This window comes from Tachyglossus aculeatus, chromosome 10, assembly GCF_015852505.1.
Source record: "Tachyglossus aculeatus isolate mTacAcu1 chromosome 10, mTacAcu1.pri, whole genome shotgun sequence".
Lineage (NCBI taxonomy): Eukaryota > Metazoa > Chordata > Mammalia > Monotremata > Tachyglossidae > Tachyglossus > Tachyglossus aculeatus.
Window position 1 is genome coordinate 53,800,844 of NC_052075.1, and position 279,317 is coordinate 54,080,160.

A 279,317-nucleotide genomic window follows, 5' to 3' on the forward strand; every position below is an offset into this window, starting at 1 on the left:
TATTACTCTATTTTACTTGTTCATATTTATTCTATTTATTTTATTTTGTTAATATGTTTCGTTTTGTTGTCTGTCTCGCTATTCTAGACTGTGAGCCCGCTGTTGGGTAGGGACCGTCTCTATATGTTGCCAACTTGTACTTCCCAAGCGCTTAGTATAGTGCTCTGCACACAGTAAGCGCTCAATAAAATGATTGAATGAATGAATGAAAATGGGGATGAAGACTGTGAGCCCCCCATGGGACAACCTGATCACCTTGTATCCCCCCAGCGCTTAGAACAGTGCTTCGCACATAGTAAGCACTTAACAAATACCATTAGGAGAAGCAGCGTGGCTCAGTGGAAAGAGCCAGGGCTTGGGAGTGAGAGGTCATGGGTTCTAATCCTGACTATACCACTTGTCAGCTGTGTGACTTTAGGCAGGTCCCTTCACTTCCTTGTGCCTCAGTTCCCTCATCTGTAAAATGGGGACGAAGACGACTGTGAGCCCCACGTGGGACAACGTATTTACCCTGTATCCCCCAGAGCTAAGAACAGTGCTTCGCACATAGCAAGCACCTAACAAATACCATCATTATTATTATTGCTATTAGAGTGCTCGGCATGCTATAAGTGTTCAATAAAAATGATTGAATGAATGAACAATTGAATGAATTGAACGAAGCCCCAGCAGCCCCAGTTCGGACAAGGGTTTGGGGTCTGTGAGGATGGAGTAGGCCTGGGGCGACCCCTTGACTTGGGGGAGCAAGGGTATGTGTGTGTGTGTGTGTGTGTGTGTGTGTGTGCGTGCGCGTGTGTATGTGTGTGTGTGTGTCTGTCTGTGTGTGTGTGTGTGTGTGTGCATAGCATCTAGTGGGAATGGTGGGCCGGCATCTGGTGAATCTTCACTCAGGGTCAAGAAAGGCTCCTTCCATCCATCCCATTCTTTCCCCATTCGCAGTGGCTGGGGATTTTCTCAGAACTACTACTTGTTCCTGCCAGACCAGGTTGCATCCCAGTTTTGTCAGCTATTCTAGGAAGGGGAAAGCTGAGCTGGAGCCCGAGGAGAAGTCCCTCCCAGGTCCCCTCTGGAATCGTTGAGAGCAGCCGGGACTCCCATAACCTTTAGGAAGTGCAGGACCTCCAGTGGCCATTAGGCGAGCTGACCCCCATTTGGAATGGTACATAAAAAGAAATAATTTTGTTACTTATTAAGTATGTGCCAAGCACTCTTCCAAGTGCCAAGGTAGATGCAAGTTAATCAGGATGGACCCAGTCCCTGTCCTACATGGGTTTCATCGTCTTAATCCCTATTTTATAAATGAAGGCAACTGAGGCCCAAACAATTGAAGTGACTTTCCCATGGTCACATAGCAGATTTGTGGCAGAGCGGGGATTAGAAGCCAGTCCTTCTGATTCCCAGGCACGGGCTCCATGCTTAGAATCCCATCCCACCCCCGCCGCCAGAGTTCTGAGCCCACTGCTTGTTTCGTGGGGGTGTCACAGACCCACCAGGGTAGCACCCAAAACTCCCAAATATGATCCCATTTCTGCCCCTGCGGGAGCTTGCATAATCCAGTTACAAGAGCACCATGGGGTAGGGTCAATCTAGGCCTTTTCAACCAATCGATCCATCAATCGATTGCATTAATTGATTCTCCAGCATAACTCTCTGGTTACTTTGTTTTAATTTTGTGCAATAGTGTGTACTGCTTTTGAATGTTTCTTCATTCCCGATGTGCCTGTCTTCAGGGCCTTTTCCCATTTCTACTCCTCCATTGAGAGCCCCCTGAGGGAGAAGGACCGTGTTTCATTCCCATCTATGTATTTTTTCTCAATGCATAGCACAGTGCTCTGCACACGGTAAGCATTTAGCTTTTATTACTTGGCTTTGCATCCCTTTTAGTCAATCAATCAGTCACACTTTTGAGAACTTACTGTGCATGGCGCACTCTACTAAGCGCCTGGGAGAGTATAATAGAACAGTGTTGATAGACACATTCCCTGCCTACACGCTCCCTCAGCCCCATAGCATTTGTGTCTATACTCACGATTTATTTATTTCTATTAATGTCCATTTCCCCCTCCAGACTGTAAGTAAGTTGCTGGAAGCGAACATGTCTGCCCAATCTGTTACATTTTACTCCCCCAAGCACTTAGTACAGTGCTCTGCACACAGTAAGCACTCAATAAATGCGATTTATCAATTGATTGATAATTACGACTATTGAGCACTGGCCGTATGCAGAACACGCCACAATAAATCAGTCAGTCAGCTAAATGTTTTTATTGAGCGTTTACTATGTGTAGAGCAAAGTACTTGGGAGAGTACAGTATAACAATAAACAGACATATTCCCTACCCACACTGAGTTTACAATCTAAGTCTCTGGGAGGGCACAATGCAGTAGAGTCGGTAGATGTGATCCCTACTCACGAGGAAGTTTACAGTCAATAGGGAGAGAGAGATATGAAAATATATTACAGAGAATGAGAAAGGACACAGTTAAATTAAACTCTCCCTCTTCAAACAGTGGTGATTTCTTTCTGTTTGCAAAAGACTTCTTGCCAAACCACGCAAAAACCTTATGACACTCCATACATCTACTTCCTTCTCTGGTTATGCCTCATTTTAATATCACACCCATCCTCGGAACACTCACTTTTGCTCAAGAATGTGCAAGAAGTACCCAAAGGTACTTTCACTTTTTACAAGGCGGTTGATGCAATACTCAAAGAGGATAGGATAAGTGCTTGGATCAGCCCAGTAGCGGTATTATTGGTGAGGAAAGGGTGATTTTAGCGTTGTTTTATGGATAGAACCGACAGGATCTGGTGACAGTTTGAATAAGTTGGTAGAACGAGATATGAGTCCAGGATAAAGCCAAAGCTATGGGCTTGTGAGGCAGGGAGGAAGGTGGTGCTGTCTACAGTGAAGGGAAAGTCAGCAGGAGGACAGGGTTTGAGTGGAAAGATGAGGAGTTCTATTTTGGTTATGTGAAATTGGACGTGCCTGTAGGCCACCCAGGTGGAGTCCTCCTGAATACTGGAGGAAATGGGAGACTTTGGAGGAGGAAAGAGATTAGGGCTGGAAAGGGAGATTTGGGAATTATCCTCATTGAGATGGGGGTTGAAGTCATTTGAGCGAATGAGTTCTTTGAGGGAGATGATGTAGATGGGGAATAGAAGGGGACCCAGAACTGAACCTTGAGGGGCCCCCAGAGTTAAGGGGTGGGAGGAAGAGGAAGAGCCCACGAAAGAGACTGAGAATGAACGGCCAGAGAGACAGGAGGAGAAGCAGTGCTGGTGAAGCCAAAGTTAGGCAGTGTTTTCAGGTGAAGGGGGTGGTCCACAGTGTCGAAGGCAGCTGAGATCAAGGAGGAATAGGATGTAATGTATTGGAGTAAATATCTTGTGGGCATAGGATTAAAGAGCTGAGATAAAATGCTCATGCTTGCAAGGGGAAGCCATCTTTGGGGGCCGGAGAAGAGTCAGGCTGAAATTTTCTTGGGCTTCTGGCCTTATCATTGATTTCCCTCTAGACTATAAGCTAGTTGTGAGCAGGGAACAGGTCTACCAACTCTGTTATGTCATACTCTCCCAAGCCCTTAGTATAGTGCTCTGCACACAGTAAGTGCTCAATAAATACGATTGATCGTTAGGATGGAGTTAGAAGCGTTTGGATTGGGCAAGAAAAAGGTCTTTGTTGACTTTCATCAGTGGTAGTTTTGAACATTTACGTGCGCAGAGCACTGTATAAAGTACCTGGAAGAGAACAGTATGGAAGAGTTGGTAGAATTAATCTCTGCGCACAAGGAGCTCACAATCTACAGAGCAAAACAGACATTAAAATAGATGACAGAGAATGAGAAAAACCCCAATTTAAATTGTTTTCTATGCTCCAATTAGTGACATTTTCTCTGTGTCTTCAAGAGTTTGTTGCCAAACCACACGCACATACAAACACACACACACACTCACAAAAAACACTGTCAAATTCCATACCTCTACTTCCTTCTCCAGTTATGCTTCATTTTAATAGCACAGAAATAAAAACAACACAACAATTATGAAGATACTTGTTAAGCACTTACTATGTGCCAAACCCCACACGAAGCCCTGGGGTAAATAAAAGGGGTCGTAGTCTAAGAGTCACAGTCTAAGTAGGAGAGAGAACAGGTATTGACTCCGCATTTTGCAGATGAGGAAACCGAGACCCAGAGAAGCCAAATGATTTGCCTAAGGTCTCACAGCAGGGAGGCAGTGTATGGTCTAGTGGATAGGACACAGGCCTGGGAGTCGGAAGGATCTGGGTTCTAATCCCAGTTCCATCACTTGTCTGCTGTGTGACCCGGGGCAAGTCACTTCTCTGTGCCTCAGTGATCTCGTCTGTAAAATGGGGAGTAAGACTGTGAGCCCCAAGTGGGACAGGGACTGTGTCCAAGCTAGTATCTACCCCAGCGCTTAGGAGCCATTCCTGGCACATTGTAAGCACTTAACAAATATCATTTCAAAAAATGATAAGTGGCAGATCTGGGACTAGAACCTAGGTCCTCTGACTCCAAAGCCTCTGTTCTTTCCACTAGCCCACACTGCTTGTATTCCTAATTTTTGTGGCACTTCTTAAGTTCTTGCTATGTGCCAAGCACTGTAGAAAAGTCCCGGGGTAGACACAAGATAATCAGGTTTCACATGGGACTTGTAGTCTAAATAGAAGAGAGAACAGGCATTGAATCCCCATCTCTCCCCAGTTTCAAAGCCTTACTGAAGGCACATCTCTTCAACAGGCCTTTCCAGACTACACCCAACTTTTCCTCATCTCCCACTCCCTTCTGCTTCTCCCCGACTCACTCCCTTTGCTCTTCCCCCTCTCTGAGCCCCACAGCACTTATGTATCTAGCTGTAATTATATTTATTTTCATTCAGGTCTGTTTATTTGTATTGCTATCTGTCTCCCCCACAACCCCAGACAGTGAGCTCATTATGGTCAGGGATAGTGACACTTTATTATTGTATTGTACTTTCCCAAGTGCTTAGTGCATTGCCCTGCACACTGTAAGTGTTCCATAAATTCGATTGAATGAATGAATGAATGAATGACAAAGGCCCTCCTCTCCTCTTTTCCCACTCTCTTCTGTGTTCTCTGACTTCCTCCATTGATCTATCTCCCCTCCCAGCCCCACAGCACTTATGAGTATATCCGTCATTTATTTATGTCTTTAAATTTTGTCTCTCTCTCTAGACTGTCAGCTCGTTGTGGGCAGGGAATGTGTCCGTTTATTGTTGTATTGTCCTTTCCCAAGCGCTTAGTACAGTGTTCTGCACAAGTAAGAATGAATGATTGAGTGTCTCTGTGCCCCCCTACTCCTCCCACTACACCCTGTTAGTACTTGAGGGTGAGGAAAGTGAGGAAAGCAACAACCCTCCTCCCACCTGGATCTGTGCTCCGTGGGCAGTTGATATTCACCCCACCTCAGCCCCGCAGCACTTAGGTACAGATGAATAGATTATATAGTAGAGAAGCAGAGTGGTCTAGTGGATAAAGCCCGACTCTGGGAGTCAGAAGGACCTGAGTCCTAATCCTGGACACACCACCTATCTTCTGTGTGACCCTGGGCTAGTCACTTAAGTTCTCCAGACCTCAGTTCCCTCATTTGTAAAGTGGGGATTAAGACAGTGAGCCCCAGGAGGAACTCTGTCTAATCAGATTTGGTTGTATCCATACCAGCGTTTTGTACAGTGCCTGGCACATAGTAAGCGCTTAACAAATACCACAATTATCAATTATTTATTGATATTAATGCCTGTCGCCCCCTCGAGACTGCAAGTTCATTGTGAGTAGGAAATGTTTCCGGCCAATTCTGTTGCACTGTTCTTTCCCAAGCCCTTAGTTCAGTGTTCTGCACCCAGTAAGCATTTCAGTCATTTGGCCTAGTAGATAGAGCATGGGCTTGGTAGTCAGAAGGACCTGGGAATGATGCAGAGACAGACAGGACTGCTGCAGGGCTGAAAGCCTAACTTTCATTCAATCGTATTTATTAATAATAATTGTGATTATCAATATCATCATAGTACTTGTTCAGCACTTACTATGTGCCAAGCCCTGTTCTAAGTGCTGGAGTAGTACAAGTTATTCAGGTTGGACACAGTCCCTGTCGACTCACACTCTTAATCCCCATTTTTTCCAGATGAGGTAACTGAGGCCCAGAGAGGTAAAGTATCTTGCCCAAGGTCACACAGCAGATATGTGTCAGAGCCGGGTTTAGAATTCATTCATTCATTCATTCAATCTTATTTCTTGAGTGCTTACTGTGTGCATAGCACTGTACTAAGCGCTTGGAAAGTACAAGTTGGCAATATATAGCGACGGTCCCTACCCAAAAGTGGGCTCACAATCTAGAAGGGGGAGACAGACAACAAAACAAAACATATTAACAAAATCAATGGAATACCAAATATATAGAGATGGCAATTGGCAGAGCCGAGATTTGAACCGATGACCTCTGACTCCAAAGCCCATGCTCTTTCCACTGAGCCATGCTGCTTCTCTAAGGCTGCCCAGCAGACAGGTGGCAGGGACGGAATTAGAACCCATGATCTTCTGACCCCCAGGCCCATGCTCTATTTATTGGAGGTTGCAGGAGTTGGGAGTGGGGGTGGTACGGACGAGCCGGTGGGGGCGGCGGGGAAGGGATGTAGGAAAGTGGTCAGTGGAGAGACAGACGAGATGGGGGCACAGAGAGTCAACTGGCGCTAGAGGAGCAGAGTGTGTGGGCTGGCCTGTAGTAGGAGATTCGTGAGGTGAGCTCGGAGGGGAAAAGCAGACTGAGTGTTGTGATGCTGATGGTAAGGAGTTGCTGTTTGATGTGGAGGTGGCTGGGCAGCCATTGGAGGTTTAGAAGGATTAGGGTAGAGTAGAGGACGTCCGATTTGGCCAGATGTAGGCCGTTGGTTTCCTCAAGTGGGTTGTATCTGTGGTGTGAAAGAAGTGGAAGTCAGGTTGGAGAGGATCTAGGAGTGAATTGGAGGCAAGGAAGTGGAGACAGTGGTTGTGAACAACTCTCTCCAGTAGATTGGAAAGAAATGGTAGAAGGGAGATGGGATAGTAACTGGAGAGAGCCGTGGGGTCAAAGAAAGGTTTTTCTTTTCTTAAGATAGGGGATACATAAACATGTTTGAAAGAAACCGGTATAAAGTGAAGAGTTGAAAGTAGTAGTAAAGAAGAAGGGAGGGGGCGAGTACTTCAAAAACGTTTGAAGCGATGGGGCCAGAAGCATAGGCAGAAGGGGTAGATTTAAAGAGGAGGCATTTAGTCTATGTTTTTCCACTTAGTAACCTCCAGTGGTTGCCCATCCAACTCGCCATCAAACAAAAACTCCTCACCATCGGCTTTAAAGCAATTATTCACCTTGGCCCCTCCTACCTCACCTCGCAGCTCTCCTACTACAACCCGGCCCACACACCTCGCTCCTCCAATGCCGACCTACTCACTGTACCTCAACCTCGTCTATCTCAACGCCGACCCCTGGCCCAAGTCCTGGCCTGGGACACCCTCTGTCTTCATACCTGACGGACAATCGCTCTCCTCACCTTCAAATCCTTATTGAAGGAACATTATCTCTAAGAGGCCTTCCCTGACCAAACCCTCCTTTCCTCTTTCCCCCCTCCCTTCTGAGGCACCCTCAGCCCCACAGCAATCATGTAAGAACCTGTAATTTATTTATTTATCTTAATATCTGTCTCCCCCTCTAGACTGTCAGCTCGCCGTGGACAGGGATCGTTTCTGAAAACACTGTTGCAGTGTCCTCTCCCAAGCGCTTAGTACTGTGCTCTGCACACAATAGATGCTCAATAAATTCGATTGATTGCTTTTCCAAAACTTCAGCTAAACCCACTGATTTGTCTCCCTGTTGTGGGGGGGGCGGGCGGGAGGAGGAGGGAGATAAGGGGCTTCAGAGGCGAGGGGCCCTGTTCAAAGGGAGGCAGTGTCATGAAGGAAGTAGGTTTGAAGCTGGAATAATGCAGGGGTCCTCTTTGGTGGTTTTTAAATAATAATAATAATCAGTGTGATATTAGTTAAGCGCTTCCTAAGTGCCAGCCACTGTACTTACTGAACGCTGGGGTGGATACAAGCAAATCGGGTTGGACACAGTCCTGTCTCGCACAAGACTCACAGTTTTTATCCCCTTTTTACAGATGAGGTAACTGAGGCCCGGAGAAGTGAAATGACTTGCCCAAGGCCGCACAGCAGACGAGTGGTGGACTCGGGATTAGAATCCACGATCTCCTGACTACCGGGCCCGGGCTTTATGCATTGGAGGTTGCCGGGGTTGGGAGTGGGGATGGATGGATGAGCTGGTCGGGGCGGCGGGGAGGGGCGATCTCTCCACGGGCAGGAGGAAGGAGAAGGGCAGGAGACCGACATTCCCAGCCCCGTCTCCCCGAGGAAGCCGCGTTTCCAAGTGGCCTTTTCTGACTACCGCTCCTCTCCTTTTCTCCCACTACCCTCTGCGTCGCCCTGACTCGATCCCTCGATTCATCTCCCCGCCCAGCCCCACAGCACTTATGCCCTTATTCGTCATTTATTTCTTTCTGTTAATGTCTGTCACCCCCTCTAGACTGTAAACTCATTGTAGGCAGGGATTATACCTATTAATTGTTGTATTGAATTCTCCCAAGCACTTATTACAATGCTCCGCACACAGTAAGTACTTAATAACTATGAATGAGTGAGTGAATTAATTATTAATCAATCAGTTCTGGGCCGGGGCTGGACCCGGGCTGGACCTGAGCTGGACTGGGGATGATCCGTGGCTGGTCAGGGGCTATCGGCCCTCGTCCTCACGGTGTCAGGGCCCGGGGCCGCCTCTCCAGACCCCCACAATGATCGGGTCTGAGGTCCAGGCGGAAGCAGCAATCTTTATTGAGTAGACAAACAGACCCGCCCCCAGAGCCGAAGTCGAGGGGAGCGATCCAGGGAGCAGGAGCTGGGGTCCGGGGAGCCGGGGCTGGGGTCCGGGAGTCTGCGGTCGAGGATCGCTGAGCCGGGGGGAGAAGAGGGCCCCTCCGGGCCGGGCCGAGGGCTGGGGGGCTCTAGCACTTGTACTGGTAAAGGTCGTGACCCCGACAGAACAATGTCCAGCCCACCCTGCAGGAGGAAGGAGAAAAGGATCCGGATCAGTGCGGGGGAGGGATGAGGGGCCCGGCCCAGTTCGGCCAACCGAGAGGAACAAGTCCCGGGCCCCCGGGTCCGGACAAAAATGGGCAGAAGCTGGGCCGTGGAGGGGCGCGGCGGGGGCGGGGGAGGGGCCGGGGACATGAGGGAGAAAGGGGAAGGGGGGGAGAGCCCGGAAGAGGAGGGGGAGAGGGCAGACAGAGGTCTTACCAGGCTGACATCCCACGGTATATCTGCGCGATCTTCTTAGCGCACTCTATGTCATCCCTGAGATCACCGTCTAAGAACTCTGCGGGGCAGGGGGAGGCAGTCAGTCATCATTATTGAGCACTTACTGTGTGCAGAGCACTGTAGTCGGCGCTGGGGCGAGGCCAATAAAACAATAGTACAGACGCATTCCCTGCCCGTCAATAGCTTACAGTCTGGAGGGGGAGGACAGGGGGAGGCGGGAAGAGGCAGATGCCGACCCCTGGCTTCCCTCCTCCCTCCCACCACCCCTGCCTCGCCCGGCTGGTTTCAGAGAAGAGATTTGGGGGCTGGAGAGGGACAAGACGCCGCTCTCGGGGCGGAGTCTAGCGGGTTTCCTTTGTCGGGGTTGGTGGGGTGGGGGAGGAAAAGGCCAAAAGAAAGGGGAGGGGCTGGCAGTGAGTGGTGGGGGGAATAATAATAATAACGGCACTTGTTAAGCACTTACTATATGCCAAGCACTGTTCAAAGTGCTAAGATAGATATAAATTAATCAGTTGGACACAGTTCCTGTCCCACATGGAGCTCACACACTCATCCTCATTTTCCAGATAAGGCCTGAGGTAACTGAGGCCCAGAGAAGTGAAGTGACTTGCCCAAGGTCATACAGCAGACATGTGTCGGAGCCTGGATTAGACCCCAGCTCATTCTGACTCCCAGGCCCCGGCTCTCCGAATCCTCCCCCCACACCCTGATCAGATTTGGGGGTGAGGAAAGGGGGCGGGGTCAGCAGGACACAGCAAGAAACCTCCCCCAACCTGGGTCTGTGACCTGTGGGACGCTCTGGGTATGTCACTCCTCCCCTCTCCAGTGGTTGACTATCAACCTTCGGGTGAAGCAAGAACTCCTCACTATAGGCTTGAAATGTCTCCATCACCTTGCCCCCCTCCTACCTAACCTCCCTTCTCCTCTTTTACAGCCCAGTCCACACACTCCAATCCTCTGCAGTTAACCTCATCACTGTGCTTCGTTCTTGCCTGTCCCACCTTCAATCCCCGGCCCTCGCCCTACCTTTGGCCTGGAATGCCATCCCAACTCACATCTGCCAAACTAGCTCTCTTCCCCTCTTCAAAGCCCTATGGAGAGCTCACCTCCTCCAGGAAGCCTTCCCAGATTGAGCACCCCCTTTCCTCTTCTCCTCCTGTCTTCTCGATCGCCCCTCTCCTCTACCCCCTTCCCCTCCCTACAGCACTTGTGTATATTTGTAATTCATTACCCCATTTATTTTAATAATAATGTGTATTAATAATAATAATGATGATGGCATTTATTAAGCACTTACTATGTGTGAAGCACTTTTCTAAGAGCTGGGGGATGCAAGCTAATCAAGTTGTCCTACATGGGGCTCACAGTCTTAACTCCCATTTTACAGATAAGGTAACTGAGACGCAGAGAAGTTAAGTGACTTGCCCAAATTCACACAGCTGACAGGTGGCAGAGGCGGGATTAGAACCCATGACCTCTGACTCCCAAGCCCGGGCTCTTTCCACTGAGCCATGCCGCTTCTCTAATATATATCTATAATTCTATAAAATAGAATTATATATCTATAGTTCTATTTATCTATTTTGAGGGTATTGTTGCCTGTCTACTTGTTTTGTTTTGTTGTCTGTCTCCCCCTTCTAGACAGTGAGCCCATTGTTGTGTAGGGATTGTCTCTGTTGCCAAATTGTACTTTCCAAGCGCTTAGTTCAGTGCTCTGCACATGCTAAGCACTCAATAAATACGATTGAATGAATGAATTTGATATCTGCCACACCCTCAGCCCCATAGCACTTATGCACAAATCAGTACATTATAGAGTAGAGAAGTAGTGTGGCCTGGTGGATAGAGCACAAGCCTGGGAGTTAGAAGGACCTGGGTTTTATACGAGGCTCCACCGTTTGTCTGCTTCTGATCCGGGGCAAGTCACTTCACCTTTCTGGGCCTCAATTCCTTCATCTGTAAAATTCATTCATTAATTTAATTATATTGATTTAGTGCTTACTGTGGGCAGAACACTACACTAAGCACTTGTGAAAGTACAATACAACCATAAACAGTGACATTCCTTACTCACAACGAGCTCACAGTCTACAGGGGTGGGGGAGACAGGCATTAATACAATAAAATGACAGATATGTACATTAAGAGCTTTGGGGCTGGGAAGGGGGAAGAACACAAAGAGTGAGGCAGGGTAACGCAGAAGGGAGTGGGAGATGAGGAAAAGTGGAATTTAGTCTGGGAAGGCCTCTTGGAGGGGATGTGCCTTCAATAAGGCCTTGAAAGTGGGAGAGAGTGGTTGTCGGGTTAGAGGGGGGAGGGCGCGCCAGACCAGAAGCAAAACGTGCGACAGGAATTGGTGGTGAGCCAGGCGAAATGGAGGCACAGTGAGAAGATTAGCATTAGAGGAACGAAGTGTGCAGACTGGGTTATGGAATAAAAGAAGCACGATGAGTTAGGCGGGGGAAAGGTGATGAAGTACTTTACAGCCAATGGAGAGGAGTTCTTGCTTGATACGGAAGTGGATGGGCAACAACTGGAGTTTTTTGAGGAGGTTGGTGACACGTCCAGAACGTTTCTGTGGAGAAGTGATCCGGGCAGCTGAATGAAGTGATGACTGGAGTGGGGAGAGACAGGGAGCTGGGAGGTCAGCAAGGAGGCTGATGCAGGAATCCAACTGGGATAGTATGAGTGATTGTATTAACATGGTAGCCATGTGGATGGAAAGGGCAGTTTAAGATTGCAACTTTCATGTGGAACAGGGGCTCTGTCCAACTTGATTTGCATGTATCCACCTCAGCGCTTAATACAGTGCCTAGCACATAGCAAGCACTTAGAAATGCCATAATTATCAATTATTTATTGATGTTAATGTCTTTCTCCCCCTCTAGACTGTAAGCTCATTGTGAGTACGGACCGTTTCTAAACAACTCTGTTGTATCGTACTCTCCCAAGCTCTTAGAACAGTGTTCTGCACACAGTAAGCATTCGAGTAATGTGGCCTAGTAAACAGAGCATGAGCCTGGGATTTAGAAGGACCTGGGAATATTGCAAAGACAGACAGCTCCACTGCAAGGCTGAAAGCCTAACTTCAGTAGTATTTATTAAGTGTTTACTGTGTGCAGGGCACTTGGGAGAGCCCACTGCACTTCAGGAGAAGAGTCCGGCAGGGGCACTGACCCCACCAGCAGCCCGGAGGGGAGGGAAAGAAGCAAGGTAGCAAGAGGTAGGTACAGGAGGGAGAGGTCTACTCACTAAAGCAGGAGATTTTGCAGTCATTCCTGGCTCCACGGGTTTTGCCATCGTCACACCAGTGATGGCTGTTGATCTGGAAAATCCCGTAGCTGGTGCTGCCGTCGGAAATGTGTTGGATGACCTGAGTATTATAACCACTTTCTTGGTATGCCATACAGACCCCTGAAGAACAATGGGAGAACAACGGGTCAGGGCGAGGGGATTCCAGCATTGAAGGACAGAGCTAGGAGGAATGGAGAGAGAGAGAGACTATACGCTGGTTGGCGGAAGGGAACATGTCTGTTTATTATATTGCACTTTGCGAAGCGCTTGGCATAGTGCTCTGCACACAGTAAGCGCCCAATAAATGCGAAGTGAATGAATGACTGAGGGATGGAGGGAAAGGAGAAATAAAGAAGACAGAAGAGGAGGAGGATGAGGAAGAAACAGAAGAGGCAGGAGGAGCCTGAGGGCGCTTAGTGCAGTGCTTTACACAAAGGAAGCGCTCAACAAGTACACCTGAATGAAAGAGGAGAAAGGAAGAGAACGGGGGCGAACTCACAGTTGGGCAAAGTGATGCCTAGGTAGTCGGCCAAACCGTTTTGTTTCATCACCCGGGACAGCTCGCACTTCTTGAAGACCTTGGCCTGAGAGGCGACCAGCAGGACGCACAGCAGAATCAGACTCTTCATTGTGGCTGCAGCGTTGAAGGACGGGGTTGGGAGCCCCGTCAAACCTTCCTCCTTTTATCCTGGCGTCGCAGGGAGGCTGGCATGAGCAGCCACCTCCAAGGGCAAGGGTGGAGGGTCTCCCCGGGCACGAGGAAGGACCCCCAGGTGGTGTCAGCTCCCTCACTGATCAGAGCGTTCCTGTCTCCCCTGAGGCCCTCCAAGAAGCTGCCCGTGTCCTTCTGGACGCATCCTCGGGTTTTTGTTGTCCGGGCCCTGAAGCTTGGCCTTCTATTCTTTCATTCAATCGTATTTATTGAGCGCTTACTATCTGCAAATCACTGTACTAAGCGCTCCCCCAAGTCAAGGGGTCACCGCTGTTCCAGCCAGACAATCTGCAAACCCTGTCCCCTGCCTATACCCAGTCAGCAGCTTCTCAATCAATCAATCGAAGTGATGGGGGCCAGGAGCTTCCCCCAGCCCTGGGTGGCAAAAAGAAGGGGGCGAGGAACAGGCTGTGCCCCCCACCCCTCACCCGAACTGCCTCCTTGCTCATGGCCAGACAGTGACTGCTTACAGAACCTATGACAATAACGAAAATGATCATAATAATTAGTTCATTTAATCGCATTTATGGAGCACTTACTGTACGCAGAGCACTGTAATAAACACTTGGGAAACTACAACAATAAACCGACACATCCCCAGTCCACAGCAAGTTTAAAGTCCCGAGTGGGGGAGACAGACAATAATAATAATAGCTGCGGTATTTGTTAAGTGCTTACTATGTGCCAGGAACTAAGTGCTGAGTTGGATACAAGGAAATCGGGTTGGAAATAGTCCCTGTCCCTCATGAGGCTCACAGTGTCAATCACCATGTTACAGATCATAATAATAGTAACAGTAATAATTACGGTACTTGTTAAGCTGCTTCCTATGTCCCAACCACTGCTCTAAGTGCTGGGGTAGATCCAAGTTAATCAGGTTGGACACAGTCCCTGACCCATGAGGGGCTCACAGTCTCAATCCCCATTGTCCCGATGAGGTAACTGAGGCCCAGAGAAGTGAATTGACTTGCCCAAGTTACCTATCAGACAACTGGACGAGCTGGGATTAGAACCCATGAACTTCTGCCGCCCAGGCCTGTGCGCTACCCACTAGACAACACAACTTCTCATGGACCTTTCCTCCACCCGACATCGTGGTCCCCCTTGCTCCCTGCCAGATGACAGGTAAGGGTTTACCCCTCAGCAAGTCCCCAGCTCTGGCTCATCTCCATCACCTCCCCTAGCCTCTTTGCCCTCCAGACTCTCCTGGCCCCAACTTCCCCATCTCATTGGTGGCTCTGGGTCAGTGTCACCACGTTGCCATTTGGGGCTGGATTTGCGGGGGGGGGGGGGGGTTAGGACCTGTGGTGTCCAGGAGCTGCTCTTCTGCCAGCTTCCCCCCGTGCTGAGCCTCAGTTCAAGCTCCCTGGGTGAGCTTCGGGCTTTGGGGGGCTCATCCTCAGGGACCTGTTATGCCCACCTGAGGGTCCATGCTCAGTAGAGCGGCAGCGTGGATGACTGTGAATAGCGTGTCTTCGTGGATAAAGCCCGGCCCTGGGAGTCAGAAGGACCTGAGTTCTAATCCCAGCTTCGCCACATGTCTGCTTTGTGACCTTGGGCAAATAACTTCCCTTTTCTGGGCCCCAGTTACATCATCTGTAAAATGAGGTTTAAGGGAGTGAGCCCTATGTGGGACAGGGATTATGTCCAACCTGCTTACCTTGTGTTTACCCCAGTGTTTAGGACAGTGTTTGGCATATAGTAATTGCTTAACTTGAACGAGTTGTCTACACGCGCTGCCTCGAATTCCTCAACACCAACTCTCTCCTCGACCCCCTAAAGTCTGGCTTCCGTCCGCTACATTCTACGGAAACTGCCCTCTCAAAGGTCACCAATGACCTCCTGCTTGCCAAATCCAATGGCTCATACTCCATCCTAATCCTCCTCGACCTCTCAGCTGCCTTCGACACTGTGGACCACCCCCCTCCTCCTCAACACACTATCTGACCTTGGCTTCATAGACTCCGTCCTCTCCTGGTTCTCCTCTTATCTCTCTGGTTGTTCATTCTCAGTCTCTTTTGCAGGCTCCTCCTCCCCCTTCCATCCCCTTACTGTGGGGGTTCCCCAAGGTTCAGTGCTTGGTCCCCTTCTGTTCTCGATCTACACGCACTCCCTTGGTGACCTCATTCGCTCCCACGGCTTCAACTATCATCTCTACGCTGATGACACCCAGATCTACATCTCTGCCCCTGCTCTCTCCCCCTCTCTCCAGGCTCGCATCTCCTCCTGCCTTCAGGACATCTCCATCTGGTTGTCTGCCCGCCACCTAAAACTCAACATGTCCAAGACTGAACTCCTTGTCTTCCCCCCCAAGCCCTGCCCTCTCCCTGACGTTCCCATTTCTGTTGACGGCACTACCATCCTTCCCGTCTCACAAGCCCATAGCCTTGGTGTCATTCTCGACTCCGCTCTCTCATTCACCCCTCACATCCAAGCCGTCACCAAAACCTGCCGGTCTCAGCTCCGCAACATTGCTAAGATCCGCCCTTTCCTCTCCATCCATACCGCTACCCTGCTCGTTCAAGCTCTCATCCTATCCCGTCTGGACTACTGCATCAGCCTTCTCTCTGATCTCCCATCCTCGTGTCTCTCCCCACTTCAATCCATACTTCATGCTGCCTCCCGGATTGTCTTTGTCCGGAAACGCTCTGGGCATGTTACTCCCCTCCTCAAAAATCTTCAGTGGCTACCAATCAATCTGCGCATCAGGCAGAAACTCCTCACCCTGGGCTTCAAGGCTCTCCATCACCTCGCCCCCTCCTACCTCACCTCCCTTCTCTCCTTCTACAGCCCACCAAGCACCCTCCACTCCTCTGCCGTCAATCTCCTCACCGTACCTCGTTCTCGCCTGTCCCGCCATCGACCCCCAGCCCACGTCCTCCTCCGGGCCTGGAATGCCCTCCCTCTGCCCATCCACCAAGCTAGCTCTCTTCCTCCCTTCAAGGCCCTACTGAGAGCTCACCTCCTCCAGGAGGCCTTCCCAGACTGAGCCCCTTCTTTCCTCTCCCCCTCATCCCCCTCTCCATCCCCCCATCTTACCTCCTTCCCTTCCCCAAAGCACCTGTATATATGTATATATGTTTGTACATATTTATTACCCTATTTATTTATTTATTTTACTTGTACATATCTATTCTATTTATTTTATTTTGTTAGTATGTTTGGTTTTGTTCTCTGTCTCCCCCTTTTAGACTGTGAGCCCACTGTTGGGTAGGGACTGTGTCTATATGTTGCCAACTTGTACTTCCCAAGCGCTTAGTACAGTGATCTGCACAAAGTAAGCGCTCAATAAATACGATTGATTGATTAACAAGTACCATTATTATTACTATTATAACAACAGGGAAGTTGACTGGCACCACTGGCTGGCACCACTGGTGTGGCCTCTGGGAAAGAAGGCTGATGGGAGAGGGGTCGGGTAAAATCCTCAAGGGCAGGGACTGTGACTACCAACTTTCTGAAGCATATAGTACAGAGCTTAACACACGGTAAGACTCAATAAATAGCACTGATGGATTAACTCCCCTGTGGGCGGGGAACTAATCTGTTTAGGTTGTATTGTACTCTCCCAAGCATTTAGAGTAGCAGCATGGCCCAATGGAAAGAGCCCGGGCTTGGGAGTCGGAGGTCATGGGTTCTAATCCCGGCTATGCCACTTGTCAGCTGCATTTCTTTGAGCAAGTCCCTTCACTTCTCTGGGCCTCAGTGACCTCATCTGGAAAATGAGGTCCGAAGTCCTACTGAGAGCTCACCTCCTCCAGGAGGCCTTCCCAGACTGAGCCCCCTTCTTCCTCTCCCCCTCCTCCCCCTCCCTATCCCCCCCGCCTTACCTCCTTTCCCTCCCCACAGCACCTGTATATACGTATATATGTTTGTACATATTTATTACTCTATTTTACTTGTTCATATTTATTCTATTAATTTTATTTTGTTAATATGTTTCGTTTTGTTGTCTGTCTCGCCATTCTAGACTGTGAGCCCGCTGTTGGGTAGAGACCGTCTCTATATGTTGCCAACTCGTACTTCCCAAGCGCTTAGTATAGTGCTCTGTACACAGTAAGCACTCAATAAAATGATTGAATGAATGAATGAAAATGGGGATGAAGACTGTGAGCCCCCCCATGGGACCACCTGATCACCTTGTATCCCCCCAGCGCTTAGAACAGTGCTTCGCACATAGTAAGCACTTAACAAATACCATTAGGAGAAGCAGCGTGGCTCAGTGGAAAGAGCCAGGGCTTGGGAGTGAGAGGTCATGGGTTCTAATCCTGACTATACCACTTGTCAGCTGTGTGACTTTAGGCAGGTCCCTTCACTTCCTTGTGCCTCAGTTCCCTCATCTGTAAAATGGGGATGAAGACGACTGTGAGCCCCACGTGGGACAACGTATTTACCCTGTATCCCCCAGAGCTAAGAACAGTGCTTCGCACATAGCAAGCACCTAACAAATACCATCATTATTATTATTGCTATTAGAGTGCTCGGCATGCTATAAGTGCTCAATAAAAATGATTGAATGAATGAACAATTGAATGAATTGAATGAAGCCCAGCAGCCCCAGTTCGGACAAGGGTTTGGGGTCTGTGAGGATGGAGTAGGCCTGGGGCGACCCCTTGACTTGGGGGAGCAAGGGTATGCGTGTGTGTGTGTGTGTGTGTGTGTGTGTGTGTAGCATCCAGGGGGAATGGTGTGCCGGCATCTGGTGAATCTTCACTCAGGGTCAAGAAAGGCTCCTTGCATCCATCCCATTGTTTCCCCATTCACAGTGGCTGGGGATTTTCTCAGAACTACTACTTGTTCCTGCCAGACCAGGTTGCATCCCAGTTTTGTCAGCTATTCTAGGAAGGGGAAAGCTGAGCTGGAGCCCGAGGAAAAGCCCCTCCCTGGTCCCCTCTGGAATCGTTGAGAGCAGCCGGGACTCCCGTCACGTCTAGGAAGTGCAGGACCTCCAGTGGCCATTAGGTGAGCTGACCCCCATTTGGAATGGTACATAAAAAGAAATAATTTTGTTACTTGTTAAGTATGTGCCAAGCACTCTTCCAAGTGCCAAGGTAGATGCAAGTTAATCAGGTTGGACCCAATCCCTGTCCTACATGGGTTTCACCGTCTTAATCCCTATTTTATAAATGAAGGTAACTGAGGCCCAAACAATTGAAGTGACTTTCCTATGGTCACATAGCAGATTTGTGGCAGAGCAGGGATTAGAAGCCAGGTCCTTCTGATTCTCAGGCACGGCCTCCATGCTTATGTTCCCATCCCACCCCCCCACCAGATTTCTGAGCCCACTGCTTGGTTCGTGGGGGTGTCACAGACCCACCAGGGTAGCACCCAAAACCCCCAAATATGATCCCTTTTCAGCCCCTGCGGGAGCTTGCAGAATCCAGTTACAAGAGAACCATGGGGTAGGATCAACCTAGGCCTTTTCAACCAATCGATCCATCAATCGATTGCATTATTTGCTTCTCCAGCATAACACTCTGGTGACTTTGTTTTAATTTTGTGCAATAATGTGTACTGCTTTTGAATGTTTCTTCATTCCCGATGTGCCTGTCTTCAGGGCCTTTTCTCATTTCCACTCTTCCATTGAGAGCCCCCTGAGGGAGAAGGACCGTGTGTCATTCCCATCTATGTATTTTTTCTCAATGCATAGCACAGTGCTCTGCAGTAAGCATTTAGATTTTATTACTTGGCTTTGCATCCCTTTTAGTCAATCAATCAGTCATATTTTGGAGCACTTACTGTTTGTGGCGCACTCCACTAAGCGCCTGGGAGAGTATAATAGAACAGAGTTGATAGACACATTCCCTGCCTACACCCTCCCTCAGCCCCATAGCATTTGTGTCCATACTCATGATTTATTTATTTCTATTAATGTCCATCTCTCCCTCTAGACTGTACGTAAGTTGCTGGCAGCGAACATGTCTACCCACTCTGTTACATTTTACTTTCCCAAGCAGTTAGTACAGTGCTCTGCACACAGTAAGCACTCAATAAATACGATTTATCAATTGATTGATAATTACGACTATTGAGCACTGGCCATATGCAGAACATGCCACAATAAATCAGTCAGTCAGCTAGATGTTTTTATTGAGCGTTTACTATGTGTAGAGCAAAGTACTTGGGAGAGTACAGTATAACAATAAACAGACATATTCCCTACCCACATTGAGTTTACAATCTAAGTCTCCGGGAGGGCACAATGCAGTAGAGTCGGTAGATGTGATCCCTACTCACGAGGAAGTTTACAGTCTATAGGGAGAGACAGATATGAAAATATATTACAGAGAATGAGAAAGGTCACAGTTTAATTAAACTCTCCCTCTTCAAACAGTGGTGATTTCTTTCTGTTTGCAAACGACTTCTTGCCAAACCACGCAAAAACCTTATGACACTCCATACATCTACTTCCTTCTTTGGTTATGCCTCATTTTAATATCACACCCATCCTCGGAACACTCCTTTTTGCTCAAGAATGTACATTTTGGGTACTTTCACTTTTTACAAGGCGGTTGATGCAATACTCAAAGCAGGATAGGATAAGTGCTTGGATCAGCCCAGTAGCGGTTTTATTGGTGAGGAAAGGGTGATTTTAGCGTTGTTTTATGGATAGAACCGACAGGATCTGGTGACAGTTTGAATAAGTTGGTAGAATGAGATATGAGTCCAGGATTAAGTCAAAGCTATGAGCTTGTGAGGCAGGAAGGAAGGTGGTGCTGTCTACAGTGAAGGGCAAGTCAGCAGGAGGACAGGGTTTGAGTGGAAAGATGAGGAGTTCTATTTTGGTTATGTGAAATTTGACGTGCCTGTGGGCCACCCAGGTGGAGTCCTCCTGAAGACTGGAGGAGATGGGAGACTGTGGAGGAGGAAAGAGATTAGGGCTGGAAAGGGAGATTTGGGAATTATCCTCATAGAGATGGGGGTTGAAGTCATTTGAGTGAATGAGTTCTTTGAGGGAGATGATGTAGATGGGGAATAGAAGGGGACCCAGAACTGAACCTTGAGGGGCCCCCAGAGTTAAGGGGTGGGAGAAAGAGGAAGAGCCCGCGAAAGAGACTGAGAATGAACGGCCAGAGAGACAGGAGGAGAAGTAGTGTTGGTGAAGCCAAAGTTAGGCAGTGTTTGCAGGTGAAGGGGGTGGTCCACAGTGTCGAAGGCAGCTGAGAGAACAAGGAGGAATAGGATGTAATTTATTGGAGTAAATATCTTGTGGGCATAGGATTAAAGAGCAGAGATAGAATGCTCATGCTTGCAAGGGGAAGCCATCTTTGGGGGCCGGAGAAGAGTCAGGCTGAAATTTTCTTGGGCTTCTGGCCTTATCATTGATTTCCCTCTAGACTATAAGCTAGTTGTGAGCAGGGAACAGGTCTACCAACTCTGTTATGTCATACTCTCCCAAGCCCTTAGTATAGTGCTCTGCACACAGTAAGTGCTCAATAAATACGATTGATCGTTAGGATGGAGTTAGAAGCTGCTGGATTGGGCAAGAAAAAGGTCTTTGTTGACTTTCATCAGTGGTAGTTTTGAACATTTACGTGTGCAGAACACTGTATTAAGTACCTGGAAGAGAACAGTATGGAAGAGTTGGTAGAATTAATCTCTGCGCACAAGGAGCTCACAATCTACAGAGCAAAACAGACATTAAAATAGATGACAGAGAATGAGAACAGCCCCAATTTAAATTGTTTTCTATGCTCCAATTAGTGACATTTTCTTTGTGTCTTCAAGAGTTTGTTGCCAAACCACACACACATACAAACACACACACACTCACAAAAAAATCACTGTCAAATTCCATACCTCTACTTCCTTCTCCATTTATGCTTCATTTTAATAGCACACAAATAACAACAACACAACAATTATGAAGATACTTGTTAAGCACTTACTATGTGCCAAACCCCACACGAAGCCCTGGGGTAAATAAAAGGGGTCGTAGTCTAAGAGTCACAGTCTAAGTAGGAGAGGGAACAGGTATTGACTCCCCATTTTGCAGATGAGGAAACCGAGACCCAGAGAAGCCAAATGATTTGCCTAAGGTCTCACAGCAGGGAGGCAGTGTATGGTCTAGTGGATAGGACACAGGCCTGGGAGTCGGAAGGATCTGGGTTCTAATCCCAGTTCTGTCACTTGTCTGCTGTGTGACCCGGGGCAAGTCACTTCTCTGTGCCTCAGTGATCTCATCTGTAAAATGGGGAGTAAGACTGTGAGCCCCAAGTGGGACAGGGACTGTATCCAAGCTAGTATCTACCCCAGCGCTTAGGAACCATTCCTGGCACATTGTAAGCACTTAACAAATATCATTTCAAAAAATGATAAGTGGCAGATCTGGGACTAGAACCTAGGTCCTCTGACTCCAAAGCCTTTGTTCTTTCCACTAGCCCACACTTCTTGTATTCCTAATTTTTGTGGCACTTTTAAGTTCTTGCTATGTGCCAAGCACTGTAGAAAAGTCCCGGGGTAGACACAAGATAATCAGGTTTCACATGGGACTCGTAGTCTAAATAGAAGAGAGAACAGGCATTGAATCCCCATCTCTCCCCAGTTTCAAAGCCTTACTGAAGGCACATCTCCTTCAACAGGCCTTTCCAGACTACACCCAACTTTTCCTCATCTCCCACTCCCTTCTGCTTCTCCCCGACTCACTCCCTTTGCTCTTCCCCCTCTCCGAGCCCCACAGCACTTATGTATCTAGCTGTAATTATATTTATTTTCAGTCAGGTCTGTTTATTTGTATTGATATCTGTCTCCCTCCCACCTCCAGACAGTGAGCTCATTATGGTCAGGGATAGTGGCACTTTGTTAATGCATTGTACTTTCCCAAGTGCTTAGTGCATTGCCCTGCACACTGTAAGTGTTCCATAAATTCGTTTGAATGAATGAATGAATGAATGAATGAATGACAAAGGCCCTCCTCTCCTCTTTTCCCACTCTCTTCTGTGTTCTCTGACTTCCTCCATTGATCTATCTCCCCTCCCAGCCCCACAGCACTTATGACTATATCCGTCATTTATTTATGTCTTTAAATTTTGTCTCTCTCTCCAGACTGTCAGCTCGTTGTGGGCAGGGAATGTGTCCGTTTATTGTTGTATTGTCCTTTCCCAAGCGCTTAGTACAGTGTTCTGCACAAGTAAGAATGAATGAATGAGTGTCTCTGTGCCCCCCTACTCCTCCCACTACACCCTGTTAGTACTTGAGGGTGAGGAAAGTGAGGAAAGCAACAACCCTCCTCCCACCTGGATCCGTGCCCTGTGGGCAGTTGATATTCACCCCACCTCAGCCCCGCAGCACTTAGGTACAGATCAATAGGTTATATAGTAGAGAAGCAGAGTGGTCTAGTGGATAAAGCCCGACTCTGGGAGTCAGAAGGACCTGAGTCCTAATCCTGGACACACCACCTATCTTCTTTGTGTCCCTGGGCTAGTCACTTAACTTCTCCAGACCTCAGTTCCCTCATTTGTAAAGTGGGGATTAAGACAGGGAGCCCCAGGAGGAACTCTGTCCAATCAGATTTGGTTGTATCCATCCCAGCGTTTAGTACAGTGCCTGGCACATAGTAAGCACTTAACAGATACCACAATTATCAATTATTTATTGATATTAATGCCTGTCGCCCCCTCGAGACTGCAAGTTCATTGTGAGTAGGAAATGTTTCCGGCCAACTCTGTTGCACTGTTCTTTCCCAAGCCCTTAGTTCAGTGTTCTGCACCCAGTAAGCATTTCAGTCATTTGGCCTAGTAGATAGAGCATGGGCTTGGTAGTCTGAAGGACCTGGGAATGATGCAGAGACAGACAGGACTGCTGCAGGGCTGAAAGCCTAACTTTCATTCAATCGTATTTATTAATAATAATTATGATTATCAATATCATCATGGTACTTGTTCAGCACTTACTATGTGCCAAGCCCTGTTCTAAGTGCTGGAGTAGTACACGTTATTCAGGTTGGACACAGTCCCTGTCGACTCACACTCTTAATCCCCACTTTTTCCAGATGAGGTAACTGAGGCCCAGAGAGGTAAAGTATCTTGTCCAAGGTCACACAGCAGATATGTGTCAGAGCGGGGTTTAGAATTCACTCATTCATTCATTTAATCATATTTCTTGAGTGCTTACTGTGTGCATAGCACTGTACTAAGCGCTTGGGAAGTACAAGTTGGCAATATATAGCGAGGGTCCCTACCCAACAGCGGGCTCACAGTCTAGAAGGGGGAGACAGACAACAAAAAACATATTAACAAAATCAATGGAATAGTAAATATGTAGAGCTGGCAATTGGCAGAGCCGAGATTTGAACCGATGACCTCTGACTCCAAAGCCCGTGCTCTTTCCACTGAGCCATGCTGCTTCTCTAAGGCTGCCCAGCAGACAGGTGGCAGGGACAGAATTAGAACCCATGATCTTCTGACCCCCAGGCCCATGCTCTATTTATTGGAGGTTGCAGGAGAGACAGATGAGATGGGGGCACAGAGAGTCAACTGGCGCTAGAAGAGCAGAGTGCGTGGGTTGAGCTGTAGTAGGAGATTAGTGAGGTGAGCTAGGAGGGGAAAAGCAGACTGAGTGTTGTCCTGCTGATGGTAGGGAGTTGCTGTTTGATGTGGAGGTGGCTGGGCAGCCATTGGAGGTTTAGAAGGATTAGAGTAGAGTAGAGGACGTCAGATTTGGCCAGATGTAGGCCGTTGGTTTCCTCAAGTGGGTTGTATCTGTGGTGTGAAAGGAGTGGAAGTCAGGTTGGAGAGGATCTAGGAGTGAATTGGAGGCGAGGAAGTGGAGAGAGTGGTTGTAAACAACTCTCTCCAGTAGATTGGAAAGAAATGGTAGAAGGGAGATGGGATAGTAACTGGAGAGAGCCGTGGGGTCAAAGAAAGGTTTTTCTTTTCTTAAGATAGGGGATACATAAACATGTTTGAAAGAAACCGGTATAAAGTGAAGAGTTGAAAGTAGTAGTAAAGAAGAAGGGAGGGGGCGAGTACTTCAAAAACGTTTGAAGCGATGGGGCCAGAAGCATAGGCAGAAGGGGTAGATTTAAAGAGGAGGCATTTAGTCTATGTTTTTCCACTTAGTAACCTCCAGTGGTTGCCCATCCAACTCGCCATCAAACAAAAACTCCTCACCATCGGCTTTAAAGCAATTATTCACCTTGGCCCCTCCTACCTCACCTCGCAGCTCTCCTACTACAACCCGGCCCACACACCTCGCTCCTCCAATGCCGACCTACTCACTGTACCTCAACCTCGTCTATCTCAACGCCGACCCCTGGCCCAAGTCCTGGCCTGGGACACCCTCTGTCTTCATACCTGACGGACAATCGCTCTCCTCACCTTCAAATCCTTATTGAAGGAACATTATCTCTAAGAGGCCTTCCCTGACCAAACCCTCCTTTCCTCTTTCCCCCCCTCCCTTCTGAGGCACCCTCAGCCCCACAGCAATCATGTAAGAACCTGTAATTTATTTATTTATCTTAATATCTGTCTCCCCCTCTAGACTGTCAGCTCGCCGTGGACAGGGATCGTTTCTGAAAACACTGTTGCAGTGTCCTCTCCCAAGCGCTTAGTACTGTGCTCTGCACACAATAGATGCTCAATAAATTCGATTGATTGCTTTTCCAAAACTTCAGCTAAACCCACTGATTTGTCTCCCTGTTGTGGGGGGGCGGGCGGGAGGAGGAGGGAGATAAGGGGCTTCAGAGGCGAGGGGCCCTGTTCAAAGGGAGGCAGTGTCATGAAGGAAGTAGGTTTGAAGCTGGAATAATGCAGGGGTCCTCTTTGGTGGTTTTTAAATAATAATAATAATCAGTGTGATATTAGTTAAGCGCTTCCTAAGTGCCAGCCACTGTACTTACTGAACGCTGGGGTGGATACAAGCAAATCGGGTTGGACACAGTCCTGTCTCGCACAAGACTCACAGTTTTTATCCCCTTTTTACAGATGAGGTAACTGAGGCCCGGAGAAGTGAAATGACTTGCCCAAGGCCGCACAGCAGACGAGTGGTGGACTCGGGATTAGAATCCACGATCTCCTGACTACCGGGCCCGGGCTTTATGCATTGGAGGTTGCCGGGGTTGGGAGTGGGGATGGATGGATGAGCTGGTCGGGGCGGCGGGGAGGGGCGATCTCTCCACGGGCAGGAGGAAGGAGAAGGGCAGGAGACCGACATTCCCAGCCCCGTCTCCCCGAGGAAGCCGCGTTTCCAAGTGGCCTTTTCTGACTACCGCTCCTCTCCTTTTCTCCCACTACCCTCTGCGTCGCCCTGACTCGATCCCTCGATTCATCTCCCCGCCCAGCCCCACAGCACTTATGCCCTTATTCGTCATTTATTTCTTTCTGTTAATGTCTGTCACCCCCTCTAGACTGTAAACTCATTGTAGGCAGGGATTATACCTATTAATTGTTGTATTGAATTCTCCCAAGCACTTATTACAATGCTCCGCACACAGTAAGTACTTAATAACTATGAATGAGTGAGTGAATTAATTATTAATCAATCAGTTCTGGGCCGGGGCTGGACCCGGGCTGGACCTGAGCTGGACTGGGGATGATCCGTGGCTGGTCAGGGGCTATCGGCCCTCGTCCTCACGGTGTCAGGGCCCGGGGCCGCCTCTCCAGACCCCCACAATGATCGGGTCTGAGGTCCAGGCGGAAGCAGCAATCTTTATTGAGTAGACAAACAGACCCGCCCCCAGAGCCGAAGTCGAGGGGAGCGATCCAGGGAGCAGGAGCTGGGGTCCGGGGAGCCGGGGCTGGGGTCCGGGAGTCTGCGGTCGAGGATCGCTGAGCCGGGGGAGAAGAGGGCCCCTCCGGGCCGGGCCGAGGGCTGGGGGGCTCTAGCACTTGTACTGGTAAAGGTCGTGACCCCGACAGAACAATGTCCAGCCCACCCTGCAGGAGGAAGGAGAAAAGGATCCGGATCAGTGCGGGGGAGGGATGAGGGGCCCGGCCCAGTTCGGCCAACCGAGAGGAACAAGTCCCGGGCCCCCGGGTCCGGACAAAAATGGGCAGAAGCTGGGCCGTGGAGGGGCGCGGCGGGGGCGGGGGAGGGGCCGGGGACATGAGGGAGAAAGGGGAAGGGGGGAGAGCCCGGAAGAGGAGGGGGAGAGGGCAGACAGAGGTCTTACCAGGCTGACATCCCACGGTATATCTGCGCGATCTTCTTAGCGCACTCTATGTCATCCCTGAGATCACCGTCTAAGAACTCTGCGGGGCAGGGGGAGGCAGTCAGTCATCATTATTGAGCACTTACTGTGTGCAGAGCACTGTAGTCGGCGCTGGGGCGAGGCCAATAAAACAATAGTACAGACGCATTCCCTGCCCGTCAATAGCTTACAGTCTGGAGGGGGAGGACAGGGGGAGGCGGGAAGAGGCAGATGCCGACCCCTGGCTTCCCTCCTCCCTCCCACCACCCCTGCCTCGCCCGGCTGGTTTCAGAGAAGAGATTTGGGGGCTGGAGAGGGACAAGACGCCGCTCTCGGGGCGGAGTCTAGCGGGTTTCCTTTGTCGGGGTTGGTGGGGTGGGGGAGGAAAAGGCCAAAAGAAAGGGGAGGGGCTGGCAGTGAGTGGTGGGGGGAATAATAATAATAACGGCACTTGTTAAGCACTTACTATATGCCAAGCACTGTTCAAAGTGCTAAGATAGATATAAATTAATCAGTTGGACACAGTTCCTGTCCCACATGGAGCTCACACACTCATCCTCATTTTCCAGATAAGGCCTGAGGTAACTGAGGCCCAGAGAAGTGAAGTGACTTGCCCAAGGTCATACAGCAGACATGTGTCGGAGCCTGGATTAGACCCCAGCTCATTCTGACTCCCAGGCCCCGGCTCTCCGAATCCTCCCCCCACACCCTGATCAGATTTGGGGGTGAGGAAAGGGGGCGGGGTCAGCAGGACACAGCAAGAAACCTCCCCCAACCTGGGTCTGTGACCTGTGGGACGCTCTGGGTATGTCACTCCTCCCCTCTCCAGTGGTTGACTATCAACCTTCGGGTGAAGCAAGAACTCCTCACTATAGGCTTGAAATGTCTCCATCACCTTGCCCCCTCCTACCTAACCTCCCTTCTCCTCTTTTACAGCCCAGTCCACACACTCCAATCCTCTGCAGTTAACCTCATCACTGTGCTTCGTTCTTGCCTGTCCCACCTTCAATCCCCGGCCCTCGCCCTACCTTTGGCCTGGAATGCCATCCCAACTCACATCTGCCAAACTAGCTCTCTTCCCCTCTTCAAAGCCCTATGGAGAGCTCACCTCCTCCAGGAAGCCTTCCCAGATTGAGCACCCCCTTTCCTCTTCTCCTCCTGTCTTCTCGATCGCCCCTCTCCTCTACCCCCTTCCCCTCCCTACAGCACTTGTGTATATTTGTAATTCATTACCCCATTTATTTTAATAATAATGTGTATTAATAATAATAATGATGATGGCATTTATTAAGCACTTACTATGTGTGAAGCACTTTTCTAAGAGCTGGGGGATGCAAGCTAATCAAGTTGTCCTACATGGGGCTCACAGTCTTAACTCCCATTTTACAGATAAGGTAACTGAGACGCAGAGAAGTTAAGTGACTTGCCCAAATTCACACAGCTGACAGGTGGCAGAGGCGGGATTAGAACCCATGACCTCTGACTCCCAAGCCCGGGCTCTTTCCACTGAGCCATGCCGCTTCTCTAATATATATCTATAATTCTATAAAATAGAATTATATATCTATAGTTCTATTTATCTATTTTGAGGGTATTGTTGCCTGTCTACTTGTTTTGTTTTGTTGTCTGTCTCCCCCTTCTAGACAGTGAGCCCATTGTTGTGTAGGGATTGTCTCTGTTGCCAAATTGTACTTTCCAAGCGCTTAGTTCAGTGCTCTGCACATGCTAAGCACTCAATAAATACGATTGAATGAATGAATTTGATATCTGCCACACCCTCAGCCCCATAGCACTTATGCACAAATCAGTACATTATAGAGTAGAGAAGTAGTGTGGCCTGGTGGATAGAGCACAAGCCTGGGAGTTAGAAGGACCTGGGTTTTATACGAGGCTCCACCGTTTGTCTGCTTCTGATCCGGGGCAAGTCACTTCACCTTTCTGGGCCTCAATTCCTTCATCTGTAAAATTCATTCATTAATTTAATTATATTGATTTAGTGCTTACTGTGGGCAGAACACTACACTAAGCACTTGTGAAAGTACAATACAACCATAAACAGTGACATTCCTTACTCACAACGAGCTCACAGTCTACAGGGGTGGGGGAGACAGGCATTAATACAATAAAATGACAGATATGTACATTAAGAGCTTTGGGGCTGGGAAGGGGGAAGAACACAAAGAGTGAGGCAGGGTAACGCAGAAGGGAGTGGGAGATGAGGAAAAGTGGAATTTAGTCTGGGAAGGCCTCTTGGAGGGGATGTGCCTTCAATAAGGCCTTGAAAGTGGGAGAGAGTGGTTGTCGGGTTAGAGGGGGGAGGGCGCGCCAGACCAGAAGCAAAACGTGCGACAGGAATTGGTGGTGAGCCAGGCGAAATGGAGGCACAGTGAGAAGATTAGCATTAGAGGAACGAAGTGTGCAGACTGGGTTATGGAATAAAAGAAGCACGATGAGTTAGGCGGGGGAAAGGTGATGAAGTACTTTACAGCCAATGGAGAGGAGTTCTTGCTTGATACGGAAGTGGATGGGCAACAACTGGAGTTTTTTGAGGAGGTTGGTGACACGTCCAGAACGTTTCTGTGGAGAAGTGATCCGGGCAGCTGAATGAAGTGATGACTGGAGTGGGGAGAGACAGGGAGCTGGGAGGTCAGCAAGGAGGCTGATGCAGGAATCCAACTGGGATAGTATGAGTGATTGTATTAACATGGTAGCCATGTGGATGGAAAGGGCAGTTTAAGATTGCAACTTTCATGTGGAACAGGGGCTCTGTCCAACTTGATTTGCATGTATCCACCTCAGCGCTTAATACAGTGCCTAGCACATAGCAAGCACTTAGAAATGCCATAATTATCAATTATTTATTGATGTTAATGTCTTTCTCCCCCTCTAGACTGTAAGCTCATTGTGAGTACGGACCGTTTCTAAACAACTCTGTTGTATCGTACTCTCCCAAGCTCTTAGAACAGTGTTCTGCACACAGTAAGCATTCGAGTAATGTGGCCTAGTAAACAGAGCATGAGCCTGGGATTTAGAAGGACCTGGGAATATTGCAAAGACAGACAGCTCCACTGCAAGGCTGAAAGCCTAACTTCAGTAGTATTTATTAAGTGTTTACTGTGTGCAGGGCACTTGGGAGAGCCCACTGCACTTCAGGAGAAGAGTCCGGCAGGGGCACTGACCCCACCAGCAGCCCGGAGGGGAGGGAAAGAAGCAAGGTAGCAAGAGGTAGGTACAGGAGGGAGAGGTCTACTCACTAAAGCAGGAGATTTTGCAGTCATTCCTGGCTCCACGGGTTTTGCCATCGTCACACCAGTGATGGCTGTTGATCTGGAAAATCCCGTAGCTGGTGCTGCCGTCGGAAATGTGTTGGATGACCTGAGTATTATAACCACTTTCTTGGTATGCCATACAGACCCCTGAAGAACAATGGGAGAACAACGGGTCAGGGCGAGGGGATTCCAGCATTGAAGGACAGAGCTAGGAGGAATGGAGAGAGAGAGAGACTATACGCTGGTTGGCGGAAGGGAACATGTCTGTTTATTATATTGCACTTTGCGAAGCGCTTGGCATAGTGCTCTGCACACAGTAAGCGCCCAATAAATGCGAGTGAATGAATGACTGAGGGATGGAGGGAAAGGAGAAATAAAGAAGACAGAAGAGGAGGAGGATGAGGAAGAAACAGAAGAGGCAGGAGGAGCCTGAGGGCGCTTAGTGCAGTGCTTTACACAAAGGAAGCGCTCAACAAGTACACCTGAATGAAAGAGGAGAAAGGAAGAGAACGGGGGCGAACTCACAGTTGGGCAAAGTGATGCCTAGGTAGTCGGCCAAACCGTTTTGTTTCATCACCCGGGACAGCTCGCACTTCTTGAAGACCTTGGCCTGAGAGGCGACCAGCAGGACGCACAGCAGAATCAGACTCTTCATTGTGGCTGCAGCGTTGAAGGACGGGGTTGGGAGCCCCGTCAAACCTTCCTCCTTTTATCCTGGCGTCGCAGGGAGGCTGGCATGAGCAGCCACCTCCAAGGGCAAGGGTGGAGGGTCTCCCCGGGCACGAGGAAGGACCCCCAGGTGGTGTCAGCTCCCTCACTGATCAGAGCGTTCCTGTCTCCCCTGAGGCCCTCCAAGAAGCTGCCCGTGTCCTTCTGGACGCATCCTCGGGTTTTTGTTGTCCGGGCCCTGAAGCTTGGCCTTCTATTCTTTCATTCAATCGTATTTATTGAGCGCTTACTATCTGCAAATCACTGTACTAAGCGCTCCCCCAAGTCAAGGGGTCACCGCTGTTCCAGCCAGACAATCTGCAAACCCTGTCCCCTGCCTATACCCAGTCAGCAGCTTCTCAATCAATCAATCGAAGTGATGGGGGCCAGGAGCTTCCCCCAGCCCTGGGTGGCAAAAAGAAGGGGGCGAGGAACAGGCTGTGCCCCCCACCCCTCACCCGAACTGCCTCCTTGCTCATGGCCAGACAGTGACTGCTTACAGAACCTATGACAATAACGAAAATGATCATAATAATTAGTTCATTTAATCGCATTTATGGAGCACTTACTGTACGCAGAGCACTGTAATAAACACTTGGGAAACTACAACAATAAACCGACACATCCCCAGTCCACAGCAAGTTTAAAGTCCCGAGTGGGGGAGACAGACAATAATAATAATAGCTGCGGTATTTGTTAAGTGCTTACTATGTGCCAGGAACTAAGTGCTGAGTTGGATACAAGGAAATCGGGTTGGAAATAGTCCCTGTCCCTCATGAGGCTCACAGTGTCAATCACCATGTTACAGATCATAATAATAGTAACAGTAATAATTACGGTACTTGTTAAGCTGCTTCCTATGTCCCAACCACTGCTCTAAGTGCTGGGGTAGATCCAAGTTAATCAGGTTGGACACAGTCCCTGACCCATGAGGGGCTCACAGTCTCAATCCCCATTGTCCCGATGAGGTAACTGAGGCCCAGAGAAGTGAATTGACTTGCCCAAGTTACCTATCAGACAACTGGACGAGCTGGGATTAGAACCCATGAACTTCTGCCGCCCAGGCCTGTGCGCTACCCACTAGACAACACAACTTCTCATGGACCTTTCCTCCACCCGACATCGTGGTCCCCCTTGCTCCCTGCCAGATGACAGGTAAGGGTTTACCCCTCAGCAAGTCCCCAGCTCTGGCTCATCTCCATCACCTCCCCTAGCCTCTTTGCCCTCCAGACTCTCCTGGCCCCAACTTCCCCATCTCATTGGTGGCTCTGGGTCAGTGTCACCACGTTGCCATTTGGGGCTGGATTTGCGGGGGGGGGGGGGGGGGTTAGGACCTGTGGTGTCCAGGAGCTGCTCTTCTGCCAGCTTCCCCCCGTGCTGAGCCTCAGTTCAAGCTCCCTGGGTGAGCTTCGGGCTTTGGGGGGCTCATCCTCAGGGACCTGTTATGCCCACCTGAGGGTCCATGCTCAGTAGAGCGGCAGCGTGGATGACTGTGAATAGCGTGTCTTCGTGGATAAAGCCCGGCCCTGGGAGTCAGAAGGACCTGAGTTCTAATCCCAGCTTCGCCACATGTCTGCTTTGTGACCTTGGGCAAATAACTTCCCTTTTCTGGGCCCCAGTTACATCATCTGTAAAATGAGGTTTAAGGGAGTGAGCCCTATGTGGGACAGGGATTATGTCCAACCTGCTTACCTTGTGTTTACCCCAGTGTTTAGGACAGTGTTTGGCATATAGTAATTGCTTAACTTGAACGAGTTGTCTACACGCGCTGCCTCGAATTCCTCAACACCAACTCTCTCCTCGACCCCCTAAAGTCTGGCTTCCGTCCGCTACATTCTACGGAAACTGCCCTCTCAAAGGTCACCAATGACCTCCTGCTTGCCAAATCCAATGGCTCATACTCCATCCTAATCCTCCTCGACCTCTCAGCTGCCTTCGACACTGTGGACCACCCCCTCCTCCTCAACACACTATCTGACCTTGGCTTCATAGACTCCGTCCTCTCCTGGTTCTCCTCTTATCTCTCTGGTTGTTCATTCTCAGTCTCTTTTGCAGGCTCCTCCTCCCCCTTCCATCCCCTTACTGTGGGGGTTCCCCAAGGTTCAGTGCTTGGTCCCCTTCTGTTCTCGATCTACACGCACTCCCTTGGTGACCTCATTCGCTCCCACGGCTTCAACTATCATCTCTACGCTGATGACACCCAGATCTACATCTCTGCCCCTGCTCTCTCCCCCTCTCTCCAGGCTCGCATCTCCTCCTGCCTTCAGGACATCTCCATCTGGTTGTCTGCCCGCCACCTAAAACTCAACATGTCCAAGACTGAACTCCTTGTCTTCCCCCCCAAGCCCTGCCCTCTCCCTGACGTTCCCATTTCTGTTGACGGCACTACCATCCTTCCCGTCTCACAAGCCCATAGCCTTGGTGTCATTCTCGACTCCGCTCTCTCATTCACCCCTCACATCCAAGCCGTCACCAAAACCTGCCGGTCTCAGCTCCGCAACATTGCTAAGATCCGCCCTTTCCTCTCCATCCATACCGCTACCCTGCTCGTTCAAGCTCTCATCCTATCCCGTCTGGACTACTGCATCAGCCTTCTCTCTGATCTCCCATCCTCGTGTCTCTCCCCACTTCAATCCATACTTCATGCTGCCTCCCGGATTGTCTTTGTCCAGAAACGCTCTGGGCATGTTACTCCCCTCCTCAAAAATCTTCAGTGGCTACCAATCAATCTGCGCATCAGGCAGAAACTCCTCACCCTGGGCTTCAAGGCTCTCCATCACCTCGCCCCCTCCTACCTCACCTCCCTTCTCTCCTTCTACAGCCCACCAAGCACCCTCCACTCCTCTGCCGTCAATCTCCTCACCGTACCTCGTTCTCGCCTGTCCCGCCATCGACCCCCAGCCCACGTCCTCCTCCGGGCCTGGAATGCCCTCCCTCTGCCCATCCACCAAGCTAGCTCTCTTCCTCCCTTCAAGGCCCTACTGAGAGCTCACCTCCTCCAGGAGGCCTTCCCAGACTGAGCCCCTTCTTTCCTCTCCCCCTCATCCCCCTCTCCATCCCCCCATCTTACCTCCTTCCCTTCCCCAAAGCACCTGTATATATGTATATATGTTTGTACATATTTATTACCCTATTTATTTATTTATTTTACTTGTACATATCTATTCTATTTATTTTATTTTGTTAGTATGTTTGGTTTTGTTCTCTGTCTCCCCCTTTTAGACTGTGAGCCCACTGTTGGGTAGGGACTGTGTCTATATGTTGCCAACTTGTACTTCCCAAGCGCTTAGTACAGTGATCTGCACAAAGTAAGCGCTCAATAAATACGATTGATTGATTAACAAGTACCATTATTATTACTATTATAACAACAGGGAAGTTGACTGGCACCACTGGCTGGCACCACTGGTGTGGCCTCTGGGAAAGAAGGCTGATGGGAGAGGGGTCGGGTAAAATCCTCAAGGGCAGGGACTGTGACTACCAACTTTCTGAAGCATATAGTACAGAGCTTAACACACGGTAAGACTCAATAAATAGCACTGATGGATTAACTCCCCTGTGGGCGGGGAACTAATCTGTTTAGGTTGTATTGTACTCTCCCAAGCATTTAGAGTAGCAGCATGGCCCAATGGAAAGAGCCCGGGCTTGGGAGTCGGAGGTCATGGGTTCTAATCCCGGCTATGCCACTTGTCAGCTGCATTTCTTTGAGCAAGTCCCTTCACTTCTCTGGGCCTCAGTGACCTCATCTGGAAAATGAGGTCCGAAGTCCTACTGAGAGCTCACCTCCTCCAGGAGGCCTTCCCAGACTGAGCCCCCTTCTTCCTCTCCCCCTCCTCCCCCTCCCTATCCCCCCGCCTTACCTCCTTTCCCTCCCCACAGCACCTGTATATACGTATATATGTTTGTACATATTTATTACTCTATTTTACTTGTTCATATTTATTCTATTAATTTTATTTTGTTAATATGTTTCGTTTTGTTGTCTGTCTCGCCATTCTAGACTGTGAGCCCGCTGTTGGGTAGAGACCGTCTCTATATGTTGCCAACTCGTACTTCCCAAGCGCTTAGTATAGTGCTCTGTACACAGTAAGCACTCAATAAAATGATTGAATGAATGAATGAAAATGGGGATGAAGACTGTGAGCCCCCCCATGGGACCACCTGATCACCTTGTATCCCCCCAGCGCTTAGAACAGTGCTTCGCACATAGTAAGCACTTAACAAATACCATTAGGAGAAGCAGCGTGGCTCAGTGGAAAGAGCCAGGGCTTGGGAGTGAGAGGTCATGGGTTCTAATCCTGACTATACCACTTGTCAGCTGTGTGACTTTAGGCAGGTCCCTTCACTTCCTTGTGCCTCAGTTCCCTCATCTGTAAAATGGGGATGAAGACGACTGTGAGCCCCACGTGGGACAACGTATTTACCCTGTATCCCCCAGAGCTAAGAACAGTGCTTCGCACATAGCAAGCACCTAACAAATACCATCATTATTATTATTGCTATTAGAGTGCTCGGCATGCTATAAGTGCTCAATAAAAATGATTGAATGAATGAACAATTGAATGAATTGAATGAAGCCCAGCAGCCCCAGTTCGGACAAGGGTTTGGGGTCTGTGAGGATGGAGTAGGCCTGGGGCGACCCCTTGACTTGGGGGAGCAAGGGTATGCGTGTGTGTGTGTGTGTGTGTGTGTGTGTGTAGCATCCAGGGGGAATGGTGTGCCGGCATCTGGTGAATCTTCACTCAGGGTCAAGAAAGGCTCCTTGCATCCATCCCATTGTTTCCCCATTCACAGTGGCTGGGGATTTTCTCAGAACTACTACTTGTTCCTGCCAGACCAGGTTGCATCCCAGTTTTGTCAGCTATTCTAGGAAGGGGAAAGCTGAGCTGGAGCCCGAGGAAAAGCCCCTCCCTGGTCCCCTCTGGAATCGTTGAGAGCAGCCGGGACTCCCGTCACGTCTAGGAAGTGCAGGACCTCCAGTGGCCATTAGGTGAGCTGACCCCCATTTGGAATGGTACATAAAAAGAAATAATTTTGTTACTTGTTAAGTATGTGCCAAGCACTCTTCCAAGTGCCAAGGTAGATGCAAGTTAATCAGGTTGGACCCAATCCCTGTCCTACATGGGTTTCACCGTCTTAATCCCTATTTTATAAATGAAGGTAACTGAGGCCCAAACAATTGAAGTGACTTTCCTATGGTCACATAGCAGATTTGTGGCAGAGCAGGGATTAGAAGCCAGGTCCTTCTGATTCTCAGGCACGGCCTCCATGCTTATGTTCCCATCCCACCCCCCCACCAGATTTCTGAGCCCACTGCTTGGTTCGTGGGGGTGTCACAGACCCACCAGGGTAGCACCCAAAACCCCCAAATATGATCCCTTTTCAGCCCCTGCGGGAGCTTGCAGAATCCAGTTACAAGAGAACCATGGGGTAGGATCAACCTAGGCCTTTTCAACCAATCGATCCATCAATCGATTGCATTATTTGCTTCTCCAGCATAACACTCTGGTGACTTTGTTTTAATTTTGTGCAATAATGTGTACTGCTTTTGAATGTTTCTTCATTCCCGATGTGCCTGTCTTCAGGGCCTTTTCTCATTTCCACTCTTCCATTGAGAGCCCCCTGAGGGAGAAGGACCGTGTGTCATTCCCATCTATGTATTTTTTCTCAATGCATAGCACAGTGCTCTGCAGTAAGCATTTAGATTTTATTACTTGGCTTTGCATCCCTTTTAGTCAATCAATCAGTCATATTTTGGAGCACTTACTGTTTGTGGCGCACTCCACTAAGCGCCTGGGAGAGTATAATAGAACAGAGTTGATAGACACATTCCCTGCCTACACCCTCCCTCAGCCCCATAGCATTTGTGTCCATACTCATGATTTATTTATTTCTATTAATGTCCATCTCTCCCTCTAGACTGTACGTAAGTTGCTGGCAGCGAACATGTCTACCCACTCTGTTACATTTTACTTTCCCAAGCAGTTAGTACAGTGCTCTGCACACAGTAAGCACTCAATAAATACGATTTATCAATTGATTGATAATTACGACTATTGAGCACTGGCCATATGCAGAACATGCCACAATAAATCAGTCAGTCAGCTAGATGTTTTTATTGAGCGTTTACTATGTGTAGAGCAAAGTACTTGGGAGAGTACAGTATAACAATAAACAGACATATTCCCTACCCACATTGAGTTTACAATCTAAGTCTCCGGGAGGGCACAATGCAGTAGAGTCGGTAGATGTGATCCCTACTCACGAGGAAGTTTACAGTCTATAGGGAGAGACAGATATGAAAATATATTACAGAGAATGAGAAAGGTCACAGTTTAATTAAACTCTCCCTCTTCAAACAGTGGTGATTTCTTTCTGTTTGCAAACGACTTCTTGCCAAACCACGCAAAAACCTTATGACACTCCATACATCTACTTCCTTCTTTGGTTATGCCTCATTTTAATATCACACCCATCCTCGGAACACTCCTTTTTGCTCAAGAATGTACATTTTGGGTACTTTCACTTTTTACAAGGCGGTTGATGCAATACTCAAAGCAGGATAGGATAAGTGCTTGGATCAGCCCAGTAGCGGTTTTATTGGTGAGGAAAGGGTGATTTTAGCGTTGTTTTATGGATAGAACCGACAGGATCTGGTGACAGTTTGAATAAGTTGGTAGAATGAGATATGAGTCCAGGATTAAGTCAAAGCTATGAGCTTGTGAGGCAGGAAGGAAGGTGGTGCTGTCTACAGTGAAGGGCAAGTCAGCAGGAGGACAGGGTTTGAGTGGAAAGATGAGGAGTTCTATTTTGGTTATGTGAAATTTGACGTGCCTGTGGGCCACCCAGGTGGAGTCCTCCTGAAGACTGGAGGAGATGGGAGACTGTGGAGGAGGAAAGAGATTAGGGCTGGAAAGGGAGATTTGGGAATTATCCTCATAGAGATGGGGGTTGAAGTCATTTGAGTGAATGAGTTCTTTGAGGGAGATGATGTAGATGGGGAATAGAAGGGGACCCAGAACTGAACCTTGAGGGGCCCCCAGAGTTAAGGGGTGGGAGAAAGAGGAAGAGCCCGCGAAAGAGACTGAGAATGAACGGCCAGAGAGACAGGAGGAGAAGTAGTGTTGGTGAAGCCAAAGTTAGGCAGTGTTTGCAGGTGAAGGGGGTGGTCCACAGTGTCGAAGGCAGCTGAGAGAACAAGGAGGAATAGGATGTAATTTATTGGAGTAAATATCTTGTGGGCATAGGATTAAAGAGCAGAGATAGAATGCTCATGCTTGCAAGGGGAAGCCATCTTTGGGGGCCGGAGAAGAGTCAGGCTGAAATTTTCTTGGGCTTCTGGCCTTATCATTGATTTCCCTCTAGACTATAAGCTAGTTGTGAGCAGGGAACAGGTCTACCAACTCTGTTATGTCATACTCTCCCAAGCCCTTAGTATAGTGCTCTGCACACAGTAAGTGCTCAATAAATACGATTGATCGTTAGGATGGAGTTAGAAGCTGCTGGATTGGGCAAGAAAAAGGTCTTTGTTGACTTTCATCAGTGGTAGTTTTGAACATTTACGTGTGCAGAACACTGTATTAAGTACCTGGAAGAGAACAGTATGGAAGAGTTGGTAGAATTAATCTCTGCGCACAAGGAGCTCACAATCTACAGAGCAAAACAGACATTAAAATAGATGACAGAGAATGAGAACAGCCCCAATTTAAATTGTTTTCTATGCTCCAATTAGTGACATTTTCTCTGTGTCTTCAAGAGTTTGTTGCCAAACCACACACACATACAAACACACACACACTCACAAAAAAATCACTGTCAAATTCCATACCTCTACTTCCTTCTCCATTTATGCTTCATTTTAATAGCACACAAATAACAACACAACAATTATGAAGATACTTGTTAAGCACTTACTATGTGCCAAACCCCACACGAAGCCCTGGGGTAAATAAAAGGGGTCGTAGTCTAAGAGTCACAGTCTAAGTAGGAGAGGGAACAGGTATTGACTCCCCATTTTGCAGATGAGGAAACCGAGACCCAGAGAAGCCAAATGATTTGCCTAAGGTCTCACAGCAGGGAGGCAGTGTATGGTCTAGTGGATAGGACACAGGCCTGGGAGTCGGAAGGATCTGGGTTCTAATCCCAGTTCTGTCACTTGTCTGCTGTGTGACCCGGGGCAAGTCACTTCTCTGTGCCTCAGTGATCTCATCTGTAAAATGGGGAGTAAGACTGTGAGCCCCAAGTGGGACAGGGACTGTATCCAAGCTAGTATCTACCCCAGCGCTTAGGAACCATTCCTGGCACATTGTAAGCACTTAACAAATATCATTTCAAAAAATGATAAGTGGCAGATCTGGGACTAGAACCTAGGTCCTCTGACTCCAAAGCCTTTGTTCTTTCCACTAGCCCACACTGCTTGTATTCCTAATTTTTGTGGCACTTTTAAGTTCTTGCTATGTGCCAAGCACTGTAGAAAAGTCCCGGGGTAGACACAAGATAATCAGGTTTCACATGGGACTCGTAGTCTAAATAGAAGAGAGAACAGGCATTGAATCCCCATCTCTCCCCAGTTTCAAAGCCTTACTGAAGGCACATCTCCTTCAACAGGCCTTTCCAGACTACACCCAACTTTTCCTCATCTCCCACTCCCTTCTGCTTCTCCCCGACTCACTCCCTTTGCTCTTCCCCCTCTCCGAGCCCCACAGCACTTATGTATCTAGCTGTAATTATATTTATTTTCAGTCAGGTCTGTTTATTTGTATTGATATCTGTCTCCCTCCCACCTCCAGACAGTGAGCTCATTATGGTCAGGGATAGTGACACTTTGTTAATGCATTGTACTTTCCCAAGTGCTTAGTGCATTGCCCTGCACACTGTAAGTGTTCCATAAATTCGTTTGAATGAATGAATGAATGAATGAATGAATGACAAAGGCCCTCCTCTCCTCTTTTCCCACTCTCTTCTGTGTTCTCTGACTTCCTCCATTGATCTATCTCCCCTCCCAGCCCCACAGCACTTATGACTATATCCATCATTTATTTATGTCTTTAAATTTTGTCTCTCTCTCCAGACTGTCAGCTCGTTGTGGGCAGGGAATGTGTCCGTTTATTGTTGTATTGTCCTTTCCCAAGCGCTTAGTACAGTGTTCTGCACAAGTAAGAATGAATGAATGAGTGTCTCTGTGCCCCCCTACTCCTCCCACTACACCCTGTTAGTACTTGAGGGTGAGGAAAGTGAGGAAAGCAACAACCCTCCTCCCACCTGGATCCGTGCCCTGTGGGCAGTTGATATTCACCCCACCTCAGCCCCGCAGCACTTAGGTACAGATCAATAGGTTATATAGTAGAGAAGCAGAGTGGTCTAGTGGATAAAGCCCGACTCTGGGAGTCAGAAGGACCTGAGTCCTAATCCTGGACACACCACCTATCTTCTTTGTGTCCCTGGGCTAGTCACTTAACTTCTCCAGACCTCAGTTCCCTCATTTGTAAAGTGGGGATTAAGACAGGGAGCCCCAGGAGGAACTCTGTCCAATCAGATTTGGTTGTATCCATCCCAGCGTTTAGTACAGTGCCTGGCACATAGTAAGCACTTAACAGATACCACAATTATCAATTATTTATTGATATTAATGCCTGTCGCCCCCTCGAGACTGCAAGTTCATTGTGAGTAGGAAATGTTTCCGGCCAACTCTGTTGCACTGTTCTTTCCCAAGCCCTTAGTTCAGTGTTCTGCACCCAGTAAGCATTTCAGTCATTTGGCCTAGTAGATAGAGCATGGGCTTGGTAGTCTGAAGGACCTGGGAATGATGCAGAGACAGACAGGACTGCTGCAGGGCTGAAAGCCTAACTTTCATTCAATCGTATTTATTAATAATAATTATGATTATCAATATCATCATGGTACTTGTTCAGCACTTACTATGTGCCAAGCCCTGTTCTAAGTGCTGGAGTAGTACACGTTATTCAGGTTGGACACAGTCCCTGTCGACTCACACTCTTAATCCCCACTTTTTCCAGATGAGGTAACTGAGGCCCAGAGAGGTAAAGTATCTTGTCCAAGGTCACACAGCAGATATGTGTCAGAGCGGGGTTTAGAATTCATTCATTCATTCATTTAATCATATTTCTTGAGTGCTTACTGTGTGCATAGCACTGTACTAAGCGCTTGGGAAGTACAAGTTGGCAATATATAGCGAGGGTCCCTACCCAACAGCGGGCTCACAGTCTAGAAGGGGGAGACAGACAACAAAAAACATATTAACAAAATCAATGGAATAGTAAATATGTAGAGCTGGCAATTGGCAGAGCCGAGATTTGAACCGATGACCTCTGACTCCAAAGCCCGTGCTCTTTCCACTGAGCCATGCTGCTTCTCTAAGGCTGCCCAGCAGACAGGTGGCAGGGACAGAATTAGAACCCATGATCTTCTGACCCCCAGGCCCATGCTCTATTTATTGGAGGTTGCAGGAGAGACAGATGAGATGGGGGCACAGAGAGTCAACTGGCGCTAGAAGAGCAGAGTGCGTGGGTTGAGCTGTAGTAGGAGATTAGTGAGGTGAGCTAGGAGGGGAAAAGCAGACTGAGTGTTGTCCTGCTGATGGTAGGGAGTTGCTGTTTGATGTGGAGGTGGCTGGGCAGCCATTGGAGGTTTAGAAGGATTAGAGTAGAGTAGAGGACGTCAGATTTGGCCAGATGTAGGCCGTTGGTTTCCTCAAGTGGGTTGTATCTGTGGTGTGAAAGGAGTGGAAGTCAGGTTGGAGAGGATCTAGGAGTGAATTGGAGGCGAGGAAGTGGAGAGAGTGGTTGTAAACAACTCTCTCCAGTAGATTGGAAAGAAATGGTAGAAGGGAGATGGGGTAATAACTGGAGAGAGCCGTGGGGTCAAAGAAAGGTTTTTCTTTTCTTAAGATAGGGGATACATAAGCATGTTTGAAAGAAGCCGTTATAAAGTGAATAGTTGAAGGTAGTAGTAGAGGAAAGAAGAAGGGAGGGGGCGAGTGCTTTAAAAAGGTTTGAAGGGATGGGGTCAGAAGCATAGGCAGAAGGAGTCATTTAAAGAGGAGGCATTTAGTCTATGTTTTTCCACTCAATAACCTCCAATTGTTGCCCATCCAACTCGCCGTCAAACAAAAACTCCTCACCATCGGCTTTAAAGCAATTACTCACCTTGGCCCCTCCTACCTCACCTCGCTGCTCTCATACTACAACCCGGCCCGCACACCTCGCTCCTCCAATGCCAACTGTACCTCAACCTCGTCTATCTCACCGCCGACCCCTGGCCCAAGTCCTGGCCTGGGACACCCTCCCTCTTCATACCTGACGGACAATCGCTCTCCTCACCTTCAAATCCTTATTGAAGGAACATTTCCTCCAAGAGGCCTTCCCTGAACAAACCCTCCTTTCCTCTTTACCCCCTCCCTTCAGCGGCACCCTGATAGGCTCCCTTTATTCACCCCTCCCGCAGCCCCTCAGCAATTATGTAAGAACCCGTAATTCATGTATTTATCTTAATATCTGTCTCCCTCTCTAGAATGTCAGCTCGCCGTGGACAGGGATCGTTTCTGCCAACACTGTTGTACCGTCCCCTCCCAAGCGCTTAGTTTTGTGATCTGCACACAATAGGTGCTCAATAAATTCGATCGATTGCTTCTCCAAAACTTCAGCTAAACCCACTGATTTGTCTCTCTTTTGTGGGGGGGAGGAGGAGGGAGTTAAGGGGCTTCAGAGGCGAGGGGCCCTGTGCAAAGGGAGACAGGGTCATGAAGGAAGTAGGATCGAAGCTGGAATAATGCAGGGGCCCTCTTTGGAGGTTTTTAAATAATAATAATGAGTGTGGTATTAGTTAAGCGCTTCCTAAGTGCCAGTCACTGTACTTACTAAAGGCTGGGGTGGATACAAGCAAATCGGGTTGGACACAGTCCTGTCCCACACAAGACTCATAGTTTTAATCCCCATTTTACAGATGAGGTAACTGAGGCCCGGAGAAGTGAAATGACTTGCCCAAGGCCGCACAGCAGACAAGTGGTGGACTCGGGATTAGAACCCATGATGTCCTGACTCCCGGGCCCGGGCTTTATGCATTGGAGGTTGCCGGGGTTGGGAGTGGGGATGGACGGATGAGCTGGTCGGGGCGGCGGGGAGGGGCGATCTCTCCACTGGCAGGAGGAAGGAGAAGGGCAGGAGGCCGACATTCCCAGCCCCGTCGCCCCGAGGAAGCTGCGTGTCCAAGTGGCCTTTTCTGACTACCGCTCCTCTCCTTTTCTCCCACTACCCTCTGCGTCGCCCTGACTCGCTCCCTCGATTCATCTCCCCTCCCAGCCCCACAGCACGTATGCCCTTATTCGTCATTTATTTCTTTCTGTTAATGTCTGTCAACCCCTCTAGACTGTAAGCTCATTGTAGGCAGGGAATATGCCTATTAATTGTTGTTTTGAATTCTCCCAAGCGCTTATTACAATGCTCCGCGCACAGTAAGTACTGAATAACTATGAATGAGTGAGTGAATTAATTATTAATCAGTTCTGGTCTCTGAGAGCCTCTTCTAGGCTCGAGCAGTGGCCTTGGGCCCAGCCGACAGGGGCTCGGGACCGCCCCCCGTGCTTTCTGGGACTCGCCTGGGCCGGGGCTGGACCCGGGCTGGACCTGAGCTGGACTGGGGATGATCCGTGGCTGGTGAGGGGCTATCGGCCCTCGTCCTCACGGTGTCAGGGCCCGGGGCCGCCTCTCCAGACCCCCCCAATGATAGGGTCTGAGGTCCAGGCGGAAGCAGCAATCTTTATTGAGTAGACAAACAGACCCGCCACCAGAGCCGAGGTCGAGGGGAGCGATCCAGGGAGCAGGAGCTGGGGTCCGGGGAGCCGGGGCTGGGTCCGGGTGTCTGCGGTCGAGGATCGCTGAGCCGGGGGAGAAGAGGGCCCCTCCGGGCCGGGCCGAGGGCTGGGGGGCTCTAGCACTTGTACTGGTAAAGGTCGTGACCCCGACAGAACAATGTCCAGCCCACCCTGCAGGAGGAAGGAGAAAAGGATCCGGATCAGTGCGGGGGAGGGATGAGGGGCCCGGCCCAGTTCGGCCAACCGAGAGGAACAAGTCCCGGGCCCGCGGGTCCGGACAAAAATGGGCAGAAGCTGGGCCGTGGAGGGGCGCGGCGGGGGCGGGGGAGGGGCCGGGGACATGAGGGAGAAAGGGGAAGGGGGGAGGGCCCGGACGAGGAGGTGGACAGGGCAGACAGAGGTCTTACCAGGCTGACATCCCACGGTATATCTGCGCGATCTTCTTAGCGCACTCTATGTCATCCCTGAGGTCATCATCTAAGAGCTCTGCGGGGCAGGGGGAGGCAGCGCTTACTGTTTGCAGAGCACTGTAGTCGGCGCTGGGGAAAGGCCAATAGAACAATAGTACAGACGCATTCCCTGCCCACCGCGAGCTTACAGTCTAGAGGGGGAGGGTAGGGGGAGGTGGGAAGAGGCAACTGCCGACCCCCGGTCTCCCTTCCTCCCTCTCCCCGCCCCTACCTCCCCCGGCTGGTTTCATGGAAGATATTTGGGGACTGGAGAGGGACAAGGCCCCGGTCTCGGGGAGGAGTCTGGCGGGTTCCCTTGGTTGGGGTTGGGTGGGGGGAGAGGAAAGGGCCTCCAGAAAGGGGAGGGGCCGGCAGTGAGCAGTAGGGGGAATAAGAATAATAGTACTTATTAAGTGCTTACGATGTGCCAAGCAGTATTCTGGTACTGTGTCCCACACTGGGCTCAAGGTCTCAATCCTCACGTTCCAGACTTGCCCAGTGTCACACAGCAGACACGTGGCTGAGGCGGAATTAGAACCCAGGTCCTTTTGACTCCCAGCCTCGGGCCCTGTCCACTAAGCCATGCTGCTTCTCCAGCCACTATGCCTCCGATCCCCCGTGGCTCCAAATCCTCCCCCCAATCCCTCTTCGGACTTGGGGGGGGGGGGGGAGGGAAAGGGGCGGGGTCAGCAGAGCACAACAACAATCCTCCCTCCACCTGGATCTGTGCCATGGACATTTGATATTCGACCCATCCTCAGCCCCACAGCACTTAGGTACAGAGAAGCAGCGTGGCTCAATTGGAAGAGCTCGGGCTTTGGAGTCAGAGGTCATGGGTTCAAATTCCGGCCCTGCCAATTGTCAGCTGTGTGACTCTGAGCAAGTCAATTCACTTCTCTGTGCCTCAGTTCCCTCATCTGGAAAATGGGATTAAGACTGGGAGCCTCACGTGGGACAACCTGATCACCTTGTATCCCCCAGCGCTTAGAACAGTGCTTTGCACATAGTAAGCAAATACCATTATTATTATTATCTATAAATTATATAGTAGAGGAGCAGCATGGCCTAGTGGATAGAGCACGGACCTGGGAATCAGAAGGACCTGCGTTCTAATCCCAGCTCTGCCACTTGTCTGCTGTGTGACCCTGGGCAAGTCATTTAACTTCTCTGGGCCTCAGTTCCCTCATCTGTAAAATGGGTATTGAGACTGTGAGCTCCACGTGGGACAGGGACTGTGTCCAACCCAATTTGCCCATAACCATCCCAGTGCTTAGAACAGTGCCTGGCACATAGTAAGTGCTTAACAAGTACCAAAATTGTCAATTATTTATTGATATTAATGCCTGTCTCCCCCGCTCATTGTAAACTTTTTGTGAGTAGGGAATGTTTCTAACCAACTCTGTTATATAGTAGTGTCCCAAGCGCTTAGAACAGTGTTCTGCACACAGTAAGCATTTAAGCAATGTGGCCTAGTAAACAGAGTATGAGCCTGGGAGTGAGAAGGACCTGGGAAAGTTGCAAAAACAGACAGCCCCGCTGCAGGTCTGAAAACCTAACTTTCATTTAGTCATATTTATTGAACACTTACTGTATGCAGAGCACTGTACTAAACGCTTTGAAGAGAACAATATACTGCAAGAGGAGAGTCCGGCAGGGGCACTGACCCCACCAGTAGCCCGGAGGGGAAGAGGAGAGGTGGCAGGGGGTAGGGCCAGGAGGGGGAGGTCTATTCACTATAATAGGAGATTTTGCAAGCATTCTTGGCTCCACGGGTTTGGCCATCCTAAAACCAGAAACGGCTGTTGATCTGGAAAATCCCTTAGTCGGTGCTGCCGTCTTTATTGCGGAGGATGGTTTGAGTACTATAAAGACTTCCATCGTATGCAACGCAGAGCCCTCCAGGACAAAGAGAGAGAACTGAGTCAGGGCAAGGGGGCTTTCAGCCTTCAAGGTCGGAGTCGGAAGGAGTAGATAGAGAGAGAAAGACTGTAAACTCGTTGTGAGCAGGGAATGTGTCTGTTTATTGTTGTTTTGTACTCTGCCAAGCACTTAGTACAGTTTTCTGCACACGGTAAGCCCTCAATAAATACGAATGAATGAAAGAATGAATGATTGAAGCATCATGGCTCAGTGGAAAGAACATGGGCTTTGGAGTCAGAGGTCAGGGGTTCAGATCCCAGCTCCGCCAATTGTCAGCTGTGTGACATTTGGTAAGTTACAACTTCTCTGTGCCTTAGTTACCTCATCTGGAAAATGGGGATTAAGACTGTGAGCCTCCCGTAGGACAACCTGATCACCCTGTAACCTCCCCAGTGCTTAGAACAGTGCTTTGCATGTAGTAAGCACTTCACTTAATAAATGCCATTATTATTATTATTAAGCATGGAGGGAAAGGAGAAAGAAAGAAGACAGGAAAGGAGGAATGTGAGGAAGAAACGTAGGTGGCAGGAGGAGCCTGAGGGTGCTTAGTGCAGTGCTTTGCAATAGTAAGTGCTCAATAAATGCAACTGAATGAAAGAGGGGAATGGGAAAGGACTGGGGCAAACTTACAATTGGACAAAGTCATTCCTTGGAAGCTGTCCAGGCTGTTTTTCTTTCATCTCATGTGACAGCTCACATTTCTGGAAGACCTTGGCCTGAGAGGCAACCAGCAGGACGCACAGCAGAACCAGTAGCTTCATCGTGGTTGCGGTGTTGAATGCCAGGGCTGGGAGCCCCAGTTCAGACCCTCCTCCTTTTATCCCAGCTTCACAAAATGGGGCGTTGCAGGGAGGCTGGCACTTGCAGCTCCCCAAGGGCAAGGGATGGAGGGCCTCGCCGAACAGCAGAAGTGACCCCCCGGGTGGTGCCAGCTCTCTCACCCATTGGCCTGTTCCTGGGTCCCCTGGGGCCCTCCAAGAAGCTGCCCACGTCCTCTGGACACATCACCGGCTCTTTGTTTGTTGTCCGGGACCTGTGGCTTGGCCTCCCATTCATTCATTCAATCAAATTTATTGACCACTTACTCTGTGTGTAGCACTGTACTAAGCTCTTCCCCCAAGTCAAGGGGTCAGCCCTGCTCCAGACAGACAGCCCCTACACACTGATCCCTGCCCATACCGGGTCAGCAGCTCCTCAGTCAATCAATCAATCAAAGTGGCGGGGGCCAGGAGCTTCCCCCACACCCAGTGGGCAAATGAGAGGGGGTGGGTAGCAGGCCGTGCCCCTCCCCACAACCAAGCTTCCTGCTTGCTCATGACCCGCCAGTGACTGATCCCAGTAGTAATAATAATAATCACTCATTCATTCCTTCAATCATATTTTGTTAAGCACTTACTATGTGCAGAGCACTTGGGAGACTACAAAACAACAATAAACAGACATACTCCCTGCCCACAATGAGCTTACAGTCTAGAGTGTCTCGGGGAGACAGACAATAGCAATAGTAACTGTGGCATTTGTTAAGCCCTGTGTGTCAGGAACTATACTAAGTGTTGGGTTGCATATAAGCAAATCAAGTTAGACCCAATCCCTGTCCCATTTGGGGCTTACAGTCTCAATCACCATTTTACAGATGACCATAATAATTACAATTATGATACATGTTAAGCCGCTGACTATACTCCAAGCACTGTTCTAAGTGCCGGGGTAGACACAAGTTAAACAGATTGGACACAGTCCCTGTTCCAATACGGGCTCAGTCTCAATCCCCATTTTTCAGATGAGGTAACTGAGGTCTAGAGAAGTGAAGTGACTTGCCCGAGGTCACTCAGCAGACAAGTGGCAGACCTGGGATTAGAGCTCATGACCTTCTGCCCCCTAGGCCCGTGCTCTTTCCACTAGGCCATGCTGCTTCTCCAGGACTGTCCCTCCACTCCACACCACAGTCACTGCCGCTCCCCACCAGATGCCAGGTTAGCATGTGCCCCTCAGGAGCTCACCGGCTCTGGCTCAGCTCCATCACCTCCCCTAGCCTTCCCCCGTCACGCTCCGACTCTCCTGGCTCCCACCTCCTTATCTCACTGGCTCAGTGTCATCGTGTTGCCAGTCGGGGCCGGATAGTAGGGGCAGGACCTGTGGGGTCCAGAAGCTGCTCTCCTGCCAGCGTCCCCCTATGCTGGGCCTCAGTTCCAGCTGCCCTGGGTGGCACTTAGGCCATAAGGGGCCCATCCTCAGTGCCCTATCATGCCCACCTGAGGCCGATGGAGCCCGGGTGGGGGTACCGCGGATGTCTGTGAGCAGCGTGGCTTCGTGGATAGAGTCCGGGCCTGGGAGTCAGAAGGACCTGAGTTCTAATCCTGCTCTGCCACATGTCTGCTGTGTGACCTTGGGCGAGTCGCTTCACTTTTCTGGGCCTCAGTTGCCTCATCTGTAAAATGGGCACTAAGAGTGTGAGCCCAATTTGGGACAGGGACTGTGTCCAACCTGCTTAACTTGCATCTATATCAGTGCTTAGAACAGTGCTTGGCACATAGTAAGTGCTGAACAAGTACCATAATTATTATTATTATTGCCACAGGGAAGTTGGCTGGTACCACTGATGTGGCCTCTGGGGAAGGAGGGTGATGGGAGTGGGGTCGGGTAAACTCTTTGAGGGCCGGGACTGTAACTACCAACTTTCTCAGGCACTTAGTACAGCACTCAGTACACAGTAAGCATTGAATCAATAATCATAATTCCCCTCTAGACTATCCAACCTTGGTTTCATGGACTCCATCCTCTCCTTGTTCTCCTCATCTCTCTGGCCGTTCATTCTCAGTCTCCTTCACAGGCCCCTCCTCCCCCTCCCATTCCCTTACTTTAGGGGTTCCTCGAGGGTCAGTTCTTGGTCCCCTTCTGTTCTTCATCTATACTCACTCCCTTGGTGAACTCATTCACTACCATGGCTTCAACTATCATCTCTATGCTGATGACACCCAAATCTACATCTCCTCCCCTGTTCTCTCTCCCTCCCTCCAGGCTCGTCCCTCCTCTTGCCTTCAGGACATCTCCATTTGGATGTCTGCCCACCGCTTAAAACTCAACATGTCCAAGATTGAGCTCTTTATCTTCCCTCCCAAACCCTGTCCTCTCCTTGACTTTCCCATCACTGTGGATGGCACTACCATCCTTCCTGTCTCACAAGCCCACAACCTTGGTGTCATCCTTGACTCCGCTCTCTCATTCACCCCACACATCCAATCCATCACCAAAACCTGCCCGTCTCAACTCCACAACATCGCCAAGATCCGCCTTTTCCTCTTCATCCAAACCACTACCTTACTGCTTCAGTCTCTCAATCTATCCCGACTGGATTACTGCATCAGCCTCCTTTCTGATTTCCCATCCTCCTGTCTCTCCCCACTTCAGTCTATACTTTACTCTACTGCCTGGATCATCTTTGTACAGAAACGCTCCAGGCATGTCACTCCCTTCCTCAAAATCTCCAATGGCTGCCTATCAACCTTCGCATGAAGCAAAAACTCCTCACTATTGGCTTCAAAGCTCTCCATCACCTTGCCGCCTCCTACCTCACCTCCCTTCTCTCCTTCTACAGTCCAACCCACACACTCCACTCCTCTGCAGTTAACCTCCTCACTGTACCTCGTTCTTGCCTGTCCCGCCTTCGACCCCCGACCCTTGTCCTACCTCTGGCCTGGAATGCCCTCCCTCCTCACATCCTCCAAACTAGCTCTCTTCCCCTCTTAAAAGCCCTATTGAGAGCTCACCTCCTCCAGGAGGCCTTCCCAGACTGAGCCCCGCCTTTGCCTCTGCTCCTCCTCCCCTCCCCATTATCCCTGCTCCCTCACTTTCCTCTACCCCCTTCCCCTCCCCACAGCACTTGTGTATATTTGTACATATTTATTACTCTATTTATTTTATTAATGACCTGCATATATCTATAATTCTATTTATTTTGATGATATTGACACCTGTCTAGTTTTGTTTTGCTGTCCGTCTCCCCCTTCAGACTGTGAGCCAGCCCGTTGTTGGGTAGGGACCGTCTCTATATGTTGCCGATTTGTACTTCCCAAGCATTTAGTACAGTGCTCTGCACACAGTAAGTGTTCAATAAATACGATTGAATAAATGCAAGTGTTCAATAAATATGACTGATTGATTGCTTGATCGTTAGGATGGAGTTAGAGGCTGTGGATGGGCAAGAAAGAGGTCTTTGGTGACTTCAATCAGGTATTTTGGAACACTTAGTGGGTGCAGAGCACTGTACTAAGTCCTTGGAAGGGGACAGCACAGTAAAGTTGGTAGACATGATCCCTGCCCACAAAGTGCTCACAGCCTACAGGGGGAAACAGACTTTAAAGTAGATGACACAGAACGAGAAATGTTCCAGTTTAATTAAGTTCGGTATGTTCCAGAGTCATTTTTCTCTATGTCTGCAAAAGACTTTGCCAAACCACACACAAACACACACACACACACACACACACACACAACCCTCAAAATTCATTCATTCATTCATTCAATTGTATTTGTTGAGCACTTACCATGTGCAGAGCACTGTACTAAGCGCTTGGGAAGTCCAAGTCGGCAACATATAGAGACGGTCCCTACCCAACAATGGGCTCACAATCTAGAAGGGGGAGACAGACAATAAAACAAAACAAGTATACAGGTGTCAATACCATCAGAATAGATAAAATTATTGTTTTATATACATCATTAATAAGAGTAGTAAATACGTACAAATAAAATAGAGTAATAAATATGTACAAATATATACAAGTTCTGTGGGGAGGGGAAGGAGGTAGGGTGGGGGGGCAATGGGGAGGGGAGGAGGAGGAGGAAGAGAGGAAAAGGGGGGTCTCAGTCTGGGAAAGTCCATGTCTGAGGCAGCTATGCTTCATTTTAATGGCACACAATTAACAACAATAATAAAAATAATAATAATAAAGATAGTTGTTAAGCACTCACTGTGTGCCAAACACTGTCCTAAGCCCTGGGGTATATACAAGGGCTCACAGTCTAAGTAGAAGAGAGAACAGATACCGAATTCCCATTTTGCAGAAGAGAAAACTAAGACACAGAGAAGCTAAATGATTTGCCTAAGGTCACACAGCAGGAAGGCAGCATGGTCTAGTGGATAGAGCACAGGCCTGGGAGTCAGAAGGACCTGGGTTCTAATCCCAGTTGTGTCACTTGTCTGCTGTGTGACCTTGGGGAAGTCACTTCTCTGTGCCTCATTGACCTCATCTGTAAAATGAGGATTAAGATTGTGAGCCCCATGAGGGACAGGGACTGTGTTCAAACCTGATTAGCTTGTATCTACCCTAGTGCTTAGGCCCAGTGCCTGGCACATAGTAAACAGCAAATACCATTAAAAAAAAAAGATAAGTGGCAGATCTGGGATTAGAACCCAGGTCCTCTGACTCCCAAGCCTGTGCTCTTTCCACTAGCCCACACTGCTTGTATTCACAATTATTGTGACACTTCCTAAGTGTTTACTATGTGTCAAGCACTGCAGTAAAGTGCCATGGTAGAAACAAGGTAATCAGTTCTCCCATGGGACTTGCTGTCTAAATAGGACGGAGAACAGGCATTGAATCTCCATTTAGCTGATGAAGGGAAGCGAAGTGACTGGCCCAAGGTTACACAGCAGACAACTGGTGGAGGCAGGATTAGAACTCAAGTCTTCTGACTCCCAGCTCTGTACGCTTTCCAGTAGGCCACGCCATCCGTGGAGTATTCATTTTTGCCAACAAGAAGCACTGGGAAGGGGTCTCACTTTATGATTCAAAAGGATCCAAACTCAAGTTGAAACATCCTAGGTTTTGCTCCCCTTTTCTAGATGGCCTCTGGATAACTGTGGTCCCCCCATGCAACAGCTGTTCCCTGGACAGTATGAGGGAAGAGTCTGCTCCCAGAAGCCAGAGGGCCTGGGTTCTAATCCCAGCTCCATCACTTGTCTGCTCTGTGACCTTGGGCAAGTCACTTCACTTCTCTGGGCTTCAGTTCCCTCACCTGGAGAACCGGGATTAAGACTGTGAGCCCCTTGTGGGACAGGGACTGCATCCAACCTGATTAGCTTGTATCTACCTCAGTACCCCACACAGCACTTATGAACATATCTGTAATTTTATGTATTTCTATTAATGTCTGTCTCCCCCCTATAGACTGTAAGCTCGTTGTGGGCAGGGAATATGTCTGTTTTATTGTTTTATTGTACTCTCCCAAGCACTTAGTAAAGTGCTCTGCACAAACTAAGCACTCAATAAATATGATTGACTGACTGACTTCCCAGCCTTTGCGGGACCCTCCCAACTGCCAGGACTTTCTCCAGATGTTATTAATAATAATAATAATAAACAATGGTATAAATTAAACTCTGTTCCAAGGACTATCCAAACACTGCACTAAGTACAAGTAGATCAATGAGCTGAGGAGGAATAGGCAAGCACATCAGAGCAGCAGATAATAAGTGCTTAGCCAATGACGTAATTATTATTATAATTATTAGTATAATGTAAATGCATTGTGGGCAGGGAACACATCTACCAACTCTGTTGTTCTCTCCCAAGCGCTTAGGTCAGTGTTCTGCACCCAATAAGCACTCAATAAATACCACTGATGATGATGATGGTGATATTGTAAAAGTATGTGTTGGGGAGGGCTCTGGGAGTCCTTTCCTCCTTAGCCAAATAGAGAAGTAGCGTGGCTCAGTGGAACGAGCCCTGGCTTTGGAGTCAGGGGTCATGGGTTCAAATCCCGGCTCCGCCACTTGTCAGCTGTGTGACTTTGGGCAAGTCACTTAACTTCTCTGGGCCTCAGTTACCTCATCTGTAAAATGGGGACTGTGAGCCCCCCATGGGACAACCTGATCACCTTGTAACCTCCCCAGCGCTTAGAACAGTGCTTTGCACAAAGTAAGCGCTTAATAAATGTCATTATTATTATTATTATTAAATAGAGCAGCTTAGTGGCTAAACCGTGCCCTCTAGTGGCCAAGGAGGATGGGTAGTGACAGTGGCATTTAGAGGCATCTAACACATAGGTAGGTGTGGGGGCATGGGAGAGGTGGAGGCCGGAGGAATAGATTTTTAAAAGGAAACCTCATTGTTTAGAAGTAACCATTGCCTGGGATAAGAAGCAGGGTGGCTAATAAGAAGCAGTGTGGCTTAGTGGATAGAACTTGGGCCTTGGAGGTGGGTTCTAATTCCGCCTCCACCACTTTTCTCCTATCCCTAGTGGTGATTATCGCTTTGCTGTCGAATGGGTAGACGAATCTGCTTGGAGCAATAGCGAACCCCCAGTGGCATAAGGGTCAGGTGGCCGGAAGGATCGATGGACACATAGATAATAATAATGGTTGTGGCATTTGTTAAGCACTTACTATGTGCCAGGCACTGCACTGGAATAGATACAAGGTAATTGAGTTGGACAGAGTCCCTGTCCCACATGGGGCTCACAGTCTTGATCCCCAATTTACAGATGAGGTAGCTGAGGCCCAGAAAAGTGAAGTGCTTGCCCAAGGTCACACAGGCAAGTGGCAAAGCTGGGATTAGAACCCAGGTCCTTCTGACTCCCCAAACCATTCTCTATTCACTAGATCACGCTGCTTCAAGCGCTTAGCACAGTGCTCTGCACACAGTAAGTGCTCAATAAATGCGATTGAATGAATGAATGAATGCTTCTCCAAGATAAGGGGGATGACCTAAGTAGCCAGCCCAGGTGGTCTTTCCTGCAGCTTCCCTTCTCAGGGATGTCACCCTGACCCACTCGGCCCTTTATTTAATAATGATGGCATTTGTTCTACTCAATCTTGGAAATAAATCACTGCAGTGGCCAACAAGCCCCTTCTCTTCCCTCCTTTAAATCCCATTCAGGGCCACCTCCTCCAGGAAGCCTTCCCTTATTAACCACCCCAACTTTCCAGCCAGACCAGCACAATCCCCACCCTTGCCCCTCCACATCCACCAGCCATGACCCTACCTGAAGTTACTTTGCTGCTGCTATGAGGAGTCTGGGAGGAGACATGGTCATAATAAAAAAGACTTCAAACACATTCGAAGCAGGAAACCGACTTGGACTTGCCATCGGGATGAAAGCCGGCTGGTTGTGCCAGCCGGACTTGGGAGCCATGTAACTGTACCCCGTTATCCCAGGGACTTGGACTTCCAGACGAGGTGTCAGGGGAGGGGGGGAAGGGAGGAGCAGAGAGGGAGGGGAACAGAAGAAAGGAGGGCCCAATCAAAGATACATTTTCCCCAAGTTATATTTATTGGAGAGTGAAACCCACCTCAGGGTGGGGGAGTTTCAGCCTGGCGGGACAGGACCCTGAAAAGACTCACCCAACTGTTTTGTGCTTACTATGTGCCAAGCACTGTTCTAAGCATTGTGGTAGATAGGAGTTACAGTTTGCTTTTCCAGGTCTTAATTCAGTGCTCCGCACACAGCAAGTGCTCAGTAATTATGATTGCTTGATTGGTTGATTGACACTCAGCTAGAGAGGCAGCAAGGGCCTTTTCCACAGGGGCACGAGTAGGCACCTTGACCCCTCTGCAGACCAGAGACTGGGGCAAATCTGATCATTTGGTACCTAAGCCAGTGTGGGTCACATAGTAGGTGCTTAATAAATACGATCTAGAGTGTGAGTTGATTGTGGGCAGGGAAAGTACAATCCCAAGTGCTGCTACAGTGCTCCGCGCACAGTAAGCCATCAATAAATACCGCCGCTTGATTGACAAGTTGCCCACCCTACCCCGAGTTCCCTCCATGTGCTGGCTCCACTCACATTTCCCAAAGTGCCGCTCCTTACCCTCCCACCCAATTCCCCCGCCAGTCACTCACTCCAGACCCTCCCTGCAAGTCCCCCAGACTCAAAAAAAGAGAGGGAGAGCCTTTCTGTCCGGTCCCAAAGCCTGAATTCTTTTCAGGTCCAGGCCCTTGGAGACAAATTCTCATTTCTGTGCCAGCAAGGGGCACGCACAGTTCACAATGCTAACAATAATTAATAACCCTAACTACAGTTACAGCCACACCACTTCGTTCCCTCAAACTCCCCCAGGGGATCCCAAGTCAGATTTTATCTTCAGATGATCTTCAGGGCTGGGGGGCCCTGCCCCCATTTCACAGCAGGGGAAACTGAGGCCTGGATCGCCACCTCTCCCGAAGAGAGTAGGCTTCCCGGATGGCAGGGGAGGGAAGGGCGAAGGGCCCGTGGGTGAGATCAGATGGCCGGGGAGGGAGGAGGAGTCGGAGAGAGGGAGGTGGCGTTCCTTTTCTCTGCGGTCGGGGGCGGGTGACATCGCCCTGCTGCCCGGGCACGGTCTCTAATTCCTGTTGGATGATGCCACGTAGGCTGTGGCAATGAACTTCTTGCCATCCCCATAGGTGGACTTGGTCCAGGAATAGGTCTGAATGCCCAAAGGATGCCCACCCAGGCTCAGCCGGCACCTGCAGGAAGAGGCTTCATTAGAAAGGGCCCCTCCATCCCTTCCAACCCCCTGCTTCCAGGTGGCCTGACCTCTCCCTCAGCCCTCCCAGATGGGCACCCCTCCTAGGATTGACAGACCAAGTGGGGGGACTTGTTAAGGTCTTATCTCCTCCGAGAGGCCTTCCACACTTGAACCCTTATCCCTGGCTCGCTCTCCCTTCCGCATCGACTCTGCACTTGGATCTGTGCATCTAGCTTTAATTGTATCTGTTCTGATGACTTGATCCCTGTCCACATGTTTTGTTTTGTTGTCTGTTTCCCCCTTCTAGACTGTGAGCCTGTTGTTGGGTAGGGACCATCTGTATATGTTGCCAATTTGTACTTCTCAAGCGCTTAGTGCAGTGCTCTGCACACAGTAAGTGCTCAATAAATATGATTGAATGAATGAATAAATGAATGTGACCCTTGAACAGTTGCTATTCTCCCCACCCCCAACCCCACAGCATTTCTGTACATCTCCTTAAATTATTATAAATCATTTATTTATATTATCGTCTGTCTCCCCCTCTAGACTGTAATCTCGTGATGAGTAGGGAACGTGTTGCTAATTCTGATGTGCCCTCCCAAGTGTTTAGTAATCTGCTCATAGTAAGTGCTCAATGCCATTGATTGATACACCAGTGCTTAGTACAGGGCTTAGCACACAGTAAGCCCTTGAACACCAGCGTTATTATGACTGTCGATCCCCTGGATGGTCACTTACACTTTCCCGGGTCGGGAGATAAAGCACAGAGAGTAGAGGGCGAATTCAAACTCGGGACTACTGCCGATGAAAGCTGAACCGACCTCCTTGTAGTAGCCGTCCCAATTGAACTGGAGCCCCAGCACATCAGGGTAAGAGTCCCACTGCAGAGGGAGGGTGGGGGTTAGGAAAGGACCCAGATCCATCTTGGGGTAAGTGGGGTTCAGTTTCCTTTAGACCGAGGAGCAATAGCAGGCCCCAGTGGCATAAGGGTCATGCGGCCGGAAGGATCGATGGACACATAGATAATAATAATGACTCTGGTATTTGTTAAGTGCTTACTATATGCCAGGCACTTCAGTGGAATAGATACAAGGTAATTGGGTTGGACAGAGTCCCCGTCCCACATGGGGCTCACAGTCTTCATCCCCAATTTACAGGTGAGGTAGCTGAGGCCCAGAAAAGTGAAGTGCTTGCCCAAGACATGTGGAAGAGCTAAGATTAGAACCCAAGTCCTACTGTAGGTCCAACTCTAGATCTAGACCTAGCTCCTTGTCAGCAGGGAACGTATCTGCCGACAGATAGAGGAGAAGCAGTGTGGCTCAGTGGAAAGAGCACGGGCTTTGGACTCAGAGGTCATGGGTTCAAATTCCGGATTCGCCAATTGTCGGATGTGTGACTTTGAGCAAGTCACTTAACTTCTCTGTGCCTCAGTTACCTCATCTGTAAAATGGGGATGAAGACTGTGAGCCCCCCGTGGGACAACCTGATCACCTTGTAACCGCCCCAGAGCTTAGAACAGTGCTTTGCACATAGTAAGCACTTAATAAATGCCATTATTATTATTACCAATACAACCCATACATTGTATTCTCCCTAGTGCTTACTCTGAACACAGTAAACGCTCAATAAATACCATTGATTTGCCAGCCTAGTTTACATCTACAAGCCAAGCGCTATGAGAAAGTGTGGATTCTGCTACTCCCCCCACCTCCTCTCCCCTGCTCCCCCCACCACCACCACCAAGACTGCCTGACTGCAGGGATTGTTCAGCAGCTTTGAAAACTCCTGAGCCAGTTGGAACAGTCACCGTGTTTCTCCACTTATCCCCAGCAGAATGCACCTTCTTCACCTCTCACTGAGAGTGGAAACCAGTTGGTACACATTCAGCTGTCTCCACAGCCCCAAATGAAAATGTTTTCCAGAGGGAAAATGAAAACACTTGGCTTGGTAAGACACCTCCCAGCCTCCACTCCCCTGTCAAAGAATATATCATTTAGAAGGCACTTCCTTGGTTAAGCCCAGGCAGGTTGGTTGGGTTTGGCAGAATTTTGCCTCTGCAGGCATTGACCTGACAACAGCATGGCCTAGAAGATGAATTATGGTCTTTTTAAAGCCCATAGAGTATAGGTGTGGGAGTCAGAATGACCTGGGTTCTAATCCTGGATCTGTCACTTGTTTGCTGGGTGACCTTAGGCAAGTCACTTCACTTCTCTTCACTTAGAGAAACGGCGTGGCTCAGTGGAAAAGAGCCCGGGCTTTGGAGTCAGAGGTCATGGGTTCAAATCCTGATCCGTCAGTTGTGTGACTTTGGGCAAGTCACTTAACTTCTCTGTGCCTCAGCTCCTTCAGCTGTAAAATGGGAATGAAGACTGTGAGCCCCCCGTGGGACAACCTGATCACCTTGTAACCTCCCCAGCACTTAGAACAGTGCTTTGCACATGGTAAGTGCTTAATAAATGCCATTATTATTATTATTCTCTGTGCCTCAGTTACCTAATCTGGAAAATGGGGTTAAAGACTGGGAGCCCCATGTGGAACAGGGACTGTGTCCAACTTGATGAGCTTGTATCTACCCCATCAGTTAGTACAGTGCCTGAGACGTAGTAAATGCTTAAATACCATTTTAAAAAAAAGAAGGGAAGAGTTGGGGAAGGAGGGTGGGGAGGGGACTGGGACATTGGAGACTTACAGGGCCATCGTAATTGTAGCTGTAGTAATTCACCAGCCCCGCCTTCTCCTGCAGGTAGAAACGGATCCAGTTGTGGAATCCAGACACTTGGCCTTTTTTGACTTCGCCTGTGGGAGTTGAAGAAACCGGGAGGAGGGTGGGGGGCATTCATTTGTTCATTCACTCAATCGAATTTATTGAGTGTTTTCTGTGTGCAGAACACTGTACTTGGGAAAATACAGGTGAACTACTTGGTCCCAGCCTATTTATCATTCCCTGAGACACCCCAGGGCAGGGGAGATGGTGGCTGACAACTTCTGGAGGTCATCTTAGCCAGTCCCCTGTTCCATTTCCCACAGAGGGTCTCCCTAGCCTTCAAGGTCAGAGATCAGGGTCTAACTCTGATTCGGGTCCCTGACCTCCTGCTCCACAGAGCACTGCCCCTTCCCCCAATATCTCTGGTCAGATAGTATAAGAGAAGAGAAGCAACATGGCCTAGTGGATAGAGCACGGGTCTAAGAGTCAGAAGAACCTGAGCTCTCATCCCGACTCTGCCACCTGTCTGCTGTGTGACCTTGGGCAAGCTACTTCAATGGGCCTCATTTCCCTCATCTTAAAAATGGGGAGATTGTGAGGCCCCATGTGGGACAGGGACTGCGTCCAACCTGATTTGCTCATTTCTACCCCAGCACTTAGTATGGTACCTGGCACAGGGTAAGCGCTGAACAAATGCCTCAATTAAGTTCTATTAACTAAGTAATGTAGACAGAACTCAGTTCTCTCCGGAAATGAAGGCAGGGGTGTAGGCAGAGCCTGGAGGGGAAAACAGTGGGAAGGGTGCAGGTGGGAGGGTTGGCAAGGTGGGGCTGATCCTGGAGTCAGGTGTGGGGGTGACCCTCCCTTCCCCCCAGGCCTCGAGGTTCCACAGCCGCCCCCACCCCCCACCAATGGAGAGGCGGGGCCTGTAGTGGAGGGGCAGGGCCATTAGCAGGGGGCAGGCCTACACTCCCCACACTCTGCTCAAATTTTAGCTGATTTGTACTTTCCAAGCGCTTAGTACAGTGCACACAATAAGCACTCAATAAATACGACTGAATGAATGCTCCTCTAATGCCAACCTTCTCGCTCTCCCTGGATCTGGCCTATCTCACCACTGACCTCTCTCCCACGTCTTGCCTCTGGCCTGGAATGCCCTCCTTCCTCATAACCAACAGACAATGACTCTCCCTACCTTCAAAAGCCTTATTGAAGACCATCTCCTCCAAGGGGCCTTCCCTGACTAAGTCCTCCTTTCCTCTTCTCCCACTCCCTTCTGCATTGTCCCGACTTACTCCCTTTATTCATCCTCCCTACCAGCCCCACAGCATTTGTGTTCGTATCTGTCATTTATTGCTATTAATGTCTGTCTTCCTCTCTAGAATGTAAGCTCGTTGTGGGTAGGGGATGTGTCTGTGATATTGGTTCATGGGTTCTAATCCCGACTCCACCACTTGTCAGCTGTGTGACTTTGGGCAAGTCACTTCACATCTCTGTGCCTCAGTTTCCTCATCTGTAAAATGGAGATGAAGACTGTGAGCCTCACGTGGGACAACCTTGATTATCTTGTACCCTCCCCAGCGCTTAGAACAGTGCTTGGCACCATAGTAAGCGCTTAACAAATGCCAACATTATTATTATTATAATATTGTTCTATTGTCCTCTCACAGGCCCTTACTCCAGTGCTCTGCACACAGTAAGTGCTCAATAAATACGAATGAATGAATGAATCTGACCTGAGCTGAACCCCACACTGGCTGGCATGCCCCCCACCCCCCAACTCCTCCTCTATACCTGAAAAGACATGCTCAAAGCCGCTAGAGTCTCCCTCTGCGCTGCTGCGGGAATACAGCCCGAACCACATGTTCTTCAGGTCCTCCACAAACTCCTCCTTAGAGCCATAGCGATCTGGGGGAGAGGGGCAGAACACAGACTCGGGGTCAGGGAAGGGGGCGAGCACAGTCTGGGTGTTTAGGGGGAAGAGAGAAGCAGTGTCTGGACAGGGTGCTTGGGTGTGGGGAGGGGTCAGAATATCTATTCCAGGAGGAACTGGGGTCTCCTCTAAACTGTAAACTTGTTGTGGGGCAGGGATTGCATCTACCAGTTCTGTTATATTTGTATATTGTCTCCTCCCAAGCGCTTAGTTCAGTGCTCCGCACACAGTAAGTGTTCAATAAATACCACTGATTGATCAATTGATTCACATCAGGGCTGCTAGACTTGTTGTGGGCAGGGAATTTGTCTATTTATTGTTATGTTGTACTCTCCCAAGTGCTTAGTGCAGTGCTCTGTAAGTGCTCAATAAATATGATTGAATGGATGTGGGGTCAGGTTATCTGTTCCAAGAGGGGCTGGGGTCTCCACATCAGTGGTGGGGGGAGGAGGGGCTAGAGTTTCCATCCCCGGCGAAGGATGGGATGGGGCTGGGACCTCCACCATGGGTCGGAGGTGGGGAGAGGGTGTCGGCTTCAGGGGTGGGATGAGAGGGAAGGGGGTGGGAGGAGGGGGTGGGGCGGGGTCTGACTTTTGCTGTGCAGGAAGGCGTAAAGCGCCTGCAGGATGGGGGTGTCCATGATGGTCCTGAGGAAGTTGTCCTGCTCAGCCAGCTCCCGGTCGGTGACCTCCTCGCAGCGGCCCGTGGCCCGGTTGTAGTTGTCCAGCAGGCGAATGAAGGCGGCGTAGGTGGGCTTGGAGAACAGCTGCTCATTCACGTAGCTGTAGAGCCTGGGGGTGGCCAGAAGACCTGGGCTTTGGTCCCGAGATACGACGGGGGTGCCCAGACCCTCGGCTAGGATGGGGCAGGAAAAAGCACGGGGTGGGAGGGATGGAGGATGATGGGATTCCTGGGGTTGGGGGTGAACCCCTGGGAATCATGGTTGTGAGAAGCAGCAGGGCTTAGTGGATAGAGCACAGGCCTGGGTGTCAGAAGGACCTGGGTTCTAATCCCGAGTCCACCACTGTCTGCTGTGTGACTTTCGGCAAGTCACTTTCTTTTTCTTGGCCTCTATTCCCTCCTCTGTAAAATGAGGATTAAGAGTATAGACCCCATGTAGGACAAGGGACTGTGTCCAACCTGACTGAGTTGTATCCACTCCAGCACTTAGATCAGTGCTTGTACCTCACCGTACCTTGTTCTCGCCTGTCCCGCCATCGACCCCCGGCCCACGTCATCCCCCGGGCCCGGAATGCCCTCCCTCTGCCCATTCGCCAAGCTAGCTCTCTTCCTCCCTTCAAGGCCCTGCTGAGAGCTCACCTCCTCCAGGAGGCCTTCCCAGACTGAGCTCCTTCCTTCCTCTCCCCCTCGTCCCCCCTCCATCCCCCGCTTCTTACCTCCTTCCTTCCCCACAGCACCTGTATATATGTATATATGTTTGTACATATTTATTACTCTATTTATTTATTTATTTACTTTACTTGTACATATCTATTCTATTTATTTTATTTTGTTAGTATGTTTGGTTTTGTTCTCTGTCTTCCCCTTTTAGACTGTAAGCCCACTGTTGGGTAGGGACTGTCTCTATATGTTGCCAATTTGTACTTCCCAAGCACTTAGTACAGCGCTCTGCACATAGTAAGCGCTCAATAAATACGATTGATGATGATGATGCTTGGCACATAGTAAGTGCTTAACAAGTACCATTATTATTATTATTATTATTATTTTGGTCCTTATAGGGGACATGGGGGCATTGGGAGGGGCACAAGGGGACCCTTGGGATGGGTTGGGGTTATAGGGAGGGGTTGGGTGGGGGAAAACAGGGAAGCTTGGAATGGGTCAGGGTTATATATTATAATATTTGTTAAGCCCCTACTATGCAGTATTCTAAGAATTGGTGTAGATACAAATTTGTCAGATCAGACAGAGTCCCTGTTCCACATGGGGTTCATAGTCTAAGTATGGGGGAGAACAGGAAGTTAATCCCCATTTTACAGTTGAGGAAACTGAGGTACAGAGAAGTCAAATGCCTTGCCCAAGATTATACAACAAGCATCAGGGACAGGATTAGAACCCAGATCCTCTGACTTCCAGGCCTAGGCTTTTTCCACTGGACCACGGAGCCAAGGAAAGGGTGAGGGGGCCATGGAAACCCTTGGAATGGGTGAGGGTGGCAGGGAGGGAGGGGTGAGTAGGGGTTCCGGGGCCCTTTGGAATGGGACAGGGTGGCGGGTGAGGGGGCAGGGCTCACGGCTCAGGGCAGCGGTCCACTTGGTCGTCGGTCTCAGAAGAGGAAACGCAGCTCTGGCTGTTGAGGATGATGTCCGCCTTCTGGGCCCGGTTGGTGTCGGCTGCGTAGATCTGCTCCGAGACCGTCAGCAGCTCCTCATCCGTGATGGCATCTCCACGGCTGGAGAAGCCCTCCGGGTGGTCTGGGGGCCGAGAGAAACCCTCAGCGGTGCCCGGGAGCCCTGCCCTCTGCCAGAGGACCGAGTGTGTGTGTGTGTGTGCGTGTGTGTGTGTGTGTGTGTGTGTGTGTCCTACTGAGAGTTCACCTCCTCCAGGAGGCCTTCCCAGACTGAGCCCCTTCCTTCCTCTCCCCCTGTCCCCCTCTCCATCTCCCCCATCTTACCTCCTTCCCTTCCCCACAGCACCTGTATATATGTTTGTACATATTTATTACTCTATTTATTGATCGATTTATTTTACTTGTACATATCTATTCTTTTTATTTTATTTTGTTAGTATGTTTGGTTTTGTTCTCCGTCTCCCCCTTTTAGACTGTGAGCCCACTGTTGGGTAGGGACTGTCTCTATATGTTGCCAATTTGTACTTCCCAAGCACTTAGTACATCATCATCAATAGTATTTATTGAGCGCTTACTGTGTGCAGAGCACTGTACTAAGCGTTTAGTACAGTGCTCTGCACACAGTAAGCGCTCAATAAATACTATTGATGATGATGTGTGTGGGTCTGTGTGGGTCTGTGGTGGGGGGGGGTCTGTGTTATGTCTGTGCATGTGTGTATCTATGTATGTGTATGCACGGGGGGGTGTCCATGTAAGTGTTACAGTAATAATAATAATAACTGTGGCATTTGTTAAACTCTTATTATATGCCAGGCACTGGGGTAGATACAAGTACATCAGGTTGGACACAGTCCCTGTCCCATATGGGGCTCACAGTCGTCATTCATTCATTCATTCAATCGTATTTATTGAGTGCTTACTGTGTGCAGAGCACTGTACTAAGCGCTTGGGAAGTACAAGTTGGCAACATATTAATCTTAATCCAATCTTAATCCCCAAGTACAGTGCTCTGCCCAAAGTAGGCACTCAATAAATACGATTGAATGAATTTTACAGATGAGGGAACTGAGGCGCAGAGAAGTGATTTGCCCAAGGCCACACAGCAGACAAGTGGCAGAGTTGGGATTGGAACCCAGGTTCTTCTGACTCCAAGGCCTGGGCTCTAGCCACTATCACCGCTTCTCAGTGAGTGCTCAATAAATACTATTGTATTCATTCATTCATTCAATCATATTTATTGAGAGCTTACTGTGTGCAGAGCACTGTACTAAGCGCTTGGGAAGTACAAATTGGCAACATATTAATCTTAATCCCATCTTAATCCCCAAGTACGGTGCTCTGCCCAAAGTAGGCACTCAATAAATACGATCGAATGAATTTTACAGATGAGGGAACTGAGGCGCAGAGAAGTGATTTGCCCAAGGCCACACAGCAGACAAGTGGCAGAGTTGGGATTGGAACCCAGGTTCTTCTGACTCCAAGGCCTGGGCTCTAGTCACTATCACTGCTTCTCAGTGAGCGCTCAATAAATACTATTGTATTCATTCATTCATTCAATCATATTTACTGAGTGCTTACTGTGTGCAGAGCACTGTATTAAGAGCTTGGGAAGTACAAGTTGGCAACATATTGTAGACCTACTGGGGCTCTAGGGGGCTGATGAGGACTTGGTAAGGAGTGTGGGGGGTGGGAGGGGGGCAGCTGGCTGCGGGATGGTGTGTGTTGGGGGGTCTCACCATGACACAGGCTCTCATAGTCAGCACAGCAGTTCCCAAAATCAGCGCAGCGATCACTGCAGTGGCACGAGTGGTGAGCATCAAAGGATTCATGGCAGCGGCCATGGCAGGAGTCCGGAGCCGAATACAGACCTGGCCGGGTGGAGGGAGGGAGAGGGGGGTGGTCTGTTCCCCGGCCCCCCCACCACCACCCCGGGCTGTCAGGAAAGGGCCTGTCCTCTTTGGGACCGGCTAGTTCATCCCTCCACCTGACTCAGTGCTGGCCACCTCAGTGGGCTGCAGAGAAGCAGCGTGGCTCAGTGGAAAGAGCATAGGCTTTGGAGTCAGAGGGCTGCAGAGAAGAAGCATGGCTTAGTGGAAAGAGCATGGGCTTTAGAGTCAGAGGTCATGGGTTCAAATCCGTGCTCCGCCACTTGTCAGCTGTGTGACTTCGGGCAAGTCACTTAACTTCTCTGTGCCTCACTTACCTCATCTGTAAAATGGGGATTAAGATGGTGAGCCCCCCGTGGGACAACGTGATCACCTGTAGCCTCCCCAGCGCTTTGAACAGTGCTTTGCACATAGTAAGTGCTTAATAAATGCCATCATTATTATTATTATTCTCTGTGCCTCACTTACCTTATCTGTAAAATGGGGATTGAGACTGTGAGCCCCACGTGGGACAACCTGATCACCTTGTAACCTCCCCAGTGCTTAGAACAGTGCTTTGCACATAGGAAGCAAATGTCATTATTATTATCTCTTCCCCAGTGAACAGTGAAGAAGGCTCCATTTCATCACTTGCTCCTTCATTCCCCAGAGGATCAGAGCCCTTCCAGATGGGAAGCCCTTCCTTCTACCTAACCCCTGTCCCACCTACTGCATTGCCCTCCTAAATCCTCTCACTCCCGGGAAGCGAGAGGATTTGTCTCCTCTGTTCTCCATCCAGCCAGGCCCCACCTTTGACCCTGCTCAGGTCCTGCCGGCCGGGACAGCCTCTCCCTTTTTTTTTAAATGGTATTTTTTAGGCACTTACTATGTGCCAGGCACTGTTCTAAGCGCTGGGGCAGATACAAGCTAATCAGATTGGGCAAAGCCTATGTCCCATGTGGAGCTCACACTCTTAATCCCCATTTTACAGATGAGGGAACTGAGGCCCAGAGAAATTAAATGACTTACACAAATTGCACAACAGACAATTGGCTGAGTTAGGACTAGAACCCAGGTCCTTCGGACTCCCAGGCACTTGCTCTATCCATTAGACAACACTGCTTTCCTCCATCTTGTCAGTTCTCTCCCCATCCCCAAGACCCCCCAGGCCCTCAACAGGGCCCAGCCCAAGGAGACAGCAGGTGCAGATACTCCAGGAGGTCACCTCCTCTTCCTCTTCCTCCTCCTCCAGCACTGACTCTGGAGCAGCAGGGCCCAAATCAAGAGAGTCCCAGACTGGTCTGGCCCAAGCCCCAGGCACGGAGGGGAGGGAGAGGGGCTGCCGGGCCAGAAAACTCACCAGCTGATCGTCGGGACCGTGGAGAGGGCTCGCCTGCCTCGGGAGTTGCCTGGGCTGGAGGTGGAGAGAGAGAGAAAGAGAGAGAGAGAGAGAGAGAGAGAGAGAGAGAGAGAGAGAGAGAGAGAGAGAGAGAGAGAGAGAGAGAGATTAATTATGGCATTTGTTAAGCGCTTACTATGTGTCAGGCACTGTACTAAGTGCTGGAAGAGAGAGAGAGAGAGAGAGAGAGAGAGAGAGAGAGAGAGAACGAGAGAGAGAAAGAGTGAGAAAGTCAGATAGAGAGAAAGAGAAAGAAAAAGAGTGAGAAAGAGAAAAAGAAAAATAGAGAGAGGAGAGAGGAGAAAGAGTCAGAAAGAGAGTGATAGAGAGGAGAGAGAAAGAGAAAGAAAAACAGAGGGAAAAAGAGAGAGGAGAGAGATAGAAAGAGAGATAAAGAACGAGAGAGAAAAAGAGAGAGAAAGAGTGAGAAAGAGAAAGAATCAGATAGAAAGAGAAAGAAAAAGAGTGAGAGAGAGGAGAGAGAAAAAGTCAGAAAGAGAGAAAGAGAAAGAAAAAGAGTGAGAAAGAGAGAGGAGAAAGAGAAAAGGAGAGAAAGAGGAGAGAGGAGAAAGAGTCAGAAAGAGAGAAAGAGAAAGGAAAGGAGGGAGAAAGAGAGGAGAAAGAAAGAAAAAGAAAAAGAGAAGAGAGAGAGAGAGAGAGAGAGAGAGAGAGAGAGAGAGAGAGAGAGAGAGAGAGAGAGAGAGAGAAAGCAGGGCACATGAAATGGGACAGCTCCCGCCGCCCCCCTTCCCAAGCAAGACCCCCCTCCCGTTCCCCTCGATTCTCCCTACCCCATCGCCCAGCCCGGCTGCCCCTCCTCACCCCGGCCAAACCGGCGGCTGGCCAACGCCCCCCTGGCCCCCAAACGCTGCTCTCTGGTCTGAGTTTTGGGGGCGCAGGGAGGCCAAAGGAGGCGAGATTGGGGTTCACCTTGGCGGGGTTGACTGCGGGGAGGCGGGCGGCCCGGGGCCGGGGCGAAGGAGGCCGGGTGGGACGGCGACAGACTCCGCTCCCCAAATTTGTTGGGGAGCTGCAGGCCTCCGGCTGGGCCGCCCCGCGCCCGCACTGACTCACACCCACGCCTGGACGCCAATCGCACCCCCTTAAATAGCCAGATGGGGTGAGGGAGGTGGAGATGGGCACCCTGGTTATTGGGAGACCCCCCTCCTTCCCCGGTGCAGCACCCCCAAATCCTCCCTCTCCACCCCCCACCCCACCGCCCAAGCCCCTCGAGTCCAGGGCCCTGGCGGGCTGCAGCCGTGACTCACGTGCATGGGCACAGAGGCGGGCATAGTCCTCGCAGCAGTCTTTGTGGCGGGCACACTGGCGGTTACACTGGCAGGCAGCTTTGGGGTTCAGGGGCTCCCCGCAGCGCGACTCACATGACTCCAGGGACCCTGGGGACAGGAACGCCGGCTCAGCTCAGCAGCCTCGAGACTTGTCTCCCATCAGGCCCCCTCCCCATAATAATAATCATTATTTTGGTTCCTGTTAAGCGCTTACTATGTGCCAAGCACCGTTCTAAGCACTGGGGGGATACAAGGTCATCAGGTTGTCCCACGTGGGGCTCACAGTCTTCATCCCCATTTTGCAGATGAGGGAACTGAGGCCCACAGAAGTGAAGTGACTTGCTCAAAGTTACACAGCAGACAAGTGGCCCCAAGCAGCTCTGTCCAGGCAAGAAGCCGATTGACACATGCGGCAGCCAATCACCCCTCCTAGGGGCGCCCAGACACCCCCCTCCCCGACCTGGGTAAACTGAAGGGTCCTAACTGGAGCCATTAATCAATAAGAAGAAAGGGACTCACAGTTTACCAAAGCCAATCAATCAGTCGTATTTATTGAGAGCTTTTTGGATGCAGAACACTGTATTGAGCACTTGGGAGAGTACAATGCAACAGAGCTGGTGGACACTTTCCCGCCCATAACAAGCTTCCAGTCTAGAAACTTCCAAAACACTTGCCTAATTAACTGAAAGCTCCTTGAGAGAAGGAATCGTATCTATCCACAATTTTGTCTTGTACCCACCCAAGTGCTTAATAAAGTGCTGTGCACATAGTAAGTCCTCAATAAATAACATTGATTAGTTAGATAAACTATTATTTAAGCCCTAATTTATAGTCCATATCCCTGTGTTCCCCTTTCTGCCTATCCGGGAATTATTCAAGCTCTTGTCTTCCCCGCTGTAAGCTCTTTGAGGGCAGGAACGATGTTTACTAATTCTGTTGTAATGACAATAACTGTGGTAGTGGTAAAGTGCTTACTATGTGTCAAGCACTGTACTAAGCACTGGATTAAAGCAAGTTATTAATCAGGTTAGACACAGTCCCTTTCCCACACAGGGCTCACAGTCTAAGCAGGAGGGAGAACAAGCATTGGAGTCCCCTTTTACAGATGAGAAAACTGAGGCACAGAGAAGTGCAGTGACTTGCCCAGGTTCACACAATTGATGAGTGGCCTGGCTGAGATTAGAACCCTCGTCTTCTGACTCCCACACTCAACTCTTTTCACAAGGCTAAGCACCCAGGATGGGCTTAATAAATATCACTGATTGACTGACAGGGTGGCTGTCATCACCAGCCAATCAGAAGAAAGGGGCAGGGAGGGGTGGCACCTTGATAGCCTCCACTCGTGTCCTCTCTCGCTCCTCCCTAGCCACGGGAGGCCTCAGGTAGGGAGGTTGACATGGAGATGTGGGATGGAGCATCTCTTAGCCGAGGCCCTAACGGAAAGTGGTTGGACACGCAAAGCAGTGTGGCCGAGTGGAAAGAGTCCAGACCTTGGAGTCAGAGGTTGTGGGTTCTAATCCCCATGCTGCCACGTGTCTGCTGTGTGACCTTGGGCTCTGGGCCTCAGTTACCTTCCCTGTAACATGGGGATTAAGACTCTGAACCCCATATGGGACTAGGACCGTGTCCAACCTGATTACCTTTCATCAATCCCCGTGCTTAGAACCGTGCTTGGCACATAGTAAGTGCTTAACAAGTACTACAGTTAATCAATCAATCAATCAATCATATTTATTGAGCGCTTACTGTGTGCAGAGCACTGTACCAAGCGCTTGGGATGTACAAGTTGGCAACATATAGAGACAGTCCCTACCCAACAGTGGGCTCACAGTTTAAAAGGGGGAGACAGAGAACAAAACCAAACATACTAACAAAATAAAATAAATAGAATAGATATGTACAGGTAAAATAAATAAATAAATAAATAGAGTAATAAATATGTACATATATACAGGTGCTGTGGGGAAGGGAAGGAGGTAAGATGGGAGGGATGGAGAGGGGGATGAGGGGGAGAGGAAGGAAGGGGCTCAGTCTGGGAAGGCCTCCTGGAGGAGGTGAGCTCTCAGTAGGGCCTTGAAGGGAGGAAGAGAGCTAGCTTGGCGGATGGGCAGAGGGAGGGCATTGGGGTGGTGCGGGAAGCCGAGGAGATGGGGGGGAGGTAGGGGGAGATGGGGGGGGGGTTGCCCCTTTCTTGAGCCTCCTTGGCCCACCTGGATATTCAAGGAGCTTGACCTGACCCTGGGGCATGGGTCACCCTGGCAGCTGGCCAGATTCATCCCACGGAAGACAGGGCTGCCCAAGAATGTGACTCTTCATGCCAACTCACCACGCCGGACACCTGAGTCAATTAAACATTAGCTTGGCACACGCAGCCCCGCCGACACACACAGAGATGTACTCACACACACAATCCTATCATACTCAGCCCCACTGACCCCTTAGAGAGGTGCACATTCACACACACAACAATAATAATAATAATGATGATGGTATTTGTTAAGCACTTACTATGTGTCAAGCAGTGTTCTAAGCACTGAGGTAGATACAAATTATTCGGATTGGACACAGTCCCTGTCCCACATGGGGTTTATAGTCTTCATCCCCATTTTACAGATGAGTTAACTGAGTCACAGAGACCTGAAGTGCCTTGCCCAAGGTCCCACAGCAGACAAGTGGTGGAGTTGGGATTAGAACACAGGTTCTTCTTACTCCCAGGCCCAAGCTCTATCCACAAGGCCATGCTACTTCCCAAAGTGTTGTACTCAGCTCCACTAACTCAGAGATGTACATATTCAGAAGCAGCATGGCTTAATGGAAAGAGCACGGGCTTGGGAGTCAGAGGTCGTGGGTTCTAATCCTAGCTCCACCACTTCATCATCATCAATCGTATTTACTGAGCGCTTACTGTGTGCAGAGCACTGTACTAAGCACTTGGGAAGTACAAGTTGGCAACATATACAGTCCCTACCCAACAGTGGGCTCACAGTCTGTTGGGTTTGGGTGACCTTGGGCAAACCACTTCACTTCTCTGGGCCTCAGTTACCATATCTGTAAAATGGGGAATAAGTCTGTGAGCCCCATGTGGGACAACCTGATTACCTTGTATCTACCCCAGTGCTTAGAACCGTGCTTGGCACATAGTAAGGGCTTAACAAATACCATAATAATAATAAATACACATGTACAAACACACACACACACACACACACAATCCTATCATACTCAGCCCCCTAGCCCCTGAAATGTACACACACACACACACACACACACACACATACACACATGATCCCATCATACTCAGTCCCATTAACCCCTCAGAGATGTACACACTCGCACACACAACCCAAACCCAATCATACTCAGCCCCACTAACCTCTCAGAGATGTACACAGTCACACACACACAACCCAATCATACTCATCCCCACTAACCCCTCAGAGATGTACAAACTCCCCCACACACATAAATCCCTATCAAACTCAGCCCCACTGACATCCACAGAGCTAAACTCCCCCACCCCTTCCCAAACATACATAGTCTCTCCACAACCTAGAGTAGAGGGTGGTCCTACTTTCCCTCTCTTCTGCCAACTCCCCTACCCCAGATAATTTCTGTCCTAGCAACCAGCCCCATTTCCAACCACACTTAATCCATTTGATTTCTTTTGACCCTCACCCGGTCCTACAGATTAGGTGGGGAGACACACAAGGCCCAGGGGATGTGATTCCCCTCCATAGTGCTTTGCACATAGTAAGCGCTTAACAAATGCCATCATTATTATTATTATTATATCCAGCCTGGGGACCCCAGGGTCAGGGAGAGGGTGTGTCACTAGAATGGCCTTCGTGTTAGCTCCCCATCACCATCTCTCCTTTCTCCCATCTCCCCAGAGACCTCCACACCCATGTGGATCCAGAGTGAGGGCAGGATCTGAGCTCCTGGAAGGAAGAGCATTGAGAAGACACTGCTTCTCTCCGCCAGACCCCTCCATTCTCCTCTGTCCCCAAGCAGAGGGGCCATCCCCCTGCCTTCTCCTCCTCTCTCTTCGCCCCTCACTCACTCACCTGCCCAAGCCAACCGGCAGAACAGACTGGAGAGCAGCAACAGGCCCAGGCTCCTCATGGCACAGGTGTGGACTGTCCCAGAGATGGGGCCAGAAATGGTGAAGATGGGGATGGAGCCAGAGACAGGGACTGGACTGGGGATGAGGTCAGAAGTGATGGGACAGGGACCTGTCGCGAACCCCAAATGAGCCTTATCCTGCAGCACGAGCCTCTTAAAGGCGTCGAGGCCGGAGGAGCCAGTGTCTCCAGCTTCTTTCCAGGAAGGATTGGGACAGGGAGAACCCCGGTTGAGCCGGCCCGTCGGGGGAGGCAGTGGGGGCGGGGGTGGGGTGATGGGATGATAGGGTAATGAATGGGGTGTAGAGGCAGGGGCGGGGCCTGCGGAAGCTTGGACAGCAGGTAAATCCAGAGCACTTTAGGACCCCACCCTGTCTATTTGCCACTCAGAGATGGGGCCCACCGGGAGGCCCGGGGCAGTTGGGGTGTTGGGGAAGGGGACCTTGGGGGGGGGGGTCTCCGTTTTGGGGGTGATCACCCCACCACCAACTCCATCATCCAACCATGTTCCTATGGGCTGCAGGGTGGAGCAAGTGGCCCAGTGGAGGTGGGAAGACAAGGATCAATATCAGGGCAGTGAGGCCTTATGGAAAGAACACAGCACTGGGAGTCATTCATTCATTCAGTCAGTCGTATTTATTGAGCGCTAACTGTGTGCAGAGCACTGTACTAAGCGCTTGGGAGAGTACAATAGAACAATAAAAGACACAACCCTGCCCACAGCGAGCTTAAGGTCTAGAGGGGGAGAAAGATAAGTAATGTAAATAAATGACAGATATAAGTGCTGTGGGGCTTGGGGGGTGGTGGGTGATGAGTGAAGGGGAGCGAGTCAGGGAGGAGACCTGGACTCCAATCCAGGCTCCACCACTTGCCTGCTGTGTGATCTTGGGCAAGTCACTTCACTGGGCCTCAGTTTCCTCACTTGCAAAATGGGGATTCAATGGCTGTTCTCCCTCCCCCTTAGTCAGTGACCCCCAGGTGGGACAGGGACTGTTGTTTTATCTGAGTGTCCTGCTATGTACAGTGCTGGGCACGTAGTAAATGCTTAACAAATACCACCATTATTATCATTAGGGCTGAGTGTCCAACCCTGATTTCAAGCAGAAGAGTAAACACTGTGATTCTGCCACTGAGGGGCTCAGCAAGTTGGGGTCAGGGGGTTAGGCTCAGGGGGGAGGGATACAGTATCGACAATGAGAGGAAATAGGACCCAGGAAAAAAATTATACATTATAAATTACTTATTTCATTCATTCAAACGTATTTATTATGTGCTTACTGTGTGCAAAGTACTGTACTAAGTGCTTGGGAAGTACAAGTCTGCAACAAATGGAGTCAGACCCTACCTTATTTATAGAACGCTGGCCTGGGAGTCAGAAGGTCACACAGTATTCAAGCGGCAGAGTCGACATTAGAACCCAGAACCTTCTGACTCCGAGAATTACACACTATAACTATGGTATTTGCGCTACCTCATCTGTAAAATGGGAATTTAGACTATGAGCCTTATGTGGGACAGGGACTGTGTCCAACCTGATTAACTTTTATTTACCACAACACTTAGAACAGTGCTTCACTGTTCTAAGCACAGTGCTTAACAAATACCATCCTTATTATTATATCGATGTCTGCTTCCCTCTCTTGACTGTAAATTCTTTAGAGCAGGGAATTTGTCTACCAACTCTGTGGTATTGTACTCTCCCACGTGTTTAACAAACAGAACACAGTAAGCACTCAGTAAATACCATTGATGATGATGATGATGATGATGATGACTGTGAGCCAACTGTTGGGTAGGGACCATCTCTATATGTTGCCAACTTGTACTTCCCAAGCGCTTTGTACAGTGCTCTGCACACAGTAAGTGCTCAATAAATACGATTGAATGAATGAACGAACATCCCCTTTTGGGTCGATCATGGTTCACAACGCCACTCCTTCACACATGCACACATACACGGAAATGTGGTAGGAGTGATGATTGAGATGTCCTTCGGATTGAAGATGACGGTGGTAGGATCCGTGCACGTGTGTAAACAAATACACACACACAAACATGCCTTTATGGCCCAGTCTCTGTCCCTCAGCTAGCCTACACTGGGGAAATCCCCCAGTGAGACACTCGGACTCATGTGGGAAGGGAGTTTGTAGGTAAATAATAATAATAATAATAATGGCATTTATTAAGCGTTTACTATGTGCAAAGCACTGTTCTAAACGTTGGGGAGGTTACAAGGTGATCAGGTTGTCCCACGGGGGGCTCAGAGTCTTAATCCCCATTTTACAGATGACGGAACTGAGGCCCAGAGAAGTGAAGTGACTTGCCCAAAGTCACACAGCTGACAACTGGCAGAGGCGGGATTTGAACCCATGACCTCTGACTCCAAAGCCCGTGCTCTTTTCACTGAGCCACACTGCTTCTCTAATGATCTCTTCTTTTCTCTTTCTCTGGAAACTATGGTTTAGACCACCCGGGACCCTTGCGGGGGGGGGGGGGGCTGAGGGGAGGAGCCAAGGATGATGTGGGGAGGAGGAACAGCCCTAGGAGGTGGGGGAAGAGCCAGTAAGAGAGGCCGTAGAGTTAGGGTCGAGGGGGCTGTGGGATTGGAGAAGGGGTTACCCATCTTTTCACCCTTGGTGGTCCCTAGGTGAATGGTGCCCGCCCCCAGCTCTAGCATGGCGGAAGAAGGAGGAGGTCACAGGCAGACTGGAGAGGCTAGGGGAGGATTTATGGGGCTGAAGGGGCTGTGTGTTGGGGAAACCCACAGAATCAGGGTTGGGGGCTCTTTCCCAGCCCTGAAACACCCCCCCCCCCCCCACTTTCCCCCCGTGAAGGCCCCTCACCCAAAGTGAGAGCCCGCCCACTCCTCCCCATCCAGACACTCCCTCGTGATTCAGCCTGTGTCACATCCCCAGACGCAGCCAAGCAAGCAGTCTCGGGGCCCGGGGCTTCCATCCTTCCGTCCGGGCAACTGGAGTTGCTCCAAACTGGCCCGACCCGATCCCGCAGGGGACGCGGGCAGGGGGCTGGGCTGGAAAGAGAGGTTTCTCCTACCCCCTGTACACGTAGGCACACACTTTCCTCTCTTGGGATGAGGGGAAATTAGAAGCCAAAGTGGTAGAGGAGGGACAGGGAGGCTAGGGAGTTAAGACAGGGAAAGGGAGATGTGGATGGGTGGAAGCCGGGGTCACGGGACAGCAGGTGTTCTCTCTGATTCCTGGAGCCAGAGGGACAAAGAGAAGCAGCAAAGTTAGAGCCCAGGCCTGGGAATCAGAAAGACCTGGGTTCTGATCCCAGCTCAGCCACTTGTCTGCTGGGTGACCTTAGGCAAGCCACTTAACTTCTCTGGGCCTCAGTTACCCCCTCTGTAATATGGGGAATTAAGACTGAGTCCCATGTGAGACAAGGACTTTGTCCAACCTGATTAGCTTGTATCCACCCCAACGCTCAGTACAGGGTCTCGTACCTACTAAGCGCCTAACAAAAAACCATTATAAAAAGGGCTACAATGCCAGCTCTCTAACTAGCAGGGGAAGTGCTATAATCCGGCTACCCGGGGTGGGAACTGGGGGGGCCAGTGTGTCTGGGGTTCATCTGGTCCAGGGATACCCCCCCCACTTTCTGTATGGGGTAGGGAGGGGCTGTCAGTGAATGGCGGCAGGGGGATGGACAAGATTGATGTCTCTATATGTTGCCAATTTGTACTTCCCAAGCGCTTAGTACAGTGCTCTGCACATAGTAAGCGCTCAATAAATGCGATTGATGATGATGATGACTCTATTTATTTATTTTACTTGTACATCTCTATTCTATTTATTTTATTTTGTTAGTATGTTTGGTTTTGTTCTCTGTCTCCCCCTTTTAGACTGTGAGCCCACTGTTGGGTAGGGACTGTCTCTATATGTTGCCAATTTGTACTTCCCAAGCGCTTAGTACAGTGCTCTGCACATAGTAAGCGCTCAATAAATGCGATTGATGATGATGATGATGATGACTCTATTTATTTATTTATTTTACTTGTACATATCTATTCTATTTATTTTGTTAGTATGTTTGGTTTTGTTCTCTGTCTCCCCCTTTTAGACTGTGAGCCCACTGTTGGGTAGGGACTGTCTCTACATGTTGCCAATTTGTACTTCCCAAGCGCTTAGTACAGTGCTCTGCACAGAGTAATTGCTCAATAAATGCGATTGATGATGATGATGATATTTTCCCTAACCCCGCAGCATTTATGTACATATCTTTGAATTATATACATTAGTCATATTAATGTCTGTCTCCTCTTCTAGACTGTAAGCTCGTTATGGGCAGGGAACGAATCTGAAGTTTCTGATGTATCGTACTCTCCCAAGCGCTTTGTATAGTACTCTGCACATAGTAAGCGCTCAATAAATATCACTGATTGATGGACTGGCCTCGGCCTCGGGCTTCGAAACTCTTAATTCAAAAGGCGGAATTGGTGTAATGAGAAGAGTGGGCCACAAGAGGGCGACCGCGCTCCAACACTGGAGGAGGGCGAATCCAGGAATCTGAGCGTCCCCCTCTCGTTTTTGGTATTTTTTGAGCGCTTACTACGTGTCAAACACTGTCCTAAGCGCCTTGGTAGGTACAAATAAATTAGACTGGACACAGTCCCTATCCCGCATGGGGCTCACGGTCTAAGTAGGCAGGAGAACGGGAGAAATGAGGCAAAGAGAAGTTAGGTAACTTCCCAAGGTCACGCAACAAGTGTTTGGCAGAGCCGGGATTAGAACCCAGGTCCTGTGACTCCTAGGTTCATGCTCTGCCCTCTAGGCCACGCTGCTCCCCCCGCCCCCAGAAGGCTCCCCATGTTGCCCATCCCTGAGGCACTGACAGAATTGCCCATGGTGCGCAACTAGAAGAAGAGATGGCTACTGCCAGGGGGTGGGGGCGAGAGGCAGGAATGGGGTACATGAGTGCCCAGTAGCACCAGGTGTATTGTTCCGGCCTATGCCAGCCAGCAGGGCACCCCAGGGTAGGGTTGCATTAAGAAAGTTATTGACCCAGGAGGTCTGGGCCCGCCAGATTTGGGGGGATGGGGGCAAGCAGGCACTTATTGGCACCTACCCACTTGGTCCCCTCTCAGGGCCACACCTGGAGAGTTTCCAGGACTCCACCAGTCTCGACTATGGGATGGAGAGTCAAGCAGAGTCCTACTCATTCCATTCCTAGCTTGGCCAGTGGCTAGCGAGTGGAAGGCAATCTGCTACCAGTCCAAACTCACCTGTGCTGGGCAGCAGCGGCATGGGAGTCGAGGGTGGCGACTCAAGCAGACTGTGGGAAGGTGGCAATGGGAAACCACTCCATATTTTTCCCAAGAAAACCCTATGGATACACTATCAGAACGACTGCAGATGGAGGTGGGGCATTTCTGGGAGAGATGGGTCCATGGCGTCGCTATGGGTTGCAGATGACTCAACAGCATGAGACAAGACCCATTTGGTGCTTGGGTCTCCAACCTCCAAGGACAGAGCCCAGGTCACTGAACGTCACCCATCCACTTGGCACCCGGACCTCCCGCCCCAAGGATAGAAGCTAGGTCACTGTGCTTGGAAAGAGGAGTCCAAAGCCAGTGGCGTCTAGAGAATCCAGTGCCAATCTTTGTACACAAGAAGCCCAGCCCCCCTCCCCACTCCCCGGCGCCCCTGGACCTCAGTGCCCAGCTGCTTGGTCCCAGGGTCCCGCCAGGCACCGTCATGGCAGTGCGGTCAGTTCCAGCCAGCCGCCCGCTCCGGCCACCGTGAGTCCTCCCCTCTTCTGTCCGGCTCTTCACACAGGGCCGGCATCCATGGCCTCCTCCGGGCTGCCCCCGGCTGGGCCCGCTGACCCTCCACACGTGCCCTCCCCTTTCCCAGCTGTACCGCCGTTCCCGGCTGGATGGGTCAGGGCTCCAGCTTCCGAGAGAGGCGGGACAGCTCTCGCTGGTTGTCGATGACCCGCAAGTTCTGCAAGTACGCAGAGGCGGTGGCGGGGCTGTGGGCCCTTGGGGCCTGGTCCGTGCCTAGGGGAGGAAAGGGAAGCGGCTCAGAGGGGTGAAAGAGCAGGATTGTTGGACTGATTGACGTAGGCTCTGCCCTTCCGGCTCCCCCTCCACCCCCAGCTCTTCCCGGCCCCCAACCCTCTTACATGTGGAGATCCTCATGGCCTTGGCCTCCTCGCGGTTGGGAGAGGGTCGATTCCGAAGGGGCGAGAGGGGTGCTGGGGAAGGGAATAATAATAATAATTATTATTATTACTGTGGTATTTGTTAGGTGCTTACTTTGTGCCAGGTACTGTACTAAGGCTAGGGTGGATACAAGCAAATTGGGTTGGACAAAGTCCCTGTCCCGCATGGGGCTCACAGCTTTTATTCCCATTTTATAGGTGAGGCAACTGAGGCCCAGAGAAATGAAATGACTTGCCTAAGACCACACAGCAGACAAGTGGTGGAGGCGGAATTAGAACCCATGACCTTCTGACTCCTAGGCTCATGCTCTATCCCCTAGGCCACACTGCTTCTCACACTGCTTTTCCTCTCCTCCTCATCCCCCCCGCCCTGCCTCCTTCCCCTCCCCACAGCACCTGTATATATGTTTGTACAGATCTATTACTCTATTTATTTTACTTGTATATAGTTACTATTCTATTTATTTTGTTAATGATGCGCATCTAGCTTTCATTCTGTTTGTTCTGACGACTTGACACCTGTCCACATTTTTTATTTTGTCGTCTGTCTCCCCCTTCTAGACTGTGAGCCCGTTGTCGGGGAGGGACCGTCTCTATGTTACCGACTTGTACTTCCCAAGCGCTTAGTACACTGCTCTGCAATAAATGCGATTGAATGAATGAATAAGGGAAGTCAGTAGTGAGAGGTCAGAGGACGCAAGGGGGAAGGGGAACGTGGGGAAGATCAGGGGAGGCAAATGGGAATCTTGGGATGAGATTGAGGCGTGGTTGGTGGTGGGAGTCCCTCCCTACAACCCCACGGACCCCCAGAGGACCCGGCTCACCCTGGCTGTGGTTCCGGCAGTGATGCAGCATTCGCACAGCCCTGGCCATCATGCGCTGTGGAGGAAGGGGTAGGAGAAGGAGAAGATGGGGAGGTGGGGAGTTCCCTTGGGACTCCCTCCCCGCAACCTCCAGAATCCCCCCTCTCCCCACCCAACACCCCCTCCGTATCCTCAGCCTGGCACCAGCCTCCCCACCCCCACCCATCGCTTAGTACAGTGCCCAGTGCTCAGTACAGTGCCTGGCACATAGTAAGCACTTAACAAATACCATAATTATTAATTATTTTTATCCCTCCAACTTAGCCCTTGCCAGGACCACTGTCCGGAGAATCTCTTTGGTTTCTAGCAACCCGTTCCGACTGGGAGTCAGGGGTTCCCAGCCCCCTCAAAACCCCCATCAATCTCGGCGTCCTTCCCCAAAGTGTCAGGTAAAACCAGTCATTATTATTATTATTAATAATAATAATAATAACCGGTCCCCCAAGAAGGGAATTGACTAATAATAATAATAATAATGATGGTATTTGTTAAGTGCTTACTATGTGCAAAGCACCGTTCTACAACGTGATCAGGTTGTCCCATGTGGGGCTCACAGTCTTAATCCCCATTTTACAGATGAGGTAACTGAGGCACAGAGAAGTCAAGTGGCTTGCCCAAGGTCACACAGCTGACAAGTGGTGGAGCCTGGACTTGAACCCATGACCTCTGGCTCCCAAGCCCATGCTCTTTCCACTGAGCCATGCTGCTTCTCTAGTGATTATTAGTATCGATCTTGCATTTGGAAAGGATTTGGGAATCCTGCCATCAACTCCAGGGTCCAGGCTCTGAGTTCCCCCACTTCCTGAGAGCAGCCAGTCTCCCCCTCCCGGCATGAGAGGGCCCCCCCAACGACTTCCTCCCCAACATACTCACCATCTTCTCGAAGTTGATGAGATTTTCCACCATGGTGCGGTTCCCGTCATGGATGAAGGTCATGTCTGAGGGACCCGGGGAATCAACCCCGCAAAACACCCTCAGGGCCCACCCCTTACCTTCCCTCTGAACCTAATCAGCCCTCAGCCCCCAGGCCCTTGCAACCTCCCCAAGGCCCAAGCCCCCAACCCACCATCCTCAAGGACACCCCCCCCAAACCCGTTCCCTGCCCACAGGAGGCTGACTGCCCTCCCTCCTCTGCTCAAAGGCAGTGCCAGGGGTTCCAACAGGGCCTAGGCCGGTCGGTCCCTCTGGGATTCCACAACTCTCCATGTTTTCAGCCAAGAAGGATGAGCCACTGCTGGCCAGAAGTGAGTCTCGGGTTCACTGTAAATAGCTTGACTTTACTGTCTTGAGACACTACTATCTCAGCAGCCATTCATTCATGCATTCAATCGTATTTATTCAGCGCTTACTGTGTGCAGAGCACTGTACTAAGCGCTTGGGAAGTACAAGCTGGTAATATATAGAGACCGTCCCTACCCAGCAGTGAGCTCACAGCCACCTGGGCTATGACGCCCAGCCACCTCGGAGGCAACTGTGGCCCGCTCCAAGGTGAGGCCAGGGAACTTTCCGTTGGTCCCAAGTTCAGGAGTCAGCATCTCCCCTTAAACCAGGCAGTTAGGGATCAGAAATAGAGTGGGCTGATCAGATTTGGCTTAGGATTTCCAGTCCACGAAAAGCTCTATGGTTGGGCGTATGTATCTGTAATTTATTGATTTATTTATCTATTTATTTATATTAATGTCTAGGATTTCCAGTCCACGAAAAGCTCTATGGTTGGGTGTATATATCTGTAATTTATTGATTTATCTATTTATTTTTTCTATCTATTTATTTATATTAATGTCTAGGATTTCTAGTCCACGAAAAGCTCTATGGTTGGGTGTATATATCTGTAATTTATTGATTTATTCATCTATTTTTTCTATCTATTTATTTATATCAATGTCTAGGATTTCCAGTCCACAAAAAGCTCTGTGGTTGGGCATATATATCTGTAATTTATTGATTTATTCATCTATTTTTTCTATCTATTTATTTATATTAATGTCTGGGATTTCCAGTCCACGAAAAGCTCTATGGTTGGGCATATATAATCTGTAATTTATTTATTTATTTATCTATTCATTTTTTCCATCTATTTATTTATATTAACATCTAGGATTTCCAGTCCATGAAAAGCTCTATGGTTGGGCGTATATATCTGTAAATTATTGATTTATTCATCTATTTTTTCTATCTATTTATTTATATTAATGTCTAGGATTTCCAGTCCACGAAAAGCTCTATGGTTGCGTGTATATATCTGTAATTTATTGATTTATCTATTTTTTCTATCTATTTCTTTATATTAATGTCTAGGATTTCCAGTCCACAAAAAGCTCTATGGTTGGGTGTATATATCTGTAATTTATTGATTTATCTATTTTTTCTATCTATTTATTTATATATATTAATGTCTAGGATTTCCAGCCCACGAAAAGCTCTATGGTTGGGCGTATATATCTGTAATTTATTGATTTACTCATCTATTTTTTCTATTTATTTATATTAATGTCTAGGATTTCCAGCCCACGAAAAGCTCTATGGTTGGGCGTATATAGCTGTAATTTATTGACTTATTGATCTATTTTTTCTATCTATTTATATTAATGTCTGTCTCCCCCTCTAGACTGTGAGCTCGCTGTGGGCAGGGAATGTGTCTGCTTGTTCTTTTGTACCCTCCCAAGCGCTCAGTACAGTGCTCTGCACTCAGAAAGGGCTCAATAAATACGTGGAGGAGTGAATTAGGTGTGGAGGCCGTACAGGGGAGCTACTGTACCTTTCAGGAGGAGGGGCATGAAAGGGATGATGGGTGGGGACAGGGAATATGTCTGCTGTTCTTTTGTACCCTCCCAAGCGCTCAGTACAGTGCTCTGCACTCAGAAAGGGCTCAATAAATACGTGGATGAGTGAATTAGGTGTGGAGGCCGTACAGGGGAGCTACTGTACCTTTCAGGAGGAGGGGCATGAAAGGGATGATGGGTGGGGACAAGGAATATGTCTGCTGTTCTTTTGTACCCTCCCAAGCGCTCAGTACAGTGCTCTGCACACAGAAAGGGCTCAATAAATACGAATGGATGAGTGAATTAGGTGTGGAGGCCGTTCAGGGGAGCTACTGTACCTTTCAGGAGAAGGGGCATGAAAGGGATGATGGGTGGGGACAGCTTGGCAAGGGCCAGTCGGTACACGCGGTGATTCCAGGATGGATCCTGGAGGCAAGAGTTGCATTAGTCACCCCACCGCAACCCCAATTGGTGTAACACAATCTCACACAAGTTAACAAAATCACCCACAATATAGCACTCCAACTTGTACTTCCCAAGCGCTTAGTACAGTGCTCTGCACACAGTAAGTGCTCAATAAATACGATTTTGTTAGTATGTTTGGTTTTGTTCTCTGTCTCCCCCTTTTAGACTGTGAGCCCACTGTTGGGTAGGGACTGTCTCTATATGTTGCCAACTTGGACTTCCCAAGCGCTTAGTACAGTGCTCTGCACACAGTAAGTGCTCAATAAATACGATTGGTTGATTGATTGATTGAATGAACACCCCCCAAGGGTCAACACAACCGCGTGCAAAGCAATGCAACAGCATGCCATTAACCAGGCCCACGAAACCCAACAAAACACAGTCTCACACAGTGTAACCCAGTCACACACAGTGTAACACGATCACCCACGATTTCGCACAGAGTAACACAGCCACATACAAAGCAACGGGACAGCACAGCATGCGAGGCCCCCACAAAAAGTAATACAACACAACAGTCGGTGTTACAGCTCGTTGCAGGCAGGGAATGCGTCTGCTAAAGAGAAGCAGCGTGGCTCAGTGGAAAGGGCACGGGTTTTGGAGTCAGGGGTCATGGGTTCAAATCCCAGCTCCGCCAACTGTCAGCTGTGTGACTTTGGGCAAGTCACTTAACTTCTCTGTGCCTCAGTTACCTCATCTGTAAAATGGGGATTAAAACTATGAGCCCCCCGTGGGACAACATGATCACCTTGTAACCTACCCAGTGCTTAGAACAGTGCTTTGCACGTAGTAAGCGCTTAACAAATATCATCATTATTATTACCGACACTGTTGCACTGCCCTCTCATAGGCGCTTAGTACAGTACCCTTGAACATAGTAAGCACCATCGATGATGATGTATCAAGCCTCACAAGAGTAACACCACGTCATGTAACTCAATGAAAATGAAACCAAAAAAAATCCAAGTACGATCTAGGGGAACCTTGGAAAATACACCAAACAACGGGGAAGGAAGGGAAGGGGACAGATCAGAGTGGAGAGGTCAGGGCAGGGATGGACCAGGGAAGAACACAGAATTTTTAGGGGAGGGATAAATAATAATAATAATAATAATGATAATAATAATAATAATAATAATAATAATGGCATTTATTAAGCACTTACTATGTGCAAAGCACTGTTCTAATGCTGGGGGGATACAAGGTGATCAGATTGTCCCCTGGGGGGCTCACAGTCAATCCCCATTTTACAGATGAGGTAACTGAGGCACAGAGAAGTTAAGTGACTTGCCCAAGGTCACACAGCTGACAATTGGCAGAGTGGGGTTTGAACCCATGACCACTGACTCCAAAGTCCATGCTCATTCCACTGAGCTATGCTGCTGGGGTTGATACATATACCTGTATATATGTTTGTACAGATTTATTACTCTATTTTACTTGTACATATTTACTATTCATTTTGTTATTAATGTGCATCTAGCTTTATTTCTATTTATTCTGATGAATTGACACCTGCCCACATGTTTTGTATTGCTGTCTGTCTCCCCCTTCTAGACTGTGAGCCCGTTGTTGGGTAGGGACCGTCTCTATATGTTGACAACTTGTACTTCCCAAGAGCTTAGTACAGTGCTCTGCCCACCGTATGTGCTCAATAAATACGGTTGAATGAATGAATGAATACAAGCAAATCGAGTTGGACACAGTCCTTGTCCCACATGGGGCTCACAGTCTTAATCCCCATTTTACAGATGAGGAAACTGAGGCCCAGAGAAGTGAAGTGACTGACCGAAGGTCACCCAAATGACAAGTGGCAGAGCCGGAATTAGAACCCAGGTCCTTCTGACTCCCAGCCACTAAGCCACGCCACTTCTCATCCAGTGCTTAGAACAGTGTTTTGCACATAGTAAGCGCTTAATGAATGCTATCATTATTATTATCTATGGAAGGGGCTGGGGGTATAAGCATTCAGAAATTGTGCACCGGTAATTTATTTATTTTTATTCATGTCTGTCTCTCCCTCTAGACTGTAAGCTCATTGCGGGCAGGGAATGTGTCTGTTTACTGTAGTATTGTACTCTCCCAAGTGCTTACTACAGTGCTCTGCACACAGTAAGCACTCAATAAATATGATGGAATGAATGAATGAATTTGGTTCAAGCCAGATCTGGGTAGATTCACGGACTACCTGAGGGGAAACTGGGGACATCAAGGGCCAGGGCCAGGCTGTGGAGGGTCTGCTCCTCACCCCTGGGATGGGAAGCAGCATAGCCTAGTGGATAGAGCCCGGGCCTAGGAGTCAGAAGGTCATGGGTTCTAATTCTGGCTCTGTCCCTTGTCTGCTGTGTGACCTTGGGTAAGTCACTTCACTTCTCTGGGCCTCAGTTACCTCATCTGTAAAATGGGGGTTGAGACTGTAAGCCCCATTTGGGACAGGGACTCTGTCTAACCTGATTTGCTTGTATCCACTCCAGTTCTTAGTACAGTGCCTGGTACTTAATAATAATAATAATAATAATGGCATTTATTAAGCACTTACTATGTGCAAAGCACTGTTCTAAGCGCTGAGGAGGTTACAAGGTGATCAGGTTGTCCCAAATGGGGCTCACAGTCTTAATCCCCATTTTACAGATGAGGTAACTGAGGCCCAGAGAAGTGAAGTGACTTACCCAAGGTCCCTTCCCCACAACACCTGTATATATGTATATATGTTTGTACATATTTATTACTCTATTTATTTATTTATTTTACTTGTACATATCTATTCTACTTATTTTATTTTGTTAATATGTTTGGTTTTGTTCTCTGTCTCCCCCTTCTAGACTGTGAGCCCACTGTTGGGTAGGGACTGTCTCTATATGTTGCCAACTTGTACTTCCCAAGCGCTTAGTACAGTGCTCTGCACACAGTAAGTGCTCAATAAATACGATTGATTGATTGATTGAAGTGACTTGCCCAAAGTCACACAGCTGACATTTGGTGGAGCCGGGATTTGAACCCATGACCTCTGACTCCAAAGCCCGTGCTCTTTCCACTGAGCCACGCTGCTTCTCTAGTACATAGTAAGTACTTAGTAAGTGCTTAACAAAAACTATAGCTATTATTATTATTACATCTGGGAGGGCAATAAGCACATGGTTCCCTCCAAACGGAGACAGAGTCCCGGATGGGATAGCCCGGGGCCTGGGATGGTCTAAGAGGGAGCTTGTGCCTGTAGGAAGGGGAACAGGGAGGGTGGGGGGTCTGAGGCCGGCGGACCCTGGAGAGGCCGGTATCATCATCATCATCATCAATCGTATTTATTGAGCGCTTACTATGTGCAGAGCGCTGTACTAAGCGCTTGGGAAGTACAAATTGGCAACATATAGAGACAGTCCCTACCCAACAGTGGGCTCACAGTCTAAAAGGGGGAGACAGAGAACAAAACCAAACATACTAACAAAATAAAATAAATAGAATAGATATGTACAAATAAAATAAATAAATAAATAGAGTAATAAATATGTACAAACATATATACATATATACAGGTGCTGTGGGGAAGGGAAGGAGGTAAGATGGGGGGATGGAGAGGGGGGCGAGGGGGAGAGGAAGGAAGGGGCTCAGTCTGGGAAGGCCTCCTGGAGGAGGTGAGCTCTCAGCAGGGCCTTGAAGGGAGGAAGAGAGAGGTATCACTCACCAGTAATTGTTCGAGGCTCGAGTGCAGCTTCCGAACCTTGTGGGGCAACCGCTGGGAGAGAAAAAGATGGAACTGAGGCCTTGAGACACCATTCTACCTGCCTCTCTGCCCCGTGCTTGCCTCTCTCCTTGGTAACTCTCCCCCTGACCCCTATTTGGGACCCCCCCCCAACCCCCAATCCACCTGACATCAGCCCTCAATACCTTCAAGGCCCTTCTAAAATCCCCTCTTTTCTCCTCTCTGCCTTCTCTGGTTAACTCCCAACACCCCAAGTCAACCCAACAGCTACACTTACAAATTTATACCACTCCTTGGCCCTTGTGTATGTATGTAGAGTACATTCAATTGTCCATTCACTTCTTCATTCTGAGTCCACAGTTCGTAAATATTTTTAGATCTGCCCACCAGTTAGAGTGTGAGCTCTTTGGGGGCTGGGAACACGTCTCACGCTTCTATTTTTCTTGCCCAAATGCTTAGTACAGACTAGACTGCTAAACTGTAAGCTCCTTGAGAGCAAGGATCACGCTAGTATCTCTCCCAAGCACTTAGTCCAATGTTCTGCACAGAGTAGCAGAAATCAATAATAATAATGAAGGCATGTATAAAGCGCTTATTATATGCAAAGCACTGTTCTAAGCACTGGGGAGGTTACAAGGTGATCAGGTTGTCCCACAGGGGGCTCACAGTCTTAATCCCCATTTTACAGATGAGGTACTGAGGCACAGAGAAGTTAAGTGACTTGCCTAAAGTCACACAGCTGACAATTGGCGGAGCCGGGGTTTGAACCCACGAACTCCGACTCCAAAGCCCGTGCTCTTTCCACTGAGCCACGCTGCTTCTCTATTTACAATCGTATTTACTGGGCATTTACTGTGTGCAGAGCACTGGACTAAGCGCTTTGGAGAGGACAATATATCACAGTTGGTAGACATGTTCCCTGCTCACAATGAGCTTACAGTCCAGAAGGTAAGATCATGGGGCTGGGAGTCAGAGGATCTGGGCCCACTTGCCTGCTGTGTGCCCTTGGGCAAGTCACTTCACTTCCCTGTGCCTCGGTTTGCTCACTTGGAAAATGAGGATTCAACACCTGTTCTCCCTTTCACTTAGAAGGTGATCCCCTTTCATTTAATCATTCAATTGTATTTACTGACTGCTTATTGTGTGCAGAGTAATGCACTAAGCTCTTCCCTGAGCATAATATGACAAATAGGACGGGGTCCATGTCAGACCTAATGTTTCTACCCCGGCGCTTAGCCTAGTGCTTGGCACCTAGTAAGCATTTAACAAATGCCACAACTATTATTATTATTATTACAGCAAGGGCTCATCCAATGTTATCAATTCACAACTATTCCTATTATTAGAGCAAGGACTCAACGAATACTACTGATTGATTACAGTGGATGACATTCACCACCACCATTAACTGGGCACAGTGGGCCAGATGAGGAGGGAGACTTTATGTCCATTGTAGGTGGTGCCCCACGGACCCCTGGCATACCTACCTCCCAGGTGCGGGCGAGACGGCTGATGGCTGAGTTGCTGAGTCCAAACATGACTGCAAAGAAGGAATTCAGATTCCTCTGCTCCTTCAGGCTGGAAGTCAAGGGAGCAGGGAGTCAGTGGGGTGGAGGGGGGATGAGGCGGGAACATGGCATGGCAGTGGGCACACAATATGTCAGAGGCAAATAAGTGGGCAGAAGCCGGCCTGCTTGGCACTAGTCAGGTAAAGGGATCGAATGCAGAAAAGCAGCAGTGCCCGGTGGAAACAGCCCGGCCCTAGAAGTCAGAGGACCCGGGTTCCAATCCTGCCTGCGCCACTTGTTTGCTGTGTGACCTTGGGCAAATCACTTCACTTTTCTGTACCTCCATTTCCTCATCAGTAAAATGAGGATTCACTACCTGTCCTCCCTCCTCTTTAGATTGTGTGTCCCGTGTGGGATGGGGACTGTATCCAACCTGATTATCTTGACTCCACCCCAGTGTTTAGTATAGTGATTGGCACATAGTCAGTGCTTAACAGATAATAATAATGATAATAATAATAATTGTGGTATTTGCTAAGCACTGACTATGTGCCAGGCACTGTACAAAGCGCTGGGGTGTATATAAGGAAACCAGATTGGCTACCGTGCCTATCCCACGTGGGGCTCAGAAGCAGTGTGGCTCAATGGAAAGAGCACGGGCTTTGGAGTCAGTCAATCGTATTTATTGAGCGCTTACTGTGTGCAGAGCACTGTACTAAGCGCTTGGGAAGTACAAGTTGGCAACATATAGAGGCAGAGGTCATGGGTTCAAATCCCGGCTCTGGCAATTGTGAGCTGTGTGACGTTGGGCACGTCACTTCACTTCTCTGGGCTTCAGTTACCTCATCTGTAAAATGGGGATTAAGGCTGTGAGCCCTCCATGGGACAACCTGATCACCATGTAACCTCCCCAGCACTTAGAACAGTGCTTTGTATATAGTAAGCGCTTAATAAATGCCATCATTATTATTTCACAGATGAGGTAACTGAGACCCAGAGAAGAGAAGTGCCTTGCCCAAGGTCACACAGCAGACAACAATTAATATTACGTGGCAGGAATGGCCAGCTTCTGGCCTTGTTCCTTTGTGCCCACGTGCCTTGTGTGCGGTGGGCCCCTTCCCCCGGCCCGGGGACGCTTCACAACCACTCACTGCGCTGCCAGTTTGATGAACCTGCTGAGCAGGCGGGCCCGGGCCGCGGGCAGCGGGCACAGACACAGCTCAGTGGCCACCCAGTACTGCAGCTCATTGAAGCGGCGCATGAGCCGCTCTAGATTGGCGGTGGTGATGTCTCGGAGCCGCTGGGGCCCCTGCACGTACAGGATCGGCTCCACCTGAAGAAGGACGGGGATGGAGTCTGATCAGGCCTCACCCACACCTCACCCTTCCTTCCTGCCTGCTTGCTTCTCCCACCCGCCCCCTCCCCCTCCCAGCCCCCCACCATCCCCCGCCTGCCCCCTCGCCTCGCCCTCGACCCCATCCTCACCTGGTGGACGCAGTGAAAGAGACCCCAGTCGTACTCGCTGAGCAGGCTGGCCAGGTCCCGGGAGCTCACCGCGTCCAGCAGCTCGGCTGACCCCACGTTAGGGCCCAGCTGGTCTGGGTGGGGGGTCTGCGTCCAGACATGGAATTGGGCTTGGATAGGGACACAGACCCCGACGTGAACAAGGGCCCACATAGACACCGACAGGAACCCGGGACCGGAACACGGGCCCACACGGACTCCGATAGGAGCATGGGATCTGAACACGGACCCACACAGATTCCGACAGGAACATGGGATCTGAACATGGACTCACACAGACACCAACAGAAACAGGGGACCTAAACATGGGCCACACAGACACTGACAAGAATACAGGGCCTGAGCACGGGCCCACACAGATTTGGAACCAATCGGCCCTTCAATCTGCGACCTTTGGACATTTGGTCTTCATCCCATCCCCAACCCCACAGCACTTTTATGTACATATCTTTAAATTGTATATTATAAATTACTTCATATTAATGTCTGTCTCCCCCTTCTAGACTGTAAACTCATTATGGGCGGGGAACATGTCTGCTAATTCCATTGTATTGTCCTCTCCCAAGTGCTTAGTACAGTGATCTGCACATAGCAAATGCTCGATAAATATGATTGATTGATTGATTGATTAAGAGACTTAGTCTCTGACTGGCAGGCAGACATGGTGAGGCTTTCACACCCTGACAGAGATCCCCAATGAGACCCTGGTTGGGGCTGAACAGCTGAGGCTCATGCAGGCCCCAGGGTCACCCCCATCCCGCTCTCCAAGACCCCCTGCACCTCCTCACCAGCACGGCGGGCTCCTGAGCGCTGACCAGGAAGAGCCGTTCATTGAGGCCCAGGGAGGAGGCCACTCCCCGGGCATCCAGTGGGAGCTTCACCACCTCTGTAGACAACAGGGAGGTTAAGCCAGGAGGTAGGGGCTCAGGGGAAGGGAAAGAAGAGGGGCAGGGCTCCTGGGCCTTGGGTTTCAGCCCCCACATCCCACCCTGGGGGTAGATTCGGTGCCCCCTCCAACCTCACCTCTCAACTCTCCTACTCCAACCCAGCTCCCATACTTCGCTCCTCTATTGCCAACCTCAGTGTACCTCAATCTCGTCTGTCTTGCCACCGACCACTCACACACGTCCTGCTTTTGGCCTGGAATACCCTCCCTCCTCATATTTGACAGATACTCTCCCCCAAGTTCTGCCTCTGGCCGGAAATGCCCTCCCTCCTCATATTGGACAATTATTCTACCCCACTTCAATAAGGGACATCAATTCCAAGAATTGAATTGTACTTTCCAAGAACTTTCCAAGTGCTCTGCACACAGTAAGCACTCAATAAATTCGATTGAATGAATGAATAGGCCTTCCCTGACTAAGCCCACTTATCCTTTTCTCCCACTCCCTTCTGCGTCACCCTGACTTGCTCCCTTTATTCATCCCCCCTCCCAGCCCCATAGCACTTATGTCCGTATCTGTCATTTTCTAATCCCGGCTCTGGCACTTTTCTAGTATGTGGCCTTGGGCAAGCCACTATAGTTCTCTCCGCCTCAGTTACCTCATCTGTAAAATGGGGATGAAGACTGTGAGTCCTGTGCTGGACAGGGACTGTGTTGAACTCGATTTGCTTGTATCCACCCCAGTGATTAGTACAGTGCTTAGAACACCGCTTCACACATGGTAAGCGCTTAACAAATGCCATCATTACTACAGTGCCTGGCACATAATAAGTGCTTAACAAATAACAATAATAATAATAATAATGATGATGATGGCATTTGTTAAGCGTTTACTATATGCCAAGCACTGTTTTAGCGCTGGGAAGGATACAAGGTTATCAGGTTGTCCCACTTGAGGCTCACAGTCTAAATCCCCATTTTACAGATGAGGGAACTAAGGCCCAGAGAAGTGAAGTGACTTGCCCAAAGTCACACAGCTGACAACTGGTGGGGCCGGAATTTGAACCCATGACTTCTGACTCATCAGGCAGAAACTCCTCACCCTGGGCTTCAAGGCTCTCCATCACCTCGCCCCCTCCTACCTCACCTCCCTTCTCTCCTTCTACTGCCCAGCCCGCACCCTCCGCTCCTCCACCACTAATCTCCTCACTGTACCTCGCTCTCGCCTGTCCCGCCATCGACCCCCGGCCCACGTCATCCCCCGGGCCTGGAATGCCCTCCCTCTGCCCATCCGCCAAGCTAGCTCTCTTCCTCCCTTCAAGGCCCTGCTGAGAGCTCACCTCCTCCAGGAGGCCTTCCCAGATTGAGCCCCTTCTTTCCTCTCCCCCTCGTCCCCCTCTCCATCCCCCCGCCTTACCGCCTTCCCCTCCCCACAGCACCTGTATATATGTATATATGGTTGTACATATTTATTACTCTGTTTATTTATTTATTTATTTATTTTACTTGTACATTTCTATCCTACTTATTCTATTTTGTTGGTATGTTTGGTTGTGTTCTCTGTCTCCCCCTTTTAGACTGTGAGCCCACTATCGGGTAGGGACTGTCTCTATGTGATACCAATTTGTACTTCCCAAGCGCTTAGTACAGTGCTCTGCACATAGTAAGCGCTCAATAAATACGATTGATTGATTGATTGATTGACTCCCAAGCCTGTGCTCTTTCCATTGAGTCACACTGCTTCTCTACCATTATTATTATTATTATTTATTGAGAAGCAGCATGGCTCAGTGGAAAGAGCCCGGGCTTTGGAGTCAGAGGTCCTGGGTTCAAATTCCGGCTCTGCCAACTGTCAGCTGGGTGACTTTGGGCAAGTCACTTAACTTCTCTGTGCCTCAGTTACCTCATCTGAAAAATGGGGATTAAAAACTGTGAGCCCCCCGTGGGACAACCTGATCACCCCGTAACCTCCCCAGCGCTTAGAGCAGTGCTTTGCACATAGTAAGCGCTTAACAGTCTTCTAGACTGTGAGCCCACTGTTGGGTAGGGACCGTCTCTATATGTTGCCAACTTGTACTTCCTAAGCACTTAGTCCAGTGCTCTGCACACAGTAGGGCTCAATAAATACGATTGAATGAATGAACAAATACCATCATTATTATTTATATTACTATGTGGCTCCCCATCTAGACTTTAAGCTCGTTGTGGGCAGAGTATGTATCTGTTGTATTGTCCTCTCCCAAGCGATTAGGCCAGTGCTGTGCACACAGTAAGCGCTCCATAAATATGATTGATTGACTGATGGGGTTGTTGGCCTTGGCCACGGCCCCCGACGCAGTCGGAGCCACGTCGCGATCTGCCACCAGAGAGACCGAGTCCCCGCTGGCCTCCGGGTCCCGGAATCAGGCCGGGGTTTGGGGGGGTTCAATGGATGGGAGCCTGGGTGGAAGGCAAGGAGGGCTGCCTGGTGGTGAGGAGGCGTGGCCAGGGTTGGAGAGTCACCCCAGGTTCCCTTTCTTCCCCCGTGCTGCCCAGCAACCCCCCCCCCGCCCCACAGCTCACCCCCAGAGGAGTTGACTTTGACCAGCACCGGGTCCCCAGTCCGACTGTCCACCTGGGCCACGGCGGCTGTGACCTCCCTCGCCGAGGCCGTGACAGGCAGCAGGACCGTCAGCACCTCGTGGTCCGGCCGGCAGACCGCATAGGGCACTGGGGAAGGGAGGAAGGCGGGAGTGAGGTGGGTCGGTGAAGAGGGGGTCTCCAGAAGAAGAGCACTGGGGGCTGGGGACGACCCTGGGGATGTGGAGTGAAGTGGGGGGCAAAGAGTGCTTCCGCGCTTAGAACAGTGCTCTGCACGTAATTACGATGGCATTTATTAAGCGCTTACTATGTGCAAATCACTGTTCTAAGCACAGGGCACTGTGTAAGCGCTTAACAAATGCCATCATTATTATTATCCCTTCTCCCCATCAAGACCCACCACCAAGGCCCTGACCTGGAGACATGGAGGTGTAGTTGGAGGTCAAGAGGAGGATAGGGGAAGGGGCAAGGGAAGGACAGTCACCCACCTCTATCCTGGGCTCGGATGGCCAGGCAGCCGCTGGGAGAGGCTTCGTCCAGGCCTGGGAACCAGATCGACCCATTCCCAGCCTGCGGGGGAGGTTGGCAGGGAGGCTGGGGTCAGGTGGAGGGGTACCTCAACGGGAAATTGGGGGAGTCGGGGGGAGGGAGGGGCAGAACCATGGTGGGGAAGGACCTGAGAGTTTGTGGTGGGGATGGGCGGCCTGGTTGTAGGGAGGCTGGTGAGGGGCGTAGCTGGGGAGGGGCCCAACCAAAGATGGCGGGCAAAGTTGGTGATGGACATGGGGGAGGCACATCTGGTACCTTCATCTGGGAGGAGCCATTTCCACCGCCGCCATTCTCCAACCTGCAGAGGAAGTGACTGTAAGCTCATTGTGGGCAGGGAACGAGTCTCCCAACTGGAGAAGGGAGGAAGGCAGAAGGGAGGAGGGTCGGTGGGGGATGGGGGTCTCCTGGGGGAGAGCACTGGGGGCTGAGGGCGACAACTGCGATGTGGTGGGGGGAGAGGGAAGTGAAAAGTGTGTCCCTCCCCTCTCCTCATCAAGATCCACCCCCAAGGCCCTGGACCGGAGACACAGAGGCAGGGGGAATGGCCAGAGAAGCAGTGTGGCTTAGTGGGTAGAACCTGGGCCTGGGTTCTAATCCCAGCCCCACCACTTGTCTGCTCTGTGACCTTGGGCAAGTCACGTCACTTCTCTGAGCCTCGGTTCCCTCATCTGTAAAATAGGGATTAAGGCTGTGAGCCCCATGTGGGATAGGGACTGTGTCCAGCCTGATTAACTTGTACCTACCCAGTGCTTAGAATAGTGCTTGGCACATAGCAAGTGCTTAACAAGTACCATAATTATTATTATTGTACTCTCCCAAGCGCTTAGTATAGTGCTCTGCATACAGTAAGCACTCAATAAATACCATTAATTGATTGACAGAGAGAGAGGTTCCAAGGGGGTTAGACTTAGAGAGGAAATGGGGGGCATGTGGGGAGGGTACAGGAACATCTGGGAAGGCAGGTCCGCTCACCCCCGGGGCCGCCGCTTCTCAGGTCCCTGCTCCCTCAGCAGCTGGCAGAGTCGTGCGTCCTGGCTGACCAGTTCTGACAGTTTCTACAGACGGAAACTCGGTTGTCTAGCTGCCACCCAGCTCCTAGCCCCCACTGCCCCAACCCCAGCGCAGGCCCCGGTGGCGGTCACCTGCAGGAAGGCTGGGGCGGCGGGGTCAGCGTCCAGCATGGGGCCATACAAAGCTACCCACTGGCTGACCAGGTGCAGGATCCGCTGCCTCCTGTGGCCCACGTAGAGGCTCCGGTCCGTCTCGCTGCCCGTGGCCGGCTCCGCGTGGAAGGTGGAGGCTGGTCAAGGAGGGTCCGAGTACAAACCATCCCTTCCTCCCGGCCCCCGCTTCCTCCCAATCCCCCCACTCGTCCCCTCTGACACTCCTTCCTCCCCTCCTCCCACCTTGGGACCCCCATCCTGCCACCCCCTCCCCACCATCAGCCACAGGGCAGAGGATATTGGTGTAGCAGAGCGGCACAGAGCTGGGTGCTGGGCATGAAGATGCCGTGTGTGAGGAGGAAGTCTCCAAGGAAGGTGTCTGCCAGAGGGAGGGGGTGTCAGTTTATGAGTCGGGAAGGGATCCCCACAATGGAGGTGGGAGGACACCAGGACCAAGGCCCCAGACTAACCATTCCAGAAGTCCCTGGGGCAGGGCTTTGGAGTGGGGACAAAGAGGGAAAGAAGGTGGAGAGAAAAGCAGGGAGGATTTCTTCTCTGCCCCTCTGCCTCCCTCCTCACCCTCTCCCCAAGCACCTGTGGGGTCATGGACACAGGAGTCCGGGCGCACGGCCTCCAGCAGCAGCTCCAGGATTTTCTCTGGGGTCCCGGACATCACTGTATACCTGGGGAGGGTGCATAGAGCAGGCTCTGACTCTTCCTCCTCCTCTTCCTCCACCTCCTCCCACCTCCCCAGGCCTCCAGCAGGTAGGGGGAAGAGAATGTGAATAAAGAGGCAGAGGGGAGGGGTTTGGGGAGTGGGCAGACTGGAAGGGTGTACTTTGGAGGGATGTGGAGAGAAGGGAGTCCTCCCCTCTTTCTCACCCTCCTTCTCTGAGGATTCCCCGGTCTCAATTCCCACCTCCTCTTTCTCTTCTCCCACTCCCTTCTGCATTGCCCAAACTTGCTCCCTTTAGTCATCCCTCCCACCCAGCCCCACACCACTTCAGTCCATGTCTGTCATTTATTTATCTCTATTAATGTCTGTCTCCCCTCTAGACTGTAAGTTCATTGTGGGCAGGGAATGTGTCTTGTTTATTGTTGTATTGATCTCTCCCAAACGCCTAGTAAAGTGCTCCACACACATCACATTTAACTGCTCATTAAATACGATTGACTGACTGACCTCTGTAAGGACAACTCCCAACATCTCCAGCCCTTACCTCTCACCTGCATTACAATCTCAAATCACCTCTTGCCTCCGGGACACCTGGGACCGGTTGACTCACGGAAACCTCAAACTCAAATCATTCAAAACTGAACCCATCTTCCCTCCTTGATCCCCCCATCCCTGACATTACCAGCCTTGTCCCCCAAACTCTCAGTCTTTGGTGTCATCTCTGACTCTTCTGTATTGTTTTTATCTGCCACATTCAATCTGTTTCTAAAACCTCCCAGTTTCCCCTCTTCAGTATTTCTCAGCAGGGCCCCATCCCCTCAACCCTGCTCCGAGCTGTCATCATCTCCCGGCTGGACTTCTGTGGTTTCAGCCTCCTGATTGGGTAGGCACAGTGCTCTGCACATAGTAAGCGCTCAATAAATACGATTGATTAGATTAGGCAGTGTGGCCTAGTGGAAAGAGCACAGGACTGGGGGTCAGAAAACCAGGGTTCCATCCTTGGCTCCGCCACGTGTCTGCTGTGTGACCTTAGGAAAGTCACCTCACTTCTATGGGCCTCTGTTTCTTTGGTTGTAAAATGGGGATTCAAAACCAATCGGTGGTATTTATTGGGTGCTTAGAGTATGCAGAGCACTGTACTAAGCGCTTGGAAGAGTACAATCCAACAGAGTTGGTAGACACGTTCCCTGCCCGCAACGAGCTTACAGTCTAAAGGGGGAGGCAGGCATTAATATAAATAAATTATGAGAGCAGCAGCATGCCCTAGTAGATAGAGCTTGAGTCTGGGAGTCAGAAGGACCTGGGTTCTAATCCAAGCTCCACCACTGGTCTGCTGTGTTTCTTTGGGCAAGTCGCTTCACTTCTTTGTGCCTCAGTTATTTCATCAGTAAAATGGGGATTAAGACTGAGTCCCAAGTGGGACATGGACTGCGTCCAACCTCATTATCTTCTATTTACCCCATTGCTTAGTACAGTCCCTGGCACATAGTAAGCACTTGAAAAACACTATAAAAAATAAATCACTAAATAATACCCGTTCTCCCTCCCCATTAGACATGAGTCCTGTGTGGAACAGGGACTGTATCTAACCTGATGATCTTGTAACTACCCCAGCACTTAGTTCAGTGCTTGGCACATAGGAAGCACTTAATAAGTACCATAATTATTCAGTATTACAGTGCTTGGCTCATAGTAAGTACATAATAATAATGATAATAATAATAATAATAATGGTATTTGTTAGGTGCTTACTAAATGTCAAGCACTGTTCTAAGCACTGGGGTAGATACAATCTAATCAGTTTTGACACAGTCCCTGTCCCACATGGGACTTCCAATAGAGAAGCAGCGTGGCTTAGTGGCAAGATCCCAGTCTTGGGAGTCAGAGGTTGTGGATTCTAATCCCCGCTCCGCCACCTGTCAGCTGTGTGACTTTGGGCAAGTCACTTCTCTGGGCCTCAGTCACCTCATCTGGGAAATGGGGATTAAGACTGTGGGACAACCTGATCACCTTGTATCTACCCCAGTGCTTAGAACAGTGCTTGTCACATAGTAAATGCCATTATTATTATCATCATTATTCATCCCCATTTTACAGATGAGGTCACTGAGACCCAGAGAGGAACAAAAACCACAATTATTGCTAGTATTACGAGGGGAGAGGGTGGTGAGAGTGAGAAGGGAGAGAAGAAAGCAGAAGAGGATGGGGGGGCAGTAGAGGGAGTTGTGGGGAAGAGGGAGGGGATTAGGGAGGGAGGAAATGGAGCCGCTGTCCGCCATTACCGGTTGGGAGTAGGTGGGGCAGGCCGTCCACGTCCGGTGCCCTGGGGCTCCCGCTCCAGCACTAGGACCACCTTCCCATGCTCCTCCAGCCGCAGGGTTTTTGCTTCCACATCCTGCCCCGCGCCGGGCAATGGGGTCAGCACGGGAAGGGTCAGTCCGACTCCAGCCCCCCCTCCCTACCCGCAGATGAAACCCCACCGCCGCCCCCACAAGTCCCCCATGGGCCCCGGGCACCTTGAGGATGCGGGTGAAGTCCCGCTTGTCCACACGCAGGAAGTGGCAGTTGTCTTCCCGCAGCACGATGGTTGCCGCCCGAGGGGCCTCGTTCACCAGCGCCAGTTGCCCGAAGGCATCGCCCTCGTGCAAGGTCGTCACCAGGCCCTGTCCCCACCCACACCCATCAGTGCTTGTCTGTGCCCACCACCGTAGCCCCTGCTACCCATCCCCACCCAGCGACCACCTGAGCCCACCAAGGCCCATCAGTGTCTGTCTGTGCCATCCCCCAGTGGTCACCTGTGCCCACCGTAGCCCATCGGTGCCTGCTGTCTGCCCCCCCTGTACCCACAGGGGCCCTCCCAAGCAGGCACTGAAGCCCGTCAGTGTCTGTCTGTTCTCTCTTTGCCCCCAGAGATCCCCTGTGCCCACTATGGCCCATCAGTGCTCGTCTGTGCCCTCCTGCCCCTCTCAGTTCACTCTGCCAGTCTGACCATTAACCAAGGGAGGGGAAGGGAGTTCGAGGGGGAGGGGGCAAGGCAGGGCCGGGGTGGGGAGGCCCACCTTGCCATGCGTCACCACATTGACCGATCCTTTCCAGATGACGTACCATGAGGTGCCCGTGTCTCCCTGGCTGAACACTTAGGGCGGGGGAAAAGGTGGCATTTTAGCCCCACCCACCCCAAACCCGACTCCCATCCCACCCCCATACCATACCCAATCCATAGTTTCCCCCCCTCTCAATGCTGCAGCAAGGCCTAGTGGGTAGAACCCTGGCTTGGGAGTCAGAAGGACCTGGGTTCTAATCCTAGATCGTCTGCTGTGGGACCTTGGACAAATTATTTCAGTTCTCTGGGTCCCAGCTACCTCATCTGTAAAATGGGGATGACTCGTGAGGCCAAATTATTTCAATTCTCTGGGTCCCAGCTACCTCATCTGTAAAATGGGGATGACTCGTGAGCCTCATGTGGGGCATGGACTGGGTTCAACCTGGGTGGCTTCTATCTACCCTGCCTGGCATAGTCCTCTAGACTGTAAACTCCTTGTGGTCAGGGAATGTGCTTATTGTTGTATTGTACTTTCCCTAGCGCTTAGTACAGTATTCTGCACACAATAAACACTCGATAAGTACAGTTGAATGAACGTAGTAAGCACTTAAATATAATTTTAAAAAACCTCAAAACACTGCGGACTCCTCCCACCCGGCCCTCTCCATGTCCAAGGATCAAATTGATCCAGGGGCAGGGAGGTGTGTAGTGTGGTGTGGTGTGGTGGGTGTGTGTGAAAAGTGTGTGTGTGAAGTGTGTGGGTATTTGAGAGTAAAGGTGGGGGCTGTTTGTGTGTGAATGTCCAAAGTGTGTGGGTATATGTGGGTGCATGTGCTTGCAAGGGCATGGGGAGGGAGTGTGGAAGAGGTGTGAGTGTGACAGGGACTGGGTGTGTGAAGGTGGGGGGCTGGGAGAGTGCGAGGGTGTGTCAACAGGGGGATGAGTATGAAGGGTTTGGGAGTGTGAGGGCGGGGGGGAGGGTTTGTGTGCGTGTGTGTGTGCGTGTGCGCACGTGCAGACACACCTGTGTGTAAGGGAGTAATAGAGCAGACAGCCCCATCAAGACCCCAGCCCAGGGCCCCCACCCCCCCCAACACACTCACGCACGGTCCCAGCCTTGCGGTGTGACTCGAACAGCATCACGGCAGCCAGTTCCCGCTTTACCTGCAGGGAGCACAGTGGGGTCAGGCCGGTGTGGACCAGGTGGGGGACATGCGGGGGGGGGCGGGGGGGTTCAGGTCCTCAGACTCGGGGTGAGGCCAGGGGTAGTGGGGCCAGGGGAGGTGCTGACCGAGTTGGAGAGATGCGCCACAGCCTTGATGTGCAGGAGCTCCTCAAAGATCAGCTCCAGCTCCTCATCTGAGCGCTGCCCGAGGCTGCGGGGCACAGGGGTGGTGCTGGGGGGAGGCAGATGCGATCGGGGGAGCGGGGGGAAGCTCACAGGGGCAGCACTGAGGGTGGGGGAGGGTCAGGATGGGGGTTGGCACAGCGGTAGGCCTGGGGGAGGGTCCGGATCAGAGATGATACTGGGGCAGCAGCGGAGGGGGTGCAGTCAGATGGGGGATAATAATAATAATGATGGTATTTGTTAAGCGCTTACTATGTGCCAGGCACTGTACTAAGCATTGGAGTGGTTACAAGTAAATTGGGTGGGACACATTTCCTGTCCCATGTGGGGCTCACAGTCTCAATCCCCATTTTACAGATGAGATAGCTGAGCACTGAGAGAAGTGAAGTGACTTGCCCATGAACACAGCAGACAACTGGCAGAGCCAGGATGGAACCAGGGTAGCACAGGGGGAAGGTCAGGGCAGAGCTGGGAGGGTCAGAATGGGGGTGGAACAGGGGCAACACTGGGGGGGTTCAGAATGGGGGATCACATAGGGGAAGGCGGGGGGGTCAGGATTGGGCATCACATAGGGCAGTGCCAGTGGGATTGAGGGGCGGGGGGTTAGGGTGACTCACGGTTTCCTTAATGCCATGGTCAGCAGGGCGTCGGATCCCCGCTGGGACAGCAGGCCCATGGCCTCGGCCAGCTCTTCGGCCTCCCGCTCACCCCCCAGATTTCCCCCTGGGACCTCCCCGGGGAGGCCCCACAGCTCCGGCACGGAGAAGCGGTAGAACTGGGCATCCCGGTCCTGAAAGTGCCAGTCGTCTTTCACTGTCGGGGAGGGGGACGGAGGGCCAGAAGGAGGAGGAGGAGGGAAATGGGGGTGAGGGGTGGAGGTGAGCAGAGAGGGACTGGGTCCCACTGGGCTCTCCCTCTGCCCACCCTGATCACCTGAACCCCCAGGACTAGGAGAAGCAGCATGGCGTAGTGGATAGAACATGGGCTTGGGAGTCCACAGGAGAAGTTAATGACCGGAAATGTGGGGTGGAGGAACGCCAACTCTGCCCGCACCCCAAACCCGCTAATGGGCCCCAGGGCTCCTCCTCTTCCTCCTCCTCTGAAGTCCCAGACTCTTGCTCCGTCTCCGGACTAGAGATGCTCCCTCCGAGCTCTGCCCTGCATCTTCTAGACTGTGAGCCCATTGTAGGATGGGTACTGTCTCTACATGTTGCCAACTTGTACTTCCCAAGCGCTTAGTACAGTGCTTAGTACAGGTCGTGGGTTCTAATCCTGGCTCTACCACTTGTTTGCTATGTGACCTTGGGCCCTTAAAACCTGGGTACTTCTGACTCTCAGGCCACCGAGGCCACGCAGGAACCGAGAGACGGCCTTCCTCCTGGTCACCGGAGGCTCCCCCAGCCCTGCCATGTCCCCCGCCTCCGGCCCCTGGCTCACCGTGGTGGAGCACCCCCTCATCCAGCAACACCTGGCAGATGCCCACGGCCTGGCTCCGGGACTGGATGCCGAATCCGGTGGCCAAGAGCCCGTCCACCAGCTCCCGGCCCGAGCAGCACTGCCTGGGGAGGAGTCAGAGACGCTGAAGGGTTAAGGGGAGGTCACCGGGGTGTGTGGGGTGCAGACTGGAAGCAGGCTGTGGGCAGGAAATGTGTCTACTGTTATACTGTCCTCTCTCAAGTGCTTAGAACAGCGCTCTGCACACAGTAAGTGCTCAGTAAATACAATTGGCTGACTGAGCAAAAACCCGGGGCTCACAACCTTTTCCACCCACCTTGACTCCCCTAGGTGCTGTTCATGAGTGGGGAGGGGGTAATCGAGGGGGCGGAGCTACAGGTGGAGATCTGGGGGTCAGAGGTCAAGGTCCCGGTGGGGAAGTACACACCGGTAGAGCCTCAGGTGGTGCTTGCGGTCCCGGACGAGGGCCGGGCAGGTGTCCAGCAGATGACCGTAGAGCAGCTTCGCTGCCCGGAGGACAGTGGCCTGGAGGGATGGGTACACACCGGGCTCAGTAGAAACTTGCCCAATCTGAGGCATCCAACATGCCGGCTCCCCAAAATCTGCTCCCTCCCACCTCCCGCCGACAACCCCTCACCCTGCCGCACCTGAGCCAGGCCCGGGCTAGAGTTCAGGGTCTCGTCGTTGTCGTTGAGCGGCGTCTGGAGGGGAAATGGGTGCTTAATCTCTAGTCGGAGTCCCCAAGCCTTCCTGCCATCCCCCATCTGCATCCCCTAGATCCTTCACCCCACATCGTTCTCCCCCAACCTCGGGGTGCAGACAGATCAGCTAATACAGTGACAATAGCTGTTCACTGAAATCAGAGTCAAACCAGTGTTCCCCTTGGACTCAGTCAGCCTCCCTGTTCACACGCAGGGAGCCCGTTGTTGGGTAGGGACCGCCTCTATATGTTGCCGACTTGTACTTCCCAAGCGCTTAGTACAGTGCTCTGCACACAGTAAGCGCTCAATAAATACAATTGAATGAATGAATGAATGCAAGCACAAACACACACACACACACACACACAAGCTTACATACCCACAGACATAGACACATAATACTAATACCATTTGCTAAGCACCTACTGTGTGTAAGCATTAGGGTGAATGCAAGCAAATTGGGTTGGACACAGTCCCCGTCCCACGTTGGGCTCACAGCCTCAGTCCCCCTTTTACAGATGAGGTAATTGAGGCCCGGAGAAGTGAAGCGACTTGCCCAAGGTAACACAGCAGACATGTGGCGGAGCCACGATGAGAGCCCACGACCTTCTGAGCCCCAGGCCCGTGCTTTCTCCACTATGCCATGCTGCTTCACATGCATGCTTGCCTCCCCACAGACTACACGTATGCTCACATATACCCACATGCAAGAATGCTTGAATACCCACAGACATATATGTGCTTACATACCCTCGGGCACAGACTCACGCAGACTCGTAGTACACACCTCCCTACAGTAACCCCTACCCAAAACACACTCCCATTTCTACACACTTGCCCCCGATTCCAGCTCCCTCCCCTGCAGGGGCAAAGGGGTCAGTTAGAGGGATCAAATCAGTAGTATTTATTGAGCACTTGCTGTGTGCAGAACACTGTACTGAGTGCTTGCGAAAGTACGATACAACAGAGTTGGTAGACGCGTTCCCTGCCCACAGAGAGTTTACAATCTGGAAGGGATACAGCTTCTCGGTGGGCCCTGGACTCCAGCTCTTTCCTACCCCTTCCCCCACCAAGCTTCCCCCCTCCCTGTTTTCTGCCCCAACCAGTGAGGGTTACCTGCTACCAGGTAAGGTTGCTAGCCAGGCCCCACCCAGCCACTCCCCCTCAGGGTCAGGGCAGACACCTGCCACCCACAGGAGAAGTTAATGACCGGAAATGTGGGGTGGAGGAATGCCAACTCTGCCCGCACCCCAAACCCGCTAATGGGCCCCAGGGCTCCTCCTCTTCCTCCTCCTCTGAAGTCCCAGACTCTTGCTCCCTCTCCGGCCTAGAGATGCTCCCTCCGAGCTCTGCCCTGCATCTTCTAGACTGTGAGCCCATTGTTGGGTGGGTACCATCTCTACATGTTGCCAACTTGTACTTCCCAAGCGCTTAGTACAGTGCTCTGCACACAGTAAGTGCTCAATAAATACGATTGAACGAATGAATGAATGTGAACCTGTCCTAGGAGCTGGCTTTATCCCTGGGACAAACGATCCTGGGCCCGGAGGGACTTGGAGCTGCTGATCACTCCCTCTCCCTCCCCCACCCTGCCCCCCAAGTCCCGAGTGCTTGCCCACCCATCCCCATCCCCCTTACCTCTCCTCCCTTCCCTGTCTGCTTTACCCAAGTTTGTGTGTTGGAGCAGTTTGGAGCTCCACGGAGTGACCACTGCCCGGGGGGGCCGGTTGCTCGGAGGAGTTGGGAGGGGGGCAGTGCTCGCCCCTCACCTCTCTGGGTGACACGGGTCAGAGCTTGGGGGCAGGGGCACCCGGAGTGTCCGCGGCACGGGACCCGTCAGACCTGTTTGCCAGGTACTGAGGAGTCAGGACTGGAGTTGGGGGGGTTGGTGGATTAGGGGAGGGGGAGGGGCCCAGTCCCCCACTTGACACTCTCCCTGTCTCCAGATGGCTGGTCCCTCGGTAGCCACCAAAGGAGGCTCTCCACCTTCCCTCCCCTTCCTCCAATCCTGGTTCTCCCACCTCTGACTTGGACAGGACTTCCTGCTGTCTAACCTCACTGCCTCCTGCTGCAGTTTCTGCCCATTTCCCCCTGGCTCCCTCCAGGGCAGGTGATAGGCTCTTCTAGGCCTTAGGAAAGAGGTCTGGGAGGGCATCAACTCCCTTCCACTTGGACCGCTTTCTCCCACCTTCCCGAGGGTCTCGACTCTCCCCCTGCCTGAATCTCACCCACTCTCAGCAGCTCAAGACCTGATAACTGGAGCCCAGGCCTTAGCTACGTTCCCTCCAGCACCGCAACACTGAGCACACGACTGCACACAGCCACTTTCACACGCAACCACTAACCCAGACGCCGACCTTCTTCTTTTTCCCCCCACATCCTCCCACCTAATAGGGGTGGGGGGAAAGACGCACGGGAGAGATTAGTCCCACCTTCTTCTAGTCCCACCCCCCCCTCCCTGCCCCTCCCCAACTGCCCCCATTCCCGGGGGAGTTCATTGTCCCAGCCCCTCACCCCCGCCGCCGGGGAGGGGCAGGAAACACGGGTTAGTGCAGAATTAGGTTCCAGCCAGTGGCCCCGGCCGGACGTGAAGGTTTTCATTTAATTGCCTCCTACGGGCCGTCCCCTCCCCCGGCCCCGCTCCTGCCTCGGTGTCTCCACTCGGGGTGGGGACGGGCGGGGGGGGGAGCAGTGGTCCCCCATCACTGCCCAGATGACCCCTCCTCACCCCCCCAAGGCACTGTGGCTCCCTCATTCCCCCCCCACCGGCCACCCCCAACCAGGCCCAAAATAGCTCTCCCCACCCCCACCACCCCTCATCTCCTCTTCCTGCACGGGGGAAGCGTGACAGTAGGCCTGGAGCCAGCTGGACCCCCCTGCATCTCTCTCGCCTGCGATTTCAGGGCCAGGCCGTACCCCCCCACCCCTGTACTCACTCCCCCCCCCACTTCCCTTCTCCGGTCGTCAAGGTAACATCCCCCCTCCCCTACTCCTTCCCTGCGACCTCCTCCCCCCCCAACTCTCAGCCTGAGGCTGAGGGGCCCTAGGCCGGATGCTTGAGTTCCAGACAGCCCTTGCCCTGTGTCCCCATCCATCTCTGTCTCAGTTTCCCCTCTAAGACCCGAGGGGAAGGGAATCCTAGCGGGGGGACGGGGTTTCTGGGGGGAGGAGGGAAGCTGGCAGTGGCGGGCTGGGGAAGAGGTGACAGGAACTCGGGGAGGGGGCCGGTGGAAGACCAATTGTTGCTATCAGAGAAGTGGAAAACAGCCCGGGCTTTGGAGTCAGAGGTCATGGGTTCGAATCCCGACTCCACCACATGTCTGCTGTGTGATCTTGGGCAAGTCACTTAACTTCTCTGAGCCTCAGTTACCTCATCTGTACAATGGGGATTAAGACTGTGAGCCCCACGTGGGACAACTTGATCACCTTGTATATCCCCAGCGCTTAGAACAGTGCTCTGCACATAGTAAGCGCTTAATAAATACCATCATTATTATTATTATCCCCGAGACGGCTCATCAACTCCACCCCTCCTTCGACGGTCCGCCTGCCTCCCGAAACTGGGCAACCTGTGGGGGCGGGCAGGCCTGCACCCTTGGCGGTCGCCCCAGGGGCTGCCAGGCAACGTGGCCGGGGGAAGTGGCAGCCTCGACCATGCCACTCGCTGCCCTCCCACCCCCGGGCATTAGCCGGTTGGGTACGGCACTCGCACGTTGCCACGGCAACCGTGGCAGGGCCTGGCAGAGCGTGACGGGCTGGGCAGATCCGGGGCAGTCAGTTCCCTCCTTTGCCTCCCCTTCCCGGTGCCCCCCGCCCCCCGGTTGGCCCACTGCGTTGGCAGCGCCCCCTCCCCCGTCCCTCGCCCATCCCTCGCCCATCCCTCGCCCCGTGCATCCGAGGGGAGGGGGTACCCACCCAGCGCAAGCCCTGGATCCGTCCGGGCGGGGGCCCGCGCTCCGGCTCCAGCTCGTAGGAATTCGTCCGGGGCCGGGGTACCCTCCGGAGGGCCATGGCCAGCAGCAGCGTGCCCGCGGGCACCACGTCCGGGAGCCCCCCGGCTCCTCCTGCTCGGCGCCCGTCGGACCAGCCGGCCTGCCAGCGGCCCTCGCCCGGCCAGCCCACCTGGGCCGCCCCGCGGAGGAGTCAGGAGGGGGGGCGGTGGCAGGGCCCGGCCGGGGGAGTGGGCACCAGACCGGTCAGGGAGAGGGGGCACGGGCCCACCTCCGTCCCCCAGAGAACCAGCTGCAGTCCCCAGGGCCCCTCCCCCGGGCAGGCCCTGCCCCCCAACTCCATGCCCGACCCTCTCACCTTCCTGGGTACCAGGGCCCCCACCCCCTCCCCTCCTTGCCCCGTGCCCACCGACCCGCTTCTCACCTTCATGTCCCCGAGAGGGCGGGCAGAAGACCCCTCGCCCACCCCCGGGCTCCCTGGAGAAAGACCCCGCCCCCAACGCCGTCCGGGCCGGGGGCAGGAGGGGAAAGGGCAGAAGAAGGGGGGCCCCGGCCCGGGCGGGCACAGCCCCGCGGCCTGGCACCTCGGCTCCCGCGAACAGCTGGCACAGGAGGCGGGCCAGCCCTCGGCTGGCACGGAGCCCGGCGGCCCTGCCCCGCCTCCGGCCCGGCCGAGGGGGGAAAGGGTCCCCCGGGAACAGACGGGGCGGGGCGCAACGTCATTCCCTCATTCTCTGTCTCCCCCTTTCAGACTGTGAGCCCACTGGTGGATTGGCACCGTCTCTATATGTTGCCAACTTGGCCTTCCCAAGCGCTTAGTACAGTGCTCTGCACCCAGTAAGTGCTCAATAAATACGATTGATGATGATGATGATGTGAGCCCACTGGTGGGTAGGCACCGTCTCTATATGTTGCCAACTTGGCCTTCCCAAGCGCTTAGTACAGTGCTCTGCACCCAGTAAGCGCTCAATAAATACGATTGATGATGATGATGATGTGAGCCCACTGGTGGGTAGGGACCGTCTCTATATGTTGCCAACTTGGCCTTCCCAAGCGCTTAGTCCAGTGCTCTGCACCCAGTAAGCGCTCAATAAATACGATTGATGATGATGATGATGTGAGCCCACTGGTGGGTAGGCACCGTCTCTATATGTTGCCAACTTGGCCTTCCCAAGCGCTTAGTCCAGTGCTCTGCACCCAGTAAGCGCTCAATAAATACGATTGATGATGATGATGATGTGAGCCCACTGTTGGGTAGGCACCGTCTCTATATGTTGCCAACTTGGACTTCCCAAGCGCTTAGTCCAGTGCTCTGCACATAGTAAGCGCTCAATAAATACAATTGATGATGATGATGATGTGAGCCCACTGGTGGGTAGGCACCGTCTGTATATGTTGCCAACTTGGACTTCCCAAGCGCTTAGTACAGGGCTCTGCACATAGTAAGCGCTCAATAAATACGATTGATGATAATGATGATGTGAGCCCACTGTTGGGTAGGCACCGTCTCTATATGTTGCCAACTTGGACTTCCCAAGCGCTTAGTCCAGTGCTCTGCACCCAGTAAGCGCTCAATAAATACGATTGATTGATTCAGTCGTATTTACTGAGCGCTTATTGGGTGGAGCCCTGGACTAGAGAGGCAGCGGGGCTCCGTGGAGAGGAAGCGCCAGGCCTTGGAAGCCGGAGGTCGTGGGTTCTAATTCCGGCTCCGGCCCTCGCCGTTCATTCAGTCAATCGTATTTATTGAGCGCTTACTGTGTGCAGAGCACTGGACTAAGCGCTTGGGAAGTACAAGTTGCCAACATGTAGAGACGGCCATTACCCAACAGTGGGCTCACAGTCTTGGGTAGGGACTGTCTCTATGTGTTGCCGACTTGTACTTCCCAAGCGCTTAGTACAGTGCTCTGCACACAGTAAGCGCTCAATAAATACGATCGATTGATTGATTGATTGATTGGGTGACTTTGGGCAAGACTTTGGACAGACTTCTCGGGACCTTAGTTCCCTCGGCTGGAGAATGGGGATGAAGATTGGGAGCCCCACGTGGGACAACCTGGTCACCTTGTGTCTCCCCCAGCGCTTAGAACAGTACTTGACACATAGTAAGCGCTTAACAAATACCATCATCATCATTATTATTACTAAGCGCTTGGAAAGTACAATTCGGAATGGTATTTGTTAAGCGCTTACTGTTGTGCCAAGCACTGTTCTAAGCACTAGGGAAGATACAAGGTCATCAGGTTGTCCCACGCGTGGCTCAGTGGAAAGAGCCCGGGCTTTGGAGTCCGAGGTCATGGGTTCAAATCCCGACTCCGCCAATTGTCAGTTGTGTGGCTTTTGGCAAGTTAACCTAACTTCTCTGGCCCTTGGTGACCTCTTCTGTAAAATGGGGATGAAGACTGTGAGCCCCTCGCGGGACAACCTGATCACCTCATAATCTCCCCAGCGCTTAGAACAGTGCTTTGCACATAGTAAGCGCTTAATAAATACGATTATTATTGTTATTATTATAATTCATATGCATTTTACACATGAGGTCACTGAGGCCCAGAGAGATTAAATGATTTGCCCAAGGTTGCCCAGAAGACAAGTGGTGGAGTCGGGATTAGAACCCACGCCCTCTGACTCCCAAACCCGGGCTTTTTCCATTGAGCCACGCTGCTTCTCTAACAGCATCAGGGGTCCTGGAGTTGGGGAGGGTCAGGGGGTCTTCGGGGAGTGGGGAGGGGTCCCGGCGGGAGGAAGAAGCAGCGTGGCTCAGTGGAAAGAGCACGGGTTTGGGAGTCAGAGGTCATGTGTTCTAATCCCGGCTCCTCCAATTGTCAGCTGTGTGACTTTGGGCAAGTCACTTCACTTCTCTGGGCCTCAGTTATCTCATCTGTAAAATGGGGATTAAGACTGTGAGCCCCATTTGGGACAACCTGATCACCTTGTAACTTCCCCAGCGCTTAGAACAGTGCTTTGCACATAGTAAACGCCTAATAAATGTCATCAAAAAAAAAAAAATCCCGGCTCCTTCGCTTGTCAGCTGTGGGGCTTTGGGCAAGTCACTTCTCTGGGCCTCAGTTACTTCATCATCATCAATCGTATTTATTGAGCGCTTACTGTGTGCAGAGCACTGTACTAAGCGCTTGGGAAGTACAAGCTGGCAACATATAGAGACAGTCCCTACCCAACAGTGGGCTCACAGTCTAAAAATGTGACTTCCAGATGAAGTTACTTCATCTGGAAAATGGGGATGAAGATTGCGAGGCCCACATGGGACAACCTGATCACCCTGTATCCTCCCCAGCGCTTAGAGCAGCGCTCTGCACACAGTAAGCGCTCAATAAATACGATTGAATGAATGAATGGGGAGCAGCCACGTGTCCGGGATTAGGAATGCAAACACGGAAGAGGGGCGGGAGGTGCAGAGGGCGGTGAGTCATCGCGGCTCCACCCGGCAGGGAAATCCGGGCTGTTTCCCGGCGGGGGAAGGAATAGGAGTCCGCCCTCCCTCCCTCCAGCCCATCTTGGGGGCTCAGAGGCCAAGGATCCCCCAAGGAAGAAGCGGAGCCTCCATGCGGGGCCTAACAGGAGCTCTCTCTCTCTCTCTTCCCCCACACCCCCACCCCCAGACTCCAGGCAGACCCCCGGGGGGGCTCCCAGCTGCCCATGATCCCCCCTGAGGGCCGAAAGAAGGGGAAATAATAATAATAATAACAATAATAATGGTATGTGTTAAGCGCTTACTACGTGCAAAGCACTGTTCTAAGCCCTGGGGGGATACAAGGTGATCAGGTTGTCCCTCGTGGGGCTCACAGTCTTCAACCCCGATTTCCAGATGAGGGAACTGAGGCACAGAAGAGTTAAGTGACTTGCCCAAAGTCACACAGCTGACAAATGAGTAGTGTGGCTGAGTAATAATAATAATAATGGCATTTAAGCGCTTACTACGTGCAAAGCACTGTTCTAAACCCTGGGGGGATACAAGGTGATCAGGTTGTCCCTCGTGGGGCTCACAGTCTTCAACCCCGTTTTCCAGATGAGGGAACTGAGGCACAGAAGAGTTAAGTGACTTGCCCAAAGTCGCACAGCTGACAAATAAGTAGTGTGGCTGAGTAATAATAATAATAAAAATGGCATTTGTTAAGCGCTTACTATGTGCGAAGCACTGTTCTAAGCGCTGGATAGCAGCATGGCTCATTGGAAAGAGCGCGGGGTAGGAAGCCAGAGGTCTTCGGTTCAAACCCCGACTCTGCCACTTGTCAGCTGGGTGACCTTGGGCAAGTCGCTTCACTTCTCTGTGCCTCATTACCTCATCTGGAAAATGGGGATGAAGACTGTGAGCCCTATGTGGGACAACCTGATCACTTTGTATCCTCCCCAGCGCTTAGACCATTCATTCAATCGTATTTATTGAGTGCTTACTGGGTGTAGTGCTTTGCACATAGTAAGTGCTTAACAAATGCCATCATTATTATTATTAAGTGGCGGAGGCGGCATTAGAACCCACGACCTCTGACTCCCAAGCCCGGGCTCTTTCCATTGAGCCACGCTGCTTCTCTAATAATAATGAAGGTATTTGTTAAGTGGTTAACTATGTGCCAAGCACTGTTCTAAGCGCTGGGGTAGGTACAAGGTATGCAGGTTATCCCACGTGGGGCTCACAGTCTTCATCCCCATTTTACAGATGAGGTAACTGAGGCCCAGAGAAGTGAAGTGACTTGCCCAAGGTCATTTAACAGACAAGTGGCCCTACCTCCTTCCCCTCCCCACAGCTCCTGTGTATATGTTTGTACAGATTCATTACTCATTTATTTTACTTGTACATATTTACTATTCTATTTATTTTATTTTGTTAATATGTTTTGTTTTGTTGTCTGTCTCCCCCTTCTAGACTGTGAGCCCGTTGTTGGGTAGGGACCGTATCTATATGTTGCCAATTTGTACTTCCCAAGCGCTTAGTACAGTGCTCTGCATACAGTAAGCGCTCAGTAAATACGATTGAATGAATGAAAGAATGAAAAGTGGCGAAGCCGGGCAGGAGGGATGTGGGTTAGACTGCAGCAGGAGGACTGTGAGCCCGTTGTTGGGTAGGGATTGTCTCTATCTGTTGCCCAATTGTACTTTCCAAGCGCTTAAGTACAGTGCTCTGCACACAATAAGCGCTCAATAAATACGATTGAATGAATTAATCTGGGTTAGCCTGCAACGGGAGGGATGTGGATTAGACCGCAGCAGGAGAGCATCGGTAGTAATACGAGCCCGTTGTTGGGTAGGAATTGTTCATTCATTCATTCAATCGTATTTATTGAGCGCTTATTGTGTGCAGAGCACTGTACTAAGTGCTTGGGAAGTAAAAGTCGGCAACATATGGGGAAGGTTCCTACCCAACAGCGGGCTCACAGTCTAGATGGGGGAGACAGACAACAAAACAAAACATCTAGACAGGTGTCAAAACCGTCAGAATAAATAAATTGTTGCTGAATTGTACTTTGCAAGCGCTTCGTACAGTGCTCCGCACCCGGTAAGTGCTCAATAAATACAACTGAATAAATAATAATAAATAATAACGGCATTTTAAAAGCGCTTAGCATGTGCTAAGCACTGTTCTAAGCGCTGGGGAAGATACTAGGTGATCAGGTTGTCGCACGTGGGTCTCGCAGTCTTAATCCCCATTTTACAGATGAGGAAACTGAGACATGAAGTGACTTTCCCAGTGTCACACAGATGATGAATGGTGGGGTCGGGATTAGAAACCACGACCCCTGACTCTAAGCCACGCTGCTTCAAGACTGGAGCAAAAGGGATGTGGGTTAGACTGCAGCAGGAGGTCTGTGATCTCACCTGAGCTTTATCCCGGCTCCGCCGATTGTCAGCTGTGTGACTTTGGGTAAGTCACTTCTCTTCTCTGGGTCTCAGTTCCCTCATCTGTAAAATGGGGATTAAGACTGTGAGCCCCTCGTGGGACAACCGGATCACTTTGTAACCTCCCCAGTGCTTAGAACAGTGCTTTGCACATAGTAAGCACTTAATAAATGCCATCATTATTATTATTATGCCAAATTTCCAGCCCCCAGAAGGTGGGAAGCAGTGCAGAGGAGGGAAAAGAGGAGGAGAAGAGGCTGTATCTGTGATATAGCCTCCAATCCCTGCCGTATCAGCCTCCTTACTGACCTCCCAGCCTCCTGTCTCTTCCCCACTCCAGTCCATACCTCACCCTGCTGCCCGGATCGTTCTTCTACAAAAACATTTAGTACATGGTTCCCCACTGCGCAAAAAACTCAAGTGGTTTTCCACTTGAAGCAGCGTGGCTCAGTGGAAAGAGCTCAGGCTTTGGAGTCAGAGGTCATGGGTTCAAATCCCGGCTCCTCCAATTGTCAGCTGGGTGACTTTGGGCAAGTCACTTCACTTCTCTGGGCCTCAGTTACCTCATTGTAAAATGGGGACTAAGACTGTGAGCCCCCCGTGGGACAACCTGATCACCTTGTAACCTCCCCAGCGCTTTGCACATAGTAAGTGCTTAATAAATGCCATTATTACTATTATTATTATTATCCACCTTCACAGCAAACAAAACCCCACGCTTGGCTTAAAGCCCTCAATCACTTTGCCCCCCAGCGTGGCTAGAGAAGCAGCGCGGCTCAGTGGAAAGAGCATGGGCTTTGGAGTCAGAGGTCATGGGTTTGAATTCCAACTCTGCCACATGTCTGCTGTGTGACCTTGGGCAAGTCACTTAACTTCTCTGAGCCTCAGTTACTTCGTCTGTAAAATGGGGATTAAGACTGTGAGCCCCACGTGGGGCATCTTGATCACCTTGTATCCCCCCCAGCGCTTAGAACAGTGCTCTATACGTAGTAAGCACTTAACAAATGCCATCATTATTATTATTACCTCACCTTTCTACTCTCCTACTCCAACCCAAACACTTTGCTCCTCACTACTCACCTTCTCACTGTGCCTCCATCTCGTCTATCTTGCAGCCGACCCCTGGCCTCTGTCCTCCCTGTGGCCCGGAACGCCTGCCCCACTCAAATCCGACAGACATTTACTCTCCCCCCACCCCGCTCCCTTCAAAGCCTCATTCATTCATTCATTCAATCGTATTTATTGATCGCTTACTGTATGCAGAACACTGTACTAAGCGCTTGGAAAGTACAATTCAGCAACAGAGACAATCCCTGCCCACAAGGGGCTCACAGTGCAAAAAGGGGGAGACAGTCATCCAAAAAAAGTAAACAGGCATCCATATAAAATTATAGAATTATAGATATATACACATCATTAATAAAATAAATAGAATAATAAATAGGTACATATATATATACACAAGTGCTGTGCGGCTTTACTGAAGGTGTATCTCCTCCAAGAAGCTTTGCCTGACTAAGCCCGCTCCCCCTTCTCCCATTCCCTTCTGCATCGCCCTGACTTGCTCCCTTTGTTCTTCCCCCCTCCCAGCCCCACAGCACTTATATCCAAGTCCGTCATTTATTTATTTGATTATTGTCTGTCTCCCTGCCTCTAGACTGTAAGCTCTGTTTTAGGCAGGGAATGGATCTGTTTATTGTTCTATTGTCCTCTCCCGAGCGCTTAGTCCAGTGTTCACAACCCTCTGCCTCCTCCTCTGAACTCTTACCCTCACTCTGTTTTGCTGTCTGTCTCCCCCTTCTAGACTGTGAGCCTGTTGTTGGGTAGGGACCGTCTCTAGATGTTGCCAACTTGGACTTCCCAAGCGCTTAGTACAGTGCTCAGGACACAGTAAGCACTCAATAAGCACGTCATCCCCCTGGCCTAGAATGCCCTCCCTCCGCACATCCACCAAGCCAGCTCTCTTCCTCCCTTCAAGGCCCTACTGAGAGCTCACCTCCTCCAGGAGGCCTTCCCAGACTGAGCCCCCTCCTTCCTCTCCCGCTCCTCCCCCTCCCCATCCCCCCACCTTACCTCCTTCCCCTCCCAACAGCACCTGTATATATGTATATATGTTTGTACAGATTTATTACTCTATTTTATTTGTACATATTTATTCTATTTTATTTTGTTAATATGTTTTGTTTTGTTCTCTGTCTCCCCCTTCTAGACTGTGAGCCCACTGTTGGGTAGGGACTGTCTCTATATGCTGCCAACTTGTACTTTCCAAGCGCTTAGTACAGTGATCTGCACACAGTAAGCGCTCAATAAATACGATTGAATGAATGAATGAATAAATATGACCGAATGAATGGCATCACTCTGACTTCACAGACCCCCCCCCCCCCCCCCCCCCCCCAGTTTCATCCTGAAGGAGATCTGAGCGGAGGACCCAGGATTAGCCCCCTGCCCTCATTCCCCCCCCCATCCCATTCCCTAGAGGGTGGCTCCTCCCCCCAGAGTCGGTCTGTTCCAGCTCAGTGCCCCCTCCCCACCCCATTGCCCTTGGGCCTAGCAGGTGGATGGGGCAGGGGGGCAGGGAATAATAATAATGGCATTTATTAAGCACTTACTATGTGCAAAGCACTGTTCTAAGCGCTGGGGAGTTTACAAGGTGATCAGGTTGTCCCACGGTGGGCTCACAGTCTTAATCCCCATTTTCCAGATGAGGTAACTGAGGCCCAGAGAAGTGAAGTGACTTGCCCAAAGTCACATGGCTGACAAGTGGTGGAGTCGGGATTTGAACCCATGACCTCTGACTCCAAAGCCCGTGCTCTTTCCACTGAGCCATGCTGCTTCTGGACGGGGCAGAGCCAACTCTTCCTGGGCAGAGCTCGTTGGAGTGGTAACAAAAGGGCCCAAGTCAGGGTAATGGGGAGGGGCCGCAGTAGGGGAATTTGGGGCAACAGAAAGGACAGGGGAGGGAGGGCTGATGGACACAAGCAGAGGGTGGAGAACTGAGGAGGAGGTGGTCCACTGCATTCCTGGGCCGGGGCCGGCCGCTGGCCAGGGCAGAAGTGGTCAGCGGAGCAGAACCCCGGTGGGGAGGAGGCAGAGGTCAGAGCCCTGGAGCCGGACGGAAGAGCAAAGGCCAGGGACAATGAAGATGGGGAGGCGTCGTCCTTGAAGGGAGAGGCTGGAGTGGGAGGGGGGAAGGGGGAAAGGGAAGGAGGGGGAGGGGGTTGAAGAGTTGTCCAAGAGGCAGGTGGGGGGGCCGTTAGAGGAGCTGGAGCAGAAGGAGATGGAAATGCAAGGAGGGAAAGGAAGGGGGCTGGGACATTGTGGGGGGAGAGGCAGCGGGGCCGGGGTATTGTGGGGGGAGAGGCAGGGGGGCTGGGGTATTGTGGGGGGAGAGGCAGGGGCCGGGGCCTTGTGGGGGGAGAAGCAAGGGTTGGGGCATTGTGGGGGGGGAGGGGGGGACTGAGACCTTGTAATGGGGAGAGGCAGGAGTCTGGACCCTGTGGGGGGAGAGGCAGGGTTCGGGACCTTGTGGGAGAAGAGGCTGGAGCCTGGGCCCTGTGGGAAAAGAAGCAGGGCCTGGGGCCTTGTGGGAGAAGAGGCAGGAGCAGGGGCCTTGTGGGAGAAGAGGCAGGAGCAGGGGCCTCGTGGGAGGAGAGGCAGGGATTGAGGCCTTTTAATGGGGAGAGGCAGGGGCCCGGACCTTGTTGGGGGAGAGGCAGGGTTTGGGACCTTGTGAGAGAAGAGGCAGGAGCCTGGGCCTTGCGGGAGAAGAGGCAGGAGCCTGGGCCTTGCGGGAGAAGAGGCAGGGCCTGGGGCCTTGTGGGAGAAGAGGCAGGGATTTAGGCCTTGTAATGGGGAGAGACAGGGTTCAGGACCTTGTGGGAGAAGAGGCAGGGGCCAAGGCCGGGGCTTTGTGAGGGGAGAGGCAGGGATTGAAGCCTTGTAATGGGGAGAGGCAGGGGCCAGGACCTTGTCGGGGGAGAGGCAAGGGTTGGGGTATTGTGGGGGGAGAGGCGGGGACTGAGGCCTTGAATTGGGGAGAAGCAGGGGCCTGGACCTTGCTGGGGGAGAGGCTGGGGCAGGGGCCTTGTGGGAGAAGAGGCAGGAGCCAGGGCCTTGTGAGAGGAGAGGCAGGGCCCGGGACCTTGTGAGAGGAGAGGCAGGGCCCGGGACCTTGTGGGAGAAGAGGGAGGGTCCAAGTCTTGTGTGGGGAGAGGCAGGGACCAGGGTATTGTGGAGGGGAGGGGCAGGGGCTGGGACCTCTGGGGGAGGGTTAGGCAACCCTGGAAAAGGAGCCGAGAGCCAAGGGCTGTCCCCTCTAGCTCATTATGGGCAGAGACAATATGTGGGATTGTCCTCTCCCAAGCACTCAGTACAGTGTTCTGCACATGGTAATCACTAGATAAATACCAGTGATCGATGGATTGATGAACCAATTTGACATGAAATGAACAAAATGCAATTCATAACTTGCAGATGAACTGTTCGGCTTTGAGCGAGAGGCTGCTGAGCCGAGGGAGATGGGATTAGGGTCACTAGGATTTTGTCCTCTCCAGTCTCCCATTCCCTGTCCCTTCCACTAGGCCCTCTAGTCCCTGTCCGCACCCCAGGATCCTGGACTTCTGTCATGCTCCTGTCCCCCTCCCCCAGGCCCCCAGGGCCTCGTAGCCACTGGGTGGGTGGGGGGGGAGTGCAGGAGGGGTCAGAGGAAGGGTCCAGAGATGAGTCCTCAGATAAGGAACCCATGGCCTCTGAGCAGGGAGAAGACAAGGCGCAGCCCCTGCCCCAGCCAAGCCCACTCCCCTGACACTCTTAACAGGAAACGAAGAGAGGCCAGAGAGGAAGCGCTGCAGTCAGAGACTTCCTGCTACTGTGACTAGCTGGACCCGAGGCCCCTCCGATGACACCACCCCTTCAGTCCCCCTGAGCCCCCCCATAGCACCCCCCATCACCCCTGAAGCCCCCCATGACAACCCCCCCCACCAAGTCCCCTCCCACAGAGAGGTCACAGTCCCAAGCTCCAGGTTCTAGGGAAGGGAGAAATGGAGAAAGACCTTTACAGATTTGCATTCGCCTCGCCATACACGTAGCTCTCATTTTCTCACACAGACCCCCACACAGAGATAGATTCACACACTCAGGCAGGCATAGTCACCTACACAGATACAGACACTTCACACTTAAAGAGCCACATATATAAACAAGTCCATTATCATAGACATGCACAGGCATTTGCCCAAACGTATGAACTCACACTCCAGCCAACTGAACACTAGCTAAACCCTCCAAAATTCACCCGAACATGCATATAATGATCATAATAATTGTAATATTTAAGCACTTACTGTTTGCCAAGCACTGTACTAAGTGCTAGGGCAGATAAAAGATCGTCAAGGGGCTCACCTTGTAAGTAGGAGGGGGAACAGATATTGAATCCTCATTTTACAGATGAGGAAACTGAGGCACAGAAAAATGAAGGCACTTGCCCGTGGTCACATAGCAGGCAAGTGGCAGAGGTAGAATCAGGACCCAGATTTTCTGAGTTCCAGGCCTGGGCTCTTTCCATTAGACAACACCGCTTTTCTCTATAAAATATACTTTCATGCGCAGTCACTCACACACAACTGAGTGTGTGACACATTCACACACCAACACATAAACACACATAAAGCCAGACACACAGTAGTTGTGAGTGTAAGCAGAGTGGCCTAGTCGATAGAGCACAGGACTGGGAGTCAGGAGACCTGGGTTCTAATCCAGACTCCTCCACTTGCCTGTTGTGTGACCTTGGGCAAGTCCCTTCATTTTTCTGTGCCTCAGTTTCTTCAGTAAAATGGGGATTAAAGACTTGCTCTCCCTTCCCTTTAGATCATGAGCCTCACATGGGACAGGGACTGTATCTGATCTGATTATTCTGTAACCAGTATTTAGGACCATGCTGGGCACATAGTAAATTCTTAACAAGTACCACTATTATTATTAATGGTTTTAATTTGTTAAGCACTTACTACGTGCCTGGTACTGTACTGTTCTGCCAGGTACTGTACTAAGCACTGGGGTAGATATAAGCTAACCAGATTTGACACGGTCCATGTTCACATGGGGCTCACAATCTTAATCCTCATTTTACAGATGAAGTAACTGAGGCCCAGAGAAGTGAAGTAATAATAATAATAATAATGATGGTTTTTGTTAAGCACTTATTATGTGTCAGACATTGTACTAGAAGGTGGGGTGGATACTTCTCTGCTCTGTGACCTTGGCAAGCCACTTAACTTTTCTGGGCCTCAGTTACCTCATCTGTAAAATGGGGATTAAGACTGTGAGTCCATGGGACCACCTGATTACCCTGTATCTACCTCAGTGCTTAGAACAGTGCGTGGCACATAGTAAGCCCTTAGCAAATACCGTAATTATTATTATTCTTACAAGCTAGTCAGGTTGGACACAGTCCATGTCCTGCATGGAGCTCCCAGTCTCAATCCTCATTTTACAGATGAGAAGTGAAGTGACTTACCCACAGTCACACAGCAAAGTCGGGGAGCAGTATTTGAACCCAGGACCTCTAACTCCCGGGTCTAGGCTCTTTACACTGGGCCACACTGCTTCTCAATTGATTAAACATATATACACAAGTAATAGTAATAATAATTCTGGTGTTTAAGTGCTTACTATGTGCCAGGCACTGTACCAAGCGCTGAAATACCGAGGATGTTATAAAGGCCTCAGTGCAAGGATGACCCTCACAGACAAGGAGACCACTACTTAAATATACTCACCCTGGCCCCACAATACTTATGAAATCATTCTTATACTCTACTGTTTCCCTTATCTTTAATCTATTTTAATGTCTGTCTCTCTCTGTAGACTGTGGTCAGGGATCTTATCTACCAACTCTGCTGTACTGTATGTTCTCACGCACTCAGTATGGTGCTCTGCCCACAGTAAGTGCTCAATAAATATCACTGCTCGATTAAATAACCATTAGCCCACACCTAGTCATACAAAAACATTGAAAAGCAGCTTCAGCAAAACATTGAGAAGCAGCTTCAGACACACAAACACAGACACGGATATCTATGGACACACATGTAAATACAGACAGACAGGAAGGCTACTATTTTAGTGCTTTATTCCCTTCCCAGAGTGTTGTTCTCCACATAAGCCCATGGTATTGGCAGCAGGGGACAGAGAGGGGGGAGTCTTCTTCCTTTCAAAAACCCCAATCTTTACTCCCAGCCTACACAATAGTGGAGAAGCAGAGTGGCCTATTGGTTAGAGCACGAGCCTGGGGATTGGAAAGCTCTAGGTTCTAATCCTGGCTCCACCACTAGTCTGCTGTGTGGCCTTGGGCAAGTCTTTGTGTCTCAGTGACCTCACCTGTAAAATGGGGGTTAAGACTGTGAGCCCTATGTGGGACATGGACTGTGTCCAGCCGGTATCTGACCCACAGTACAGTGTCTGACCCACAGTAAGTGTTTTAACAAATACCATAAAAAATCTCGACTTTCCTGCTGTTTTCTTTTGTCCTACTGCCACACTTCTGCTCACCCAGAAATCCTTTCTTCTTCCTAACCTTCATCCCTCCTGCTTCATCAATCTGTTCTCCGTCACAGAAAAGGAGCCCATGGGCTGGGACCACCCTTGGCTTCCCATACTTGAAATGAATTTTAATGTCTGCCTCCCCTGCTAGATTGTAAACTCCTTGTGAGCAGGGGTCATGTATACGTGATCTGTGGTACTCTCCTAAGTGCTTAGTACAGTGCTTTCCACAGAATAGGTGGTTATTAAATACTATTGATGGATTGAGTCAGTCTGCCCCTCCCCAGGCTCAAGGATTCTGACCCCTTCAGAGGCTATACATTACTCAAATGGGTGACTAGACCTTAAATCGGACACCCTATTCCCCAGGTGATTCTGATATATGCCACCAGACAGGTAGATTCCTCCCGGCCCCCCCCCAAAAAAAAACCTCCCTCCCCTCCACCCCCCACCATTAGGTTCTCTCTGGTCAGATGGGATAATGGGTTGGGGGACAATGGGTTGGGCTAGGTGGTCTGCCAATCCCCCTTCCCCCATTTCTGGAGGTTCAGGAGGATTCTTGGGTTGAGGGATTTTTCTGTCAGGGTGAGGAATGGGGCTCTTGCCTAGGACATTAGGCAGGGGACGTCTGGGAGGGGAAGGAAAGTGTTTTAATAAATATTTTTGATTGATGGAGCCCTATGATGAGACAGGGACTGTGTCTGATCTGATTGTGCTGTATCTATTCCAGGGTTTGGCACACAGAAAGCCCTGAAGGATAAGGATGAGGAGAAGAAGGAGGAGGAAGGGGGAGAGGGAGAGAAAGGAAGGAGGAGGAAGAGAAAGGGGGAGGAAAGAGGAGGGAGGAAGGGAAGCAGCGTGGCCTAGGGGGTAGAACCCAGGCCTGGGAGTTAGAAGGATCTGCATTCTGATTCCACTATGCCTCTTGTTTGCTGTGTGACCTTGGGTAAATCACTTCACTTCTTGGGCCTCAGTTACTTCATCTGTAAAAAAAGGGGATTAAAACTGTGAGCCCTGGACTGCGACTTTGTCCAACCTGACTAGCTTGTATCTACCCCAGCGCTCAGTACAGTGCCTGGCACACAGTAAGCGCTTAACAAATACCATTGTTAATATTATTGTGGAGGAGGAGACTTCTACTCTGTACGGAGCGACGGGTCCAAGCGGAGAAGACGCGCCCCCTAGAGGAAAACTATCGCGTTACACGCAGACCCGGGTGAACGCAGAAGAAAACAGAGCAGGGGAGGAGAGGGGGAGGGAAGGGGAGGAAAGAAGGAGAGGAGGAAAGGGGAGAGAAGGAGAGGAGGGAGGGGAGGGAAGGAGAAGGAAGGAAAGGAGGGGAGGAGAGGAGAGGAGGGAAGGAGAGAAGAGGGAAGGGGATGGAAGGAGAGGAGGGAGGAGAGGAGGGAGGAGAGGAGGGAGAGGGAGGAGAGGAGGGAAGGGGAGGAGAGGAGGAAAGGAGAGGAGATGAGGGAAGGAGAGGAGAGGAGGAGAGGAGGGAGAGGGAGGAGAGGAGGGAAGGGGAGAAGAGGAGGAAAGGAGAGGAGATGAGGGAAGGAGAGGAGAGGAGGAGAGGAGAGAAGGAGAGGAGAGGAGGGAAGGAGAGGAGGAATGGGGAGGATAGGAGGGAAGGGAAGGAGAGGAGAGGAGGAAAGGGGAGGAGATGAGGGAAGGAGAGGAGAGGAGGGAAGGAGAGGAGAGGAGGGAGAGGAGAGGAGAGGAGGGAGAGGAGAGGAGGAAAGGGGAGGAGAGGTAGGAAGGAGAGGGAAGGAGAGGAGGGGAGGGAAGGAGAGGAGAGGAGGGAAGGGAGGCGAGGAGGAAAGGGAGGAGAGGAGAGGAACGAAGCGGGGAGAGGAGGGGGAGGGAAAGGGAGGAGAGGAGGGAAGAGAGGAGAGGAGGGAAGGGAGGAGGGGAGGGAAGGAGAGAAGAGGAGGAAAGGGGAGGAGAGGAGGGAAGGGAAAGAGGAGAGGAGGAAAGAGGAGGAGATGAGGGAAGGAGAAGAGAGGAGGAAAGGGGAGGAGAGGAGGGAAGGAGAGGAGAGGAGGGAAGGGAGGAGAGGAGGGGAAGGAAGGGAGGAGAGGAGGGAAGGGCAAGGTAGGAAAGGAGGGAAGGAGAGGAGAGGAGGGAAGGAGAGAAGAGGGAAGGGGATGGGAGGAGAGGAGGAAAGGGGAGGAAAGGAGGGAGAGGAGGAGAGGAGGGAGAGGAGGGAAGGAGATTGACGGAGAGGAGGGAAGGGGAGGAGAGGAGGAAAGGGGAGGGGAGAAGGAGAGGGGAGGGGAGGAAAGGGGAGGAGAGGAGGAGAGGGGAGGGGAGGAGGAGAGGGGAGGGGAGGAAAGGGGAGGAGAGGAGGAGAGGGGAGGAAAGGGGGGCGGGTCTAGCTAATTAGGGTCCCGTTGCTGCTCTTGCGATGGGATGTGGGAGGCAGAGAGTTTTGGTCCTCTTTTCCCCATCGCGGGGGTCTCTCTGTGTTGGGGAGTGGGATTGAAGGTAAACTGTAAATTCGTGGTGGGCAGGGAACGTATCTACCACTCTATTGTATTGTACTCTCCCAAGCGCTTAGTACAGTGCTCTGCACACGGTAAGTGCTCAATAAATACCAGTGTGATTGATTAGGTCCACCCTCCTAAGCATTTAGGTACTGATATTTGTTCATTCATTCAATCAATCAATCGTATTTATTGAGCGCTTACTGTGTGCAGAGCACTATACTAAGCGCTTGGAAAGTACAAGTCGGTAACAGATTTAAGCGCTTACTCTGTGCTGGGCACTGTACTAAGCACTGGGATGAATAGAAGCAAGTCTGGTTGGACACAGTCCCTGTTCCACGTGGGGCTCCCAGTCTCAATCCCCATTTTCCAGATGAGGTAACTGAGGCCCAGAGAAGTGAAGCGACTTGCCCAAGGTCACAGGGCAGACAAGTGGCGGAGCGGGATTAGAACCCAGGTCCTTGCGACTCCCAGGCCCGGATTCTGGCCACGACATCATGGTTCCTCTCAAGAAATACGATTGAATGAATGAGTGAATGAATGAATGAATGAATAAGAAGAAGCAGCGTGGCTCAGTGGAAAGAACCCGGGCTTGGGAGTCAGAGGTCGTGGGTTCTAATCCCGTCTCCTCCCCTTTCAGTCATTCATTCAATCGTATTTATTGAGCGCTTACTGTGTGCAGAGCACTGTACTAAGCGCTTGGAAAGTACAATTTGGCAACGAAGAGACAATCCCTACCCAACAATGGGTTCACAGTCTAGAAGGGGGGAGACAGACAATAGAACAAAACAAGTGGACAGGCATCGGTAGCATGAATATAAATAAATAGAATTATCGATATATACACATTAATAGTAATAAGAATAATGGTATTTGTTAAGCGCTTACTATTGTCAGATGTATGACTTTGGGCAAGTCACTTCACTTCTCTGTGCCTCCGTTAGCTCATCTGTAAAATGGAGCTTAATAATAACAATAACAGTAATAATAATGGCATTTGTTAAGCGCTTACTATGTGCAAGGCACTATTCTAAGTGCTGGGTTGGATACAAGGTAATCAGGTTGTCCCCCGTGGGGCTCACAGTCTTAATTCCCATTTTACAGGTTAAGACTCTGAGCCCCACGTGGGACATCCTGATCACCTTGTATCCCCACAGCGCTTAGAACAGTGCTTCGCATATGTTTTGTTTTGTTTGTCTCCCCCTTCTAGACTGTGAGCCCATTGTTGGGTAGGGACCGTCCCTATATTCATTCAATCGTATTTATTGAGCGCTTACTGTCTGCAGAGCACTGGACTAAGCGCTTGGGAAGTACAAGTCGGCAACATTTAGAGACAGTCTCTACCCAACAACGGGCTCACAGTCTAGAAGGAGACACAACAAAACAAAACATGTTGCCGACTTGGATTTCCCAAGCGCTTAGTACAGTGCTCTGCACACAGTGGGCACTCAATAAATACGATTGAATGAAGGAGTGAATACTAAGCGCTTAATAAATGCCATTATTGTTATTGAATGAATGAATGCCCACGTCCTTCCCTTGGCCTGTAATGCCCTCCCTCCACACATCCACGCGTGGCTCAGTGGAAAGAGCCCGGGCTTTGGAGTCAGAGGTCATGGGTTCAAATCCTGGCTCCACTACCTGTTAGCTGTGTGACTTTGAGCAAGTCACCTCACTTCTCTGGGCCTCAGTTACCTCATCTGTAAAATGGGGATGATGACTGTGAGCCCCCCATGGGACAACCTGATCACCTTGTAACCTCCTTAGCGCTTAGAACAGTGCTTTGCACATAGTAAGTGCTTAATAAATGCTATTATTATTATTATTAACCGCCAAGCTAGCTCTCTTCTTCCCTTCAAAGCCCTACTGAGAGCTCACCTCCTCCAGGAGGCCTTCCCAGACTGAGCCCCCTTTTTCCTTACCTCCTTCTCCTCCCCACAGCACTTGTATTTATTTGTACAGATTTATTACTCTATTTTACTTGTACCTATTTACTATTCTATTTATTTTGTTAATGATGTGCATGCAGCTATAATTCTATTTGTTCTGATGATTTTGACACCTGTCTCCATGTTTTCTTTTGTTGTCTGTCTCCCCCTTCTAGACTGTGAGCCCATTGTTGGGGAGGGACCATCTCTCTATGTTGTCGACGTGTACTTCCCAAGCGCTTAGTACAGTGCTCTGCACCCAGTAAGCACTCTATAAATACGATTGAATGAATGAATATAATAATGGCATTTATTAAGCGCTTACTATGTGCTAAGCACTGTTCTAAGCTCTGGGGAGGTTACACGATGATCAGGTTGTCCCACGGGGGGCTCACAGTCTTAATCCCCATTTTCCAGATGAGATAACTGAGGCCCAGAGAAGTTAAGAGACTTGCCCAGTCACACAGCTGACAATTGGCGGAGCCGGGATTTGAACCCATGACCTCTGACTCCAAAGCCCGGCTCTTTCCACTGAACCACGCTGCTTCTCTGATGAACGTTGTCTGTCTCCCCCTTCTAATAATAATAGTAATGATGGCATTTGTTAAGCACTTACTACGTGCAAAGCACTGTTCTAAGTGCTGGGGAGGTTACAAGGTGATCAGGTTGTCCCACGTGGGGCTCACAGTCTTAATCCCCATTTTCCAGATGAGGGAACTGAGGCACAGAGAAGTGAAGTGACTTGCCCAAAGTGACCCAGCTGACAGTTGGTGGAGTGGAGATTCGAACTCATGACCTCTGACTCCCAAACCCACACTCTTTCCATTGAGCCACGCTGCTTCTCAATGAGCCCGTTGTTGGGTAGGGACTGCGTCTCTCTCTGTTGCCGACTTGTACTTCCCAAGCGCTTAGTCCAGTGCTCTGCACCCAGTAAGTGCTCAATAAATACGATTGAATGAATGAATCTCCTCCTCCCCATCTCCCCACCCTACCTCCTTCCCCTCCCCACAGCACCTGTCTATACGTTTGTACAGATTTATTACTCTATTTATTTTACTTGTACATATTTACTATTCTATTTATTATTTTGCTAGTGATGTGAATCTAGCTTTATTTCTATTTATTCTGATGACTTGACACCTGTCCACATGCTTTGTTTTGTTGTCTGTCTCTCCCTTCTAGATTGTGAGCCCGTTGTTGGGTAGGGACCATCTCTATCTGTTGCCAACTTGGACTTCCCAAGCGCTTAGTCCAGTGCTCTGCACCCAGTACGTGCCCAATAAATACGATTGAATGAATGAATGAATGGTGGTGGGGGGGAGAGTGTGTGTGTGTGAGAGAGAGTGTGTGCATGTGTGAGAGAGAATGAATGAAGTTGGGGGGAGAGAAAGTGTGTGTGTTAGAGACAGGGAGTGTATGTGTGTGCATGAGAGAGAGAGTGTGAGAGAATGAATGAAGTGGGGGGAGAGTGTGTGTGTGGGAGAGTGTGTGTGTGAGAGAATGAATGAAGTGGGGGGGAGTGTGTGTGTGTGCGTGAGAGAGTGTGTGTGAGAGAATGAATGAAGTCGTGGGGTGGGAGTGTGTGTGTGTGAGAGTGTGTGTGTGTGTGACAGAGAATGAATGAGGTTGGGGGAGAGTGTGTGTGAGAATGAATGAAGTTGGGGGGGAGAGTGTGTGTGTGAGAGTGTGTGTGTGTGTGAGAGAGAATGAATGAAGTCAGGGGGAGAGTGTGTGTATGTGTGTGTGTGTGTGTGAGAGAGAATGAATGAAGAGGGGAAGAGTGTGTGTGTGTGTGAGAGAATGAATGAAGTCGGGGGGAGAGTGTGTGTGCGTGTGTGTGAGAGAGAGAGAGAGAGTGAGAATGAATGAAGAGGGGAAGAGTGTGTGTGTGAGAGTATGTCTGTGTGTGTGAGAGAGAGAATGAAAGAAGTCCGGGGGAGAGTGTGTGTGTGTGTGTGTGTGTGTGAGAGAGAGAGAGAGAGAGAGAGAGTGTGTGAGAGAATGAATGAAGTCGGGAGTGGAGGGAGAGTGTGTGTGTGTGTGTGTGTGAGAGGGTGTGTGTGTTTGAGTGTGTGAGAGAATGAATGAAGTGGGGGAGAGACTGTGTGTGTGTGAGTGAGTGTGTGTGTGTGTGTGAGAGAGAGAGAGAGAATAAATGAAGTGGGGGGAGTGTGTGTTGTGTGTGAGAGAGATTGTGTTTGTGCGTATGCGTGTGTGTGTGTGTGCGCGTGCGTGCGTGCGTTATTGATTGGGCGTCGCTGCGGCCTCCGTGCGGGAGGGGGCGCTGTGGGGAAGGTGCTGGAGGGGGGCGTGTCCCAGAAAGGGGGCGTGTCCTGAAGGGGGCGTGTCCCGCGTCGGGGGGGCGGGGCGGGGTGAGGCGAGGGGCCCGGCGCTCTCCGGCTGTCCGTCCGGACAGACAAACAGCCCGCCCGCCCCGGGGCGGTGTCCTCCCGGAGCCCTCCGTCCGTCCGTCCGTCCCCTCCCTCCCTCCGGCCATGGCTCCGTCCCGCCTGAAGCTGGGGATCCGCGCGGCGTACGGCGGGGCGGGCTGCCTGTCGGGCCTGGCCGCCTTCTTCGTCTGGACCTTCTGCTTCTCCCAGCCCGCCACCGCCGCCGCCGGGGGGCTCGCAGGTGCCCGGGGACAACACGGCCCGCCGGGAGGGGGCGCGCCGGAGCGCGGGCCGGGGGCGCGCATGCGCGCGGGGGGGGGGGGGGGGCGCGCGCGCGCCCAGGCCTGAGGGAAAGCTCCAGCCTCCTCCCCTCCCCACTGCACCTGTCTCTAGTCATTCATTCAGTCAGTCAGTCATTCATTCATCCAATCCCCACTGCACCTGTCTACATTCATTCATTCAGTCATTCATTCATTCAATCCCCTACTGCACCTGTCTGTATTCATTCATTCATTCAGTCAGCCATTCATTCAATCCCCACTGCACCTGTCTGTATTCATTCATTCAGTCAGTCAGCCATTCATTCAATCCCCACTGCACCTGTCTATATTCATTCATTCATTCAATCCCCACTGCACCTGTCTATATTCATTCATTCAGTCGTATTGATTGAGCGCTGACTGTGTGCAGAGCCCTGGACTAAGCGCTTGGGAAGCCCAAGTCGGCAACATCTAGAGACGGTCAATCAATCAATCATCGTATTTATTGAGCGCTTACTGTGTGCAGAGCACTGCCGGCCCTGCTGAGAGCTCACCTCCTCCAGGAGGCCTTCCCAGACTGAGCCCCTTCCTTCCTCTCCCCCTCATCCCCCTCTCCATCCCCACCATCTTACCTCCTTCCCTTCCCCACAGCACCTGTATATATGGATATATGTTTGTACAGATTTATCACTCTATTTTACTTGTACATATCTATTCTATTTATTTTATTTTGTTAGTATGTTTGGTTTTGTTCTCTGTCTCCCCCTTTTAGACTGTGAGCCCACTGTTGGGTAGGGACCGTCTCTATATGTTGCCAACTTGGACTTTCCAAGCGCTTAGTCCGGTGCTCTGCACATAGTAAGCGCTCAATAAATACGATTGATGATGATGATGATGACTAAGCGCTTGGGAAGTCCAAGTTGGCAACATAGACGGTCCCTACCCAACAGTGGGCTCACAGTCTAAAAGGGGGAGACGGAGAACAAAACCAAACGTACTAACAAAATAAAATAAATAGAATAGATATGTACAAGTAAAATAAATAGAGTGATAAATATGTACAAACATATATACATATGTACAGGTGCTGTGGGGAAGGGAAGGAGGTAAGATGAGGGGGTGGAGAGAGGGACGAGGGGGAGAGGAAGGAAGGGGCTCGGTCCCTACCCAACAGCGGGCCCACAGTCTAGAAGGGGGAGACGGACGACAAAACAACACATATTAACCAAATAAAATAAATAGAATAAATATGTGCAAATAAAATTAATTAATAACGGCATTTATTAAGCGCTTACTATGTGCAAAGCACTGTTCCAAGCGCTGGGGAGGTTACAAGGTGATCGGGTTGTCACAAATAAAATTAATTAATAATGGCATTTATTAATAATAATAATAATAATGGCATTTGTTAAGCGCTTACTATGTGCAAAGCACTGTTCTAAGCGCTGGGGAGGTTACAAGGTGATCAAGTTGTTACAAATAAAGTTAATTAATTAATAATGGCATTTAATAATAATAATGGCATTTGTTAAACGCTTACTATGTGCAAAGCACTGTTCTAAGTGCTGGGGAGGATACAGGGTGATCAGGTTGTCCCACGTGGGGCTCACAGTCAATCCCCATTTTACAGATGAGGTAACAGGCTCAGAGAAGTTAAGTGACTTGCCCAAGGTCACACAGCAGACATGTGGCAGAGCTGGGATTTGAACCCCTGACCTCTGACTCCAAAGCCCGGGCTCTTTCCCCTGAGCCACGCTGCTTCTCTAAGCAGCGCTTATTTATTAAGCGCTTACTATGTGCAAAGCACTGTTCTAAGCGCTGGGGAGGTTACAAGGTGATCGGGCTGTCCCATGGGGGGCTCGCAGTCTTCATCCCCATTTTCCAGATTCATTCATTCATTCAATCGTATTTATTGAGCGCTTGCCGTGTGCAGAGCACTGTACTAAGCTCTTGGATGAGGGAACCGAGGCCCAGAGAAGTGAAGTGACTTGCCCAAAGTCACACAGCTGGCAATTGGCGGAGCCGGGATTTGAACCCGTGACCTCTGACTCCAAAGCCCGGGCTCTTTCCACCGAGTCACGCTGCTTCTCGTAAATAAATAAATGGAGTAATAAATACGTACAAACACATATACATACATACAGGTGCTAGGTTCTGTATGTTCCTACAGATTTATTACTCTATTTTACTTGTCCATATTTACTATTCTATTTATTTTTGTTAATGATGTGCACCTAGCTTTACTTCTGTTCATTCTGATGACTTGACACCTGTCCACATGTTTCGTTTTGTCGTCCGTCTCCCCCTTCTATAATAATAATGATAATAATGATGGCATTTATTAAGCGCTTACTATGTGCAAAGCACTCTTCTTAGCGCTGGGGAGTTTACAAGGTGATCGGGTTGTCCCCCCGAGGGCTCACAGTCTTAATCCCCATTTTCCAGATGAGGGAACTGAGGCCCAGAGAAGTCAAGTGATTTGCCCAAAGTGACCCAGCTGACAGTTGGCAAAGTGGGGATTTGATTTTATTTTGTTAGTATGTTTGGTTTTGTTCTCCGTCTCCCCCTTTCAGACTGGGAGCCCACTGTTGGGTAGGGACTGTCTCTATATGTTGCCGACTTGGACTTCCTAAGCGCTTAGTCCAGTGCTCTGCACACAGTAAGCGCTCAATCAATACGATTGAATGAATGAATAGCCATAATTCCATCTGTTCTGACGATTTTGACACCTGTCTCCATGTTTTGTTTTGTTGTCCGTCTCCCCCTTCTAGACTGGGAGCCCGTTGTTGGGGAGGGACCGTCTCTCTATGTTGCCCACTTGTCCTTTTCAAGCGCTTAGTCCAGTGCTTTCCACACAGTAAGCGCTCAATCAATATGATTGAATGAATTGAATGAATGAATGATCCTGAGCTGGCCTTCCTGAACCCAGGACCGGCGCTCATTTGGGGGAATTCATTCATTCCATCATATTGATTGAGCGCTGACTGTGTGCGGAGCACTGGGCTAAGCGCTGGGGAACTACAAGTCGGCAACATATAGAGACGGTCCCTCCCCAACAACGGGCTCACAGTCTAGAAGGGGGAGACAAGACAACAAAACAAAACATGGAGACAGATGTCAAAAGCGTCAGAACAAATAGAACACTAGCTATATTCATTCTTATTTTGTTGTCTGTCTCCCCCTTCTAACCCGTGAGCCTGTTGTTGGGTAGGGACCGTCTCTATATGTTGACGATCTGTACTTCCCGAGCGCTTAGTACAGTGCTCTGCACACAGTAAGCGCTCAATAAATACAATTGAATGAATGAATGTCAAAACCGTCAGAACAAATAGAATTCTAGATATATTCATTCATTCTTATTTTGTTGTCTGTCTCCCCCTTCTAACCCGTGAGTCCGTTGTTGGGTAGGGACCGTCTCTATATGTTGACGATCTGTACTTCCCAAGTGCTTAGTACAGTGCTCTGCACACAGTAAGCGCTCAATAAATATGACTGAATGAATAAATGTATTAAGTGCTGGGGCCGATACAAGGTACTTAGGTTGGACACAGTCAATCAATCAATCAATCAATCGTATTTATTGAGCGCTTACTGTGTGCAGAGCACTGTACTAAGCGCTTGGGAAGTACAAGTTGGCAACATATAGAGACAGTCCCTACCCAACAGTGGGCTCACAGTCCCTGTCCCAGGTGGGGCTCACAGTCTTAATTCCCATTTTCCACGAGGTAACTGAGGCCCAGAGAAGTGAAGTGACTTACCCAAGGTCACCCAGCAGACGAGTGGCAGATTTCCAGGCCCAGGCTCTTGCCACTAAGGCCACAAGTAATGGAGCTCCCAAGCTCTCCTTTTCCCAGACAAATCCCCAGTGTCATTCATTCAATTGTATTTGTTGAGCGCTTACTGTGTGCAGAGCACTGTACTAAGTGCTTGGGAAGTACAAATTGGCAACGTACAAGTGTCAGCAGACAAGTGGCGAAGCAGGATTAGAACCCACGACCTTTGACTCCCAAACCTTTGCTCTTGATGCTAGGCCATGCTGCTTCTCTCCGTGTCGGAGCTGTAACTGAGTTTTCATTGCCTCTGACCTGGATTCGGGCCAGAGCCCATTTGTCTTGGGTTGGTGATTATGTTCACCTCCTGGTCTCCCCACCTGTTACTCCTGCTCCTTCTCCCCTCCATTATTTCCTTCTCCAGATATTTCCCCTCCTCAGGCCCTGAGGACTGAGGCCTGTTAAGCGCTTAGTACAGTGCTCGGCACACAGTAAGCGCTCAATAAATACAGTTGATTGATACAGAGTCCGTTTGGGTTTGCTTCCCAAACAGAGTCTTTGGGAATGTCTCTTGCCTCCGGCTGTGTCTCGGCCTTGTTGCCAATTTCCCCAAATAAGGGCAAATTCTGGGGCAAAAGACCCTTGTGAGGGGCCGACGGGAGGGGAGCTTCCTGCTCAGGCCTTCGTCAAATTCCCGGATTTGGGAAGCCCTCAGGTTAGGAGAGGCTGGCGGAATGAGGGGAGGGAGGGTTGGAAAGAGCTGGAGAGGGAACAGAGAGAAATTTGTGATAGAATAATAATAATAGCAATAATTGGGGTATTTGTTAAGTGCTTACCATGTACCAGGCACTGTACTAAGCGCTGGGGGGGATAGAAGCAAATCAGGGTAACAGCATGACCTAATGGAAAGAGCCCAGGCCAGGCGCTTAGTACAGTGTCTGGCACATAGTAAACACTTAATGATGATGATGATGATAGCATTTATTAAGCGCTGACTATCATCAATCGTATTTATTGAGCGCTTACTATGTGCAGAGCACTGTACTAAGTGCTTGGGAAGTACAAATTGGCAACATATAGAGACAGTCCCTACCCAACAGTGGGCTCACCTGTGCAAAGCACTGTTCTAAGCGCTGGGGAGATTACAAGGCAATCAGGTTGTCCCACAGGGGGCTCACAGTCTTCATCCCCATTTTACAGATGAGGGAACTGAGGCCCAGAGTAGTGAAGTGACTAGCCCAAAGTCACCCAGCTGACTAGTGGCGGAGCCGGGATTCGAACTCATGACCTCTGACTCCAAAGCCCGGGCTCTTTCCACTGAGCTACACTGCTTCTCAACAACTTAAATACCATCACCAGTATTATTATTATTGCTCATCATCTGAGCAGAGGAGGGAGAGGGATCACTACCGCTCCCACCCCACCCTCCCATGTGACCTTGGGTAGGTCACTTCACTTCCCTGTGACTCAGTTTCCTCCTCTGTAAAATGGGGACTCAATATCTCCTCTCCCTTCCACTTAAACTATGAGTCTAACGTGACACGGACTGCGCCTGACCTGATTTTTTTTATATTCGTTAATAATAATAATAATGGAATTTGTTAAGTGCTTACCATGGGGCTCAAAGCCTTCATCCCCATTTTACAGATGAGGGAGCTGAGGCACAGAGAAGTTAAGTGATTTGCCCAAAGTCCCACAGCTGACAAGCCGTGGAGCAGGGATTTGAACCCATGACCTCTGACTCCCAAGCCCGTGCTCTTTCCATTGAGCCACGTTAGGCAATTAATACGTGCTAGGCACTGTACTAAGCGCTGGGCTAGATACAAGCTAATCAGGTTGGACCCTGTCTGTGTCCCACATGGGACTCACGGCCTTGATCCCCATTTTACAGATGAGGGAACTGAGGCACAGAGAAGTTAAGTGGCTTGCCCAAGGTCACAGGGCAGACAAGTGGGAAGCAGCGTGGCTCAGTGTAAAAGAGCGCGGGCTTTGGAGTCAGAGGTCATGGGTTCAAATCCCGGCTCCGCCAATTGTCAGCTGTGTGACTTTGGGCAAGTCACTTCACTTCTCTGGGCCTCAGTTCCCTCATCTGTAAAATGGGGATTAAGACTGTGAGCCCCCCCCCCGTGGGACAACCTGATCACCTTGTAACCTCCCCAGTGCTTAGAACAGTGCTTTGCACATAGTAAGCGCTTAGTAAGTGCCATCATTAAGTGGTGGAGCTGGAATTTGAATCCAGGTCCTTCTGCCATCTGCTCTTTGCACTAGGCCACCTTGATTATCTCGTCTCTCGGCCAGCGCTTAGCACAGTTCTTGGAACAGAGTAAGCACTTAAGTGCCCTTATTATTATTATTTCTGTCAAAGGAGCTCGTCTCCTCCCTCTTCAATCTCCTCACGACGTCCTTCGACTCAGGTTAAAAACTCAAAGGTGGCTTCTCCTCGGATCTTAACTTTGGGCTGTCATGCGATGGGCGATAACTTTCCCTGATAATGATAATAGTGATATTTAAGCGCCAAGCATTAAATGTATATTTAATGTAATAAATATTACATTATAATTAAATGTAATTATAATGTGCCAAGCATTATGCTAAGCGCCGCGGTAGATTCAGTATGAGCAGATCAGACGCGGTCCCTATCCCATACGGGGCTCACAGTGCGAAGGGGTGGGAGAACGGGTGTTTAGTCCCCGTTTTGCAGATGAAGAAACTGAGGCCCAGAGAAGTGAAGCGACTTGCCCGTGGTCGCACAGCAGGCAAGTGGCAGGGCTGGAATTAGACCTCCTGACTCTATCCACTGTGCCCATTGTTCAGACTTCTTTCCTAGGCAAGAGCAGGGTTTTGAAAACCCCGGGAACAGAAAACAATTCGCTTTGAGCTCATGGACTTGGGGGTCTGGGGAAGCCGGCTGGTTCTAGGGGGAGGCCAGGAAAAACGCGGGGTTGTCTGGAGGGAACGTGGTGGGGTGTCTCAGCCACCACAAAGGGAGTTCATTCATTCCTTCAGTCCTATTTATTGAACGCTTCTCCGTTTACAGCACTGTACTGACCCTCGGCAGAGTACAGTGTAACAATAAACTGACCCGTTCCCTGCCCACCCTGGATTAGAACGAGAAACACCATGACCTAGCGGATAGAGTCCGGGCCTGGGAATCAGAAAAAACCCGAGTTCTGATCCTGGCTCTGCCACTTATCTGCTGCGTGACCTTGGGCAAGTCACTTCACTTCTCTGGGCCTCAGTTCCCTCAACTGTAAAACGGGGATTAAGCCCGTGAACCCCGCAAAGGACATGGACCGTGTCCCACCTGATTAGCTTGGGTGTAGCCCTGCAGTGGAAAGAGCCCGGGCTTTGGAGTCAGAGGTCACGGGTTCAAATCCCTGCTCCGCCAACTGTCAGCTGTGTGACTTTGGGCAAGTCACTTAACTTCTCTGGGCCTCAGTTTCTTCCATCTGCAAAATGGGGACTAAATACCTGTTCTCCCTCCCCTTCACGCTGTCAGCCCCGTATGGGATAGCGATGAAATGGGGATTAAAATTGTGTGAGCCCCCCCCGCCGTGGGACAACCTGATCACCTTGTAACCTCCCCAGCGCTTAGAACAGCGCTTGGCACGTAGTAAGCGCCTAACAAATTCCAACATTGTTATTTATGTGGTGCCTGCCACATAGTAAGCGCTTAACGGATACCATAAAAAAAAAAATAGAGCCGGCCAGGATTCGTGCTCGCTCTCTGGCCGGATGATCCCTGCGGGCGAGAGGGTGGCATCTGGGCCGCGGCCCCTCGGGTTGGTTCGTGGGCACTTCGTCTGGGCCCCGCGCCGATCTTCCGGGGTGGATAATCAGGTCAGTCGCCTTCCCACGAGGGCTCCCGGGCCAGAAAGATACAGAGACCGATAACGGGCGATTAGTACAGAGCGGCCACCCAAGATGACAGCGCCGAGATAGGTCAGTAAACAGGGACGGCGGCGGGGGGGTGTCCCAGCTTCCCTCTCTGCCCCCGCCCCGGGCCAGGAGTTCTCCATCATCATCAATTGTATTTATTGAGCGCTTACTGTGTGCAGAGCACTGTACTAAGCGCTTGGGAAGTACAAGTTGGCAACATATAGAGACAGTCCCTAGCCTGTGGCCCACGGGAGGCCGAGCCGGGCAGCGGGTGCCAGGCGCCACCGGGAAGCCTGCCCCACCTCGGGGGAAGCGGGAGATGGGGGGGAACCGTCACCCCCGGGGTCTGAGGGCGAAAAATTAAGGCTGGCTCTCTGGAGGTGCCTGTTGGCAGCATGACTGTCCCCAAACAAGTTCATTTCTAGACTGTGAGCCCACTGTCGGGTAGGGACCGTCCCTATATGTAGCCAGCTTGTACTTCCCAAGCGCTTAGTACGGTGCTCTGCACACAGTAAGCGCTCAATAAATACGATTGATTGTGGGCAGGGATCGTGTCTGCCAACTGTTACACTGTACTCATTCAGTCATATTTATTGAGCGCTCACTGTGTGCAGAGCACTGGACTAAGCGCTTGGGAAGTCCAAGTTGGCAACATATAGAGACGGTCCTCCTCATTCATTCATTCAATCGTATTTATTGAGCGCTTACTGTGTGCAGAGCAGTGTACTAAGCGCTTGGGAAGTCCAAGTTGGCAACGTATAGAGACGGTCCCTACCCAGCAGTGGGCTCACAGTCTAGAAGGGGGAGACAGACAACAAAATAAGATAAATAGACTATCCCAGGCTGGCGCTCTCACCACAGTACCACCCTGTTTTGTCTTTGTTGTTACTTTTGCGCCTGTCCGTGCCAGCCAGTCTCCCTGCTTAGACTGTACACCCCTTGAGGGTAGGAACGCGTTCATTTTTTCCCCCAGGCCCGAACAGAATGCCCTGTCCCCACTCAATCACAGCCGCCCTGGCCCGTCATCCCCTCACCTTGGACTTCTCCCTAGAGCTTAGTACAGTGCTCTGCACATAGTAAGCACTCCATAAATAGTAACAATAATAATAATAATATTATATTATTATATATAATAATTATATATTATTATTATCATCATCATCATCAATCGTATTTATTGAGCGCTTACTATGTGCAGAGCACTGTACTAAGCGCTTGGGAAGTACAAATTGGCAACATCTAGAGACAGTCCCTACCCAACAGTGGGCTCACAGTCTAAAAGGGGGAGACAGAGAACAAAACCAAACATACTAACAAAATAAAATAAATAGAATAGATATGTACAAATAAAATAAATAAATAAATAGAGTAAAAATTATGTACAAACATTTATATTATATATTATTATTATTATTATTATAAATAGGATTGATTGGCTGGACAGCAGGCAGGGTCTGGGTCTGAAGGCCTAGTCAGGGGGGGACCGGGCCGACTGCTGACTCAGTTCCTCCTCACGAGGTTCCCCCTGATTTGGCGGTTTCTAGTGGCTCCTGCTGAGTCAACCCAAGGAGGACCACTGGGCCCTGACTCGGCAGTTTCTGGTGACTCCTGCTGAGTCACTGCTGAGTCACTGGGGTCTAAGCGCTTACTATGTGTCAGGCACTGGACTAAGTGTCGGGGTAGATACAAGTAATAATAATAAGCCCAAGGTCTCTCTTTTTTTGGTATTTCTTAAGCACTTACTACGTGCTACACACTGGACTAAGCGCCAGGGTAGATACAAGTAATAATAATAAGCCTTGGGTCTCTCTTTTTATGGTATTTCTTGAGCGCTTACTTTGTGCCAGGCACTGAACTAAGCACTGGGGTAGATACAGGTAATAATAAGAAGTCCGGAGTCTCTCTTTTTATGGTATTTCTTGAGCGCTTACTTTGTGCCAGGCACTGAACTAAGTGCTGGGGTAGATACAGGTAATAATAAGTCCGGAGTCTCTCTTTTTATGGTATCCCTTAAGTGCTTACTCTGTGCAAGGTGCTGGACTAAGTGCTGAGGTAGATACAAGTAATAATAATAATTGTGGTATTTGTTAAGCACTTAATATGTGCCAAGCACTATACTAAGTGCTGGGTAGATACAAGTAATAATAAGAAGTCCGGAGTCTCTCTTTTTATGGTATCCCTCAAGTGCTTACTCTGTGCAAGGTGCTGGACTAAGTGCTGAGGTAGATACAAGTAATAATAATAATTGTGGTATTTGTTAAGCACTTAATATGTGCCAAGCACTGTACTAAGTGCTGGGTAGATACAAGTAATAATAAGAAGTCCGGAGTCTCTCTTTTTATGGTATCCCTCAAGCGCTTACTCTGTGCAAGGCGCTGGACTAAGTGCTGAGGTAGATACAAGTAATAATAATAATTGTGGTATTTGTTAAGCACTTAATATGTGCCAAGCACTGTACTAAGTGCTGTTGTAGATACAAGTAATAATAAGTTCGAAGTCTCTCTTTTTATGGTATCCCTCAAGCGCTTACTCTGTGCAAGGCGCTGGACTAAGTGCTGAGGTAGATCCAAGTAATAATGATAATAATTGTGGTATTTGTTAAGCACTTAATATGTGCCAAGCACTGTACTAAGTGCTGTGGTAGATACAAGTAATAATAAGTTCGAAGTCTCTCTTTTTATGGTATCCCTCAAGCATTTACTCTGTGCAAGGTGCTGGACTAAGTGCTGAGGTAGATACAAGTAATAATAATAACAATTGTGGTATTTATTAAGCACTTAGTATGTGCCAAGCACTGTACTAAGTGCTGGGTAGATACAAGTAATAATAAGTCCAGAGTCTCTCTTTTTATGGTATCCCTCAAGCACTTACTCTGTGCAAGGCGCTGGACTGAGTGCTGAGGTAGATACAAGTAATAATAATAATAATAATTGTGGTATTTGTTAAGCACTTAGTATGTGCCAAGCACTGTACTAAGTGCTGTTGTAGATACAAGTAATAATAATACTAAGTTCGAAGTCTCTCTTTTTATGGTATCCCTTAAGCGCTTACTCTGTGCAAGGCGCTGGACTAAGTGCTGAGGTAGATACAAGTAATAATCATAATAATTGTGGCATTTGTTAAGCACTTAATATGTGCCAAGCACTGTACTAAGTGCTGTTGTATATACAAGTAATAATAATAAGTTCAAAGTCTCTCTTTTTATGGTATCCCTTAAGCGCTTACTCTGTGCAAGGCGCTGGACTAAGTGCTGAGGTAGATACAAGTAATAATAATAATGATTGTGGTATTTTTTAAGCACTTAATATGTGCCAAGCACTGTACTAAGTGCTGGGTGGATACAAGTAAATCTGGTTGGATGCAGTCTCTGTCCCTTGTGGGTCTCACAGTCTCAATCCCCTTTTTAATTGTACTAAGCGCTGAGGTAGATACAAGTAATAATAATAATAACTGTGGTATTTGGGGAGCGCTTACTATGTTCCAGTCACTACTAAGCACTGAGGCAGGTACAAGTAGTAGTAATAATAATAATAGTGGTATTTAAGCACTTACTATGCACCAGACACTGGACTAAGCACTGGGGTAGAGACAATAATAATAATAGCAATTGTGGTATTTGTTAAGCACTTACTATGTGCCAGACATTGAACTAAGCACAGGGGTAGATACAAGTAATAAAAATAATTATTGTGGTATTTAAGTGCTTACTATGTTTCAGGCACTGGACTAAGTGCTGGGGTAGTTACAAGTAGTAATAATAATAATTGTGGTATTTAGGTGCTTACTATGTTTCAGGCACTGGACTAAGTGCTGGGGTAGTTACAAGTAGTAATAATAATAATTGTGGTATTAAGTGCTTACTGTGTGCCAGGCGTGGTACTAAGCTCTAGAGTAGATGCAGGGTAATCAATCAATCGTATTTATTGAGCGCTTACTGTGTGCAGAGCACTGTACTAAGCGCTTGGGAAGTACAAGTTGGCAACATATAGAGACAGTCCCTACCCAACAGTGGGCTCACAGTCTAGAAGGGGGAGACAGAGAACAAAACCAAACATATTAACAAAATAAAATAAATAGAATAGATATGTACAAGTAAAATAAATAAATAAACAGAGTAATAAATATGTACACACACATATATATATATATACATCAGGTTGTATACAGTCCACGTCCCACGTGGGGCTCACAATCTTAACCCTGTTTTACAGGTGAGGTAATTGAGGCCCCGAGAATCAATCAATCAATCAGTCGTATTTATTGAGTGCTTATTGTGTGCAGAGCACTGTACTAAGTGCTTGGGAAGTACAAGTTGGCAACATATAGAGACAGTCCCTACCCAACAGTGGGCTCACAGTCTAAAAGGGGGAGACAGAGAATAAAACCAAACATACTAACAAAATAAAATAAATGGAATAGATATGTACAAGTAAAATAAATAGAGTAATAAATATGTACAAACATATATATATACACACACACACACACATCAGGTTGTATACAGTCCACATCCCACATGGGGTTCACAGTCTTAACCCCGTTTTACAGATGAGGTAATTGAGGCCCCGAGAATCAATCAGTCAATCAGTCAATCGTATTTATTGAGCGCTTACTGTGTGCAGAGCGCTGTACTAAGCCCCTGGGAAGTACAAGTTGGCAACATATAGAGACAGTCCCTACCCAACAGTGGGCTCACAGTCTAAAAGGGGGAGACAGAGAACAAAACCAAACATACTAACAAAATAAAATAAATAGAATAGATATGTGCAAGTAAAATAAATAAATAGAGTAATAAATATGTATGAATATATATATATATGTATATATATATATATATATACACACACACATCAGGTTGTGCAGTCCACGTCCCACATGGGGCTCACAGTCTTAACCCCGTTTTACAGATGAGGTAACTGAGGCCCCGAGAAGTTAAGTGACTTGCCCAAGGTCACACAGCAAACATGTAGCGGAGCTGGAATTAGAACCCAGGTCCTTTTGACTCCCAGCCCTGTGCTGGTTGCTTCTCTCTCTATACATAACAATAAATAGACGAATTCCCTGCCTACAACAAGCTGACAGTTTAGAGGGGGGAGACAAAAATTAATAGAAATAAATAAATGACAGATATGGGCATAAGTGACTGTGAGCCCACTGTTGGATAGGGACTGTCTCTATATGTTGCCAACTTGTACTTCCCAAGTGTTTAGTACAGTGCTCTGCACACAGTGAGCGCTCAATAAATACGATTGGTTGATAAGTGGTGTAGGGCTGGGAGGGGGGAATGAATCAAAGGAGCAAGTCAGGGGGACGCAGAAGGGAGTGGGAGAAGAGGAAAGGGGGTCTTAGGGAAGACCTCTTGGAGGAAATTTTCCTTCAATAAGGCTTTGAAGGCGGGGAGAGAGTCATTGTTGAATAGGAGGGAGGGCATTCCAGGCTAGAGGCAGGATGTGGGCGTGAGATTGTCAGCAAAAAGCACTCACCATGTGCCAGGCACTGTACTAAGCGCTGGAGTAGATACAAGGTAATCAATCAGTCATATTTATTGAGCGCTTACTGTGTGCAGAGCACTGTACTAAGCGCTTGGGAAGTACAAGTTGGCAACATATAGAGACAGTCCCTACCCAACAGTGGGCTCACAGTCTTAAAGGGGGAGACAGAGAACAAAACCAAACATACTAACAAAATAAAATAAATAGAATAGGTATGTACAAGTAAAATAAATAAATAAATAGAGTAATAAATATGTACAAACATATATACATATATATATATACAGGTGCTGTGGGGAAGGGAAGGAGGTAAGATGGGGGGGATGGAGGGGGGACGAGGGGGAGAGGAAGGAAGGGGCTCAGTGCGGGAAGGCCTCCTGGAGGAGGTGAGCTCTCAGTAGGGCCTTGAAGGGAGGAAGAGAGCTAGCTTGGTGGATGGGCAGAGGGAGGGCATTCCAGGCCTGGGGGGTTGATGTGGGCCCAGGGTCGATGGCGGGACAGGCAAGAACGAGGTACGGGGAGGAGATTAGCGGTGGCAGAGGAGCGGAGGGTGCGGGCTGGGCTGGAGAAGGAGAGAAGGGAGGTGAGGGAGGAGGGGGCGAGGGAATGGATGGACAGCCTTGAAGCCCAGGGTGAGGAGTTTCTGCCTGATGCGCAGACTGATTGGTAGCCACCGGAGATTTTTGAGGAGGGGAGTAACATGCCCAGGGCGTTTCTGGACAAAGACAATCCGGGCAGCAGCATGAAGTATGAGTTGAAGTGGGGAGAGACACGAGGATGGGAGATCAGAGAGAAGGCTGATACAGTAAGAGAATCAAGTCCCCGGGCGTCAGAATCAGTCAGTCAGTGGTATTTACTAAGGGCTTACTATTGCTTAGGGGAATACAAGGATCTCGTTTCTCATCCCGGCTCCACCATTTGCCAGCTGTGTGACACTAGGCAAGTCACTTTCATTCATTCAGTCGTATTTATTGAGCGCTTACTGTGTGCAGAGCACTGTACTAAGCGCTTGGGAAGTCCAAGTTGGCAACATATAGAGACGGTCCCAACCCAACAGTGGGCTCACAGTCTAGAAGGGGGAGACAGAGAACAAAACAAAACATACTTCACTAGGCCTCAGTTCCCTCATCCGTAAAATGGGGACTAAGACTGTGAGCCCCACGTGGTACATAGACTACATCCAACTTAATAATAATGATGGCATTTGTTAAGCGCTTACTATGTAAGCCAGACTGAGCTTGGGGTGGATTGGTGGAGGGGTGCAGAGAGGTGAGGAAGTTGACCCTCCTCTCCTCCCAGCGGTCAGTCTGTCCTATTTATTGAGCGCTTACTGTGTCCAGAGCACTGTACTGAGCGTTTGGGAGAATCAATCAGTCAGTCGTATTTATTGAGCGCTTCCATATCTATTCTATTTATTTTATTTTGTTAGTATGTTTGGTTTTGTTCTCTGTCTCCCCCTTTTAGACTGTGAGCCCACTGTTCGGTAGGGACTGTCTCTATATGTTGCCAACTTGGACTTCCCAACCGCTTAGTACAGTGCTCTGCACACAGTAAGTGCTCAATAAATACGATTGATTGATTGATTGCAGAGCACTGTACTAAGCACTTGGGAAGTACAAGTTGGCAACGTAGAATAGAATACAGTAGAACAATAAACAGACACATTCCCTGCCCACAGTGAGCTAACGGTCTGGAAGGGGAGACAGATATTAACAGAAATAAATAAATGACATATATGGACATTAGTGCTTTGGGGCTGGGATGGAGGGGACGACGGCTTGACACCTGTCCACATGTTTTGTTTTGTTGTCTGTCTCCCCCTTCTAGACTGTGAGCCCGTTGTTGGGTAGGGACCGTCTCTATCTGTTGCCAACTTGGACTTCCCAAGCGCTTAGTACAGTGCTCTGCACACAGCAAGCGCTCAATAAATGATTGAATGAATGAGTAATAATAATAATAATAATGGCATTTATTAAGCGCTTACTATGTGCAAAGCACTGTTCTAAGCGCTGGGGAGGTTACAAGGGGATCAAGTTGTCCCACGTGGGGCTCACAGTCTTAATCCCCATTTTCCAGATGAGATAACTGAGGCCCAGAGAAGTTAAACGACTTGCCCAAAGTCACACAGCTGACAAGTGGCGGAGCCAGGATTGGAACCCGTGACCTCTGACTCCAAAGCCCGGGCTCTTTCCACTGAGCCACGCTGCTTCCCCTGTAAAACTAGGGAGTAAAAATAGGGAGTCAGGGTGATCATCATCATCATCAACAATCGTATTTATTGAGCGCTTACTATGTGCAGAGCACTGTACTAAGCGCTTGGGAAGTACAAATTGGCAGCATAACAAATTGGCAACAAATTGGTGATGCAGAAAGGAGTGGAAACCTAGCTGGTGTTTGGCTCTCAGCGGCTGAGGGGTGGGTGAGACATAGGAGGCCTCCTGATGGTTGGGGTGGGGGGGGGGTCTTTTCCCCATGGAACTGTCTGGACTCCCCCCACCCCTAAGCCCCAGAGGCAGGGAAAAGTAGGAGGCTTGGGAAAGCTGCATTTACTTCATCAGCATCATGGCTTAGGGAATAGAGCCCGGGCCTGGGGATCAGAAGGACCCGTGTTCTAATCCCAGCTCAGCCGCTTGTCTGCTGTGTGACCTTAGGCAAATCACTTGGCTTAGTACAGTGAAGCGCTTAGTACAGTGCTCTGCACACGGTAAGCGTTCAATAAATACAATTGAGTGAATGAACTTCACTGGGCCTCAGTGACCTCATCTGTAAAATCGGGATTAAGACGGTGAGCCCCATGTGGGACAGGGACTGTGTCCAACCTGGTTTGCTTGTATTCCCTTCAGGGCTTAGCACAGTGCCTGGCACATCGTAATAATAATAATGATGGCATTTGCACATGAGCCCACTGTTGGGTAGGGACTGTCTCTATATGTTGCCAATTTGTACTTCCCAAGCGCTTAGTACAGTGCTCTGCACATAGTAAGCGCTCAATAAATACAATTGATGATGATGATAGTAATAATACTACTACTAATAATAATGATAGCAGCATTTGTTAAGCGCTTACTATATGCAAAGCACGGTTCTAAGCACCGGGGGGGATACAAGGTGAAGCAGCGTGGCTCAGTGGAAAAAGCCCGGGCTTTGGAGTCAGAGGTCATGGGTTCGAATCCTGGCTCTGCCACATATCTGCTGTGTGACCTCGGGCAAGTCACTTCACTTCTCTGGGCCTCAGTTCCCTCATCTGTAAAATGGGGATTAAGACTGTGAGCCCCACGTGGGACAACCTGATCACCTTGTGTCCCCTCCCAGTGCTTAGAACAGTGCTTTGCACCTAGTAAGCGCTTAACAAATGCCATCGTTATCATTATTATCACATTGTCCCACGTGGGGCTTACAGTCTGAATCCCCATTTTACCGATGAGGTAACAGGCTCAGAGAATCAATCAATCAATCGTATTGAGCGCTTGCTGTGTGCAGAGCACTGTACTAAGTGCTTGGGAAGTACAAGTTGGCAACATATAATAATAATAATAATAGGCATTTGTTAAGCGCACACTGGCACCAGGGGCTCGCGCCCGTCCCGTTCCTGGGTGGGGGCGGGAGGTGTCTACGGCCGTTGGCCTGGGGTGACTGGGGGGTCGGCCTGGGTGGGAAGGGGTGGGATTTGGGGTCCCTGGCTGAGTCCCGCCCCCGGTCCGGCCCAGGCGTGCTGGCCCTGTGGACGCTGACCACCCACGTGATGTACGCCCAGGACTACTGGCGTACCTGGCTGCGCGGCCTCCGCTGCTTCCTCCTGGCCGCCGTCCTCTTCGCCACCCTCTCCGCCACCGCCTTCTGCACCTTCCTCGTGCTAGCCATCACCCGGCACCAGGGTGAGAAGGGGACGGGGATGGGGATGGGGGGTATGTGTTCGTGGGCCAGGCCGTGTCCTGAATCCCGGGGTCAGAGGTCACCGGGCCACGGGGTGGGACCCTCCATGCTACCCAGTAGTCATTCATTCATTCAATCAATCAATCGTATTTATTGAGCGCTTACTACGTGCAGAGCACTGTACTAAGTGCTTGGGAAGTACAAATTGGCAACACATAGAGACAGTCCCTACCCAACAGTGGGCTCACAGTCTAAAAGTCGGATTTATTGAGGGCTTACTGTGTGCAGAGCACTGTACTACTAATAATAACTACAAATAATTACAATAATAATTATTGTAAGTACAAATAATTAATTTGTACTTCCCAAGCGCTTAGTACAGTGCTCTGCACACAGTAAGCGCTCAATAAATGCGAGTGATGATGATGATGAATAACGATGGCATTTGTTAAGCGCTTACTATGTGCAAAGCACGGTTCTAAGCGCCGGGGAGGATACAGGGTGATCAGGTTGTCCCACGTGGGGCTCACAGTCTTAATCCCCATTTTCCAGATGAGGGAACTGAGGCTCAAAGAAGTGACTTGCCCAAGGTCACACAGCTGACAGTTGGCAGAGCTGGGATTTGAACCCATGACCTCTGGCTCCCAACCCCGGGCTCTTTCCACTGAGCCACACTGCTTCTCTTCCTAAGCACTTGGGAGTCATTTCTATCTGTAATTTATCTGTATTAATATCTGTCTCCCCCCTAGACAGTTAGCTCGTGGCGGGCAGGGAATATGTTTATTGTTCTATTGTACTGTCCCAAGGAAAGCACGGTTCTAAGCTCTGGGGAAGATACAAGGTGATCGGGTTGTCCCACGTGGGGCTCACAGTCTTAATCCCCATTTTCCAGATGAGGGAACTGAGGCACAAAGAAGTGACTTGCACAAGGTCACACAGTTGGCAGAGCTGGGATTTGAACCCATGACCTCCGGCTCCCAAGCCCGTGCTCTTCCCACTGAGCCACGCTGCTTCTCTTCCTAAGCATTTGGGAGTCGTTTCTATCTGTAATTTATATTATCTGTCTCCCCTCTAGACCGTTAGCTCGTGAGGGGCAGGGAATATGTTTATTGTTCTCTTGTACTCTCCCAAGCGCGTAGTACAGTGCTCAATAAATACAATTGAATGAAGTACACTAGAACAATAAACAGAGTATCCCGTGGCCCGTTTTCCCCCCTGCCCGTCCCCTCCGGACTCTCCGCAGATGCCAACTCCCCTTTTGTCCCCCCCACAGCACTGACAGACCCCAACAGCTACTACCTCTCGGCCGTGTGGAGCTTCATCGCGCTCAAGTGGGCCTTCCTGCTCGGCTTATACTCCCACCGCTATCGCGCGGACTTCGCCGACCTCAGCATCCTCAGCGACTTCTGACCCCGCCGGCCCTCCGCCCTCCGGAGACCCAGCACGGCTAGCCCGGGTCGGGGGGCCGGCCCGGGCCTCCCCCCGCCTCGAGGAGCCCGGGAGGGAAGATCCCCGAGGCTGCCCTCGGCCCCGACGAAGATGGAGCCGGTTTGAACTCTTTTCGTATGGATCTATTTTCATAGCACAAGATGCGGGACGTTTTTAACAGCGGGGGCTGGTTGGTGGCCGGATCTGGATATCCCTCAGCCTTTCACATCTACACGTACACGCCGCCAAGCTTCACTGAGGGGGGTGAAGGACTCTTGCTGATGTCCCCACTAAAGAGTCAAAAAAACCCTTGGGTGGACCCCACCCCAGTCACAGGGTTCACGTTCCCCAAACCCACTGGTATTCACGTGTGCACGCACACGTGATACCCCCACGCACTCACACGCAGTCTACTAGGCCCACAGTGGTATACTCACACCCACATAACTCGCCGTGTCTCCCACCAGTCCTGCCCAGATCCCCTTCCCCGAAAATCCGGCACCCCCCCGCCATCCGCAAAGCTGCGTTTTTATTTCCCCCGGGACCGTTGGCTCCGCTGGGTGCCGGCCGTCCTCGCTCCGCTCAACTCCTCTCTCGAAACGCCGCTAGGTCTGCTCTCCCCGCTAACGCCGGGATGGGGATACTGCCCCTCTTCGACCTCGACTTCCCTTTTGGCTTGGGGGGCTGGCGGGAGCCGTGAGGAGCCCTGTCTTGGCTGTGGTGACCACCACCCCCCTACCCAAGAAAAGGAGGTGGTCTGCTTTTCCCACCCCCCCACCAGTCTGATTGTCCCTTCTCTCTCCTCAGCGTCTAGACGTGCGTACCCTGGCCGGGGAAGGGGATGAGGATGGCTTCACCTCTGGCATCTGCAGCGGAAGGGAAGACAATGGAGTCTCAGGGCGGGTTAGAACGGCCGCCCTCCCACCGCTGCTTCGGCCATGGGTCGTTCAGATGAGCCCGGTGCTGGGCCCCAGATGCAGTGGGGTCTGGGGCTGAAAGGAGAGTGGGGGTCAGGGGGAAGCTGCTAATTTAACAGCAAGGAGGGAGTGGAGCCGGAGGAGGACCCATCTCCTTCCTGCTCTTCTGTCCCGCCGCCCAGAGCTGAGACTGGGATGGGATCCCCACAGCACTTGACTGTCCCCCCCTTCCTGGAGCACGGGAAGGAGGGATGGGGAGCAAAAAGTGTAAACACCTGCACCCGTTGGGCCTGGGGCCTTTTGTAGGCGAAGAGAGGACGCTCAGCTGGGCCCCTCTTCCCTCCTGGGTCTGTGAGAAAGACAAGCAAAGCCCAGGCCTTCCAGTCACCTGCCCACAGATCCACATATGCTCCACGCTGTTTTAAAAGCAAATAAACATTTATTGTTCCAATTTTGTGGTTTTTTTCCTTTTTTTTTTTTAAACAAAAACTAATGCCACCCACACAGGGTGGGGTGGGGGTACACAATCTCTCCCTCTCTCGCACACACACTCACACAAACATACAGACACACAGAAATACTTCTGGCCTCGAGACTTCCTCTCTGCTCCCGTGAGTCGTGCCCGCCCCGGGCTTTGAGGGGGAGTCCGGTGGGAGTGCTGGGCGGGGGCTGTCCTGAGCTGTCACAGGTTCATTGGCTCTTCCTCCTCCTCCTCCACTAGCTGCTCGGGTGGCCTGAGAAGGCAGGAGGGGGCAGGGGACAGGTACAGATGAGTTTTGGGCCGGGGGGGGAAGACTGGGATGGGGAGAGAACTGGGGGCTAGAGTGGGACAGGGAGAGAACTGGGGGTTCGAGTTGGATGGTTGTAGAGAGAGGGAGAGATTGGGATGGATTGTTTTTTTTCTAATGGTACTATTCATTCATTCAATCGTATTTAGTGAGCGCTTACTGTGTGCAGAGCACTGTACTAAGCGCTTGGGAAGTCCAAGTTGGCAACATCTAGAGACGGTCCCTACCCAACAGCGGGCTCACAGTCTAGATGTAATATGTCGGTACATGTTTATTACTCTATTTTACTTGTACGTATCTATTCTATTCTATTTTATTTTGTTAGTATGTTTGGTTTTGTTCTCCGTCTCCCCCTTTTAGACTGTGAGCCCGCTGTTGGGTAGGGACTGTCTCTATATGTTGCCAACTTGGACTTCCCAAGCGCTTAGTCCAGTGCTCTGCACACAGTAAGCGCTCAATAAATACGATTGATTGATTGATTGCTTAGAGTGGGACAGGGTTGTACAGAGCGGGAGAGATTGGGATGGACTGTTGTTTTTTTAATGGTACTATTCATTCAATCGTATTTATTGACCGCTTACTGTGTGCAGAGCACTGTACTAAGCGCTTGGGAAGTACAAGTTGGCAACATTTAGAGACGGTCCCTACCCAACAGCGGGCTCACAGTCTAGATGTATATATGTCTGTACATATTTATTACTCTATTTTACTTGTACATATCTATTCTATTTATTTTATTTTGTTAGTATGTTTGGTTTTGTTCTCCGTCTCCCCCTTTTAGACTGTGAGCCCACTGTTGGGTAGGGACTGTCTCTATATGTTGCCAACTTGGACTTCCCAAGCGCTTAGCACAGTGCTCTGCACACAGTAAGCGCTCAATAAATACGATTGATAGATTGATAGAAGGTAGGGGGAAGCAGCGTGGCTCAGTGGAAAGAGCACGGGCTTTGGAGTCAGAGTTCATGGGTTCAAATCCCGGCTCCGCCAATTGCCAGCTGTGTGACTTTGGGCAAGTCACTTCTCTGTGCCTCAGTTACCTCATCTGGAAAATGGGGATTAGGATTGTGAGCCCCCCGCCGTGGGACAACCTAATCACCTTGTATCCTCCCCAGTGCTTAGAACAGTGCTTTGCACATAGTAAACAATAAATGCCATCGTTATTATTAGTATTAAGTGCTGGGGTAGATACAAGGTAATCAGGCTGGACACTTGGGGTGCACAGTCTTAATCCCCATTTTAGAGATGAGGCCTGGAGAACTGAAAAGACTTGTCCAAGGTCACCCAGCGGACGTGTGGTGGAGGCGGGATTAGAACCCAGGGCTTTCTGAATCCCGGACTTTTTGACTAAGCCACAGGTGGGGGCAGGGGGATGGCACAGTGGGGGGAACCTGGGTCGGTGTCAGGCGGGGAGGGTACCTCTTTTCGGCCAGGACGGCCACCGAGAGCGAAGCCAATGCCGTCACGGCCTCCACTTCCTCCGAGTCGGTGGCCAGGGGCTCTGGGTCCCAGGGGTCGGGCCAGGACGAAAGCTGTTTCATGGCCCCCCAGTATTTACCTGAGAAGAGCCGGGGAGTGAAGCGGGGATGGGCGCGCGGCCCCCCGCCCTCCCTCGGCTTCTCCTTTCCGGCCCTCCTTACTGTGCACGCGGATGACGGCCTGCAAAGCGTGGGTGGCGTTGGCGTTGGGCGCCTGCCTCCAGGTCTCTTCGGAGACGGGGTCCACCTGCCAGAGGAGGCCCGTCACCAGGGCCGCGGGGCTCCCCCAAACCTCCGCCCCCCGGGGCGCCTCCCCAGCGCACAGCGGGCCAGTCGGTCCCCGGGGCCCCGGCTGAGAACGGCTCACCGTGCTGCCCAGCAAGGCGGCCACGCAGGCCTCGGAGGCGTCGCAGATGGCCGTCAGATCGTGCCCCCCTTCGAGGGCCAGCACCACGGCCCCCCCGGCCAGGCTCATCAATTGCTGTGTCATGTACCCAAAACCTGGAGGAGGAGGAAGAAGAGAGGAGGAGGACGGGATTTGCCGGGCCGGTCCGCTCTGGAGTCCCTCTCCCTTCCGCTCCGCTGTCCTTCAGCAAGTTCCCCCTCCCCCCGTCCCTCCTCCGAGCCCAATCTGCCCGGCCATTTTAATAACAATAATGATGGCATTTATTAAGCGCTTACTAGGTGCCAAGCACCGTTCTAAGCACTGGGGAGTTTACGAGGTGATTAGGTTGTCCCACGCGGGGCTCACAGTCTTCATCCTCATTTTACAGATGAGGGAACTGAGGCCCAGAGAAGTGAAGTGACCTGCCCAAGGTCACCCAGCTGATAAATGGAGGAGCCGGGATTTGAACCCATGACCTCCGACTCCAAAGCCCGGGCTCTTTCCACTGAGCCATGCTGCTTCTTTAATAATATTAATAATGGTATTTGTTAAGCACTTACTATGGGCAAAGCACTGTTCTAAGCGCTGGGGAGGTTACAAGTTGATTAGGCTGTCCCACGGGGGCTCACTTTTAATCCCCATTTTACAGATGAGGTAACTGAGGCCCAGAGAAGCGGAGTGACTTGCCCAAAGTCACGCAGCTGACAAGTGGCGGTGCCGGGATTTGAACCCATGACCTCTCTCTGAGCCATCTAAGAATGGCAGTGGTGGTCATGAGGGCCCACGGAATAGCGGGCCCAGGCTGGGCTAGCTGGCAGTGCCAGGACCCGGAACATCACGAGCTTCCTTCCCTGGGCGCCCGGCCATGCCCCGGGGCCAGGGCCAGCCCGATTCCCAGGCTGTGCTCGTTCCCCGCTCGGGGTCAAGCCAGGCCAGTTCCACCCCGTCTTTCCGGGGCAGTTTCCTCCCGCCCGGGGCCGGGCCCCTCCCTCACACTTGGCAGAGACGCAGTAGCCGCCCAATGGTGGGGGGTGGCCATCCGCCGCATCGAACCCGGCGGAGACGAGGACCAGGTCCGGTGAGAACTCCCGGGCGATGGGCATGACGACTGTCCTGTGGGGAGAGGGCCGGTCGGTCGCTGTGTGCCGGGCACGGAGGGAAAGGCCGGGGGCGGAGGGGAGGGCGAGGCACAGGCAGGGAGATGGAAACGGGGCTTGGTGCCCTGGTTGCTTAGCAACGTTCCCGGAGCTATAGAGGCAGCTCCTAGAGGGGTACAGGGACACAATTGGGGGGCGGCGGGGGTGGAGGAAAGAAAGGGAGGGAGAGGCCTCCAGCTCGGAGCTGGTAGCCGGCCCGGGCCCCCTCCTCACCGGTCGCCCCGGGCACTGACCTGAAAGCCGCCAGGTATTCCGGGTCCCCCATGGGCGGATCAAGGCCTCCGGCCCAGGCCACGTTGACGGTGAAGCCCTCGCCGCTGCCGGCCCCCACCTGCCTCACCGGGCCGGACAGGAGTGGGAGGGAGGGAGGAGAAAGGTCGGGGGAGAACACAAGGGACGGAGGCATGGGGAAGCGAGGAGAGGATGCCATGAGGCAACGACACTCCAGAATGATGTTCCCCTTCTACTTCCCCTCTCCCCGGGCATTGCAGTTCCATGAGGCAGGCTTGCCCAAGCCCCCGGGACCCAGGGGAGCGGTGTGGGTGGGCTTCCGGGCTCCGGGAAGGGGGGGCGGTGGAAGGGAGGAAAGCATGGGGGCCCCGGGGAGGACCTGAGGCAGGGGAGACGGGACGGGTCAATCCATCAATCAATCAATCAATCGTGTTTATTGAGCGCTTACTGTGTGCAGAGCACTGTACTAAGCGCTTGGGAAGTCCAAGTTGGCAACATATAGGGACAGTCCCTACCCAAGAGGGGGCTCACAGTCCAAAGGGTCTAAAAGGTCGGGGCTGAAAGCGCCCACACCCACCTCATCGACAGCCCCGCTGCCGGGGAAGAAGTTGCCGTTGTCATGGCGATGCAGGGAGATGTAGAGCACTCTGGGGTCCTGGTAAAAGGCTTGCTGGGTGCCATTGCCGTGGTGAACGTCCTGGGGGCAGGGAGACGGGGCCGTGAGCCGGGAGGGTGATGGTGGGGGGAAGCCTGGCCAGGGAGGTGGGAGAGCTGGGGGATTGGGCAGAGGGAGGGGGGCTCTCACAGAGCCCTGGGCAGATCAAGGTCCTCTCTGACCTGTTTTGACCTCTGCAAAATGGGGAAAGGACCCTCCCTCAGTCCGACCATCATGCTCCTCCCTATATGCCAGCTATGAACCCTGAAGTCCCTGCGTCAAACCCCAGGGTTCGGGGATTCCAGAGATGGGGGTGACTCCAGTTCGGGGCGTGCCAGGGGGCGGAGGGAGGAGAGGGAGGAGGAGGAGGAAGAGGAGGAGGAGGGGGATCAGGTCGGTCCCCTGTCTGGGCAGCCCCAGGGACCTGGCCAAGATGGGACCCTCCGGAAGTCCTGCAGCGGACGGAGAGGGACGGGACAGGGAGGAGGAAAGCAATGTCCTCGGCCTCAGCCACCCACCCAGTCCACGATGAGGATCTTGCCAACTTTCCCCTTCTGCTGCAGCTGCCGAGCCGCAATGGCCACCGAGTTGAAGAAGCAAAATCCCCTGTGAGGAGGAGAAAGTCCTTCATCTCCCCCCTCACGCCAACACCCCCTCCTCTCGCCCCTCATTCACCTACCCAGACACCACTGCGTCACAATAATAATAACAACACTTGTTAAGCACTTAGTATATGCCAAGCGCTGTTCTAAGAATTGGGGCAGATACAAGTTAATCAGGTTTAGCACAGTACCTGTCCCCTTTTGGGCTCACGCTCTTAATCCCCATTTTACAGATGAGGTAACTGAGGCCCAAAGAAGTGAAGTGACATGCCCCAGGCCACGGAGCAGAAGTCTGGAAGAGCCGGGATTAGAAGCCAGGTTCTTCTGATTTCTAGGTTCATGCTCTATCCACTAAACCACGCTGCGTCTCCTTACCCCCTAACAGGTACAGAGAGTTTGGTGGGATAGGACGGTTATAGCGAAGAGGCACAGCGGGTGGGTGGCGAGTAATAATGTTAGTAGGAATAGTATTTATTCCTAGTATTACCGGCACTAATAATAATACTAATATAAATAGTATTTATAAGCGCTTAGAACAGTGCTTTGCACATAGCACTTAAATACCATCATCATCATCATTTCTTAAGTGAACAATGACACTGCACTAAGCGCTGGGAAGAGAGGAGAAGAAGGAATCCTGGATTCCAATGCCGGCTCTGCCACTTGTCTGCTGTGTGCCCTTGGGCAAGTCACTTCACTTCTCTGGGCCTCAGTTTCTTCACCTGCAAAACGGGGATTCAACACCTGTTCTCCCTCCTACTTAGTCTGTGAGCCCCATGTCGGACAGGGCCTCTGTCCAACCTCGTTACCATGGATCTACCCTCGACACACAGCAAGCGCTTATTAAACACCAAAACGAACTGGTTAATAATCCCGCCCACCAATCAATCGTATTCACTGAGCGCTTACTGTGTGCAGAGCACTGTACTAAGCGCTTGGGAAGTACAAGTTGGCAACGTATAGAGGCGGTCCCTACCCAACAGTCTAGAAGTGTCCCCACCAGTCCCCGGCAGGGATACTTACATGGCCGTGGAGAGGTCCGCGTGATGACCCGGGGGGCGGACCACCGCGAAGCCGTTCTGGGGACGGGGATGGGAGATTCGGGGTCACCGGGACGCCCGGGGCCCGGGCCCGCTCCCGCAACGCACGGCTCCTCTCCGATACCGTGCCCACCAACCGCACCCGCCCGGCCCCTACCTTCAGCTCCCCGGCGGCCACCTTGAAGGCGAGGTCGGTGACGCTGCCGGCTGCCCAGCGGGCAGCGTTAGATGAGTGCATCTCGTTCCAGATGGTGTCTGTATCCACCTGCAGGGCCACAGCCCCCGCCCTCGTCAGCCTCACCCGATCACCCCAACCTGGCTGAGGAGCCCCCCAGTCCGGACGGGCCTGAGTCCGCTCAGTCCACAGCTGGGCAGCCCGGGCTTCCCCTTCCACCCGTCCGGACCCCCCCCACCCAACCCTGCCCTCGTCAGGGCCGCTAAACCCCCAAGGGAGACAGCTTTGAAACCCCCAGGGGCTGGGAGCTGAAGCCGGCACCACAAAGACAGAGCTCGGCGGACGAGGAGCCACGTGGGCGACTCCGGGCCCGGCCGCCGAGGAGCCCCCAATTTCCAGTGAGGCTTTTTCATGTCGGCCGGCGACTCGGGCCCGTGGCTCCTCTCCATCCTAGGAAGGCGGGGACGGGGGAGAGGCAGAGGGAACGTGGGGAGGATGCAGGCGGGAGCCACGTTTACCTGGGCTGGACTCGGGGTTGGGGATTTGTGTTTTAAGCCACCACCGGCGGACTCTGCTCAGCCCCTCAGAGCCGGGGGGTGGGAGTGGGCCCTCCGCGCCAGCGTCTTCGGCCCGCGGCCCCCACCGGGCTGCCGCTCCGCTCCCGGCAGAGGCCCCGGGAGGGCCCGGAGGGGCGCAGGAGGGGCGGGGGGTGATGGTGGGGAGGTGAGAGAGCGAGGCGAGGAGAGCAGAAATGAGTTGGAAGAAGCTGGAGAGAGAGACAGGGACAGAGAGAGAGACAGAGACAGAGGGAGGGAAAGAGAAACAGAAGCAAACAACAGTTGGAAACTGAGGAAGTTGGTGAGCAGGAGGCAGGGAGCAAGCCCGGTGGGGCAACCCCTTCCTTCTCCCCGGACCACCCGCGGCTCAGCTTCTCCCTCGGGCCCCCGCTGGCTTGCAGCGACCCACGGCAGGCATCATCATCATCATCAATCGTATTTATTGAGCGCTTACTGTGTGCAGAGCACTGTACTAAGCAAGCAGGAGCCCTTTCCTAGCTCCCTGATACTCCAGGCCTGGGGCAGGGCAAAGAGAGGAGGAGTGGTGGTCCCACACGGGAGTGCCTTGGAGGGGCCAACTGGGTTGCGAGCCCACCCAGAGCTGTCGGGGAGCCTGGGAGGTCCCGCAGAGGGACCTCCCCGAAAGACAGACGGCTAGAACCACATGTAATCTGGCAAGTGAAAGGGGGTGGGGAAGAAAGGGGGAGGGAGAGGAAGGGGAGAGAAGCAACACTGGCCTAGTGGATAGAGCACAGGCCTGGGAATCTAATCCCAGCTCTGCCGCTCATTCATTCAATCGTATTTATTCAGCGCTTACTGCGTGCAGAGCGCTGGACTAAGCGCTTGGGAAGTACAAGTTGGCAACATATAGAGATGGCCCCTACTCAACGGTGGGCTCACAGTCTAGAAGGGGGAGACGGAGAACAAAACAAAACATATTAAAATAAAAAAAATAGAATAAATATGTACAAATAAAATAGAGGAATAAATGCGTACAAACATATATATATATATATATATATATACAGGTGCTGTGGGGAGGGGAGCCCACTGTTGGGTAGGGACTGTCTCTATATGTTGCCAACTTGTACTTCCCAAGCGCTTCGTACAGTGCTCTGCACACAGGAAGCGCTCAATAAATACGATTGATGATGATGATGATGGGGAGAGGGCTCAGTCTGGGAAGGCCTCCTGGAGGCCTATGTTGCCAACTTGTACTTCCCAAGCGCTTAGCACGGTGCTCTGCACACAGTAAGCACTCAATAAATACGACTGATTGATTGATTGATTGGAGGAGGTGAGCTCTCAGTAGGGCTTTGAAGGGAGCCTGACCTCGGGCGAGTCACTTCCCTTCTCTGGGAGTCAGTTCCCTGTACTTCCCAAGCGCTTAGGACAGTGCTCTGCACACAGTAAGTGCTCAATAAATACGACTGATTGATTGGAGGAGGTGAGCTCTCAGTAGGGCTTTGAAGGGAGCCTGACCTCGGGCAAGTCACTTCACTTCTCTGGGAGTCAGTTCCCTGTACTTCCCAAGCGCTTAGTACAGTGCTCTGCACACAGTAAGCGCTCCATAAATACGACTGACTGACTGACTGAATGAATGAATGAGCTGGAAAATAAGGACTGGGAGCCCCATGTGGGACAGGGACTGCATCCCACCTGATTGGCTTGTACCTACCCCATCGCTCAGTAAAGTGCCTGGAGCATAGTAAGCACTTAACAAATGCCATAAAAAGGGGCAGGGGGGGAGAAGAGGGGACATGCCTCCCTGCCCAGACCCAGGCAAAAGGAGGCAGTCAGTCCCCTGGATACAGCCAGGCACTTACCCCAACCCCTCCGCAGGGCAGCATCACAAACATTCTCTGGGCCAGGATCCCTGGGGAGAAAAGAGAAGGAAAAGGTGGGATTGGGGAGTGGGAAGAGCCAGAGCAACACTTAGGAAAAAGGTAGGAAACAGGTAGGCCTCCAGGAGGCCTTCCCAGACTGAGCCCCTTCCTTCCTCTCCCCCTCATCCCCCTCTCCATCCCCCCCATCTGACCTCCTTCCCCTCCCCACAGCACCTGTATATATGTACATATGTTTGTACCTATTTATTACTCTGTTTATTTATTTATTTATTTTACTTGTACATATCTATTCTATTTATTTTATTTTGTTAGTATGTTTGGTTTTGTTCTCTGTCTCCCCCTTTTAGACTGTGAGCCCACTGCTGGGTAAGGACTGTCTCTATATGTTACCAACCTGGACTTCCCAAGTGCTTAGTACAGTGCTCTGCACACAGTAGGCGCTCAATAAATACGACTGATTGATTGATTGACTGATTGATTGAAACTGGACCAGAGCAATGGGTGGGAGAGTCGCGGTGAGGGGCAGAGGCTGTGGCATGATGCAGGAAGAAGCTGGGAAGAACAGCCAGTTTCAGTTAGGGTTTGGATGAACTTAAGAGACGATAATAATAATAATAATAATAATAATAACAACAACAACAATAAATGGTACTTGTACATATTTATTACTCTAGTTTACTTGTACATATTTATTCTATTTATTTTATTTCATTATATATGTAATATATATGTATATATGTTTATGCATATTTATTACTCTATTTATTTATTTATTTTACTTGTACATATCTATTCTATTTATTCTATTTTGTTAGTATGTTTGGTTTTGTTCTCTGTCTCCCCCTTTTAGACTGTGAGCCTGTACGGATCCCTGTACGGATTTAATACTCTATTTATTTTCCTTGTGCATGTTTATTCTATTGATTTTATTTTGTTAATATGTGTTGTTTTGTTGTCTGTCTCCCCCTTCTAGACTGTGAGCCCACTGTTGGGTAGGGACCGTCTCTATATGTTGCCAACTTGTACTTCCCAAGCGCTTAGTACAGTGCTCTGCACACAGTAAGCGCTCAATAAATATGATTGATTGATTGATTGATAATAATAACAATAACAAACGGCACTTGTACGCATTTATTACTGTTTATTTTCTTTGTACATATTTATTCTATTTATTTTGTTAATATGTTTTGTTGTCTGTCTCCACCTTCTAGACTGTGAGCCCGCTGTTGGGTAGGGACCGTCTCTCTATGTTGCCAACTTGGACTTCCCAAGCGCTTAGTCCAGTGCTCTGCACACAGTAAGCGCTCAATAAATACGACTGGACGAATGAATGAATGTGCTTACTATGTGCCAACTAAGCGCTGGGGTAGATCCAAACTAATTTCATTTCATTTAATCGTATTTATTGAGCGCTTATGGTGTGCAGAGCACTGTACTCAGCGCTTGGGAAGTACAAGTTGGCAACGTATAGAGACGGTCCCTACCCAACAACGGGCTCACAGTCTAGCAGGGGGAGACAGACAACAAAACAAAACAAGCGGACAGGTGTCAAGACATCAGAACAGACAGAATTAAAGCTAAATGCACATCGTTAATAAAATAAATAGAATAGTAAATACGTACAAGTAAAATAAATAGAGTAAAAAATCTGTACAAATATACAGACAGGTGCTGTGGGGAAGGGATGAGGAGGAGGAGAGGAGAAAGGGGGCTCAGTCTGGTTGGACACAGCCCCTGTTCCCCATGGGCCTCCTACTCTTAATCCCCATTTTACAGATGAGGTCACTAAGGCCCAGAGAAGTGAAGTGACTTGCCCAAGGTCACCCAGCAGACAGGTGGAGGAACCGGAATTAAAACCCAGGTCCTTCTGACTCCCGGGACCAGGCTCTGAACTAAGCCGTGCTGTTTCCCTCCAAGCTAATAATAATAATAACATTTATTAAGCGCTTACTATGTGCAAAGCACTGTTCTAAGCGCTGGGGAGGCTACAAGGTGATCAGGTTGTCCCACGGGGGGCTCACAGTCTTAATCCCCATTTTCCAGATGAGGGAACTGAGGCCCAGAGAAGTGAAGTGACTTGCTCAAAGTCACCCAGCTGACAATTGGCGGAGCCAGGATATGAACCCATGACCTCTGATTCCAAAGCCCGGGCTCTTTCCACTGAGCCACGTGCGAGGGATGGAGGGAGGACTGGAGATGAGGGCTTGAGGATGGGGCAGGAGGAAGGATGGGTACATATTTATTCTATTTATTTTATTAATATGTGTTGTTTAGTTCTCTGTCTCCCCCTTCTAGACTGTGAGCCTGCTGTTGGGTAGGGACCGTCTCTATATGTTGCCGACTTGTACTTCCCAAGCGCTTAGTACAGTGCTCTGTACACAGTAAGCGCTCAATAAATACGATTGAATGAATGAATGTTGGGTAGGGACCGTCTCTATATGTTGCCAACTTGGACTTCCCAAGCGCTTAGTCCAGTGCTCTGCACACAGTAAGCGCTCAATAAATACGATTGAATTAATGAATGAACAAATACCATCATTATCCCCTCCCCATCCCCCTGCCCCGCCTTACCTCCTTCCCCTCCCCACAGCACCTGTATATATGTATATATGTTTGTGCAGATTTATTACTCTATTTATTTTCCTTGTGTATATTTATTCTATTGATTTTATTTTGTTAATATGTGGTGTTTTGTTGTCCGTCTCCCCCTTCTAGACTGTGAGCCCGCTGTTGGGTAGGGACCGTCTCTATATGTTGCCAACTTGGACTTCCCAAGCGCTTAGTCCAGTGCTCTGCACACAGTAAGCGCTCAATACGATTGAATGAATGAACGGGTATCCAAGGGGCCAGTCATCACTCAGTTCATTCATTCAATCGTGTTTATTGAGCGCTGACTGTGTGCAGCGCACTGTACTAAGTGCTTCCTCCCAGCATCCTGTTGTCCCTGTCAGGGGTAGAATCCCCAGGCTGGGTGGGATTTTATTTCCTGTCAGTGGAAGTAATAATAATGCTGGCATTTGTTAAGCGCTTACTATGTGCAAAGCATTGTTCTAAGCGCTTGGGGGGACACAAAGTGGTCAGGTTGTCCCACGTGGGGCTCACAGTCTTCATCCCCATTTTACAGATGAGGTAACTGAGGCTCAGAGAAGTTAAGTGACTTGCCCAAGGTCACACAGCGGACATGTGGCGGAGTCGGGATTCGAACCCATGACCTCTGACTCCAAAGCCCGGGCTCTTTCCACTGAGCCACGCTGCTTCTCTGGTATTGGACGGGGGGGCCCGGGGGGCTGTGTGCGACGCAGGGAAAGCCGGGGGAGGGAACCGGGGCAGAAGAACAGCTAGGGGAGGGGCTGAAAAGTACCTGCGAGCTTCCCGTTGTCCAGTTTGAGCCGGCTGAGCGGGTTGGTGCCGTAGAGCAGCACGTGGCGCTCAGCGTGGACAGACTGCAGCTCCTCCAGCGAGGCCTTCCGGCCCCGGAGACACTGCAGGGAGGGCGGAAGGCAATCAATCAATCAATCAATCAATCAATCGTATTTATCGAGCGCTTACTGTGTGCAGAGCACTGTACTAAGCGCTTGGGAAAGACAAGTTGGCAACATAGAGACAGTCATCATCATCATCAATCGTATTTATTGAGCGCTTACTATGTGCAGAGCACTGGACTCAGCGCTTGGGAAGTACAAATTGGCAACATATAGAGACAGTCCCTACCCAACAGTGGGCTCACAGTCTAAAAGGGGGAGACAGAGAACAAAACCAAACATACAAACAAAATAAAATAAATAGAATAGATATGTACGAGTAAAATAAATAAATAAATAAATAGAGTAATAAATATGTACAAACATATATACATATATACAGGTGCGGTGGGGAAGGGACAGTGGGCTCACAGTCTAAAAGGCAGACACCGAGGCGGACCGTTAGTCGGTTTCATTTACTGAGCGCTTACTGTGTGCAGAGCACTGGACTAAACGCTTGGGAGGGGACAGTACAACGACAAAACAGACACTTTCCCTGCCGGCAACGAGCTCGGAAGGGAGAGAGGAGTGAGGTGGGGAAAAAAAAGGGAAGGAAGGAAAGGCGGGGGGGGGGGGGGAATCAAGGAAGGTCCTTTTTGCCCCGACCTGAGGAGCCGTTGGCTAAATGGCGTATAGTAACTGGGGTGTTTGTCAAGTGCTTACTATGGGACACATGGGGCTCACAGTCATAATCCCCTTTTTACCAATGAGGTAACTGAGGCACAGAGAAGTGAAGTGACTTGCCCAAGGCCACACAACAGACATGTGGCGGATGGCGGACAAATAACTGGGGTATTTGTCAAGTGATTACTATGGGACACATGGGGCTCACAGTCGTAATCCCCTTTTTACCAATGAGGTAACTGAGGCACAGAGAAGTGAAGTGATTTGCCCAAGGCCACGCAACAGACATGTGGCAGATGGCGGACAAATAACTGGGGTATTTGTCAAGTGCTTACTATGGGACACATGGGGCTCACAGTCATAATCCCCTTTTTACCAGTGAGGTAACTGAGGCACAGAGAAGTGAAGTGGCTTGCCCAAGGCCACGCAACAGACATGTGGCGGATGGCGGACAAATAACTGGGGTATTTGTCAAGTGATTACTATGGGACACGTGAGGCTCACAGTCGTAATCCCCTTTTTACCAATGAGGTAACTGAGGCACAGAGAAGTGAAGTGGCTTGCCCAAGGCCACACAACAGACATGTGGCGGATGGCAGACAAAGAACTGGGGTATTTGTCAAGTGCTTACTATGGGACACATGGGGCTCACAGTCGTAATCCCCTTTTTACCAGTGAGGTAACTGAGGCACAGAGAAGTGAAGTGGCTTGCCCAAGGCCACGCAACAGACATGTGGCGGATGGCGGACAAATAACTGGGGTATTTGTCAAGTGATTACTATGGGACACGTGAGGCTCACAGTCGTAATCCCCTTTTTACCAATGAGGTAACTGAGGCACAGAGAAGTGAAGTGACTTGCCCAAGGCCACACAACAGACATGTGGCGGATGGCGGACAAATAACTGGGGTATTTATCAAGTGATTACTATGGGACACATGGGGCTCACAGTCGTAATCCCCTTTTTACCAGTGAGGTAACTGAGGCACAGAGAAGTGAAGTGGCTTGCCCAAGGCCACGCAACAGACATGTGGCGGATGGCGGACAAATAACTGGGGTATTTGTCAAGTGATTACTATGGGACACGTGAGGCTCACAGTCGTAATCCCCTTTTTACCAATGAGGTAACTGAGGCACAGAGAAGTGAAGTGACTTGCCCAAGGCCACACAACAGACATGTGGCGGATGGCGGACAAATAACTGGGGTATTTATCAAGTGATTACTATGGGACACATGGGGCTCACAGTCATAATCCCCTTTTTACCAGTGAGGTAACTGAGGCACAGAGAAGTGAAGTGACTTGCCCAAGGCCACGCAACAGACATGTGGCGGATGGTGGACAAATAACTGGGGTATTTGTCAAGTGCTTACTATGGGACACATGGGGCTCACAGTTGTAATCCCCTTTTTACCAGTGAGGTAACTGAGGCACAGAGAAGTGAAGTGACTTGCCCAAGGCCACACAACAGACATGTGGCGGATGGCGGACAGTCCTCAGAGGAATCGTCCCTGGCCCCAACAACCTCCCCAGCCAAACCCAGCCGATCCCTCTCCACCCTCGAGACTGTAAGCTCATTGTGGGAAGGGAATGTGCCTGTTTATTGCACTGTCCTCTCCCAATAACAATAATGATGATGGCATTTGTTAAGCGCTTACTATGTGCAAAGCACTGTTCTAAGTTCTGGGGAGGATACAAGGTGATCAGGTTGTCCCACGGGGGGCTCACAGTCTTCATCCTCATTTTACGGATGAGGTAACTGAGGCACAGAGAAGTGAAGGGACTTTTTTTTTTTTAATGACATTTATTAAGCGCTTACTATGTGCAAAGCACTGTTCTAAGCGCTGGGGAGTTTACAAGGTGATCAGGTTGTCCCAGACGGGGCTCACAGTCTTAATCCCCATTTTACAGATGAGGTAACTGAGGCCCAGAGAAGCGAAGTGACTTGCCCAAAGTCACACAGCCGACAAGTGGCGGAGCCGGGATTTGAACCCATGACCTCTGACTCCAAAGCCCGGGCTCTTTCCACTGAGCCGTGCTGCTTCCCATTGTACATTGTACATATTGTACAGGCTGTACATATTGTACCATGTACATATTGGACTTCCCAAAGTCACCCAGCTGACAATTGGCAGAGCCGGGAATTCATTCATTCATTCATTCATTCAATCGTATTTATTGAGCGCTTACTGTGTGCACAGCACTGTACTAAGCGCTTGGGAAGTACAAGTTGGCAACATCTAGAGACGGTCCCGACCCAACAGTGGGCTCACAGTCTAGACGTCTGACTCCCAAGCCGAGGCTCTTTCCATTGAGCCACGCTGCTTCTCTACGCCACGCTGTTTCTCTAGCGCTTAGTCCAGTGCTCTGCACATACTAAGCGCTCAAAAAATACAATTGATTGACTAACCCTCATTGCCCATCCATCAGCCTCAACGGCCTGTAATAATAATAACGGCTATGATAATAACAACGATACTAACCACAATAATTGTGGCTTTTGTTAAGCGCTTACTACGTGCCAAGCACTGTTCTAAGTGCTGAGGTACAGACAAGACAATCGGATGGGACACGGTCTCTGTCCTACACGGGGCTCACAGTCTCAGACGGAGAATGGGTATTAAACGACTATTTTACAGATGAGGCCACTGAGGCCCAGAGAAGTGAAAACCCTCTAAACCGGGAGCTTGCTGTGGGCAGGGAATGTGTCTCCCAACTCTGTTATACTCTCCCAAGCGCTTAGTACAGCGCTCTGCTCACAGTCAGCACTCAGCGTGGCTCAGTGGAACTCAATCAATCAATCAATAGTATTTATTGAGCGCTTACTGTGTGCAGAGCACCGGCCTAAGCGCTTGGGAAGTCCAAGTTGGCAACATATAGAGACGGTCCCTACCCAACAGTGGGCTCACAGTCTAGAAGGGGGAAAGAGCCCGGGCTTTGGAGTCAGAGGTCATGGGTTCAAATCCCGGCTCCTCCACTTGTCAGCTGTGTGATTTTGGGCAAGTCACGTCACTTCTCTGGGCCTCAGTGACCTCATCTGGAAAATGCGGATGAAAACTGTGAGCCCCCCGTGGGACAACCTGATCACCTTGAAACCTCTCCAGCGCTTAGAACAGTGCTTTGCACATAGTAAGCGCTTAATAAATGCCGTTATTATTATTATTATTATTATTATTATTAAATATGACTGAGTGATTGATTGAAGTGACTTGCCCCCCTTCACAAAGCAGGCAGGTGTTAGTGCTGGGATTAAAACCTGCGTCCTCTGATTCCCGGGCCCGAGCTCTTCCCATAAGGGCCACCCTGCTTCTCCTCCGGTCCACCTGCCCTCGCCGGCCAAGGAACCAATCAATCAATCAATCAATCGTATTTATTGAGCGCTTACTGTGTGCAGAGCACTGGACTAAGCGCTTGGGAAGTACAATTTGGTAACATCTAGAGACAGTCCTTACCCAACAGTGGGCTCACAGTCTAAAACGGGGAGACAGAGAACAAAACCAACCACTAATTAGAGAAGCAGCGTGGCTCAGCGGAAAGAGCCCGGGCTTTGGAGTCAGAGGTCATGGGTTCGAATCCCAGCTCTGCCAATTGTCAGCTGTGTGACTTTGAGCAAGTCACTTAACTTCTCTGGGCCTCTGTCCCCTCATCTGTAAAATGGGGATTAAGACTGTGAGCCCCACGTGGGGCAACCTGATCACCCTGTGTCCTCCCCAGCGCTTAGAACAGTGCTTTGCACATAGTAAGCACTTAACAAATGCCAATTATTATTATTATTATTATTATTAAGGGCCACCTTCCCGCAGGTCCCCCAGCCTCGCCCTCTCCCTTCCGATCTGCTAGGCGCTTCCCTCAGTCCGCTCCGGCCCTAACGGGAGCCCCATCCCGGCCTCCGCCCCCTCACCTCGCACTGGCTACGCAGCCCCCGCTCCTGCAGCCGGGACCAGATGCTCTGGATGCGGCCGGCGTGCTCGGGGTGGTTGCTGTTGTCCCCACAGGAGCACTGGTGCTTGAGCATCACTGAGTCATACACCAGCCCTGGAAGAGGAAGAGGCGGCGGCGTCGGTAATAATAACAGTACTTGTTAAGCGCTTAACTATGTGCCAGGCACTGTACTAAGTCCTGGGGTGGTTACAAGCAGATCAGGTTGGACACAGTCCCTGTCCCATGTGGGGCTCACAGTCTTAACCCCCATTTTACAGACGAGGTAACTGAGGCCCAGAGAAGTGAAGCGACTTCCCCAACGTCACACAGCAGACGAGTGGCGGAGCTGGGATTAGTACCCACGACTTTCCGACTCCTGGCCCGTGCTCTATCCACTGAGCCATGCTGCTTTTCTACGACGCAACATTCTTCAGCGCCAGAGCCCCCGCCTTCCCCATCACCCACCGCGCCTCACAATCCCAGCGTGGCTCAGTGGAAAGAGCCTGGGCTTTGGAGTCAGAGGTCGTGGGTTCGAATCCCGGCTCCGCCACATGTCTGCTGTGTGACCTCGGGCAAGTCACTTCACTTCTCTGAGCCTGTTATCTCATCTGTAAAATGGGGATGAAGACTGCGAGCCCCATGTGGGGCAACTTGATCACCTTGTATCCCCCCCAGCGCTTAGAACAGTGCTCTGCACATAGTAAGCGCTTAACAAATGCCATCATTATTATTATTATTATTATTAATCCCCTCCACGCCAACATCCCGCTCTCTCTCTCCTCCACAGAGACTCCCCTCGCCCCCGGGGCCAACAGGCACACACCCACAGCCACACACATTCACCCATTAATAATAATAGGCATTTGTTAAGCGCTTACTATGTGCAAAGCACTGTTCTAAGCGCTGGGGAGGATACAGGCTGATCGGGTTGTCCCACGTGGGGCTCACAGTCTTAATCCCCATTTTACAGATGAGGGAACTGAGGCCCAGAGAAGTGAAGTGACTTGCCCAAGATCACACAGAAGACAGGTGGCGGAGTCAGGATTCGAACCCACGACCTCTGACTCCAAAGCCCGGGCTCTTTCCACTGAGCCACGCTGCTTCTCCCTTCACCCTCTCTCTCTCCCCTCCCTCCCTCCGGCCCTAACCCGTCTGAATTTCACCGGTGGTGAAGGCGGTTGTCCTGGCAGGGGGCTCGGGCCCAGGAAGCCCCCCAGACTTGCTGGAAGCTTCGGTGGAGGGAAGCGAGGCGGGTGCAGCCGGAGAGGACTGGGCGCGGGTCAGGGGCCGGTGCCCGCCCTGGGCGAAAGACAGCAGCAGGGGGTTGCCCGGGGCCACCCGAGGTGGGTGACTGGATACCCGCGGCGGCTCCCTCAGGAAGACCTAAAGAAGGGAAAACTGGTCAGAGTCGGGGAATCCTATTCCCACTCCCAGCCCCAGCTCCTCCTGACTCACCTGTTTCGCCTCTTTCCCCACCCCAAGGTCCCCCTGTTCCTCTCTCTCTCAACTGTATTTATTGAGCACTTACTGTGTGCACAACACCGGACTAAGAGCTTGGGAGCGTACAATATAACAGACACATTCCTGCCCACAATGAGCTTACAGTCCAGAGGCCTCTTGACCACTCTCTCTCTCACTCACACACATCCACATCATCATCATCAATCGTATTTATTGAGCGCTTACTATGTGCAGAGCACTGTGCTAAGCACTTGGGAAGTACAAATTGGCGACATATAGAGACAGTCCCTACCCAACAGTGAGCTCACAGTCTAAAAGGGGACACACACACACACACACACACACTTTTTTAAAATGGTATTTGCCAAGTGCTTTCGATACGCCAGGCACTGTTCTAAGCACTGAGGTCGATACATTATTCTGATGACACCTGTCCACATGCTTTTTTTATGGCATTTATTAAGCGCTTACTATGTGCAAAGCACCGTTCTAAGCGCTGGGGAGGTGAAAAGGTGATCAGGTTGTCCCACGGAGGGCTCACAGTCTTCATCCCCATTTTACAGATGAGGTAACTGGGGCCCAGAGAAGTTAAGTGACTTGCCCAAAGTCGCACAGCTGACAATTGGCGGAGCCAGGATTTGAACCCATGACCTCTGACTCCAAAGCCCGGGCTCTTGCCACTGAGCCACTCTGCTTCTCATCTGATCTGCTCCCGCTGAAGCCAGAGCATTCCCAGGCCACTGTCCCACGATCTGCTGAATCCACTGTCCATTCCAGCTCCGAAGCCCAGTCCATAGTAAGCGCTTAACAAATCTCATGAGGATGATGATGATGATTATTCCAGCACCTGCCTGGCCCTGATGCCAATGCCCGCCCCACCCACAGATCTCTGAGCCAACCGGGTTTCTCCTCTTCAATCAATCAATCGTATTTACTGAGCGCCTACTGTGTGCAGAGCACTGTACTAAGCGCTTGGGAAGTACAAGTTGGCAACATATAGAGACAGTCCCTACCACATAACAGCACCTGTATATATGTATATATGTTTGTACATATTTATTACTCTATTTATTTATTTATTTTACTTGTACATATCTATTCTATTTATTTTATTTTGTTAGTATGTTTGGTTTTGTTCTCTGTCTCCCTCTTTTAGACTGTGAGCCCACTGTTGGGTAGGGACTGTCTCTATATGTTGCCAATTTGTACTTCCCAAGCGCTTAGTACAGTGCTCTGCACATAGTAAGCTCTCAATAAATACGATTGATGATGATGATTATAAAGAGTATATATATATACAGTATATAGCCTGTATATATGTATATATGTTTGTACATATTTATTACTCTATTTATTTATTTATTTTACTTGTACATATCTATTCTATTTATTTTATTTGGTTAGTATGTTTGGTTTTGTTGTCTGTCTCCCCCTTTTAGACTTCCCCCAGTCTTCCCCCTGAGCCTGAGCTGCGTGGCGGCAGCTGGCCTCCCAATCATCATCAACCATCATCAATCGTATCTATTGAGCGCTTACTGTGTGCAGAGCACTGTACTAAGCGCTTGGGAAGTACAAATTGGCAACATCTAGAGACAGACCCTACCCAACAGTGGGCTCACAGTCTAAAAGGGGGAGACGGAGAACAAAACCAAACATACTACCAAAATAAAATAAATAGAATAGATATGTACAAGTAAAATAAATAGAGTAATAAATATGTACAGACATATATACAGGTGCTGTGGGGAAGGGAAGGAGGTAAGATGGGGGGGATGGAGAGGGGGACGAGGGGGAGAGGAAGGAAGGGGCTCAGTCTGGGAAGGCCTCCTGGAGGAGGTGAGTGTCCTGCCCTGCCCTGGGTACCTGCTGCTGCTGGGCGTTGTGGCCGAGGTGCCGCCGCATGGGCTCCGAGGGGCCTTCGGGCTCCAGCCGTCCCAGGACCAGCTCCCTGCCCTCGGGGTCCCGCGCCCCGAATCGTCCGTCCCCTCCATCCGCCTCCAGGTCCTCGGCGGAGGGGATCTGCTGCAGTCGGGGTTTCTCGCTGGGCTTCGCGGGCCACTGGGCGGGGTGAAACGGGGAGGGAGCGCTTTAAAAAGACCCATCTTCTCAGCTTTCATCTCTGTCTCATTCATTCGATCATATTTACTGAGAGCTCACTCATTCATTCAATCATCCAATCGTATTTATTGAGCGCTTACTGTGTGCGGAGCACTGGACTAAGCGCTTGGGAAGTCCAAGTTGCCAACAGATAGAGACGGTCTCTACCCGACAGTGGGCTCACAGTCTAGGAGGGGGAGACGGAAAACATAACAAAACATGCGGACGGGTGTCAATCGCTATTATTACTATTATTTGGGGTTCATTCATTCAATCATTCAAGCGTATTTATTGAGCGCTCTGCACACAGTAAGCGCTCAATAAATACGCTTGAATGAATGAATGTGTGCAGAGCACTGGCCTAAGCGCTTGGGAAGTACAAGTTGCCAATAGGTAGAGACGGTCCCTACCCGACAGTGGGCTCACAGTCTAGAAGGGAGAGACGGACAACATAACAAAATATGCGGACGGGTGTCAATCGCTATTATTACTATTATTTGGGGTTCATTCATTCATTCATTCAATTGTATTTATTGAGCGCTTACTGTGTGCAGAGCACTGGACTAAGCGCTTGGGAAGTACAGGTTGCCAACAGATAGAGATGGTCCCTACCCAACAGTGGGCTCACAGTCTAGAAGGGGGAGACGGACAACATAACAAAACATGCGGACAGGTGTCAATCGCTATTATTACTATTATTTGGGGTTCATTCATTCATTCATTCAATCGTATTTATTGAGCGCTTACTGTGTGCAGAGCACTGGACTAAGCGCTTGGGAAGTCCAAGGTGCCAACAGATAGAGACGGTCCCTACCCGACTGTGGGCTCACAGTCTAGAAGGGGGAGACGGACAACATAACAAAACATGCGGACAGGTGTCAATCACTATTATTACTATTATTTGGGGTTCATTCATTCATTCAATCGTATTTATTGAGCGCTTACTGCGTGCAGAGCACTGTACTAAGCGCTTGGGAAGTACAAGTTGCCAACAGATAGAGACGGTCCCTACCCGACAGTGGGCTCACAGTCTAGAAGGGGGAGACGGACAACATAACAAAACATGCGGACAGGTGTCAATCACTATTATTACTATTATTTGGGGTTCATTCATTCATTCATTGATTGAATTCATTGATTCATTGATTGATTGATTCATTCATTGATTCATTGATTGATTCATTCATTCATTGATTCATTGATTGATTCATTCATTCAATCATATTTATTGAGCGCTTACTGTGTGCACAGCACTGCACTAAGCGCTTGGAAAGTACAAGTTGCCAACAGATAGACATGGTCCCTACCCGACAGTGGGCTCACAGTCTAGAAGGGGGAGACAGACAGCAAAACAAAACAAAACATATTAACAAAATACAATAAATAGAATAGTAAATATGTACAAGTAAAATAAATGAATAAGCAAATAAATAAATACAGCTCTGTAAAGGGAAGGGGTACCTCAGTCTCGTCTATCTCAATCAATCAATCAATCAATCGTATTTATTGAGCGCTTACTGTGTGCAGAGCACTGTACTAAGCGCTTGGGAAGTACAAGTTGGCAACATATACAGTCCCTACCCAACAGTGGGCTCACAGTCCGGAATGCCCTACTGTACTAAGCGCTCGGGAGAGAGCAACACAACGATAAACTGACGTACCCCCCCGCCCACGACGACGGAATAATTAAATGACAGATATGAACGTAAGCACTGTGGGGCTGGGAGGGGGAGAACAAAGGGAGCAAGTCAGGGCGACGGAGACGGGAGTGGGAGACGAGGAAGTGGGGAGGGGTGAGTCTCTTGGGGGAGATGTGCCTTTAACACAGTGATCCCACCCCTGTCCCTAAGCTGAGCCCGCCGGTCTCGCACCTCCGGGCACCTCCGGGCACCTCCTGGCACTTACCTTGCCCAGAGGTGAGTGTTGTTTGAGTCGTTCCAGGCCGCGAGGCTGCGGGGAGCCCAGTTGCTGCTGCTGCTGCTGCTGTCGAGCGGTTGAACTGGGGGGCAGTGGCTCGGAGCGCGTCCGGCCCAGGGGCCGGTGAGGGCCGGGCCACTGGAGTCGTTCGGCCGAGAGGAGCGAGTGGGCAAAGTGGAAGGGCACGGGCCCCAGGCCAGGCACTGTGGAGGACGGGGGCACGGTCAGGGTGGATGCAGGGGGGGGGCAAGGCGGCAGAGGCCAGGGAGTGGGCGAACGCCGGCGATTGAAGATTCATTCATTCGCTCATTCATTCAAGGCGGCAGTGAGGAAGAAGGGAAGAAGTGGGAGGGTTTGGCCGGACCCCCATCATCATCAGCAGAGAAGTGAAGTGACTTGCCCAAGGTCACCCAGCAGACAAGTGGCGGAGCCGGGATTGGAACCCATGACCTCTGGCTCTCAGGCCCGTGCTCTAGCCACTATACCGTGCTGCTTCTAGACTGTGAGCCCGTTGTTGGGTAGGGACCATCTCTATAGGTTGCCGACTTGTACTTCCCAAGCGCTTCGTCCAGTGCTCTGCACACAGTAAGCGCTCAATGAATACGATTGAATGAATGAATGAAAGAATCATCATCATCAATCATCATCATCTTGAAGGCCAGGTGATTGCGCCGCATGCGACAGTAGCAGCGCCTTTCTATAATAGGATGATAATGATGATGGCATTTGTTGAGCGCTTGCTATGTGCAGGGCACTGTTCTAAGCGCTGGGGAGGTTACAAGGAGATCAGGTTGTTTCACGGGGTGGGGCTCACAGTCTTAGAGAAGCAGCGTGGCTCAGTGGAAAGAGCCCGGGCTTTGGAGTCAGAGGTCGTGGGTTCGAATCCCGGCTCCACCACAAGTCTGCTGTGTGACCTTGGGCAAGTCACTTAGCTTCTCTGAGCCTCAGTTCCCTCATCTGTAAAAATGGGGATTAAGACTGTGAGCCCCACGTGGGACAACTTGATCACACTGTATCCCCCTCCCCAGAGCTTAGAACAGTGCTTTGCACATAGTAAGCGCTTGACAAATGCCATCATTATTATTATTATTATTATTCAATCGTATTTATTGAGCGCTTACTGTGTGCAGAGCATTCATTCATTCAATCGTATTTATTGAGCGCTTACTGTGTGCAGATCACTGGACTAAGCGCTTGGGAAGTACAAGCCGGCAACATATGGAGACGGTCCCTACCCAACAATGGGCTCACAGTCTAGAAGGGGGAGACGGACACCAAAACAAAACATGTGGACGGGTGTCAAGTCATCACAATAAATAGAGATAAAGCCAGATGCGCATCATTAACAAAATAAATAGAATGGGAAATATGTACAAGTGAAATAGGGTAATAAATCTGTACAGACATATAGACGGGTGCTGTGGGGAGGGGAAGGAGGTAGGGCGGGGGGACGATGGGGAGGAGGAGAGGAAAAAGGGGGCTCAGTGTGGGAAGGCCTCCTGGAGGAGGTGAGCTCTCAGTAGGGCTTTGAAGGGAGGAAGACAGCTGGCTTGGCGGATGTGCGGAGGGAGGACATTCCAGGCCGGGGGTGGGATGGACTAGGGCCCCCTCCCCAGGGGGTATCATTCATTCATTCATTCATTCAATCGTATTTATTGAGCGCTTACGGTGTGCAGAGCACTGTAGTAAGCGCTTGGGAAGTACAAGTGGGCAACATATAGAGATGGTCCCTACCCAACAACGGGCTCACAGTCAGTCCCACCTGATCAAGTCCTCAACGGGGTGGGGGGGTCCACTTACCAGCTAGCAGCGGTGCATGCGAGGCTGAAGGCTCCAGGATGAGGACAGGCTGCAGGCGAGAAGGCAGAGCACCGCTAGCCTCCGGCTCAAGGCCTTGGGACAGGAAGAGGGAGGCGTGGGAGGCCCCCAGCACTGGCACTCGGGGCCCCACGGCAGGGAGGGGTCTGCGGTCACCATCCACCTGACCGAGAGGCCGTGAGTGAGTCGGGGCGGGGAGAGAGAAGGGAAGGACGAAGCGGGGTAAGAAAGGTGAGGAGGAGCAGAAGGCGTCAGGGTGGAGAGGGGATGAGGAGTCCATGAAGGAGCCATGAAGGGACCGGAAGGTCTGAGGCCTACCCCCCCGGGGAAGTTGGCGTCTAGGCCCTGGCAGTGCCACGCAGTCCCAGACACTGGGCCCGAGCCAGAGGGGAGTCGCTTGTTCCCGCAGCTTTTCCAGCGACCTCCCCACAGTCGGCGCCCAGGTGAGCCGGGAGCTACCCTGTAAAGAACCCACTGCCTCTGGAAGGGTGCGGTCTGGCCTGGTGGTCACCAGGATGCTGAAGTCCACGGGCTGGGCAGGAGGAGGGGCGCCGACCGGGCACCGGGGCACCGTGTCGGGGCAGGATTACTGGGCCGTTGGGGGCCCGGGGCTCCCCTCACCTCGTGCCCCGGGGCGGGGCAGGGTCCGTGCTCGCTGTCATTGGGGGAACTGCAACCAGACACCGGAGTGCTGCTGCTGCTAGGGGACGAGTCTGCGGGCGGAAGGGGAGGGAAGCGGCTTTGGACAGGGCAGGGGTCTGTCCGCCCGCCCGCCCACCTCATTCTTGCCCCATGGCCTCCCCACTCCCCACTGAGCCTGCCGGGTGGACTCACCCCCGAGGGGCTCGGTGGGACGGCGCCGCAAGCTGGGTGGGGCACTCTCCTTGCGCTGCAGTGGGTTCTTCCTCCGCTCTAGAGCCTTCTTGGGCTTGTAGCGCAGCTTTAGGATGGGCTCCGACACTGCCGGGAGACCACGAGTTACCCTCCTCCTCGCCCCTCTCAGGGCACCCCCTCACCACCTCTGCCTCCTCCTTTCATTCGTTCATTCATTCGATCGTACTGATTGAGCGCTTACTGTGTGCAGAGCACTGGACTAAGCGCTTGGGGAGTCCAAGTGGGCAACATAGAGAGACGGTCCCTACCCGCCAGCGGGCTCACAGTCTAGAAGGGGGAGACGGACAACAAAACAAAACACATTAACAAAATAAAATAAATAGAATATGTACAAATAAAATACAGTAATAAATACAGACAAACATATATACATATATACGGGGCTGTGGGGAGGGGAAGGAGGTAAGGCGGGGGGGAAGGGGGAGGGGAAAGGGGGGGGTCAGTCTGGGAAGGTCTCCTGGTGGAGGTGAGCTCTCAGTAGGGCCTTGAAATGTCCCCCCCTTCTTCTTCCTCCTCCTCGGTGCCCTTTCCTCCCCCTTCTTCCTCCTCAGTGCCACTCCTACCCCTTCATCTTCCTTCTCAGTGCCCTTCCTTCATCCCGGCTCCGCCACTTGTCAGCTGTGTGACCTTAGGCAAGCCACTTAACTTCTGTGGGCCTCAGTTCCCTCATCTGTAAAATGGGGACTAAGCCTGTATATATGTATCCTGTATATATGTCTGTACATATTAATTACTCTATTTTACTTGTACATATTCTATTCATTTTATTTTGTTAATATGTTTGGTTTTGTTGTCTGTCTCCCCCTTCTAGACTGTGAGCCCACTGTTGGGTAGGGACCGTCTCTAGATGTTGCCCACTTGGACTTCCCAAGCGCTTAGTACAGTGCTCTGCACACAGTAAGCGCTCAGTAAATACGATTGAATGAATGAATGAATGAATGAATGAAGACTGTGAGCCCCACATGGGACAACCTGATTACTTTGTGTATCCCCCAAGTGCTTAGAACAGTGCTTTGCACATAGTAAGCGCTTAACAAATACCATCATTATTATTATTATTCCCCCTTTTTCCTCCTCAGAACCCCTCATCCTCCTTCTCAGTGCCCACCTCCCTCTTCTTTCTCCTCAGTTTCCTCCCTCGCCTTCCTCGTCAGTGCCCCCTCCCCCCCTTCCTCCTCCAGAGTGACCAAATCCCCTTTCTTCTTCCTCAGTGCCCTTTCCTCTCCTTCTTCCTCCTCAGTGCCCCTCCTCCCCTTCTTCTCCTCCCCTTCTCCCTCCTCCCTTCTTCTCCTACCCCCTCGTCTTCTTTCTCAATGCCCCTCCTTCCCCCTTTATCCTCCTCAGAACCCCTCATCCTCCTCTTCAATCAATCAATCGTATTTATTGAGCGCTTACTGTGTGCAGAGCACTGTTCTGAGCACTTGGGAAGTACAAGTTGGCAACATATAGAGACGGTCCCTACCCAACAGTGGGCAGTGCCCACCTCCCTCTTCTTCCTCCTCATGGCCCTCCTCCCTCTTCTTTCTCCTCAGTTTCCTCCCTTGTCTTCCTCATCAGTACCCCCTTCCTCTTCCACAGTGCCCAACTCCTTCTTCTTCTTCCTCAGTGCTCCTCTCCCCCACTATTCTTCATCTTCAGTGTCCCTCTTCCCCTCTCTTCCTCCCCTACGGTGCCCATCTCCCCCTTCTTCCTCCTCCACGGTGCCCATCACTCCCTTTTTCCTCCCCCACGGTGCCCATCTCAGAGAAGCAGCGTGGCTCAGTGGAAAGAGCCCAGGCTTGGGAGTCAGAGGTCATGGGTTCGAATCCCTGCTCTGCCACATGTCCGCTGTGTGACCTTGGGCAAGTCATTTAACTTCTCTGAGCCTCAGTTCCCTCATCTGTAAAATTGGGATTAAGACTGTGAGCCTCACGTGGGACAACCTGATCCTCTTGTTTCCCCCCCAAGTGCTTAGAACAGTGCTTTGCACATAGTAAGTGCTTAACAAATGCCATCATCATCATCATCTCTCCCTTCTTCCTCCCCTACGGTGCCCATCTCCCCCTTCTTCCTACCCCACGGTGCCCATCACCCCCTTCTTCCTCCCCCATGGTGCCCATCTCCCCCTTCTTCCTCCCCCATGGTGCCCATCCATCTCTCCCTTCTCCCTCCCCTACAGTGCCCATCTCTCCCTTCTTCCTCCCCCATGGTGCCCATCCATCTCTCCCTTCTTCCTCCCCCACGGTGCCCATCCATCTCTCCCTTCTTCCTCCCCCACGGTGCCCATCCATCTCTCCCTTCTCTCTCCCCTACAGTGCCCATCTCTCCCTCCTTCCTCCACCACAGTGCCCATCTCCCCTTCCTCCACCTCTGTGCCCTCCTCCCTGCTCTTCCTCCTCCTCCTGAGTGTCTGCCCCCTTGGGCACTGCTGACTCGGCAGTAAAAGCCACCAAATTCAGATCTGTTGTGCCCTGCTGGGCTCCCCTCTGCCAGCCAGCCATGCCACCCCTCCCCACCTCCTCTGAGGGGGGGGGGGGGAGGGAGGGGCGGAGGGCTTGACTCTTCCCTGCCGATTGGCTTTTTTAAAAAAACAAGAAGAAGAAGAAGAAGAGGAGGAGGAGGACTGTGAGCCCACTGTTGGGTAGGGACCGTCTCTATATGTTGCCAACTTGTGCTTCCCAAGCGCTTAGTACAGTGCTCTGCACACAGTAAGCGCTCAATAAATATGATTGATTGATTGATTGATGGAGGAGGAGGAGGAGGAGGAGGAGAGGGGAGAAGGAGGAGGAGTCGCACGTGCTCTGTGACGTCATCAATCACCGGGCAGATTCTCCCCTCTGCTGAACGACACGCGGGGCGCGGGCGCCCCCTAGCGGTTCTGCCGCCCCTCCACGGCTCCCGACCAACGCCAGCGCGCATGCGCGCGCAGGAGGCGGAGGCGCCCGGGGACGGACCTCACGGTCTATTTCATAGTCACGTGGATGCCTGTCTAATAATAATAATAATGATAATAATAATAATAATGATAATGATGGCATTTATCAAGAGCTTTCTATGTGCAAAGCACTGTTCTAAGCGCTGGGGAGGTTACAAGGTGATCAGGTGGTCCCACGGGGGGGCGCTCACGGGCTTCATCCCCATTTTACAGATGAGGGAACTGAGGCCCAGAGAAGTGAAATGACTTGCCCAAAGTCCCACGGAATAAATACGACTGAGAGAATGAATGAATCATCATCATCATCAATCGTATTTATTGAGCGCTTACTATGTGCAGAGCACTGTACTAAGCGCTTGGGAAGTACAAATTGGCAACATATAGAGACAGTCCCTACCCAACAGGGGGCTCACAGTCTAAAATGAATGACAGGAAGGGGGAGGAGGGAGAAGGGGGGAGAGGGAGGGAAAGGGGGGGAGGAGAGGGAGAAAGTGGGGGGAGAGAAGGAGGGAGTGGGGAGGGAGGGAAAATGACAGAGGGGAGGAGAAAGAGGGGGGGGAGAGAGACAGGAAGGGAGAGGGGAGAAAGTGGGGGGAGGTGGGGAGAGAGAGGGAAAGTAGAAGGAAGGGGAATAATAACAAATATAATTGTGGTATTTGTTAAGCGCTTACTATGTGCCAGGCACTGTGCTAAGCACTAGTGGGTTGGATACAGTCCCTGTCCCACATTGGTAGAGAAGCAGGGTGGCTCAGTGGCAAGAGCCCGGGCTTTGGAGTCAGAGGTCATGGGTTCAAATCCCGGCTCCACCAACTGTCAGCTGGGTGACTTTGGGCAAGTCACTTAACTTCTCTGTGCCTCAGTTACTTCATCTGTAAAATGGGGATTAAGACTGTGAGCCCCACATGGGACAACCTGATCACTTTGTAACCTCCCCAGTGCTTAGAACAGTGCTTTGCACATTGTAGGCGCTTAATAAATGCCATTATTATTATTATTGGGCTCACGGTCTTAATCCCTATTTTACAGATGAGGTAACTGAGGCCCAGAAGAAGCAAAGTGACTCGACCAAGGCCACACAGCAGACAAGTGGCAGAGCCGGGATTAGAAACCAGGTCCTTCTAAGACTCCCAAGCCTGTGTTCTACCCACTGGACAACAGTTTCTTAGGTGCAGAGCACTGTACTAACCGCTTCTTCTATAGTAGGGGATGTCCTGGCACTGACATGAGCAGCATTAGCAAAGCCCCACTTTTCCTCACCTCCCACTCCCTTCTGCGTTGGCCTGACTTGCTCCCTTTCATTCATTCATTCAATCGTATTTACTGAGCGCTTACTGTGTGTAGAGCACTGTACTAAGCGCTTGGGAAGTACAAGTTTGCTCTTCCCGCCTCACCCCGCCTCTCAGCACTTAGCTATATATCCATAATTTTATTTACTTTTTTTAATGTCGGCTTATTTGTATTGATGTCTGTCTCCCCCAACTCTATCAAGACCGTGACCTTGTTGGGGGCAGGGACTGTCACTCTTTATTGTTGCATTGTACTCTCCCAAGGGCTTAGTACAATGCTCTGCACACAGCAGGCGCTTATTAATACGATTAAATGAATGCATTCGATTTTATTATTTATTTATGTATCTAGACTGTAAACTCACTGTGAGCAAGGAAAGTGTCCGCCAGCCCTACTCGTATTTTTCATCTGTAAAATGGGGATTAAGACTGTGAGTCCCAAGTGGGACAACCTGATTACGTTGAATCTACCCCGGCACTTAGAACAGTGCCTGGCATATAGTAAGTATTAAACAAATACCATAATAATAATTATTATTGTACTGTACTGTCCCAAGAGCTCAGTACAGTGCTCTACACACAGTAAGCACTCAATAAATACAACTGACTGTCTGCTTTGCACAGAGTAAGCACTCAATAAATAGCATTGATTGATTAACTGATCGACTGCATTGATTCCATTTACAGTACAGTTTGAGAAGCAGCGTGGCTCAGTGGAAAGAGCACGGGCTTGGGGTTCAGGGGTTATGGGTTCTAATCCCAGCTCTGCCACTTGTCAGCTGTGTGACTTTGGGCACATCACTTAACTTCTCTGAGCCTCAGTTACCTCATCCGTAAAATGGGGATGAAGACTGTGAGCCCCACATGGGACAACCTGATCACCTTGTAGTCCCCCCGGTGCTTAGAACAGTGCTTTACACATATTAAGCACTTAACAACTGCCATTATTATTATTACTACTATTAATTAATGATTACTATTAATTAATTATTACTATCAATCAATCAGTCGTATTTATTGAGCGCTTACTGTGTGCAGAGCACTGTACTAAGCACTTGGGAAGTACAAGTTGGCAACATATAGAGACAGTCCCTACCCAACAGTGGGCTCACAGTCTAAATATTACTACTATTAATAACAAATAATTATTCATTAGTATTATTACTATTATTATTACTAGTAGTAGAGTAAGTGCTCAATACATACCTCTGATCCATTTAATAATAATAATTACAGTGTTCATTACACACTATATGCCAAGCACTGTACTAAGCACTGAGGTAGATAAGAGATAATCAGGTCAGACACCCAGCCCTGTTGGATTCCTCTGCCTGGGAATATTTACCCCCATTACAGTGGAAATTCCTTGTGCTTCCCGAGCGCTCAGTACAGTACACTGCATTAAAAAGGCGCTCAGTAAATACCCTCCCTATGCCCGGCTGAGACAGAATAAGGGGCATATGGACCACTGGTCTGAACCTATAGAGTCATATGTATATATGTTTGTACATATTTTTTACTCTATTTATTTTATTTGTACATATCTATTCTATTTATTTTATTTTGTTAGTATGTTTGGTTTTGTTCTCTGTCTCCCCCTTTTAGACTGTGAGCCCACTGTTGGGTAGGGACTGTCTCTAGATGTTGCCAATTTGTACTTCCCAAGCGCTTAGTACAGTGCTCTGCCCATAGTAAGCGCTCAATAAATACGATTGATGATGATGATGACTATAATGACTGCTGAGGGTTTGTCGATGTTCAGAGCAAACATTTAAGGCATTTTTTTAAAACAATAAAAAATGGTCGGATGGTGATTGCTTTTCCCGCCATTCCCGGCCTCTGCCCGCTCTCCAGATCCCGGGGTTCCCCCGCCCTTCCACTCACTCAGCCCAACTCACCTGTTTTGCGGAGAGGGAAGTGCTCTGGGGGATCGCTGGGAAGGCTGGGAACCGGAGGCAGGATTCCACTTATCATGGAAGGGGATCCTCCTTCCGACTCCAGGGCCTCCAGGGTTCTGAGGAGAGGGGGAAATAAGAGGTGACTTCACGGGTCCTGGATAATCTCCTCTTTTCCTCTCACCCTGCGGGTCCGGCTGCCCAGAGCAGGGCATGAGGGCATCAATTATCACAATGATGGAACGTGCACAGCGCTTACTATGTACTAAGCGCTGGGGTAGATGCGGCGTGATCAGACGCCACCCAGTCCCTGTCTCACGTGGGACTCGAGGGAGAGCAGGTATTGAACCCTCATTTTACAGAGGAGGAAACTGAGGCACCGAGCAGGGAAGCGACTTAGACTGTGAGCCCACTGTTGGGTAGGGTCTGTCTCTATATGTTGCCAACTGCTTAGTACAGTGCTCCGCACACACTAAGCGCTCAATAACGAATAACAAATTCTTTCTTCAGTTCTCTGCTTCCCAAACCTCCGTTGACCTCCGAGGGTTAAATCCCTACACTGTAAGCTTGTTAAATATGAAAGCATCCTTGTACTGTTTTGAAATTGGCCTTCCCTCAGGATCAAGGCATACCTGCATTGCTCCCTCTAGACTGTAAGCTTGTGTGGGCAGGGAATATGCCTTCTCTTTTGTCTATTGGACTCTCCCAGGGGCTTACTACAATGCTCTGCAGATAATAAGCACTCAATAAATACCATCGGTTGAATGAATGAATGATTGGTCAGCTCTCTGGAAGATACTTTGACAAGCATTATTCTATTTATTTATTTATTTATTTATTTTACTTGTACATATCTATTCTATTTATTTTATTTTGTTAGTATGTTTGGTTTTGTTCTCTGTCTCCCCCTTTTAGACTGTGAGCCCACTGTTGGGTAGGGACTGTCTCTATATGTTGCCAACTTGGACTTCCCAAGAGCTTAGTACAGTGCTCTGCACACAGTAAGCGCTCAATAAATACGATTGATATTGATGATGACTTGCCCAAGGTCACACGGCAGCCGAGTGGCAGAGATCGTAAAATAATCATCATAATAATTGGGGTATTTGTCGTTATGAGAAGCAGCGTGGCTCGGTGGAAAGAGCCCCGGCTTGGGAGTCAGAGGTCGTGGGTTCTAATCCCGGCTCCGCCAACTGTCAGCTGTGTGACCTTGGGCAAGTCACTTAACTTCTCTGTGCCTCAGTTACCTCATCTGTAAAATGGGGATTGACTGTGAGCCCCCCCGTGGGACAACCTGATCACCTTGTATCCCCCCAGCGCTTAGAACAGTGCTTTGCACATGGTAAGTGCTTAATAAATGTCATTATTATTATTATTATCACCTTGTATCCTCCCCAGAGCTTAGAACAGTGCTTTGCACATGGTGCTTCATAAATGTCATTATTATTATTATTATTATTATTAAGTGCTTACTAGGTGCCAGGCACTGTACTAAGTGCTGCGGTGGGTATGGGCAAATCGGGTTGGACACAGTCCCTGTCCCACGTGGGGCTCCCGGTCTCAATCCCCATTTTCCAGATGAGGTAACTGAGGCTCAGAGAAGTGAAGTGACTGGCCCAAGGTCCCACAGCAGATAAGTGGCAGAGCCGGCATTAGAACCCATTACCTTCCTACTCCCAGGCCAGTGGCCTATCCACTAGGCCGGGCTGCTTCCCAAGGAAACCCAGTGTGAGCCCTATGTGGGACAGGGACTGTGTCCAACCTGATTGACTAATTTGTACCTACCCCAGCGCTTAGAACAGTGCTTAGCACATAGTAAGAGCTTAACAAGTACCATTATTACTATTATTATCCCCTAGACTCCCACAGTTCTGGGTGGGAGGGAAGGGGCGGACTGCAGGGACCACTCAGTTGAATCCGTGGGAGTGCATAAGTTCTCCAAGGGAGCGGGGACTGTCTCTATATGTTGCCAACTTGTACTTCCCGAGCGCTGAGTACAGTGCTCTGCACACAGTAAGCGCTCAATAAATACGATTGATGATGATGATTATGTCCATGGCGACATTTGAAATGGTCTCTAAGAATCTCAGCTTAAGTAGCCTTATCCTGGGGGTCCGGGAAGGGTCAAAAGCACAGGTTATAGTTACGGTCATCATCATCATCATCATCAATTGTATTTATTGAGCACTTACTATGTGCAGAGCACTGTACTAAGCGCTTGGGAAGTACAAATTGGCAACATATAGAGACAGTCCCTACCCAACAGTGGGCTCACAGTCTAAAAGGGGGAGACAGAGAACAAAACCAAACATAATAACAAAATAAAATAAATAGGATAGATATGTACAAGTAAAATAAATAAATAAATAAATAGAGTAATAAATGTGTACAACCATATATACATATATACAGACACGGTCTGTGTCCTCTCCCCCGACTCATGCATCCTGACCTCTCCCCAGGGAGCAGAGGCAGAAAGTTGGACGAACTGACCCTCCAAGGGCTATTCAAGCCTGAGGAGTCTATAAGCTCCTTTCTCCTTCTCCCCGCCCTCCCCCAACTGCAGCAGAGTTTAGAACAGTGCTCGGCACATAGTAAGCGCTTAACAAATACCATAATAACAATAATAATAACATTATTATTATTATAATCCCCTGGGCCTGGAATGCCCTCCCTCTGCCCATCCGCCAAGCTAGCTCTCTTCCTCCCTTCAAGGCCCTACTGAGCGCTCACCTCCTCCAGGAGGCCTTCCCACACTGAGCCCCTTCCTTCCTCTCCCCTTCGTCCCCCTCTCAATCCCCCCCATCTTACTTCCTTCCCTTCCCCACAGCACCTGTATATATGTATATATGTTTGTACATATTTATTACTCTATTTATTTTACTTGTACATATCTATTTATTTTATTTTGTTAGTATGTTTGGTTTTGTCTCCCCCTTTTAGACTGTGAGCCCACTGTTGGGTAGGGACTGTCTCTATATGTTGCCAATTTGTACTTCCCAAGCGCTTAGTACAGTGCTCTGCACACAGTAAGTGCTCAATAAATACGATTGATGATGATATGTATATATGTTGGTACATATTTATTACTCTACTTATTTTACTTGTACATATCTATTCTATTTATTTTATTTAGTTTGTTTGGTTTTGTTCTCTGTCTCCCCCTTTTAGACTGTGAGCCCACTGCTGGGTAGGGACTGCCTCTAGATGTTGCCAACTTGGACTTCCCAAGCGCTTAGTCCAGTGCTCTGCACACAGTAAGCGCTCAATAAATACGATCGATTGATTATGAGCGGCACCGGAGTTCCCAGCCTAGAAGGGCAGGCGGGCCGGGGGTCCGGGGGCGTGGGAGGGCATCTCAGGGGCTCACCGGTACGGGATACTGGGGCCGGGGATGCTGGGGCCATTGGCGTGGCCGGTTCTCTCCAGGGCCGCCTGCTTCTTCTTCAGGATCACCTCGGCCAGTTTCTGCTTCACGGCCACGCTGGCCACGGCGCCTGGGGACGGGCGGGGAGGGGGACAGGCTGGGGATAGAAAAGTTAGCCAGCACCCCCGGGACCCCCACCACTGAGCAGCCTGACCCGGCCAGGCTCCCCAGCTCCGGGCACCCCTCAAGGACCGTCCGGAGCTCGATCCCCTCCCCTCCTCCTGCTCCTCCTCCTCCTCTCAGAGATTGCCGGACACACCTGGGCAGACAGACGAGCAGAAAGACAGGTGGAGGCTGACAGACCGATGGACACAGACACAGACGGGGACATCCAGACACAGACAGGCCCGGGGCAGGCCGGAGGGACACAAGAGGCGGGCGGCCGGGGCCCGGGCTCCTTACTACGTTTACTCTTGTCCTTGTGGAGGAGGTGGCACAACTCCTGCTCCTGCTGGCCAGCCGGCACCTCCGGCCCAGGGGTCTCCAGGGAGAGCTGGAGGGGGGCCGGACACGGGTCAAGCTGAGAGTCACGCCCGGGACGGCGGGGAGGGACGGGGGCCAGGGAAAGCCACAAGAAGGGAAGGAGCAGAGGGGGCAGAATGGGGGGGCTGTGAGAGGACCCCGACCCGAGGGACCCAGTGAGGGGGGCGGGAGAGACCGGGGGGCTTGGGGGGGAGGCTCCGAGAGGGCCTGGCCGGGCTCGTACCCGTATGTGCTCCGGCCGGCGAGGCTGCAGACTGGCGAGGAAGAGTTGGTGATGCAGGCGCTGGGTATGCTGCAGGGCCAGCAGGGCCGGCTCCGGGGCAGGGGGCTCTGGGGCGGGGGGCTCCACGGGTGGGGGCCGCTGCCCCACGCGCAGGTCCATGGGCACGGCCTGGGGCCCCGGCGGGGTGCCGCAGAGGGTCTCGTAGGCTGGGGGCACAGAAGGGCGAGGGGATTCATCAGACACTCCGCCCCACTCCCCATCATCATCATCATCATCATCAATCGTATTTATTGAGCGCTTACTATGTGTAGGGACACTCTGCTCTCCCTACTAAACTCTGACCGAGTGGTCCCGTGGCCAGGAGGGGGGAAATCCCGGGATAGCCGGGGTGCCCGGCTGGGCCTGGACCATCCCCGAGTCACCAGCCTCCAAAGTTTCTCCTCCTTCCTCCTCCTCTCTCAGGAGCTCCTGCTCCTCCCGCCCTCCTCCAACAACAATAATAATAATGATGATGGCATTTATAAAGCGCTTTCTATGTGCAAGGCACTGTTCTAAGCTCTGGGGAGGTTACAAGGTGATCAGGTTGTCCCACGGGGGGCTCACAGTCTTTATCCCCATTTACAGATGAGGCAACTGAGGCCCAGAGAAGTGAAGTGACTTGCCCAAAGTCACACAGCTGACAATTGGTGGAGCCGGGATTTGAGCCGGGCTCTTTCCACTGAGCCACGCTGCTTCTCATAGAGGAGGCTGGGGGCCTTCACTGCCACAGCCGGGGCGGGGGCCGCCCTGACTCCTAGCATTCCCTTCTCCTCACCTCCGGTTCGTGCCTCCCACCTGCCGACGGTGACAGCCCCATGGGGGGTCAGGCCGCCGTGGGACCCGGGCGGATTCCTCAGCTCCCTCAGGCCCGGTTGGTTCGGAGCCTGCCACCGCCCTCCCTTTCAGCTGGACAGAGGCCCTCCAAAGGCCCAGCAGCCTCTTCCCCAAGTGCTCCGGCCGGTGTCGGTCCTTCCCTCCTGCCCGGCCCCCCGGGTCGGCCTCTTCATAGCTCTGGGAGAGGGGCCCGGGGTGTGGGTGCGAGTGACCATTGGCCACCTCGCCCCGGACGCAGCCAGGCCAAGGGCAAGCATCTGGGCTGGGCTCCCGGCTTGCCCCCTGCTCTGTCCCCACCAGGTTCCCGGCCCTCACATTCACTCAAATTCGGCCCCGGCACCACTCTGATGGTGGCAGGAAGGAAGGGCAGCAGAGAGAGAGAGAGAGAGCGGCGGAGACAGGATGGGGGTACAGGCCGACCCCTCTGAGATCAGCAAACGGGGCTGCTTCTTCCCAGAGGATCTCAAAGTACCTCCCGACCCCACTCAACCCGGGCGGGGATCTTGGCGGAGTCCATCCGCCGGACGTCGGGGAGCCAAAACCTTCCAGAATTTTTATATATTTATTTATTTATTCATTACTCTATTTATTTATTTATTTATTTATTTATTTTGCTTGTACATTTCTATCCTATTTATTTTATTTTGTTGGTATGTTTGGTTCTGTTCTCTGTCTCCCCCTTTTAGACTGTGAGCCCACTGTTGGGTAGGGACTGTCTCTATGTGTTGCCAATTTGTACTTCCCAAGCGCTTAGTATGGTGCTCTACACATAGTAAGCGCTCAATAAATACGATTGATTGATTGATTGATTGATTGATTCCAGAACCCCTTGCCTCGACGTTATCCAAAAAGTCCAGCCTCCCCAACATTAATGGGCCTTCCCAGATCCACTTCCTGCTGCTCTGCCCCACCTCCCGTGATGTACCTCTTCCCCGTTCCCAACCCAAGGCCTTCCTCTCTCCCGATCCCGGCTCTTACCTGGGCTAGGGGGGCCGTGGGGCCGGGTGTCCAGGCTCACCTCACTCCCATCTGTGAAGAGAAACAGGGTGAGCAAAGACCAGAAGCCCTGAGAAGCACTGTGAGAAGCAGCGTGGCTCAGTGGAAAGAGCCCGGGCTTTGGAGTCAGAGATCCCGACTCCGCCACTTGTCAGCTGTGTGACTCTGGGCAAGTCACTTCGCTTCTCTGGGCCTCGGTTACCTCATCTGTAAAAGGGGGATGAAGATGGTGAGCCCCCCGTCGGACAACCTGATCACCTTGTAACCTCCCCAGTGCTCAGAACAGTGCTTTGCACATAGTAAGCACTTAATAAATGCCATCATTATTATTACCGAGGTGCTGATTTCTATCCGCCCTCAGCACTTGAGCACATACCTACGCGTTAGTGATTCATGATTAGCTGTAATATTCACACATCTGTTTCCGCTCCACTGTGAGCTCCCTGAGGGCAGGGACTGAGTCCAACCTGCTTAATTTATATCCACCCCACAGCTTAGAACAGTGCTTGGCACAGAGAAAGCACTTAACAAATGCCGCAATTAAGCAATCCTTCGATCGAGAGGATTGACTGAGCACTTATTGTACACACAGCACTTGGGGAAGCACAATACAATTGGTAGACACAATCCCTCATCTGTAAAAAAGGGGCTAGGAGACCTCCTCTCCCTCCTCTTCATTCATGCACTCATTCAGTTGTATTTTTTGAGCGCTTACTGTGTGCAGGACACTGTACTAAACACTTGGGAGAGTACAATACAATGATAAACAGTGACATTCCCTGAGTCCTATGTGGGACAGGAACTTTTTTTTTCATACTTGTTAAGCTCTTACTATGAGCCAAGCGCTGACCTGAGTGGTGGGGGTAGACACGAAGTAATAATAATTGCGGTGTTTGTTAAAATATTCGGGTAGGACACAGTCTCTGTCCCACGTGAGGCTCCCAGTATAAGTCGGAGGGGGTAGGATTTAATCCCTACTTTACAGGTGAGGGAACTGAGGCACAGAGAAGTGAAATGACTCACCCAAGGTCACACAGCAGACGTGGTAGGGCCTGACCGTGGGTCTGATCTGACTGTACTTTCTTCTACCTCAGCGCACGGCAGCGTGGCTCAGTGGAAAGAGCCCGGGCTTTGGAGTCGGAGGTCAGGGGTTCAAATCCCGGCTCCGCCACTTGTCAGCTGGGTGACTTTGGGCAAGTCACTTCACTTCTCTGGGCCTCAGTTAGCTCATCTGTAAAATGGGGACGAAGACTGGGAACCCCCCGTGGGACAACCTGATCACCTTGTAACCTCCCCAGCGCTTCGTACAGTGCTTGGCACATAGTAAGTGCTTAATAAAGGCTATCATTATTATTAGTATTGTAACCTCCGCAGCACTTAGAACAGTGCTTTGCACATAGTAGGTGCTTAATAAATATCGTCATCATTATTATTATTATTATTATTATTTTGTTTTTTTTTAGACTGTGAGCCCAATGTTGGGTAGGGACTGTCTCTATATGTTGCCAATTTGTACTTCCCAAGCGCTTAGTACAGTGCTCTGCACATAGTAAGCGCTCAATAAATACGATTGATTGATTATTATTATAGCACAATGCCTGGTGCATACTAAGCTCTTAACACATCACAACTATTATTATTGTACGAGGCGCTTAAAAATACCATTATTATTATTATTATTATTATTATTATTATTATTATAGCACAATGCCTGGTGCATACTAAGCTCTTAACGCACATCACAACTATTAGTATTGTAAGAGGTGCTTAAAAATACCATCATCATTACTATTATTATCACTATTATTATTGCCCAGTCACATAGACAGGCAAGTGGGAGAGCCGGGTCTTCTGGCCTTTTTCACTGGGCTGCTTAATCATCATTTTAGCAATTAAATTCCATAACACGAAAGTGATACAAGCGCTTAGTACAGTGCTCTGCACATAGTAAGCGCTCAATAAATACGATTGATGATGATATATAAAACACTCAAGCAAAAATAATCCGGTTTTATCCCAATCCAAAGGGGAAGGGACTCCAAAGCCCAATCGTCAATAAGTGGTATTTACTGAGCACTTACCATGTCCAGAGAACCGAGAAGCAGCGTGGCCTAGTGGAAAGAGCATGGGCCCCCGAGTCAAAGGACCCGGGTTCTAATCCCAGCTCTGCCCCTTGCCTGCTGTGTGACCTCGGGCAAGTCACTTCACTTCTCTGGGCCTCAGTTCCCTCATCTGTAAAATGGGGATGGAGACCGTGAGCCCTGCGTGGGACCGGGATTGCGTTCCACCCGATGATCTCATATCTACCCCAGTGCTTAGTACAGTGCCTGGCCCATAGGAAGCACTTAACGAACACCAGAATAAACACCACAGCAACTGTAGCAAGCGCTTGGAAGAGGACAATACCACGCGATCTGAGAAATCAGTGCTGACTCAGGAAACAGATCTCGGCGGCCAGAAGGCTGACTATTATTTTAACTCACTGCCTCCGTGGGCAGCGGAAAAGGCTCCTGGGAATCGCCAGGAAGGGGACAGAAAAAAAAAAACCAAACGGAAGCCAAAGCTTTGCCTTATCTTGGAACAAGGCGTCCTCCTTGAATGCGGGGGTTGGCGTTCTTGAAAAACCGCCCATTCTGTTACAGAGTCGGCGTGGCCCTGGGAGTCCTATCGATAATAGTCATAATGATGATGATGGCTTTTATTGAGCGCTTACTACGTGCAAAGCACTGTTCTAAGCGCTGGGGAGGTTACAAGGTGATCAGGTTGTCCCACTGGGGGCTCCCAGTCTTAATCCCCATTTGACAGATGAGGGAACTGAGGCCCAGAGAAGTGAAGTGACTTCCCCAAAGTCACACAGCCGACAATCGGCGGAGCCGGGATTTGAACCCATGAACTCTAACTCCAAATAATAATAATAATAATGGCATTTATTAAGCGCTTACTATGTGCAAAGCACTGTTCTAAGCGCTGGGGGGGAATACAAGGTGATGAGGTTGTCCTACGTGGGGCTCACAGTCTTCACCCCCATTTTACAGCTGAGGTAACTGAGGCACAGAGAAGTTAAGTGACTTGCCCGAAGTCACACAGCTGACAAGTGGCGGAGCCGGGATTCGAACCCATGGCCTCCGACTCCAAAGCCCGGGATCTTTCCAGGGAGCCAGAGTCCCACCTCACTTCGCTACTCTCCTACTCCAACGCAGCCCGCACACTTCGCTGCCAACCTACTCACTGTCCTTCGATCTCATCTATCTCATCGCCAACCTCTCGCCCCGCGTCCTGCCTCCGGCCTGGGACGCCCTCCCTCTCCGTATCTGACAATGACTCGCCCTGTCTTCAAAGCCTCACTGAATAATAATAATAATGATAGCATTTATTAAGCGCTTACTATGTGCAAAGCACTGTTCTAAGCGCTGGGGAGGTTCCAAGGTGATCAGGTTGTCCCAAGGTGGGCTCACAGTCTTAATCCCCATTTGACAGATGAGGGAACTGAGGCCCAGAGAAGTGAAGTGACTTGCCCAAAGTCACACAGCTGACAATTGGGAGAGCCGGGATTTGAACCCATGTCCTTTGACTTCAAAGCCCGGGCTCTTTCCGCTGAGCCACGTTGCTTCTCCTGAAGGCCCATCTCCTTCAAGAGGTTTTCCCTAAGCCTCCCTTTCCTCTTTTCCCATTCCCATTCTGCGTCACCCTGACCTGCTCCCTTTATCCATCCCCACTCCAGCCCCACAGCGCTGATGTCCTTATCCATAATGTATTTATTTCTATTAATGTCTGCCTCCCCCTCCAGACTGTAAACTCGTTGTGGGCAGGGAATGAGCCTGTTATATTGTGATAGTGCCTTCTCCCAAGTGCTCAGTAGAGTGCCCTGCATGCAGTAAGAGCTCAGTAAATCAATCAATCAATAATAATAATAATAATAGCATTTATTAAGCGCTTACTATGTGCAAAGCACTGTTCTAAGCGCTGGGGAGGTTACAAAGTGCTCAGGTTGTCCCACGGGAGGGCTCACAGTCTTAATCCCCATTTTACAGATGAGGCCCAGAGAAGTGAAGTGACTGGCCCAAGGTTACACAGCTGACAATTGGCAGAGCCAGGATTTGAACCCATGACCTCTGACTCTGTACATATTTATTACTCTATTTATTTAACTTGCACTTATCTATTCTATTTATTTTATTTTGTTAGTATGTTTGGTTTTGTCTCCCCTACTGTGAGCCCACTGTTGGGTAGGGACTGTCTCTATATGTTGCCAATTTGTACTTCCCAAGCGCTTAGTACAGTGCTCTGCACACAGTAAGCACTCAATAAATACGATTGATGATGATGATGATGACTCCAAAGCCCAGGCTCTTTCCACTGAGCCACGCTGCTTCTCCAATCAATCCATTGTATTTATTGAGCGCTGACTGTGTGCAGAGCACTGTACTAAGCGCTTGGGAAGTACAAGTCGGCGACATATAGAGACAGTCCCTACCCAACAGTGGGCTCACAGTCTAGAAGGGGGAGACAGAGAACAAAACCAAACATATTAACAAAATAAAATAAATAGATATGTACAAGTAAAATAAAATACATAGAGTAATAAATATGTACAAACATATATTCAGGTGCTGTGGGGAAGGGAGGTGCCGTGGGGAAGGGAAAAATAACCCCGACTCTGGTGGGACTCGAACCCACAACCTTTGAATGCCTTCCACATGCTAGAAGTCCAATGCGCTATCCATTGCGCCACAGAGCCACTTTTGGCACAACTGATTGACAGAGGGGGAGACAAACATTAATAGGAATAAATAAGTCATTCATACTATATAATTTAAAGACATCCCCATAAGTGCTGTGGGGGCGGGGGCGATGGCTATTTTACCGTAATCATCATCATCAATCGTATTTATTGAGCGCTTACTATGTGCAGAGCACTGTACTAAGCGCTTGGGAAGTACAAATTGGCAACATATAGAGACAGTCCCTACCCAACAGTGGGCTCACAGTCTAAATGCACTGAAGGAAAGGAAAGTCACACAACCAGTCAGTCAAATGTATTTATTGAGCGCTTACTGTGTGAACAGCTCTGTACTAAGCGCTTGGGAGAGTACAGCAGAATAAACGGACACATTCCCTGCCCACAACAAACTCGCAGTCTAGAGTGGGAGACAGACATTAATAGTCCATCCAGTCCACAGCAGTAATAACGATAATAATAATAATAATAATAATGGTACTTGTTAAGCTCTTACTATGTGCCGAGTACTGTCTAAGCTCCTGGATCTTGTTATATCAGAATAATATTATAAATTAGAGAAGCAGCATGGCCTAGTGAATAAAGCTTGGGCCTGGGAGTAAGAAATGGATAGAGCCCAGTTTTGGGCTCCGCCACTTGTCCGCCACTTCACCTCCCTCTGCAAAAGTTATCTCATCTGTAAAATGGAGATTAAAATGGGGAGCCTCATGTGGGACACGCGCTGTGACAAATCTTGCAATTTTCCCTGAGCGTGGTATAGTGTCCAGCACATAGTAGGCGCGTAACAAATACTACTGGAAAAAAAATATGTATATTAATGTTTGTCTCCCCCTCTAGACTGTAAGCTTGTTATAATAATAATGATGATGGCATTTATTAAGCGCTTACTATGTGCAAAGCACTGTTGTAAGCGCTGGAGAAGTTACAAGGTGATCAGGTTGTCCCATGGGGTCACAGTCTTAATCCCCATTTTACAGATGAGGGAACTGAGGCCTAGAGAAGTGAAGTGACTTGCCCAAAGTCACCCAGCCGACAACTGGCGGAGCCGGGCGGGTATTGTGTCTACCAACTCTGGTCTATTGTACTCTCCCAAGTGCTCAGTACAGTGTTCTGAACACAATAAGCGTTCACTAAATAGCACCGATTGATTGACAGACATCAGAACAGACTCGCGCTGTGGGAAAAACGTTCCTTAATTTTTCCACCAGGCCGATCAATCAATCCATGGTATTTTGTGAGCACTTACTGTGTGCAGAGCACTGTACTAAGCGCTTGGGAGAGACAAGGCATCAGTCTGGGAGTCAGAGGGACCTGGGTTCTAATCCCGACGCTGCCACCTACCTGCTGTGTGACCTCGGGCAGGTCGCTTCACATCTCTGTACCTGTTACCTCATCTGGAAAATGGGGATAAGAGTGTGAGCCCCTTGTGGGACAGGGACTGTGTCCAACCTGAGTGTCTGGCATCTAGCGCAGCATTGAGAACAGTGCTTTGCACATAGTAAGCGCTTAGTACAGTGCTCTGCACACAGTAAGCGCTCAATAAATACGATTGATTGATTGATTGATTGATTATCCAGTACCGTAATTATTATTATTAGAGTTGGTAGACACAGTCCCTGCCCACGAAGGGCTGACAGCCTAGAAGAGGACGTACATAATTCCAGTGCAGGGCACAGAGTAAGCGCTCAACAAATACCATAGTTATAATTATTACAGCTAGCTGAAATGAATTTGATTTTTTTATTCGTCTAATAACGAGGGGCCTGGGGTCAGAGTGAAGCTTATCCCCCATCCACCCCCCCCCGCCAATTGTCAGCTGCGTGACTTTGGGCAAGTCACTTGACTTCTCCGTGCCTCAGTTACCTCATCTGTAAAATGGGGATTAAGACCGTGAGCCCCCCGTGGGACAACCTGATCACCTTGCAACCTCCCCAGCGCTTAGAACAGTGCTTTGCACATAGTAAGCGCTTAATAAATGCCATTAAAAAAAACCCTACACACTGATTAATGAGTAATTGTGGTATTTGTTAAGCACTTACTATGTGCCAGCCACTGTATTAAGTGCTGCGGTAGATACAAGCTAATCAGGTGGGACACAGTCCTCATCCCATACGGGGCTCACGGTCTTAATCCCTAGTTTCCAGATGAGGCAACTGAGGCCCAGTGAAATGACTTGCCCAAGGTCACACTCTCATTCATTCAATCGTATTTATTGAGCGCTTACTGTGTGAAGAGCACTATACTAAGCACTTGGGAAGTACAAGTTGGCAACAAGTTCACACGGCAGACAAGTGGCGGAGCCGGGATTAGAACTCATGACCTCCTGACTCCCAAGGCCACTACGCCATGCTGCTTTTCTATACTCTCCCCCCAACCAGAGCACTTGGATTTGTATCCTTTTAACGTCTGTCTTCCCCTCCTAGGCTGTAACACTAATAATAATAATAATAATAACGGCATTTGTTATGCGCTTACTATGTGCCAAGCACTGTTCTAAGCGTTAAAGCACCTTGTGGGTGGTGATCGCGTCTACAAACTGTGTCTTGTGGTAGTTTCCCAAGTGCCTAGTTAAAGTCCTCTGCATAAGGCAAGCGTTCAATAAATACCACTCATTAATTGATCGGGTGATGTAATAAAAAGGCGTTAATAATGATGGTATTTGTTACTCTGAGCCAAGTGGTGAGCTAAGCACCAGAGGAGAGGTACAAAACAATCAGATCGGACACAGTCCCGTCCCATGTGATGTTCACAGTTGAAGGGGAAAACGGGTAATAATAATAATTGGTATTTGTTAGGCGTTTTCTATATGCCAGGCACTATACTAAGCGCTGGGGCAGATGCAAGGTGATCAGGTTGGGCACAGTCCATGTCCCCCATGGGGCTCGCAATCCTAACCCCCACTTTACAGATAAGAGAACTGAGGCACAGAGAAGTGAAGTGACTTACCCAACTTGTACTTCCCAAGCGCTTGGTACAGTGCTCTGCACTCAGTAAGCGCTCAATAAACACGACTGAATGAATGAAAGGTCCCACGGCGGACAAGTGGTGGAGCCAGAATTAGAACCCAGATCCTTCCGACTCCCAGGCCCCATTTAACAGATGGGAAAACAGGCCCAGGGAAGTGAAGTGACTTGGCCCGGGATTGGAAGCAGGCAGGTGGCGGAGCCAGGATTAGAAGCCAGGTCTCTTGACGGCCAGTCAATCAATCAATCAATCATATTTATTGAGCACTTACTGTGTGCACAGCACTGGACTAAGCGCTTGGGAAGTACAAGTTGGCAACATCTAGAGACAGTCCCTACCCAACAGTGGGCTCACAGTCTAAAAGGGGGAGACAGAGAACAAAACCAAACATACTAACAAAATAAAATAAATAGAATAGATATGTACAAGTAAAATAAATAAATAGAGTAATAAATATGTACAAACATATATACATGTATATACAGGATATATACACATATACAACATTCTTCTACGGTATTTATGGTTACGCGCTTAATACGTGCCAAGCAGTCAGTCAATCGTATTTATTGACTGCTTACTGTGTGCAGAGCACTGTACTAAGCACTTAGGAGAGTACAATATAACAATCTGTTCATTCCCCGTTCACAGCCCCACAGGACTTATGTCCATATCTGTAATTTTTCTATTTCTATTAATGTTTGTCTCCCTGCACCTCCAGACTGTAGATCCGTTGAGGACAGGGAATGCATCTGTTTATTGTTATATTGTATTCTCCCAAGTGCTTAATACAGTGCTCTGCACACACTAAGTGTTCAATAGAGACTTCCCAAGTGCTTAGTACAGTGCTCTGCACACAGTAAGCGCTCAATAAATACAATTGAATGAATGAATGAATGAATGAATACAACTGAAGGAATGAGTGGATGAATGAATGAATGATAGGTGGGAAGCCCACAGAAAACTGGCTATTGGAGGAAGTCATTCCGGGGGAAAACAAGGCAAGTTCAAAAGAGGCTTTGGGCCAATCCATCAATGAGCTCCCCAAACCGGGTTCCCGGAGGGAAAGTCGGCAGGGAAGAGGGGAAAGTTGAGGCCCTGAACATCAGCAGGGACATGGAAAACAACAATTATTATTATTATTATATTTGTTAAGCGCTTACTACGTGCCAGACACTGGTCTAACTGCTGGGGAGATACACGATCATCAGATGGGACACAGTCCTAATTCCCATTTCCCACAGTCCTAATGCCCATTTTACAGATGAAGTAATCGAGGCCCAGAAAAGTGAAGTGACTCACCCAAGGCCACACAGCAGACAATAATAATAATAATGGCATTTGTTAAGCGCTTACTATGTGCAAAGCACTGCTCTAGGCGCTGGGGAGGATACAAGGTGATCACGTTGTCCCACGAGGGGCTCACATTCTTAATCCCCATTTTGCAGATGAGGTCACTGAGGCACAGAGAAGTTAAGTGACTTGCCCAAAGTCACACAGCTGACAATTGGCAGAGCCAGGATTAGAATCGAGGTCCCTCAGACTCCCGGGCCTGTACTCTAGCTACTAGGCTTCACTGATTATTTTTGTATTTGTAAAACGTTTACTATGTGACAAGCACTGTTCTAAGCACTGGGGTCGATTCAAGCTCCCCCTTTTAGACTGTGAGCCCACTGTCGGGTAGGGACTGTCCCTACATGTTGCCAATTTGTACTTCCCAAGCGCTTAGTACAGTGCTCTGCACACAGTGAGCGCTCAATAAATACGATTGATGATGAAGCTAGTCGGGTTGTCCCACGTGGGGCTCACAGTCCGAAAAGGAGGGGGACCAACCACTGAACCCCCATTTTACCGATGAGGAAACCGAGGCACAGGGCAGTTAACCGACCCGCCCAAGGTCACCCAGCAGACAGGTGACTGGGGCAGTGCTTGGCATATAGTAAACGCTTCACCACCACCACAGTTATTATTAGGAATCCTGTAAATAGCTATCTAACGTGGTTAGGGCGGTCACCACAGTAACCACCTGCTGGTTTAAGCTGCTACGGCCTAAACTGGCCACTTTTAGTCAGTCAGTCATTCATATTTATTGAGCGTTTCCTGTGCGCAGAGTGCGATTCAAAGCGATTGGGAGAGTACAATAGAACATTATAATAGATCCGGTCCCTGCTTACATCGAACTTACAGTCCAGACGGGGAGAGGGATATTAATAGAAGCGAATTAACTACAGATACGGATGGAGATAAGCACCGGGGGGCTGGGAGGGGGGCTGAATAAAGGGAGCGAGTCAGGGCGACGCAGAAAGGAGTGGGAAAATAATAATAATAATAATGGCGTTTATTAAGCGCTTGCTATGTGCAGAGCACTGTTCTAAGCGCTGGGGAGGTTACAAGGAGATCAGGTTGTCCCACGTGGGGCTCACAGTTTTAAGCCCCATTTGACAGATGAGGGAACTGAGGCCCAGAGAAGTGAAGCGACTTGCCCAAAGTCACCCAGCTGACAAGTGGCGGGGCCGTGATTTGAACTCATGACCTCTGACTCCAAAGCCTGGGCTCTTTCCACTGCTTCTCTAAAAGGGGAAAAGGGGAAAGGAGGGCGAGCCCCCTCCTTTCCCTCCCCATCCCCCCCGCCTTACCCCCTTCCCCTCCCCACAGCACCTCTATATATGTTTGTACGTATTTATTACTCTATTTTACTTGTACATATTCATTCTATTTATTTTATTTTGTTCATATGTTTTGTTTTGTTGTCTGTCTCCCCCCTTCTAGACCGTGAGCCCGCTGTTGGGTAGGGACCGTCTCTAGATGTTGCCGACTTGGACTTCCCAAGCGCTTAATCCAGTGCTCCGCACACAGTAAGCGCTCAATAAATACGATCGAGTGAATGAATGAGGAGAGGGGCCTTCGAAAAGGCTTGAAGAGGGGGAGAATGGTGGTCTGTTAAATAAAAAGAGGGAGGGGGTTCCAGGGCAGAGGCAGGACTTGGACCAGAAACCGGTGGTGAGTTAGACGAGATCGAGGTACGGTGAGAAGGTTTGCATCGGGGCCAAGTGTGGGGGCCGGGTTGTACCGCTTTGGTGGTAATCAATCAATCAATCGTATTTATTGAGCGCTTACTGTGTGCAGAGCACTGGACTAAGCGCTTGGGAAGTACAAGTTGGCAACATATAGAGCCGGTCCCTACCCAACAGTGGGCTCACAGTCTAAAAGGGGGCGATTTTGGACGTCAAATTTGTGAGCGCTCTGCTCAATACGCTGCACCCTTTTTTAAGGTATCTGTTACACACTTACTAGGTGCCAGGCACGGTTCTAAGCATTGCGCGGCCTGGCTCAGTGGAAAGAGTCCGGGTTCAAACCCCGGCTCCGCCGCTTGCCAGCTGTGTGACTTTGAGCAAGTCACTTCACTTCTCTGGGCCTCAGTTACCTCATCTGTAAAACGGGGATGAAGACTGTGAGCCACGTGGGACAACCCGATCTCCTTGTAACCTCCTCAGCGCTGAGAATAGTGCTTTGCACACAGTAAGCGCTTAATAAATGCCATCATTAGTATTATTATTGTGGTACGTACCGGATCATCAGGTTGGACACAGTCCCCGTTTCGCGCTCAATAAATACGATTGATGATGATGATGATGATGTGGGGACTGTTTCATGTAGAGAAGCAGCGTGGCTCAGTGGAAAGAGCCCGGGCTTTGGAATCCGAATTCATGGGTTCAAATCCCGGCTCCGCCACTTGTCAGCTGTGTGACTTTGGGCAAGTCACTTCACTTCTCTATGCCTCAGTTCCCTCATCTGTAAAATGGGGATGAAGACTGGGAGCCGCCCGTGGGACAACCTGATCACTTTGTAACCTCCCCAGTGCTTAGAACAGTGCTTTGCGCATAGCAAGTGCTTAATAAATGCCATGATGATGATGTGGGGCTCACAGGCACCATCCCCATTTTGCAGATGAGGGAACTGAGACACAGAGAAGCTAAGTGACTTGCCCAAGGTCACACAGCAGACAAGGGGCGGAGCCGGGATTAGAACCCATGACTCTCAGGCCCGGGCTCTTTCTACTGCTTCTTCCCCTGACCTACCTATTCACCTGTGGGACTTAATGTCCCAGGGGGAATATGACAGGCAGGGGCAAGAGACTGCCAGAACCCTGGGCAAACCACTAGCACATCAATCAATTCCTTCTTGCAGGTTCTCGGATTCTCCTTCAGACTCCCTCCCAACCAGGGAGCATTCATTCATTTGTTCAATGGTATTTACTGAGCGCTTACTATGTGCAGAGCACTGTACTAAGTGCTTGGAAGAGTACAATATAGCAATAAACAGACACACGCCCTGCCCACAACGAACTTACAGTCTAGAGGGGGGAGACGGAGCATCACTCCATCCCTCTGGACGTCAGCGTGGCCCAGTGGAAAGAGCACGCGCCTATGTGCAGAGCACTGTACTAAGTGCTTGGAAGAGTACGATATAGCAATAAACAGACACACGCCCTGCCCACAACGAACTTACAGTCTAGAGGGGGGAGACAGAGCATCACTCCATCCCTCTGGACGTCAGCGTGGCCCAGAGGAAAGAGCACGAGCCTAGGAGACAAAGGACCAGGGTTCAAATCCCGGCTCTTCCCCTCGTCTGCTGTGTGACCTTTGGCTAGTCACTTCACTTCTCTGGGCCTCAGTTCCCTCACCTGTAAAATGGGGGTGAAGACTGTGAGCCCCACGTGGGACAGGGACTGTGTCCAACCTGCTTAGCTCGGAACAGTGCTTGGCACTCAGTAAGTGCTTAACAAGTACCATAATTATTATAATTATCCGTCCTCCTGACCAAAATGACCCAGCCTCGCTCCTTTTCCCAGAAGCAATATTCCTTCCCTTCTCCCAACCCTCCCAAAGACCCACCACCTCCAGGACACACTGTTAGATTACTCCCACGGGAATCGGATGAGTCCAATCATTCCGACAATTGGCAACTTTCGTCTCGTGTCCATGCTCATATGACTCTGGAAGATTCTCTGCCTGGCCCTCGGGTTTTGGATCAATTTCTACTTGGGTGTCCGTCCTGCCTCTCCCATTAGATTTTCAGCCCCTCAGGGGCAAAGTCTCTCTCTCTTTTATTTTTCTAAATGGTATTTGTTAACAATAATAATAATAATAGACATGTATTAAGTGCCTACTATGTGCAAAGCACTGTTCTAAGCGCTGGGGAGGATACAAGGCGATCAGGTTGTCCCACGTGGGTCACAATCTTTATCCCCATTTGACAGAGGAGGGAACTGAGGCCCAGAGAAGTCAAGTGACTTGCCCAGCTGACAGTTGACAGAGCCGGGATTTGAACCCATGACCTCTGACTCCAAAGCCCGGGCTCTTTCCACTGAGCCACACTGCTTCTCCTTTGTTGTCAGTAGACGCTCGCTGCCTTCAAAGAGCTTGCAATCCAACAGGGAGACCGATGTTAAAAGAATTTAGAGTTAGGAGGAAGAGAGAAGGTGGCTATGGATCATCATCATCATCAATCATATTTATTGAGCGCTTACTGTGTGCAGAGCACTGTACTAAGCGCTGAGGAAACTCTCAACAGGGTAGATGCCAAAGTGTGATAAGTGGCTGTGAGTACTAGACGGTAAGCTCACTGTGGGCAGGGAATGTGTCTGCCAACTCTGTTGTAGTGTACCTCCCAAGCGCTTAGTACAGTGCTCTGCACACAGTAAGCACTCAATAAATACCCTCGATCATGATAAGAAGAGAAGCAGCATGCCTAATGGACCGAGCACAGGCCGAAAGGACCTGGGTTCTAATCCCGGGCTCCACCACCTGTTAGCTCTGTGACCTTGGGCAGGTCTCATCACTTCTCTGGGCCTCAGTTCCCTCATCTATAAAATGGGGATTAAGACTATAAGCCTCATGCGGGACAGGGATGGATGGTATTCAACCTGATTTGTACTTCCCAAGTGCTTAGTACAGTGCTCTGCACACAGTAAGCGCTCAATAAATACGATTGATTGATTGATTGATTAGATTGCCTCTACTCCAGCGCTTAGAATTGTGCTTGACACAAAGTAAGTGCTTAACAAACACCATTATCATTATTATTAAGTGGATGGCTGGCACAAAGCGTTGGCGAGGGAGGGAAGGGGTGAGCTAGGGGGTAACTTGTACTTCCCAAGCGCTTAGTACAGTGCTCTGCACACAGTAAGCGCTCAATAAATACGATTGATTGATTGATTGATTGATTAGATTGCCTCTACTCCAGCGCTTAGAATTGTGCTTGACACAAAGTAAGTGCTTAACAAACACCATTATCATTATTATTATTATAAGTGGATGGCTGGCACAAAGCGTTGGCGAGGGAGGGAAGGGGTGAGCTAGGAAGTAACTTGTACTTCCCAAGTGCTTAGTACAGTGCTCTGCACACAGTAAGCGCTCAATAAATACGATTGAATGAATGAATGAAAGTGAAATTAATTGGGAAAAACCTCCCAAAGGACACTATCGAATATGCCATGCTGCTTCTCGGTGCCAACAGTGCTTGGCACATAGTAAGCGCTTAACTAATACCAGTGTGACTCAGTGGAAAGAGCCCGGGCTTGGGACCCAGGCGTCAGCTGTGTGACTTTGGGCAAGTCACTTCACTTCTCTGGGCCTCAGTTCCCTCAACTATCAAATGGGGATGAAGACTGTGATCACTTTGGATCCCCCCGGGCGCTTAGAACAGTGCTTGGCACATAGTGAGCGCTTAACAAATGCCATCATTAATACCACAATTATTATTATTATTATTGCTCTGCACAGACATAATAATAATAATAATGGCATTTATTAAGCACTTACTATGTGCAAAGCACTGTTCTAAGCGCTGGGGAGTTTACAAGGTGATCAGGTTGTCCCATGGGGGGCTCCCAGTCTTCATCCCCGTTTTATAGATGAGGTAACTGAGGCCCAGAGAAGTGAAGTGACTTGCCCAAAGTCACACAGCTGACAAGTGGCAGAGTCGGCATTGGAACCCATGACCTCTGACTCCAAAGCCCGGGCTCTTTCCACTGAGCCACGCTGCTTCCCCTAACTCACCCAGACTCTGTGCCGTTGTGGACAGGGATGGTCTCTCTTTATTCATTCATTCAATCGTATTTATTGAGCGCTTACTGCGTGCAGAGCACTGTACGAAGCGCTTGGGAAGTCCAAGTTGGCAACATCTAGAGACGGCCCCTACCCAACAGCGGGCTCACGGTCTAGAAGGGGGAGACAGACAACAAAACAAAACATATTAACAAAATAAAATAAATAGAATAGTAAATATGTACAAGTAAAATAAATGGAGTAATAAATCTGTACGAACATATAGACAGGTGCCGTGGGGAGGGGAAGGAGGTAAGGTGGGGGGATGGGGAGGGGGAGGATGGGGAGAGCAAGGGAGGGTCAGTCTGGGAAGGCCTCCTGGAGGAGGTGAGCTCTTGGTAGCCTTTATTAATTGTATTGTACTTTCTGAGCGCTTAGTCCAGTGCTGTGTGCACCGTAGGTGCTCAATAAATGTGCCCCTTCCTTCCTCTCCCCCTCGTCCCCCTCTCCATCCCCCCCATCTTACCTCCTTCCCTTCCCCACAGCACCTGTATATATGTTTGTACATATTTACTACTCTATTTATTTTACTTGTACCTATCTATTCTATTTCTTTTATTTTGTTAGAATGTTTGGTTTTGTTCTCTGTCTCCCCCTTCTAGACTGTGAGCCCACTGTTGGGTAGGGACTGTCTCTATGTGTTGCCGACTTGTACTTCCCAAGCGCTTAGTACAGTGCTCGGCACACAGTCAGCACTCAATAAATACGATTGATTAATTGACTGAGCGTGGCTCAGTGGAAAGAGCACGGGCTTTGGAGTCAGAGGCCATGGGTTTGAATCCCGGCTCTGCCACGTGTCTGCTGTGTGACTTGGGCAAGTCACTTGACTTCTCTGAGCCTCAGTTACCTCATCCGTAAAATGGGGATTAAGACTGTGAACCCCACATGGGACAACCTGATCACTCTGTATCCCCCCCCCAGTGCTTGGAACAGTGTTTTGCACAGAGTAAGCGCTTAACAAATGCCAACATTATTATTATTATCTATTCTATTTATTTTATTTTGTTAATATGTTTGGCTTTGTTCTCTGTCTCCCCCTTCTAGACTGTGAGCCTGCTGTTGGGTAGGGGCCTGTCTCTAGATGTTGCCAACTTGGACTTCCCAAGCGCTTAGTCCAGTGCTCTGCACATAGTAAGCGCTCAATAAATACGATTGATTGATTAACTTGTCCATATCTATTCTATTTTATTTTGTTAATATGTTTGGTTTTGTTCTCTGCCTCCCCCTTCTAGACTGTGAGCCCGCTGTTGGGTAGGGGCCTGTCTCTAGATGTTGCCAACTTGGACTTCCCAAGCGCTTAGTCCAGTGCTCCGCACACAGTAAGCGCTCAATAAATACGATTGATTGATTAACTTGTCCATATCTATTCTATTTATTTTATTTTGTTAATATGTTTGGTTTTGTTCTCCGCCTCCCCCTTCTAGACTGTGAGCCCTCTGCTGGGTAGGGGCCTGTCTCTAGATGTTGCCCACTTGGACTTCCCAAGCGCTTAGTCCAGTGCTCTGCACATAGTAAGCGCTCAATAAACACGATTGACTGATTGACTTGTCCATATCTATTCTATTTATTTTATTTTGTTAATATGTTTGGTTTTGTTCTCCGCCTCCCCCTTCTAGACTGTGAGCCCTCTGTTGGGTAGGGGCCTGTCTCTGGATGTTGCCAGCTTGGACTTCCCAAGCGCTTAGTCCAGTGCTCTGCACATAGTAAGCGCTCAATAAATACGATTGATTGATTGGCTGACTGAATGAGAGCGCTCAATAAGGTCGATTGAGTCATTTGTGTGGCACCTAAAGGAGAGGTTCCCCTCCCCCCCACCTCCGCCCCCGCCATCTTTAACTGAAACCGCCACGGCTATTTTTAACGCCCGGCGCGTGCGCGTTTCCGCCCGCTGGTTTCCGAATCGGGGCGCTCGGCGGGGGCGCGCACCAGCGCGCGCGCACCCCCCGCCGCACGCACGCGCACGCACGCACACACACACCCCGGGCGCGCACGCATACGCACGCACGCGCCCCCCCTCATTCATTCATTCAATCCTATTTATTGAGCGCTTACAGTGTGCAGAGCACTGTACTAAGCGCTTGGGAAGTCCAAGTTGGCACCATATAGAGACGGTCCCTGCCCAACAGTGGGCTCACAGTCTAAAAGGGGGAGACAGAGAACAAAACATGTGGCCAGGTGTGAAGCCACCAGAACAAACAGAATTAAAGCTAAATGCACATCATTAACAGACTAGTAAATATGTACAAGTAAAATAGAGTAATAAATCTGAACAAACATATATCTATTCTATTTATTTTATTTTGTCAGTATGTTTGGTTTTGTTCTCTGTCTCCCCCTTTTAGACTGTGAGCCCGCTGTTGGGTAGGGACTGTCTCTGTATGTTGCCAACTTGGACTTCCCAAGCGCTTAGTATAGTGCTCTGCACACAGTAAGCGCTCAATAAATAGGATTGGTGATGATGATATATGTACATATTTATTACTCTATTTTACTTGTACATATCTGTTCTATTCATTTTATTTTGTTAGTATGTTTGGTTTTGTTCTCTGTCTCCCCCTTTTAGACTGTGAGCCCACTGTCGGGTCGGGACTGCCTCTCTATGTTGCCAATTTGGACTTCCCAAGCGCTTAGTCCAGTGCTCTGCACGGAGTAAGCGCTCAATAAATAGGATTGATTGATTGATTGATATATGCAGGTGCTTTGGGGAGGGGAAAGACCTTCCAGCTACTTGAGGTGGAGACCCCAGGCAGGCAATACGATAGGGCCAGGGTTGGGAGACTGTTAATATGGTGAAATGTCTTCTACTAAACGCAGGAACGTGGGCAAAAATATCTGTCATTCAAGAGGGATTTGGATCTATCTGTTGGCCAGAAGCAATGAACCCTTCCATGAATATGTCTATATGCTTGTACATATTCATTACTCTATTTATTTATTTATTTTATTTGTCCATATCTATTCTATTTATTTTATTTTGTTAGTATGTTTGGTTTTCTTCTCTGTCTCCCCCTTTTAGACTGGGAGCCCACTGTTGGGTCGGGACTGGCTCTAGACGTTGCCAACTTGGACTTCCCAAGCGCTTAGTCCAGTGCTCTGCACACAGTAAGCGCTCAATAAATACGATTGATGATGATGATGATGATGATGATGATGATGATGAATGCACCATGCTCGGAGGCGGGGCCGCACACACACGCACACACACACACACACACACACCCGCGCGCACGCGCGGGGCCACGGGCCTGGCCGACAGGGGGCGCGCTGACCGCGGGGCGGCGCGCTGACAGGGGTGGGGGGGGGCCGTATTTATTTTATTTGCACATATTTATTCTATTTTTTTAATTTTTTTAATATTTTTAGACTGTGAGCCCACTGTTGGGTAGGGACCGTCTCTATACGTTGCCAACTTGGACTTCCCAAGCGCTTAGTACAGTGCTCTGCACACAGTAAGCGCTCAATAAATACAATTGATTGGTTGATTGATTCCCAAGCGCTTAGTCCAGTGCTCTGCACACAGTAAGCGCTCAATAAGTACAATTGATTGATTGATTGATTCCCAAGCGCTCAGTACAGTGCTCTGCACACAGTAAGCACTCAATAAATACAATTGATTGATTGACTGATTCCCAAGCGGTTAGTACAGTGCTCTGCACCCAGTAAGCGCTCAATAAATACAATTGATTGATTGACTGATTCCCAAGCGCTTAGTCCAGTGCTCTGCACACAGTAAGCGCTCAATAAATACGATTGATTGATTGATTCCCAAGCGCTTAGTACAGTGCTCTGCACACAGTAAGCACTCAATAAATACGATTGATTGATTGATTGATTAATATGTTTTGTTTTGTCGTCCGTCTCCCCCTTCTAGACTGTGAGCCCGCTGTTGGGTAGGGACCTTCTCTCTAGGTTGCCGACTTGGACTTCCCAAGCGCTTAGTACAGTGCTCTGCACGCAGTCAGCGCTCAATAAATACGATTGAATGAATGAATGTTGGGTAGGGACCGTCTCTCTATGTTGCCGACTTGTACTTCCCAAGCGCTTAGTCCAGTGCTCTGCATGCAGTAAGAGCTCAATAAGTACGTGGCTCAGTGGAAAGAGCCCGGGCTTTGGAGTCAGAGGTCATGGGTTCGAATCCCGGCTCCACCACAAGTCTGCTGCGTGACTTTGGGTAAGTCACTTAACTTCTCTGAGCCTCAGTTCCCTCATCTGTAAAAATGGGGATTAGGACTGTGAGCCCCACATGGGACAACTTGATCACATTGTATCCCCCCAGCGCTTAGAACAGTGCTTTGCACATAGTAAGCGCTTAACAAATGCCATCATTATTATTATTATAAGTACGATTGAATGAATGAATGAATGTTGGGTAGGGACCGTCTCTACATGTTGCTGACTTGGACTTCCCAAGCGCTTAGTCCAGTGCTCTGCACACAGTAAGCGCTCAATAAATACGATTGAATGAATGTTGGGTAGGAACCCTCTCTCTATGTTGCCGACCTGGACTTCCCAAGCGCTTAGTCCAGTGCTCTGCACGCAGTAAGCGCTCAATAAATACGATTGAATGAATGAATGAATGTTGGGTAGGGACCATCTCCATAGGTTGCCAACTTGGACTTCCCAAGCGCTTAGTCCAGTGCCCTGCACACAGTAAGCGCTCAATAAGTACGATTGAATGAATGAATGTTGGGTAGGGACCATCTCTATATGTTGCCAACTTGGACTTCCCAAGTGCTTAGTCCAGTGCTCTGCACACAGTAAGCGCTCAATAAATACGATTGATTGATTGCTGACAGGAGGGGAGGAGGGGGTTTAGGGGGGTGGGCTGACGGGGAGGAGTGGGGCAGGGCCCAGAGCGGCTGGTCACCTTGTACCCCCCCCATCGCTTAGAACAGTGCTTCGCACATAGTAAGCGCTTAATAAATGCCATTATTATTATTAATTCTATTTATTTCTATTGATGCTATTGATGCCTTTTTACTTGCTTTGGGTTTTTTTTTTTTTTTTGTCTGTCTCCCCCCTTCTAGGCTGTGAGCCCGTTGTTGGATAGGGACTGTCTCTGTTGCTGAACTGTACTTTCATCATCAATCGTATTTATTGAGTGCTTACTATGTGCAGAGCGCTGTACTAGGCGCTTGGGAAGTACAAGTTGGCAACATACAGAGACAGTCCCTACCCAACAGTGGGCTCACAGTCTTAGTCCAGTGCTCTGCGCACAGTAAGCGCTCAATAAATACGATTGAATGAATGAATGAATGAATGAATGGAGAGAGCGCAAACAAAACCAGGACGTACTGGACGCCAACTTCCCCCGCCTCCGGCCGGCCCCTGCCCCCTGCCCCGAGAGGGTCGGTCCACCCAAAGCACAAAGGCGAGGGGGCAGGGGCTCCACACCCGCCCCCCGGTCGGGCCTTTACAGGCTCAGGCACCACCCCGTCCTGGGGGGTCATTAGAGCCATCCCCCTGCCTCCCCCACAACGCTCATCATCATCATCATTCGTTCATTCAATCGTATTTATTGAGCGCTTACTATGTGCAAAGCACTGTTTTTTTGGTTTTTTTTGATGGCATTTATTAAGCGCTTACTATGTGCAAAGCACTGTTCTAAGCGCTGGGGAAGTTACAAGGCGATCAGGTTGTCCCTCAGGGGGCTCACAGTCTTAATCCCCATTTTCCAGATGAGGTAACTGAGGCCCAGAGAAGTGAAGTGACTTGCCCAAAGTCACACAGCTGACAATTGGCAGAGCCGGGATTTGAACCCATGACCTCTGACTCCAAAGCCCGGGCTCTTTCCACTGGGCCAGGGGGGATACAAGGTGATCAGGTTGTCCCACGTGGGGCTCACAGTCTTCATCCCCATTTTCCAGCTGAGGTCACTGAGGCTCAGAGAGGTGAAGTGACTTGCCCAAGGTCACACAGCAGACATGTGGCGGAGCCGGGATTCGAACCCATGACCTCTGACTCCAAAGCCCGGGCTCTTCCCACTGAGCCACGTCGCTTCTCTGCTCATCATCATCAATCGTATTTATTGAGCGCTTACTGTGTGCCGAGCACTGGACTAAGCGCTTGGGAAGTCCAAGTTGGCAACATATAAAGACAGTCCCTACCCAACAGTGGGCTCACAGTCTAAAAGGGGGAGACAGAGAACAAAACCAAACAGACTAACAGAATAGAATAAATCATCATCATCAATCGTATTTATTGAGCACTTACTGTGTGCAGAGCACTGTACTAAGCGCTTGGGAAGTACAAATTGGCAACATATAGAGACAGTCCCTGCCCAACAGTGGGCTCAATAGAATAGATATGTACGAGTAAAATAAATAGAGTAATAAATATGTACAAACGTATTTATGTTTGTACACAAAGGCTCAGCTTTGCCTGCCAGAGCCCCTGCCCCGCCGGGGTAGGGGAGTGTGTGGGTGTGGGGGACTCATCATCATCATCATCAATCGTATTTATTGAGCGCTTACTGTGTGCAGAGCACTGTACTAAGCGCTTGGGAAGTCCAAGTTGGCAACATATAGAGACAGTCCCTACCCAACAGTGGGCTCACAGTCTAAAAGGGGGAGACAGAGAACAAAACCAAACATACTAACAAAATAAAATAAATAGAATAGATATGTACAACTAAAATAAATAAATAAATAGAGTAATAAATACGTACAAACATATATACATATATACAGGTGCTGTGGGGACTCATCTCCTGTGCCCCCCTCTCCCGACCGGCTCTGACCGTCGTGGGAAGAGTTGGGGGGTGGGAAAGGGGGGAGCCTTCCTGTACCTCGGACGCCTGGGTCCCTCCGGGAAGGTTGCCACAGAGACACAGTAAATATTGATGCCGCACGAGGCTCCGAGACCGGTGGGGTCATTGCCGAGCGGCTTCCTGCTTGGTCGGTCATCATCATCATCATCATCAGTCGTATTTATTGAGCGCTTACTGTGTGCAGAGCACTGGACTAAGCGCTTGGGAAGTCCAAGTGGGCAGCATCTAGAGACAGTCCCTACCCAACAGTGGGCTCACAGTCTAAAAGGGGGAGATGGAGAACAAAAGCAGACTAACAAAATAAAATAGGGCCTCGGCGGGGACCCCAGTGGCCGCCCCCCACCCCCCGGCCCCAACTGGCTGTCGGGGGCCGGACGACCGGGACCCCCCCCCCAAATAAAAACACACACACTTTCCCTCCCCCAAACAGCAGCAGGGGCGAGGAGGGTCCAGGCCGGAGCCCCCGCCCGCCCGCCCTCCCCACAGGAAATCGCCGCTTCCTGCCCCATCGAGCTCCGATCGAAAACAAACATCCCCGTGGCGGCGACGACGACGGCCCCATTGGGCCTGGCTCCCCTCAGTACTTCCCAAGCGCTTAGTACAGTGCCCTGCACCCAGTAAGCGCTCAATAAATACGACTGATTGATTGATTGGGGGCCCCAGGCCGACCCCCAGCCGCTCCCCTACGGGCCCAGGGCCGCCCAGAGGAGACGGTGGCCAACGGGGACAAAGGCGAGGGCTTTCATTATCATCATCATCATTATCAATCGTATTTATTGAGCGCTTACGGTGTGCAGAGCACTGTACTGAGCGCTTGGGAAGTCCAAGTTGGCACACGTAGAGACAGTCCCTACCCAACAGCGGGCTCACAGTCTAAAAGGGGGAGACAGAGAACAAAACCAAACGTACTAACAAAATAAAACAGAATAGATATGTACAAGTAAAATAAATAAATAAATAGAGTAACAAATATGTACAAACATATATACAGGCTTTCCACCACCCGGCAGGCCCAGTGGCTACTCACCCCCAAACGGCTCATCCAGTTCCTCGGCCCCGGCCCTTCCCATCGCCCGGTTTGCAGGGGGTGCCCCCCACTCCTCCTCCTCCTCATCAATCGTATTTATTGAGCGCTTACGGTGTGCAGAGCACTGTACTAAGCGCTCGGGAAGTACAAATTGGCAACTTATAGAGACAGTCCCTACCCAACAGTGGGCTCACAGTCTAAAAGGGGGAGCCCACTCGGCTCCGGCTAGCTCTGGGCAGCATCCTGGCCCGGCCCTTCCCCGCACATGTGGTTCTCATTCCCGCCGTGACCCCGGGCCCCTGCTCGGCGGCCCCACCCTGCCCCTCCTCGGGGCTGCCAGTGACCCGGGCCCGGGCCCGAGGCCAGGACCGCTGACCGTCCGTCCATCTGTCATCATCATCATCAATCGTATTTACTGAGCGCTTACTATGTGCAGAGCACTGTACTAGGCGCTTGGGAAGTACAAATTGCCAACATCTAGAGACAGTCCCTACCCAACAGTGGGCTCACAGTCTAAAAGGGGGAGACAGAGAACAAAACCAAACATACTAACAAAATAAAATAAATAGAATAGATATGTACAAATAAAATATGTCCCCCCCAGCCCCGCTCTCTCACCGGCCATTCTGGCCGGGGTGTCCGCCGGCCCGGCCTCTCGCTGTTGGGAAATTCTTCCCCAAGTCTAACCTCGGTCCTTGCCGCTGCAATCGGGGATACCAAGTCGCTTGACAGTGCCGGGTGGCGAGGGGAACCGGGAGGGCTCTCCGCGGTCCCCCTTTAACAGCTGGGGACACTGAGGTGGCTTGGGGACCGGGAACGATGGGGGCAGCCAAGTGACCGTTTGACCCCCCCCCTTGCAGCCTCTCCCTTGTGTGCGCACACCCCCACCACACAAACACACAACAGATGGGCACCCACACAATCACAGGCTCACGCACACATGGGCTGGGAGGGGCCCCGATGGATGCGGAGGGAAGCTGAGCCAGACAGGAGGAGAGTGGGACCGGAGAGAGGGGAGCCCACTGTTGGGTAGGGACTGTCTCTATATGTTGCCAATTTGTACTTCCCAAGCGCTCAGTACAGTGCTCTGCACATAGTAAGCGCTCAATAAATACAATTGACGATGATGATGAAGGGGGAAAACTTGGGAGAGGGGCCGTCAGAGGTCACGGCGGCGTCACACGTACGACCTCCTTTCCCTCCATAAGTTGCCTGGGTCACCTGGGGTCAGAGGGGCAGCCGCAGGGCAAGAATCACATCACTACTCCGGTCTGAGCGCCTACCCCGGGGCAGGGCACTGTACCGAGCCCTCAGGAGATGCGGTAGAATGGATAAAATAATTCTAATCGCGATGGCATTTGTTAAGGCCTTACTATGTGCCAGACCCTATACTAAGCACCGGGGTGGATACAAGCAAATGAGGTCGGACACGGTCCCTGTCCCCCGCGGGGCTCACAGTCTCGAGCCCCATTGTACAGATGAGTTAACTGGGGCCCAGAGCAGTGAAGTGACTTGCCCAAGGTCACAGAGTATCACCACCCTGCCCTCAAGGGGCTTACCACCAGAGAAGCAGCGTGGCTCAGTGGAAAGGGCACGGGCTTTGGAGTCGGAGGTCACGGGTTCAAATCCCGGCTCCGCCAATTGTCAGCTGTGTGACTTTGGGTAAGTCCACCCCGCCCACCCCGTTTTGTACATATTTATTACTCTATTTATTTATTTATTTTAGTTGTACATCTCTATTCTATTTATTTTATTTTGTTAGTATGTTTGGTTTTGTTCTCTGTCTCCCCCTTTTAGACTGTGAGCCCACTGTTGGGTAGGGACTGTCTCTAGATGTTGCCAATTTGTACTTCCCAAGCGCTTAGTACAGTGCTCTGCACATAGTAAGTGCTCAATAAATACGATTGATGATGATGATGATGAAGTCACTTCACTTCTCTGGGCCTCAGTTCCCTCATCTGTAAAATGGGGATGAAAACTGTGAGCCCCCCCATGGGACAACCTGATCACCTTGTAACCTCCCCAGCGCTTAGAACAGTGCTTTGCACGTAGTAAGTGCTTAATAAATGCCATCATTATTATTATTATTACTACCATGTGGCGGGGGAGATGGACGCGAAAGTAAATTCAAGATCGGAGGAAGGAAAGGAATGTGATTCGGAGAGCTTCCCGGGTTCTCCTCGGCTCTCTCTCCCACACTCTCCGTGGGGATGGCAGGGGGACGGGGGTGCTCCACTTCAGAGGGGGCTGCATCCCAAAATCCCTGGGTCTGGATTGGGGAAAGGCGCCCCGGCCAAAGCAGTCCCGGCCGGAGGCAGTTGGCCCGCCCGCTTCCCTGAGAGATTTAGGGTCCTGCCCTCCCTCACGTCAGAACCTTCCCTAGATTTCGGTGGGGGTTTTTTAGGGTATTTGTTAAGGACTTACTAGGCGCCACGTACTTACTGAGTGCCGGGTAGATACAGGGTAATCAGGTTGGACACAGTCCCTGTCCCACATTTTACAACTGAAGCCCAGACTCAATCGTATTTATTGAGCGCTTACTGTGTGCAGAGCACTGTACTAAGCGCTTGGGAAGTACAAGTTGGCAACATATAGAGACAGTCCCTACCCAACAGTGGGCTCACAGTCTAAAAGAAGTGAAATGACTTGCCCAGAGTCACACGGCAGAGCAGCGGCGGAGCTGGGATTACAACCCAAGTCCTTCCGATTCCCAGGCTGTGCATGTATTGTAAGACCGTAACGGGCAGGGGACGGGTCTACAATTCGGTTCTATCGTACTCTCCCGAGCGCATAGCCCAGTGCTCCGAGCACGTTAAGTGCTCAACAAATACCACCGATCGACTGCAGGCAGCGGACAGCCCATCGGGCAACTCTCCCCCGACCCTGCTGACTGGTCCCCCCCACCCCGTCGCCGGCCCCGCTGGACACCCATCTCCCTCCGCTTCCCCACCTAATTCTCGCCACCCCTCACCCCAAAACCCTCGGAACAAAACTCAAGAGCCCACAGTTTAGGCCGGGGGGCGTCAACGGGGAGCGACCTGGTTCCTGAGACCCCCCCCCCAGGATGCTGGGCGAATTTTTTTTGTACGGTATTTGTTAAGCACGCTCACTATGTGCTTGGCACTGTACTAAGCGCTGGGGTAATAATAATAATGTTGGCATTTGTTAAGCGCTTACTATGTGCAAAGCACTGTTCTAAGCACTGGGGGGGTACAAAGTGATCAGGTTGTCCCACGTGGGGCTCACAGTCTTAATCCCCATTTTACAGATGAGGTAACTGAGGCTCAAAGAAGTTACTTGCCCAAGGTCACACAGCAGACACGTGGCGGAGCCGGGATTCGAACCCATGATCTCCGACTCCAAAGCCTGTGCTCTTTCCACTGAGCCACGCCGCTTCTCCACCCAATCCATGTCCCACACGGGGCCTCACATTTTACAGATGAGGTAACTGAAATACGGAGAAGCTGACCGACGTGTCCAAGGTCACACAGCAGATGAGTGGCAGAGTCAAGATTGATTATTAATATAATAATAATAACAGTGGTATTTGTTAAGCGCTTACTACGTGCCGTACTAAGCGCTGGGGTGGATACGAGCAAATCAGGTGGGACGCAGTCCCTGTCCCGCGTAGGGCTCCTAGTCCCAATCCCCGTTTTCCAGATGAGGGAACTGAGGCTCAGAGAAGTGAAGTGACTTACCCGAGGCCACTCAGCAGATAAGCGACAGAGCCGGGATTAGAACCCAGGTCCTTCTGACTGCCAGGCTTGTACTCAATCTACTAGGCCATGCCTCTTCCCCTCCCTCCAGCATGTCAGCATCGCGGGTGGGTCAGGTGCGGCTTAGTGGCTAGAGCCAGGACCTAGGATTTTGAAGAACCGGGGTTCTAATCCCGGCTCTGTCACTCACCTGCTGCGTGACCTCGGGCAAGTCACTTCACTTCTCTGGGCCTCAGTTCCCTCATCTGGAAAATGGGAAGGAAGACTGTGCGCCCCGTGTGGGACAGGGACCGCGTCCAAACTGATTACTAATAATAACAATGATGGCATTTATTAAGCGCTTATTATGAGCAAAGCACTGTTCTAAGCGCTGGGGAGGTTACAAAGTGATCAGGTTGTCCCACGGGGGGCTCACAGTTTTAATCCCCATTTGACAGATGAGGGAACTGAGGCCCAGAGAAGTGAAGTCACTTGCCCAAAGTCACACGGCTGACAATTGGCGGGGCCGGGCTTTGAACCCCTGACCTCTGACTCCAAAGCCCGGGCTCTTTCCTTAGTACAGTGCTCTGCACACAGTAAGCGCTCAATAAATATGATTGATTGATTTCCACCGAGCCACGCTGCTTCTCGCTTGTATCTACTCCGGGTGCTTAGAACAGTGCCTGGCACGTAGTAAGCGCTTAACAAATACTATTATTATAATTCTTAAGAGGTCAAAGAACGCAGAACAGGCAGGAGAAACAGTACTTAGCTAGGCCTGTACGCTTTTAAGCACTCTGCTACTCACTCCACCTCCCCAGACCCACCGCGCTTATATACCCACCCCGACAGTAGGCCGCTTCCCGCCTCTGTAATTTATTTTAACTCTGTTCTCCCTGGAGCAGAAGCTCCTCGAGAGCAGGGATCGCGCCTACCGACTCTCCTGTTTCATCCTCTCCCGAGCACACGGTCGGCGCCCAATAAATACCGCCGATTGACTGAGCGGCCTGGCGGAGGCAGGCGCTTTGCACAAAATAGGGGCTCATGGAACGGCGATGATAGGCACCTCAGGAGCAGAGAGGAGGTAAAGGGGGTGAGGGAGAGGGAGGGGGCTGTCCACACAGACAGCTCGCGGGGTTTCCGTGGTCTGGAAAGTGAAATAAATAGAATCCGAGTCTCCTCCCCATCCACCCCCGGAGCCTAAGAGGAAACAATTAGCCAGAGTTCCCCCACCACCACCGCCACCCCGTCCCACTCACCCCACCGGGTCCCTGTTGTCCAGTTTGTCTCCCTCACCTGTGTCCCAGACCCTAATCCCAGCCGACTGGTCCGTCCCCGTCCCCCCAAACCATTCCATCCCCCACCGACTGACCCGGCTCCGGACTCCTTCCCATTGTCCCTGCTGGGAGCCTCTTCCTCTCCCCCGACCCCCCTTCCAGTCCAGCCAGTCCGGCCCAGCCCCCTCCTCCCTTGGGCAGCCCCTGGCCGACCCCCCGTCTGCTGGTCAAACAGGCTGCCGGTCAGTCTCCAGGCCTCCGCTCGGGGCCCACCCTATGACCCATCTTACCTCCTTCCCTTCCCCACAGCACCTGTATATATGTATATATGTTTGTCCATATTTATTACTCTATTTATTTTACTTGTACATATCTATTCTATTTATTTTATTTTGTTAGTATGTTTGGTTTTGTTCTCTGCCTCCCCCTTTTAGACTGTGAGCCCACTGTTGGGTAGGGACTGTCTCTATATGTTGCCAATTTGTACTTCCCAAGTGCTTAGTACAGTGCTCTGCACATAGTAAGCGCTCAATAAATACGATTGATGATGATGATGATGACGACCCGAGCCCGGGAGGGGCAGGGCGACCCACTCAAGACCTAATCGGGGTGGGGGGCACATTTCTTCTGAGACCTCATTTTGAAAGGTACAGCATGGCTCAGTGGAAAGAGCCCGGGCTTTGGAATCAGAGGTCACGGGTTCAAATCCCAGTTCCGCCACTTGTCAGCCGTGTGACTTTGGGCAAGTCGCTTCACTTCTCTGGGCCTCAGTGGCCTCATCTGTAAAACGGGGATTAAGACTGTCAGTCCCACGTGGGACAACCTGATCCCCTTGTAACCTCCCCAGCGCTTAGAACAGTGCTCTGCACATAGTAAGCGCTTAATAAATGCCATCATTATTATTACTGGGGGGGGGGCTGTGGGAGCGGGGAGCTTAGTCCGGTGCTCGGCGCACGGTAAGCGCTCAATAAATACGATGGACTGACTGTGAGGATGCAGCGGGAGGCACAGATGGGTTGCGGGAGGGCAGAGAGGGGGAACAGAGGAGGCAGAAGGGATGGAAAAGGGGCAGGAGGGAGATTGGGCTGGAGGGGAGGGCTCAAGTGGCTCCCCCAGCTCTGTCACCTCTAGACTGTCAGCTCACTGTGGGAAGGGAATGTATCTGTTGATTGTTCTACTGTCCTCTCCCAAGCCCTTAGTAGAACGCCCCGCACGGTAAGGTCTCCATAAATACGACCGGCCGAGTCACAAAGGCCACAACAAGGGGCCTGGAAGCAGAGGGATGGACAGAATGACCTCTGGAGGGACCAGCAGAAGGGGTCGTCTATCTTACCCTCAGTCTCCCCCCTCTTTAGATTGCAGGCTCCCTATGGGCACGGATCGCAGCTGCCAGCAATGTCGAAGGGTGCTCTCCCAAGCGCTTGGCACACAGTTCCACACACACGGTAAGCGCTCAATAAATGCCACCGATGGGTTGGTTGGGACACGGCCTCGTTCGGGCCTGACTGAGCGTCTTTCCTCTCTCCGTCGCCCAGAAACAACAATTCCCCCCATGCCCGCTGCACCGTTTTCCCGGTCTCACGCTAGCCCCCCGCTTCCCCTTGTATCCCAAATTGGGCTAACCCCCCACTTCCCCTCAATCAATCAATCGTATTTATTGAGCGCTTACTGTGTGCAGAGCACTGTACTAAGCTACCATCCTCCTTCCCCGTCGTATCCCAAATTGGCTCGGCCTGCAGACGGGAGCCCCAGATTCACCCGGGTTGTCCCCCAGGCCCCAAGCACCGAACACCCCAAAGGAAATCGGCAGGACAGACGGACCCGGGGCAGGTCTTCACCGCCCCCCTCCACTCACACTCTTCCCCTCCCCATAATAGCAATAACAACTGTCCAAGCGCTTAGTACAGTGCTCTGCACACAGTAAGCGCTCAAAAAATACGATTGAATGAATGAACTGTCGTGCTTGTTAAGCACTAACTACGCGCCAGACACTGTACTGAGCGCTGGGGTAGAGATCGGGCTAATCTGGTCGGAGCCCGTTCCTGTCCCACACGGGGTTTAATCCCCGTTTTACCGAGAATAATAATAGTAATGACAGCATTTTATTAAGCGCTTACTACGTGCAAAGCACCGTTCTAGGCGCTGGGGAGGTTGCAAGGTGATCCGGTTGCCCCACGGGGGGCTCCCAGGCTTCATCCCCATTTTACAGATGAGGAAACGGAGGCCCAGGGAAGGGAAGCGAAGCGAAGCCCACAGGGGGCTCGATCCCCTTGGTACAGGTGAGGAGACCGAGGCACGGAGGAGGGATGCGGGGCGCCTTTCCCGAGGTCCCACGCGGGGCTCGATCCCCGGTTTACAGATGAGGAAACTGAGGCACGGGGAGAGGAAGCGAAGTGATTTGGCCGAGGTCGGGGCGCTGGGCGGACACGGGAGGGAGGGAGGGAGAAAAGGAGCGAGCCTCGGGCTCGGTTGCCTAGGCCTTGCTGCCCCTGGGCCGGGCTCCGCCATCCCCAAGTGGGGGGCGGTTTTGGGGGCGGTTTGGGGGGCTTGGGGGGCGGCCGGCCCGGGGGGAGGGGGAGGGGGAGGGGGAGGGGGAGGGAAGGGAAGGGGGCGGGCAGGGCCCCCCCCCCCCAACCCCGTCCCCGCGGAAGCGGCCCGGAAAGGGATTTCCTTTAGGCAGCGGGGGCCCCGGCCGGTCCTTCCCCCTTGTGCCCGCCCTGCCCGCTCCCCCGGGGGGCCGTGGGGGCGGGCTAAGGGGCGGGGGGCGCCCGGGACCCCCCAAAGCTCCCAGCCCCCCAAAGCCCCCAACCCCCCAAAGCCCCCCAAAGCCCCCAGCCCCTTCCTGTTCCCCCCCCCCTCCCCAGGCCCGGCTCCCGGGGCCCTAGGGCAGGGCCGCCTCCCGGCCCCGCCCCGCCCCGCCTGGACCCCCGGGCCCCCTCCCCACCGGGTCTCCCCCCACACACACACAGACACACACAGACACACACACAGCTACACACACACACACACAGACACACACACACACAGACACACACACGGGTCTTTCCTCGGGTGTCCGGCGGGCCTCGGGGGAGAGCTCCCTGCGGGGGGACAGGGTGGGGCCGCCGGACGCCCCCCGGGCACACACCCACACCCAGGCACACACACCCAGACACAGACACACACACACACCCAGACACACACACACCCAGACACACACACACCCAGACAGACAGACAGGCAGCCCCGCCCCCCGGCCTGTCGGTGTCCCCTGCCAAAGTGCCCCCGGAGCGGGACTCCCAACCCGGGCCGTGCCGGGTCCCACCTGCCACCGACCCCCGACCCCCAATACACACACACACACACACACGGACACACACACACACACAGACAGACAGACAGACAGACGGAGTCCCTCCGTCCGCCGTTGTCCCGGGGCGGATGGGGAAGGGTCGCGGCGGGGACTGGGCCCCTTCCCTCCCTCCCTCCCTCCCTCTGTCCGTTTGGGGGCCCCGGGCCTGGCGGTTGGGTTGTGTGTGTGTGTGTGTGTGTGTGTGTGTGTGTGTGTGTCCCTGTGGGGGTGTGTTTGGTGGGGGGGGGGGGTCCTCGGTTCCCGGGGCTCCCGGGCGGGGATGGGGACACTCACCGAGGCCGGGTCTGTGCATCCGGGGGGCTCCGGGGGGCTCCGGGACGGGGGGCTCTCAGCGCGGGGGCCGCATGGCTGTGTGTGTGTGTGTGTGTGTGTGTGTGTGTGTGTGTGTGTGTGTTCGGGGGTCCCGGGGGTCCCGGGGGTCGGAGCCTGGGCCAGGGGGAGCCGAAGCGAAGGCCTCCAGGCCGCCCGACCCACCGACCGACCGACCGACCGGGAGACCGGGAGGGGGGCGGGACGGGAGGGGAGGGGCCCGGGGCCCGGGGGGGGCGGGGGCGGGGGCCGGGACAATCGGGGGAAACCGGGGGCCGGGACCGACCCCCGCAGGGACATAGGGAGGGCCCCCCCCCCGCACACACACACACAGCACACACACACACACACACACACAGCAGGAGCAGGCCGCCGGCCACCAGGATCCCGAGCCACACTTGGAGGCGCGCACACACACACACACACACACACACACAAGAGGATATGAACAGGTGCCTACACAACAGGGACACACAGTCACACACACAGGGATGCAGTCAGACACCCCCCCGCACACACACACCTACTCACAAGAGGATATGAACAGATATCTACACAACAGGGACAAACAGACACACACACACACACAGGGATGCAATCAGACACCCCCCCACACACACCCCCACACAAGAGGATATGAACAGATGCCTACACAACAGGGACACACAGACACACACACAGGGATGCAATCAGACACCCCCCCACACCCCCCCCCCCACACAAGAGGATATGAACAGATGCCTACACAACAGGGACACACAGACACACACACAGGGATGCAATCAGACACCCCCCCACACACACCCCCACACAAGAGGATATGAACAGATGCCTACACAACAGGGACACACAGACACACATATACACACACGGGATGCAGTCAGACACCCCCCCCCCCCACACACACAAAAGGATATGAACAGATGCCCGCACAACAGGGACACATAGACACACATATACACACACGGGATGCACTCAGACACACACCCCCCCCACACACACACACAAGAGGATATGAACAGGTGCCTGACAACAGGGACACACAGTCACACACACAGGGATGCAGTCAGACACCCCCCCCCACACACACACCTACTCACAAGAGGATATGAACAGATATCTACACAACAGGGACACACAGGCGCACACACACACACACAGGGATGCAATCAGACACCCCCCCACACCCCCACACACAAGAGGATATGAACAGATGCCTGCACAACAGGGACACACAGACACACATACACACACACGGGATGCAGTCAGACCCCCCCCCCCCCACACACACACAAGAGGATATGAACAGGTGCCTGACAACAGGGACACACAGTCACACACACAGGGATGCAGTCAGACACCCCCCCCCCACACACACACCTACTCACAAGAGGATATGAACAGATATCTACACAACAGGGACAAACAGACACACACACACACACACACAGGGATGCAATCAGACACCCCCCCCCCACACACCCCCCCCCCACACAAGAGGATATGAACAGATGCCTACACAACAGGGACACACAGACACACATATACACGCACGGGATGCAGTCAGACACCCCCACACACACACACACACACAAGAGGATATGAACAGGTGCCTACACAACAGGGACACACAGTCACACACGCAGGGATGCAGTCAGACACCCCCCCCCCACACACACACACACCTACTCACAAGAGGATATGAACAGATTCCTACACAACAGGGACACACAGACACACACTCACAGGAATGCAGTCAGACCCCCCCCCCCCCCAAGAGGATATGAACAGATGCCTACACAACAGGGACACACACACACACAGGGATGCAATCAGACACCCCCCCACACAAGAGGATATGAACAGATGCCTACACAACAGGGACACATAGACACACATATACACACACGGGATGCACTCAGACACCCCCCCACACACACACACACAAGAGGATATGAACAGGTGCCTACACAACAGGGACACACAGTCACACACACAGGGATGCAGTCAGACACCCCCCCGCACACACACACCTACTCACAAGAGGATATGAACAGATATCTACACAACAGGGACAAACAGACACACACACACACACACAGGGATGCAATCAGACACCCCCCCACACCCCCCCCCCACACAAGAGGATATGAACAGATGCCTACACAACAGGGACACACAGACACACATATACACGCACGGGATGCAGTCAGACCCCCCCCCACACACACACACAAGAGGATATGAACAGGTGCCTACACAACAGGGACACACAGTCACACACGCAGGGATGCAGTCAGACACCCCCCCCACACACACACACACCTACTCACAAGAGGATATGAACAGATTCCTACACAACAGGGACACACAGACACACACTCACAGGAATGCAGTCAGACCCCCCCCCCCCCCCCAAGAGGATATGAACAGATGCCTACACAACAGGGACACACAGACACACATATACACACACGGGATGCAGTCAGACCCCCCTCCCCCCTACACGGACACGCACACACAAAGAGGCTTATACACACACACACACACACACACGGATAAAGTCAGACACCCCCCCACACACACACACGGACACACAAGAGGATACGAACAGACGCCCACACAACATGGACACACACACACAAGTGAGGTCGTTGTGGGCAGGGAATGTGTTTGATGTTATGCTGTCCTCTCCCAAGCGCTTAGTACAGTCCTCTGGACACAGTAAGTGCCCAATAATAATAATGACATTTATTAAGCGCTCACTATGTACAAAGCACTGTTCTAAGCGCTGTGGGGGATACAAGGTGATCAGCTTGTCCCACGGGGGGGGGGGGGCTCACAGTCTTCATCCCCATTTTACAGATGAGGAAACCGAGGCCCCGAGAAGCGAAGCGACTTGCCCAAAGTCACCCAGCTGACAACTGGCGGAGCCAATAAATAGGATCGGTAATGATAGTCAGCCCCTCCCCTACGCGGACACACAACAGGATAGGCGGAGATGCCCACAACACAAACACACAGACACAGGGGCAGACTCACGCACAAGGCCAATAAATATGATCGGTAATAATAGTCAGCCCCTCCCCTACACGGACACACAACAGGATAGGCGGAGATGCCCACAACACAAACACACAGACACACGGGCAGACCCACGCACAAGGCCAATAAATATGATCGGTAATACTAGTCAGCCCCTCCCCTACACGGACACACAACAGGATAGGTGGAGATGCTCACAACACAAACACACAAACGGGCAGACCCACGCACGGGACTTTACAGGGGGAAAGTTTGCAGGTGTGATTTTTCTGTTGGCTTTTGGGCCCTCTCTCTCTCTCTCTCCTGCCTCCAGCTCACCTCCCCCTTCCCTCCTGGACCCGGGGACGTCTCCCCCCCCGGAGTTGTCCATCTGGACTCCACAAAAGATGGAAGGCCTTCAGGATGGAGATTTCGAAAGCTGGAAAAATGAACGAGGATCTCTGAAGGGGTTTATCCACCCACCCACCCACCCCCACCCCACTCAACCCCGCCAGTCTCCCAGGCCCAGTGAGTCAAACTTCAGCAATGTATGACAACAAAGTTCCCTGTGTGGTATGTGTGCGGCCGCCTCGCCTCCCTCCGAGGGCCAGGGAGCGGGGGAGAGACGGGCAGAGATCATAGGGGGAGAGTTGGAGACACACAGAGAGACAGAGGGACAGACAGAGACACCGACGGAGGAAGGCCCGGAGGGCCATCCCGGTCCCCCGGGCGTGAGTGACGGAGCTGGTTCCGTTCACTCCGTCGTATTGATTGATTTATTTGAAGCAGCGTGGCTCGTGATCATAATGATGATGGCATTTATTAAGCGCAGAGATCATAGGGGGAGAGTTGGAGACACACAGAGAGACAGAGGGACAGACAGAGACACCGACGGAGGAAGGCCCGGAGGGCCATCCCGGTCCCCCCGCGTGAGTGACGGAGTTGGTTCCGTTCACTCCGTCGTATTGATTGATTTATTTGAAGCAGCGTGGCTCGTAATTATAATGATGATGGTATTTATTAAGCACAGAGATCATAGGGGGAGAGTTGGAGACACACAGAGGGACGGGGGACAGACAGAGACACCGACAGAGGAAGGCCCGGAGGGCCATCCCGGTCCCCCGGGCGTGAGTGACGGAGCTGGTTCCGTTCACTCCGTCGTATTGATTGATTTATTTGAAGCAGCGTGGCTCGTAATCATAATGATGATGGTATTTATTAAGCGCAGAGATCACAGGGGGAGAGTTGGAGACACACAGAGAGACAGAGGGACAGACAGAGACACCGACGGAGGAAGGCCCGGAGGGCCATCCTGGTCCCCCGGCATGAGTGACCGAGCTGGTTCCATTCACTCCATCGTATAAATTGATTTATTTGAAGCAGCTTGGCTCGTGATCATAATGATGATGGCATTTATTAAGCGCAGAGGTCACAGGGGGAGAGTTGGAGACACACAGAGAGACAGAGGGACAGACAGAGACACCGACGGAGGAAGGCCCGGAGGGCCATCCCGGTCCCCCGGGCGTGAGTGACCGAGCTGGTTCCGTTCACTCCGTCGTATTGATTGATTTATTTGAAGCAGCGTGGCTCGTAATCATAATGATGATGGTATTTATTAAGTGCAGAGATCATAGGGGGAGAGTTGGAGACACACAGAGGGACAGGGGGACAGACAGAGACACTGATGGAGGAAGGCCCGGAGGGCCATCCCGGTCCCCCGGCGTGAGTGACGGAGCTGGTTCCGTTCACTCCGTCGTATTGATTGATTTATTTGAAGCAGCGTGACTCGTAATCATAATGATGATGGTATTTATTAAGCGCAAAGATCATGGGGGGAGAGTTGGAGACACACAGAGAGACAGAGGGACAGACAGAGACACCGACGGAGGAAGGCCCGGAGGGCCATCCCGGTCCCCCGGCGTGAGTGACCGAGCTGGTTCTGTTCACTCCGTTGTATTGATTGATTTATTTGAAGCAGCGTGGTGCGTAATCATAATGTTGATGGTATTTACTAAGCGCAGAGATCATAGGGGGAGAGTTGGAGACACACAGAGAGACAGAGGGACAGACAGAGACACCGACGGAGGAAGGCCCGGAGGGCCATCCCGGTCCCCCGGGTGTGAGTGACCGAGCTGGTTCCGTTCACTCCGTCGTATTGATTGATTTATTTGGAGCAGCGTGGCTCGTAATCATAATGATGATGGTATTTATTAAGTGCTTACAATGTGCAAAGCGCCGTTCTAAGCGCTGGGGAGGTTACAACGTGATCAGGTTGTCCCACGCGGGGCTCCCAGTCTTCATCCCCATTTTCCAGATGAGGGAACTGAGGCCCGGAGAAGTGAAGTGACTTGCCCAAAGTCACCCAGCTGACAAGTGGCGGAGCCGGGATTCAAACCCACGACCTCTGACTCCACAGCCCGGGGCTCTTTCCACTGAGCCCTGCTGCTTCTCATTGGAAATCAATCAATCAATCGTATTTATTGAGCGCTTACTGTGTGCAGAGCACTGTACTAAGCGCTTGGGAAGTACAAGTTGGCAACATATAGAGACAGTCCCTACCCAACAGTGGGCTCACAGTCTAAAAGGGGGAGACAGAGAACAGAACCAAACATACTAACAAAATAAAATAAATAGAATAGATATGTACAAGTAAAATAAATAAATAGAGTAATAAATATGTACAAACATATAGACATATATACAGGTGCTGTGGGGAAGGGAAGGAGGTAAGATGAGGGGGATGGAGAGAGGGAGAGAAAGGAAGGGGCTCAGTCTGGGAAGGCCTCCTGGAGGAGGTGAGCTCTCAGTAGGGCCTTGGAAAGATCCCGGGCTGCGGAGTCAGAGGTCATGGGTTCGAATCCCAGCTCCGCCGATTGTCAGCTGGGCGTCACTTCACTTCTCTGGGCCTCAGCGACCTCATCTGGAAAACGGGGATGAAGACTGGGAGCCCCCCGGGGGGCAACCTGATTACCTTGTAACCTCCCCAGCGCTTAGAACTGTGCTTTGCGCATGGTAAGCACTTAATAAATGCCATCCTTATTATTATTATTTATTGAGCACTTTGACTGTGTGCAGAGAACTGTACTGAGCGCTTGGGAGAGGGTTGTAAGGACCCCGAGACTTTGCCACCCGGGATCGTCGGCCTGGAAGCGCAGCGTGGCCTAGTGGATGGAGGCCTGGCCCGAGAGTCCGAAGGACCCGGGTTCTAATCCCAGCTCCGCCACTCGTCCTCTGTGTGACCCTGGGCAAGTCACTTCACTTCTCTGGGCCTCAGTTCCCTCATCTGGAAAAGGGGGATTAAGACTGTGAGCCCCACGTGGGGCGGGGGCTACGTCCAATCCGATTAAGCTTGTATCTTCCCCAGCTCTTAGTACAGCGCCTGGCACCTGGTAAGCGCTTCACAAATATCATAAAAAATTTAAAAAAGTGTGGCTGCTTCTGGGTTGGCATGTGGTGACCGCTTGGCCCTCCACTCCCCTACCCCTTTCCCATCCTCCGTCCCCCCCACCTTCCCCGCCCTCCGTCCCCCTTCCCCTTTCCCACCCTCCGTGTCCCAAGAAAGATCAGAGGAGGCCCTCCTACTCCCAAACTTGGTCTCCTCCTTCCCTCCCTGCTCCCAAAGGGGAAACTGAGGCACGGACGGCTTCCACCTGCCATCTCCTGCCCCAGTGTTGGAGAGGGAGGTTACCCACTGTATCCCAGACTGAGCCCCCTTTTTCCTCGCCTACTCCCCATCTCCCCCGCCCTACCTCCTTCCCCTCCCCACAGCACCGGTCTATATGTTTGTACAGATTTATTACTTTATTTATTTTACTTGTATATATTTACTATTCTATTTATTTTGTTAAGGATGTGCATCTAGCTTTATTTCTATTTGTTCTGACGACTTGACACCCGTCCACGTGTTTTGTTTTGTTGTCTGTCTCCCCCTTCTAGACTGTGAGCCCACTGTTGGGTAGGGACCATCTCTATACGTTGCCGACTTGTACTTCCCAAGCGCTTAGTACAGTGCCCTGCACACAGTAAGCGCTCAATAAATACGATTGAATGAATGAATGAATGGGCAGAGAGTGGAGCAGAACAGCTCCAGGACCAACTCGGACCAGACTTTAGTGAGGATGACAGACTCAACGAGAAGCAGCATGGCCTAATGGCTAGAGCCCAAGCCTGGGAATCAGAAGGACCTGGGTTCTAATCCTGGCTCTGCCGCTTGTCTGCTGTGGGACTTTGGCCAAGGCACTTCCCTTCTCTGGGCCTCAGTTCCCTCATCTGGAAAATGGGGATGAAGACTGAGAGCCCCATGTGGGACGTGGACTGCGTCCAACCTGATTGGCTTGGATCTATCCCAGGGCTCGGTACGGTTCCTGGCTCACAGAAAGCGCTTAACAAATTCCATAAAAAAAAAGTGGGGGTGAAGACAGACAGACAGAGACATATCAGAGAAGAAGCACGGCTCAGTGGAAAGAACGTGCCAGAGGTCATCATCATCATCATCAATCATATTTATTGAGCGCTTACTATGTGCAGAGCACTGTACTAAACGCTTGGGAAGTACAAATTGGCAACACATAGAGACAGTCCCTACCCAACAGTGGGCTCACAGTCTAAAAGGGGGAGACAGAGAACAAAACCAAACATACTAACAAAATAAAAAAAATAGAATAGATATGTACAAATAAAATAAATAGAGTAAAAAATATGTACAAACATATATACATATATACAGGTGCTGTGGGGAAGGGAAGGAGGTAAGGTGGGGGGGATGGAGAGGGGGACGTGGGTTCTAATCCCGGCTCTGCCGCTAGTCAGCTGTGTGACCTTGGGCAAGTCACTTAACTTCTATAGGCCTCAGTCGCCTCATCTGTAAAATGGAGATTAAGAGTGTGAGCCCCACTTGGGACAACCTGATGACCTTGTATCTACTCCAGCGCTTAGAACAGTGCTTGGCACATAGTAAGCTCTTAACAAATGCCAACATTATTATTATTATTATATCTACCCCAGCGTTTAGTAAAGTGTCTGACGCTTAGGAAGCGCTTAACCAATGCAGTAAATAAGTGGGGATGGGGGGCATAAAATCGCAAACGTGGACAGACGCCAAACCGTACCCACAGACCCAGGAGACCCACGGGCAGATACGCACTCAGATGGACACGGACTTCCTCACGGATGGCCGGACATCCATGGACCCGCATGCCTCCGGGAGTTTCGCTTCCACGCACGGACACGCGCTCCTCCCACGGGCCTTCACAGCCATGGATCATCGCAGGCCGGGAAAGGACCTGCTCACTGAGCCTGCTGTTGGGTAGGGACCGTCTCTATATGTTGCCAACTTGTACTTCCCAACCGCTTAGTACAATGCTCTGCACACAGTAAGAGCTCAATAAACACGATTGAATGAATGAATGAAAGTGCTGGGGTAGATAAAAGTTTATCAGGTGGGAAGATGTGTATGTATCTATAATTCTATTTATTTATTTGGATGCTACTAATGCCTGTCTACTTGTTTTGTTTTGTTGTCCTCACCCCCCTTCTAGACTGCGAACTCGTTGGGTAGGGACCATCTCTATATGTTGCCAGCTTGGACTTCCCAAGCGCTTAGTGCAGCTCAATAAATACGATTGAATGAATGAATGAAAGTGCTGGGGTAGATAGAAGTCTATCAGGTGGGAAGATGCGTATGTATCTATAATTCTATTTATTTCTTTTGATGCTCTTGATGCCTGTCCACTTGTTTCGTTTTGTTGTCCGTCACCCCCCCCCCCCTTCTAGACTGTGAACTCGTTTTTGGGTAGGGATCATCATCAATCATCATCAATCGTATTTATTGAGCGCTTACTATGTGCAGAGCACTGTCCTAAGCGCTTGGGAAGTACAAATTGGCAACATATAGAGACAGACAGTGGGCTCACAGTCCAAAAGTGGGCTCACAGTCTAAAAATCGTCTCTATATGTCGCCAACTTGGACTTCCCAAGCGCTTACTGCAGCTCAAGAAATACGATTGAATGAATGAATGAAAGTGCTGGGGTAGATAGGAGTCTATCAGGTGGGAAGATGCGTATGCATCTATAATTCTATTTATTTATTTTGATGCTCTTGATGCCTGTCCACTTGTTTCGTTTCGTTGTCCGTCACCCCCCCCTTCTAGACTGTGAACTCGTTGTTGGGTAGGGATCATCATCAATCATCATCAATCGTATTTATTGAGCGCTTACTATGTGCAGAGCACTGTCCTAAGCGCTTGGGAAGTACAAATTGGCAACATATAGAGATAGACAGTGGGCTCACAGTCTGAAAGTGGGCTCACAGTCTAAAAATCGTCTCTATACGTTGCCAACTTGGACTTCCCAAGCGCTTAGTCCAGTGATCTGCACACAGTAAGCGCTCAGTAAATACGATTGAATGAATGAATGAATGCCCCCCATACACCCGCAACACAAACACGGACACACACGCTTTCGGACGGACACAGACGCCTGGATGGACACGGACTCACGGGGAGGGAGATTGGGGGCCGTGAGGGAGAGGGGATAATAATAATAATGATGATGGCATTTGTTAAGCGCTTACTATGTGCAAAGCACTGTTCTAAGCACCGGGGGATACAAGTTGATCAGGTTGTCCCGCGTGGGGCTCACGTGGGTTGAAGGGTTAAGGGGCATCTTTGGGGGGTGGAGGGGGCGAGAGCCAAGATGGCCCACGTCCAGTATGAGCCTGGTCTCTCTGCCCTCAGGCACCATAGATGGCTGAAGCGGCTGAGCAGGGGCTGGGGCTTGGAGGGGAGTTGGAAGGGGGGGCTCAGCTATAAATAGCTCAAGGGGCGGGGAAGATTGGGGGGCAGGCACAGGGTGACCCCCCCTTCTCCTCCTCCCACCCTGCTTCAGTGTCCAAGACCAAAGTTTCAGCAAAACAGGAAGAGGCGGTGGCATTGGCTGGGAAAGCTGGAGTTGGGGGGGGGGGGGAGTCCTCCCTTCCTCCTCCTCCTCCTCCTCCCTCCCCTTTCCCTGGCTCCTCCTCATCCCCCCCCATTCCCAGCCCCCACCGCAGCCGGGAATGGGGGGCAAGGCCTTCCTGGGATGGGAGCTAAAAGGAAGCAGGGTCTCTCTCAGCCCACGAGCCGGTGAGAGGGGTGTAGGGGCTAGTGAAGCCGACAGGCAGCGTGGCTCAGCGGAAAGAGCCCGGGCTTTGGAGTCAGAGGTCATGGGTTCAAGTCAATCAATCAATCAATCGAATTTATTGAGCGCTTACTGTGTGCAGAGCACTGGACTAAGCGCTTGGGAAGTCCAAGTTGGCAACATATAGAGGCAGTCCCTACCCAACAGTGGGCTCACAGTCTAAAAATCCCAGCTCCGCCAGTTCCCAGCTGGGTGACTTTGGGCAAGTCGCTTCACTTCTCTGGGCCTTAGGTATCCCATCTGTAAAATGGGGATGAAGACTGTGAGCCCCCCCTGGGACAACCTGATCACCTTGGATCCTCCCCAGCGCTTAGAACAGTGCTTTGCACGTAGTAAGCGCTTAACAAATGCCGTTATTATTATTAGTGAGAAGCAGCATGGCATAGTGGAGAAGCAGCGTGGCTCAGTGGAAAGAGCCTGGGCTTTGGAGTCAGAAGTCATGGGTTCAAATCCCAGCTCCGCCAATTTCCAGCTGGGTGACTTTGGGCAAGTCACTTCACTTCTCTGGGCCTTAGGTATCTCATCTGTAAAATGGGGATGAAGACTGTGAGCCCCCCATGGGACAACCTGATCACCTTGTATCCTCCCCAGCGCTTAGAACAGTGCTTTGCACGTGGTAAGCGCTTAACAAATGCCATTATTATTATTATTATTAATGAGAAGCAGCATGGCATAGTGGAGAAGCAACGTGGCTCAGTGGAAATAGCCCGGGCTTTGGAGTGGGAGGAAGTGGGTTCAGATCCTGGCTCCGCCACTTGATGATGATGGCATTTATTAAGCGCTTACTATGTGCAAAGCACTGTTCTAAGCGCTAGGGAGGTTACAAGGTGATCAGGTTGTCCCACAAGGGGCTCACAGTGTTAATCCCCATTTTACAGATGAGGGAACTGAGGCACAGAGAAGTGAAGTGACTTGCCCAAAGTCACACAGCTGACAGTGGAGCCGGGATTTGAACTCATGACCTCTGACTCCAAAGCCCGGGCTCTTTCCACTGAGCCACGCTGCTTCTCCGAGCCACGCTGCTTCTCTATCAGTTATCAGCTGTGTGACTTTGGGCAAGTCACTTCACTTCTCTGGGCCTCAGTGACCTCATCCGTAAAATGGGGATGAAGACTGTGAGCCCCCCCGTGGGACAACCTGATCACCTTGTTAACCTCCCCGGCACTTAGAACAGTGCTTTGCACATAGTAAGCGCTTAATTAATGCTATCATTATTATTATTATTATAGTGGATAGAACCTGAGCTAGGAGTCAGAAGGTCACGGGTTCTAATCCTGGCTCCACTCCCTGTCTGCTGTGCGACCTGAGATGAGTCACTTCACTCCTCTGTGCCACCTCATCTGTAAAATGGGAATTGAGACCGTGAGCCCCATGGGGGACAGGGACTGTGACCAACCCGATTTGCTCGTGTCTACCCCTGGCAATCAATCAATCAATCAATCAATCAATCAATCGTATTTATTGAGCACTTACTGTGTGCAGAGCACTGTACTAAGCGCTTGGGAAGTACAAGTCGGCAACACAGAGACAGTCCCTACCCAACAGCGGGCTTACAGTAAGCACTTAACAAATACCACAGTTATTAGTGGACTGGATTTATTGTTGTGTTTTCCTCTCCCGGGCACTTAGTACGGTGCTCTGCACACAGTCAACGCTCGATAAATATGATTGATACTTACTATGTGCCAGACACTGTGCTAAGCACTGGGATAGGTAGAATTCAATCAGGTTGGACACAGACCCTGGTTGTGAACTTTGACTTAGGCCGCACTGCATGGCGTGATGTGTAAAGCCTGGGCCTGGGGTTCCTTTCTTCTTTCCTTCCTTCCTTCCTTCCTTCCTTCCTTCCTTCCTTCCTTCCTTCCTTCATTCATTCAATCGTATTTATTGAGCGCCTACTGTGTGCAGAGCGCTGTACTTAGCGCTTGGGAAGTCCAAGTCGGCAACATCTAGAGACGGTCCCTCCCCAAAACAGGCTTCCAGTCTAGAAGGGGAAGGCTCACAGTCTCCTTCCCCTCCCCACAGCCCCTGTAGATATGTATATATGTTTGTACGTATTTATTACTCTATTTATTTATTTATTTTCTTTGTACATATTGATTCCATTTCCTTTATTTTGTTCATATGTTTCGTTTCGTTCTCTGTCTCCCCCTTCTAGACTGTGAGCCCGCTGTCGGGTAGGGACCGTCTGTAGATAATAATAATAATGATGGCATTTATTAAGCGCTTACTATGTGCAAAGCACTGTTCTAAGCGCTGGGGAGGTTACAAGGTGATCAGGTTGCCCCATGGGGGGCTCACAGTCTTCATCCCCATTTTACAGATGAGTTAACTGAGGCCCAGAGAAGTGAAGTGACTTGCCCAAAGTCACACAGCTGACAATTGGCGGAGCCGGGATTTGAACCCATGACCTCTGACTCCAAAGCCTGCTCTCTTTCCACTGAGCCACGTTGCCGACTTGGGCTTCCCAAGCGCTTAGTCCAGTGCTCTGCACACAGTAAGCGCTCAATAAATACGATTGAATGAATGAACGAATGACAAAACAAAACGCGTGGACGGGTGTCAAGTCGTCAGAATAAATAGACGTAAAGCTGGATGCACATCCTTAACAAAATAAATAGAATAGTAAATATGTCCAAGTAAAATAAATAGAGTAATGAGTCTGTACAAACATATATTCTGGTGCTGTGGGGAGGGGAAGGAGGTAGGGCGCGTTCTCATCCCGGCTCGGACACTTAATAATAATAATAATAATGGCATTTATTAAGCGCTTACTATGTGCAAAGCACTGTTCTAAGCGCAGGGGAGATTACAAGGTGATCAGGTTGTCCCACGGGGGGCTCACAGTCTTAATCCCCATTTTACAGATGAGGGAACTGAAGCCCAGAGAAGTGAAGTGACTTGCCCACAGTCACCCAGCTGACAAGTGGTGGAGCCGGGATTTGAACCCATGACCTCTGACTCCAAAGCCCGGGTTCTTTCCACTGAGCCACACTGCTTCACTTGTCTGCTGTGTGACCTTGGGCAAGCCACTTCATTTCTCTGTGCCTCAGTTCCCTCATCTGTAAAATGAGGATTAAGACTGTGGGCCTCACTTGGGATGTGGACTGAGTCCAACCCAAACATCTTATATCTACCCCAGCGCTTAAAATAGTGCCTGGCACATAGTAAGCGCTTAACAAACACCGTTTTTTTTAAAAAAAAAAACACACCAGCAGGAACAAGAGAAAGCTCACTGTGGGCAGGGATCGCAGCGTGGCTCAGTGGAAAAAGCCCGGGCTTGGAAGTCAGAGGTCATGGGTTCTAATCCTGGCTCTGCCACTTATCAGCTGGGGGATTTTGGGCAAGTCACTTCACTTCTCTGTGCCTCAGTTCCCCCATCTGTAAAATGGGGATGAAGACTGTGAGCCCCACGTGGTAACCTGATTACCTTAGTACAGGTTAGAACAGTGCTTGGCACACAGTAAGCACTTAAGAAATACCATTATTAACTTTATTGTTAATAATAATCCCAGCTCTATCAATCCCTTACAACGTGATCTAGAGTGAGAAAATTAACTTTTCTATGTCTCAGTTCTCCTACTCTCTCTCGCCTATTTAGACTGTGAGCCCCATGTGGGACCAACCTAATTAAATTGTCTCTACCCCAGCGCTTAGAGCAGTGTTTGACAGAAAGTAGGTGCTTTACAAATTCCAAAAAAAAAAAAAAAAAGAAAATCAGGTTATGTGAAAAAACATAAATTGGCATGTACACTGGTGCGACGGGTTGGCGAGGCAGCATAAGTGCCGGAGAGGTTCAAAAACGTACATATCTATTCTATTTATTTTATTTTGTTAGTATGTTTGGTTTTGTTCTCTGTCTCCCCCTTTTAGACCGTGAGCCCACTGTTGGATAGGGACTGTCTCTATATATTGCCAACTTGGACTTCCCAAGCGCTTAGTCCAGTGCTCTGCACACAGTAAGCGCTCAATAAATACGATTGATTGATTGAGAGGGGAAGAAAAATTAATCAGGGAGGAGGTGAGGTTTTAAGAGGGCTTTAAGGATGGCGGGGAGCTATGATCCGGCAGATTTGAAGAGGGAGGAGCTTCAGGCAGAAGAAAAGCTACCAGCAAGGGGACAGAGGTGGAAGAGGTGAGGATTGTGTCTGTTTATTGTTAAATTGTCCTCTCCCTAGCGCTTAGTACAGTGCTCTGCACACAGCAAGCGCTCAATAAATACAACTGAACAAATAAATGGGTGAACGAGGCCAGGTATGAGGGTGAGGCTGGGAGGAACAGAGCCAACTTGTCCTTCCCCAGCGCTTAGTCCAGTGCTCTGCACACAGTAAGCGCTCAATAAATACGATTGAATGAATGAACAGAGAGTACGAGCTGGGGTCGTGGTGAGCAGGGAACATATTCCCCAATCTTAATCCCCATTTTCCAGATGAGATAACTGACGGCCGGGAAAGTGAAGCGACTTGCCTAAGGTCACCCAGCAGATGATGATGATGATGATGATGATGGCATTTGTTAGGCACTTACTATGTGCAAAGCACTGTTCTAAGTGCTGGGGGGGATACAAAGTGATCAGGTTGTCCCAAGTGGGGCTCACAGTCTTAATCCCCATTTTCCAAATGAGGGAACTGAGGCTCCGAGAAGTTAAGTGACTTGCCCCAGGTCACACAGCAGACATGTGGCGGAGCCGGGATTCGAACCCATGACTTCTGACTCCCAATCCCGTGTTCTTGCCACTAAGCCACGCCGCTTCTCTGCAGATGTGTGTCGGAGCCGGGCTCTAGCCACCGGGCCAAGCTGCCGGGGCCTCCACCGGCCCCCGAGGACAGAAGGGGAAACTGAGACCTTAGGAACAGAGACCGGTAGGTGATGGAGAAGCAGCATGACTCAGTGAAAAGAGCCCGGGCTTTGGGGTCAGAGATCATAGGTTCGAATCCTGACTCTGCCGCATGTCTGCTGTGTGACCTTGGGTAAGTCACTTAACTTCTCCGAGCCTCAGTTCCCTCATCTGTAAAATGGGGGTGAAGACTGTGAGCCCCCCATGGGGCAACGTCATTACCTTGTTTCCCCTCCCCAGCGCTTAGAACAGTGCTTTGCACATAGTAAGCGCTTAACAAATGCCATTATTATTATTATTATTATTATTATTATTATTATGGAGAGAAGGAGGAGAGGGCGAAGAAGGGGTGCTCCGGCCTCCTCCTGCCTGCCCCTTCTTCTTCAAGCCCCCTTCCCCTCCTGACTCTGAGCCACTGGTGAAACCACATTTCCTGCTTCAGCAGGTGTTCAGGTGCCACCCCTCCCTCAGAAGGCAGTCATCGTCCCCCCCCCAAAAAAACCCACACATTCATTCATTCAATCGTATTTATTGAGCGCTTACTGTGTGCAGAGCACTATACTAAGCGCTTGGGAAGGACAAGTTGCCAACAGATAGAGACGGTCCCTACCCGACAGTGGGCTCACAGTCTAGGAGGGGGAGACGGACAGCAAAACAAAACATATTAACAAAATACAATAAATGGAATAGTAAATATGTACAGGTAAAATAAATATATGAATCAGTAAATAAATAAATACAGCTCCGTAAAGGAAAGGGGGACCTCAGTCTCGTCTATCTCATCACTCAGGCCCTGCCTCTGGCCCGGAAGGCCCTACTGTACTAAGCGCTCGGGAGAGAACGACACAACGATAAACTGACGTATCCCCTGCCCACGACGACGGAATAAATAAATGACAGATCAATCAATCAATCGTCAATCAATCGTATTTATTGAGCGTTTACTGTGTGCAGAGCACTGGACTAAGCGCTTGGGAAGTACAAGTTGGCAACATATAGAGACGGTCCCTACCCAACAGTGGGCTCAATCAATCAATCAATCAATCGTATTTATTGAGCGCTTACTATGTGCAGAGCACTGTACTAAGTGCTTGGGAAGTACAAATTGGCATCACATAGAGACAGTCCCTACCCAACAGTGGGCTCACAGTCTAAAAGATAGTCATTCATTCATTCAATCGTATTTATTGAGCGCTTACTGTGTGCAGAGCACTGGACTAAGCGCTTGGGAAGTACAAGTTGTGGGTGGCTTGTGTGACTGCTAACTCTGTTACACTGGAGCTTCCCAAGCGCTCTCGTAGCGCTCAATAAATACCACTGAAGGAATGGAGATGAATGAAAAGGAATCTGGTCCTCTTCCCCTCCTCCCCGTCCACCCTGATTTAATAATAATAATAATGGCATTTATTAAGCGCTTACTATGTGCAAAGCACTGTTCTAAGCGCTGATTTCCCTTGGGAGCGGGAACGGGAGGCCTGAACACATCACCCCCACCTCCCTCACCCCCCTGTCAGGGAGATCAGCCCTGTGCCAGAACCAACAGACTTGGTGCACAGGATCTGAGGAAGGTAGAGAGGCAGAGACAGAAAGAATAATAATAGCATTTTTTATTAAGCGCTTACTATGTGCAGAGCACTGGTCTAAGCTCTGGGGAGGTTACAAGGTGATCGGGTTGTCCCACGGCGGGGGGGCTCACAGTCTTCATCCCCATTTTCCAGATGAGGTCACTGAGGCGCCGAGAAGCAGCGTGGCTCGGTGGAAAGAGCCCGGGCTTTGGAGTCAGAAGTCATGGGTTCAAATCCCGGCTCCACCAGTTGTCAGCTGTGTGACTTTGGGCAAGTCACTTCACTTCTCTGGGCCTCATGGGGCTCACCCTCTTAATCCCCATTTTCATCATCATCATCATCATCAATCGTCTTTATTGAGCGCTTACTATGTGCAGAGCACTGTACTAAGCTCTTGGGAAGTACAAATTGGCAACATATAGAGACAGTCCCTACCCAACAGCGGGCTCACAGTCTAAAAGGGGGAGACAGAGAACAAAACCAAACATACTAACAAAATAAAATAAACTTTCCAGATGAGATAACTGACGGCCGGGAAAGCGAAGCGACTTGCCTAAGGTCACCCAGCAGATGATGATGATGATGGCATTTATTAAGCGCTTACTATGTGCAAAGCACTGTTCTAAGCGCCTCATTATTATTATTATTATTATTACTGGGAACTCGGGGAGCAATGCCCAGGGACGAGGCCTCCAGAGGCGACCGACCGCAGAGAGATGCAGGCAGGCTGGAGGGGGCAGGGGGGAAGGGGAAGGGGCTGGAGGAGGGTCCAGTAGGGAGTCGGGGTGGATGTGGGGGATGTTTAGGGTGAGATTTGGGTCAGAGGGAGGGGAAGGGGCTGGGTGACGAGGGGACCGGGGGGTGGGGGGCTGGCTGGGTGAGATTTGGTTTGGAGGGTGGGGAGGATGGGGAAGGGGCTGTGTGAGGGTGGGAATCAATCAATCAATCAATCAATCAATCGTATTTATTGAGCGCTTACTGTGTGCAGAGCACTGGACTAAGCGCTTGGGAAGTACAAGATGACAACATATAGGGAACCAAGGGTTGGGGGGAGAGGCCAGGCCAGGGGGCCGGGGGAAGTGGGAGGTGGGTGGGAGGTGGGGGAGATCATCATCATCATCATCAATCATCAATCGTATTTACTGAGCGCTTATTGTGTGCAGAGCACTGTACTAAGCGCTTGGGAAGTACAAATTGGCAACATATAGAGACAGTCCCTACCCACCAATGGGCTCACAGTCTAAAAGGGGGGTGGGTGGGAGATTTGGCGGGGCGGTGTGGGGAAAGCAGCAGTAGAGGCTGGGGGCTGAGGGGCGTGAAGCGGGGGGCAGGAGGTGAGGCCACAGACAGACAGATGGATGGGCGGACGGACGGGCAGGCAGCAGCGCTGTGGTCTCCACGCTATCTCATTTGAGGGGCAGGTGTGCAGTCCCCCTGTGTGAGGGGGGCGGGGGGCAGGAAGGAGTCACCCAGGACACACACAGAGGCCCACAGAGAGGTGCAGGGGCACACACAGGCGCACACCCACACTCCCTCTCTCTCTCTAAATAATAATAAAAACGATAGCATTTCTTAAGCGCTTACTATGTGCACTGTTCTAAGCGCTGGGGAGGACACAAGGTGATCAGGTTGCCCCACATGGGGCTCCCAGTCTTCATCCCCATTTGACAGAGGAGGGAACTGAGGCCCAGAGAAGTGAAGTGACTTGTCCAAAGTCACCCAGCTGACAGTTGGCGGGGGCCGGGATTCAAACCCATGACCCCTGACTCCAAAGCCCGGGCTCTTTCCACTGAGCCACGCTGCTTCTCTGGTGGACTCTGTAGAGAGGGGGGGGATGACTCTCCCTCCAAGCAGGACTTGGTTTTGACCACCCCTTTCCTGCTGGCCCTTAAGGGGAGGGGGGCTTTGGCCTCAATTTGATCGCCATGAGGAGAGCTGCTTGTCCTGAGGTGTTTAGTCGTTATGGGCGGGAATGTGTCTGTTTCCTGCTATATTGTAATAATAATAATAATAATGATGATGGCATTCTGCTGTGTGACCTTGGGCAAGTCACTTAACTTCTCTGAGCCTCAGTTACCTCATCTGTAAAATGGGGATGAAGACTGTGAGCCCCACATGGGACAACCTGATCACCTTGTAACCTCCCTAGCACTTAGAACAGTGCTTTGCACATAGTAAGCACTTAATAAATGCCATTATTATTATTATTATTATTATTATTTATTAAGCGCTTACTATCTGCAAAGCACTGTTCTAAGCGCTGGGGAGGCTACAAGGTGATCAGGTTGTCCCACCGGGGGGGCTCACAGTCTTCATCCCCATTTTACAGATGAGGTCACTGAGGCCCAGAGAAGTGAAGTATACTTCATCTGAAGCACCTGTATATATGCATATATGTTTGTATGTATTTATTACTCTATTTATTTATTTATTTTACTTGTACATTTTTATTCTACTTATTTTATTTTGTTAATATGTTTTGTTTTGTTCTCTGTCTCCCCCTTCTAGACTGTGAGCCCCCTGTTGGGTAGGGACCGTCTCTCTATGTTGCCAACTTGTACTTCCCAAGCGCTTAGTACAGTGCTCTGCACACAGTAAGCGCTCAATAAATACAATTGATTGATTGATTGATGCAGAAGGGCAGTCAATCTGCAGCTCAGTCAGAAGTTTTACTTTGACAGTTGTGAGCCACCAGATATCCTTGGGCAGGGGTGAGGAGAGGGCAAAGCCATCCCCCCGTGCAGGGTGGATAGTGGCCGGGGAAGCCGGGGGGCACACACACACAAGGGAGACCAGCCGGCCAATCGTACTTATTGAGCGCCTGCCATGTGCACATGACTGTACTGAGCGCCTGGGAGAGGACACGAGAACTATAAAGAGACACATTCCCTTCACACAACGATTTATAGTCTGGAGACCAACCCAGAGGATGCTGCAGTCATCCCCCTGCCGCCCCCCAACCTGTGGGTTGGGGTCAGAGGCCGATTCATTCATTCATTCAGTCGTATTTATTGAGCGCTTACTGTGTGCAGAGCACTGTACTAAGCGCTTGGGAAGTCCAAGTTGGCCACATCTAGAGACGGTCCCTACCCAACGGCGGGCTCGCGGTCTAGAAGGAGGCCTAGGTCTAGGAGGCCTCCCCAGACTGAGCCCCTTCCTTCCTCTCCCCCTCGTCCCCCTCTCCATCCCCCTCATCTTACCTCCTTCCCTTCCCCACAGCACCTGCGTATATGTATATACGTTTGTACATACTTATTACTCTATTTATTTATGTATTTATTTAACTTGTACATATCTATTCTATTTATTTTATTGTGTTAGTATGTTTGGTTTTGTTCTCTGTCTCCCCCTTTTAGACTGTGAGCCCACTGTTGGGTAGGGACCATCTCTAGATGTTGCCAACTTGGACTTCCCAAGCGCTTAGTCCAGTGCTCTGCACACAGTAAGCGCTCAATAAATACGATTGATTGATTGATTTTAGACTGTGAGCCCACTGTTGGGCAGGGACCGTCTCTATCCGTTGCCAACTTGGACTTCCCAAGCGCTTAGTCCAGTGCTCTGCACACAGTAAGCGCTCAATCAATACGATTGATTGCTTGATTGATAGAAGGGGGAGACCGAGAACAAAACAAAACATATTAACAGAGGTGGATCCTCACTGAGGGAATCCAGGAGGGGCGAAGGCGGAAGACGTTTCTGGGCCACGGAGGAGGGGTGGGTGGCCGCACTGCAGGTGTGTGTGTGTGTGTGTGTGTGCACGTGTGTCTGTCTGTGTTGTGTGTGCGGCTGGCACGTTGAGAAAGCTTCCACGCAAGGTGTGACTTCACAAGTTAGCGGTGGCCTTCCGCCCCGGCCTGATGGCTACTGCTGGGGAGGGCTTGCCCTGTGGTTTTTCGCTGTTGCCCCCAGCAATCAGGTCTGGGGTGTGTGTTTGTGTGTCATTTTTGCTATGAGATTCCCCGAATAATTATGATGATGATGATGGTACTTGTTGAGCGCTTACTGTGTGCCAAGCACTGTTCTAAGTGCTGGAGTAGATACAAGTTAATCTGTATATCTGTATAATCTGTATATATGTTCACCTGTATATAATAATGATAATGATGGTTTTTGTTAAGTGCTTACTATGGGCAAAGCACTGTTCTAAGCGCTGGGGAGGTAACAAGGTAATGAGGTTGTCCCATGGGGGGCTCACGGTTTTAATCCCCATTTTACAGATGAGGTAACTGAGGTCCAGAGAAGTGAAGTGACTTGCCCAAAGTCACACAGCTGACCGTTGGCGGAGCCGGGATTTGAACCCATGACCTCTGACTCCGAAGCCCGGGCTCTTTCCTCTGAGCCACGCTGCTTCTATATGTATATATGCTTGGACGTATTTATTACTCTATTTATTTAACTTGTACATATCTATTCTATTTATTTTATTTTGTTAATATGTTTTGTTTTGTTGTCTGTCTCCCCCTTCCAGACTGTGAGCCCACTGTTGGGTAGGGACCGTCTCTATGCGTTGCCAATTTGTACTTCCCAAGCGCTTAGTACAGTGCTCTGCACGCAGTAAGGGCTCAATAAATACGATTGATTAATTGACTGATTAATCAGGTTGGACCCAATATATTATATATATATTAATGGCATTTGTTAAGCGCTTACTATGTGCAAAGCACTGTTCTAAGTGCTGGGGAGGATACAAGGTGATCAGGTTGTCCCACGTGGGGCTCACAGTCTTAATCCCCATTTTCCAGAGGAGGGAACTGAGGCCCAGAGAAGTTAAGTGACTTGCCCAAAGTCACACAGCTGACTTTGATGATGATAAATGATGGCATTTATTAAGCGCTTATTCATTCATTCATTCCTTCAATCGTATTTATTGAGCGCTTACTGTGTGCAGAGCACTGGACTAAGCGCTTGGGAAGTCCAAGTTGGCAACATATAGAGACGGTCCTGAAGGGGGAGAAGGGGGAGGGCTCAGACTCTTAATCCCCTTTTTACAGAGGAGGGAACTGAGGCTCGAAGAAGTGAAGTGACTTGCCCAAGGTCACACAGCAGACAAGTGGCGGAGCTGGGATTAGAACCCAGGTCCTGCGGACTGCCAGGCCTGGGCGCTAACCGCTAAGATACGCTGCCTCTGCTGCTCCCAGTCCCCCAATCCAGGAAACTCCTGAAGCCCGGAGGATTATTCCCTGGTGACCCAGGCCTGGACGCTTCCCTAATAACAACGATAATAACTGTGGAGTTTCTTAAGTGTGCTTGGCACATATTAAGCGCTTAACAAACACCCAAATTATTACTATTAAGTGTTTTTTATAGGCAAAGCACTGTGGTTGATACACGGTAACCAGGTCAGACATAGTCCCTGCCCCACAAGAGGCTTAACTCTAAAAGGGAGAGAGACTGCCCATTTTACAGATGAGGAAACCGAGGCACAGAAAAGCAAAGTGACTTGCCTTACGGCCAACAAAGCTCTCTTCTCCCCCGGCCCCCTTCTGTGTTGTTCACGTATTTGGATCCGTACTTTTTAGGCACTTGATAGTCACCCCCGCCCCCAGCTGCACAGGATTCAATCAATCATACCTGTTGCGCGCTTACTGTGTGCAGAGCACTGTACTAAGCGCTTGGGAGAGTACAGCATAACCAAGTTGGGAGACACGTTCCCTGCTCCCAGTGAGCTGACAGATCCTTACACTCTCCCTAACTGTACTTTATTTTCAAGTCTGTCTCCCCTCAAGACTTGCAAAAACCTCGTGAGCGGAGATGATATCTACCAACCCTATTGCATTGTCCTCTCCCGAGCACTCAGTACAGTGCTCTGCACACAGTAAGCTCTCGGTACATTCATTCATATATCTGTATATCTGTATATGTTTGTACGTATTTATTACTCTATTTATTTATCTATTTATTTTACTTGTACACATCTATTCTATTTATTTTATTTTGTTAGTATGTTTGGTTTTGTTCTCTGTCTCCCCCCTTTTAGACTGTGAGCCCACTGTTGGGTAGGGACTGTCTCTATATGTTGCCAAATTGTACTTCCCAAGCGCTTAGTCCAGTGCTCTGCACACAGTAAGCGCTCAATAAATACGATTGATGATGATTCATTCACTCATTCGTACTTATTGAGCGCTTACTGTGTGCAGAGCACTGCACTAATCAATCAATCAATCAATCGTATTTATTGAGCGCTTACTGTGTGCAGAGCACTGTACTGAGCGCTTGGGAAGTACAGGTCGGCAACAAATAGAGACGGTCCCTACCCCACAACGGGCTCACAGTCTAGAAGGGGGAGAAATATCACTGATTTAACGATTAGCGTAGGGCAAACACTGGGTCAAGGGCGATACAAGCCCACTGTTGGGTAGGGACTCTCTATATGTTGCCAATTTGTACTTCCCAAGCGCTTAGTACAGTGCTCTGCACATAGTAAGCGCTCAATAAATACGATTGATGATGATGATGATGAGAGATCCCACCTCTCAAACAGCTTAGACTCTAGCAGTCAGAGTCAGTGTGGTCTAATGGGTAGAGCCCGGGCCTTGAAATCAGGACGACCTGGGTTCTAATCCCAGCTCCGCCGCTTGTCCGCTTTGTAGCCTCCGGCAAGTCACTTCACTTCTCTGGGCCTCAGTTCCCTCATCTGGAAAATGGGGACTGAGACTGTGAGCCCCACGTGGGACAGGGACTGTGTCCAACCAACCAATCAATCAATCAATCGTATTCATTGAGTGCTTACTGTGTGCAGAGCACTGGACTAAGCGCTTGGGAAGTCCAAGTTGGCAACATATAGAGACAGTCCCTACCCAACAGTGGGCTCACAGTCTAAAAGGGGGAGACAGAGAACAAAACCAAACATACTAACAAAATAAAATAAAAGCAGCGTGGCTCAGTGGAAAGAACCCAGGCTTGGGAGCCAGAGGTCACGGGTTCTAATCCCAACTCCGCCGCTTGTCAGCTGTGTGACTTTGGACGACTCCACTTCTCTGGGCCTCAGCTCCCTCATCTGTAAAATGGGGGTGACGACTGTGAGCCCCACGTGGGACAACCTGATCACCTTGTATCTCCCCCGGCACTTAGAACAGTGCTCCGCACACAGTAAGCCCTTAACAAATGCCATTATTATTAGCTTCTGTCTACCAGAGCGTTTAGTACAGTGCCTGGCACTTTCAAAGCCTTATTGAAGGCCCAGCTCCTCTTAGGAGGCTTTCCCTGACTAAGCCCTCATTTCCTTTTCTCCCACTCCCTTCTGCGTCGCCCTGACTTGCTCCCTTTATTCACTGCCCCACACCCAGTCTCCCAACACTTGTGTCCATATCCGTCATTTATTTATTCCTATTAACGTCTGCCTCCCCCCTCTCGCCTGTCAGTTCCTTGTGGGCAGGGTATGTGTCTGCTGTATTGATATGTTACGCTCTTCCGAGCACTTAGTACAGTGCTCTGCTCACAGTAAACGCTCAAGAAATACAGTTTATTGACTGATTGATAGTAAGTACCATTTTTTTTTTAAAGAACTATTTCCAGACAGGAGGAAAGAGGGATGATCCACGGACGTTTACGATGAGTTAGCAATGGGGTATGTGAGATATGTGAGTAACCGGCCTCCCACAGGCCCTGCTGCAAAGCTGACCTCCCTCCCTCTCTCCAGAAAACTCTGCTGCCTTCCCCCCGGCCCCCCTGCCACCAACTTGTCTGTTCCCCTCAGCAGCCCCTGCCCCTGCCTCATGAAAACCCCCTGTTTTCTCAGCTGCTCCCCTGTCTCTCTGGGGGACGATGGCCAGGGGTGTCGGGGGGCTGAGGGAAAGAGAAGGAAAAGGAGGGGATGGGGAAGAGGAGGCGAGGGGAGGAGAAGGGGGGAGAGGGGGGAAGGGATGAGGAAGGGAAGGAAGAGGTGGGGAGGAGAGAAGGGAGGGGAAAAGAGGGGAGGGGAAAGGGGACAGGATGAGGAGGGGAAGGAAGAGGAGGGGAGGGGAGGAGAGGGGAAGGGATGAGGAGGGGAAGGAAGAGGTGGGGAGGAGAGAAGGGAAGGGAAAAGAGGGGAGGGGAAAGAGGGGACAGGGTGAGGAGGGGATGGGGAAGAGGAGGGGAGGGGAGGAGAAGGGAAGGGGGGAGAGAGGGGGAAGGGATGAGGAGGGGAAGGAAGAGGTGGGGAGAAAAGAAGGGAGGGGAAAGGGGACAGGATGAGGAGGGGATGGGGAAGAGGAGGGGATGGGAGGAGAAGGGAAGAGAGAGGGGAGGGGGAGAGGGGGAAGGGATGAGGAGGGGAAGGAAGAGGTGGGGAGGAGAGAAGGGAGGGGAAAGGAGGGGTGGGGAGCCCACTGTTGAGTAGGGACTGTCACTATATGTTGCCAACTTGTACTTCCCAAGCGCTTAGTACAGTGCTCCGCACACAGTAAGTGCTCAATAAATGCGATTGATTGATTGAAAGGGGACAGGATGAGGAGGGGATGGGGAAGAGGAGGGGAGGAAAGGGGAAAGAAGAGGAGAGGGGAGAGGGAGCGAGGGGGAAGGGATGAGGAGGGGAAGGAAGAGGTGGGGAGGAGAGAAGGGAGGGGAAAAGAGGTGAGGGGACAGGATGAGGAGGGGAAGGAAGAGGAGGGGATGGGGAAGAGGAGGGGAGGGGAGGAGAAGGGAAGGGAGAGGGGAGCGGAAGAGGGGGGAAGGGATGAGGAGGGGAAGGAAGAGGAGGGGAGGAGAAGGGAAGGGAGAGGGGAGCGGGAGAGGGGGGAAGGGATGAGGAGGGGAAGGAAGAGTGGGGAAAGGGGACAGGGTGAGGAGGGGAAGGAAGAGGAGGGGAGGAAAGGAAAGGAGAGAAGAAGAGGAGAAGGGAGGGGGAAAGGGAAGGGAGGAGAAGGAAGAGGAGGGGAAGGAAGGGGAGGAGAGGGGAAATAATAATGATGGCATTTATTAAGCGCTTATTATGTGCAAAGCACTGCTCTAAGCACTGGGGAGGTTACAAGGTGAATAGGTTGTCCCACAGGGGGCTCACAGTCTTCATCCCCGTTTTACATGTGAGGTAACTGAGGCCCAGAGAAGTGAAGTGACTTGCCCAAAGTCACCCAGCTGACAAGTGGCGGAGCCGGGATTTGAACCCATGACCTCTGATTCCAAAGCCCGGGCTCTTTCCACTGAGCCACGCTGCTTCTCGTGAAGCGGCGTGAAGACTGTGAGCCCCACCTGGGACAGGGCCTGTGTCCAATCTGATTAGCTTGTATCCACCCCAATGCCTGGCACATAGTAAGCGCTTAACAAATACTACCGTTATTATTATTGAGTGCTTGTTGGGTGCAAGCACTGTACTAAGCGCTTGGGAGAGACAATAGGACAGACACATTCCCTGCCCATGACGAGCTTACATTCTAGAGGGCTCCTGGGCCCTGCCCTTTCTTAAAGCTGCATCAGCCTTCTCTGATCTCCCATCCTCGTGTCTCTCCCCACTTCAAACCATACTTCATGCCACTGCCCGGATTGTCTTTGTCTAGAAACGCTCTGGGCATGTTACTCTCCTCCTCAAAAATCTCCAGTGGCTACCAATCAACCTGCGCATCAGGCAGAAACTCCTCACCCTGGGCTTCCAGGCTGTCCATCCCCTGGCCCCCTCCTACCTCACCTCCCTTCTCTCCTTCTCCAGCCCAGCCCGCACCCTCCGCTCCTCTGCCACCGCTAATCTCCTCACTGTACCTCACTCTCGCCCGTCCCGCCATCAACCCCCGGCCCACGTCCTCCCCCGGGCCTGGAATGCCCCCATTCCCTCTGCCCATCCGCCAAGCTAGCTCTCTTCCTCCCTTCAAGGCCCTGCTGAGAGCTCACCTCCTCCAGGAGGCCTTCCCAGACTGAGCCCCTTCCTTCCTCTCCCCCTCGTCCCCCTCTCCATCCCCCTCATCTTACCTCCTTCCCTTCCCCACAGCACCTGTATATATGTATATATGCTTGTACATATTTATTACTCTATTTTACTTGTACATATCTATTCTATTTATTTTATTTTGTTAGTATGTTTGGTTTTGTTCTCTGTCTCCCCCTTTTAGACTGTGAGCCCACTGTTGGGTAGGGACTGTCTCTACATGTTGCCAACTTGTACTTCCCAAGCGCTTAGTACAGTGCTCTGCACACAGTAAGCGCTCAATAAAGACGATTGATGATGATGATGATCAAGCTAGGGATTTCCTGGGATCCCAAGCCCCTCCACCACAGGTGCCCACCCATGCAGGTGCCCCCGTGTCTACCAGAGAAGCAGCGTGACTCAGTGGAAAGAGCCCGGGCTTTGGAGTCAGAGGTCATGGGTTCAAATCCCGGCTGCCACCAATTGTCATCTGGGTGACTTTGGGCAAATCACTTCACTTCTCTGGGCCTCAGTTACCTCATCTGGAAAATGGGGATGAAGACAGTGAGCGCCCCCCGCCGTGGGACAACCTGATCACCTTGTAACCTCCCCAGCGCTTAGAACAGTGCTTTGCACAGAGTAAGTGCTTAATAAATGCTCCCCTTCAAGGCCCTACTGAGAGCTCACCTCCTCCAGGAGGCCTTCCCACACTGAGCCCCCTCCTTCCTCTCCCCCTCCTCCTCCTCCGCCTTACCTCCTTCCCCTCCCCACAGCACCTGTATATATGTATAAAAGTTTGGATGGATTTATTACTCTATTTATTTTATTTGTACATATTTATTCTATTCATTTTATATTGTTAATATGTTTTGTTTTGTTCTCTGTCTCCCCCTTCTAGACTGTGAGCCCGCTGTTGGGTAGGGACCGTCTCTAGATGTTGCCAACTTCCCAAGCACTTAGTCCAGTGCTCTGCACACAGTAAGCGCTCAGTAAATACGATTGAATGAATGAATGAATAAATGCCATCATTTTTCAGCGCTTAGAACAGTGCTTTGCACATAGTAAGCGCTTAATAAATGGCATCATTATTATAATTATTATTACCAGGGGAGCTCGCCCCCACGGCTCTCGGACACGAGCTTTCAGGCTTGCTTCATCCAGGTCTCTGACAAGACCCGAGAGTTTCCAATGGGGGCTTTTCAGGCCCCAAATGGTGGGAAATTAGAGGATCCCGCCCAATCCTCATCCCGCTCCTCTAAAATCCCTGCCCACAAGCTCAAGGTGCTAAATTGGCACCCTCACTCTCCATACGCTGGGAAAATGGGGTGGGCAGCACCCGCAGGGACTGGACAGGTATTTAGGGTTAGGGGAGCAGACAGTGCTCTGCACACAGTAAGCGCTCAATAAATACGATAGAATGAATGAATGATGCCTGAAACATGTTTTGCTGTTTGTCTCCCCCCTTGTAGACGGTGAGCCCATTGTGGGCAGGGAGGGTCTCTCTTTGTTGCTGAATTGTCCTTCCCAGGCGCTTAGTACAGCGCTTTGCACACAGTAAGCGCTCAATAAATATGATAGAATGAATGAATGGTGCCTGTTACATGTTTTGCTGCCTGTCTCCCCCCCCCCCGTAGACTGTGAGCCCATTGTGGGCAGGGAGGGTCTCTCTTTGTTGCTGAATTGTCCTTCCCAAGCGCTTAGTACAGCGCTTTGCACACAGTAAACGCTCAATAAATATGATAGAATGAATGAATGGTGCCTGTTACATGTTTTGCTGTCACCGTTGAAGACGGTGAGCCCATTGTGGGCAGGGAGGGTCTCTCTTTGTTGCTGAATTGTCCTTCCCAAGCGCTTAGTACAGTGCTCTGCACACAGTAAGCGCTCAATAATAATAATAATAATGGCATTTATTAAGCGCTTACTATGTGCAAGGCACTGTTCTAAGCGCTGGGGGTATACAAGGTGATCAGGTTGTCCCACGTGGGGCTCACAATCTTCATCCCCATTTTACAGGTGAGGTAACTGAGGCCCAGAGAAGTGAAGTGACTTGCCCAAAGTCACACAGCTGACAAGTGGCAGAGCCAGGATTCGAACCCATGACCTCTGGCTCCAAAGTCCATGCTCTTTCCACTGAGCCACGCTGCTTCTCAATGAATACGATAGAATGAATGAATGATGCCTGTTACATGTTTTGCTGTCCGTCTCCCCCCTTGTAGATGGTGAGCCCGTTGTGGGCAGGGAGGGTCTCTCTTTGTTGTTGAATTGTCCTTCCCAAGCGCTTAGTACAGCGCTCTGCACACAGTAAGCACTCAATAAATATGATTGAATGAATGGTGCCTGTTACATGTTTTGCTGTCTGTCTCCCCCCTTGTAGACGGTGAGCCTGTTGTGGGCAGGGAGGGTCTCTCTTTGTTGCTGAATTGTCCTTCCCAAGCGCTTAGTACAGCGCTCTGCACACAGTAAGCGCTCAATAAATGCGATAGAATGAGTGAATGATGCCTGAAACATGTTTTGCTGTCTGTCTCCCCCGTTGTAGACGGTGAGCCCGTTGTGGGCAGGGAGGGTCTCTCTTTGTTGCTGAATTGTCCTTCCCAAGCGCTTAGTACAGCGCTCTGCACACAGTAAGCGCTCAATAAATACGATAGAATGAATGAATGGGACCTGGGGCTGGGCAGATGGAGGGGAAAAGTTGGGGTTGCAGTGTCTGGGGGCCGAGGCCGGCGGGAGCGGCCATGCGGGCCATGAATCGGAGCAGTTGGGAGACAGTTGGCGTCTCTAATCTTGGTCAGGGGTGTGGGGGACTTGGCCTCAGGAGATAAAGCATGGGGGGAAAAGGCGCAGTCGGAGCTCACATGTCTCCCCCAGTCTCCCCTGTTACTAGGGAGTGTAGGGTATGTTGCCAACTTGTCCTTCCCAAGCGCTTAGTACAGTGCTCTGCACACCGTAAGCGCTCAATAAATTGATTGATTGGTGCAGGGATAATAATAATGATAATAATAATGTTGGTATTTGTTAAGCGCTTACTATGTGCAAAGCACTGTTCTAAGCGCTGGGGTAGGTACCAGGTAATCAGGTTGTCCCACGAGGGGCTCACAGTCTTCATCCCCTCCTCCCCGTACCTCGCTCTCACCTGTCCCGCCATCGACCCCCGGCCCACGTCATACAATAATAATAATAATAATAATAATAATAATATTATAATCCCCCGGGCCTGGAATGGCCTCCCTCTGCCCATCCGCCAAGCTCGCTCTCTTCCTCCCTTCAAGGCCCTGCTGAGAGCTCACCTCCTCCAGGAGGCCTTCCCACACTGAGCCCCTTCCTTCCTCTCCCACTCCTCCCCCTCTCCATCCCCCCCATCTTACCTCCTTCCCTTCCCCACAGCACCTGTATATATGTATATATGTTTGTACATATTTATTACTCTATTTATTTTACCTGTACATATCTATTTTATTTATTTTATTTTGTTAGTATGTTTGGTTTTGTTCTCTGTCTCCCCCTTTTAGACTGTGAGCCCAATGTTGGGTAGGGACTGTCTCTATATGCTGCCAATTTGTACTTCCCAAGCGCTTAGTACAGTGCTCTGCACATAGTAAGCGCTCAATAAATACGATTGATGATGATCCCCATTTTACAGATGAGGGAACTGAGGCCCAGAGAAGTGAAGTGACTTGCCCAATGTCACCCAGCTGACAAGTGGCGGAGCCGGGATTTGAACCCACGACCTCTGACTCCAAAGCCCAGGCTTTTCCCACTGAGCCACGCTGCTTCCCAGGGATGGTTCTGGGTCAGAGCCAGCGGCTTGGGGGGCAACGAAGATCGGATGAGGGGCCCGGGGAAGGGCATAAAGGGACCCCGGGAGGGGTGGGGGGCAACAGGGTCCTCAGCGTGGCTCAGTGGAAAGAGCCCGGGCTTTGGAGTCAGAGGTCATGGGTTCAAATTCCGGCTCCGCCAATTGCCAGCTGGGTGACTTTGGGCAAGTCACTTCTCTGGGCCTCAGTTCCCTCATCTGTAAAATGAGGATTAAGACTGTGAGCCCCCCCCCGGGACAACCCGATCACCCTGTAACCTCCCCAGCGCTTAGAACAGTGCGTTGCACATAGTAAGCGCTTAATAAATGCTATCATTATTATTATTATTATGTGCTCTGTGCCTTTGGGCAAGTCGCTTCGCTTCTCTTTGCCTCCGTTACCTCATCTGGAAAATGGGGGTGATGACTGTGAGCCGCACATGGGATAATGATAATTATGGATTTGTTAAGCAGTTATGTTGCCAACTTATACTTCCCAAGCGCTTAGTCCAGTGCTCTGCACACATTAAGCGCTCAATAAATACGATTGATTGATTGATTAAGCGCTGACTATGTGCCAAGCACCGTTTTAAGCGCTAGGGTAAATACAGGGTCAGTAGGTTGTCCCTTGTGGGGCTCACAGTGGGACAACCTGATGGCCTTGTATCTCCCTGGGCGCTTACAACAGTGGTTGGCACATAGTAAGCGCTTACCAAATACCATCATCATCATAATATGTTTGTACATATTACTTTATTTATTTATCTTGTACCTATCTATTCTACTTATTTTATTTTGTTAGTACGTTTGGTTTTGTTGTCTGTCTCCCCCTTCTAGACTGTGAGCCTGCTGTCGGGTAGGGACCGTCTCTATGTGTTGCCGACTTGGACTTCCCAAGCGCTTAGTCCATTCATTCAATCGCATTTATTGAGTGCTTACTGTGTGCAGAGCACTGTACTAAGCGCTTGGGAAGTACAAGTTGGCAACATCTAGAGACGGTCCCTACCCAACAGCGGGTTCACAGTCTAGAAGGGGGAGACAGGCAACAAAACAAAACATACTAACAAAATAAATAGAATAAATATGTATAGAATAAATATGTACAAGTAAAATAGAATAATAAATATGTACAAGTAAAATAGAGTAATAAATATATACAAGTAAAATAGAGTAATAAATAACACACACACATATATATATATATACATATATATATTCATTCATTCAATTGTACATTTTGTACATATCTATTCTACTTATTTTATTTTGTTAGTCTGTTTGGTTTTGTTCTCTGTCTCCCCCTTCTAGACTGTGAGCCCGCTGTTGGGTAGGGACCGTCTCTATGTGTTGCCGACTTGGACTTCCCAAGCGTTTAGTCCAGTGCTCTGCACACAGTAAGCGCTCAATAAATACGATTGATTGATTGATTGATTATTAGGGGTCCACTATGCCCCCCACCTCTCCCCAGCAGTAGGTTTTCTTCTTCCTTTAAACACAACTATGGGGTGGGGTCCCTATCTGGGAGGAAGCTAAGGCCTAACCCCCCATCCCGTCCCCGCTATCAGGCCCAGTCTGCCCCTCTTCCCAGGGGGTGGGGAGGTGTTTGGCTGTGGGATACCCGCCAGCCGAGAATAATAATAATGCTATTTGTTAAGCGCTTACTTGGGATACCCGCCAGCCGAGAATACTAATAATGCTATTTGTTAAGCGCTTACTTGGGATACCCGCCAGCCGAGAATAATAATAATGCTATTTGTTAAGCGCTTACTTGGGATACCCGCCAGCCGAGAATACTAATAATGGTATTTGTTAAGCGGTTACTTGGAGTCAAGCATCATCATCATCATCAATCGTATTTATTGAGCGCTTACTGTGTGCAGAGCACCGTACTAAGCGCTTGGGAAGTACAAGTTGGCAACATCTAGAGACAGTCCCTACCCAACAGTGGGCTCACAGTCTGAAAGGGGGAGACAGAGAACAAAACCAAACGTACTAACAAAATAAAATAAATAGAATAGATAGGTACAAATAAAATAAATAGAGTAATAAATCTGTACAAACATATATACATATATCCAGGTGCTGTGGGGAAGGGAAGGAGGTAAGATGGGGGGATGGAGAGGGGGACGAGGGGGAGGGGGAGGGAGGGGGAAGCACTGGGGGAGATACAAGCTAATCATGTTGGACAAAGTCCCTGTCCCACATGGGGCTCAGAGGCTTAATCCCCATTTTACAGGTGAGGGAACTGAGGCCCGGAGAAGTGACATGAGTTGCCCAAGGTTCCAAAGTAGACAGGCGGCGGTGCCAAGATTAGAACCCAGGTCCTTCAGACTCCCAGGCCTGGGCTCTATCCACTAGAGTGGAAAGAGCCTGGGCATTGGAGTCAGAGGCCATGGGTTTGAATCCCGGCTCCGCCACTTGTCAGCCGGGTGACTTTGGGCAAGTCACTTCACTTCTCTGGGCCTCGGTGACCTCATCTGGAAAATGGGGATGAAGACTGGGAGCCCCCCGTGGGACAACCTCATCACCTTGTATCCTCCACAGTGCTTTGCACATAGTAAGCGCTTAACAAATGCCATTATTATTATTATTATTCTCTGGGCCTCAGGTACCTCATCGGTAAAATGGGGATGAAGACTGTGAGCCCCAAATGCCGTTATTATTATTATTATTATTATTATTATTATTATTATTATTATTATTATTCTTTGGGCCTCAGGTACCTCATCGGTGAAATGGGGATGAAGACTGTGAGCCCCACATGGGACAACCTGATCACCTTGTAACCTCCCTAGCACTTAGAACAGTGCTTTGCACATAGTAAGCGCTTAATAAATGACATTATTATTACTATTATTATTACTATTACTATTATTATTATTATTGGCCACGCTCTTCTCCAGGCGCTGACCCTGACCCTCTCGTCTTCTGCCCCTGAACTACGACCCCGGGAACTCGAGGGGACGGGGGGGAGGGAGGGGATCTATGTAGCTTGGCCAGTCATTCATTCATTCATTCAGTCGTATTTATTGAGTGCTTACTGTGTGCAGGGCACTGTACTGAGCGCTTGGGAAGTACAAGTCCTTGGCCTCACCCCCTCTTTCCGGCAGGTTCCAGGACTCCCAACCCCACTTGCCTTACCATCAACTAGCTCCCATCAATCAGGATGGATGGATTGGCAGAACTGCAGTGTGACCTTGGGCAAGTCACTTCCCTTAATCCCCTCTGTAAAAATGGGGATTAAGACTGGGAGCCCCTCGTGGGACATGGACTGTGTCCAAACTGATTAGCTTGTATCATTCATTCATTCAGTTGTATTTATTGAGCGCTTACTGTGTGCAGAGCACTGTACTAGGCGCTTGGGAAGTCCAAGTCGGCAACATATAGCGACGGTCAGAGGCTTTGGAGTCAGAGGTCATGGGTTCAAAACCTGGCACTAAGAGCTTGGGAAGTCCAAGTCGGCAACGTATAGAGACGGACAGAGGCTTTGGAGTCAGAGGTCATGGGTTCAAAACCCGGCACTAAGCGCTTGGGAAGTACATGTAGGCAACATATAGAGATGATCAGAGGCCTTGGAGTCAGAGGTCATGGGTTCAAAACCCGGCACTAAGCGCTTGGGAAGTACAAGTAGGCAACATATAGAGACGATCAGAGGCTTTGGAGTCAGAGGTCATGGGTTCAAAACCCGGCACTAAGCGCTTGGGATGTACAAGTCGGCAACGTATAGAGACGGTCAGAGGCTTTGGAGTCAGAGGTCATGGGTTCAAAACCCAGCTCCGCTACCTGTCAGCTGTGTGACTTTGGGCAAGTCACTTCACTTCTCTGGGCCTCAGTTCCCTCACCTGCAAAATGGGGATGAAGACTGTGAGCCCCCTCCGTGGGACAACCTTCCTTCCTTCAATCGTATTTATTGAGCTCTTCCTGCGTGCGGAGCACCGTACTAAGCTCTTGGGAAGTACAAGTTGGCTGATCACCTTGTAACCTCCCCAGCGCTTAGAACAGTGTGCTTTGCACATAGTAAGCGCTTAACAAACGCCATCACTAGCACTCCCAAGCGCTTAGTACAATGCTCTGCACACAGTAAGCGCTCAATAAATACGATTGATTGATTGATTGATCACTATTATTATTGTAGCCTCCCCGGCGCTTAGAACGGTGCTTTGCACACAGTAAGCGCTCAATAAATATGATTGATTGATTGATTGATCACTATTATTATTGTAACCTCCCCAGCGCTTAGAACGGTGCTTTGCACACAGTAAGCGCTTAATAAATGTCATCATTATTATTAAAACAGCGTTGAGTACAGCGCCAGGCCACATTGCAGGCGCTTAACAAATAAAATAACAAAAAGCCCTGCAGGGGGCGCGAAAGGATTTTCTTTTCTTTTTTTTCCGGAAGAAGCTGCCCCCTGGCGGCCATCCCGGCACTGCCCTCCCGGGCCCGGCCCCTTTGAATCCCGGGCAAAGGGAGACGAGGGAGGGATGAAGGGAGGGGACCGGAAGCCGCCAGGGGACCGGAAGCTGCGAGGGACCGGGGAGCCGCGAAGGGGCTCATGGGAAAGGGGGAAGCCCAAACGCCCGTTCCCATGGCAACGCGGCCTTATGCCCGCCCCCTTCCTCCGGCGGCGGGAACGGGGGGGCGCGGGAGCCCCCTGGTGGCCGGGGGCGGCGCTGCAGCCTTAGTCCGCCCCACACTTTCTTCTTGAATCAATCCATCAATCAATATTTTACTTATCTATATTATACAATCTATATTTTACCTATCTATTCTATTTATTTTATTTTGTTAGTATGTTTGGTTTTGTTCTCTGTCTCCCCCTTTTAGACTGTGAGCCCACTGTTGGGTAGGGACCGTCTCTATATGTTGCCAACTTGTACTTCCCAAGCGCTTAGTACAGTGCTCTGCACACAGTAAGCGCTCAATAAATACGATTGATGATGATGATGATAATAATGATCTTAATGATGGCATTTGTTAAGCGCTTACTATGTGCAAAGCACTGTTCTAAGCGCTGAGGGGAGATAACATGATCAGGTTTCCCACTTGGGGCTCACAGTCAATCCCCATTTCCAGATGAGGTAACTGAGGCTCAGAGAAGTGAAGTGACTTGCCCAAGGTCACACAGCAGGCATGTGGCGGAGTCGGGATTCGAACCCATGACCTCTGACTCCAAAGCCCGTGCCCTTTCCACTGGGCCATGCTGCTTCTCTCAATCAATCGCATTTATTGAGCGCTTACTATGTGCAGAGCACTGGACTAAGAGCTTGGGAAGTCCAAGTTGGCAACATATAGAGACGGTCCCTACCCAACAGTGGGCTCACAGTCTAGTCACAGTCTAGAATCAATGTATATATGTTTGTTATTTGTATATATATGTTTGTTATATGTATATATGTTTGTACACATTTATTACTCTATCTTACTTGTAAATATCTATTCTATTTATTTTATTTTGTTAATACGTTTGGTTTTGTTCTCTGTCTCCCCCTTCTAGACTGTGAGCCCACTGTTGGGTAGGGACTGTCTCTATATGTTGCTAACTTGTACTTCCCAAGCGCTTAGTACAGTACTCTGCACACAGTTAAGCGCTCAATAAATACAATTGATTGATTGATTTTGTTAATATGTTTGTTTGTCTCCCCCTTCTAGACTGGGAGCCCGCTGTTGGGTAGGGACCGTCTCTAGATGTTGCCAACTTGGACTTCCCAAGCGCTTAGTACAGTGCTCTGTACACAGTAAGCACTCAATAAATACGATTGAATGAATGAATGACTTGCCCAAGATCACACAGCTGGCAATTGGCGGAGCTGGGATCTGAACCCATGACCTCTGACTCCAAAGTCCGTACTCTTTCCACTGAGCCACGCTGAGGGCTTACTGAGTGCAGAGCACTGGACTAAGCGCTTGGGAGAGGATAATCTGACAATAAGCCCACTGTTCCCTTCAAGGCCCTACTGAGAGCTCACCTCCTCCAGGAGGCCTTCCCAGACTGAGCCCCTTCCTTCCTCTCCCCCTCGTCCCCCTTTCCATCCCCCCGTCTTACCTCCTTCCCTTCCCCACAGCACCTGTATATATGTATATATGTTTGTACAGATTTATTACTCTATTTATTTTACTTGTACATATCTATTCTATTTATTTTATTTTGTTAATATGTTTGGTTTTGTTCTCTGTCTTCCCCTTCTAATAATAATAATAATAATAATAATAATAATAATAATAATAATAATTGGCATTTGTTAAGCACTTACTATGTGCAAAGCCCTGTTCTAAGCGCTGGGGAGGATACAGGGTGATCAGGTTGTCCCACATGGGGCTCACAGTCTTCATCCCCATTTTACCGATGAGGGAACTGAGGCCCAGAGAAGTTAAGTGACTTGCCCAAGATCACACAGCAGACATGTGGCGGAGTTGGGATTCGAACCCATGACCTCCGACTCCAAAGCCCGGGCTCTTTCCACTGAGCCACGCTGCTTCTTCTAGACTGTGAGCCCACTGTTGGGTAGGGCCCGTCTCTCTATGTTGCCAACCTGTACTTCCCAAGCGCTTAGTCCAGTGCTCTGCACACAGTAAGCGCTCGATAAATATGATTGATTGATTGATTGATGGATTGATAAAATACGATTGATTGATTAGAAGACACATTTTGTTCTCTGTCTCCCCCTTCTAGACTGTGAACCCACTGCTGGGTAGGGCCCGTCTCTCTATGTTGCCAACCTGTACTTCCCAAGCGCTTAGTCCAGTACTCTGCACACAGTAAGTGCTCAATAAATACGATTGATTGATTGATTGATAAAATACGATTGATTGATTAGAAGACACATTTTGTTCTCTGTCTCCCCCTTCTAGACTGTGAACCCACTGCTGGGTAGGGCCCGTCTCTCTATGTTGCCAACCTGTACTTCCCAAGCGCTTAGTCCAGTGCTCTGCACACAGTAAGCGCTCAGTAAATACGATTGATTGATTGATTGATTGATAAAATACGATTGATTGATTAGAAGACACATTTTGTTCTCTGTCTCCCCCTCCTAGACTGTGAGCCCACTGTTGGGTAGGGACCGTCTCTATCTGTTGCCAACTTGTACTTCCCAAGTGCTTAGTCCAGTGCCCTGCACACAGTAAGCGCTCAATAAATACGATTGAATGAATGAATGAATGAATGAATGAATGAATGAATGAACATTCCCTGCCCACGGGCAGAGACAGTCTCTGAGCACCCACGGTGGCGAGCCAGGCTGCAGTGGGGGCGAGCGGGAGGGCCTCCTTGATCAAGCAATCAATCAATCCATCGTATTTATTGAGCGCTTACTGTGTGCAGAGCACTGGACTAAGCGCTTGGGAAGGACAAGATGGCAACATCTAGAGACGGTCACCACCGGATCCGCAGAAAACATTCCCCGTTGTCACCCGGCGTCCTGCTGCCCCCCGCCCTCCTCACCCCATATTGGCTTCTCCCTTGGCCGAGCGTCGTCGTCGCTCCTCGGGCCCTTTGAACCCAGATCCCGCCACCCCTGCCCATTCTTTACCCTGCCCATTCCCGAGGGCAAAGTCCGGCCCCCAAACCGTTTCCATGGCTTCTTCACCCTTGGCAGGACAGACTCCTAATCATGGTATCTCTTAAGCGCTTACTGTGTGCCAGGCACTGTACTAAGCGCCGGCAAGCAGATCGGGTTGAACCCCGTCCCTGCCAACGGTCTTAATCTCCATTTTCCAGAGGGGGTAACTGAGGCCCGATCAATCAGTCAGTAACCGGAGAAGGGTTTAGACGTGGTCCCCAAACCATCCTTATTATTATTATTATTAGCAGGAGTAGTTGTAATAATAATAAAAAATGTGTTGCTTCAGTTCAGAGGGTCTCACTGTTTTCTAACTCTATAGTCTCTTTTAAAGAGACCTGTATATATGTTTGTATGTATTTATTACTCTATTTATTTATTTTATTTGTACATATCTATTCTATTTATTTTATTTTGTTAGTGTGTTTGGTTTTGTTCTCCGTCTCCCCCTTTTAGACTGTGAGCCCACTGTTGGGTAGGGACCGTCTCTAGATGTTGCCAACTTGTACTTCCCAAGCGCTTAGTACACTGCTCTGCACATAGTAAGCGCTCAATAAATACGATTGACGACGACGATTTATTGAGCTCTTACTTTGTGCAGAGCACTGTACTAAGCGCTTGGGAAGTACAAGTTGGCAACATCTAGAGACAGTCCCTACCCAACAGCGGGCTCACAGTCTAAAAGGGGGGAGACGGAGAACAAAACCAAACATACTAACAAAATAAAATAGAATAGATATGTACAAGTAAAATAAATAAATAAATAAATAGAGTAATAAATATGTACAAACATATATAGATATATACAGGTGCTGTGGGGAAGGGAAGGAGGTAAGATGGGGGGGATGGAGAGGGGGAGAAGTGAAGTGGCTTACCCAAGGTCACACAGCAGACAAGTGGCATTAGAGTCCATGTAGCCACCCCCAACTCCCTCCACACCGGTGGGCGGCTTAAAGTATCATCCTAGACTGTGAGCCCGCTGTTGGGGAGGGACCGTCTCTATATGCTGCCAACTTGGACTTCCCAAGCGCTTAGTACAGTGCTCTGCACACAGTAAGCGCTCAATAAATACGATTGAATGAATTGAATGAATGAATGAATAAATAAATACGATTGTTAATATGTTTGGTTTTGTTCTCTGCCTCCCCCTTCTAGACTGTGAGCCCACTGTTGGGTAGGGACCGTCTCTATATGTTGCCAACTTGGACTTCCCAAGCGCTTAGTACAGTGCTCTGCACACAGTAAGCGCTCAATAAATATGATTGTTAATATGTTCGGTTTTGTTCTCTGCCTCCCCCTTCTAGACTGTGAGCCCACTGTTGGGTAGGGACCGTCTCTATATGTTGCCAACTTGGACTTCCCAAGCGCTTAGTACAGTGCTCTGCACACAGTAAGCGCTCAATAAATATGATTGTTAATATGTTCGGTTTTGTTCTCTGCCTCCCCCTTCTAGACTGTGAGCCCACTGTTGGGTAGGGACCGTCTCTATATGTTGCCAACTTGGACATCCCAAGCGCTTAGTACAGTGCTCTGCACACAGTAAGCGCTCAATAAATACGATTGTTAATATGTTTGGTTTTGTTCTCTGCCTCCCCCTTCTAGACTGTGAGCCCACTGTTGGGGAGGGACCGTCTCTATATGTTGCCAACTTGGACATCCCAAGCGCTTAGTACAGTGCTCTGCACACAGTAAGCACTCAATAAATACGATTGTTACTATGTTTGGTTTTGTTCTCTGTCTCCCCCTTCTAGACTGTGAGCCCGCTGTTGGGTAGGGACCGTCTCTATATGTTTCCAACTTGGACTTCCCAAGCGCTTAGTACAGTGCTCTGCACACAGTAAGCGCTCAATAAATACGATTGATTGATTGATCATTATTAGGATTGTCAGTCGGTCAGTCAGTGGTATTTATTGAACACTTTCATTCATTCAATCGTATTTATTGAGCACTTACTGTGTGCAGAGCACTGTACTAAGCGCTTGGGAAGTCCAAATTGGCAACATATAGAGACGATCCCTACCCAACAGCGGGCTCACAGTCTAGAAGGGGGGGGTGACGGACAACAAAACAAAACAAGTAGACAGGCATCAAGAGCATCAAAATAAATAAATAGAATTATAGATACATACGCATCTTCCCACCTGATAGACTTCTATCTACCCCAGCACTTTCATTCATTCATTCAGTCATATTTATTGAGCCCTTACTGTGTGCAGAGCACTGTACTAAGCGCTTGGGAAGTACAAGTTGGCAACATATAGAGACGGTCCCTACCCAACCACGAGTTCACAGTCTAGAAGGGCGGGGGGGGGGGTGACGGACAACAAAACAAAGCAAGTAGACAGGCATCAAGAGCATCAAAATAAATAAATAGAATTATAGATACATACACATCTTCCCACCTGATGGACTTCTATCTACCCCAGTACTTTCAGTCATTCATTCAATCGTATTTATTGAGCACTTACTGGGTGCAGAGCACTGGACTAAGCGCTTGGGAAGTACAAGTTGGCAACATCTAGAGATGGTCCCTACCCAACAGCGGGCTCACAGGCTAGAAGGGGGAGACAGAGAACAAAATCAATCAATCAATCAATCGTATTTATTGAGCGCTTACTGTGTGCAGAGCACTGTACTAAGCGCTTGGGAAGTACAAGTTGGCAACATGTAGAGACGGTCCCTACCCAACAGCAGGCTCACAGTCTAAAAGGGGGAGACAGAGAACAAAACCAAACGTACTAACAAAATAAAGTAAATAGAATAGATATGTCTAGAGTCTAGTACAGAGAAGCAGCATGGCTCAGTGGAAAGAGCCCGGGCTTTGGAGTCAGAGGTCATGGGTTCAAATCCCGGCTCCACCAATTGCCAGCTGGGTGACTTTGGGCAAGTCACTTCACTTCTCTGGGCCTCAGTTCCCTGATCTGTAAAATGGGGATGAAGACTGTGAGCCCCACGCGGGACAACCCGATCACCTTGTATCCCCCAGCGCCTAGAACAGTGCTTTGCACATAGTAAGCGCTTAACAAATGCCAGTATTATTATTATTATTATTATTTGGAGTCAGAGGTCATGGGTTCAAATCCCCAGCTCCACCAATTGTCAGCTGGGTGACTTTGGGCAAGTCACTTCACTTCTCTGGGCCTCAGTTCCCTCATCTGTAAAATGGGGATGAAGACGGTGAGCCCCACGCGGGACAACCCAATCACCTTGTATCCCCCAGCGCTTAGAACAGTGCTTTGCACATAGTAAGTGCTTAACAAATACCATCATCATTATTATTATTATTATAGAGTCCCCCTAGAGAGGAGGAAAAAGGGGGTCCAGGGCCTAGTCTCCTGTCCAAACCTGTGATGCCCCCCACCCTTCCACCCTCCCATGGCCTGGTTGTGGCCTCTTCCTCCTCCTCCTCCTCCTCCAGGATGACCTTGTTGACCCCGCAGCTCACCCCACCCCGGTTAACCGAGGCCTGTTCCCCCCATCACCCCTCCAAGCAGCGATGACGCTAATTCAGGGGACGATTAGCGATGCTGTTTTTCCGGGGAATTAAAATGATTGAACCTGCCGGGGACCTTTCTTCCTTCCTTCCTTTCCTTTCCCCCTTCCTTCCTCTCCCCCTCGTCTCCCTCTCCATCCCCCCACCTTACCTCCTTCCCTTCCCCACGGCACCTGTATATATGGATATATGTTTGTACGTATTTCTCTATTTATTTATTTTACTTGTACATATCTATTCTATTTATTTTCTTTTGTTAGTAGGTTTGGTTTTGTTCTCTGTCTCCCCCTTTTAGACTGCGAGCCCACTGTTGGGTAGGGACTGTCTCTATATGTTGCCAACTTGGACTTCCCAAGCGCTTAGTCCGGTGCTCTGCACACAGTAAGCGCTCAATAAATAGGATTGATGATGATGATGACCTTTGGGGTCATCTGGGCGATGGGGCAAGATGCTCCTGAACTCCTCTCCCCCTATAAAGGGGTTCTTGGGTGGGGAACTCAGGACCCCCGACACACAAGATTGGGGTCCAAAGTCATCCCTGCCCGGCCCCTGGAAGGGTTCAGGGGAAAAAGCAATCTGTTGCCAGCCCCCGGGATCATTTCCAAACATTTATGGGAGCTGTGGGGGCGGCGGGAGACGGAAGAGGAGCAGCGGAGCTGTTTGGGTTGGAGAATTGGGCTTCAGCACAACAGGAAGGTGGGAGCCTGGAGCGGGAGCTGGGGCAGGGGCAGGAATTGGGGTGGGGGACGTTTCTCCCCCCCTCTTAGCACAGTAAAAGAAAGAGCTGCAGCAAGAGGGGTTGTGGGTAGACTGCAGGGAAAATCATTCCATTGTCCGGTCGTATTTATTGAGCGCTTACAGTGGGCCAAGCAATCATCTGCATCCATTCAATCGTATTTATGGAGCGCTTTCTGTGTGCAGAGCGCTGTACTAAGCGCTTGGGAAGTACAAGTTAATATACCGAAGGAGGGGTTGATTACCCCTGGAGGGGCCTCCTCCAGGAGGCCTTCCCAGACTGAGCCCCTTCCTTCCTCTCCCCCTCGTCCCCCTCTCCATCCCCCCCCATCTTCCCTCCTTCCCTTCCCCACAGCATATAGATGTATAGATGTATATATGTTTGTACATATTTATTACTCTATTTATTCTACTTGTACCTATCTATTCTATTTATTTTATTTTGTTAGTATGTTTGGTTTTGTTCTGTCTCCCCCTTTCAGACTGTGAGCCCACTGTTGGGTAGGGACTGTCTCTATATGTTGCCAATTTGTACTTCCCTTTGTAATTTGTACAAATTTGTAATTTGTAATGGCATCTATTAAGCACTTACTATGTGCAAAGCACTGTTCTAAGCACTGGGGAGGTTACAAGGTGATCGGGTTGTCCCACGGGGGGCTCACAGTCTGAATCCCCATTTTCCAGATGAGGTCACTGAGGCCCAGAGAAGTGAAGTGACTTGCCCAGAATCACCCAGCTGACCAGTGACGGAGCTGGAATTCGAACCCATGACCTCTGACCTCCAAGCCCGTGCTCTGTCCACTGAGCCATGCTGCTTCCCTATGGAGACCTTACCTGCAGCTCCGGCCTAACAGTACTACTACTACTAATAATAATAATTGTGGCATTTGTTAAGCGCTTACTATTGTCAAGCACTGTTCTAAGCGCTGGGGTAGATGCGAGGTTTTCAGGTTGTCCCACATGGGGCTCACAGTCTTCATCCCCATTTTTCAGATGAGGTCACTGAGGCCCAGAGAAGTGACTTGCCCAAAGTCACCCAGCTGACCAGTGGCGGAGCCGGAATTCGAACCCATGACCTCTGACCTCCAAGCCCGTGCTCTGTCCACTGAGCCACGCTGCTTCCCTATGGAGACCTTACCTGCAGCTCCGGCCTAACAGTACTATCAATCAATCAATCAATCAATCAATTGTATTTATTGAGCACTTACTGTGTGCAGAGCACTGTACTAAGCATTTGGGAAGTCCCAGTTGGCAACATGTAGAGACAGTCCCTACCCGACAGCGGGCTCACAGTCTAGAAGGGGGAGACAGAGAACAAAACAAAACATATTAACAAAATAAAATAAATAGAATAGATATGTACAAGTAAAATAAATAAATAGAGTAATAAATACGTACAAACATATATACATATATACAGGAGCTGTGAGGAAGGGAAGGATTAAGCGCTTACTACGTTCCGGACACTGTACTAAGCGCTGGGGTGTGGCCTAGTGACAAAAGCCACTCCCTTCCATGTCACCCTGACTTGCTCCCCTTATTTTTCTTCCCCACGCCCCATAGCACTTGCGTGGCTCAGTGGAAGGAGCCCGGGCTTTGGAGTCAGAGGTCATGGGTTCAAATCCCAGCTCCGCCAATTGTCAGCTGGGTGATTCTGGGCAAGTCACTTCACTTCTCTGGGCCTCAGTGACCTCATCTGGAAAATGGGGATTCAGACTGTGAGCCCCCCGTGGGACAACCCGATCACCTTGTAACCTCCCCAGTGCTTAGAACAGTGCTTTGCACATAGTAAGTGCTTAATAGATGCCATTATTATTATTATTATTATTCTCTGGGCCTCAGTGACCTCATCTGTATGCCATTATTATTATTAGTATTAGTATTAGTATTAGTATTAGTATTCTCTGGGCCTTGGTGACCTCATCTGTAAAATGGGGATGAAGACTGTGAGCCCCACATGGGACAACCTGATCACTTTGTAACCTCCCCAGAGCTTAGAACAGTGCTTGGCACATAGTAAGGTCTTAATAGATGCCATTATTATTATTATTATTCTCTGGGCCTCAGTGACCTCATCTGTATGCCATTATTATTGTTATTATTATTATTAGTAGTAGTAGTATTATTAGTATTATTATTATTATTCTCTGGGCCTCAGTGACCTCATCTGTATGCCATTATTATTAGTAGTAGTAGTAGAAGTAATGGTAGTAGTATTATTATTCTCTGGGCCTCAGTGACCTCATCTGTAAAATGGGGATGAAGACTGTGAGCCCCCCGTGGGACAACCCGATCACCTTGTAACCTCCCCAGCGCTTAGAACAGTGCTTGGCACATAGTAAGCGCTTAATTACTGCCATTATAACTGCTCCCCTGCCCTCCTCTGGAAACCATATAATCATAATGGCATCTGTTCAGTGCTTTCTATGTGCCAGGCAGTGTACTAAGCGCTGGGGTGGTTACAAGGTGATCAGGTTGTCCCACGTGGGGCTCACTGTCTTCATCCCCATTTTACAGATGAGGTCACCGAGGCCCAGAGAATATTACTACTACTACTACCACTACTACTACTACTACTACTACTACTACTACTACTACTACTACTACTACTAATGGCATACAGATGAGGTCATTGAGGCCCCGAGAATACTACTACTACTACTACTACTACTACTACTACTACTACTACTACTACTACTACTACTACTACTACTACTAATGGCATACAGATGAGGTCACTGAGGCCCCGAGAATACTACTACTACTACCACCACTACTACTACTACTACTACTACTACTACTACTAATAATAATAATAATGGCATACAGATGAGGTCACTGAGGCCCAGAGAATACTACTACTACTACTACTACTACTACTACTAATAATAATAATAATGGCATACAGATGAGGTCACTGAGGCCCCGAGAATACTACTACTACTACTACTACTACTACTACTACTACTAATAATAATAATAATAATAATAATAATAATAATAATAATGGCATACAGATGAGGTCACTGAGGCCCAGAGAATACTACTACTACTACTACCACTACTACTACTACTACTACTAATAATAATAATGGCATACAGATGAGGTCACTGAGGCCCAGAGAATACTACTACTACTACCACTACCACTACTACTACTACTACTACTACTACTACTACTACTACTACTAATAATAATAATGGCATACAGATGAGGTCACTGAGGCCCAGAGAATAATAATAATAATAATAATAATAATAATAATAATAATAATAATAATGGCATCTATTGATTGATTGATTGATTACAGCCAAATTGCGTCAGCTGGCTGGCTGGGCCCGGTCCAAGGGAAGGGGAGAGTCGCAGACCTAAAAGGGCCCTTGGAGGTGTGGGCTTTGGCCCGCTGCTTCAGCACAACTGACCACAGGCTCCTGGCTGCTCTCGCCGGGGTCGGGGACCCATCCGCCAAGCCCGCTCTCTTCCTCCCTTCAAAGCCCTACTGAGAGCCCACCTCCTCCAAGAGGCCTTCCCACACTGAGCCCCCTTGCTCCTCTCCTGTATCCTGCCTCTTCCTATCCAACAGACAACGCCTCTCCCCACATTCAAAACCCTGTAGAAGGCCCAGCTCCTCCCAGAAGCTGCCTTTCCCTCTTCAATCATTCATTCAGTTGTATTTATTGAGCGCCGACTGTGTGCAGAGCACTGGACGAAGCGCTTGGGAAGTCCAAGTTGGCAACATCCAGAGCTGGTCCCTACCCAACAGCAGGCTCACAGTCTAGAAGGGGGAGACAGACGACAAAACAAAACGTATTAACAAAATAAAATAAATATGTACAAGTAAAATAAATAAAGTAATAACTATGTACAAACATATCAATCAATCAATTGTATTTATTGAGCGCTTACTGTGTGCAGAGCACTGGACTAAGCGCTTGGGAAGTACAAGTTGGCAACATAGAGAGACAGTCCCTACCCAACAGTGGGCTCACAGTCTAAAAACATATATACATATATACAGGTTGCCAACTGTACTAGCAGTAGATGTTGCCAACTTGTACTTCCCAAGCACCTAGTCCAGTGCTCTGCACACAGTAAGTGCTCAATAAATACGATTGATAGGATGATAGGATAGGTGTGGTGGGGAGGGGAAGGAGGTAAGGAAGGGGAGAAGAAGGAGGGGGAGGCCTCTTCTCCCACTCCCTTCAGTGTCACCCTCGCACGTGAATTTGCTCCCTTTCAGTCATTCATTCGCTTGTATTTATTGAGCGCCGACTGTGTGCAGAGCACTGGACTAAGCGCTTGGGAAGTCCAAGTTGGCAACATCTAGAGCCGGTCCCTACCCAACAGCGGGCTCACAGTCTAGAAGGGGGAGACAGACATCAAAACAAAATGTATTAACAAAAGAAAAGAAATAGAATAAATATGTACAAGTAAAATAGAGTAATAAATACGTACAAACATATATACATATATACAAGTGCGGTGGGGAGGGGAAGGAGGTAAGGAGGGGGAGAAGAAGGAGGGCGAGGCCTCTTCTCCCACTCCCTTCAGTGTCACCCTCGCACGTGAATTTGCTCCCTTTCAGTCATTCATTCGCTTGTATTTATTGAGCGCCGACTGTGTGCAGAGCACTGGACTAAGCGCTTGGGAAGTCCAAGTTGGCAACATCTAGAGACGGTCCCTACCCAACAGCGGGCTCACAGTCTAGAAGGGGGAGACAGACATCAAAACAAAATGTATTAACAAAAGAAAAGAAATAGAATAAATACGTACAAGTAAAATAGAGTAATAAATACGTACAAACATATATACATATATACAAGTGCGGTGGGGAGGGAAAGGAGGTAAGGAGGGGGAGAAGAAGGAGGGGGAGGCCTCTTCTCCCACTCCCTTCAGTGTCACCCTCGCACGTGAATTTGCTCCCTTTCAGTCATTCATTCGCTTGGTATTTATTGAGCGCCGACTGTGTGCAGAGCACTGGACTAAGCGCTCGGGAAGTCCAAGTTGGCAACATCTACAGACGGTCCCTACCCAACGGCGGGCTCACAATCTAGAAGGGGGAGACAGACAACAAAACAAAACATATTAACAAAATAAAATAAATAGAATAAATACGTACAAGTAAAATAAATAGAGTAATAAATATGTACAAACATATATCCATATATACAAGTGCGGTGGGGAGGGGAAGGAGGTGAGGAGGGGGAGAAGAAGGAGGGGGAGGCCTCTTCTCCCACTCCCTTCAGCGTCACCCTCGCACGTGAATTTGCTCCCTTTCAGTCATTCATTCGCTTGTATTTATTGAGCGCCGACTGTGTGCAGAGCACTGGACTAAGCGCTCGGGAAGTCCAAGTTGGCAACATCTAGAGACGGTCCTTACCCGACAACAGGCTCATGTTGTTTAGACTTGGCAAGCAGCACTGCAGTGGTGGGAAAGATTGTACCTAGAAACCACCAAGAGAGAAGAATTAAGAAGAGCTCCCTTTATTCAGCACTCCCTCAGCCCCGCGGCACTTGGGTCTAAATCCTTATTTTTTTTTATTTCTATTAATTGCCGTCTCCCACTCTAGACTGCAAGTTCACTGTGGGCAGGGAACGTGTTTATCCACTCTGTTATACTGTACTCTCCCAAATGCTTAGCGCAGTTCTTTGCTCACAGTAAGCACTCGCGTGGCTCAGTGGAAAGAGCCCGGGCTTTGGAGTCAGAGGTCATGGGTTCAAATCCCGGCTCCACCAATTGTCAGCTGGGTGACTTTGGGCAAGTCACTTCACTTCTCTGGGCCTCAGTTCCCTCATCTGTAAAACGGGGGTGAAGACTGTGAGCCCCACGAGGGGCAACCTGATCACCTTGTAACCTCCCCAGTGCTTAGAACAGTGCTTTTGCACATAGTAAGCGCTTAATAAATGCCATTAAAAAAAATACCATTGATTGATTGACTGATTGACCTGAAGCCCAGACCAAAGATCTCTTTACCGGATTGAAAAGCTGCATAGCCTAGTGGGAAAGCCCGGAACAGTGCTTTGCACATAGTAAGCGCTTAATAAATGCCATCATTATTATTATTATCCCAGCCCCACATCCCTATCTGTCATTTATTTATCATCTGAATGTCCGTCTCCCCCTCTAGCCCGTAAGCTCGCCATGGGCAGGGAACGCGTTTGTTATATTGCACTCTCCCAAGCGCTTCGGTACAGCGCTCTGCTGATTTATTGATTTATTGATTTATCCGATTGATTTATTGACTGGCTCTGCCAAGTGCCAATTAGCCCTGCTGCTTCAACGCAGATGGTCCAACGGCTGTCGACGAGGCCTCGCTTTCAAGTCCACGGCCTCCCAGGACCTCTGGGGAGCGAGCCAGGGGCGGAGAAGCACATCCCAGTCCTTCGGACCGGTTTATGAGGCCTCAGGTGCACGGATCCCAGGTGCCACGCAGGAAAGTTTCAAACCCTCCGTCTAACTTCCAGGGAACAAGTGCTGTATTCATAAACATCAGGGCAATAAAAGGTGGCAGGGAACACGGGGGTGGGAGGAAATGGCGCAGGAGACAAAAGCAATAAAGCTCACAGAACGCAACCGCCCGACAACAGTTGTTCACAACGGACTAAATCCCTGCTCCCCGAGGTCGCTAAGGTTGCCGCGGTTTGACGGAAAAAGCCGGGGAGACGGTGGACGCTTCTCCTTCGAAACCAATCAGTCAATCAATCAATCAATCGATCGTATTTATTGAGCGCTTACTATGTGCAGAGCACTGTACTAAGCGCTTGGGAAGTACAAATTGGCAACACATAGAGACGGTCCCTACCCAACAGTGGGCTCACAGTCTAAAAGGGGGAGACAGAGAACAGAACCAAACAGACCAACAAAATAAAATAAATAGGATAGAAATGTACAAGTAAAATAAATAAATAAATAAATAAATAAATAGAGTAATAAACCAGGCCAGAGGCCCACGGTTCCACGCTCGATCATCGATCGTATTTACTGAGCGCTGGCCGTGCGCGGAGCACTGTACTACGCGCTTGGGAGCGACGGAGTTGGGAGTCACGATCCCCGCCGACAAAGAGCGAGTGTAGAGGCCTTGCTTCCCTCCTCTCCCTCTTTCTTCCTCCCTTCCTGTCCGGGAGGTCCACGGGCTGAGGAGAAGTCACAGAGGGAAGCAATCAATCAATCAATCGTATTTATTGAGCGCTTACTGTGTGCAGAGCATTGTACTAAGCGCTTGGGAAGTCCAAGTTGGCAATATATAGAGACGGTCCCTACCCAATCCACCACCCCCGCCCCAAGCTCCAATATTTACCCTGGCTCCCTAGTTCCAGGGCATTGGCGCTCGGCGGGAGTGGAATGATTCCAAAATGAACTTCTTCCGTAAGAAAAATGTCTATTTCAGCCCCAGCTCCACATGGGATAGGTGTGGCTGTCACAAAAATCAAAGCTCGTGGGGTTGGGAACGTGGCCCTGAACTTTAGAGCCGGGCCAAACTCCGATTCCTTCCCTGGGCCTGAAAGGAATCATTCTAGCCTGTGAGCCCGCTGTTGGGTAGGGACCGTCTCCATATGTTGCCAACTTGGACTTCCCAAGCGCTCAGTACAGTGCTCTGCACACAGTAAGCGCTCAATAAATACGATTGAATGAATGAATTTCAGATTCCCTCACCTTAGTAATAATAATAATAATGACATTTGTTAAGCGCTTATTATGTTCAAAGCGCTGTTCTAAGCACCGGGGAGGATACAAGGTGATCAGGTTGTCCCACCGGGGGCTCACAGTCTTCACCCCCATTTTACAGATGAGAGAACTGAGGCCCAGAGAAGTGAAGTGACTTGCCCAGAGTCACAGAGCTGAAAAGTGGCGGAGCCGGGATTAGAAACCATGACCTCTGATTCCCAAGCCAGTTTTATTAATTCCCATTTTCCAGATGAGGTTTTAGACTGTGAGCCCACTGTTGGGTAGGGACTGTCTCTATATGTTGCCAACTTGTACTTCCCAAGCGCTTAGTACAGTGCTCTGCACACAGTAAGCGCTCAATAAATACGATTGATTGATTGATTGAGGCCAAGAGAAGTGAAGTGACCTGCCCAAAGTCACACAGCTGACAGGTGGCCGAGCCGGGATTAGAACCCATGACATCTGACTCCCAAGCCCGGGCTCTTTCCACTGAGCCACACTGCTTCTCTAGCACAGTGCTAAATACAGAGAGCGCGGGACTGGGTTCTAATCCTGCCTCTGCTACTTGTCTGCTGTGTGAGACCTTGGGCAAGTCACTTAACTTCTCCGCGCCTCAGTTCCTTCATCTGCAAAATGGGGATTCGATACCTGTTCGCCCCATACTTAGACTGTGACCTTCTCATTGGACCCGATGAACTTTTATCTCCCCCAGAGCTTAGTACAGTGCTTGGCACCTATTTATAACTTGTACATATTTATTACTCTATTGATTTATTTATTTATTCTACTTATACATATCTATTCTATTTATTTTATTTTGTTAGTATGTTTGGTTTTGTTCTCTGTCTCCCCCTTTTAGACTGTGAGCCCACTGTTGGGTAGGGACTGTCTCTAGATGTTGCCAATTTGGACTTCCCAAGCGCTTAGTACAGTGCTCTGCAGATAGTAAGTGCTCAATAAATACGATTGATGATGATGATGATGAACAAATATCCCGATTATTATTATTGTAGTGCTCTGCACACATTAAGTGCTTAATAAATACCATTGATTGATGATTCCCATCATCTGTCAGTCTATCAAACAGTCCTATTTTCTAGTCACCTGGGCAGTGCAAAGCACTGACTTTAAGCTCTTTTTTTAAATTTTTTTTGGACTGGTATCTGTAAGCTCATGGGCAGGGACTGTGTCTGTTTATTGTTGTAATAATAATAATGATGGCATTTGTTAAGCGCTTACTATGTGCAAAGCACTGTTCTAAGCGCTGGGGGGGATACAAGGTGATCAGGTTGTCCCACTGGGGGCTCCCAGTCTTAATCCCCATTTTACAGATGAGGGAACTGAGGGTCAGAGAAGGTAAGTGACTTGCCCAAGGTCACACAGCAGACATGTGGCGGAGCTGGGATTCGAACCCATGACCTCTGACTCCAAAGCCCAGGCTCTTTCAACTTGTAATGTACTCTCCCAAGCGGTTAGTACAGTGCTCTGCACACAGTAAGCGCTCAATAAATACAACTGAATGGATGAATGAATATTAAGCACTTTTTATATGCCAGGCTCTGTCCCACATGGAGAAGCAGCATGGCTCAGTGGAAAGAGCACGAGCTTGGGAGTCAGAGGTCATGGGTTCTAATCCCGGCTCCGCCACCTGTCAGCTGGGTGACTTTGGGCAAGTCACTCAGCTTCTCTGAGCCTCAGTTGCCTCATCTGTAAAATGGGGACTAAGACTGTGAGCCCCACGCGGGACAACCTGACCACCTTGTATCCCCCCCCAGCACTTAGAACAGTGCTTCGCACATAGTAAGAGCTTTTAGCTTCTTTGAGCCTCAGTTGCCTCATCTGTAAAATGGGGATTAAGACTGTGAGCCCCATGCGGGACAACCTGACCACCCTGTATCCCCCCCCCAGCACTTAGAACAGTGCTTCGCACATAGTAGGAGCTTTTAGCTTCTCTGAGCCTCAGTTGCCTCATCTGTAAAATGGGGACTAAGACTGTGAGCCCCACGCGGGACAACCTGACCACCTTATATCCCCCCCCCCCCAGGGCTTAGAACAGTGCTTCGCACATAGTAAGAGCTTTTAGCTTCTCTGAGCCTCAGTTGCCTCATCTGTAAAATGGGGACTAAGACTGTGAGCCCCACGCGGGACAACCTGACCACCTTGTATCCCCCCCCAGCACTTAGAACAGTGTTTCGCACATAATAAGAGCTTTTAGCTTCTCTGAGCCTCAGTTGCCTCATCTGTAAAATGGGGACTAAGACTGTGAGCCCCACGTGGGACAACCTGACCACCCTGTATCCCCCCCCCCCAGCACTTAGAACAGTGCTTCGCACATAGTAAGAGCTTTTAGCTTCTTTGAGCCTCAGTTTCCTCATCTGTATGATGGGGACTAAGATTGTGAGCCCCACGCGGGACAACCTGACCACCTTGTATCCCCCCCAGCACTTAGAACAGTGCTTCGCACGTAGTAAGCGCTTTTAGCTTCTCTGAGCCTCAGTTGCCTCATCTGTAAAATGGGGACTAAGACTGTGAGCCCCACGCGGGACAACCTGACCACCTTATATCCCCCCCCCCAGGGCTTAGAACAGTGCTTCGCACATAGTAAGAGCTTTTAGCTTCTCTGAGCCTCAGTTGCCTCATCTGTAAAATGGGGACTAAGACTGTGAGCCCCACGCGGGACAACCTGACCACCTTGTATCCCCCCCCAGCACTTAGAACAGTGTTTCGCACATAATAAGAGCTTTTAGCTTCTCTGAGCCTCAGTTGCCTCATCTGTAAAATGGGGACTAAGACTGTGAGCCCCACGTGGGACAACCTGACCACCCTGTATCCCCCCCCCCCCAGCACTTAGAACAGTGCTTCGCACATAGTAAGAGCTTTTAGCTTCTCTGAGCCTCAGTTGCCTCATCTGTAAAATGGGGACTAAGACTGTGAGCCCCACGCGGGACAACCTGACCACCCTGTATCCCCCCCAGCACTTAGAACAGTGCTTCGCACATAGTAAGAGCTTTTTGCTTCTCTGAGCCTCAGTTGCCTCATCTGTAAAATGGGGACTAAGACTGTGAGCCCCACGCGGGACAACCTGACCACCTTGTATCCCCCCCAGCACTTAGAACAGTGCTTCGCACGTAGTAAGCGCTTTTAGCTTCTCTGAGCCTCAGTTGCCTCATCTGTAAAATGGGGACTAAGACTGTGAGCCCCACGCGGGACAACCTGACCACCTTATATCCCCCCCCCCAGCGCTTAGAACAGTGCTTCGCACATAGTAAGAGCTTTTAGCTTCTCTGAGCCTCAGTTGCCTCATCTGTAAAATGGGGACTAAGACTGTGAGCCCCACGCGGGACAACCTGACCACCTTGTATCCCCCCCCAGCACTTAGAACAGTGCTTCGCACATAGTAAGAGCTTTTAGCTTCTCTGAGCCTCAGTTGCCTCATCTGTAAAATGGGGACTAAGACTGTGAGCCCCACGCGGGACAACCTGATCACCCTGTATCCCCCCCAGCACTTAGAACAGTGTTTCGCACATAGTAAGAGCTTTTAGCTTCTCTGAGCCTCAGTTGCCTCATCTGTAAAATGGGGACTAAGACTGTGAGCCCCACGCAGGACAACCTGACCACCCTGTATTCCCACCCAGCACTTAGAACAGTGCTTCGCACATAGTAAGAGCTTTTAGCTTCTCTGAGCCTCAGTTGCCTCATCTGTAAAATGGGGACTAAGACTGTGAGCCCCACGCGGGACAACCTGACCACCCTGTATCCCCCCCCAGCACTTAGAACAGTGTTTTGCACATAATAAGAGCTTTTAGCTTCTCTGAGCCTCAGTTGCCTCATCTGTAAAATGGGGACTAAGACTGTGAGCCCCACGCGGGACAACCTGACCACCTTGTATCCCCCCCAGCACTTAGAACAGTGCTTCGCACATAGTAAGAGCTTAATCAATCAATCAATCGTATTTATTGAGCGCTTACTATGTGCAGAGCACTGTACTTAACAAATGCCATCATTATTATTCCTATCACCTGAGACACAGAGAAGTGAAGTGACTTCCCCAAGGTCACGCAACAGACAAGTGCCAGAGCCAGGAAGAACTTAAATCCTTCCGACTCCGAGGTCTATGCTCTATCCATTAGGCCATCATCATCATCAATCGTATTTATTGAGCGCTTACTGTGGGCAGAGCGCTGTACTAAGCGCTTGGGAAGTACAAATTGGCAACATATAGAGACAGTCCCTGCCCAACAGTGGGCTCACAGTCTAGAAGGGGGAGACGGAGAACAAAACCAAACATACTAACAAAATAAAATCATCATCATCATCATCAGTCGTATTTATTGAGCGCTTACTATGTGCAGAGCGCTGTACTAAGCGCTTGGGAAGTACAAATTGGCAACATATAGAGACAGTCCCTACCCAACAGTGGGCTCACAGTCTAAAAGACTTGCTCACGTCGGGAGCAGGTGCCTCAGTCGTGTCCGGCCCCATGCCGGAGTCCACTGCCCGAGACCCGGCCGCCCCGGCCGCCTCCCCACATGATGATGTTGGTATTTGTTAAGCGCTTACTATTCGCCAAGCACTGTTCTAAGCGCTGGGGTAGATACGAGGTTTTCAGGTTGTCCCACACGGGGCTCACAGTCTTCATCCCCATTTTTCAGATGAGGTCACTGAGGCCCAGAGAAGCGACTTGCCCAAAGTCACCCAGCTGACCGGTGGCGGAGTCAGAATTCGAACCCATGACCTCTGACTTCTAAGCCCGTGCTCTGTCCACTGAGCCACGCTGCTTCCCTATGGAGACCTTACCTGCAGCTCCAGCCTAACAGTACTATCAATCAATCGTATTTATTGAGCGCTTACTGTGTGCAGAGCACTGTACTAAGCGCTTGGGAAGTCCAAGTTGGCAACATCTAGAGACGGTCCCTACCCAACGGCGGGCTCACAGTCTAGAAGGGGGAGATCGACGACAAAACCAAACGTACTAACAAAATAAAATAAACAGAATAAATATGTACAAGTAAAATAAATAAATAGAGTAATAAATACATACAAACATATATACATATATGCAGGTGCTGTGGGGAAGGGAAGGATTAAGCGCTTACTACGTTCCAGGCACTGTACTGCTGCCCCTCCATACGGGCAGGGAACAGGCATGCCAGTTGTACTTTCCCCAGCATTTAGTACAACGCTCTGCACACAGTACAGTGCTTTGCACATAGTAAGCGCTTAATAAATGCCATCATTATTATTTTAGTAAGTACTAAAGAAATACCATTAATCGATTGATTGGTTGACTGTACTAAGTGCTCGGACTACAAGGAAGTTGGGAGATCCACCGCCTGCTGTTAAGGAGCCTACAAAGAAGCAGCGTGGCTCAGTGGAAAGAGCCCGGGCTTTAGAGTCAGAGGTCACGGGTTCAAATCCCGGCTCCGCCGATTGTCAGCTGTGTGACTTGGGGCAAGCCGCTTCACTTCTCTGGGCCTCAGTCCCCTCATCTGGAAAATGGGGATGAAGACTGTGAGCCCTACAGGGGACAACCTGATCAGCTTGTCACCTCCCCAGTGCTTAGAACAGTGCTTAATAGTAAGTGCTTAATAAATGTCATCATTATTATTATCTAGTAGGAGGAAGAGGCGCAGAAATAATTTACAGAGAAGAGGAAGAGTTAGCAGGCCGTTTCGGTCCTCCGGACGCTACTCATCATCATCATCAATCGTATTTATTGAGCGCTTACTGTGTGCAGAGCACTGTACTAAGCGCTTGGCAACATATAGAGACAGTCCCTACCCAACAGTGGGCTCACAGTCTACTTACTGACTTACTACTGGCCCTAGAGACCTGGCGAAGCAGCATAATCCATGGGCAGAGCCTGGGCCCGGGAGTTGGAAGAACCCGGGTTGTAATCCTGGCTTCACCATTTGCCGTCTGTGTGACCTTGAGCAAGTCATTTCATTCATTCATTCATTCATTCATTCATTCATTCAATTGTATTTAACGAGAGCTTACTGTGTGCAAAGCATTGCATTAAGTGCTTGGGAGAGTAAAATATAACAGACACATCGCTGCCCACAAAGAGCTCACAGTCTAGAGGGGGAGACTTAATAATAATAATCATGATGATGGCATTTATTAAGTGCTTACCATGTGCAAAGCACTGTTCTAAGCGCTGGGGAGGATTTGGGCAGGGAAGCCCTATTTATTGAGCACTCACCGTGTGCAAAGCACTGTACTAAGCCCTAGGGAGAGTACAGCTCTGCCAATTAGCTGTGTGACTTCGGGCAAGTCACTTCACTTCTCTGGGCCTCAGTTCCCTCACCTGTAAAATGGGGATGAAGACTGTGAGCTCCCCGCGGGACAGCCTGATCACCTTGTAACCTCCCCAGCGCTTAGAGCAGTGCCGTCTCTATATGTTGCCAACTTGGACTTCCCAAGCGCTTAGTACAGTGCTCTGCACACAGTAAGCGCTCAATAAATACGACTGAATGAATGAATGAATGAATGATTCTTACTTCCAGGTAGCAAAGGAGTGTCCAGCATGCTCCCATGCCAAAAGTGACCAATCCAGGGAAATGAGGAGACTGGACGCCGGCAGTTTGCCCAGGCAACTACTGTGTAATGAGCCTACGAAGGGCACCCGCCTGCAGGTAGAACAGAAGATGCTGTGATATCTTCAACAAAGGGACACAACCACGCACTAAGAGGAGAAACCATTCTAATAGGCTTCTAATAATAATAATAATAATAATAAATGGCATTTGTTAAGCGCTTACTATGTGCAAAGCACTGTTCTAGACTGTGAGCCCACCGTTGGGTAGGGACTGTCTCTATATGTTGCCAACTTGGACTTCCCCAGAGCTTGGTACAGTGCTCTGCACACAGTAAGCGCTCAATAAATACGATTGATTGAGTGATTGATTAATAGGAGCGTAGACCAGCCCGACCGAATGATCTTTAAGCAGAAAGAGGCATAATCAAGTGCTTAGTACAGTGCTCTGCACACAGTAAGCGCTCAATAAATACGATTGATTGATTGATAATCTGAAACACCACCAAGTGAGGCAAACAGTACATGCCACATAACAAAGAATGAAAGTGCGTAGTACAGTGCTCGGCACACGGCAAGCGCTCAATAAATACGATTGAATGAATGAATGAAAGGCAGCAGAGTGGAAGGGACTGTCCTTCAGGCATTAATTAATACACATATTTATTACTCTATTTATTCATTTATTTATTTTACTTGTACATTTCTATCCTACTTATTTTATTTTGTTGGTATGTTTGGTTCTGTTCTCTGTCTCCCCCTTTTAGACTGTGAGCCCACTGTTGGGTAGGGACCGTCTCTATGTGATGCCAATTTGTGCTTCCCAAGCGCTTAGTACAGTGCTCTGCACATAGTAAGCGCTCAATAAATACGATTGATTGATTGATTGATTGATTAATCTTTTCCACTCGCACCTGCACATGTTAGTAGGGTTCCCACTCGAAATCAAGACTTTATAGTGTTTTTCTGTTCTAATGTACTTTCCCCTTATCTCATTTCTTTACCTCACTACTTCACTGTCTGGTAAGGAAAACAGATGTTATCTCCCCCATTTTACAGAGGAGGAAACAGGCCACGCTGAAGCGGTCTCTAAAAGATTTTTGTGATATGTTGTTTCCCAGGGGGGATCATGGAAGGGAGCCCCAGTTTGGGCTGGCTGTTCCTGGGTTTTTCAGGCCTTGGTTTGCTCACAGAGGAGGGGGCCTAGAATGGGTTGGCAGTGCCAACCAAGGGGAAAAAAAAGTCCTCCCCTTGTAAATGTTAGGGGTAGCCTGCTCTGCCTTTATCGCTGTACCTTGATCTCATCTATCTCGCCGCTGACCTCTCCTCCACGTCTGTCCTAGAATGCCCTCCCTCCTCATATCTCGCAAACGACCCACCCCACCTTCAAAGCCTTATCGAAGGCCCATCTCCTCCAGGAGGCCTTCCCTGACTAAACCCTCTTTCCCCCTTCCTTCTGAATCACCCTGACTTGTTTCCCTCCTCCACCCCGCTTCCAGCCCCACGGCACATGTCATTTATTTGTTTGTATTAATATATGTCTCAATCAATCAATCAATCGATCGCATTTATTGGGCGCTTACTGTGTGCAGAGCACTGGACTAAGCGCTTGGGAAGTCCAAGTTGGCAACATCTAGAGACAGCCCCTAGATATAGAGGCAACATATAGAGATGGTCCCTACCCAACACAGTCTAGAAGAGGATATAAGGATATATACATAAGTGCTGCGGGGCTGAAGGTGGGGTGAAAATCAAGTGCTTAAAGGGATACAAATCCAAGTGCATAGGCAACACAGAACGCAGAAGGGAGGACAAATAATCAATTGATCGTATTTATTGAGCATTTACTGCGTGTAAAGCCCTGTACTAAGGGCTTGGGAAAATACAATAATCCAGGTCTCCCCCTCTAGATTTACACTCTCTGTTGGGAGGGAATGTGTCTGTTATATTGCACCTTCCCAAGCACTCAGTACGGTGCTTTTGACACAGTAAGTGCCCAATAAATACAACTGACCGACTCTGGGGTGTTGCAGAAGGTATATATTTGTACAGATTTATTACTCTATTTTACTTGTACCTATTTACTATTCTATTTATTTTGTTAATGATGTGCATAGAGCTTTAATTCTATTTGTTCTGACGATTTTGACACCTGTCTATATGTTCTGTTTTGTTGTCCATCTCCCCCTTCTAGACTGTGAGCCCATTGTTGGGTAGGGGCCATCTCTATATGTTCCCGACTTCCCAAGCGCTTAGTCCAGTGCTCTGCACACAGTAAGCGCTCAATAAATACGATTGGATGAATGAATGAACGAATGAATTCTAGACTGTGAGCCCATTGTTGGGTAGGGGCTGTCTCTATATGTTCCCGACTTGTACTTCCCAAGCGCTTAGTCCAGTGCTCTGCACACAGTAAGCGCTCAATAAATACGATTGGATGAATGAATGAACAAATGAATTCTAGACTGTGAGCCCATTGTTGGGTAGGGGCTGTCTCTATATGTTCCCGACTTGTACTTCCCAAGCGCTTAGTCCAGTGCTCTGCACACAGTAAGCACTCAATAAATACGATTGGATGAATGAATGAACGAATGAATTCTGGACTGTGAGCCCATTGTTGGGTAGGGACCGTCTCTATATATTAATAATAATAATAATAATGGCATTTATTAAGCGCTTACTATGTGTAAAGCTCTGTTCTAAGCGCTGGGGAGGTTACAAGGTGATCAGGTTGTCCCACGAGGGGGGTCACAGTCTTAATCCCCATTTTACAGATGAGGGAACTGAGGCCCAGAGAAGTGAAGGGACTTGCCCAAAGTCACCCAGCTGACACTTGGCGTAGCCGGGGTTTGAACTCATGACCTCTGACTCCAAAGCCCGGGCTCTTTCCACTGAGCCACGCTGCTTCCCACCTTCCCGGCTTGTACTTCCCAAGCGCTTAGTCCAGTGCCCTGCACATAGTAAGCGCTCAATTAATACGATTGAATGAATGAATTCGCAGGGCTAGCAGGGATTATTCATTTAATTGTTTTTATTGTATTATCGTTTTTATCTGTGCAAAGCACTGTACTTGGGAGCACTTTGGAGGGTACAATATTAGAACAAACAGTACCCAAACCCCTAGGCAACTGCTTGGCTTTGCTTGTGGGCCCTTCTGGCAGAGTTCATTCAAGAGAAGCAGCGTGGCTCGGTGGGAAGAGCCCGGGCTTTGGAGTCAGAGGCTATGGGTTCAAATCCCGGCTCTGCCAGTTAGCTGTGTGACTCTGGGCAAGTCACTTCACTTCTCCGGGCCTCAGTTCCCTCCTCTGTAAAAAGAGGATGAAGACTGTGAGTCCCACGTGGGACAACCCGATCACCTTGAGAAGCAGCGTGGCTCGGTGGGAAGAGCCCGGGCTTTGGAGTCAGAGGCTATGGGTTCAAATCCCGGCTCTGCCAGTTAGCTGTGTGACTTTGGGCAAGTCACTTCACTTCTCCGGGCCTCAGTTCCCTCCTCTGTAAAAAGAGGATGAAGACTGTGAGTCCCACGTGGGACAACCCGATCACCTTGAGAAGCAGCGTGGCTCGGTGGGAAGAGCCCGGGCTTTGGAGTCAGAGGCTATGGGTTCAAATCCCGGCTCTGCCAGTTAGCTGTGTGACTTTGGGCAAGTCACTTCACTTCTCCGGGCCTCAGTTCCCTCCTCTGTAAAAAGAGGATGAAGACTGTGAGTCCCACGTGGGACAACCCGATCACCTTGAGAAGCAGCGTGGCTCGGTGGGAAGAGCCCGGGCTTTGGAGTCAGAGGCTATGGGTTCAAATCCCGGCTCTGCCAGTTAGCTGTGTGACTTTGGGCAAGTCACTTCACTTCTCCGGGCCTCAGTTCCCTCCTCTGTAAAAAGAGGATGAAGACTGTGAGTCCCACGTGGGACAACCCGATCACCTTGAGAAGCAGCGCGGCTCGGTGGAAAGAGCCCGGGCTTTGGAGTCACAGGTCAGGGGTTCAAATCCCGGCTCCGCCAATTGTCAGCTGGGTGACTTTGGGGCAAGTCACTTAACTTCTCTGTGCCTCCGTTCCCTCATCTGTAAAATGGGGATTAAGACCGTGAGCCCCCCATGGGACCTGATCACCTTGTACCCTCCCCAGCGCTTAGAACAGTGCTTTGCACATAGTAAGCGCTTAATAAATGCCATTACTATTTATTATCATTACCTTGTAACCTCCCCAGCGCTGAGAACAGTGCTTTGCACATAGTAAGCGCTTAATAAATGCCATTATTATTTATTATTATTACCTTGTAACCTCCCCAGCGCTGAGAACAGTGCTTTGCACATAGTAAGTGCTTAATAAATGCCATTATTATTTATTATTACCTTGTAACCTCCCCAGCGCTGAGAACAGTGCTTTGCACGTAGTAAGCGCTTAATAAATGCCATTATTATTTATTAGTATTACCTTGTAACCTCCCCAGCGCTGAGAACAGTGCTTTGCACATAGTAAGCGCTTAATAAATTCCATTATTATTTATTAGTATTACCTTGTAACCTCCCCAGCGCTGAGAACAGTGCTTTGCACGTAGTAAGCGCTTAATAAATGCCATTATTATTTATTAGTATTACCTTGTAACCTCCCCAGCGCTGAGAACAGTGCTTTGCACATAGTAAGCGCTTAATAAATGCCATTATTATTTATTATTATTACCTTGTAACCTCCCCAGCGCTGAGAACAGTGCTTTGCACATAGTAAGCGCTTAATAAATGCCATTATTATTTATTATTATTACCTTGTAACCTCCCCAGCGCTTAGAACAGTGCTTTGCACATAGTAAGCGCTTAATAAATGCCATTATTATTTATTATCATTACCTTGTAACCTCCCCAGCGCTTATAACAGTGCTTTGCACATAGTAAGTGCTTAATAAATGCCATTATTATTTATTAGTATTACCTTGTAACCTCCCCAGCGCTAAGTGCTTTGCACATAGTAAGCGCTTAATAAATGCCATTATTATTTATTATTACCTTGTAACCTCCCCAGCGCTTAGAACAGTGCTTTGCACATAGTAAGTGCTTAATAAATGCCATTATTATTTATTATTATTACCTTGTAACCTCCCCAGCGCTGAGAACAGTGCTTTGCACATAGTAAGCGCTTAATAAATGCCATTATTATTTATTATCATTGCCTTGTAACCTCCCCAGCGCTTAGAACAGTGCTTTCCACATAGTAAGCGCTTAATAAATGCCATTATTATTTATTATTATTCACTCAATCGTATTTATTGAGCGCTTCCTGTGGGCAGGGCACTGGACTAAGCGCTTGGGAAGCGCAGGTTGGCAACACCTAGAGACGGTCCCTACCCAACAGTGGGCTCAATAAATACGATTGAATGAATGCATGTGAATGTTTAATGCCATCGTCCCAGTAAGGTGGGCCGTTGGCACGGTGACTGGGCACGGGACGGCCACTTTGATCGTGTTTTTCCCAGTAATTTGTGGCCGTTGGCGACCGTTGGCACCCAACGGGCCTGTGGGCCTCGCCCTGGCATCGGGCCTAGCCGCCCACCTGGGCCCCAGAAGCCTCCGCGCGCCCGGGCCCGCCTCACGTGGACTGTACCATCGCGGGGCGGGGGCCGCGCTCTTTGGACGGCCGGACCGACGGCCGAACCGGCTGTGAAGACGACGGCGACGGCTCTCTGGAAAACAACAGACACGAGACGAAAGGTTTCCTCGCCTCGGTCGGCCGCGGGAGGCAATAAACCCCCCGGGAGGCCGCGGACCGACCCCTGCGGCCCGAGTGGTTGCGTCCAAACTCAAGATGGCCGCCGCGAGGGCGGGCAGAGGGAAGGCCAAGGGGCCGGGGAGGGGGCGTGGCCACAACCAGGGGGCGCGGCCAATCGGACGGGGGGGGCTGTCCGTGGGGGCGTGGCCGGTCTTGAGGGCGTGGTCACAGCCAGGGGACGCGGCCAATCAGACGTGGCGGGGTCCAAGGGGGCGTGGCCACAGCCGGGGGATGTGGCCCATCAGAGGGGGCGTTGTCCAGGGGGAGTGGCCTGTCTAGGGGCGGGGCCACAACCAGGGGATGTGGCCAATCAGACGGGGCGCGGTTCAGGGGGCGTGACCACAACCAGGGAGCATGGCTAATCCGACGGGACGTGGTTCGGGGGCGTGGCCTGTCTAGGGGCTTGGCCGCAATCAGGAGACGTGGCCAATCAGACGGGGCGTTGTCCAGGGGGCGTGGCCTGTCTAGGGGCGTGGCCACAACCAGGAGACGTGGCCAATGACACGGGGCGTGGTCCAGGGGTGTGGCCGGTCTATAGGGCGTGGTCACAACCAGGAGACGTGGCCAATCAGACGAGGCGTGGCCCAGGGGGCGTGGCCACAACCAGGGGACGCGGTCAATCAGATGGGGTGTAGTCCAGGGACGTGGACTGTCTACAGGGCGTGGCCACAACCAGGGGATGTGGCCAATCGGACGGGGGCGTTGTCCAGGGGGCGTGGCCACAACCAGGAGCGTGGCCAATCAGGCGAGGTGTTATCCAGGGGGCGTGGCTTGGCTTGAGAGCGTGGCCACAGCCAGGAGCGTGGCCAATCAGATGAGGTGATGTCCAGGGGGCGTGGCCACAACCAGGAGCTTGGCCAATCAGACGAGGTGTTGTCCAGGGGGCGTGGCCTGACTTGAGGGCGCGGCAAAAAACAGGGGGCGTGGCCATTCAGACGAGGTGTTGTCCAGGGGCGTGGCCTATCGTGGGGCCGTGGCCACATCCAGGAGCGTGGCCTATCGTGAGGGCGTGGCCACATCCAGGAGTGTGGCCAATCAGAGGAGGTGTTGTCCAGGGGCAGCGGCCTATTTTGAGGGCGTGGCCACAACTGGGAGAGTGGCCAATCAGACGAGGTGTTTTCCAGGGGGCGTGGCCTGTCTTGCGGCGCGGTCACAACCAGGAGCGAGGCCAATTGGACGAGGTGTTGTCCAGGGGGCGTGGCCTGTCTTGAGCCACAGCGAGGTGCGTGGCCAATCAGACGAGGTGTTACCCTGGGGGGCGTGGCCAGTCTTAAGGGCGTGGCCACATCTAGGGGCGTGGCCAATCAGACGAGGTGTTGTCCAGGGGGCGTGGCCTGTCTTGAGCCACAACCAGGAGCGTGGCCAATCAGACGAGGTGTTGCCCTGGGGGGCGTGGCCAGCCTTGAGGGCGTGGCCACATCTAGGAGCATGGCCAACCAGACGAGGTGCTGCCCAAGGGGCGTGGCCTATCGTGAGGGCGTGGCCACGTCTAGGAGCGTGGCCAATCAGACGAGGCGTTGCCCAGGGGGCGTGGTCCGTCTCTAGGGCGTGGTCAATCAGGGGCGTGTCCCGCGTTGGGGGCGTGGCCTGTGCCTGTCAAAAGGCGGTGTCCGCAGCCGTGGCCTATTTTGAGGGCGTGGCCACAACTGGGAGCGTGGCCAATTAGACGAGGTGTTTTCCAGGGGGCGTGGCCTGTCTTGCGGGCGTGGTCACAACCAGGAGCGTGGCCAGTCGGACGAGGTGTTGTCCAGGGGGCGTGGCCTGTCTTGCGGGCGTGGTCACAACCAGGAGAGTGGCCAATCAGAAGAGGTGCTGTCCAGGGGGCGTGGCCTGTCTTGAGCCGCAGCCAGGAGCGTGGCCAATCAGACGAGGTGTTGCCCTGGGGGGCGTGGCCAGCCTTGCGGTCGTGGTCACAACCAGGAGCGTGGCCAATCAGACGAGGCGTTGTCCAGGGGGCGTGGTCTGTCTTGAGCCACAGCCAGGAGCGTGGCCAATCAGACAAGGTGTTGCCCGGGGGGGGCGTCGCCTGTCTTCAGGGCGTGGCCACATCTAGGAGCGTGGCCAATCATGTGGCCACAGCCAGAAGCGTGGCCAATCAGACGAGGTGCTGCCCAAGGGGCGTGGCCCATCGTGAGGGCGTGGCCACGTCTAGGAGCGTGGCCAATCAGACGAGGCGCTGCCCAGGGGGCGCGGTCCATCTCGGGGGCGTGGCCAATCAGGGGCGTGCCCCGCGTTGGGGGCGTGGCCTGTGCCTGTCAAAAGGCGGTGTCCGCGGCCGTGGCCTATTTTGAGGGCGTGGCCACAACTGGGAGCGTGGCCAATCGGACGAGGTGTTGTCCAGGGGGCGTGGCCTGTCTTGCAGGCGTGGTCACAAGCAGGAGCATGGTCGATCGGACGAGGTGTTATCCAGGGGGCGTGGCCTGTCTTGCGGGCGTGGTCACAACCAGGAGCGTGGCCAATCAGACGAGGTGTTGTCCGGGGGCGTGGCCTGTCTTGAGCCACAGCCAGGAGCGTGGCCAATCAGACGAGGCGTTGCCCTGGGGGGCGCGGCCAGCCTTGAGGGCGTGGCCACATCTAGGAGCGTGGCCAATCATGTGGCCACAGCCAGAAGCGTGGCCAATCAGACGAGGTGCTGCCCAAGGGGCGTGGCCCATCGTGAGGGCGTGGCCACGTCTAGGAGCGTGGCCAATCAGACGAGGCTTTGCCCAGGGGGCGTGGCCCGTCTCGAGGGCACGGCCAATCAGGGGCGTGTCCTGCGTTGGGGGCGTGGCCTGTGCATGTCAAAAGGCGGTGTCCGCGGCCGTGGCCTATTTTGAGGGCGTGGCCACAACTAGGAGCGTGGCCAATCAGACGAGGTGTTGTCCAGGGGGCGTGGCCTGTCTTGCGGGCGTGGTCACAACCAGGAGCGTGGCCAACCGGTCGAGGTGTTGTCCAGGGGGCGTGGCCTGTCTTGCGGGCGTGGTCACAACCAGGAGAATGGCCAATCAGAAGAGGTGTTGTCCAGGGGGCGTGGCCTGTCTTGAGCCGCAGCCAGGAGCGTGGCCAATCAGACGAGGTGTTGCCCGGGAGGGGCGTGGCCTGTCTTGAGGGCGTGGCCACAGCCAGGAGCGTGGCCAATCAGACGAGGCGCTGCCCAGGGGGCGTGGCCCGTCTCGGGGGCGTGGCCAATCAGGGGCGTTTCCCGCGTTAGGGGCGTGGCCTGTGCCTGTCAAAAGGCGGTGTCCGCAGCCGTGGCCTATTTTGAGGGCGTGGCCACAACTGGGAGCGTGGCCATTCAGATGAGGTGTTGTCCAGGGGGCGTGGCCTGTCTTGCGGGCGTGGTCACAACCAGGAGCGTGGCCAGTCGGACGAGGTGTTGTCCAGGGGGCGTGGCCTGTCTTGAGGGCGTGGTCACAACCAGGAGAGTGGCCAATCAGAAGAGGTGTCGTCCAGGGGGCGTGGCCTGTCTTGAGCCGCAGCCAGGAGCGTGGCCAATCAGACGAGGTGTTGCCCTGGGGGGCGCGGCCAGCCTTGAGGGCGTGGCCACATCTTGGAGTGTGGCCAAGCATGTGGCCACAGCCAGGAGCGTGGCCAATCAGACGAGGTGCTGCCCAAGGGGCGTGGCCCATCGTGAGGGCGTGGCCACATCTAGGAGCGTGGCCAATCAGACGAGGCGCTGCGCAGGGGTCGTGGCCCGTCTCGGGGGCGTGGTCAATCAGGGGTGTGTCTTGCGTTGGGGGCGTGGCCTGTGCCCGTCAAAAGGCGGTGTCTGCGGCCGTGGCCTATTTTGAGGGTGTGGCCACAACTGGGAGCCTGGCCAATCAGACGAGGTGTTGTCCAGGGGGCGTGGCCTGTCTTGCGGGCGTGGTCACAACCAGGAGAATGGCCAATCAGAAGAGGTGTTGTACAGGGGGCGTGGCCTGTCTTGAGCCGCAGCCAGGAGCGTGGCCAATCAGACGAGGTGTTGCCCTGGGAGGCGTGGCCAGCCTTGCGGGCGTGGTCACAACCAGGAGCGTGGCCAATCAGACGAGGCGTTGTCCAGGGGGCGTGGCCTGTCTTGAGCCACAGCCAGGAGCGTGGCCAATCAGACGAGGTGTTGCCCTGGGGGCGTGGCCAGCCTTGAGGGCGTGGCCACATCTAGGAGCGTGGCCAATCAGACGAGGTGCTGCCCAAGGGGCGTGGCCTATCGCGAGGGCGCGGCCACATCTAGGAGCGTGGCCAATCGGACGAGGCGTTGCCCAGGGGGCGTGGCCCGTCTCGAAGGCGTGGCCAATCAGGGGCGTGTCCGGCATTGGGGGCGTGGCCTGTGCTTATCAAAAGGCGGTGTCCGCGGCCGTGGTCGATTTTGAGGGCGTGGCCACAACTGGGAGCGTGGCCAATCAGACGAGGTGTTGTCCAGGGGGCGTGGCCTGTCTTGCGGGAGTGGTCACAAACAGGAGCGTGGCCAATCGGACGAGGTGTTGTCCAGGGGGCGTGGCCTGTCTTGCGGGCGTGGTCACAAGCAGGAGCATGGCCGATCGGACGAGGTGTTATCCAGGGGGCGTGGCCTGTCTTGCGGGCGTGGTCACAACCAGGAGCGTGGCCAATCGGACGAGGTGTTGTCCGGGGGGCGTGGCCTGTCTTGAGCTACAGCCAGGAGCGTGGCCAATCAGACGAGGTGTTGCCCTGGGGGGCGTGGCCAGCCTTGCGGGCGTGGTCACAACCAGGAACGTGGCCAATCAGACGAGGCGTTGTCCAGGGGGCGTGGCCTGTCGAGCCACAGCCAGGAGCGTGGCCAATCAGACGAGGTGTTGCCCTGGGGGCGTGGCCAGCCTTGCGGGCGTGGTCACAACCAGGAACGTGGCCAATCGGACGAGGCGTTGTCCAGGGGGCGTGGCCTGTCGAGCCACAGCCAGGAGCGTGGCCAATCAGACGAGGTGTTGCCCTGGGGGGCGTGGCCA

The 279,317-nt window shown here is 50.6% G+C and overlaps 6 protein-coding genes and 2 non-coding genes across 10 annotated transcripts; 2 read left to right on the forward strand and 6 right to left on the reverse strand.

Moving 5' to 3' along the window:
• Positions 1 to 9,041: 9,041 nt before the first annotated feature.
• LOC119933729 (lysozyme C I-like) lies at positions 9,042 to 13,306 on the reverse strand. Its single transcript, XM_038753304.1, has 4 exons — positions 13,177 to 13,306; positions 12,636 to 12,797; positions 9,363 to 9,441; positions 9,042 to 9,125 (listed from the first exon to the last, which is right to left on the reverse strand). The coding sequence occupies exons 1-4, from the start codon at positions 13,304 to 13,306 to the stop codon at positions 9,071 to 9,073; spliced, it is 426 nt and encodes a 141-aa protein (XP_038609232.1). The 3' UTR covers positions 9,042 to 9,070.
• A 12,775-nt stretch (positions 13,307 to 26,081) lies between these two features.
• On the reverse strand, positions 26,082 to 30,442 carry LOC119933707 (lysozyme C I-like). The gene is made up of 4 exons (XM_038753275.1): positions 30,313 to 30,442; positions 29,773 to 29,934; positions 26,501 to 26,579; positions 26,082 to 26,264 (listed from the first exon to the last, which is right to left on the reverse strand). The coding sequence occupies exons 1-4, from the start codon at positions 30,440 to 30,442 to the stop codon at positions 26,210 to 26,212; spliced, it is 426 nt and encodes a 141-aa protein (XP_038609203.1). The 3' UTR covers positions 26,082 to 26,209.
• Positions 30,443 to 55,019: 24,577 nt separating this feature from the next.
• On the reverse strand, positions 55,020 to 70,771 carry ENDOU (endonuclease, poly(U) specific). Its single transcript, XM_038753223.1, has 10 exons — positions 70,714 to 70,771; positions 66,629 to 66,757; positions 65,322 to 65,375; positions 63,833 to 63,964; positions 62,040 to 62,220; positions 60,377 to 60,576; positions 59,647 to 59,760; positions 57,838 to 57,944; positions 55,887 to 56,029; positions 55,020 to 55,143 (listed from the first exon to the last, which is right to left on the reverse strand). The coding sequence occupies exons 1-10, from the start codon at positions 70,769 to 70,771 to the stop codon at positions 55,020 to 55,022; spliced, it is 1,242 nt and encodes a 413-aa protein (XP_038609151.1).
• A 5,096-nt stretch (positions 70,772 to 75,867) lies between these two features.
• On the forward strand, positions 75,868 to 76,005 carry LOC119933849. The gene has a single exon (XR_005452719.1). It is a non-coding gene; the product is annotated as a small nucleolar RNA SNORA7 (small nucleolar RNA).
• Positions 76,006 to 76,423: 418 nt separating this feature from the next.
• Positions 76,424 to 104,600, reverse strand: RAPGEF3 (Rap guanine nucleotide exchange factor 3). Its single transcript, XM_038752282.1, has 28 exons — positions 104,551 to 104,600; positions 104,092 to 104,298; positions 100,123 to 100,176; positions 99,903 to 100,000; positions 99,458 to 99,579; positions 98,638 to 98,833; positions 97,964 to 98,048; positions 97,776 to 97,836; positions 96,689 to 96,765; positions 96,146 to 96,292; positions 95,912 to 96,024; positions 93,548 to 93,636; positions 93,254 to 93,332; positions 92,933 to 93,083; positions 92,763 to 92,845; positions 92,046 to 92,088; positions 91,730 to 91,811; positions 91,224 to 91,370; positions 88,564 to 88,661; positions 87,737 to 87,862; positions 87,403 to 87,584; positions 86,231 to 86,321; positions 84,726 to 84,776; positions 80,920 to 81,007; positions 78,693 to 78,757; positions 77,781 to 77,835; positions 76,918 to 76,989; positions 76,424 to 76,792 (listed from the first exon to the last, which is right to left on the reverse strand). The coding sequence occupies exons 1-28, from the start codon at positions 104,554 to 104,556 to the stop codon at positions 76,674 to 76,676; spliced, it is 2,787 nt and encodes a 928-aa protein (XP_038608210.1). The 5' UTR covers positions 104,557 to 104,600; the 3' UTR covers positions 76,424 to 76,673.
• A 19,779-nt stretch (positions 104,601 to 124,379) lies between these two features.
• Positions 124,380 to 144,395, forward strand: SLC48A1 (solute carrier family 48 member 1). The gene is made up of 3 exons (XM_038752280.1): positions 124,380 to 124,566; positions 141,434 to 141,601; positions 142,873 to 144,395. The coding sequence occupies exons 1-3, from the start codon at positions 124,431 to 124,433 to the stop codon at positions 143,007 to 143,009; spliced, it is 441 nt and encodes a 146-aa protein (XP_038608208.1). The 5' UTR covers positions 124,380 to 124,430; the 3' UTR covers positions 143,010 to 144,395.
• HDAC7 (histone deacetylase 7) lies at positions 144,362 to 212,450 on the reverse strand. Of its 3 annotated transcripts, none has more exons than XM_038752278.1 (25): positions 212,409 to 212,450; positions 181,187 to 181,237; positions 179,336 to 179,541; positions 179,035 to 179,122; positions 178,573 to 178,699; positions 175,206 to 175,321; positions 169,048 to 169,173; positions 168,835 to 168,926; positions 168,196 to 168,376; positions 166,384 to 166,598; positions 164,245 to 164,439; positions 162,084 to 162,303; positions 160,901 to 161,034; positions 156,218 to 156,338; positions 152,836 to 152,885; positions 150,435 to 150,542; positions 150,261 to 150,316; positions 149,154 to 149,241; positions 148,558 to 148,677; positions 147,983 to 148,080; positions 147,587 to 147,705; positions 146,575 to 146,708; positions 146,370 to 146,454; positions 146,149 to 146,287; positions 144,362 to 144,678 (listed from the first exon to the last, which is right to left on the reverse strand). In XM_038752278.1, the coding sequence occupies exons 1-25, from the start codon at positions 212,425 to 212,427 to the stop codon at positions 144,627 to 144,629; spliced, it is 2,940 nt and encodes a 979-aa protein (XP_038608206.1). In that variant the 5' UTR covers positions 212,428 to 212,450; the 3' UTR covers positions 144,362 to 144,626. The 3 variants fall into 3 exon arrangements, with proteins under 3 accessions (XP_038608206.1, XP_038608205.1, XP_038608207.1); XM_038752277.1 differs by having other exon boundaries at positions 179,032 to 179,122; XM_038752279.1 differs by lacking the exon at positions 212,409 to 212,450 and adding an exon at positions 203,812 to 203,829 and having other exon boundaries at positions 179,032 to 179,122.
• On the reverse strand, positions 185,857 to 185,942 carry TRNAR-UCU. Its single transcript is given in 2 exon segments — positions 185,857 to 185,892; positions 185,906 to 185,942. It is a non-coding gene; the product is annotated as a tRNA-Arg (tRNA).
• Positions 212,451 to 279,317: the final 66,867 nt, after the last annotated feature.

Excerpts from the sequence above, each read along its gene's own strand:
- HDAC7 (XM_038752277.1), bottom strand. Across the intron at positions 168,927-169,047 it reads TCCCACCGAGCCCCTCGGGG|ACTCGTCCCCTAGCAGCAGC; the intron begins GTGAGTCCACCC and ends TTCCGCCCGCAG. Across the intron at positions 146,288-146,369 it reads GGCCGTCATCCGCGTGCACA|GTAAATACTGGGGGGCCATG; the intron begins GTAAGGAGGGCC and ends GGCTCTTCTCAG.
- ENDOU (XM_038753223.1), bottom strand. The coding sequence starts at position 70,771 with ATGAGGAGCCTGGGCCTGTTGCTGCTCTCCAGTCTGTTCTGCCGGTTG. Across the intron at positions 65,376-66,628 it reads CCGCCTCTGTGCCCATGCAC|CCCAGGCAACTCCCGAGGCA; the intron begins GTGAGTCACGGC and ends CTCCACCTCCAG. Across the intron at positions 62,221-63,832 it reads CTATGAGAGCCTGTGTCATG|ACCACCCGGAGGGCTTCTCC; the intron begins GTGAGACCCCCC and ends CTCGGCCCCCAG.
- LOC119933729 (XM_038753304.1), bottom strand. The coding sequence starts at position 13,306 with ATGAAGAGTCTGATTCTGCTGTGCGTCCTGCTGGTCGCCTCTCAGGCC. Across the intron at positions 12,798-13,176 it reads AGGCATCACTTTGCCCAACT|GGGTCTGTATGGCATACCAA; the intron begins GTGAGTTCGCCC and ends ATTGTTCTTCAG. Across the intron at positions 9,442-12,635 it reads CTGCAAAATCTCCTGCTTTA|AGTTCTTAGACGGTGATCTC; the intron begins GTGAGTAGACCT and ends CCTGCCCCGCAG.
- LOC119933707 (XM_038753275.1), bottom strand. The coding sequence starts at position 30,442 with ATGAAGAGTCTGATTCTGCTGTGCGTCCTGCTGGTCGCCTCTCAGGCC. Across the intron at positions 26,580-29,772 it reads CTGCAAAATCTCCTGCTTTA|AGTTCTTAGACGGTGATCTC; the intron begins GTGAGTAGACCT and ends CCTGCCCCGCAG. Across the intron at positions 26,265-26,500 it reads TACCGTGGGATGTCAGCCTG|GGTGGGCTGGACATTGTTCT; the intron begins GTAAGACCTCTG and ends TTCCTCCTGCAG.
- SLC48A1 (XM_038752280.1), top strand. The coding sequence starts at position 124,431 with ATGGCTCCGTCCCGCCTGAAGCTGGGGATCCGCGCGGCGTACGGCGGG. Across the intron at positions 124,567-141,433 it reads CGCCGCCGGGGGGCTCGCAG|GCGTGCTGGCCCTGTGGACG; the intron begins GTGCCCGGGGAC and ends GGTCCGGCCCAG. Across the intron at positions 141,602-142,872 it reads AGCCATCACCCGGCACCAGG|CACTGACAGACCCCAACAGC; the intron begins GTGAGAAGGGGA and ends TCCCCCCCACAG.
- RAPGEF3 (XM_038752282.1), bottom strand. Across the intron at positions 97,837-97,963 it reads TGGCGCATCTCTCCAACTCG|GTAAAGCGGGAACTGGCTGC; the intron begins GTCAGCACCTCC and ends TGCTCCCTGCAG. Across the intron at positions 76,990-77,780 it reads CTGCCGGAACCACAGCCAGG|CACCCCTCTCGCCCCTTCGG; the intron begins GTGAGCCGGGTC and ends TCCCTTCCCCAG.